We start from the raw sequence: 253,184 nt of genomic DNA, 5'->3' as shown, positions 1-253,184 counted from the left end.
GTTCTTCTCACTGCAGGAGGACATGACTTTGAGCAGCCTCGGGCTGGACTTGAACCTGCTTGATGTGTTGAGGGGAGAAAAAAACAACAACACACACACACACACACACACAAAACAAGAGCTGCTTTGCTCTTTCTTCTTTTTTTATTTTTTACATATTTTCATTGTATAATGCACTTGCTATTTTTTACTACTACTTGCCAACCACATCAAATAGAAAATTGCTGAATCATGATAAATCTCACCCCGTTATATGGGATCAGATTTGTGTTACTTTCTCCTTCCTTGATAAGTGGCTAGCTGTGTAGCTGATCAAAAACTGCAGTGTTACGCTCACGATAATTGCCTGTATGCATGTTAGCATGCAGTGCTGCAATGCTGCATGAGTCTGCAGAGTCCTCTCTTCTGTACTCTGACACCTGCAGGGAAAATGCCTCCAACAGCAACTCTTTCATACCACTACTGTCGCAGAATTCTCAGGAATATGCTGAATAAAACACAGTATATTGAGTTCTGGCAATGATTCCCAACCACTTATATGGGGAGAAATGATCTAATCGTGGTTTATTGTCAAACTATTTACTTCTCTATATCCCAGTGATGTAAAGTGTTAGGTACGTATAACAATTCAATGCTAAATAGCAGAATAAACATAATTGGTTAGGGACATTCGGTGGTATGTACAAAGTCGGTGGCTGAGACTCAAGATTACATTGTTAAAGTTGTAAAGGAGATAGATTGACCAACTCTCTCATCACTTAAAAAAATGTTGTAATATATTGTATCCTGTAATGAAAACATGACAGAAAATTTGGACAGTATCAGAGCTTGCGGCAGATGTCAACAGTCTATCCTTGCCTCAATGCGGTGTACCTGTTATGACGGTAGCAGATGGCAGAATGTAGGTGTCATGATCTGGTTGGCGACCAACGGGTGGCGCTATCGGCCCCGCCTGCACCTGCACAGGTGCTGGTCGTCCCGATCAGTGGAAGACTGCCACGTTTGGATTGGCGACCAACGTTGGCGCTGTCAGCCCTGCCTGCAGCCTCGCAGGTGCTGGACGTTTTAATCAGTGGCAGTCAAAAGGACTCCCGGCACGACCATTCGGGGTCGGGTCATTGTATGCTTTGTATGCATTGTGTATGTGTTTGTTTCATCTTGGCAGACTTTTACTCTTGGTTTTTCTTTTGATACTTTGTATTTTTCTGTTTAAATGATTTTAACGTTTTAGATTTTGTTACTGTTGATTTTATTTTAATACAACTTCCCAAATACAACCTGCTGCTCCCTCCTGCCTGCTTTTTGGGATCCACAACTGCCATCATCACCTTGCAAACCGTGACAGTAGGCCACGAGTCAATGCAAATATTCTGATTAAATAAGAATTTAAAAAGAAAATATTTGGGATCCTCATGGAATACAAGGTCTGAGGTCACATCATTGGATCAAACAATGTGTTTTAGAAACATAATGTGTGATTCTACTTTGTCAGAATACCACAAGGATCAAGAATGATTACACTTTACAAAACTTTACACATTGTAATGTTAAAAAGAAAAGATATATTTAAATAAGTTTTAAATTAATGAGTCACACTTCAATGTCATTTCCAGCTAAAAACAAAACAACAACTAAAAATACACTTTTACTTTTAGACTTTTTGCATTTGGACGTTAATGTATGTTGAAAAGCTTTTTAGGGCATGCAATTGTTTGGAAACTCAAACTGTAAATTGTAAATTGAAAAAAATTTTTTTTTTGATAAATAAACCTTATGTGACCCCTGAAGGGCCAAACTGCACCCACAACACCCTCTGCGACCAAAGCCTACCACAACTCCAATCACTGACTGCCCCCCATGAGGAAACTCTGAGAGAGAGGAAAATGTGTGGGGGTTGATGAGATTATTGGAGCACCCCACACAGAATACTACCAAATGCATTAAATGGCTGAATGCATTATCTTTATGTGTGTCTTCCAAAGATTCCATCCATTTTCTAATCCACTCATCCTTACAAGGGTTGTGGTGCGTATGGTAGATTTTCTCAGATTAAAAAAGAAAATCTTTTATGATTTGAAAAATCATTCTGTACAAACATTTTAAGAATTACAAATACAGCCATCAATGACCATCACAAATGGAAATAAAGCGACTTTATTATACATTGCAGTGTATTTCTTTCATTACAATACAATACCACATTTATTATACATAGAATAAGATATGTTGTGTGTAGTTTTAAGGCTTATTTAGTTGAAAATTATATTTTATGGAGACCTGGGAATGGATTATTGTCATTTTAATTGTTTCCTATGGGAAATTAATTTTTGGGATACACACTTTTCGCCTTGCACACTCTGGGAACCAATTAAATTCGTAAGCCAAGGCCCCACTGTACAGTCAATTACAGTTCACGTTGAGAATGTGTATTATTTTTTTATCCACATTTTAATATGTGAACATCTAAAATTAAGAGAAAAGTACAATCATTATGCAAATTAAATACAAAGAGGTGGGTAGGGGGAGTAAAGCCTGAAGTTCCCCAAACTGATCAATTGCTGAATAGATTAAAAAGGGGTTGCTGGTTTAACATTGAATTGTGAGTTGGAATGTTGGGAAACGTCGATTTCTTACAAGCAACAGATGAATGGGTGCAATATAAATTATATATAATATAATAGCATAATATAACAATAGTACTGTATTTATAAAATAAAATCGATGAATTTAAAAGTCTTGGTGTTTTTTTTAAGTGCAGGATTTGTCGATATATTGATTTAGTGCAGTATATGGTGAAAGGTCAGATTTTAAAAGCATAACGAAAAAAAATGTCGGTGTTTCATTTAAATGAACCATATGAATTCAAGAGTTACGAAAACGAAAGGCGTGCGTCTTCGTTGCCAGTGACGAGAACGGGGAGGTCCTAACTAGCACAGCCGCAGCTGAGAGCACTTCATCACGTGACCCGGGATATGTTAGCTAGCAGCCGTCGTCACCTCACCTAATTCATGTCGTCCGGACTCCGATGGGCAAAGGTGAGTACGCCGACCCGGAAACAGCACCCTATCGCTAACCGCACACCGTAGTTTCCGTTTAGCTGTTTCTAAATGCAAGGGCTGTTAAAAAGAAAGAGGAAAAAAATAAACGCCTTTCATTTTTTTGCGGGTAGCGTTTATGGTATCTGTCCAAGTGTCTCGTTCTTTCATGTTGGATTCCGCTTTTCAACACACACCTGCTCGTGTCTACAACGTTTGTTTTATACGCTACAGTTTGGGTCGCAGCTCTTCATTTTCATAAACCCTTTCAATACAACTATCGCTTTGCTCGTTTTGTGGTGCGTTTCGTTAGATTTTCACGTAGGTGTCTTGTTTTTTTGCCCACAATTGAGGTCGAGACGGCCCAGTCGAAAGATTAGCTCACGCGTTGACTAGCATGACAAGGCGTAACGTGTTTACTGCGGCGAACGTTGTGCTACTGTCTCGTTTATTTAAGACATCAATACCCGGTAGTCACTAGACAAAGTGTTTCAGGACTGGTTACGAAATATTCAAACTCAAGTTTTCCCCTTCAAAGTGGGTCGAACGATCGATCACTCGATCCGGCTTGTCGTCAAAACACTAGCATGAATGGGAGACTTGGTGATGGACAAAATGAAGACTTGGGTGTTTCACATATAGCACACTTGACAATGAAGTTATACTTCACTTCAGCAAAAGGGTCATGTCTACACGGAAGGAAATACTATTGCGGGCAAAACAGTATTGCATTGGGTGTTGAGTGAAATACGGAATGAGTAACACACAAAACATTTTGAACAGTGTTTATGAATCACCTTTGAAAGTATGAGGTTAAAACTGTCAACATTGCAAAGGCGATCAAACCTGAGACTCTGACTTTTGTTTGAGATCCACTGTGAAGCCTCACTTCACTTGCCCTATAACGAGAGTTGTGGCAATACATCACATGCCTGCTCAAATTGCTATGAACATCTGACAATATCTGTCTGAAACAAATGCCACAGTTTTGAAGCAATCCTCAATGATGAAGGTTCTCCCTTTCAGATCAAAGCAGCTTTGATCTATGACAACAGCAACGTAGCGGGTCGTACGGGCATGGTTTTTGGCTAATCAGTGTGTTTCCCTTTTTTATTCAAATTTTGCAGTCATGAGCATAGCCATGTTGAGGCACAAACACTAGTAACAGTAACATCCCTCCCTTTGTATTCTCATGGCCTTGCCATATTTTGACATTTCGGCGACAATGGAAGCCACAAATTGTGCACGTGTGCGCACAGAATGCAGATTATTCATTGAATGTCAAGTATTTGAGTAACATTTTGTGTAAACTAATTCATGCGTGATCTCCAGGTACGACCCGAGCGCAACGTTCAAACAGGTAGACAGCCAAATTGACATACATTTGTATACGTATTATAAAACGAACAAGGTTAGTGACTGTTTTGTAACAACATCTCTCTGTTAGCAGTTCTCTTGTTAGAAGCTCAGCTTTGTATAAACGACATACTTGATTGCGCCATGAAATTGAACGCGGGAGGGGTGAGGGTTATATTGGCACTGTGTCCGTGCCATATAAAAATGGTTTCATGGTCTCGAGGCTTGGGGCACTTGTTTGTTGTTCACACTTTGTTTTGTTCCCGCTCGTAGAAGCACGCGACTGCTGCAAGCCTTGGTCGTACATTAACAAGATATTTTGTTTGGGTATTTTCATTAAAAACGTTTGTACGTTTTAAGACCAAGGTTTAATGATTTTGCGAAATAATCATGCCTTTTATTAGTTTTTTTTTTATCTATTCATCTCTCTCTGTCATATTACATATGATACAAACAAAGGCAAAAAATGAAAACAATAAAAGGCATTTTATCTTGACTAAAATTATGGGTCTAAATTTCCTAAATATTTCGACGAGTCGTCTCATCAGCGTCCAGCACAGCTAAATTTTGCTTCACGCTTGTGGTAGAATCTAACAATATTATCCTCCTCACAAAAGACGACAGCTTAAATTTATGTTGAACATATTTTCGCATGTACCACCAGGGTGACCCAACAAAAAACAGGCCCCAACTCTAATTACGTAGGCCCCGTTTCTTAATGTTTTGTCTGAATGAGATGAAACTTTGGTCATAACTAGTTTATTATATTCAAAACATCACATCAAAACACTAGACTCTTTTTTTTTTTCCATTCTACAGCATATGTTATCGATGGCCTCCATTTAGCTACGTGCATTTCTTAATGCGCAGCATGATGTTTCTTACAGACTGAATTTGTAATGGCTCTCATCTCTTCCCTGGTGACTTTCTTGAGTTCCGTGATGGTTCTGGGTTTCCCTGCGTAGGTTCTGTCCTTAAGATAGCTCCAAAGAAAAAAATCTGGGGGGCTTAGGTCCGGGCTATGGCGTCAACATCAGTCTTGACTCACTCGGCCTCCAAAGTTGTCTTTCAGCCAATCTCGAGACAGTTTTGAGGTGTGAGAACTTGCTCCGTCTTCCTGGAACCAGAACTTGCTCATCAGCGACGGGTAGATGGATCAATTCAGTCTGTAAGAACGTCATGGACAACTTGGTGCTGTGCCTCAATAAATGCACGGAGCTAAATGGAGGCCATTTAGAAAATCTGCTGTAGAACGGAGAAAAAAAGGCCGAAGATCCAAATGTTTTGATCACATTTTGTTGTTCCAAATTTCACTGTTTTCTATCCATTTTCTCACCATTTGACTTTTGCTTTTTTTTTTTTCACTTTTGTTTTTTTGTTTCAAGCTCTGTCGTCTCCCTTTCGTGTGTGTGTGTGTGTTTTCTCACTCTGTCATCTGCCTGTCTCTTTAATGTTTAACTCCCCCCCCACCCCCTCACTGCTGCGTTCGCCAAGGTAAAATTTTCATAAATGTAACGTTCGTAAGCCAAGGGGTTCGTAAACCGAGGTATCACTGGCGTATTCTGTAAAACTGATAGACATCACAAATATTGTATTAATCAACTATGGAGGAAAAACAAACTCTTTATAATGCAAGAATGAACCTTGATGCTGGTTCTGGAGTTGTAAAAGTTGCCGCACTGGTCTGCTTGACTTCATCAGAATTTCTCGTAATTGATGACTTGGAGTTTTTCAACCACAAATGAACATGTTTTAATCTTTGTGAATCCTGGACAAGCATTCGGTGAAAGATTGTTTACATTCAAATGCTGGCCACCCGCTGTTTTCTTTTTCATCCACTCCTGTTTTCCAATCATTGAGGAGACATGACCCACTTAAATGGTTGTTTACTCGCTTTAGAAGACGAGCTAAGGCCCTTCTCAATGAACTCTTGTCTACAATTCAATTAGAGGCCTTCCCAGTAGCACATTTCCCAATTGCACAGTGTGCTGCAGCGCCCAAAAATCATAAATCATGCCATTTTGGCAAGCCAAACCAGTCAAGCCTCGCAGACACTTAAAATATCATCAAAAAAAGTCTAACAAATAACTTGTACGGGGTTTATTTTTGATCAAGTTCGAGGCAACCCGTGTGTCCAATCGCATGCATGGCACATTTGTTTCAAGGAACATTTTGAGTGATTTTACAATGCTGGAATTTGCACATACACGTGTCACGCTGTTCAGCATCTGGTGAAAAGCAAAACTGAGATTTTGATCTATTATCAAACGCGTCTTGTGGCACTGAGAACCAAGAATTTGAAAACTACACTTCTAAATAATGTCACTTTTTTTAAATACAATACATATTGATTTATATAGCGCTGTAACAAAGCACTTAAGATGGACAACTATCCGAAATAGGAAATGAAGCAGTCACAAAGATAGTAGAAAGCACCAGGGAGTAAAGCCAAGATCACCATTTTGTAACAATTTTAATTGTAAACACCTCAACGCTTTCAGTGACCTGAAGTTGCCATTGAGCCATAATGCCTCGGTTTACAACCCCCCAAAAAAATTGGTTCTCGACAAAACTGAGTGCACCTGAATGCACCACTGGAGTCCCTTACGCTTCCTAATGTGTCTCATTGTGATCAATGCATTATTCTCGTGTAGTGTTCCATTGTGACCAGGCATGTTTCCCGATTAAAAAAAAAAAAAAGCAGACATTGATTACTGTATAATGGCAAATGTTTCAGTTTTCGACCAAATCAGTTTTCGAACAGGTTTCTGGAATGGATTATGGTTAAAAACTGAGGTTTGACTGTATATATTTTATCCAAATAGACCAAAGTTATAACAATGACCGAATTTACGAATGAATGGAAATCCACCTATCATAGTAAAGGCAAGGTAAAACATTCAGGATTTTTGAATGCACAGTATTGTAATGAACTTTTCAGTCTAAATTGCTTGTTGCCTCTTTCCAGGTGAGTTGTCCGAACCACATAGTGACCTTTGGAAACTCCAGACAAACCTGCTTCTTGGATTGCATGAAAACAGCAGTAGAGCAGACGTCAACGACTCCCCCAGTGGACATTGAGGACGGGGGAGGAGGAAGAAGACGAGGTCGCTGCCCTAAATATCCGTAGTATGGGCCAAAAAGTCCCCGGTGGTATTAAAACTATTGATATGAGAGATCCAGCGTTCAGCCCCCTGAAGCTGGAGTTACAAGCCTTGAATCATACCAAGCCTTCTCGACTGGACCTGTTGCTGGATATGCCGCCTGCCGGCGCGGACGTGCAGGTCCAGCATTCGTGGAACAACGACGACCGCTCGCTCAACATCTTTGTTAAGGACGATAACAAGCTGGTTTTCCACCGGCACCCCGTTGCGCAAAGCACGGACGCCATCCGCGGCCGCGTCGGCTATACACGGGGACTGCACGTGTGGGAAATCAGTTGGGCCATGCGTCAGAGGGGCACGCACGCCGTGGTGGGTGTGGCAACCAGCGACGCTCCGCTGCACTCGGTGGGCTACACGGCGCTGGTGGGGAGCAACGGCGAGTCTTGGGGTTGGGACTTGTGCAGGAGTAAACTGTACCATGACAGCAATCATTCTGGGAAAACGTACCCGTCCTTCCTCGAGCCGGATGACACCTTCATCATACCAGACTCCCTCTTAGTCGTTTTGGACATGGACGAAGGGACCCTGGGTTACATTGTGGATGGCCATTACCTGGGGGTGGCCTTCCGAGGACTGAAAGGCCGCAAGCTCTACCCGGTGGTGAGCGCCGTATGGGGACACTGTGAAATACGAATGCGGTACATAAACGGACTTGACCGTAAGTACAATCTGCTGACGTTTACATAGATTTGATTTGCTATGACTTTTATAAGAGCAAAGGAAGCATTTACATTGACGGTTCAAAGAGGGACACACGTCCACTCTTAGTGTCGAGAAAGAAACTGCAGGCTTATTACTCGTATTTGAATTCAATGCTGGGTTTTGGATGCTCGTGTTAAAGGACAACCGACGCCTACGGACAAGTTGTGTCTATAATTTGTAAAATTGCTTCAAATGACTTCTACTGAGCGTATTTTACAAAGATTCCACCGCATATAGCTATATTTTACGTTTTAAGACTGGCGCTGAATATTCAGGTAGTCTTGTTTTTGAGTTGTTGACGAGTCCTGACGGCACGGCACGGAAGGAACGCCCCTGACCGAGAAAGCGACACAATGCATTTTGCGGTACTTTGTTTGGTCTGAAAACTTCCTGTTGATCCGTGTTGATGGCGAAATTAGAAGGAAAACGCATCAATAACGCAATGGTGAATCCCTCTTTGACTTTCGCTGACAAAATTTCCAAGCTGAAAAATAAGAGGCAAGACGTATTGGCGTGACGTCACGACCTGGGGGCGGGACTTTCTGAAAATGCTCATTTTTTTGCAGATTTTGGACATTTTAAGTCATTTTTATTTTTATTTGTGTTTTGCATTTGACTAAAAATATCAGACTGCGTGTTTTTGGGTATTTTAGATGCCATAAAACATTTTTCTGATGTCAGTTCGGAAACAAAAAAATGGTGTCGGTTGTCCTTTAAACACATTCAAAAAATATTTGAAAGAAATTGGCACTTTTTATCGTGGAAAGTATTTGGGTCTTTGAGTTCAGTTTACAAAACATTTGAGTGACATTTTTTGTTGATTTTTGTCAGTGTATGATGTCATGTTAAAAGCTTCATACACTGTGTAGGCAACAATTGAATGTTAAGAGAAAGTCATGTCAGAAGTCTTGTAACAATGTTCTATCTATGTAGGGGTCTGCTTTCTTCCTATTCAACAAAATTAACTCTAATCGGAAGATTGCATTGAGATGACAGTGATTTATTTACTTTTTAAAATCATCACATTCTTGTCACTTTTTTCCCACCCCCCCCACCAGCTGAACCTCTGTCCCTGATGGACCTGTGTCGGCGCTCTGTGCGGGTGGCTCTGGGGAGAGAACGTCTGAATGAAATTCAAAGGCTACCCTTGCCGGCCTTTCTCAAGAACTACCTACTCTACCAATGACGACGCGTTCAAGTTGACTAGTGCGCTCCTCCCCTTTCTCTCTGGCTCATTTCTCCTCTTGTGCTTCTCTGGGATCTTCCTTTGGTCAAACTTGTTTGCCAACATTTCTGAAGTCTGTTGGAGAGACTTTGGCTCACTGATGTTTCAACAAGTATGCTTTTGTTGATAGTGGATGGACTCATTTTTCAGGTTCTTATGCTGTTTTAATGACTTCGCCAGTTCTACTCTTAAATTAAAAAGAAATCAGGAATCACTGAGCTCTATGCACATGCTGGTTGGAGGGGTATGCCTCGTCAAGCCAATTGCGGTCAGTATCTCATGAACTCGAGACTATATTGGTAATATTTTAATATTTTGACCACAATCAAATAAAATTCCACGGATGCGCACTGTTGCACAATGGCCACAAGATGGCAGCATTGAGGCGCTTCATGGAAACATGAGAATGACGAGCCCCCAGCTCATTGACTCCCCTGAGAATAAGCTATTTAAAGATGGTGGGAAGCTATTTTTTGTTTGTTTTAGAAAATATTTTTAAATAGAAGCTGGCTTTTCTCTTTGTAACTGAGCTGAGATGCTGACCACTACAGTAAGAGTAGCTACACTTTGACACGTAATTTCCTCCTCACGGTTAAGGCGTCGGACAGAACTAACTACATCAGCAGAAATCTTGTATGTCACTGTGATCATTCAAACATAGCATGCATCTGCAGCATGTTTCTTTTTGTGATTGTATGCCGGTAAGTCTTTTTTTTTTCTTGGTACCATCACAGCTTAGTGCACAAAGTTAAAAAAACAGCTCGTTGAGATGTATGAATGGAACCGGAACATATCAGGGCATGTGTTTTGCTAAGGGGAAAAGCAAATTTTGTTTTATACATCAACAAAACTATACGTTTACATCGCCGCGATCGACAAAGCAGAACGACAATCCACAAAGTCCTGTTCTATCATACAAGTAAAGTACCCCGCTGCCAACATTGTCAAACAAAAAAAAAAGATTACGATCATATCTGACCTGATTCCGGTGTTTCTAAACATGCATCTCCATGATTTTAAGTCAGCACTCCATGTGCCACAGCTGTCTTGACCTTGTTGCTTGCATTTTATTTTTACCTTGATGTAGATGTTTGTATCTATTAAAGATTATTTCTGGTTGATCCGTGCATTGTTTTGTGTTGGAGTATATGCGTGGCATCGAAATGTGAATTTCTTTTTTTTTATCCATTGAAATTCATTTTCGGCCTAAAACCCCAAAATTTTGGGTCAAAACCCAAATTGGACGAGAACAGTCGTTTGAAAACTGAGATTTGACTCTAGATGTTTGAGTGTACGCTAGCTGCCGCTGCTCACCCACAGAAAGACTTCTCCTGTGACAGTAAAGTGTCCTATAAATGAAATGTATTATTTCTCCATTTTCATGCTGTTCACAAGTGTATTGGAGCCTGTCACAGCAGTCTGTGTCGTAAGCGCGGTACACCCTGAAATGTTTGCCAGCAAATCGCAGGGGACACAGATGAACAACCATCCAGCCCATAATTTCATCTCGGAACAATTTTAGTATTCCATTAGCCAAACAAAGTACCGCAAAATGCATTGTGTCGCTTTCTCGGTCAGGGGCGTTCCTTCCGTGACATCACGTCAGGAATCGTCACCAACTCAAAAACAAGACTTCCTGAATATTCAGCGTGAGTCTTAAAAGGTAAAATATAGCTATATGCGGTGGAATCTTTGTAAAATACGCTCAGTAGAAGTCATTTGAAGTGATTTTACAAATTATGGACACAACTTGTCATGAGGCGTCGGTTGTTCTTTAAATGTATTATTATGATGATGTCATGTCAGGAAAGAGATGCCCATTTCACGGTAAATTCAAAGCATTGTCATCAAGTGGTAAGTATAGTTTTCTTGTGCCGGTCCCAAGCCTGGATAAATACAGAGGGTTGTGTCAAGAAGGGCATCCGACGTAAAAGCTTGACAAAAACAAACGCGTGACTCAAACCCCTGAAGATGGAGGACACTGATTCGCTGTGCCGACTCCTTGAAAGGAAAAGCCGAAAGAAAAAAAAGAAGTTCTTCGTGTTCGTAGAATTGAGTAATAAATTATTACTTGGCACGTTGCGTACTAAACCGTTTTATTGAATCGCTGCTCTGGACTCTTGGCATACAATGAAACAATCTCAGCCCATGAAAGAATTACTGGATGTGACGTAACGTACGCTGCTCCGGTTGCTCACCTGCAAAAAAAGAAAACAAAAACAAATCACAACAGATTTCTGCGGTGGCTGTGTTGCTTTGTGACAGTGACCCGGAATCGAATTCGTTCTCACGCTCCGTGACACATTTCTTTTTTTTTTAAACGAATCATTAAATTCCGGGGGACTGATTCGCTCTGGCGACCCCTTGAAGGGAAAAGCCGAAAGGAAAAGATTACATTCAGGGGGAACTTGATTTTAGCGTTTAGAAATGTGAAGAGGTTTGTATTGTTTCGGCATTCTTAAACATGTTTACAAAGCCTGAATTTATTCTCATATGGAGCGAAATTATACCATACATTTAGTTGCATGGCAATCTGGTGTGGAATCTATACCGGAGAGCCAAACTTCAAGTGTCCTCATTTTTGTAAAAAAGAAACACACGCTACAACCAAGTAAAGGAACATTTGGATGTCATTCCATCCATCTGTTTTTTTGTGTGGGTTGTTTGCGATGACGGGGCTCGAATGGTGATCGTTGAAAATGTGTGACGCATTACTACAATGTGGACCCTGGACTGTTGAACTGCCAAAGATGAAAATCAAGCAAAAAGGGAAGGAGGGAGGGTGCGGTGACGTGCAAAGCTTCAACAATTAGTGCGCATAGTTCCTAAACGTTTATTGAATGTTGTTGAGAGAAAAAGGTGATGCAACACAGAAGTAAACATAACCCTGTCCCAATTTTTGGAATGCGTTGCATCAACAAATTCTAAGTAAATGATTATTTTATAAAAACTACAAAGTTTGTCAGTTTGAACATTAAATATCCTGTCTTGGTTGTGTGTTCAGTTATATGTAAGTTGAACATGATATGCAAATCATTAAATTATGTTTTTAATTGTTTAAGACAATGTCCGCCCGCCATTGGAATTGCGTTCGTAGAAATTGTGTTTATGGGTAATACTGTGAGACGTAAAGGACAACCGACACCAGTTTTTTTGTTTCCTAACTGACATCAGAAAAACGTTTTATAGCATCTAAAATACCCAAAACACGCAGGCTGATATTTTAGTCAAATGCAAAACACTAATAAAAATGCCTTAAAGTGTCCCAAAACTACTTCAAAATGACCTCAAAAAGTTTCAGTTTCAGAAGGTCCCACCCCTTTGTTCGTGACGTCACGCCAGGACGTCTTGCCTTGTTTGAGAATCAAAACAATGGCTTCAGATTCGTAGAAGATGCTTTCTTGTTACTCATTCAGTTATGAATATGATTCAAATAGTTCGGAAGAGGAAAGCATAAATGTTTGCAATCGATTAAATTCGATTCGATTTCTCATTTTGAGGTGTCTGGACAAGATGGCGCCCAAGTTTCATTGGAAATGGGCTGATTTGTCTGCTGGGAATTTGTGTCAACTAGTATTATATAGTAGTCTTGGTGCAACACACGACGATTCACCATCGCGTTATTTATGTGTTTTACTTCTAATTTCGGCATCAACACGGATCAACACAAGGTTTTCAACCAAAACAAAGTACCCAAAATGCAATGTGTGTCGCTTTCTCAGTCAGGGGCGTTCCCTCCGTGACGTCACGTCAGGAACTATCACCGACTCGAAAACACGACTTCCTGAATATTCAGCGCGATTCTTAAAATGTAAAATATAGCTATATGCGGTGGAATCTTTGTAAAATACGCTCATTAGAAGTCACTTGAAGTGATTTTAAAAATTATGGACACAACTTGTCCGGAGGCGTCAGTTGTCCTTTAAATCACATTTGACTTGACAAAACCAAATTGACTCACAATGTCCAATCATGCTGCAATGAAACATCTTATGCGAAACAAAAATTATAAATTACATTTATTTGTATGTGCGTTGTGCTAAAGCAAAGTTATTAAACTCGCAGCCTCTGGGCTACCTGATGACAGTTTATGGAAAAACATAATTCCAACGTGAGAAGAAATGGACGGAAAATATATCTTGTCTGCTTGTAACCCTGCTCTAAAAAAATGCCAGTTGAAGTGGTGGAATGTTCGAGTTGTGCAAAGTTATTTGTCCCTTTTACTGTTGTTTCAGTTTCAGATAGTGAGCTTGAGTGAGTCGAATCCTTGTAGTGGTTTAATGTGTACATGAAGTTTATTAAGACTTACATTGAAACTAGATTGCACTTGATAACATGCAGAAATTAAATTAAGACGGAACAATGTATCATACATTGCACATTGAGCTGTGCATTTTATATTTGCTCAATTTGTGTCAGAAGCTCCAGTGTGAGTCACCAAACATAAAAAAAAAAAAAAAAAAAACGTATGCAAAATCATTGCTGAGAGTATTTTGTTTGCAAATATACACATGCTGATATAACCGGCTACATGTTGTTTGCAACTGATCTACTTGTTGTGCTATATTCGAAATTGTACTGTGTAACCTCACTCTTTATGGACCATGGAGCAGGACCTGTGTCACATGTCCATCTTAAGTCCAAACCATCAACATTCCTTGTTGTTGTTCTCCCAGGAGGAAAGATCATGTTGTTTTTCTTGCTCTATTATCTTCTGTTATTTCCCGTTCTTATCACAGCTAGATGAGGCTCACTAAACATCTAGGTGGTCAACACTGGGACATGCTATTGGAGCACAAGATGACATATTGTACAAATGAAAGAGCAAAATAATATATGGGCACGCCTGCGTATAAGGTGCGCCTGTGAAAAGGCGCATGGTCATCTTTTGAAGAAAATCAAGGCTTTTGGATGCACCTTATACACCGGAAAATACAATAGAATGCATACCTGTCAACCTGTTTTGCCGTACAAAGTATGTTTATTATGCATTTTAAGACGTGTACGACGTACAAGAAAATCTGTACGGAAAAATGCACAATTTTCAATTATGGGTACCATCCGGTGTGAACGGGATTGTGAATGGTGGCTTCCATCGTCATTAATTGTGTACAGTGAGACCTCAACTTACAAACACCTTAACTTCCAAACTTTTCGTCTTACAAACGTCAAATTTATGAAAATTAAACCTTATAATAAGCACTATTTTCATAATACACACCCACCACGGCTGGCGGAGTGATCTTCGGCGGAAGCACACGACCGAACAGCACCAGAGGTTAAGTTACCAACAGTCCTTATGGAAGGTGACTCTCCTTCCATAAGCCATCAACGACCATCAAAAAGGTAAATAAAACTTTATTTTACAGCACAGTTTATTTCTTTAATTACAGTCCTCATGTAATGCGCCTCTTTCCAAACAGCAATTCCCTTTGACCTTCGACCTCCAACGCCATTCCATCAAGCCATAAATGACTATCACAAAAAAATAAAGTGACTTTATGATACAATGCAGTGTATTTCTTTCATTACAATACAATAGCACATTTATTATACATAGAATAAGGTATGTTGTGTGTAGTTTTAAGGCTTATTTAGTTGAAAAGTATATTTTATGGAAACCCGGGAACGGATTATTCCCATTTTAATGGTTTCCTATAGGATTTTTTTTTTCGAGATACACACTTTTCGCCTTACACACTTTGTCTGGGAACCAATTAAGTTCGTAAGTTGAGGTCTCACTGTATTTATAAAATGTCCTATACCCCCTGCCAGTTTGTAATAGTAATCATTCTGATTAATATTGCGTTTGTGCAATATACATGAAGCAAAGTCTGGAGTAAAAGTAAACATTCATAGTCAAGTCTAATACAAAACGAAACCTCTGCAAATATTCTGTAGACAAAAAGATATTCAATATCTCCGCTAACAGCCATTATATGAACCATCCGCTGTATCAAATCGACAACAGTTTCAATACGAGTGACCTCGTGCTGCCTTTGTCACTCCGTTCGTAGCAACACTAAAGCGAGACTTTGAAAAGCTTACAGACGAGGTGCCCCGAGCACGTGTGGCTGCGTCATAGACAACGCCCTCATCCGGCCCACTGACGCGTCGCGGGTGACGCCTCCTCAATTGGTCTGTCTCTGGCCGACCAGCCGGTTCACAGATAGCTAACACGTCCACGTGAAAAGCCCAGCGCCCGTATACCGTACCGCTCTGCGCCAAAGCGACTGTATTCCAACATATCACACAATTCCACTAGCATGGTGGCTATCTGAAAAGGAAATTACAAAAAAAGAGAAGTAGGAAGATGGCCCAGAAAGACACGCTTCTGCATCTCTTTGCTGGAGGGTAAGTCCGTGTAACGCCGCCTGTGCTAAACGGAAAATTTGTAGACGATACGTGTACTAAAAATAAATAACCGTCCCGAGTAGCTGCTAATAAAAAACACAATTTCACAGTCAGCAAAATTTCATGGGCTCGTACAGGACCGTTAACCGAAATGCTAACGGTTAGCACCAGCTGGCTCGCGTTAGCATGTCATCGTTCGAAGCTAACATGTTTAAATATTATTCCGTGCACGTTGGATATATTTTGTACACGGAGAGTTAATACATAACTACTTAGCAAGTATAAGGAAACGTAGTTGTTATGAAGTCACCCGTCAATATTTGACATTACTTTAATGACACATCGTGAACATATTTCATGATACTTCATCGAGGTTGCTAGCCACTTGAACGGATTACCGTATATCAGCCCGGCGTCACGTTCGAGTCTGACAATTTAGCATTTTGTGCTTGAATTGCGCCATTAAACTACCACTGTAAGGTCGAAGTTTAGCTTCTTGGCACGATGGCAGATCGCACGCGTTGTAGTTTGCTTCTATTTTATAACGAGAGTCACTTCGCCAGCATCTTAGCTTTCCGCTGGTGTCACGGCGTTCATCGGAACCTTATTTAAAATATATGTTACTTGTCCTGTTACGACCCCCACCCCACATCCTTCGAAAAAATATGTCACTTCCCATAGGGACGTGAAGGGACACGATTGACGCCATTTTACCCTTGAAGTCACGGCAGTCACTGGAATTACAATTTTCAACACATAAGTGAGCTATAGCTCTCTGTAGAGATTGTCGCAAATTTTAATATTCTCTCATAACGTACACCAGTGTTTACCGACCTGGCACAATATCAAAATTGGCAACAAATAATGAAAAGTACTGTGAACACAGCAAGATAGAAAACATCAACTCAAATCTGAGCAGCTAATTATCAATCATCCTGGACCATCAAAGAAACAGACTCATATCTGTGCATGCAAGCAACCCGTGGCGGTCCCCGAATAGGTTGCTTGTAAACAGCAGCCTTTGTCGCAGGTGTACCTCACTCGCATTAGTCAAAAAGAGTACTGTCATCTGTGTCCTTAAAGTGTCTTGCTACAAGTACACGACTGACGTCACCATGACCTTGAAATTATGCCATGCTTGTGGTGTTGGTATTGGTGTGTACAGTATCAGTGTCAATGTATCCTGAACTTGAGGGAGTCAACTCAGAGCCGCAGTCCTGCATGTTTTTCCATCTCTACCTGCTACAACATACCTGATCCAAATCATCATCAGCAAGCTGTGTAAAAGCATGATAACAAATCTGATTCGTTGAATACTTAGCATTGAAAGAGGGAACTTCAAAAACACACGGCTCTCCGAGCAGATTTGCCTACCCATGGCCTAATCAGAACTAAAAGAATTTCCAGAAAATTCCACAACAGCAGGTTTTTCCATTCATTACTGACCCACGGCGTAGTTTACATCAGACAGAAACAAAACTCCAAACAAAAAGGTGACAAAAAGTATGTGTACTGAAATAATCTCTTATTTATTTTTTCACAATTTTTCACTTTCTCAGTTCGTCGTCTGATAGACGAAAGACGCCGTGATCATATATTTCCAATCAGTTAAATGATATTATACAATTTCCCTTGATACGCTTGTTGGGAATGACTGTGCGAGAAAATCTGAAATGAATGGGTTTCCTCCCTGCTAAAGGAAATGTGCGTCACCAAAGGCAGAGCACAAGTGTTGACACTCACTAAAAGTTCTCTGGTCTTGTGAGATACACTTACAACATGTGTGACAAAAATATTTTGGTCTTGGGGGCGGAGAGGGGATTCAATTGCAGGATTTCCGTACTAGGAATGAAAATACAGTGAGACCTCAATTTACGAACTTAATTGGTTCCCAGACAGAGTGTGTAAGGCGAAAAGTGTGTATCTCGAAGAAAAAAAAATTCCTATAGGAAACCATTAAAATGGGAATCATCCGTTCCCGGGTTTCCATAAAATATACTTTTCAACTAAATAAGCCTTAAAACTACACACAACATACCTTATTCCATGTATAATAAATGTGCTATTGTATTGTAATGAAAGAAATACACTGCATTGTATCATAAAGTCACTTTATTTACATTTGTGATGGTCATTTATGGCTTGATGGAATGGCGTTGGAGGTCAAAGGGAATTGCTGTTTGGAAAGAGAGGCGCAGTTTTATTTACCTTTTTGATGGTCGTTGATGGCTTATGGAAGGAGAGTCACCTTCCATAAGGACTGTTGGTAACTTAACCTCTGGTGCTGTTCGGTCGTGTGCTTCCGCTGAAGATCACTCCGCCAGCCGTGGTGGGTGTGTATTATGAAAATAGTGCTTATTGTAAGGTTTAATTTTCATAAATTTGACGTTTGTAAGACAAAAAGTTTGTACGTTGAGGTCTCACTGTAATGTGTTAAATGCCATAATCCAACATGACAACAACATAATCACCCCCTTATCAACCCACATCACACCCACATTGTTTTGCAGGTGTAGCGGTACTGTGGGAGCCATCGTGACCTGCCCCTTGGAGGTGTTGAAGACGAGACTACAGTCGTCGGGACTCACCCTTCGACCCGTCTTCCAGGTCCAGCTCGGCACCCTCACTGGGACAGGGGTCATCCGACCGGGCACTGTTACGCCTGGGCTGGTGCAAGTCTTACGGTAAAATATTGTCAGACAGCCCCCTATTACCCCATGCTGCATTGCGTACACTTTTCTGGCATGAGCAGTTCTCGACCTATTAGATGAACACTTTGTTCCGACATATTTAGGCGGGACAATTTCTTCACCAGACTTATGTGAAGATTTTTAATTACATTGCGAGAGCCGCGGGAGTGTCATAAGGAATGGCTCCTGGTATTGTTATGTATACAGTCTACATCACTTGTAATTATTTTTCTCTGGAGGTGGTTATGTAACATTCCATGCAGTGTTTTCCTTTCCGGGTTAAAATAAAAACAATCACGACATGGTCCTGCCATTAAACTTGTCCGACATAAATCAGGATTAAGTACACTGTGTCCTGTTCTCGCTTTGTGTTCCCTAAATAGCTGAACACTGTGACATGGACGAGGATTTTCTTCAATAAAATAAATTAAAATCATGGGGCAATTCAAGCTATAGTACAGTGAAACATTGGTTTTAGGCCATAACCGTTCCATAAACCTGTTCGAAAACTGAAACATTTCCCATTATAAAATGGAGGACACTGATTCGCTGTGGCGACTCCTGAAGGGAAAAGCCAAAAGGAAAAGAAGCAGAATCAATGTCAGCGGTTTTTTTTTTAATCGATATTGAACAATACAAAAAACGTCAACTCACAATGGAACGCTACACGAAGTTAATACGTCAGTCACAATGAGACGTGACACAATGACGCAGGAGAGTCGAGTGGTGCCTTCAGGTGCACTCAGTTTGGTCGAGTACCGATTTTTCGGTTGTAAACCGAGGCATAAAAACACGAAATTTTGGTCGAAACCCGAATTGGTCGGGAACGGATACATTCGAAAACCGAAGTTTGACTGTATTTTTTCATTTCTCCTGACTTTGCTCTTTTTATTTGATCCGCAACCCCCCTGAACGCTACGCTCATTCCGTCCTGGAGAAATGTTTGTGTGTGTTGACAATCTGGATACTTCTTTTTTACAGTGTTGGTTTATGACCGGTGTAAAATTCAGATCGATCAGAAACACAAACTCTTACAAAATCAGCCATTTTCTGGAACACTTGTCCTCATTCGGGTAGCTGGAACCTTCCCAGTATCCCTTGATTGATTGTTAGATTTTTCTTTTTCACGTGATTGCTGCTTTGTTGAAACATTCCATAGATTCATGCAGTATCGTCCATGTATATTATCACACTTGTTGACAAATAGATTTCTATTATACTCCACGGGATCTTCTTTTTGGTCCACTCGCAAATAAATTTAGTTTTTTAATTTCTATTTTTTTTAAGCTATCTCCAAAAAGAACTCAGCAAACTTAAAGGGCCCTTTTTTTGGTGGTGGTGCTGCATCGGCAGTGTTAAATGACACCCAAATGACGGAGACTGCGAACTGGCATTCTATGCTGTCAACTAAGACTCCCAAATGTTAAGACCCCAGACACCAAAAACAGGTGCTAAAATAGTGTCAGTGCAACACATTTTATTGAGCAAACCTCAGTTGTCGATCCTGAGTGTTTTTCTCTCAAATGCGTTTGTGGTGTCTTTGCAATGACAGACGATGTTTTGCAACGTACACGATAACGCTTACAGTGGTTATGTCAGCCATAAACAACCGCCAGCCACTGACTTTGACCTCAAAACAGACGGTTTCATTTTGACCTGACAGGTGTTTTGTAACGCAGAGAACAATTCGGTGGGAGACAGAGTGTACGTTCCAGAAGTCAACACAGACTAGACTGCGTTGCTTCCTACCGCGTGCAACTAACTCCCAGCCATCTGAATTATGAAGGTCACAGAGAGTTAAAAAAGATGGGGGTGGGGGAATTGTGGCTGGCGAGCCAAGTGCATGTGAGTTGGGAGGTGCGTGTGGATAGGTTTCCAGGGAGTACTTGTGATGTAACACTTCATCATATTAGGAGGATGTTATTATAGCACTTCCATTAATAGAAGAGTACTTAGTTGCGGGATTGCACTTTTTTTCTTTCTTCCCATGAGCCTACTTTGACCAATGGCTTTTTTTCAACATTATTTCTTCCAGATCAATCCTCGAGAAAGAGGGACCAAGATCTCTTTTCCGTGGTCTGGGGCCAAATCTGGTCGGTGTGGCTCCCTCAAGGTAATGTCAATGCCCCACTCCACAGTTTCTTCCATATTCGGGCAACCCTCCCACCGTGTTTACATAATTGTATTTTTTTGGAAGCGCAAAGTCGAAGAGTGTGTGGCAATGTTGTGGCGGCTGCCAGCTAGTGCGCAAGTCATTGATTACGCATGTTTAGAATGTCCCTGTACTAAAAAAAAAAAACAAAAGCACAGTGGCCCAGGCTTTTGTCACACACCTCTTAATTTGATTTCCCATACAAACACATGTACAACACATGTTCCCACTAAGGCTGGGTTAAAAAATCATTGTCCTTTTCATATCAAACAGAAAACAAATTGCTCTCATTTAAATTATTGTACATTGGTGTAAGCAGGACACGATCAACAAAATGTACCCGATTAATGTAACTACATTTTGTTCAATTCCTGACATGGCCGCGGTAAATCCTACTGGACCCTGCGCACCCTGCCCACTACCTTTTCCAGCTACTCCCCATGCACACCAAACCCAGCCGACATTTAAACAGCTTCTTCCCCCACGCCATTAACTCTCCAAACAGTAACCCAAATATAAGTGTATAGTGCCTCTTTACAATTTTTCATGATGATACTAGTGCAGCATGTTCTACCGGAGACAAATTCCATGTGTGTTCTACATACTTGGCAATAAAGATGATTTTGAATTTACTAAAAGACCACTTCCACGAATAACTATGAAGATGTGCTGACAATATCCCTCTCTCAACACTCGATGTGTTATTGGGTCATAATAATTTCAGGATGTTTACTTCTTGGCAAATGTTTGCACAGTGAAAACAAAACTGTTCATACCGCCGCTGGCATTCAGGTGACAAACTACTTTGTCCTCCATCTCGCTTGACCTGATCCCCAACCGTTGCTATCAACTCTGGTTTTTGTATGCGCTTTGAGTACTTCCTCATTTTGTAATGTGTCCAGAAACAAACTATGCACATCAAAACAATGCTTGGACTTTGAGACTGCTGGCTGAAGACACTCATGAGGTTACTTTCACCCCCCCCACACACACACTTCCCCTGCATAATGAATAGCCGCGTCCCAAATCTTTTATGTTGCCACTATTCCGATCCGCTAGCCAACTTGGACATGCTCCCGTTCAAACCGGCTCTTGTTGTCACTGGGGCTCTCGATGCTTACTCAGCCCATTCTGATCAGGTGATACGAGTGTTCCCGAAAGTGAGGTGCAGGGATCCCCCTTATCTGGATACATGCCCTCGCTTGCATCGCGAATGGCCGTCGGGTTATAAAAGCACGTTTGCAGATTTGCCTGCACGAGAATGTGTTACAAATGTTTCCAGCGCCTTCTGTGATGTGAATTCTCAACATTTTATTCCCCTCTGTTTCAGAGCCATTTACTTTGCCGCATATTCCAAGTCCAAAGAGCTTTTCAATGGGATGCTGGTTCCCAATAGTGGTGCTGTACACATGTCTTCTGCTGGTATTGCAGGTGAGCCTCGCCCACTGTAAAACATCATGTCATGCAATCAAACAGACAGCAAAATGATCTAGTAGACTTTTGATCTTAAAAGGTTCGGAGCAGGACTGGTTTATTATTGGAATAACCGTTTTGTTTGTGTCTCAGCTTTTGTTACGAATTCCCTGATGAACCCCGTCTGGATGGTCAAGACTCGGATGCAGTTGGAGAAAAAGTGAGTACGGTTTTTAAGCTTTCTAGTTCTGCCTAGGCACGTCAAGCTCACAGCACACAACACAGCAGAACTGGACGGGAATGCACCATTACAAAAAAAATTACAAATACAGACACTTGAACGCTGGCGCGTGTGGCTGCCGCTGCTTACCCACAGAAAAAAAACCTGATCCTGTGACTGTAAAGTGACCTTGAGAATTTTGAAAGGCGCTTATAAATGAAATGGATTATTATTATTATTACCCCCCTACTTACGAACATTCGAGTGACAAACCGATACATTTGAACATTTTTCTCGTAACATTGGCTTTATGGATATATATATATATATATATATATATAGTGACATTTTTTGTGACTTAACGCAGGCAGTGTGTGTGTAGAATGTCAATTACAACAGCAACGCTTACCCGCCTTTCACCGCTTTGCTGTCCTTGAGCCATTCACTACGTGACTGAGCTTGTGATCTGTGTCTGTAAATACACAGCTCTGACGCACGCATTGGCCTGTGTGCAGAAGAAGAGTCTATATTTACACTTGCATAGGGTTGAATATGCAAGGTCACAGGACAATGTTTTTTTTTTATTTTTTATTATTAATTTCTTTTTAAGAGGTGGGGTGTTCAGCAGGGTAACAAGATAAGCCTCATCCAGGTGAGGGAAAGTCTGGGAACATTTCAAGTGAAACGCTTCAACGCTTCGTTATTCATTTAACTCTAACAGTTAGAATTTGACAGCACATGCATAACAAAAGGAGAGACTGATGATGAAAAAAAAATCTCTACACATTGCAATTCCGGACAAGTTGTGTCCATAATCTGTAAAATCACTTCAAATGACTTCTAATGAGCGTATTTTACAAAGATTCCACCGCAGATAGCTATATTTTACATTTTAAGATTCGCGCTGAATATTCAGGAAGTCTTGTTTTTGAGTTGATGACGATGACCGAAGTGACGTCACGGAGGGAACGCCCGCGACAGAGAAAGCGACACACAATGCATTTTAGGTAGTTTTTTTTTTCATCTGAAAACACTGTGTTGAAAGTGCACAAATTCCCAGTGGACAAATCAGCCCATTTCCAACGGAGGTTGTGCGCCATCTTGTGCATTTTCTGGGCGCTACATTGGAGTCCAGATGGCTCGAATTGATACGGAAGGACTTCTTTCATCGATTGCAAACATTTATGCTTTCCTCTTCAGAACTATTTGAATCATATTCATAACTGGATGAGTAACAAGAAAGCATCTTCTCCGAATCTGAACTCTTTGAAGCCACTGTTTTGATTCTGGAGCAAGGCAGTGTGTGACTAATAGTGATGTCACGAACAAGGGGGCCGGACTTTCTGAATCTACCCAGTTCCGAGCTTATTTTGTGGCAGTTTTGGGACACTTGAAGTCATTTTTATTGGTGACAACCAATAAAATTGGCATTTGACTAAAAATATCAGCCTGTGTGTTTTGGGTATTTTAGATGCTATAAAACATTTTTCTGATGTCAGTTAGGAAACAAAAAATGGTGTCGGTTGTCCTTTAAAGCAAGCAAATCAGTTTGAACGTTTACATTGCATATAAAACCAAATATACAACATTTGCTCATGTTTTACATTCTAAATAAAATGAGCCCTAAAAATATCCCATTGTGAATTTTGTCAGTGATTGAAGAACGTTTGTTTGACTTTTCAGAGCCCGTGGAGAGAAAAAGATGAATGCCTTGCAATGCGCCCGCCATGTTTACAAAACGGAGGGCGTGCGGGGTTTCTACCGTGGCCTGACCGCATCCTACGCCGGCATTTCTGAGACCATGATCTGCTTCCTCATCTATGAGACGCTCAAAAAGCAGCTCGCTGACCATCAGCTGGCATCCCCAAATAATGAAAATGAGAAAAAAGCCTCAGACTTTCTCCGCTTGATGATGGCGGCGGCTTTCTCAAAGGGATGTGCATCCTGCATAGCCTACCCACATGGTAATCATATGCACCAGGCGCGCCGCTTGTTCCAATATTTCCGCACCATGTGGCCTAAAAATCATGTGTCGTTTATCTCCACAGAGGTGATTCGGACAAGACTGCGCGAGGAAGGCAGCAAGTACAAGTATTTCTTTCAGACCGGGAGGTTAATAGCTTTGGAGGAAGGCTATGCAGCTTTTTATAGAGGACTCATTCCCCAGCTAATTCGACAAATCCCCAACACAGCCATCGTCCTGTCCACGTATGAACTCATCATCCATCTATTGGGAGAGTCCAAGTAATAAAAAAGGTGACTTTGGTTTTTGTTTCCAGCAAATGTTTCATGGTCGCACCATGACTGGACACACATAAAGTTTGAATTGCAGCACATTCATATCCGTGTGGTGCCTGAAAGACTGCTATTTTGAAACTGAAGCCACTTGTTCTGTTATCGAAAGAACACTTTGTTTATCATAAGTAGATGAAGAAGTTGCTAACCTGTGAGGAGAAAGGCCATTTTCTTGGATTACTTGTGTTAAGTTAACTAAATTATTGTTTGTTTTTTTTTTGTCTGTTTCCCTTGTATTGTCGGTGATAACTGAATCCGCATACATGAGAATGGAGGTCAGCTCATGTACTTATTAACAAGGGAAATGATTTGTAGTACTAGCGTTGTTTGTCACCTTCCAATGAACACATAGCATTATGGGACAAATACAGTTTGCTTTTTTCCAACTTCGATTTGAAGAGAACTGTTATATTTTTGTTTATAATATATAAAAGGAACTTGCTTGTTTTTCTTTTGAAAAAAAGGATGGTTATGTTTTATTTCCAACATGACGAGGTTGATGCTTATTTGACATGTGAGTCAATAAAATGCATCATGACAAATGATTGTTTTTTTTTCTCGTGGCATATAACTGTTTGCCTTTATTAAAAGTAAATGTTCTTTTTTTTTTACAAAACAGTGTTTTTCATTTTGTCATTCAGACGTTTGTTAGGATGACAAACATCCTTGCATGGTCATCCGAAATCTTTTGTATGTGATAAGTACCAGAGAAACCCGTGTGTGTGTAAGATCCCTCTATGTAAAATACATGAGGCGATCACACCAAAAATGCAATGGTGACAGACAACAATGTAAATAATTGTTGCCCCAAACATTCAGTTCATAACTTCAGACTGACATAAATCAATGTTTGTGTATTTGTTTGAAAAGCACTTATAATGCATGACAATAATATTCATCTGAAAAATTGTAAATACTTTAGATAAGGTGTGTGAAAAAAAAACAATTGCATTAGGCACAGCTGTCAAACTCAAAACCAAGATCTGGTGCGGAACATCATTTTATGTGGTCTGTTAAAGCAAATCAAAGATGAAAGCTTTCATGTTTGCGAAAATCTACCAACATTTCAAATTCTTATTTGTAAGTAATTACAGTAATACTATACACATTTTCTTGTGACCAAACTTCTCATGACAGTCACTCAAACAATTCTTGACTTGGCTTCATTCGACACTCCAAGGTAGACTACGTAATTAAAATCTGGCACACTACAAAAAGAGTTTGACAACCCTGGCATAAATCTTATGTTTGATTCTGAACTAAATAATGCTGACCCCTGGCGGCCTCTTAGAAAACAGTTAATCACACGGTCTGGATAGATAAACTCCACTCTTGACTCAACACGTTTCCGAAACAAACGTCATATTATTGTGACGAACTGGCCTCACCCATGATATTTTTGTACTCTACCTCGCTTTTAACAGACAAAATGTCTATCGTTAGGTTACACTTCAGTCGTTTCGCAAGAGCCGCTTGATTAAAGCTAGTTCAGCACTTGTTCGGCCGTTTAGCCTAATAAGCTAACGAAGCTAGCACGTCAATGTCACATGCTGCGCGTTTGTAGCTTCCTTCGATACACCACCGGCATCATTCCGACCCCGCTGTTTGATGGAAGGGTGAGGGGGAAACGATGCTAACATTCCTCTACATTCTACTAACTGGTAAGCGTTGGTTCCAAGTGGACTCTCGGGCTGGTTAATATACAGGTTGTTCGCGATACCGGCCTGTCTCCCATCGTTGGGGAATTTTACATGACACATGGTTATTGTATTGGTTTGGTGCTTAACACCAAAACTATCCTGTGTTGTTGTTTTTTAGAACCGCCTCCATTTATAGCGCACGCCTTTTTGTCTTAATTTTATTTACCGTAACTGTTGTGCCAGTTATATTTCGAATTCTTTTTTATCTCAGTTTAAAAACAGTTTTAAACTTGTTAGTTGGCGTTTTCCGTGGCCTTTTGAAACCCTAAAGCATTTGTTTGTAATTACAGCTGCGTTTGTAAAATCCTATCAAGGCTTGAGACCTCGTTTTGTAGCTTAAAATGAAGCACTTGTTTAAAACTTAATGTGGCCTCAAGCGCTACTTAGAAACCCTCAAAATCTTACTTGATTTGACTCCACTTTCTACCAAGAAGTAGAATTTATTGCCATTCTATTCATAATAGGTATGTTTTTCTTTTTAAGTCAGCAGATGAGTGATATAAGTTGAAATATGTGATATGTGATGGTAATTTATCGTCTCATTTCATCAAAAGGTTTCTTAGGTGTTCTACGGGACAGAGTCATTGCCATTGGTAAGTGCTCATCCACCATCCAGAGTATTACAATGTGGTCTTTCTAAATGTATTTCTTGCCTTTAGATAATGTCAGGCTTGTGGATGGGGAGAACAAATGTTCTGGCCGCGTCGAGATTCTCCGACATAACCACTGGGGGACAGTTTGTGACCACGGCTGGGACCTTCGTGAGGCTGATGTGGTGTGCCTGGAGCTGGCCTGTGGCTTGGCAGAGTCGGCCCTCCACGGGGCGGCTTTTGGTGCGGGCAGGGGAGAGATCTGGCTGCGGCATGTTCAGTGCACGGGACATGAGTCCAGTCTGACTCGCTGTGCCGTCGTCCTCCATAGCCACCCTCGCTGCACCCATGAGAATGATGCAGGGGTGAAATGCTCAGGTGGGACAATCTTGATATGGTGCTTTGTGCTAAGACATTGCACGCCTATATGGGTGTACATATGTTTGCATATCAAGTGCTTAAAAAATCGAAATGTTGCAAATAAAAAGACTAATTGAGTTGTGAAATGGAGGGTTCTTGACGGAAAGATAAGTTTTGTGATCACCTTCTGGTTTTCCACACAGGTACCCTTGTCATGCCTATCCTCTCACTTTTATCACCTCACACCGTGTTCTCTTCCGGGGAGGCGGTTCGGTTCAGCTGCAGTGTCCTACCGGGTCACCACGTCAGAGACTTTCACCTCTACAAACATGGCGTGACCACACCCGTTGTGACGCAGAAGGCGGAGATGAGTCAGTCACGGGTGGAAATGACTCTGCCTAACATTGAGGCTTTCCAACAAGGCAGCTATAGTTGTCGCTACAGGGTCAGCGGCAGCTCGCCTTCTCAGCTGCTCAGCTCTCCGCCAAGCAATTCTGTCAACATCACTGTGGGTAAGTCACTCACTTTCCATCCAACTGCCAGTCACATAGCACATTGTTTTTTTGGGTGCAGTTTAAGACCCTTGTTTTTTGATGACAATTTTTAACACTGCCAATGATATTACATTTTTATCCCCATACATAATGATGGCTGTGCGTTTTTCTCAGTGGAACTCCTGACCCCTCAGCACTGGTATAACACATCTTCTGAGGCCCCGGCTGGATCCGTCATTAAAGGCCACAGTTTTAACATCACATGCTTCACGCCGCAGCCGTACCCCGGAGGCTCCTTTCAGTTGCGACTCATCCGCCCCAATGGCACCATTCGCCAATCTCTGCCGGCCCTCAGCTCCTACGTCACTTTCACCTTTGCTGGTGCCCAGAGCTCAAATGAGGGTTACTACTACTGCCTGTATCGGGTCCAGCTGGGAGGACGCACCTTTGTCTCCAGAGAGAGCCAGGCCCTGCCCATCTCTATACGAGGTGACACTTTTTTTGGCTCCCTCAAAGTTTCTACCGAATGTAGAGGGACATATGTCTTCTTGTGCCGGTCCCAAGCCCGGATAAATACAAAGGGTTGTGTCAGGAAGGGCATCCGACGTAAAAGCTTGGCCAAAACAAACATGTAGATCAAACCTCTAAAGATGGAGGACACTGATTTGCTGTGGCGACCCCTTGAAGGGAAAAGCCGTAAGGAAAAGAAGAAGTAACTATATTTTACGTTTTAAGATTAGCGCTGAATATTCAGGAAGTCTTGTTTTTGAGTTGGTGACGATTCCTGACGTCACGTCACAGAAGGAACGCCCCTGACCAAGAAACCGACAATGCATTTTGTGGTACTTTGTTTGGCCTTTGGCCTAACAGGTCCTTTAAAAATAGATTATATAAACATATATTTGTTTCCAACAGGATGTTACTTATAAACAAAAAAGGAGTTTTAACATATTAAAAGTAGAGCAAAATGGCATTGTGTAATTTTTCTGGAATTAGCTCTCATGTCTCATCTTCCACCCTGCCCTTCCTGCTCCTCACCAATTAGCTGACAATGTCACCAAGCAGCTCTGTTTCTTTACAGTGAGGGGCTAAATAAAAAGTATAATAACATATAGATCATTTCACAATTTTAATGCTCTGGAGACAAACAGGTCTTTGGTCGAGTTCGTCTCATGGAAAGGGACTCTAAATCTCTGGTCTGATGCAATGATGTCAAATCAATAGAAAGGTGAATGAATGTCCTTCACTGATAAACACATTTTCCCATCTTCAGACCCCGATCCAGTTCTGAGTCCAGTCATGATCAGCTGGCTTGTGTCTGGCCTGACATTTGTCGTTGCTGTCATCATTATTATCGTTGCGGCCAAAATGCTGTGCAACAAGGAGAGGAAACCTTCTGAACTGGAGCGAGAGACCAGATCTTGTAAGTTAGTGGATCTCAAAACGTTTTACGTGTACCACCCCCCAAAAAAATCTCTCCCCAAATACCCAAGAATAGCCATGTGATTTTTTTTTTGCTTGTTGGTTTGTGTTTTTTGAATGAAAGAAAGTCTAACAACTTATACTTCCATCTATAGGTGTGGAAAACACTTATGTTGCCTTATCGATTAACAAGCTCTGATGTTTTATGCAGCTAAGCAAATGGCTCAAGGTATGTGCATGTTGTTTCTGTCTTGGCAACATTTTAATATCATTGTGACATAACTGAAAAAATATATATACCTGATAATTAGTGTGAAGTTCCACTGAACTAATACAAGAAAATCCATACATTTGATTTAATCTCATTTTAAAGGACAACAGACATCACTTTTTTGTTTCCTAACTGACATCAGAAAAACGTATTATAGCATCTAAAATACCCAAAACACGCAGTATGATATTTTTATTCAAATGCAAAACACCAGTAAAAATTACTTAAAGTGCCCAAAATCTGCAAAAAATTGAGCTGCGAATTGGGCATTTTCAGAAAGTCCCGCCCCCAGTTCGTGACGTCACGCCAAGATGTCTTGTATTGCTCGAGAATCAAAACAATGCTTTCAGATTCGGACAATATGCTTTTTTGTTACACATCCAGTTGTGAATATGATTCAAATAGTTCTGAAGAGGAAAGCATATGTGTTTGCAATCGATTAAAGAATTTATTCAGTGCCATTTTGAGGGAACATTGGGAGGGAAGTGTATCACCAAAAAAGAGGAATTAATCAGCCCTTTCCACAGGCTGATAAATTCCTTATATGGAGCTTGGTCGCCCTCTTCTGGCTCTTTTTGGTGCAACACAATGTTTTTAGACCAAACAAGTACACCAAAATGCATTGACGTAATGGAAGGACTGCTACAATGTGTATTTTTTTCGGTCAGGGGCGTTCCTTCAGTGACGTAACGTGAGGACTCGTCACCAACTCAAAAACAAGATTTCCGGAATATTCTGCGCGAGTCTTAAAACATAAAATATAGCTATATGCGGTGGAATCTTTGTAAAATACGCTCAGTAAAAGTCATTTGAAGACATTTTACAAATTATGTACACAACTTATCCGGAGACGTTGGTTGTCCTTTAAGATTTTAGTCTAACAATGTCATTTTATTAAGCACCAGTCCATGTGTCAGATTCATACAAACAAAAATGTTCTGAATATGTCTTTCATTGTATTGATTAGTTAGTATTTTGCTGTTGATCACTTGGCATGCATGCGATTAAAATGAAGCATGCGTGTCTGCTTTACCACTCCAGGAAGCGGACTGTGAAAGGGTCACGGCTGTGTCCACGGTGCATTCGCGAGACGCCACAAAACCAGTTGCTTTAGTCAAAGATCCCTGCTACACCACTTCACAATGCACGGTACAAAGTTTCCACTGTGTTTTAGATGTCCTATTTTGTGTACCTTTCTGTTTCTCCGCTGTGTCTACGAGTATGTTCAACCACTTTGGCCTTGATCTTTAACATACAGTATATGATGGGAAATATGAATGGATATGCTTAACCTTTATACAAATACTTAGTACTTAGACTGTATGATATGACTTTCCTCTTTACCCATCAATTGTGAACTGACACAACCAAGCAATTATTTTGCAGGTTGACTATTCAAATCGTTGTTTTTTGTTGATATATTTTTTAAGTGTCCTTGAGCAGGCAAATTTAAAAATTGCCCCACCGTGAGCTCAAAGTTGAGTGAATTTATATATTTATTGTAGTTTAATAAAACATTTTGTTTGCATGGCAACAGCCCACTCCATCCCTCAACATTAAAAACGTTACCACACAGCACTTTCCAACATCTTAAAGGACAACCGACATCACTTTTTTGTTTCCTAACTGACCTCAGAAAAACATTTTATGGCATCTAAAATACACAAAACATGCAGTATGATATTTTTAGTCAAATGCAAAACACCAATAAAAATGACTTAAAGTGTCCAAAATCTTCATAAAAATGAACCCGGAAGTGGCCAGTTTCAGAAGGTCCCGCCCCCTTGTTCGTGGTGAGATGTCTTGCCTTTCTCGAGAATCAAAACAATGGCTTCAGATTCGGAGAATATGCTTTCTTGTTCCTCATCCAGTAATGAATATGATTCAAATAGTTCTGAAGAGGAAAGCATAAATGTTTGCAATCGATTAAAGAGGTTCTTCCGGGTCACTTTGAGGCATCAGGACGGATGTGTAGCGTCCCAGAAAATGCAGAAGATGGCGCCCGAGCTCCGTTGGAAATGGGCTGATTTGTCTGCTGGGAATTTGTGTCAGCGAATATCAAATAGTTGTCTTGGTGGAACACACAACGATTCACCATCGCGTTATTTATGTGTTTTCCTTCAAATTTCGCCATCAACACGGATCAACAGACCAAAGTACTGCAAAATGCATTGTGTGTCGTTTTCTCGGTCAAGGGCGTTCCAAATGTGACGTCACGTGGGAATCGTCATCAACTCGAAAACAAGACTTCCTGAATATTCAGCGCGAGTCTTAAAATATAAAATATAGCTATCTGCCGTGGAATCTTTGTAAAATACGCTCATTAGAAGTCATTTGAAGTGATTTTACAGATTATGGACACAACTTGTCCGGAGGCGTTGGTTGTCCTTTAAATTAATTCAGAGTCAGAGCAACATTTTTACAGTTTTACGAATTAAATGACCTCTCAACAGTTTCACTCAAAACCCAGATAGCAAAAAAATAAACATCACTACGATACAAGAAGGTTCTGGTTGACCGAATGCTACCTTGACAAGTCACAGCCAACTGTCCAAACAAATTAAGTTTCCTATTTAGTGTGTTCGAATGTTTTAACTATGGGAGGAGGAAAGTTCTGTCATTTACATACAAACTTGGCAAATATGTCAGTGAAATAGCAAACAGGGTTTCATGTAACTTTTTTTAGACTTACTGGACAGTTTGGTTTTCAACTTGCTCCCTTTATACTGTATTCATCCTTGTGCATTACACCGTGCACCTGAGATGACTGAAGTAGAGCCATTGCGTTCAAAGTCGGTGTTTACGCTCAATTCTGTATTAACGCACATGTATTTACAGCTGTTTCTTGCTAAAGGAGCAAAACGTGACTAACTTATTTTTTATAATGAAATATTTGTACTAAGGTAGAACTCCTTATTTATTGTATACGTTGTTCTCCAACGTCATGGCTTATGTAACTTTGGAGTTACGGCTTCTCTCGGAGGGCCAGTGAAAAAAATTGCATTCATTCTTAGCCATGCGAATTTGACATTTCAGTACAGATTTCAGAAAGAATTATGATAGTTGACACACATAATTTGCTTCTGCGGGCCATGTAAAATGACGCAAAAGCGTTATTTATCATACACGACAATTTGATGTAGTAAAGTCTCGTTATATCGATATTCTTAGGAGTCGGAAAAAAATTCTGATATAATCGATATAATCCGATCCTGCGCCAAACTGTATTAAAAGTGGGCAATAAATGGGGGATCTTTGATATGGCATGTAATTTTCTCCTTGCGTTCATGGATTGCGTATCTAGCATGCTTTTGTACTGTAGTGAAGTGAAAAATAAATGTATGCATTAAATAAAAACGTCATTTATTATTTTCATAACGCACTCTTGCAATCGTCACTCTGAGCAGCACTCGAGAGACACACGAGAGAAACCACGAACGGCAGCATGTACATACTGTATGAAAAACAGTGATGATTGCAAGCGATAGATATCTGAATACGTACAACACAATTAAATACATGTATGGAAAACAAAAACTGCAACATTTACATTACCTACGTTGCTAAAGTATTCTGCGGCACGTCGAACTCTTTTTCAATGGAGGATTTGCTTCTTGTAGGATTCCCCTCCACAGCCACTATTGCCTTGACCTTCGTTCCGATATCACAATTCCTACGTTTCCTCATGGTTGAAATTGGTGTTGAACAACTGTATACTGTATAAGAAGACTACAGTATGTTTCAGATGCTATTGCAGCTCTGATACACAGTGCAAGACACGAAAGCTGGTCATGTGACCAACGGCGTTACCGATACAGATTTCGCTCATGCTAACTGTATTGAAATCCTTAAGCAAATGTCGATTCAGCCTAAGCTGCTTTCGTATCGATATACGCAGACCAAAATGGCTGGCAGGAGATGAAAACGACACCGTAGTAACCGGATTATCGTAATAACCAGGTACCGTACTGACCGGAACTAATTATACATACAAGACTAGAAATTTGCTGGGAAATGAAAATAGTATCGTAATAAGCAGTACTATCAATATATCCGATATAACGAGACTTTACTGTATTTACATACGGATTCTGCGCAGAAAGGTTCATGCAAATTGACACATTTGCTTTTGCAGGCCATAAAATGACAAGGTGGGCTGGATCTCCCTCGAGTTTGACACTAGGAATGTAGAGAATGATTTTGTATTTTGAATCGGACACACCTTTGCATTGTATGTCATTTATTCAAATTGCTGCGTTTCAAACATGTAAATGTCAGTTGATTAAATGTGATTGTCAACTGATTCCGCCACATTTTCCTAACAGCTTGGGCTTTTTTTTTTGCAACTTTATTCTTTTGGCATCAGTTAAAACCTTGTGATCAGTATAGTACAAAAATAATCAAGCTAAGAACATTTGTATCTCGAGTGCAGATATCCGTCGGCGTGGACTTGGATCAAAACAACATGCAACTTGTTTGTTTCAAAACCACTTGAGGCACATTCGCTCAGCTCATCTGTTCCAACGCAACTGGGAGTATATGGACCACTCTTAACTTCAATGAACAGTAACCCTGGCGTCTTTAGTCAGAAGATTCTAGAAGGGCATTGGAGAAAATAAAACCTGTGATAAAATGTCATTTTATGTAAAACGGCCCTTGAAACTGGGTATTTTTTCCCCCCCCTAAATCATTCTAGTTTCCTGGTGTAGTCGTTTGACTCCATGTTGGAGAAGACGAGATAGAAGTAGACTGCTATGATAAGGAAGAAGACCAACTGAACCCAGACTGGGATGAAGTGGGACGACTGGGTTTCTTTGGGAACATCTTGATGAGAATTCTTGGGTGTTGCTCTCAACCTGGCGCTCTGGTACGGGGGTGATGCCGTGTCATACAGGTAGCGTCTGAAAACCAACGGCAAGTTTATTAGATTAGATGAGCCTTTATTTGTCTTACAATGGACACATTTACATTTCATTGGATTGGATTGGATTTGCCTTTATTAGTCTCGCAGTGGAGAAATTTACATTTCACAGCAGCAAAGTTATATCAGTAAAAACAAGACAGGAAATGTAAAGGCTGCCACTCTCGCGACGCCGTATTGAAGTCAAAAGAACAAAATAACAACACAAACACACAGTCATTCAATCCTAGGCACTTGCTGCACCTTCTTTGTTGTATGAAGCAATTGGATTGGGTTTGCCTTTTTTAGTCTCGCACTGGAGAAATATACATTTCACAGCAGCAAAGTGATGAAAGGAATGAAAGTAGAAAAACAAAATAGATGAGCTGCTGGAAAGGCAGCCACTCTCGCGGCGCCGTCTTGAAGTCAAAAGAACAAATAATATGACAACACAAAGACAATATGACAAAACAAGGACACAGAGAGTCATTCATTCTTAAGCACTTTCTGTACCCTCTTTGTTACATGAAGCAGTTATAGATGAAAAAGCAGAGGATCAAAGCGTCCTTTTGACCAGTGAATCAGGCATGTAATGGTGGAATGTGCATGTCTGCTACAAGCTAAATGTTGAAAGCAAACACGAAGCTGTAGATTCCATTGACAAAAAGAGACCATCTCACATTTCCTGTCCTATGTAAATCCGCTTAAATTCCAAGCCGCGACAGTTCCACATCGGCGCTCTGCGCTGACGCTCCTTTCTTCTCATCGCGGGCTCCTCAAGCCACGCATCCATCCAGCCGTAGATTGTGCAACAGCACCGACCTTTCCGCTGAACAAAGTGGGGCTGTGAAAATGCTGCCCATTACAGGCGCAAAAAAAAGCAGAATCGCTCCAGAGCAGTCCAGCAATGACAGTCAAATGGCAACGACATTCCTCCCAATCAAAAACAGTGCTGGCAAATTGGTGTTGCCGAGTAGGTGCAACCGCTCAGCAGTCTCCTTGATGAATGTCGGGGCCAAAAATGCTGAAAAACAATCTGCATCCACACGACGCTCAACAACACAAAGTAACAAAATACAAAAATAACACAAAAACAACAAGAAAAAGCAAGGCTCGTGAGAGCACTTGCCGGTAGCTGCCTACTCGGGCGCCATCTTGGACTTGGTGGCCTCTTACTACATAAGATCGTTATTTTGACTATATTTTGAGTCCGGGTATATAATTACTAATGAGTTTTGTGTTAGGTCTTAAATTTATAGCACACTTGCCAGTAACTTAGAAGAACTCAAAAAGTCAATAGGATGTGTCTGAGCAAAACCTGGCTTAATAATACCCGATATGACACTTAATTGGCCATAATGGGGTCTTGATCAATTTATATCATGCAAGACCGAAATGCACCACATGATTATTACTAGCTTGATTACAATAGGACAAATATTACTGATAATTTTCAGATAAAAATACTCACCCGTGTTGAACTTCGGTTTCGGTCCATGCTGGTTTTGCACTCATGTAACGCCAACTACTGGAGCCAGACAGTGCACACAATATTTGATATTAAGTACATTTTAATATTTGGGCTTGAATGCTTCAGATAACATGGCATATAACTTACCTGTCCTCTGGAAAATTACTCCTGGCCTAAAAAAAGAACAAACAATGATAGTGACCAATAAAAAGAAAGCTGGCACCCCCAATTAGTCAAATATTCTCCAGATATATAAAACGTAGTGTGACTTACAGGTGTACTGTAAACATATGTTACTTCTTCCTCTGAAAAAGAACAAAAAAAATAGAATTTTAGGGGGTCGAATTTTCTCATTCCAATACCCAAGTCGATAGAAATTCTATTAAATATAATTTTGTGCAATCCACAAAAAAAAAACAATTCAAAAAGAAACAATAATCCTGACAAATCAAGTCATGCAAATGGCCCAGTGGTGTTGTGCAGCTTCGAATTAAACAAAGCAGGGTGTTCATCAAAATTGTGCCAACCCGAATTTGCCCATTAGCTGCTGAACTGGATTACTGTGCGGTTGAACAAAAGTGCTCCTCTCAACTCAACTCTGTGTTAGGCTGCTCCATAATTACGACATACATGGGTAAATGTATTTTTGTTAATAGTTAAAATGTGGACTTGGAGATTTTTGTGTGCCGTTTCGTGAAACACGACTGACGACGGCTTTGTTGCTTTAGGGATATGTAGTTTTCTTGGCAGTGGGGCAATCACATTTAGACTATCCTTGCTTTTTAAAACGGAATGCACTATATAAATCAAAAGTAAAATCTGCATATTCAAACATCACTTCACCTTCTTCTCTGTAGTACGTTTTGTCCCCTTTTGTCGGGGGAGCTCTTTTCTCTTTGGCCATTGCTTCTCTAATTTTTTTCTCGTAGAGACTTCGGGTGGAGCCTTGAGTACAAGAGAAATATAATGTGAACGATGACAAGAACTGAGAGAAAACTAACCGCGTATATAGAGAGAACAAGACAGCTCACCAACGATAGGACCGTGTTTTATTCCATATTCATCAAGCAGGTCGCTGATCTCCTCCGCAGACTTTGCGCTCAAACTATACATGATGCGTCCTAAAATTAGTGTGCGTGTCGTTAATATCAGACTGGCTCGGTTGCTTAAAATAAATACAAGTCCTGGGAACTTGGTGCGCTCGTTTTACTTTGCCGTTTGTCGTCCGATTACTTTTCGTGTGTACTTTGTTCGCAGTGATTAAGAAACAATCCGCGTTTATATATTTTTATTTTCTTCCAGAGTGCTCGTTTTTTAGCGTCGTACAAATGGGAGTGAACGTTCCTTCTCTACCGCCCAAGTTTTTGTCCTGACGTAAAAACAATCGCACCTCAGGAGTGTTTACTTCCGCGTCTCCTCGCAGCGTTTTTTTGTGTTCTTCTGTAAATGCAGCGCCCCCAAGTGGCTCCTGCTGGTACGCATCTAAGTGATTGTGCTCTTGGATAAGCAACGTAACTTCAGGGATCGGCAATTTAAAGGTCATACATTATCGTCATCATATTTTATATATTTGTATGTTTGTTTGTTTGTTTGTTGGTCTAAATATGCACAAAAGGGGTGTTTTGATACCCGTTTAGTGCTTATTCATGACAACAGCCACACATATAAATGTAGCAGCAATCCATGTTTGATTGGCAGCAGAGGAGCATGAGTCATTAAGCAATCATGTACATTTAATGTAACTGTTGTAATTTCACACACAAAATTGTGTTTTAGTTTTATTAAATGTCGTGTTGTCAAATAAGGCACATGAGTCCAGCTGTTGCGTTGACGTGGGTAACTTATTTTTCTTCCAATGCCATCCGTTTAGCCCAGTCACTCTCTCATCTGGTGTTGGACGCCCCCCCTGCTGACGCCATCGCCCCGCGCCATTGCTCGTGTCAACGATTACACCACATTAAATCGCCAAAAAATGCAGCTCATCCCAAGTAGCTCTTGGTCTACAGCTCACTCCGCAGGAGGTAATGGTGGTTTGGCTTTAGGTCCACCTCAACGGGAAAATGGTCACTCACCGCTAGGGCCTGAACGAGCCATTGAAACATGTAATTCAAACGATGCCTCTCAAAACATTACATCCAAAGTTAATTGATAGTTATTCGAAATGAACAAAATGAAACTCATAAAGATTTATTTGAAATACAAACCGTGCAGCTCATTCAATTTGTATTTCAAAAATTGTGACTCACAATTTTTTTTCACAATTTTCCCCTATTCACCTTGGACATGATTTTCAACACAGAACCAGTATCACCCCCCCATCCCTTGTCCACAAAAACATTTCACATGAATAACACATTTGAAAAAACACTAATTATGTTGAACATATGTCAGATTATTCTATATTTTAATCTCATTGTTTTAATTCAGCAACTCCCCTTTCACACACAATTTCTCCAGAAATGTCTCATGTTTATGTTCTCAAACATGTTTACCTCTTCCTCTGTCAGATTGAAAATCTCTTTAAAGTTGAATGGCTGAGCAGAACCGGGCACTATGGTAGAAAAAAATTCACGTCCATGGACGATGATCCTGAATGGGGGATTAAAATATTAGAAATTCATGCACAGGAAGATTAGAAGTGAGATTTAAACCCGGAAGCTGTCCGACTAATTCCGACCTGTCATATGCACAATGCGTCTTCTCCCGTACGGTCGTATCCTGCTCATCTCTGATCAGCCAGCGAAATTTTGGGTTGCTTCTCAGACGAACAGCTCGCCAGCCCTTGATGGTGACGTAGCCGCAAGCGGCGTTCAGGTCTCCCAAGATCATTACATTCTGGCCCCATGGAAAGTTTAAAACAAGTCATATTTCATTAGTGGCGGACCGTCAAGGCCTTCAAAGCCTTCTCTGCTGGCCTAAATCACAGACTGATATTACAGTAAAGTCTCGTTATATCGATATTCAAGGGAGTCCGAAAAAATATCGATATAACCGGGACTATCAATATATCCGACCCTGTTTGCATGTAATTTTCTCCGTGCGTGCATAGAAATAGTATCGATATAACAGGGACTATCGATATATCCGATATCGATATAACGAGACTTTACTGTAATTATATTTTGTCCAAAAATTCTTATTAAACAATTTCAAATTGTCTTATTTTATATGTCATTTCGTATTTCGTATGTCTTATGTCGTGTTTCAGCATTTAACCAATCAAATTTCAGTCATCATTTGTTTACCAGGGTCAGAAATCTAACTGGACGCCTTCACAATCAGTTCTGCAGGCCTCGGAGCATCAAATGTGTCAATCAAACTAATTATATTTCGAGTTGGCAACCCAAAAGAGGTACCAACGCCTTCGTGAAGGTGCTGGTCAACGTCATAGTTTTAAAGTAAAACTGCTCTGATCACAAGCCGCTAGTGACAAGAGCATACTGGCCTGAGCTAGCACACTTTATCAGTCGCGAGCGGCATAGGCAAATATGTTGTGTTGATTTCAGAGCAGTGAATTTGTTTGTAGATTTACTGTTAAAGACATTTTCAAGATGGACTTTTCAAGAAAAAATGGACATCATTTAAAAAAGTCGGTCAGTTATTTCCTGGCAAATAGTACCCTGTAGTGGACACCACCTTTTTATCAGTTTGGATTGATTCAGACATAGCACCACTGAAGGCCTTGCGATGAAATCCACGACCCGCCACTGTATTTCATCATCAAGCATGTGGGGTATTATATAGATTTAGGAATTAAATTAAAAAAACACACCTCTGTTCTCCACTTCCTGGTAATCTCTGTGAACACAATGTACAGCTCATCCATCTCCTTCATGGCACGTTTGGGACTGGTGTGCTGTCCAATGAGAACAAGATCCTTCATGACTAAAACAGAAAGCACATTTACGGTTTTATAAATACATTAAAAAACAATAAAAGTAAACAAAAAAAAACGTTATTTTCTGAGAAACATTTCAGGTGTTATCGGTGAAAAGGTTTCTTCAGCCATCATATGTACTTCTTTGAAGGTGTCGGACGTTTCGCTTCTTATCCAAGAAGCTTCGTCAGCAAACAAGTCTTACTGGTAGTTTCGGCCCTATATATATATCCCTACTGTCCAGACGTGGCGGTGCCGAACTCTGCTATGTTTGGTCCCTGCTCTCAGGTTGAGGGGAGCAGAGGACTAATCCTTGGGGCTCCACTGATAAATTCGATTGCCCAATTTGCCCTGGTATCACCTCATCAGCATAACTAAGCCTATGTGGCCTAAGCTTTGAGCTTACACAGCATATTTCAGGTGTTAGTTAATTGTGTTCCTGAAGTTAAAATGATTAATCACCTCCCAAAAAAAACAAACAAAAAGAGCAACAACAACAAAAAACTAGAACACTAACAATATGCACCGTAGTGTCTGGTAATGTCGTGTCTTGATCTTACGAGTGGTGGGGGAGTGAAAGCGAACAATGAACGGCTCCCTGGAGAAGACATCTGTGTCATTGGTGCCCTCCGCCTTGAGCTTAGGATACTGATACTGCTCCTTCACCTTAAGCACATTGTTTCTGTGGAATTGATGAAAGGTCAAAAGGTGACATGAAGCGGATCTTATCCTGACATTTTGTTAAGAAAGCTGTCCACTGGGTTTTTTTTTTACCTGTAAATGTAGACGTACTGTTCCTTGTAGTGTTTCTTTCCCAGTCTCTCACTTTCTACGTAGGAATATGAGTTAGATTTGTCAAACCTGCGGAAAATATCAGCAGTTTGTGATGCGGCACGAATGTAAAGCTATCAAGGAGGAACTACAAATTCAACTTTCTCAAAAGCTGATGAAATTTGATGCACCTTCTGTATGGTTCCATATTCTAATTTATTCTAGTATTTTAAATATTCTGTAAAGTGCTTGTTTATAGCTGCTGCAGTGGTGAAAGCTCCCTATAAATAAAGCTGTATTGTATTGTATTCGCTTCAGAATACCTCCATCTAGTGGGCTCATACTGCAACCGCAGCTTCTATTCTATGCGCTTTATAAGGCAGTGTGCCAGATACATGAGAACGGTTATACAGTGGGACCTCGGTTTACGAACACCTTGCCTTACGAACTTTTCAGTTTACGAACGTTAAATTTATGAAAATTAAACCTTAGCATACGCACTACTTTTCGAGATACACACGTAGTGCCGCCCCACCACGGCTGGCAGAGTAATCTTGGGCGGCAGAACACCAAAGCACACGACCGAACAGCGCCCCAGCCGGCCTACCTTTCCACACCCCCTTTCTCTGAGTGCATACGTCGATCATCTTCAAGGATTTATAACAGATACTTTTGCTGTTATGGGACCGAAAAACACCCCACCACAGGCTCGTGTTCAGCCGAAGAAGACACAAAACAAAATTACAGTCGAGGAGAAAGAGAATATTGAGAAACACGAACGAGGTGTGCATTTGTCTGATTTAACAGCCCAGTAGCAATATGCTAAGTTCACTTTTGCTACCATCCTTCGCAAGAAAGAAGCCATTAAAGGCGCGTGTGTTGCTAAAGGTGTTTCCGTGCTATCAAAGCAACAGTCTCGGGCAATAGAAGATGTTGAAAAACATCTGTTAATTTGAATTAACGAAAAGCAGCTAGCCGGCGACAGCGTGAATAAAGCAATTATATCCGAGGAAGCACGGCTAATTCACTCTGATATCGTCATGCGACAACCTGGAAGTTTGCCATTTATTGATACAAGGGATCATTCCTCGAAATGGTGAAAGAAGAAGGCTACGTTCCTCAGCAAGTATTTAATGCAGATGAGACCGGCCTTTTTTGGAAAAAGATGCCTAACCGGACTTTCATAACACAGGAAGAGAAGTCTGAACCCCATTCCATCAAGCCATCAACGACCATCACAAAGGTAAATAATACGACTTTATTATACCGTACAGTTTATTTCTTTAATTATAGTCCTTATGGAATGTGCCTCCTTCCAAACAGCAATTCCCTCCGACCTGCCACCCCATTCCATCAAGCCATCAGTGACCATCACAAAGGTAAATAAAATGACTTTATTATATAGTACAGTTTATTTCTTTAATTATAGTCCTTTATTATACAGTGCACTGTATTTCTTTCATTACAATACAATAGCACATTTATTATACATAGAAAACGGTATATTGTTTACAGTTTTAAGGCTTATTTAGTTGAAAATTATATTTTATAGAGACCTGGGAACGGATTATTCTCATTTTAATGGTTTCCTATGGGAAATCAATTTTTGGGATACACACTTTTCACCTTACACACTCTGTCTGGGAACCAATTAAGTACGTAAGACAAGGTCCCACTGTAAAATGGCCCTTTCATTAAGCTGCGCCTTATACTTCAAAGCGCCTTTTAGAGCAGATAATACGGTCATTTGTCAAACCTGTTAAGATCTTTCAACAAGGTTTGTATTGCTCGTCCCTTCGAGTCGCGGACCTCCTGAATGAGACACAGGTCGCATCGGGAAAGAATCTTGGGGAGAAAATAGTCAAGACAAAAATCATCTGTAAAATTCCGTGACCTTGTTACTCAGGTAACATGTACCTTCAGTAGAATCTCCATCACTTTCTTGTTGTTTGCCTTGGATTCTCCAAAGCTCTGCACATTAAAAGCGCAGATCTTCACGGAAAACGCTGAGTTTAACACACACATCCCCACCGCGCAAAGCAATCCCACAGTCTTCATCACGTGGACCATTATTGCCGCTGTTAAATGGAAAGAAAACTTAGCATGATCCTCTCCCCGCAAGGCCGGCACATCATCATCCTCTTACCTGCACTTTACGCACACGCGTGAGCAACCTCCAGCACGGGTGGGATCCGTGTGTTGCGTGACACGGAATGTCCAGGTAAACTACATGTTTGTGTGTTGGATGTGCTGCGTCAGTGCCAAATGATAATAGAGCTTTATCTGGAACTGCCAAAAGCCCCTCCGTGAAATCAACAATGTCCACATGACCACAAACACAATTCACCTTTGAGTATGTTGTCTCTTTTTAAAAACAAAAAACTGGGTTGAGCGCAAAGAAATTCTGTTGCTGTCCACGCAATTTAACTCATTCACTGCCAGGCGGTGTGCAAAAATGTGTCCGTTCTAGTGCCAGGGCTTTTGTCATTTTCACTCAAATTGCAGGACGCACAGAATATTGAGTTTTAGGACTACATAAACATTCAATGAAGCGTAAGAAATCTGAGACTCTCTACTTTCATCAGAAAAAAGTGAATTCCTAAGTTATATGGGTCTGGGGTAATATGAGGTGGAATGGGGGGTGGCTGTAGAAAAGGGAAAATACTGCCCCCCCGTGGAAGGAAAAAAAAACATTACCAGAGGTCATACCAGCTCTTTATTGGCCAAGCAAGTAAAAAGAAAACCCAAACAGATTTGGGAATGGCGCTGCACGTCATATTTTCAATTCCTGAATGAATTTGGGAATGGCAGTGAATGAGTTAAATGTTGAGAAATAAAAATAAAACAAAAGTAAAAAAAATATATATACACAAATTTTTTCAAATGAATAATAACTATTGCTCATATATACATTTCTGCTATGTGTGGGCTACATGGGGCCCACTGTCGTGGAGACAACAAAAATCTATTGGAAAAAGCTCATTACAACTATGACATTTTCATTGTAAAAAAAAAAAAAATATATATATATATATCATTTTTAATATCACACACGTAAAATGTCACAAATAAAATATCAACACGTAACACAACAGCATTCAAATGCTTGTCATTTGAAAACCAGAGGACAATAGATGCTCCAAATTTTACACGCTCACACAGGTCTAAAACAGTTCGAATCTTTTGGAGAGGCAATTTGCATGAAATAATTCTCGATTCGTCTTCCAATGTCCATGTAGAAGTCTTCTAGTTTCTCTCCAAAATGCGGAGACCACGTCTGCAAGATGGAAACTCCCGTGACAGCCCACAGGAGCTGCAGCATTAGCAAAAGAAGGACAAGGAACACGCACGGACTCCATCGGGTATCCAGCCTCGTCTGCACAAACATAGAACATTAACCAATGAAATTCTGAGAGTGCTTTTGAATGGCCATTCAACAGAATTATTATTATTATTATTATTATTATTATTATTATTATTATTATTATTATTATTATTATTATTATTATTACGAGAAGTAAACTGTTTTAAAAAAAATATAACAGTTTAAGCTCTATAACACATTTTTTTGAATGATTTAATAAAAAAATAATTAGTTGGTTTACTAGTCCACTAATTAACTTGTGCCCCCTTTGTGGCTACATTCCACTAATTAACTTGCCTATTTATTTATTTATTTATTTGTTTGTTTGTTTATCTATTTATCCATTTGTTTGTTTATTATCCATTTATTTGTTTATTTCTGTATGTATGTGTGTATGTATGTATGCATCTATCTGTTTATTTATGTATGTGTGTATCTATTTATACATTTGTTTATTTTGTATGTATTTTATCTATCTATCTATCTATCTATCTATCTATCTATCTATCTATCTATCTATCTATCTATCTATCTATCTATCTATCTATCTATCTATCTATACATCCATCTATCTATCTATCTATCTATCTATCTATCTATCTATCTATCTATCTATCTATCTATCTATCTATCTATCTATCTATCTATCTATCTATCTATCTATCCATCTATCCATCCATCCATCCATCCAGCTAGCTAGCTATCTATTTATCGAAAATGCCACTAAAAGCAGGCGTGTTCCTTTGCCAGTCACCTCCTTCTCCTTTAGATGTAGCTCCTCCTGGGTGTGATGAAGCGGCTCCTCCATGTCACAGTCCACATTGGGCGAAGCTTCTTCTCCGTCGGGTGTACTCTGAACACTCGCGTCTCGTCTCTCGATGCTGCCATCTAACAGAAATGGGACTTGTTTACCACATGAATTATCCGTGTTGTAACAAGTTATCGCTTACCACTTAGATTCTGCTTTTGTTCTTTTAAAAATGAAGAATATTCTTCCTGCAGGCTTTTGTGGAACAGCAGCTCATTCCTCTCTTTTCTCAGTGACACCAGTTCCTCGGTCAGCGTGGCTTCTCTGGCCCTGGACAACTGCGCTCACACCAGCGCTTGACAGTTAAAATGTCGAAGCGCTCTTCTAGTAGACGAGAAGGAGTCCGTGTACCAACCTCAATCTGTGTTTCTTGCTCTCGTGCTCGTTTTTCACTGACTTCCAGATCCTGCCGGACTTTTTGAGTTGTGACATTAAGTTCCTCGTAAAGGCTCTGCAGCCTGGAGACGTCTGCTTTTGCGGTTATCAGCACTTCCTGGTAACACACAAAGTTTGGAAGAATAACACTTGAACTTATTCACTGCCATTCCCGAATCTATTTGGGAATTAAAAATATGACTTGGAGCGCCATTCCAGAATACTTTCGGGTTTGGTTTTTCTTGCAAGGACAGCCGCCCCCATTTTAAGCTCAGATAATTCCAAACCCATATAATTTAGGAATTAACTCTTTTTTTCTGATGAACGAAGAGCGTTTAAGGTTTCTCACACTGCATTGAATATTAATTTAGTCCTAAAACTCAATATTCCGTGGGTCCTGGAATTTGAGTGAAAATGACAAAAACCTTGGCACTGAAGTCCATAAATTTTTGCACGTCTGGCAGGGAATGAGTTAAAAATGTACCTGGGACTGAACGTCCGGATTTTTAAAAGACATCAGGGTGACAGTTTTGCTGAGGTTGTCATTTTGCTCCTGAATGACTTTCTGAATCTTTTCTTCAAAGGTCACTTCCTGCTTCTTCATTTGGAGCACCAGTTTCCTTGACGCGTCCTTCGGAAACATCTGCAGGGATTCACAATGCTTTGTTAAAGGACAACCGACGTCTCCGGACAAGTTGTGTCCATAATTTGTAAAATGGCTTCAAATGACTTCTACTGAGCGTATTTTACAAAGATTCCACCGCATATAGCTATATTTTACATTTTAAGACTCGCGCTGAATATTCCGGAAGTCTTGTTTATGAGTTGGTGATGAGTGCGTACGTAACGTCACTAAAGAAACGCCCCTAACCGAGAAAGGACATACCTTGCATCACCTCAATGCATTTTGCGGTACTTTGTTTGGTGTGAAAACTTTGTGTTGATGTTGATGACAAAATTAGAAGGAAAACACATAAATAACGCGATGGTGAATAGTTGTGTGTTGCGCCAAGACTTCGACAGTGTATTTGATGTTCGCTGACAAAACTTCCCAGGAGACAATTTCCACAGAGCTTTGTCGCCATCTTCTGCCTTTTTTTGGGTACTGTGAGTACTAAAGAGTTTGTCACTACATTTCTCTCCAGATGCATCAAAATGACCAGAATAAATTCTCTAATCGATTGCAAACGTATGCTTTCCTCTTCAGAACTATTTGAATCATATTCATAACTGGATGAGTAACAAGAAAGCATATTTTCCGAATCTGAAGCAAGTGTCTTGAAGGAAGTGGATTCACACTCTATGCAGGTACCTGTTCCAGTACCATGATATTTTGTTTATGTGTACGGATTTATGTGGGACAGGAGATATGAGACAATCTCTTTTCGGCAATGGATGCTACAGCTGCGTGTTTGCTTTCAACATGTAGCTTGTAGTCGACGTGCACATTCCACCATGATGTCCCTGATCCACTGGTGAAGAGACGCTTTGATCCTCTCCTCTTTCATTTCCAATCACATTTCAGCCATTATTTGTTACCAGGTTCAGAAATCTGTGATCAGTGCAGACTGGCCAGAGCTAGCACACTCTCTCGGTAGCAAGCTGCATGAGCAAATATTGTTCTGTTGATTTAATAGCAGTTTTGTCAACCCACAATGGAGGAGAAGAAATGGATTTGGTGAGAGATTTACTGTTAGTCATTCAAGATGGACTTTTCAAGAAAAAATGGACATCATTAAGCAAGGTCAGTAAGTTATTTCCTAGCTAATGGTACCTTCTAGTGGACTACGAGTAAATCACACTACACTTTTTTTCAGTCTGGATTGATTCAGACGTAGCACCATTGAAGGCCCAAGAGGGACATGCATGGCCAGCTACTGATATTTTTAGACACTTAATGCTAACTCACCCTTTCAGGGGCAGCAGTTACAAACAACAATGAACAGCTAAATGAGCACACAAAAATGCGGTTGCACTGTATGATAAACGATTTGATTAAAATGTCATCTATATGTTACCTTTTTATGTTAGCAACAATCTGGACTGAGAAACTCAGTTTTGAAGGTTTTCAAATTTGATCAGCAGATAGCGATTGACTTTAGGTTACTGCAGTGATTTTATTGATGTATTAATTTTTACCTTAAGGCATGCTTGCAGTTGCATTTCCAGAAACGTAATCTTGCTTCTAAGCACGTCTTCATCGCACCGAGCCTGTGGGTTTCACAAGGAAACAACGAGTTGTCATGCTGCACGTAGACATGAAACGGGTTACGTAGAATGATGGCAATTCAGAAGAAAATACAAAGAAAATAAAACACTTGACCAAATTTAACAAATGAAAACAGTCAGAAAAACGTTTCATAGCATCTAAAATACCCAAAACACACAGTATGACATTTTTATTCAAATGCAAAACACCAATAAAAATGACTTAAAATCTGTAAAAAAATCGAGCTGCGAATTGGACATTTTCAGAAAGTCCCGCCCCCAGTTCGTGACATCACGCCAAGACGTCTTGCGTTGCTGGAGAATCAAAACAATGGCTTCAGATTCGGAGAATATGCTTTCTTGTTACACATCCAGTTATGAATATGATTCAAATAGTTCTGAAGAGGAAAGCATACACGTTTACAATTGATTAAAGAAGTCCTTCCGTGTCATTTTGAGGCATCTGGACTGCAATGTAGCGTCCCAGAAAAGAGGCAGAAAATGGCGACTAAGCTCCCTGTGAGGAATTAATCAGCCCGTTTCCACAGGCTGATAAATTCCTTATATGGAGCTTGGTCGCCCTCTTCTGGCTCTTTTTGGTGCAACATGACGTTTTCAGACCAAACAAGCACAGCAAATGCATTGACGTGATGGAAGGACTGCTACAATGTGTCCTTTTTTTCGGTCAGGGGCGTTCCTTCAGTGACGTGACGTGAGGACTCGTCACCAACTCAAAAACAAAACTTCCGGAATATTCACGTATCAGATTGACAACTGCGGAGGCAGGAAACCACAGATCTGATGGGCCTTCCTGAGGTGACAGCTGCCATTCCTCTGCTGTTTAGATCTAAAGCATAGCTTACAACAAAGTTTCCAGTTGCACTCACCTTCCATATCGCGTTCAAGGCATTTTGGAGCTGTATGCAACAGTCCTGCAGTGATGCCACTTTCTTCTTGATGGCCTCCTCCCTCCGCAGGCCCTCCTTGATCGAGAAACGGCATCAAATGAGGTTGGAGATTTTCACACCAGCCTGACAGATCTTGTGATGTAAAAAGTCCCCACACCCCTGTTCAAGTGCTTGGTGTTTTTTTGTTTTACAATTGTAATGCTTTTTTCTGTCCAATTTTCCTAATCACATGTCTAAAAGTGCGTATTGGTCTGATAATTGAACACATAAGCCAGAATTTAAAACGGAATGAACGTGTTTTCTTTACTATTGGTAGTTTCCAACATAGTCGCAGTTAGAAACGGGCATTTGCGCCGTTGTGGGAGTGAACATATCCAATTTGTTTTAAAGCCAAAGGAATTTCCTCCTCAGCGTAGGAGACATTAACTCATTCACTGCCAGACATGTGCAAAAATGTGTCCACTCCAGTGCCAGGGTTTTTGTCATTGTCACTTGAATTCCAAGACCCATAGAATATTGAGTTTTAGGACTATGTAAACATTCAATACAGCGTTAGAAACCTTAGACTATCTTCTTTCATCAGAAGAAGCTAGTTAATTCCTAAATTATATGGGTCTGGAGCTATATGAGCTTGAAATGAGGGTGACTGTCAAAGATACAATGTAATAAATACAGTATACGTATAACCAATACATTATATCGCGGTTTACATAGCGCTTTAACAATACCTGAAGCTAGAACAAAGCGCTAACATGAAAAAGGGGAAATGCTGCTACCTTGTGAAAAAGAAAAAAAACATTGCCAGGTCATGGCCAGTGCTTTATTGTCACCCAAGCATGAAAAAAAAACAAAATCCAAACAAATTTGGGAATGGCGCTCTACATCGTATATTCAATTCCAGAATAAATTCATGAATGGCAGTGAATGAGTTAATTGGTCCGACGTGGCAGAAACATAAACCAAAATCAAGGTAGTCCATATCTTGGTCTGCTCGTGCAAGAAAATATAACAGCGCAACGAAAGAGCTCACCTGCATGTAGTCCTGTAACCTCAGAATATCCTGGAAAATATAAATTGAGTTGTGATGTATTGTGGTTTTTTTTTTTATGTCATAGTTTTTGTGTCAGTAAAAATTGTGAACTCACTGATTCTTTGATGGTCTCAAGGCCTGAACTGCATAGGTGATAAACAAATAAACGTATTTTTAGGATTGTTTTAGATGTCCTACATCGCTCACTATAGTTTAATATGATAATTCATGGCAATAAAACTGCCAAGCATAAATAAAACCATTTAGACCAGAGGTCCCCAACCCTCGGGCCGCGGACCGGTACCAGTCCGTGGGTCATTTGGTACCGGTCCGCGCAGAAAGAATAAATAATTTACATAATTTCCGTTTTATTTATTATCCGAGTCCGATCTATGTTTTATTTTGAAAAATTACCAGATTACATCCGTCTATGACTTACTTTTAACGCATGTGAAAACGCTTGTCTAGGTCACGTGAAACATACCACTAAAATTAGCCCACCGTAAGCTAGCAAAATGAGTAAAAAAACAAACGTCTTTGGAAAGTTTCTTTTTGAAGGGGAAAAGGCCCAGTGAGGAGACGGAAGAAGAGCCTATGACTTCTAAGAAAAAAAGGCTGCATTTAACAGACAATACCAGGAGTCATATTTAAAATTTCTTATCTTTCATATCTTATTTTGAAGGCACGTTTAAACATTACCCTGGTGACCATAGAGCGTTAAGGTCCAGAGACGATGTTACATATGTTGTTATTGGCGCGATGTTACCAGGACCCTGCTAATAAAGTTGTATACAAATACACAATGGATTCACGTTTATTATATTTAAAAGAAAGAAAAAACAGTTGCCTATCGTATTATTTTATTTTGTTGTATTCATCCGCTGTTCCGGTCCGTGGCGCAAATAAAGGTTGGGGACCACTGATTTAGACAATAAAACCAGAAAGTTGACTGCGGATACAAGAAGATTGAAAATTGTCACTCACTCTGTCTGGACACTGGCTTCTTTCACCTTTTGTTGTGGAGTCTGTGTAACTTGGTAAAAGATTTTTTTTAAATCAATTTGTGTGCACCAATGCTGGAAAATCCTTCAATACAAATACCATTCGGCCACTTACCATCTTTGACACTGTCTATTTCATGTGCGCTCTTTTGTCCCTTAATCACTTCCACACAGGCTTCGCCCTGTACCATCTTCATCATCACCTCGTGAGGAAAGAATAGTAATGTGAATATTATATGAAATAATAATAATAATAATAATAATAATAAGGATGCCTCACCAGGAGGCATCCTAATAAGTTGCTCGACAGTGACTTTAAGAGGGAAAATATTTGTGTGTTTTTTTCCACGTGCCATATTATCAGGATTTATTGTGCACAAAAGACAGTATTCATTAATTTGTTTGTTATCTGATTGTTTAACGATTTATTTTTACTATTGTACAAGTACAGTGGTTCAATCAACACTTTATTTTAGTCTTCCGTACTTCTCTACTGAAGTCTGTGACTACTTTAGCCACTTATGATGTCAAGTGATGAAAACAAAACACTTACGGTGTGGCCCGCGTCCTCGCCGCAGGCGTCACTGAGGCTCCTCAGTCGGCTAATCCACTCCGTCGTGTTCCAGGGAGAATAAAAAGAAAAAGCAGAAGAATAGCAGGTGGAGATGTTGGAGAACCAAGAGCTTCCTCGGGGCACGGGCAGTGGAGGCAGCGATCTCCTTTTCATGAACTCCAATCCCCTCTTGTTCTTCAATGTGTGTTTCAACTGCGCCGTGTCGCAGTCTCTAGCGGGGTTCCGACATGACGTCACGTTCGTGCGTCTTCGTAGCTGCTCATGTTTTTCTGCTCTGATCTGTACTTTGCGATCAAAGTCTCTCACGGGGGACACTTGGAGACCACGGAGACAAAGCACGTCCATAGCCCGGGTCAACAACCCCACTGCCTGCACGCAAGCACGCATGCACAAACGAAAGTTATTAATACGGCTACATTCGTTTTACAACTCGTGGTTTTCCCGGTCCGCCAATTTGCGAAACTTGTTTTGGCCTACACACAAAATACAATACAATACAATACAATACAATACAATACAATACAATACAATACAATACAATACAATACAATCAATAAAAAATAAATACATAAATTTCGTGTAGCTACAAGAACGACGTTGAATGAATGTGTTATGTAAGAAATAAAATAAACAAGTGGGTGTATGCGCACTAAGAACTAAGAAATTTTAGAAGCCCACCTACCACGCCATCTCATCCAGAGTGGAACACACTTCTTGCACTAATTCAGAAATCCTCAATTCTTCACCCACTGACTATTGAAATGGAGGTTGATACTGTCTCGTCTTTTTCACATAACTCTTTCTGCTGAGCACAAATTTTCAGGAAGTAAAGGGACCACACGTCATTTCTTCCTCTATCTCAACAGCCACTCATGCCAAACCGATGCATTTCCAGGGTGGGTCCAAAGATTACAGATAAAGCAACACCGGGCCTGCATACCACATCATTAGGAGAGGGAGGCTTTATTTAATAATTGTAATTTTTATTATGTTTTAGTTTTGTAGCAAAAATATGCTTTAATAACTTTTGTTTTTACTTTCTGATACTCATTCCACAGCTATCGATCCAACTATAATACACAACCGACTGTGTTATTGACCTTATGTATGTTTTGGCATCTGTTATTTTATGGAACCACAAAATGTTATATAATTGCAAAACATTAAAATAACAAACATGGGCCATTGCATATTTCCAAGGTCAAATATGATAGACTGATTTTAACAGTTGTTCTTGTATGTTCATGGAACATACAATTGTGCTTATAGATTTGCAAAACCTGGCTGAGTGGTTCCCAACCTGTTTTGTTTTGTTATTATTTTCTTTTTAACTCAAACATTAATCATATGTTGCCTTGAAAATCCATCAATGATATCAATAAAAAATATATACAAAAGAAAATTAAGAATAAACCTGTCTTTGCTATATGTAATGTACTTGCATCAGATTAACCACCCGAAATTGGTACTCCCTTTAAACAAGCCAGCAACATTTTAAATACAGTACAGTGTATGAGGAGTGAAACACTGAACAAGAAAAATATTCAGAACATCTTGGCTGCGCCTTAATGAACACATCAGTTGACACATGACTGTGGTGTCTGCATGTATAAATGCAGTTATGCTCATAAATGTATTTATCATCGTTTATTCATGATTAAAACTAAAGTACAGTACTGTACAGTAACCCAAAACGACTTGGTGACACAGAGTTGGACGTTGTCAAACTCAAACAGCATCAACTAGTGGTCATTGCTGCTAAGTGTAGTTATTATGTGATCTCGCGAGATTCATTCGAAGTTCTCGTTTTTGGCCGCCATTGTTGCTGCTCATTGCAGAAGGGCACGACGAGACCGAAACACAGTGCCTGCCCGGTGTTGTGGATAACTTGGTTCTTCATACAACAAGCATGCTGTCCAGGCTTGTTATCGTTTCAGGTATGAACACGTTGAGGTTTTGAAGGTAACGCAGAACGGCAACTTATATGACAGCAAAGCACATATTATGGGTAAACCTGAAGGGTCAAGTCAAGGCCGCGAGTTGAATAACTGACAGACAAGCTAGCTAATATTAGCGAAGTTTCCAAGCCAAAACGGCCTCTAAATACTCTAAACGGACATGCAAATTTGCGTGATACTGTAGTTGTTTGACTTACTTTCTCTAGTGCCTATTTCTTTGCGTTTTAGCAAACGACTCAATAGCTTTGGAATACATAGTTGGTGGCGTTTATAGCTCATTGATATTCCGTAAATGTCACCTTCTTGACAGCTAACGTGGCGACTTGCTTCATTTACTTCATCTGTTTATCCTTGACAGTCACATACTAATTATAATGTCTATATTTTTTATGACACATTGCAGCGTTTTTTTATCAATTACGTTCCCATTTTAAAAACTATTTGGCAATCCTTTCGGATGAATTATATGCATGTAAAATGTGTGTGGTTCACTTTCAAATGTGTTCAGAGGTGGCAAACGTACCACACACTCTGTGCCTCAAGAAGAACTTTGAAAAACATATTTGTTAAAGTGTTAAAGTCACAGTACTGATTGAGATGCTATGCTGATAAGGTCCCAGCCAATATAGATTTTGTTGTAATTACATTCTGATATTTCCAGAACACTTTTCTCAAACGACGGAGAACCAATCAAAGGACAACATATGACAAATCACACTATGTGGCAAGAATTCAAATCTGACTTTTGTCGTCATAGTTGCACTCCACAGTCATAGAGTATGTCACACTGGGACAAACGCTACAAGGCTGCAACGTGTCTGTCGGTTCAAAATTGGGTTACAGTCATGTAGTCTGACGTCGACTTACAGATAATGTTTTATTTTCTGGTTTGCAGCTAAGGCCCTGAAAGGCAGCGGCCCGCTCGGAGCTGGGTATGTATAACAATAAACCTTTACTGATGAGTTTCCACTGGTGATGTTTTCCCCTTTAATTTCTGTTCTTTTTCTTTACTTTCTCGTGAAGCCTGGTCCAGGTGTCTCGCTCCTTGCATGCATCACCCCAGAGTCTCGCCCCGGTGCCCCCTCTGCCGGAGAAGGGAGGCAAAGTCCGTCATGGCATCATCCCAGAGGAGCTTTTTCAGCTTTTGTACCCTAAAACTGGAGTGACGGGTCAGTGATGAGCCTTCAACAACAAAGACTGAATGAGAAAAATGATTACCACGTACTGTGATTTTTTTTTTGTGTGTTTTTATTTCTTCCTCTTGAGAATAGCATAAAACTGATGAACACCAAACAAGTGCAAGATCTCATTTTGTGCACCCTCGACCCCACAAAATTATAACAAATTCTTTGTACTGCATGTCATTCCAAATCTGCAATTTTTTTCAAGACAACGCATGTAGAGCATAGCATTATAGGATCCAGTACAAGCACAAACTTTCCTGTCTGATAATGAAAGCTTCCCCTGTCATCTAGGACCCTACATGTTGGGCACCGGCCTCATCCTTTACATGCTTTCCAAGGAAATCTACGTCATCAACCACGAGACGTTTGCAGCCGCCTCCATTGGCGCCGTCATCATCTACGGCGTCAAGAAATTCGGCCCGAACGTTGCAGCTTTTGCCGACAAACTCAATGAGGTTTGTGGACATTTTGGATAGGATTTTTTGATGCACCCCTCTATTTTAAAGGACAACCGACGTCACTTTTTTAACTGACATCAGAAAAACGGTTTATAGCATCTAAAATACCCAAAACACGCAGTATGATATTTTTATTCAAATGCAAAACACCAATAAAAATGACTTTAAGTGTCCAAAATCTGCAAAAAAATTTAGCTGCGAATTGGGCATTTTCAGAAAGTCCCGCCCCCAGTCCGTGACGTCACGCCAATATGTTTTCCATTGCTGGAGAATCAAAACAATGGCTTCATTTTCGGAGAATATGCTTTCTTGTTACAAATCCAGTTATTAATATGATTCAAATAGTTCTGAAGAGGAAAGCATACATGTTTGCAATCGATTAAAGAATTTATTTCGTGCCATTTTGAGGCAACGTTGGGGGGAAATGTCTCACCCAAAAAAAGAGGCACAAAATGGCGACTTCCTGTGGCCACCTCCGTTTCCACAGGCTGATAAATTCCTTATATGGAGCTTGGACTCTCTTCTGGCGGCTTTTGGGTGCAACACGGTTTTCAGACCAAAGAAGTACAGCAAAATACATTGATATGATGGAAGGACTACTACAATGTGTCCTTTTTTCGGTCAGGGGCGTTCCTTTAGTGACGTCACGTACTGACTCGTCACCAACTCGAAAACAAGACTTCCTGAATATTCAGTGCGAGTCTTAAAACGTAAAATATAGCTATATGCGGTGGAATCTTATTAAAATACGCTCAGTAGAAGTCATTTGAAGCCATTTTACAAATTATGGACACAACTTGTCCGGAGACGTCGGTTGTCCTTTAAATAAAGATGCAAGCTTGCGCCTCCCCTGTGCAGTGCACTCCTCTCCAAAAAAAAGTCCTCAACTTTCGGGAGGAACCTAAAAGTGCAGAATTTTTCTCAACTTTTGAAATCTCATGAAAATTGTATGAAAAATGTAACATGTACTGGAGGATTCAAAAGTTGACGTGTCAAGATTAGAGTGCATTTTAGATTCCTTGCAAATTCTCACCCGAAATCCCTGATGTGTTTAAAAAAATTGCCATCTGGCTTTCTAATATCTTGCTGTGTTTCAAGGAAAAAGTGGCCAAAGCTCAGGAGGTGAAAGACTCTGCTGTAACTAACCTGACTCAGGCCATCGAGGAAGAGAAGAAGGAGCAGTGGCGAGTCGAGGGCCGGTCGATGCTCTTTGACGCGAAGAGGGTAAATTATCATTTCTTGTCTTTGTAGACTTTTTTTTTAATTACAAACCATTCACAGCCATTGAGACCTTCACCCAAAAAAAGTCTTCATGTCACCTGACCTTAACGGGACTGATATACTGCCTCATTACAACATTTTGTCACCCTCTGCTGGCGATAAGTGCAAATTGCACTACACAACAATGGAAGTGATTGGAAATGTTTTGAAATTATGATGCATATTTCTCCTGCTATGTTTTAGCCATAATTCATCGCCCCCAACTTGACTAAGGCCCACACAAACAAACGCAACTGGGAAAAGTCATGAGTTGCATCCAAAAAAATTACAAAATATGGTCCTCCATGTGGAAGTATAGTGCAATTGTACCAAAACAAAATGTTTCTTAGCCTGAGTCGCCTATCCAAAGTTGTTAAGTCATAATTGCGGCTTGGAATTGAAGTGGATTTTACATGGGACAGGAGATGTGAGCCAATCTCTTTTCGTCAATGGATGCTACAGCTTCGTGTTTGTTTTCACAATTTAGCTTGTCGCGGATGTGCACAATTCACCATGACGTCCCTGTTCCACTGGTGAAAAGGACACTTTGATCCTCTCCTCTTTCATCTAGAACTGCTTCATACAACAAAGAGGGTGCAGAAAGTGCTTACGATTGAATGACTCTTTGTGTTGTCACATTTTTTTTGTTCTTTTTTGACCGCGAGAGTGGCTGCCTTGACAGCAACTCCTCTATTTTGTTTTTCTACGTCTTTCTTTCCTTTCCTCTTCCTTTCACAACTTTGCTGCTATGAAATGTAAATTTCTGTATTGTGCGACTAATAAAGTCTTTCCCCTTAGAACAATGTAGCCATGCTGTTGGAGACCAACTACAGAGAGAGACTACACATGGTGACCAACGAGGTGAAGAAGCGCCTGGACTACCAGGTTGCCCTGCAGGATCTTCAGCGCCGCTTGGCTCAGGAGCACATGGTCAACTGGGTGGAGAAGAACGTCATGAGCAGCATCACACCTCAGCAGGTGAGTTTTGTCTTCATTGGGCTCTCCAGTTTTGGTTATTTACATGTGCTATTCTGTATAGGCCTGTATTTTAACACATATTTGGCTTAGTTTTACAAACCACGGAAGAAATTATGTATTTTATTGACTTTGTGTCGTGCTGCATCCTGATTCTGATTTCTTGGACTTTGTTGGACTTGCACTTTGTTCGAGCTGCTGCAATAGTGAAGGCTCTGTATTGATAAAACTGTTTTGTATTGTCTTTCTTTTAACATAGCTCCATCTAGTGGCCGCATACCATAACTGCATCCGCTATTATAGCTTCTATTTTATGCGCCTTATAAATGCAGTATGCGCTACATATGAAAATTAAAATCGACTACTCATTGAAGCTGTGCCTTCTTCTTTGAAAATGTTCCGTTTAAAATGTGACAATTGTCCAACTGACCTTCACTTGTTGGTTGTTTTCCAGGAGAAAGAGAGCATCGCCAAGTGCATCACAGACCTGAAAGCTCTGGCCAAGTCCACTCAGGCTAACGTTGCCGTCTAAACTGTCAAGTCTCCAGCACCACTTGAACTTCCAAAACATTGATCCAAGGCGAGGCAGTCACTTTTTTTTCAGAATAAACAATTTGCCCCTTATAGTCGGTCTCTGTCACTCTAGTGGGTGTGTACAGTAATAAATGCTTGTCTTTACTGAACGACAATGGTCTGATTGCTTTATATTTGTTTTGGGCTGCCCTTTTTCCAGGCACAAGGCACTTCTACTATTTTTTTATAGCCGTGTTATGTTTACACATGACCAAATAATTATACAACGATGAGTGTTTTCTGAAGTCTTGGCAACCGCTGAACATTTGCAAGGAAACCACAAGTGTTTGGAAACCTTTGGACTCATAATGAACTCTCGAAATAGTATTCCACCTCTGAGAAGAGGCCAAGCCTGCTGATCTTTGATCATGACACTTACCAAGCAGGAAGTGATGGGAATCGTTTGAGGAAGACGTGTTCACTACTATGGAATAATGCCACTGGAGCAAAGCTGACAGGTAGTAAAATAGCAGCGATGGTAATGTGATTTCAAATACATATTTAAATTTCCCGGGAATCTTTATGAAGTCTTCCAATGTGTTTATGTGCCATGTTCAATATATTTGTGGCTCCAAAACAAATTGACAGGCCTAAAATGGATTACATTCGTGATGCCTTCACTTTATCCTATTCTAGTCATTTAAAATGTCCATTAGTCTTATGGCTTCTTTTCCTTTCAGCTTTGCCCTTTATGGGTCGTCACATTTGACCTAATGTACTAAATGGATACGATATAAAATGTGTTTGAATTTGATAAGTTTGTGCATGAGTGATGTTTAATATCTATCCTGTAACCCATTCACTGGATTAAAGAAATCTTTTTAACATGTACACATAGGTAAGTAAACATGGCCATTCGTCAAAGAGTTTATAATTAAGCCGCATGTTGATTTAAAGTGCACATAATGCAATATATCACATCTTGACACGTTTGTAATCACGTGCTCCTTTCCAGGTTAGGCATGAGAGTGCCGTTTATGAATTGACTTCGAAAACTACAACAGAAGAAGTTAGAAAATGTTGGGAAATTCTCGCCCTTTTTCTTATTCCCCACGGTAAGTTTAATTTTCTAAGCGAATGTCAATTTGACTGATTTAATTTTAAGGATGGAACGGCGAGTACTCAATAATAACTCTGAGGTGTTGTTTGTACATAGTTCTTTTTCCAGAGTGCCTGATCACCTGTCAGTTTTTCTATATTGATTAAAACCTGACTTGAGCTTTCTTCCTATTCGTGAAAATAACAATCGCCCACACACTTAGTCTTTCCACCGATGAAAAAATATGCTTGGCTTGCTAATGGCAGAGGCACTATCATGTCAAAATCACGAGCGAAGCAAAGCGACTGTGTTAGCACATTTTATCATTAACCAGCACTCTGATAGCATTAGCTTCTGATAACCGCCCCACGCCATCACGCGCATTTGACGAGTGTATTTAATTTTTCAATGTCAAACCTTGATATATCGTTACGGGCAACTCCTCATTTTCGGCGAAGTCAAGAGGATTTAGTTCAGAAACAGTAAAAAAAAAAATCGAGAAAACATTAAAACACAGTATAGGACTAGTGTACTGGTACGCAAATGCTCAGTGATGAAATGAAATGATGCCTGCGCCATTGACAATGCAGTGGATTATATTTCGGAAGTGATTTTAAATCAGGCGTGTCAAACTTTTTTTTTGTCTTGGGCCACATTGTAGTTACCGTTTCCTCTCGAGGGCTGTTATGAATTTGATGGAAACCATTAGAATGTTTCATCTCCTTCACATATTACACACAGAGCAGAAGTTTTCAAATTTGAAGTAAAAATGGCTGTTATTCTGGTTTACATGGGACAATTTGAAATTTTGGTTCAGACTTTAGGAAACATGGAATTTCACAACTTTGATTTGCTTTTACTGGCCGAATAAAATGATGTGACGAGCAAGATCTGGCCCCCGGGCCTTGACTTTGACACCTACGATATAAGATCTTCAATTGTGTTGCAGGGGTTTCTCACCAGAAGACCTTCCTCGCTCTAAGTGGACTTTCCAACAAGATCATTCAAGGGGATCCTCACCTCAGAGGCCTCAGAGAAATGTGTCCAGGCTGAGTGCCAAGTCCATATACAGTACGTTGACACATGACAAAACAGCATTTCTAAGAAATCTCTCAAATCCATCTCGAAAGGCATGAACGTTGTCGTTAAAACAAGATAAGACACCAGTGGAATGACTGCCTTTTAACAGTCCGTTTTTTCCTTACCATGTAGTTACAGCCTTGTAAGCAACGACAAGAAATGTCTATTGTGTACAGATTTGTTTTTCTAGTTACATGTACCATATTTTCCGCATTATAAGGCGCTTCAAAGTATAAGGCGCACCTTCACTGGTTGTCCTATCTGTTTTCATATGTAGGTTGCACTTACAATATAGAGTAAATAGAATAGAAGCTACAATAGTGGTTGTGTATTCACCCAATAGATGGAGGAACACTCAAGGGAATACAATACAATATGAAACAGCTTTATTTACATAGTACTTTTAAAACTTGTGGAGCTGTAACACAACACTTTATAGAACATTAAAAATACTACGTCCTAGAAATCAGAATATTGATCCATAGATAAGGTGCATCAAATTTTTAGGTGCACGGTTAGCTTTTGAGAAAATCAAATGCTTTTAGGTGCGCCTTATAGTGCGGAAAATATGTCGTCTTAGTGGTCTGTAGAAACGACATGGACAACATGTACTTTAAGAAAACATTGAATAACTGTTATCTAAACCTAATTTTGTCACATCTTGTGACCTCCAAATGTTGTGTCAAGTGCAAAGAAAGGAGTACTCCGAGGTGCTGAGCAAGGAGCCCGACAACCTTAACGTCAGAGTGGAGGTAAAGTCAATGACGTTGGCGACCAATGTAGGAGGACTTGGCCTCCACCCAAACTCACCGCTTCACCTTCTACCTCCTCCAGCACCTGCTCACATGTGAGCTGGATGGCCAGCAGTTGACCACTGTGGACGACTGTGTGGCCAAGCTCAAGAGACTGAACGTCAAAGGTTGTCTGTGGCCTCAGGAGATGATCTTGGAGGCTCAAGGTGGCTACTTGCTGCTCCTTGACACGGAGAGCCAAGTGAGTCACGCCATTGGGCTTGAAATGGATTTCAATTTCAGCACACTCCGCCCGCTTGATATATTTTTTTCCAAATCATGAACGCGAATCATATTTTGATACTCAGAGCAACAGGAAGATGGGGAAAACATTTTGGACATCTCCACATTCATCTCTGCAGTGTGTCTTCTACTATGATATACAAAGCATGTCCTGCTTCTCTTGACTTCAAGGCAGAGTTGGAGGTTTTACCGCTGATCAGCATCCAGCAGACCAAAGCTGTGTTGGACATCCGACCGTACGACTCCCTGCTGTTGATCACCGCGAGGGAACGCAGCAAACGCTTCCTCCAAGTCTTCATCTTCCAATGTGAGGAGGCTGGGGTGAGTCCTTAGATGAAAATTTTCACAGTGGGTGCCTCACTAATCCTGAGATGAAAGGAGCGTCAGCGCAGAGCATATTTCTCCTGCTATATTTATAGCCATAATTCATAGTCCCCAATTTGACGAAGGCCCACACAAACAAACAAAACTGGGTAAAGTCATGAGTTGCTTCCCCAAAAAAATGGCAAAATCTGGTCCTCCACATGGAAGTCGAGTGCAATTGCACCAAAACAATGTACGTTGTGTCGGTTTCTTTGAAGTAAGCCCGACTGCGAGATGTTTCTTAGCCTGAGTCGCCTATCCAAAGTTAAATCATAATCGCGGCTTGGAATTGAAGCGAATTTACATGAGACCGGAGATGTGAGACAATCTCTTTTCGTCAGTGGATGACACAGCTTCGTGTTTGCTTTCAAAACATAGCTTGTAGCAGACGCGCACATTCCACCATGACAACTCTGATCCACTGGTGAAAAGGAGGCTTTGATAATTTCTTCTTTCATTTAGAACTGCTTCATGTAACAAAGAGGGTGCAGAAAGTGCTGAAGATTGAATGAATGACTGTCTGTGTCTTTTGTGTTGTTTTTTATTTTGTTTGATTGTTTTGTTTGACTTTATGATGGCACCTCAAGAGTGACTGCCTTTACACCAGCTCATATGTTTTGTTTTTGCTGCTGTGAAATGTTTTTTTTTCCACTGTGAGTCTAATCTAATCTAATCTAATCCAATCCAATCTAATCCAATCCAATCCAATGTCATCTTATTTTATCTAATGTTTTGTAATCAAACATCCTAAAACCCAAGAATCGATTACTTCCCAGATCAGAAACAACCTTACCTTGTTCTGCTTGTTAAGACAGCTCAACCAAGATGTATTTATTTATTTATTGGTCTGTTTATCTATTTATTTTACAGGCAGACATTCTCAAGTCTGATCTAGATAAACTTGTCCAAAGCGATGGTGCTCTTGTGGAACCGCGCAGAGAGCAGCCAGTCATGAGGTACAGTAACCCCATTCAAGAGCAAAGTCTTCTTTTCCTTCCGGCTTTTCCCTTCAGGGGTCGCCAGAGCGAATCAGTGTCCTCCATCTTCAGAGGTTTGATTAGCATGTTTGTTTTGGCTCTTACGTCGGATGCCCTTCCTGACACAACCCTCTGTATTTACATTGGCTTGTGTCCCCTAGTGGCTACAGAACAAGCAACTCTACGAATTTAATAAAAAATGAAGATGCTCGATAAAAGGCGGTGACAGCAAGGATAATAACATGTGTAGATCGCACTAAAAATTGAGGAATGTTTTACCGTGAAAGAGCAAAGTACAAATTGCAAACAATGTTTTTTTTTTTTTTTTAACTCCTTCCCATTTTGCAGGAGTAACCTTGAGAACCTCGTCGGCCGTCAAGGTCCAGGAAGCTTCCACCAGACTCGCGCCATGCAAGAAAGAAATTCGCCACTGCCATTGGATCGGCCAATCCCACAGTGGACTGACAGAGAACCTGGTAAGCTTTGCGGTTTTTATTTTTATTTTCAATTTTAGCAGTCAATTCACTATTAGTGGCAAATACTTCGGATCCAGCTATCCAGATATCTTAAAATGTTTCAGTGTACTTAATGTTATGGCCGCTGTGTGTGAAACTTCTCTGCAACTCCACTTTGACTGCGTCATACTTTAGGAACTTCCAGACAGCCTGTGTATCGTGTTCACCAGAGAGAAAGAGCCCTGCCACCTCCAGAGAGGCCCCTACCACAGTGGACCCACAGTGAACCTGGTAAAACAACTTAAAAGGCAACCGACACCACTTTTTTGTTTCCTGACTGACATCAGAAAAACGTTATATAGCACCTAAAATACCCAAAATACGCAGGATGATATTTTAGTCAAATGCAAAACACCAATAAAAATGACTTAAAGTGTCTCAAAAACTACTTGAAATTGAAACAGGAAGTGGCCACTTTCAGAAGGTCCCGCCCCCTATTATGTACTTCTTAAACAGCATGTTTGTATGAAGGTAGAATTCTAATTGCCAAGAAGTGCATGATCTTATTTCGTCATGATAAAAATCAGACCTTCTCGATTCCCAGATATTCCTCCCCCGCCTCCTTTTTACGCCCCACAAGAGGAAGCCAAGCACCATCGTGATCTCGGTGGACCCCGTCACCCTCCAGATGTTGCCGAACTGACAGATGTTGAGAGGAACACGGTCAGAGCTCCCATGAGAAGCAAAATGCGACGTGCTCTCAAATTTAAATACACTCATTGTGGGCATAATATTTTATTCATGTGTAATGTGTAATGGATGTTTGGCCATCTGTTCCCTGCATTTGCCGCATCCATCTATCTACACATCAGTCAAGAATAATGACTGTTATTGTGGTTTACATGGGACAATTTGAAATTTGGGTTTGGACTTTAGCAAGCATCATGGCACTTGACATGCTTGATTTGCTTTCACGGGCCGAATAAAATGAAGTGGCGGGCCAGATTTTGCCCCTTTGCTTTGACACCTATGACATAGTTGCGTGCGACAAAATGCTCCTGTTCATTTGTGCCCTGTTTTCTGCTTTATTGCATATGGCATTGTCAATATGTGTTACCATAATTTAGATAAACCATCTCAGGTTTCATATTCTGCTTTTGTGAAAAAAAAATACAAATATTGCTGCATTGAATGGCTAACGTGGCTAACCCGCGTACTGTGCAACACTGCACAGCCGGTCCATTATGGCGGCGTAATATACAAAAAAGATTCTTATTGATTTTAATCCTGTGTCAGTTCAGACTAAATTGCATCACAATTTAAGATCGTAATGTCCACACAGTCAATAAATATCCCTTTCATGCCCAACTTTTGAGCACAGGTATGCATGCCGCACCGCCCGCCATTGCGCAACAATTTTACAGGATTGTGTTCTGTTCTCACAGGAAATATTCAACCACGTTTTGAATGATCTGGAGATCTTCATGGACAAGGTGGTCACTGCGACGACTGCGACCACACTACCGGTTGACAAGCGTAAAAAGAAAAACATGTTTGTGAAAAAGAAGGACCCGAGAAGTACAGGTAAAGTCGAATACCTTCTCACTTTTCTTGACATGTAAGGCAGACTTGCGCCTGCGAATTGATCTGTACCTTTGCCCCCCAGATGCCCGTTTGCCCCCTCCACAGGAATATATCTCCTGTCTTCAGAAAATCAAATATGGATTCAATCTGTTGGTAAGTAAGCAGATTTTCCCCTGATCGGACTGCACAGACAACATGTGTGCCTGTGATATTTCAACAGGGCCTGCTGGATGGCTCACTGCTTAACACCAGCGCCTCTGATTACATCCACTTCTTCTTCAGTAGTTTGGCGACAGTGAGTGATTCATCATAACATATCACGAAAGTCAAAGTCAGCTTTATTGTCAAATAGGCTAATATGCATGACATACAGCACAGATGAAATTACTGTCTTCTCGGACCCAGCGTGCAAGGCACTTATAATGACTTCAACCAGTGTCTGAAACTCATGACAAAATGTTAGCGGACACCAGGGCAAACAACTCTGAAAAGTTGCCTGCCCCATTTTTCACAACTTGAAACACAATAAGACGACTAATCGCAAAAAAAAAAAAAACATTGTTGCAATGTACGTATGAAGGATTTTTTTAAATTAAGGATGTACCTATTGTACCTACCACAAATTCTCCCTTACTGAAAGGACAACCGACGTCTCCGGACAAGTTGTGTCCATAATTTGTAAAATGGCTTCAAATGACTTCTACTGAGCGTATTTTACAAAGATTCCACCGTATATAGCTATATTTTACGTTTTAAGACTTGTGCTGAATATTCAGGAAGTCTTGTTTTTGAGTTGGTGACGAGTTCGTACGTGACGTCACTGAAGGAACGCCCCTCACCGAAAAAAAGGACACATTGTAGCAGTCCTTCCATCACGACAATGCTTGTTTGGTCTGAAGACCTCGTGTTGCACCAGAACGAGCCAGAAGAGGGCGTCCAAGCTCCATGTAAGGAATTCATCAGCCTGTGGAAATGGGCTGATTCATTCCTCACAGGAGCTCGGTGGGCATTTTCTACCTCTTTTTGGGTGAGACATTTCCCCCCAATGTTGCCTCAAAATGGCACGGAATAAATTCTTTAATCTATTGCAAGCCCATTTCCAACTGAGCTTGTGTGCCATCTTGTGCATTTTCTGGGCGCTACATCGTAGTCCAGATCTTCACCGGTTTCATCGCTTGCAGACGGCTCGAATTGATAGGGAAGGACTTCTTTAATCGATTGCAAATATGTCTGATTTCATCTTCAGAATTATTTGAATCATATTCATAACTGGATGTGTAACAAAGCATATTCTCCGAATCTGAAGCCATTGTTTTGATTCTCCAGCAATGCAAGACGTCTTGGCGTGACGTCATGAATTGGGGGCGGGACTTTCTGAAAATGCCCAATTCGCAGCTCAATTTTTTGCTGATTTTGGGCACTTTAAGTCATTTTTATTTGTGTTTTGCATTTGAATAAAAAGATCATACTACGTGTTTTGGGTATTTTAGATGCTATAAAACGTTTTTCTGATGTCAGTTATGAAACAAAAAAGTGATGTCTGTTGTCCTTTAAACTGAGTAAACAAAGTTGCTAAATTACCAAATGATGAAAACGCACCTGGTGGAAACCAATTTTCCAAAAAAATACTGGAAATTGATTTTTGAACACATTATAAAGAACCAAAACTGCCATGATTTTCCAACGAAGAAGACATTAAAATCATCTTCCCATTGCAAGAAAAAAAACCTTTTGTTTCCTGCACAGATTCTGCCTCACTACCATGCCCACCTTCCCCCGACCGTACTTTCCCCCCTGCTGACTGAAGCGTCCCTCCGTTTGGTCAGACAGGTGGTCAGTCCGGAGGAGGACCAGCTCTGGAGGTCTTTGGGAGACAGCTGGAACATCCCCAAGTACTAACACGCCATATTTAAACCTTCAATATATCACAACCCATTTAATTCACCGTCCACCTTATTAATATGATATCCTATAACACACCCTGATGTCGGGTGTGGACTGCTTATATGGCAGGTAAAAGTTGAAGTGGTGACGTTTGCATGACACGTGGAAAATATAGCGGTTCACTTCCAAGATCACCTGGAGGTTATGAAATGGATGCCATGGAAACAGCATAACAAACAAATGCTCATGAGCTTTTTCTATTCACGTTTGAAAACAACACCCTGTTTAATGCCCAATGGATAAAATTGTTATACTTGTCTTCGACCGCTGTCCTCTTTTGCCACCCCTTAAAAGACAACCGACGCCTCCGGACAAGTTGTGTCCATAATTTGTAAAATCGCTTCAAATGACTTCGACTGAGCGTATTTTACAAAGATTCCACCGCATATAGCTATATTTTATGTTTTAACACTTGCGCTGAATATTCAGGAAGTCTTGTTTTTGAGTTGGTGACGAGTTCTCACGTCACTGAAGGACCGCCCCTGACCGAGAAAAGGACACACAAAGCATTTTGCGGTCCTTTTTTTGTTCTGAAAACTTTGTGTTGGTCTGTGTTGATGGTGAAATTAGAAGGAAATCACATAAATAAAGCGATGGTGAATCGTTGTGTGTTGCACCAAGACAACTATTTGATATTCGCTGACACGAATTCCCAGCAGACAAATCAGCCTATTTCCAACGGAGCTTGGGCGCCATCTTCTGCATGTTCTGGGTGCTACATTTCAGTCCAGATGCCTCAAAATGACAGGAATAACTTATTTAATCGATTGCAAACATTTATGCTTTCCTCTTCAGAAGTATTTGAATAATATTTAATTGGATTGGATTTGCCTTTATTTGTCTCGCAGTGGAGATATTAATTATATTTAAATATTAGAAATTTAAAAATGTATATTTTAAATTTATATTCATAACTGGATGAGTAACAAGAAAGCATCTTCTCCGAATCTGAAGTCATTGTTTTGATTCTCGAGCAAGGCAAGACGTCTTGGCGTGACACCACGAACAAGGGGGCGGGACCATCTGAAACAGGCCACTTCCGGGTTCAATTTCAAGTGGTTTTTGGACACTTTAAGTCATTTTTATTGGTGTTTTACATTTGACTAAAAATATCATCCTGTGTGTTTTGGGTATTTTAAATGCTATAAACGTATTTCTGATGTCAGTTAGGAAACAAAAAAGTGGTGTCGGTTGTCTTTTAAGTCTTTTCTATCTCCCTCACAGGTCTCGATGGCCTGATGATGACATCCCGCCTTACATTCCAGAGTTCTACGACGGCTGGCAGCTGCCTTCCCCATCGTACAAGTCCACTCAAATCCCTTATCCGAACGGCCAAGTGAGCAGGAGCAGCAGCCAGCGCCTCCCATCGGGACGACTCGGCGCGGAAAACAAGCATGACCGCGATCACATGAGGGTCGTTTATGACTTCATGGCTCGCAATAACAGGGAGCTTACCGTGATGAAGGGGGAAGTGGTTGAGGTGAGATGATGGTTTGCCAATGAAACTACCGTAATTTAAAGGACAAGTTGTGTCCGTAATTTGTAAAATGACTTCAAATTACTTCTACTGAGCGTATTTTACAAAGATTCCACCGCATATAGCTATATTTTACCTTTTAAGACTCACTCTGACTCTCACGCTGAATATTCAGGAAGTCTTGTTTTTGAGTTGGTGACGAGTCCGTATGTGTCGTCACTAAAGGAACGCCCCTGACCGAAAAAAAGACGCATTGTAGCGGTCCTTCCATCATGTCAATGTATTTTGCTGTATTTGTTTGGTCTGGGGACCTCGTGTTGCACCCAAAAGCCGCCAGAAGAGGGCGTCCAAGCTCCATATAAGGAATTTATCAGCCTGTGGAAACGGAGGTGGCGACAGGAGTTTGCCATTTTGTGCCTCCTTTTCGGTGAGACATTTTCCCTCAATGTTGCCTCATAATGACAGGGAATAAATTCTTTAATCGATTGCAAACATGTATGCTTTCCACTTCAGAACTACAGTAAAGTCTCGTTATATCGATATTCAAGGGAGTCCGAAAAAATATCGATATAACCGGGACTATCGATATATCCGACCCTGTTTGCATGTAATTTTCTCTGTGCGTGCATAGAAATAGTATCGATATAACCGGGACTATCGATATATCCGATATCGATATAACGAGACTTTACTGTATTTCAATCATATTCATAACTGGATGTGCAACAAGAAAGCATATTCTCTGAATCTGAAGCCATTGTTTTGATTCTCCAGCAATGCAAGACGTCTTGGCGTGACGTCACGCATTGGGGGCGGGACTTTCTGAAAATGCCCAATTCGCAGCTCATTTTTTTGCAGATTTTGGACACTTTAAGTCATTTTTATTGGTGTTTTGCATTTGAATAAAAATATCATACTGCGTGTTTTGGGTATTTTAGATGCTATAAAACGTTTTTCTGATGTCAGTTAAGAAACAAAAAAGTGACGTCGGTTGTCCTTTAATAAAAAAACCATAGCACAGCAAGTTTAGTGTACTTTTTGCTTTGTCAAAAGGTGGTTCAGAGGTCCAAGCAATGGTGGCTTGTGCGTAACAATCGAGCAGTGGAAGGCAACGTTCCTCAGAATGTTCTGGAGCCTTTGAGGAGCGGCTTACCAGTCGAGGAAATGGTAATTTTCGTGTTGTTCTTTTGATGGAAGAGTTGATCATTTTTCCAATTGGTTTTCAATCACTTTCATAGTCACAGCGCCAACCTCGTGGTCCCCCGACTCTTGATGTGGTCTCCTCACCTGCAGAGGTCAGAGTGTGGCTTCAGTACAAAGGCTTCTCCAAAATGTAAGTGGTGTCACTCAGATGTTTTTTTTTTGTATCCTTGTGTGTGTTTTTGACACATTGATGATGTCATACTTAATTGGGAGCAGCACCGTGGCCAGCCTCGGGGTGCTGACTGGGAAAATGCTGCTGCAGATGGGCAAGGACGAGATGAGGACTGTGTGTCCGGAAGAAGGAGCCAAAGTCTTCTTCCAACTTCAGGCTATTAAATCAGCGATTGCAGTAAGTGGCTTACATACACCCCCCCCCCCCCCCCCCCCCCAGCGCCTCCCCCATACAGAGGCACTAATTTAATCCTTTTTCTTGTAGCTTGCCAGTGAACCATCAGATCCATATGATGCCCGCTACTAGTGTCCACCATTCTTAATCTTCATCCACTAATCAAGATGCGAATTGTGGTCTAATCATTTTGTTATGAATCATATATATTCTTTTTTTTTTTTTGGATAAAGTGTACACAATGATGGTAATTACACATTTATGAAGAAGAAAAAAACTATGGAGGAGTGGAGTATTTCGTTAACTCATTCACTGCCATTCCTGAATTTATTCAGGAACTGAAAAGCATGACGTGAAGTGCCATTCTCGAATTTTTTGAGGGTTTTGGTTTTTTTTGCTTCACCGATAACACGCTGGTCAGACCTCTAGCAATGTCTTTCCCTCCCACGAGGGGGCAGCATTTGCCTGTTGGACAGCCGCCCCCATTTCTAGCTCAGATCATTCCCAACTCATATAACTTGGGAATTAACTCCTTTTGCCTGATGAAAGAGCATCTAACGTTTCTTATGCTGCAGTGAATGTCTATGTAGTCCTAAATCTCAGTAATTTGTGGGTCCTGCAATTTGAGTAAAAATGACAAAAACCCTGGCGCTGGAGTTGACACACTTTAGCACATCATCTGGCAGTGAATGAGTTATATTAGCCTGTGGGGGGAGGGGGGGTTGTACTAATTTGTGAATCCCAAGTCTTTTCTTCCGAGAGAGAAGTTAATAGTCGCAAACTGAGAAAGAGTTCAACATTTAATGTGCTTAATATCACCTAACAATGCAAATAAACGTAGTGCTCAGCTTCGATCTTTTCCCATTCCAAAACAATCTTATGGATCAAACACACGTTGAACATATTTTACAGCAGAATATTTGAACTTTATTGTTGAGACGACTTGACATTTTACTCTTTCTTGTTGCCCCATTTGGCCATCTTGTTATTGACGGGGGTCCTGATGAATCTTTTGGACTTCATGTAGGCGGCAATCTTGTCCAGCGCCTGCAATGGCGATCGACAAAAAAAAAAAAAAATGATGCACTGTCACCACGAAATATGAAGAGACAGAGAGAAAGATCTTTCCCTTGACCTCAAAACGATCCAGCAGGTCTCTGAGGTTCTGAAATTTATCCAGACAGGTGGCATGAAACATCCTGTGTTGGTCCAACAACTCATACATGATGAAATCCACAAAAGTAATCTGTCACAAAGAAAATGCATTTTCACCATTGCTACTCCAGTCATGACCACTTTCTGTGCTGCAGGAAAACAAAAATCAAATAAAAATAAAGACCTTGTCACCAGCAAACCATTTTCGTTCTCCCAGGAATTTAGAGAACTGCTGGAGTACACCCGGCAGCTGTTCCAAGTACCCTGCCTTCCTGTTGTCCTAAAATTATTGGAGGAGAAGATTTAGAACCGTGGGACATGCGTCACATCCACTTGGGAATTGATACTCACAAAATCGCCGTAACACAACATCACAAAGCCATTCCGAAAGTCCATGGCTTGGTTCTCCAAGAGATCCACACGGACCATCTCATCCTCACTCTCGCCACCTGGGTAATCAGATCAAGAACACTTAATGCTGACATCGGATGACAAAAATAATCCAGGAGAGTGTCCATAGCCCCTTTTCGTTTAGTTTTTTGGCTTTTCAATACAGAGAACAAACACACATGCACGGAATACTCTGGATAAAATCTCTTCACGTGTTAGCATTATCAAATGATCACTTTTGACATTTATACAAAAATCACATCGTCCCGTCACAGGTGAGCCATTTTTCAACTTACACAACTTGTTCTTCCGAGCAATGTATCTCATGATGGCATTGCTCTGTGAAATTTTCCTGTCTCCGTCTTCTAAGTAGGGCAACTGCAAAGTGAACATCCATCATCCAAAGGATTTTAGTCATTGTGTACATGCTGTGAGTCATCACTTACATTGGCAAAGTCCATGCCAAGCTTGGGCTTCGCATTAAACCAGCAGCTCTTGTCATAGTCGGGAGCTGCGTGCGTAGGAAAAAGTTGACCATACGTATCATTAGAGAATATGACATATCAGCATAAAAGTGGATTTTTGTTGATTTTACCTTCACCGCAGGAAAAAAAGATGTCCTCATACTCTGTCCCGGTGTATTCCAGTAGCAAGCGGATAGGTTGGGCCAACTGGGTGTCAATTATACATTGTTTGCATTAGTTGTTGGGTCTTTTTCTCTTTCAAATGCACAAGTGTGTGACAACAACAAATCTTGGTATTCAGACAAACTTGTCAAGGCAGTATTTATCATGGTTACCGTGACACAGATATACAACCCTTGTAATTCAACCCTCTGCTGAACGTTATTCAACCCTCTGAGATTAGAGAACCAGAACCAAACAAATGGCTATTGTGTATCCTAATCCTGCACATCATTTTAAAGACGTATCAACATTCTTTTTCATGGTTTAACCCACAAACGCGTTGAAACGTGACTTTTGCTCACCACCAAACAAAAAATCAATTATACTGGTGTACATTCTTTTCCTAAAATTCTTTCATCGCTACATGTATAACCATGATTATAAACAGTGATATTTATCATCAGAATCAGAAAGCTTTTAATAGTCCCACAATTCGGACATTTGTCTTGCGTTTATTTTATTGCAGTTCAATATATGGGTAATTATTACATAGAGCCAGGGGGGATCGCGTGTTCTCTCAAAATGGAACATGTGACCTACAAAGTACTTCGTGTGACCATTCAAAAACGAAGGCTGGATTGGAACTAAATATTCATCCCAAAAACACACGAATTTACTCACAAAACCGACATAATTTACAAGGGCATATGGCTATCTGTTACATCAGTGCATTTTCACTTTGCATCGGAGCAATTTGGTGTAATTTTCACACCTGCTTTGCCCACCGAAAATCGTTGATTTCAAGTGAACGTCACAGACTGCATCGACTTCATTTGTTATACTCTCGATACTACTTAGTAATGGAAAAAGAACTTCACATAAATTAAAACAAAACACAGTTTGTCGCTCACTGGAAAAGACGTAAAAACCAAGCAATAGGCGAGAACAATTGCACGTTCATCGGGTACATGAGTCAATATTGGAACGCGAATGCCTTCTAGTGGAACAAAGTTGTGTGGTGGCCGTGACCGTCACGCAAACTAGCATTAGAAACAGAAACTCTGCATACATTCAGCCTTCTTTTCTGACCAGTCCGGAGCCCATTGCGTCACTTGCATAACGCTAACTTTTGCACAAAGACAAGTGGTGAAGCAAACCCCACCAGCCCTCCAAAAACAAACCCACAAAATATACCACTTAATTCTTGTAATCATGCAATGGCGTTTGACAGATGATCGAACTCACCCCACGAATATCCCAGTAAGCTAATTTCATCTTAAATTTAAGTTTGTCGTTATTTGTATTGACAATGGCCTGTTGCTTAATGAGCGTGGCTGAAAGGAGGAAGTGTCCGGAAGCTTCGGTTGGTTTTTGTACCGCGATGGACAGGCGAAAAAAAAGGATGTGGGCGGGGTTAATTCCCAATTCCAACGTTCCGTTGTTACTACTGGCCTCCAAATGTTTTCATACAAAATATTTACTGGAAATTGTTCTATAAAACGAACAATTTCCACAAAAGCAGTCCGTTTTCTATTGTATGTACACAGCGTTGGGTAATTTGACGGTTACTTAAAAACGCCGTTGTTATTACTATATTTTCATAGTTCATAGTTCAAATAAATCGTTTTCTTGTTTGAATTATATTCAAAAAAATGAATGTTATCTTCATGAAAGGCAAAAAAAAGGTCACAAAAAGGTCCATATGTTGTGCATATGGACAGCTATACTGTCCATGCAGTATATATGCAGTATACATTATACAGTAATAGCATTTTTCTCAACACAGTTCAGTTGTGTTAATTGTATTATTTCTGTAAGTTTAAAACATTTGTTTTTAAAAATTATTTAATAATTATTTTTTTTCAAAAAACGATTTATATGGAGTTTTAAAAGATTATAAGACGTATAAAAGATGCAAGGTAATTAATCAGATCTGAAGTAGTAGTTAGCGTTGGCCTTCCAAATGTCCAAATGTGCGTCATGTTACATCTAGGCCGATTGTGCTACTATGATGAGGGTGGCAAGCATTTTTTTAATCTATCAGTTTCTGTTATCATTTCATTAAAAGCAAGTAGACCCCATGAAAAATTTAGACTGTGGCAAAAGGTGCTCATTCTGACTTATATTACAAAATGTACACACAACGTAAAAGTTGAAGTTCTTGTTAGACCTGTAAGTCATCTCACAGTGTACATTTGGATACACATTGTCACAGTTACATGTATGTTTTCGTAAATCTCAACATAATTTGGCACTCCCCGCTTTTGGCATTCATTCATTCACTCATTCATTCGTGTTTATTTATTCTACACATGTATTTGCCTTTTTCTTAAGTTTTAGTACAGACATGCATTGGAGTCATGATTTTGTATTAAGTTACACTATAAAAAAAGAAAGGAAACATTTAAGTGTGGATGTTTATTTATACATCAACACAGGCAACATTAACCTTATAGGACAACCGACACCTTTTTTTAATTTCCTAATTGACATCAGAAAAACGTTTTATAGCATCTAAAATACCCCAAAAACAGGCTGATATTTTTAATCAAATGCAAAACACCAATAAAAATGACAAAGTGTCCCAAAACTGCCATAAATGAACTCGAAACTGAACTTCAAAAAGTCCCGCCCCCTTGTTCGTGATATCAATATGGATGACACACTGCCTTGCTCCAGAATCAAAACAATGGCTTCTCATTCGGAGAGGATGCTTTCTTGTACTCATCCAGTTATGAATATGATACAAATAGTCCTGAAGAGGAAATCATAAATGTTTGCAATCGATGAAAGAAGTCCTTCCCTATCAATTCGAGCCGTCTGTAAGCGATGAAACCGCCGAAGATCTGGACTACGATGTAGCGCCCAGAAAATGCACAAGATGGCACACAAGCTCCGTTGGAAATGGGCTGATTTGTCCACTGGGAATTTGTGTAAACTTACACCTTTTTTATGCGTGTTACCTCAATTGCCTGCGACAAACGATTCACCATCGCGTTATTTTTGTAGTTTTCCTTATAATTTTCGCGATCCACACGTTGTTTTTAGATGAAAAAAAAGTACCCAAAATGCATTGTGTGTCGCTTTCTCGGTCAGGGGCGTTCCTGACGTGACGTCACTTAGGGCATCGTCATCAATTCAAAAACAAGACTTCATAAATAAATATCCAGCGCGAGTCTTAAAACGTAAAATATAGTGATATGCGGTGGAATCTTTGTGAAATGCGCTCAGTAGAAGTCATTTGAAGTGATTTTACAAATTATGGACGCAATTTATCCGGAGGTGTCGATTGTCCTTTAATTTCACATACAGTACAGAAAAAACCCCGGGAGACTTCCCTTGAAATTCCCTTGAAATTCCCTTGAAATACGACTTACTTCACAAAAAGACTCAAACACACTGAATTACATGACAAAAGATTTTCGACTGACTTTGATTTCCTCAAAAAATGAATGTACTTTGACTTTGGCAATGGTTGACCTCTTACCAGGACATCGCATGCTTCATCACACGTAAACAATCAAGGATCAATTCTCCAATCGCTTGAATTGGTACTGGAGACAAGCAATGACATCTTTCAAACTGTCACTGAGAAGCGTGAATAATAACCAAATGAACCAAATGAACAGCAAGGAGATGTCACATATACAGTGAGACCTCAACTTACAAACACCTTATCTTACAAACTTTTCGTCTTACAAACGTCAACTTTATGAAAATTAAACCTTATAATAAGCACTATTTCCATAATACACACCCACCACGGGTGGCGGAGTGATCTTCGGCGGAAGCACACGACCGAACAGCACCAGAGGTTAAGTTACCAACAGTCTTTATGGAAGGCGACTCTCCTTCCATAAGCCATCAATGACCATCAAAAAGGTAAATAAAACTTTATTTTACAGCACAGTTTATTTCTTTAATTACAGTCCTCATGTAATGTGCCTCTTTCCAAACAGCAATTCCCTTTGACCTTCGACCTCCAACGCCATTCAATCAAGCCATAAATGATGTAAATAAAGTGACTTTATGATACAATGTAGTGTATTTCTTTCATTACAATACAATAGCACATTTATTATACATAGAATAAGATATGTTGTGTGTAGTTTTTTAGGCTTATTTAGTTGAGAAGTATATTTTATGGAAACCCGGGAACGGATTATTCCCATTTTAATGGTTTTCTATGGGAATTTTTTTTTTTTGAGATACACACTTTTCGCCTTACACACTCTGTCTGGGAACCAATGAAGTTCGTAAGTTGAGGTCGCACTGTATCACAGTGTGAACCTTGTGTTTGACATTTACAACAACACACAAAGGCTGATAAGATATGGCCATTGACATATAATACAAAAATAAAAGTTGTGATGCAGGGAAATTATGGTGAGAGTTCATTGTTTTCCTTGAGTGGCAGCCATGCACAGACTTTCTTCCTCCTCTATAGTGTCCAGCTCGTCTGTGCGAATGGCTTGCGTTATCAAATTGAGCTCCTCGCACATGGTCTCGTAGCGATATGCCACGCGGATGTCTGGAACGTTTGTACGTCTGATGTCGTTGCTCTCTTGGCCTTCTTTGACATAGTCCGGCCCGAGCCAGTAACTCTTCACCTAAACCGGAACAGCAATAAGTTAATAGCAGAGTGATCCACAATCGCTTTGCCGTGTCATGTTAGTCATTATCCATGTCTGTCTGTCTGTCCATCCATATATTTATATATCTATATCTTGATTGATTTATTTTGTGAATTTAGATTGATTCACCATAGTATAAGTAGTCAAACCTCAGTTTTCCAACGTCTCGGTTCTCATCCCATTCGGTTTTCAACCAAAAATTTCCGATTTTTTTTTATACAACCGAAATTTGGTTCTCAACCAAACTGAGTGCATCTGAATGCATCACTCGACTACCCCCTGCTTCCTTATACGTCACTTCCTTATATATCACGTCTTCCTCATTGGCTCATTGTGACCGACGCATTGATATTGTTGTTGTTTTATTTTTGCGAAAATGCTGTCACATTTGGTTAAGATCTCCTGAATAGTATGAATTTAAAGTAAGCAGAGGATGGTTTGAAAAGTTAGTGTGCCCTGTGTTTGCCCAAAGACAGCTGAGAGAGGTGCCAACACGCCCCGTGGCAGAAAGATGTTAATGTTGATGTTAAAAATTGGTGAACATAAAAGTTTGTTTAGATAGAATTTTACACATGACCTGCTCTATTATTAAGTTTTTATCCGGTTTATGCGATAAAATAGTTAAAAAAGTTGTTTTGTAGACTTTGAACGGATTAAGATTTTTTACATTGATTTTAATGGAAAGTGCTGTTTCGGTTTTTGAACAAATCAGTTTTCGAACAGGTTTCTGAAATGGATTATGGTTGACAACCGAGGTATCACTGTACTTATGTGACATTTTTGTTATGCATTGGCTCAATAAAGATGAGATATCACTCATAGAGAGAATCATTTATTTGTTTATTTTTCTTATTGTGATGGATATAAAAAGTGTATTGTACCTTATGTGAGAATCCGCTCATTAGCACGCTGTTTCTGGCCAGCTCACACATGTCACAGGAGCTCAACTTCCACACCTGAGCCGCAATGCTGTACTCTTCCATCAGGGGTTCCTACAAAGGAAGTGCACAAACTAAACTAAGACATGAAACGAACCCAGTTGACTCCAATATTGTCCAATCAAGTTTGTGTTATTACATTTTCTATGAAAATGAGCTGACTTTGGGCTTGAGATGGGTACGACATGGAAAAAATATATTGACTACAACTTTGCAGTGATGTCCGAGAGAACAGTAATTTCATCTCTGCTGTTTATCATGCATATTAGCATATTTGACAATAAAGCTGACTTTGACTATTTCAAAAAGTAGTGATAATCAGCCACTTCCGCCCACATTATTATTATTACGTATTAAAGGACAACCGACACCATTTTTTGTTTCCAAACTGACATCAAAATAACGTTTTATAGCATCTAAAATTCCCAAAACACGCAGGCTGCTATTGTTAGTCGAATGCAAAACACCAATAAAAATGACTTAAAGTGTCCCAAAACTACTTCAAAATGACCTCGGGCTGGCGAGTTTCAGAAGGTCCCGCCCCCTTGCTCGTGACGTCACGCCAGGACGTCTTGCCTTGCTCTAGAATCAAAACAATGGCTTCAGATTCGGAGAAGATGCTTTCTTGTTACTCATCCAGTTATGAATATGATTCAAATAGTTCTGAAGAGGAAAGCATAAATGTTTAGAATCGATTAAATAAATTATTCTGTGCCATTATGAGGCAACATTGAGGGGAGATGTTTCAACGAAAAAGAGGCAAAAAATGGCGACCTCCTGTGGCCACCTCCGTTTCCACAGGCTGATAAATTCCTTATCTGGAGCTTGGACGCCCTCTTCTGGCAGCTTTTGGGTGCAACACGAGGTCCCCAGACCAAACAAATACAGCAAAATACATTGACATGATGGAAGGACCGCTACAATGCGTCTTTTTTTCGGTCAGGGGCGTTCCTTTCGTGACGTCACGTACGGAGTATTAGACTTACTGAATATTCAGCGCGAGTCTTAAAACGTAAAATATAGCTATATGCGGTGGAATCTTTGTCAAATACGCTCAGTGGAAGTCATTTGAAGTGATTTTACAAATTTTGGACCCAACTTGTCTGGAGGCATTCGGTTGTCCTTTAAAGTTACTGGTAAAAATGTACTTCCAGTTACGTGGCAAAAACAGGTATCATTTTATGCTAACCACCGTTGTCAGTAACTGAGAAATGTATTAAAGTAACTAGAAACATAATTGAGTTTTTTTAATCAAGTGCTCCGCAAAATAACGAGGTTCATTTTTCATGCTAACGACAGCAACATCGGTGCTGACCTTAGTAAAGTGAAACTGCAAAGGATCGTCTGTGGACAGGGAGACCATGAGGCCTCTGGAGAGGTACTCTGGCAGAGGGTTACGATGATAGCTAAGGAACAGACTGTTATTGCTGAGCGGAGACATGGCGATGCCAATCTGAGCCAAATAGTACAGATATTGAAGCACAGGAGCCTGTGGACAGGGATAAAACCTCATATGTTCATGATACAAGCACTGCTTTACTTTTTCCATTTGGATTTACTTTATCAAAATGGCCACTTGGCTTAGCAAATGTAATGGCGGTTGTGGCTTCAGGCTGTTTTTTTTTGCGGCATTGTGCATCCCACCTTCCGGAGCAGCAGCCCGTGGGAGATGTTCTCAGATAACATGAAACCAGACACCAGGTGATGGATTGGACCTGCTTCGCCACAATGAGGACGGAGTACCAGACTGTGGAAGCCGCGCTGTCTAGTTTGAAAAAGAAATGGAATAAAAGACATCAAGAATGACAACATCGATTTCTGTTTCATGTTGAACTGAACAGCGACTCTATGTTTTAACCAGTGATGAAACATTGAGTCAATTCAACGATGTTATGTCTAAATATGTCCACTAGATGGTGGTATCGTAGTGGAAACAACAACCAACCAAACGGGTTAAAATGTCGACACGTGAATTATCTGAATAGCACTGCACTGAAACTGTGTCTGACATTTTGGCATCATATTATTAAAAAAAAATCTTTTATAAGCTAAAAATGACACTAAAAGTTATAAGATTTATAATTCAACTGTAAGCAGTTTGTTTTCGAATAGTATTCAATAGAAAACGTTCTTTAAAAGCAACAGATTGACATCGTATACTATTCTGTCGGATAAACCTCGCGTCGGCCATATTGAGTGCATTTGGACTTACGGCCGTTTGACTTACGACCATTTTGTCGGAACGGAACCCGGTCATAAGTCGGACGTTACCTGTACTTTTCTTTTGCCAGCCTTCCATGTATTAAACAGCCGTAAAATTTTAGATTAATGTCAACATGTGCTAAAAGTCCACGTATTTTTTAAAGCTATTCGAGCTAACTTGCTTTTTTTTTTGAATAGTTAAAAATGCACATCTAACGTCTATCAAAATATTTTTTTAAAATCAATCAACCAACCAGTTTTTAAACTTTTTAAATTAACTTTACACAAAATTGGATTACTTTATAAATGTTTTTAATCGAAAAAAAATCCCACCTGAATTAATTGAACAACTATTACAGGACTTTTGATCGCACCTTTGCCCTGCTCTTCTCCAGCTAATGCAATACTACCATATGATATATTGTATCTCCGTTGTACAGTTGAAATAACAAAAAAAAATAAAATAAAATAAAATGAAGGACGCCAATGGATGGAAACACAATCCACATACCTGCGCAGGTGATTCAGAACGGTCATGTTTGCATACATATAGTAGAGGTAGTAGGAATAGGGTGGATTGTCCTCATCCGTCCAGCTGGCTGGCAGCGGGCTGTCGAGGTTGAAGATATGCTGCTCCGGCTTGGACTCATCATCCACGCTGTCAAAACCGACAACCTGCAAGAGGAACCAATACAATTGAAACGTTCAGGATGACATGAGATGACAGGAAGTGACATAAACATTATACGGTACATGTTGAAGGAAGAGGTGCAGCTCAGGATGTTTGCCTGGGTGGATTGTGACTTCAAACAGAGGCAGGAAGATGTTCTCCAGCATCTCTTGGAAGTTGGACAGCTGCTTTTTGGCATGGTAGACATCACTTGGAAGAAAATAAAAGCATGTTTTTCACCCCTGTTTCCATGTTTTCTCTCTTTTTTTTTTAATAAAAAAAAGCTTATTTAAAAAAAATGATATTTACATTCTATGACAACCTCAGGAATGGGTCATCTATTGTGAGTTGCTAGATTTGGCAGTCCCTCCCTCCCTCTCCTCTTTGTGTAAGAACATCTGCGCTTCACTTACAAAAGTCTCGGCATTTGTACAAGCCAGCGCACATTGTCCGAGTAGACTTGATGTTTGACGGCCCACTTGGCAAGCTTGTTCCACTCGTCTCTGGAGCGTCCGTACACGGATAACCTCAGCTCCACGTTCTGGTATTTGCTCTCCTCCAGGTCGGCCATCACTTCCTGAGTGACGGTGAAAAACATTGTGAGAGGTCTGACCAGCGCTTTATCGGCACCCCAGGAAAAAAAAAAAAAAAAAAAAAAAAAAACTCGAATAAATTCGGGAATGGCAGTGAATGAGTTAATTGGCTTTGAACTATAGTATACAGTTTGTGCTTTGAATCTCAAAATACATGCAAAATTTCTACTTCTATTTTCCATTTTAACAGAAGTCCTAGGTACGTTGGTGTTTATAATTTATCAGTTAATGCCGTGTCCGCAAGGCACTGTAAACATCCAGCTATGTGTATAAACGAGTACTGAAAAAAAAGGACATATGTGTTCTTGAAGGCTATTTATTAAAAATAAATTAGTTATAACTTTCATAAAAGTCTACAAGGACTTGGGATGCGAGCGGCTGAGAATGACAGCAGCGTTACTCTCGTGAGTGAACACACCTTAATAATGTGACCAAAGTATTTGCCTTCGACGTGATTGTCCGTTTTGATGAAGATCTCTCTCAAGATGGATTCGCCAATAGGATTGTATTTGGCATTGAACTTGTCAAACCGATGGAAAGTGTTGCGGTCCTGCAAGGGGAGATATAAAAAAAAGTGAAACAAGAGTCCATCCCTATGTCCGTCCATTGTCCCATTCTAACTTACCGCATGCATGTCCAAAGTGTCCACACTGAGGTCAAAGGCCGTCAGGTTCATACTCTCAAATACCTCCATGAGCGTCTGTCCTTTTCCTTTCTCCACATGTACGATCTCCCGAGGATACTTCTTCATGGCTCTTTTGATAAAGCGCAAAAGGTGTTTTTGGTTCATGCAGGAGGAGGCGTGTATATGCGTGTCAACCTACACAAACACACAAACCGGAAGGCGATTTACACAATGGGCATAAAATCGGGATTTGGCAACGTTACACCGATTTATTACCTTCCGGATGTTGTAGAAGTCTCGATGCGGGACTTTTTTCTGCGCTGCCAATTCTTTCATTTCATTCAAGAGGATGTGCATCTGGAACTTGGAGCTTAGATACTGCAGGCGGCGGTAGCAGAAGGATTTCCTGCGGTGATAAAATTGAAGAACATTTCATCCTGATTATGTCCCACCAGGGGGAGCTCAGTGATTTACTTTTGTCATCATAAAATTATGTTTAAATTGTATTAAGATCTCAACATGGAAAAAAAAAAATGGCCGGTCCCTCTTTAATTTGAATACATTTTAAGTCAAAGACAGTTTACAGTTTTATGTGAGTCTGGTGGCTTTGTTGACAATTTTTTTTGTTGTCCATAAACCATCCACCCATTCTTCCATTCATCATTCTATCCATCCACCCATCCATCCATTCACCCACTCAAATCAAATCCATCCATCCATCCATCCATCCATCCATCCATCCATCCATCCATCCATCCATCCACCCAAATACCTCCACCCATCTATCCTTCCACCCAAATCCATCCATCCCTCCCTCCCTCCCTCCCTCCCTCCCTCCCTCCCTCCCTCCCTCCCTCCCTCCCTCCCTCCCTCCATCCATCCAATTCCATCCATCCATCCATCCATCCATCCACCCAAATCCCTCCATTTTTCCATCCTTCCGCCCAAATCCATTCATCCATCCACCCAAATCCATCCATCCACCCAAATACCTCCATCCATCTATCCTTCCACCCAAATCCATCCATCCATCCATCCCTCCATCCATCCAATTCCTTCCATCCATCCATCCATCCATCCATCCATCCATCCATCCATCCATCCACCCAAATCCCTCCATTTTTCCATCCTTCCGCCCAAATCCATCCATCCATCCATTCATCCTTCCACCCAAATCCATCCATCCACCCAAATACCTCCATCCATCTATCCTTCCACCCAAATCCATCCATCCATCCCTTCCTCCCTCCCTCCCTCCCTCCCTCCCTCCCTCCCTCCCTCCATCCATCCAATTCCTTCCATCCATCCATCCATCCATCCATCCATCCATCCATCCATCCATCCATCCATCCATCCGTCCACCCAAATCCCTCCATTTTTCCATCCAATGTATTCTGGGGTGCTGGAACCTATCCCAGCCGTCTTTCGGCTGTAGACCGGGAACGCCCTGAATTAGTTGCCAGACAATCACACCGCACACAGAGACGAACATCAACTCTGCACACACTCACATCTATTGAGAATTTGGACCTGAAAATGTAATGTGTTTAAGAAAAGAAGATAAAATACACTGGTCCATTTATGATGAGGGCCATCATGACGTTCATGTCAGCAATGTACTCTTGCAGGTCCGGATATGGAAGTTCCAGCTCTGTGCTCCTGCAAGCAACGTGCAAGCATAAGAGTGGAATAAAAAAAAAAAGTCTATGATTTTTGGAAACTTTGTAAAAGAGACGTGAGTAACAATTTACAACTTAAACTTTTGCTCACTTGTCCATCGTCTCTGTTGACGTGTACACGTGCATGACACCATTCACCATCTTACAGGCGTAGCGCATATCAGGGGGCATGCAGGTCGGGTCCTTGTTTATATAGGGATGTGTTCCAGAAACAGGTGGATGCACTGTGGCATCTGAAGGAGGACAAAATGTCACAGCAAGCAGGGGGGTTTTGAGGGAGGTGGAAACAAACAAACGACTCATCTCTCAGCGTAAGGAGAGCCTGCACGCTGGTTGTCCTGCTCAGAGGCGTGAAACAGACGGATGGTGGTTTCGTGTTCATGTGGGAGTAAAGTGCACGATGATAGTAAAGTGCCGTTTTGATGTGGTTGTTGAATATCTGGAGTCATTTCAGGGATATGGATGTGAGTAACGAATACTGCAGTCAAAAAATGGACTTACATTTACTCCTGTTACGTTATTATTGGCACTCGTTTGTCCTCTATTTGATTTTATTTTATTGCCAGTATGAAGTAGTAGCCTTTATTTACTACTTAAATAACATTTTTAAAAATGCAGTGGAACCTCAGGAGTGCGATCAATTTATTCCAAAACGTCTAACCTAAACTGAATCGTATGAAAAAAACAATTGTCATTGGGAATAATGTAAATCAAATTAATTGGTTCGAGACTCCTTCCAAAATAGGCACAAAATTGATTTTCAAGACAATAATAAAATAGTTTCATTGACATAAAATAATGCAATATAATTACAAATGCAAAATGAAATGAATAGATCAACATTTAACATCACTTTTGCCTTAAATGAAAAGTTTTTATGGCTTTTGGAAGACAAAGAAGGAATGACAATAGTATAATAACACATTTGTAATGTTAGTAGCTTGTTGAACATTCATAAAACTATTGAGTGCTACTACTAGAATAAGACCCCATAGCTCCTAAGCTCCGAAGCTAGCAAAAATAGCAAATAATGTTGCAATTTTATGAGGTTATCATGAATCCACACCTTCATCGTAAAAATGCAAACGGTTTAATGACATTATTTCTTAAATTTCTTCAAGTCACAAGTTATTTCCTGACCAACAGTCCCCTCTAGTGGGCGTGTCACACCACACTCGCAGCTGATTGACTTAGCAATGCTGAAGGCTGACACTGCAACACACATCCAAAAAAAAAAACCCAAAACAAAAACTTGGCAGTGCTCATACCTCCCAAAACAGTATCACTCTGAGTAATGAAAACATACCGGCTGTGACAGTTGCCTCCATCGCCTCTTGCAATTCCTCCTCATAGATAGTCAGGTCGAGGGGTCTCTCGCTTAGCTCTTGCAGGTATCGGGCCGTGGTTCTGCAGAAACTCTGCAGTGATAGGCCCATGTATTTCTGTCTGATGAACAGCGCTTTCACCACACACTTTGCAGCATCTAGCAAGTCCGTGAAAGGAACCTGAAATTGCCACGCGGCGAACAAGAGATGATGACGAAGAAACGAAGCATAAAATAAGATTTGTTTAGTCAGACATTAGGAAATCAATTGTTTGACATACCCCGCATTTCTCCTCTCCAGAGATCGTGACTCGTTGGTACTCTCTCTCTGGGAGCAGCTCTCTTTCCAGCAGGTCTGGCGCTTGGCTCTGCTGCTTCATGTATCTGACAGAAAATATCCTTTTTTCTTCTGCTCAGGCAAATAGATTTGGTAATTGAGCGGATAATTGCCAGGCACTCACTCAAGATCTGTGGCACTGTCTGTTTTCATAAAGTCCTGTTTGGCTCTCAGCAAAATGTCTGGTTCAAACCTGTGCGCAGAGAGGCTAGGCTCATTCACGTTGGTCAGAGGATATGCACACACACGCAACAGACACATCATTAGGTGCACATGTAACGATAATCACGCACACTTCTGACATTGTAAAAGATTTATTGGACTTGCAGTAGTTTGTCAATGGGTTTCTTTCGTCATTTGTATTTAAGAAAACAATGCAGTACTAGAGTGATATCTCTGTTACGAGTTCTAGGCTAGGCCCAACAGACGGATGGTGGTTTTGTGTTTGGTTGGTTTGGTCGTGGATCCCAAATAAGCAGGCAGGAGGGAACAGCAGGTTGTATTTGACAAATTGTATTAAAATAAAGTCAGCAGGAACAAAATCTAAAACATCAAAATCATCCGAACAGAAAAATACAAAGTATCAAAGAAAACCACGAGTACAAATCTGCCAAGAGGAAACAAACCTGACAGGGTCAAGCAAACACATACAATGACCCGACACAGAATGGTCGTGCCGGGAGTCCTTTTAACTGCCACTGATTGCAACGACCAACACATGTGCAGCTGCAGGCAGGGCCAACAGGGCTATCAGTTGGTCGCCAACCAGAACGGTACAGTCTGCCACTGATCGGAACGACCGACATCTGTGCAGGTGACACCCCTGCAGGTGCAGGCTGACTTGATTTTAATACAATTTGTCAAATACAACCTGCTGCTCCCTCCTGCCTGCTTATTTGGGATCTACTTCGCGGATTTTCACCTATCGCGTCGGGTTCTGGTCCCCATTACCTGTGATAACCGGGGGATTACTGTATATTTCATATTTCGCTTAATTCCAAATGATGATGGCACATTGTTTTTTTTGGGGGGGACACAGTGGTTGGGAATGTTGTAGAAAAGATGTTCCAATTGCAAAGATGTTCTGATTCAGCTATCTAATGGAGTCGGCCTCTTCCTATAAAGGGGATGCGAAGGTTTGTTCATTACTCCATCAAGATTAAACATGCCTTAACCCCCCCCCCCCCCCCCCCACTCACTTGACATCCTGGCTGATTTGTCGCTCCAGGCGTTGGCGTCTCTCCTCAAGCTGTTCAATGGGGCTGTCCTCTGGGAACTCATAAGGAGCACTCCGCATCTCACTATCTGCTAGGCTACGCGAGAACAGTTCCTTCACAGGCACATATGCGCAGATATAACTATAATGCCGCATGTACAACCTCTTTCAAAAGTAAAAAGCACCACAGAGGACCCACCTCGGCAATTTCTTTGTACTTGCCATCCATGGATGTACGCAGATCGATGGACTGTTTTAAGGCAACGGGGATCCCAGGCAAGGAATGCTGGGGAGTGAGGAGGTGGCGGGCAACGCGGGGTTCGACTAGGGCAAAAATTCAGGAAGAATTGAATGCGTCTGTTCCACTACACAACTCTTGTGTCGTGAGACACCTTATGCTGTCTCAACACAGCCAACTTAACAAGTAGGACATGTTTGCCTGTGGAACTAAACTCTAATCATTTGCATCATCTTTAATATTTTACCGTCATTTTTACTACCTTAGTAATCCTTTCGGCAAGAGCAACTTGGGTTTGCTAAACTATTCTAAAAAGAGTATAATGCCGTGTGGGAGGAGTTTGGTGAGAAAATGCGGTCATCATTAGGTTCCTTGATTTGCCCCAGGAAATCATAGCAGTCGCCATTGGCAAGCCGTGCATTTCATACCTACACCTTCAGTAATGGAACATCGGAATTAATCCAACCTTTAATAACTATTTTATGACTATATAATATTTACTGCAGCAACAGCTGCGACTGGGACTCATATAAAAAGTATGATGTGATTTACTAATAGTCCACCAGAGGGTACCATTAGCCAGGAAATAAGGCCTGCGAGAAGGCTTTGGTGTCGCCAACTGGAAATTTGATTAGTTAAACAACTATTTTATCGACACTTATTTTACGCTACAGAGACTGCAGAATTGATTGTGAAGGTGTCCAGGAAGATTTGTGACCCTGGTAACAACTGCTGACTGAAATGTGATTGGTTAAATGCTTAAATACAAAAACAAGCTGAAAGACAATTTGGAATTATTTCATAAGAATTCAAGGACAAAATATAATTGACATCAGTTCGTGATTCAGATATTTTTAGGCGAGCAGAGAAGGCCTTGCAGGCCCTGATGGTGCACCAATGGCAGTCGCAAGGAAGCAGTGTTACCTCTCTCCAACAATTTATTGTCCATTCGCTATTGCACTCACTTCAATGTACTTCATTGACAAAATGCCGTCAAAACCTAACTATTATACATGCAAAAAAAAACAAAAATCAGCAACTAGGTGAGAAAAAAACATTGCGTGGCATCCACTATAAAGTAGATAGATAACCAGTGTGATGTCTCAACCTGAGCCACGAAGCCACAGATGTGCTCTGTATAGCAAAGCAAGACATCATCCGCGCCGCCCGTCACTTTAGGCCATATCAGTTCTCCCTGATAACACAGGACACTGTTGTCGAGGGCGGCATGTGACTAGCGGCAAAGACATCCAAGTCAGGCTGCAGTGTAGCCGAGTCGAACGGACCCGCAGCTAATCCCCTAATGGCTGCTATATTTGGATCTAACGCATCTATGGTTACATAATATCTCAGCCCCTCACAGCTAGCGACTCATACAATATAAGTCATAATTTAATTAATGATACCACAAAATGTATTCATCAGTGGGGCTATTACTGGACAAAAATACATTAATAATGGGGTGCAGGGTTGGGGAAAGGGTTAGAAACAGACAGCAAACAACCTTGAGGGATGGCAGGTGCCTGAAAAGAATCAACAGATCATTTTCCACTAATCTCCATTGGAGACTGAGGTCAAAAAAGATGACCACTGCATGAATATTTCAACAAATGCAGCGGACAGTCCAATCAAAACATTACGTACAGTTTGTTAGATGCACACTGTACAGGTGGGTCATGATAATTTAGGTGAAGTACAGTGGGTATCGGAAAAGACTTCACACCCCTGTTGAAGAGACCCCAAGAGAAATTATTGAAATACTGTAGAATAGCCGTTCGGGAATATTACGTAAAATTCCCAATGATTACCGTGGCCCAGGCGAACACTATGAAAATTGGGAATATGGTGGAGTTCAGAATTATTCAGTTGCATTCAAAGTCATCTTAAACACGAATCAACACACAACAACAGCTGTCTGTAACCCGTGAACACGACAAGCTGTCTGCCGTAGTAACCACTGACCACAGAAAGATTAAGTGCCCTCAATGAACCAATGAAGGAAAAAAAAAAACGACAAAAAATACCCCCCCCCCTCACTCACACACACACAAACCTACAACTGCACAATGTGATGTTATTTTTCCCCCCTTTTAACTCATTCACTGCCAGACGATGTCCAAAAGTGTGTCCACTCCAGTGCGAGGGTTTTTGTCATTGTCACTCGAATACTAGGACCCACAGAATGTTATGTTTTAGACCTACAAAAACGTTCAATGCAGCATAAGAAATCTGAATTCTTTCATCAGAAAAAAATAATTACTTTCTAAATTATATGGGTCTCGAGTTATATGACCTTGAAATGAGGGCAGCTGTCCAAAATACAATACAATACAATACATGGGTATTGGTTTATATAGGGCTTTAACAACAGCTGAAGCTGGAACAAAGCGCTAACATGGAAAAAAAGGGAAATGCTGCCCCCTTGTAGAAGAGAAAAACATTGCCAGATGTCTGGTTATCACTTTATCAGCACCCAAGCAAGAAAAAAGAAAACCCGAACAAATTCGGGAATGATGCTCTGTCATATTTTCAATTGCCGAATAAATTAGTGAATTGCAGTGGATGAGTTAAAAAGTATCTCACAGTCCGAAATCATGCGTTGTTCACATCAGCATTGAAGAATCTGGTGGAAAACTTCTCTTTAAACACACCCAAGTCGTGTTTACAATTGATAAGGTCAATAATCATGTTGACCCTTCTGTAGCAGCAAGTCATTTTTCGTTTTGTGGTAGCGATGTGAACTCCACACGCATACTCCTCGTGGTAAAAACTGCATCAGTGTCAAGGGACAGCGAAGGGGAGAGCATCACTGAGAGTGGAAAGAGGGGGGGCAGGTATAAAGACAAGAGCAGGGTCTGTGCTTTGGTAGGATAAGGCAATAGTGGCACAAAAATGTTCTTTAAGAGCTTGTTCACCAGCAAATAGACGGGGCCCGGATAGGGAGAAATATAGAAAGAAATAAAGGGAGAAATGGAGCATGCCTGTCAAATAGCCAATGGGCCAGGATGCCATCTTCTTTCCTTTTTTTAAGATGACTTCAACACAACAGTGGGGTGAGGTGAAGGAAGCAAGAGGCACACTTAAGGGACAAACCACACACACACATTCATCAGCATTCTTCTTTCTTGCTCTATCCTTGTCATACATACAAAAAAGTGGTCCAGCAGATCCATGAACTCCCCCTCACATGCCCCCTCCTGGTTCAGGCCAGCTGTCGCTGCACTAGCTGCCTTTGGAGCTGATCTTCCTCATTTTAAACGCCTCTGACATCTCATTGGAATGTACCACGGGAGAGCTGAGAGGAGGGGGTGGTAGGAGATTTCATGTATCACCGGTGAATATGGCAAGTTCATAGTGGCAACCTAAAAGCATAATCAGCCTCGAACTCCCATTGCGACATACCATCCGACTCCTCTCCTCCCTACGGTACTTTCTGGCAACCAATTAAGTTCGTAAGCTGGCAACCAATTAAGTTTGTAAGCTGAGGTATTACTGTGTTGATCTTCAAATGTCGAGAAAAGTTCGATAGTACACCCTTCCTTCTCAATCTGCCCGTCTTCACCTTTTTACAACTAACTTTCCAGCTCATCTCAAATGTCATTTTTAGTTCTCATACTTTTTTTCCCATGTCACGAGGCCGCAAATGGCCCCCCGGGCCATTGTTTGGACACCACTGACCTACACTATTAACCAATCATTGTGAAACCCTGCAAATTTCACATCAGTTGACACGCATAGTTTGCCTGCAAGCAAGGTAAATTTACACTTGATAATAACCATGGCTGTGAAAATGTATTTATTTTTTCGGTCATATGTTCTTTATTTGTACTGCAATGTGTTGATATTACGTCATTTTAAATTCTTCTTTTCCTTTTATGAGTCGTCACAGTGAATCAGTGTCCTCATTCCAAATAGATTCTGTGAACAATTCTAGTAGTTTCACCACCACACATTGTTAAATTCAAATGTACACCGTTTTCAAAAACGCTTTGGTGCGAACAACCTTTCTATGCCCATTCCATGTATTGCATTCAAAGGCCCCGTCAGCATGCGCCTGCCTGTTGTGCTGCATTTCTTATCATTGATTTCTCAATATGTCCACTGTACCTTTCTTGAACTTAACTGTGAACGTTTCCCAGCCCTAATATATCACTTTGTGCATGATTTCTACAAATCGCACAAAAAAATAAAATAATACAAAGTAAAAAACTCCTTGACATAGCAGCTGAATTGTTGAAATTTTGTGAAAATATGAATGTCGGCCATCCATGGCCCGTTTTGTTATTTTCCTGGTGTCTTTGTTTTTGATTTGTTATTATTGTGCTAGTCTGAATCGTTTTGTTGTTGAGATAGAATCATAATGAAATAATATGCTAGTCATTCAAATTGTTTCACAGCATATTTCAATCCTCATCATAATCATAATTGTTAAGTAATATCATTCAGTAGAAAGTGTGCTCCAAATGCAATTGGAAACACGCCATCTGCTCGAGCGAAGGAAACAAGAAATATTTAATTGTCTACCCAAAAAAATCTATTGCCTTTGAGAGGGCTGTTTGTCTCCTTTCATTCACAGGTCGCCCCCTAGTGGTCAGATACGCCATCTTCGTGCTATGAACACCACAGTAGAGTCCTACTGCTACCTCTGCTGTTATTCAGAATCCAATCTTACATTCGCCGAACTTAATCAAAGAATTTGGGAATGATTGTTTGTCTATTTGTGCCCCGCCACTGTCTGCAACCAATCCAAGGTGAGCGTTGAAAGGTAGATGTCTATTCTTGATAAATACCCTGAACAACAAATCATGATATATAAATTCTCTCTCATCTCCCATTTTCCGTACCGCTTATTCCTCATTAGGGTCGCGGGGGTTGCTGGAGCCTATAAATCAATATTATCGACAATAAATATAGCAAAATATATGTATAACGGCATCTTTTTTGAATTCATAGGAAATAGATAAAAATGTGTTGGAGCTCAGAGGATATAGTAACGTTAAAATTCAATCATTAAATCAAACACAAACTCCTCTGTTAGGGCATTCATTATGCTGCAAATAATTAAATCACATTCTCACATCTACACGGTCAAGTACTTGATGTGAGGTCATGACTGATTAACTGATTTAAAAACCCACACGTAAAATTTTTAGTGACGGTCATAAACTGTACCTTTGCGACCCAAAACAGTGTCTTTCTGCAGGGTGAGAACACGTGTTGCCAGCAGCCACAAGTGAATGTCATTTTACATTTTGCACACTCACAAACAAAGATGTGAGCACCAACCAAAGGGCAGAGACCAGATAACAGCGACAGGTCGACTGTCACGCTAATAGATCGACGGTTGTCATGACGAAGGTGTGTCGGCCAAGATGATGGTGGGTGGGAGACCCAACACCCAGTCAATGATTGATCAAAAGATATGACACATTACTCATGCAGGTTGTGTCACGGGAGGGAGTGACACATTGTATTATTCATTCGTTTCCTTGTTGTAATGGGGAGCGTGTGTTCTGGCAAGAGACCCCTGACATGCGTGGGCATGAGGTGATGAAAGGCGGTGTGAGGAAGATGTAGGCAAAGTGTGACAGGTTCAAAGAGCTGTCATCAACCTTACAGTATTTTCTTTTGTGAGAGTATATGTAGTAATAGGAATGGTTTGCTAAGATAATATACAAAACACAGTGCTTTTCTTATTTTAGTTGTATATTAATCTATCTGTCTACCGAGCCAGCTAGCTAGCTAGAGAGACAGATAGTTAGCTAGCTAGACAGCTAGCCGGCTACTCAGAGAGGTTGAACTTTTGAAGTCTGCGAGGCACTACATATATTTATTTATTTTTTTATTGTCCCAAAAATATATCTACAGTAAAGTCTCGTTATATCGATATCGGATATATCGATAGTCCCGGTTATATCGATACTATTTCTATGCACGCACGGAGAAAATTACATGCAAACAGGGTCTGATATATCGATAGTCCCGGTTATATCGATATTTTTTCGGACTCCCTTGAATATCGATATAACGAGACTTTACTGTATTTATAAATTAATACATAACATGGAATAGGACTAGATACGGTTTTTACTTCTTCCTTTTGCTGTACGATGCCTGTTTTCTTTTCCTTTTTGACTATTTTACTTACAATTACTTTCCGTCAATGTATTATTGTTTGTTTTTAAGTTCAATAAAGCCTTATGACATTCACTTATTGATAGAATGTTTACTCATCATCAGAATTTTTTTGTTTGTTTGTTTGTTTCAACCAAATAAGTTTCAGATTCAGTATTCCTGGCCCTCATTCAAGAATATTTTCTGTCCTCTGATTAGTTGAGCGAAATAGTCATGCGATGTGCACTAAAGGGTAACATATAGAGGGGTACAAAGATTGGACATGATTAAAAAAATATTTTTCAAAGTTTACTTTTCAAGGATAACTGGACATTGTTAAAATTAGTAAATCAACAGTTTCTGGCTCGCTTGTTTCAACCAGAAAATCAATTTCTTTGGCATTCCCAGAATAGCACAAATGAGGTCTGCTCTCCCTGCACAAAGCATGGCAATTAGGTACTAATTGTGCATAATGCTACACCGCAGTGTTCCGCTCACTCGGGTAAAAGATTGTGTAATGGACACTTTCACGAGAGTTTATACAATGCATGGCTATGAGTACTAATCAAAGACGCCACTGGCCTCTACTGATTCACTGACTTATTGTATTGCATTGATATTTTGTCTAATGGGTGAAATCACAAGAATCAATGAGCCTTTTTCAGTCCCATCCATTTTTTAATACCGCTTCATGATGAGGGTTGATGGTGAGCTGGAGCAGGGATTTATTTGGAATTCTCAGAACAAATGAATGCAAACTAGCAGGATGCGGGACACTGGAAGGGCTCGGGTAGGATTCAAACTCCAGACCTTAGAATTGTGAGGCGTACGGGATAACCACTTAGTACACCCTACTGCAATTTTGCTGCACCCTTGGATCACGGAAAAAGTAGTGGCTGTATGGTGCTCCCAAACAGCTTTGAATGGATTTAAATGTAGCTATTGGTATTAGCCTTGTATAATGATCAAGAACGAATCCCAATGGAGCTTTTGCAAAATGGGAGAAATAACAGAAACGACAACAATGGATGGCAAAGAAGTATGAACGCCCGCTGTTAACTGTCTGCTGGCTATTTAACAAAAGAACATTTTGTCAGTGTCAGTCCACCCTCAAGTAACATGGAATAAAAATAATTGAAATCTTTGCAGCAATGTTTTGATAGTATTACACGGACCAGCTGCATGATCATGACGACTTGCGCAGTAAAACAATATCCAGTGCAAGATGGTGACTTTACAACAGTTATAATGCAATGCAATTACAACAGTTATAATCTTAACTAATGCAGTATGTTTTTAATGTTTTTTTTAATTGTGGTCGCACCGGTGCAACTGCGCCGCATCAAATTCATAGTCGTTCCCAAATTATTGAAGCTAATCATCAAACGAATCGCCCTTCTTCATTAGGAATCATCATTTGTAATTCAATAATGAATTAATATGTCAAGTAAGCAAGTGGGGGTGGAGGGAAGCGTGTTGCAAAACAGAACGATCACCCCTAAAACAGGCAAAATCATTTGTGGGTTCTGACTGGCATGATATGGGCGTACTGCAGCACAGTTTGGATCTGTGTGTGCAGCACACACCACACAGTAGGATAATCCACTCATTCGTGCTGGGGATCAAGTCATGTGCAGATCTCTCTGCAGGACACACGCCACTGCCTAGCAGCCTGATTAACAACATCAGCACTGATCACAAAATTCAATATACGATTCGTACCATACCGTTGCAAAATAACAACAATAAAGTGAAATCAATGAACTAAAAACACACAGAGGAGTGACTCGGTGCAGTGTGTATGCATCTCTATGTTGTACATAACATTTGCAGTAAACAATAGCTGCAGTCCTGCTGACTTGCTGTGCTGCCAATCAACAGGTTACACACATTTCAAAAAGTGGTTTACAGTCACAGTGTGTCAACCAAAACTACACAAAATAATTAAAAGTCAGTAATAAAAGCGGCTCTCATAGTCCAAGGATTACTCACCCGTACTGGTTGTGTACTGCAGGCTCCCGCGCTTCCTGAAAGGGGAAAGGGGCTTGCTTTTGGCTGCTCCGGAGGACACATTGGAGGACATGCTGCACAGTTTCTGTGTTTCCACTTGTTTGGGAACAGGCAAAAAAGGAGAACCGAATGAGTCAGATCTGCGGAGGTTGGCAGTGTGGATGAAGGGAGAGAGAGAGAGAGAGAGAGAGAGAGAGAGAGAGAGAGAGAGAGGGAGCGAATGAAAGAGGCAAAGCAGATGATGGGATGCAGTAGTGATGCTGAATGCTTATGAGGAGTCAATTGGATTCTTCTTTTACAGTTTGTGTGTGCATGAGTGAGTGCGCGCTGCAGAGCATCCCGCTGCACGAAATTTGTACATCAGCGTTGATGCTGCAGCATTGATGGACGTGGGGAGTGGAGGAGAGAGAGAGAGAGAGAGAGAGAGGCGTGGCTGAGACCAACAACACCCCCAACCCCCCTCACAAACACACACACCCTCCATCATCCAGCACACGACAAACACGCGCATGCACTCACAAAGAATACAAATGAACCACACGCTCAGCAGCACATGGCTCCTGGCCTCACTGTTGCCATGACAACCGAAAGCCCATGTGGGAGAGAAAAGTTAGTTATGATTTTGCTTGTGACATTGGTCAATAAAATATGAAGAGGAATTGTGTGCGGCCTTGAAAGTTTGACATTATTTATTAATTAATTTATTTATTATCCATTTAAAATCCACACGGTAGGTAGACCAACCTGGTTTATTTTGGCTGAAAAATTGTGGACACCCCTGATTCGTCACAAGTCAATTGCAGGCTGCACAAGTTGAAAAAAAAAAACATTCACGCTGACATCACATCTGTCAAAAACTCAGAACAGGAATTTATTTAAATATGGGGAATTGGCGGCATCAGATGTTCCACACACAAAAAGGGACTTCAAATATTAGAATCAAACTACTATAATGAAGCGTCTCATCTTCCTGCTCCTTTGCCTACTGCTCATCACGTCGAGTTGAGTAATGTAATGACGTCTAATTTTTTAACCACCGTTGTCTTCTCTGTGCATTCAATACATGTCTTGTCTTCAACAAAAACATTCAATTTCCTTGTACTCTTGAAATTGTTATTTTTTTAAACACAAACGTTTCTCTTCAAGGGCAGGTTTGAAAAATATATGACTGGGACTGGAATACAGCATATCATATCACACTAATGGATTTCTCTTTAGAATTATGTTCTGCCAAAAACTGTCATGACTGTGAGCTATGGTAATCAGTAAATTATAAACACACGCACAATCACACGCACACACATACGCACACGCCCTACGGGTCAGAAACTAGGGCCAGCGCCCTCTTGTGGAGATGAGAAGCATCAGTCTGCAGACTGTAACAGGATTACATTTCTACTCACTGGCGTCGTTTACATTTAAATCCATCATGACATGGAAAAGCAAATGTGATTAAGGTATGACGTACAAGTGTAACTTCTCTCAAATAAGTGAATATCAAGACACTGTTGAGTCATTTGATCACATAATGATAGTCAGACTGCAGTCAGTCGTCTTTGACTTTTGCCTCTGAATGAACAGGGGACAGGATCATTGACAATCATGACCCAACGTATATTATATGCGATAAAGGTCAGTATATGCTATTTTTTATTCTCCTTTCAAAGAGAAGCATGTGGAAGTTCTTAATTTTCTTGATTGATAACACGCTGCAAGTCAATGTGTTGCTGTGTCAAACATGAGCGGACAAACACAAACTTGTGTTTCCTTGCTTAACGCAAGAACACAACTTAGGGTTAAGGATTCAGTGCTGAAGTTGCAAAGGTTGCAACCACATATAAATGTGACATCATGGCAGCAGCGAGCATGTCGATACGTCATCAGTGAGAGTACGTACACCGCTGTCTTTGGCAGACTGAAAGATTAACATGGAGAAAATCTATCTGAGGTCCTTGCTGATTGGAACCAAGTGTCAACCAACTTTAATGAAACACCAAAATTGAGGAGAGACACGCCTACTTTCACTCAACTCTGGCCTTTCTACGTGTCAAGCACCAATCACGATGACGTTATGCCCTTTTAAAAACATTTGACAATTTGGTGCAACGTTTAGCATTAATGTAACACAGACTGTAACCTGCAGACCAAAATGACAAGTGTTAATCCCTGGCCTCTGCACTTGATCTGAAGCTCTCTGAGTAATCTTGTCAACAGATCAGCGCCGCAGAGACTGAACAGAAAGTGGGGCTACGCCATCTCCAGGCTAATGGGATTGGTCCCCGTCACTCGATGTGCTATCATAGTTTAGCGTTTTGAAGCGTCCAAGTCACAAGCAGCCACATTTTGTTAGGTGACAGTTCTCTTCCCAAATGGGAACGATTCAATACTTTTCCCCTTGAAAATATGACACAGAACTAATGTAGTCACACAGCCGTTGTATGTGACGTGGGTGATTGGATCCCACCTTGCACTTACGAAAGTCAAACGCCGCTTCCCATATTGGTTCCACCAGGTCAGGGGGATGCAATTAAGGATGGTATTAATTAGAATTCATTGAATGAGCCGAACTCTACAATGATTGAGAGCGATTGTCTCACACTGCTGCCATATAATTGAAGAAACATACAATACACACATCAGTCTGTCTGTGTTTGCCTTGAATAAAGACACCAAAATTACACTCAACCACTTACACCACCATTAAGACCTGTTCTTATGTAGTCTAAAATTTTATCCAATATTTATCACCGAATTGAGAGATGCACCATGGAGCGCAACAGCTCCATGTGTCAGATTGCCCAGTGAGGCACATTAAAGTTTCAGACTACCTGGTTCACTTTCCTAAGCAGAAAAATGAAGCTCATTGCCACCATTTTCCTGTCGAGTGCACAGATGCCTCAGTTTCATAATAGTGCCACAAAAGCACAATTGTTGTTTCATCAGAACATAACGTTTTCTTTCTCTGAGAAACCTTTAGAATCCTTTTGATGAACACCTTGTGGGATGCCATACTCTTGCATACAGACTTTATTGGTGGCACACTACAGATATGCTTGTCCTTCTCAGTCACTTCCCTTACTAAGGGACCAAAAACAGATGGATGAATGTTTAAGAAGAAAATAACAACAACAAAAATACCAAACAAACACGATCTGTTGTCACATCAAAACCTTCTTTCCCAAAAAATGAGATATCTATTTTTTCTCAAACGTCTTCAAAGCTGTCTTTCTCATAAAAGGCCAACATTTTCATGACAACCGTGAAATGCAACAGTTCCCTCACTTTAAGAAAGGAAAATACAAGTAATTGCATAAACGCTACAAAGACGTCTGACGTCACATGTGGCTCCAATACACTGCATCCTTCTCTGATGGTCTCATGGCCAAAGAGGTCCCGTTGCCACACTCAACATTCTTCTCCTCCTCGTAAAATATCTACCTGGACATTAATCACACACTGTTTTGTTTTAAAGAGGCATTATGTAACCTAGAGCACACACATTTAGGTCATGCTCACGCTCACATCCAAGCAAAGAAAACGACGTGGCGGCTATTGCTCTATTTAGCAGTCAGCGCACCACCTGAGATTTAAACGTCTTAACTTTAAGGAGTTTAGGAGACTTTAATGCTTCCCCTCCTCGCTCGTCCATGTGACTTGAGACAAACGTTCAACAGGTATCGAATGGAACTCCGTTGAAAGCGCTGACACATTTCTGAATTTTTGAATCATTTTTTTGTCATCATTGTTCTCACGGTATTCTGAGCAGATTGAGGGCCTTCCCAAAATGACATCAATGCACGTGTAGATGCAAATAAAGAAGAGACAAATTAGCATTGCATCTTTTTGCTTTCAGCAGAGACAAAATATGATTTAAAACATTCCGAACAGAAATAACATTAAAATACAAATATGAATTCACTGGACTGTTTGTTCGGAACCAAAATGTAATCTGCGACTCCTAACATTTGAGTGTGTTGAGACTGAAGTCTCCACTTCCTTGCCATCATACACTTTCATTAGACTAATGAGATTGACTGGCCAATCAGGAAGAGGTTTTGTGCTACTAAGGGATTTAAAAAGAGGGAATTAACGGCTGGCTTTATGCGAGACAAGAATTGTTGAACTGAGGGTCCCATCTGATCATTGACTCAGGAGAGACCAGCCAAGCCTGGAAAGCTCAAGCACCTCCCTTCCAATCCCCTTCCGCTTGGAAATCGCCTTTTGGCACGATTAGTGCTACACCAGGATTCTCTGCAACAGCTCAAAGAGGGTCGGCAAAATTTCTTTCCTTGAGGATCTTGAGTGTGAGGAGGCAGAAAGAATGGGCGCTGGAGCGAGTGCCGAGGACAAAAAGTCAAAGGAGTTGGAAAAGCAACTGCAGGAGGATGCCGATAAGGATTCAAAAACGGTCAAGCTTCTGTTGCTTGGTAAGTGAACGCCTAACAGCACGCCGGGGTCACTCGTGAAGGTGGAGACAGCGCTCGCTTTTTAGAACTCATCGCTTTCAATTGAATTTTCTGACAAAATGAAACTTATGCCAAGTCTGACGGCAAGCGTGGAGTGAAAAAAAAAGGATAAAATCATTTGAGTCAGAGACAATGCTGGGGCGTGAAAACTAGTAAAGGCAAATCCAATCCAAACTCATTATTGTGGGAGTATGAAGATTCAGATTCAGGCTGGCTTGATATATCTCGGAAATGGAAAAGAGTCTGTCACAACCGCTCACTACTTATTAAAACGTGACGACACAATGTTGGGGAGGGATTTGCAGGCGTGTTCCTCACATAGGTCGATGGGAAAGATGACCAAAGAGCAAATGTGACTGCAAATCCAACAAATTAAATCACAAAAAACATATGCTCATGAATATTGGTCGATTTACACCACGTTTTCAGAGGAGTACGTCAATTGGGTGCAGAAGGGTGCTCTCAAAAGAGCCACAAAGACGTTTGGTTTCTGATGTAAGGACGTTGGCGCTTAAAAGATCACAGCCTTGGGTCTAAATGAATCACAGCACAGCGGCGATACGTCAATCCAATTAGCTAACGGGTTTAGAGCAGATCCACTTGCCTATGCTTATCCGTTCGATGACATACAAAAAAAAATTGGACTTTCATCTTCTTCGTAGCAGACTCATTCGGCCGTCCGCTGCCGCTGTCATGACACTCACCACATTCTGTCAAAAAATCCATCAACAAGTATACCAAACAATCTAGCAGTTTCCTACAAGGATACTGTCAATCGTATTCACTGTGTTAATTGTTTTGCAAATGGGGTCAACAAGCTGTTTTCTAGTCTAGGGTTGAGATGTGTGTCATGGAGGCAGCCAAGGAAGCGACATTTCGAGTCAATTTTGGCAAGGGAGCTCCTTTAAGTTGCTGGAAGAAAAATTCTTTTACCGTTTATGGGCCGAACCGCGTCCACGCTGAAGAGAAACAGCTTCTGCTAAACGTTATCCTCCCCCACCCTCACACCCCCCCTCCTTGCAGGTGCTGGCGAGTCTGGCAAAAGCACCATTGTCAAGCAAATGAAGTAAGTAAACATACACTAAACTAAAACACACACACTAAATAAAAAGTGTCAGCAGGAAAAAGTTACAGTGGGCCTGAACGTTTTTGGAATCTGAGTGGCTAGTCGGCTGAATTTCTCACCTTCTTTACGTAAAAGGTCAAACACCTGCTCACCCTCATTTGTCGGAACTTGTTTGGAATCAGGCAGACACTGTTATTTAGACTCGCTTTGAACGTGTCATGTTGGCAAACATCCGTGCTATCCTGCTGTGAACGAAATGTAGTGTTATTTGCTAACAAACTGATTACGTTCCGCTTTGTGCACAGGATTTTGCATCAGGGCGGTTACACAAAAGAGGAACAGTTGGAATTCCGATCCATCATCTATGGCAACATCCTGCAGTCTGCTCTGGCTATCATCAGAGGCATGGAGATGCTGGGGATTGATTTTGGCTCTCCCTCCGCACAGGTCTCTGAGGGTTTTAAGTAAAAGTGCGCGATCTGATCCGGGACAGGGGCCGCTCCCTTATTTGTATGCAAAAATAACTCTTCATTTTATCAGACTACAAAATGAAGCTACTAAAAAAAGAAGAAAAAAAAGCCTACTCACATTTGATCATGCATGATGGCAATGGTTGACTTTTGAAGATTCTCTGTGGTCAAACGAGTACAAAACAGTTATTTTAAGCATATAAAAACTTACAAATCATACAGTTTAAAATATGCATGGTACTCACCAGGCAGGGGCAGCACAGATCTTCGCACTACTATATATAATTTTTCCACAACACTTTTATTAGAGAGTTTGCTCAATAAGTACTTCAGGGAACTAATGTCAGCGTTTAGGTTCTAAGTGGATTTTTCTTTCTTTCAAAACTGCAGGAGAATGCACAAAAACTGCAGAATTTGTCCGACTCCATCGAGGAAGGCACAATGCCTACTGAACTGGCCGACGTCATCCAGAAGCTCTGGAAGGACTCCGGTGTGCAGGCCGGCTTTGAAAGAGCCGCTGAGTACCAACTCAATGACTCGGCCGGCTAGTGAGTTTGCATCTTCAGCTCTTGAAAAAGAAAACAAGCAGCAAATCTTTCCGTAAATGTGACAGTGAGCTGTTTGCGTTTCAGCTACCTCAACGAAATGGACCGAATCTGTAAACCGGACTACCTCCCCACCGAGCAGGATGTGCTGCGATCTCGAGTCAAGACAACTGGTATCATTGAAGAACAGTTCTCCTGCAAAGAGCTTCACTTCCGGTGAGAGACGGATAGTAAAAATGTGAATCTCACAAGCGGGACACTAAGAGGTTCTTTGCTGTACAGGATGTTTGATGTGGGAGGCCAGAGGTCCGAGAGAAAGAAGTGGATCCATTGTTTCGAGGGCGTGACGTGTATCATTTTTTGTGGCGCCCTCAGCGCATACGACATGGTGCTGGTAGAGGACGACGAAGTGGTGAGATGGGCCGCGAGCTATGCTGTGAAGAAAGATCCTAAAATCAAACCAGTCACTGACGCCTTCTCACTTTGACCTTTCAGAACCGAATGCACGAGTCCCTTCATTTATTCAACAGTATCTGCAACCACAGGTTCTTTGCGATGACTTCCATTGTTCTGTTCCTCAACAAGAAGGATCTTTTTGAGGAGAAGATCAAGAAGGTGCACCTGAGCATCTGTTTCCCAGACTATGATGGTAAATCCAAATGTTAGCCAAAATAACTCAAACACATGAGTTGCGAGCAACTAAAAAAAAGTGTCTGCTGTTATTTTTACACATCAAATTTGTAATAATTCTTTTGGTGCGCAGTTGTGTGTAGTGTACAAACACCGCACACAACAGAGTGTCTCAGTCTCTATTGAGCCAAGACACATTTACAGTCCAACTCACGGCACACCATCAAACAAAAATGTCCCTGAAGTAGACACGCTAAATAACTCTGGTTTTGTGTCAACGTATTCACAAATTGACTTACTCAGAGTGAAATCAGGGCCTATTTCATATCACACAAAGCTTCTGTACCAATGGCAAAGGGTGAAAAAAGGCTCAGTGTTCTTTCTGAGATATCATGAAAGAACGTGTTCTTGTTCTGCCTGGCATTATACTTTTTATATACCTAACAGAAGATAAATTAATGCATTTAGATTATTTAGAGTAAGTCCATAATAATTTTGGTTCCACTCAAGTCAAATTGGACAGTTTGGTGCAGCACACCTGATTAATTATCGATCACTGGTTGGTGAGCAGGCAACCTATAACGTTCTAGATAGCTAGTTCTAGCTAGCTAGCTAGAACGTTATACGTTGCTATTGCTCCTTTCTGAAGCCGTTTTGTCAGTCATACTCTTACAAATTGTTACTTTAAAGTACCTGTTGGCTCTGTACCCGGATCAAAGCGAGAATACAACTCACGTCAATTTATTGCAGGCCCCAATACGTACGACGACGCCAGCAACTACATCAAGTCGCAATTTGAGGAGCTGAACATGAAGAAAGGGGCGAAAGAAATCTACTCCCACTTGACCTGTGCCACAGACACGAAGAACGTTGAAATTGTGTTCAACGCTGTCACAGACATCATTATCAAGGAGAACCTTAAGGACTGCGGTCTCTTCTAAGCAGCCTCAAAGTCGTATGTAGGTGAGGACCCATTTGTGACACGGCACACATAATTTAATCAAAAGGGGGACAATAATAACTGCAGAAGATGAGGAAGATCATTGGCTATGAGGTGACATCATATGATGTTAATGTCAGAATGGTTTTGTTAAGGGGTGGGGCAAACTAATGGGAAGGGAATTAAATCAACGGTTGGAAATTGGCATTTAGATCTACAAGAAGAAAAAGACTGAGCGTTAGCTTGATGAGTCACGCTTGCCAAGGCCCGGTGAGAAAACTTTGAAAATGTAAATAAAAAGGCCACGCCTCCCTCCCCCAAAAAATCCAGTACCAAATTCAAGTAAAATTATAAAATGGGAACGCTCCTTTTCACTAATAAAAGATCACAGTTAATTGCTCTTTCAATGAAAACAATTCGGTTTAGTATTCAGCAGCCTCATTTTCCAACAAGGGGGGAAATAGTTTATTCTTAAGAGCCACCTTGATATTTAAAACACACAGACGAGCCAGGTCGTCCGAAGATGACCTGGCTCATAAAAGATAGATAGAAGATCATAAAAGAAAAAAAAATCAATATGTACATGCAAAATATGATGAGAAATGGTACACTCTCACGTTGTAATAATACATTATTTGTTGAATAACTTGCAGCCAAATAAATTGGAGTCAATTTACGTTTTTTTTTTCTGTGCATAGTCACAGCCTCTATCTCCTAAAATGGATGCCAATAGTGCCACCATCCACAGCTGTGAAAATGCAAAATTTAAAGCCTGTACAGTATATTTGAGCAAAAGTATTGGAAACTGAATTTGTGCTTTGCCTTGTCTTTGCAGAATTTCACTCTGTCCCTCATGTATGGGCATGAACTGAAATGTGTACCACTGGAGCAGCAAGGATTCTCTCGATTCATTGTGTTCATGCCAAGTGAAGTTAACATTTTTTCCTGCCACACAGTGCATGTCCAACTGGACCGAATGGACATCCATGTTTTGACTGGTTCCTCATTTGTAGAAAAAACAACCAAACAGGAATTTGAAGTAGCCCTCATTACTTCCTTTGCAAATTTCCCACCAGTTTGATTAAGAATAAGGTACTTCAAATGAAAAAAGGACAACAACCCCTGAGTTAAAGATTAATTTTTTTGTGTAGCATCATGGCATCCTTTGTTTTTTTTTTTTGTTTTGTTTGAGTACCGTAGTCTCTGTGGTCTTGATATAAATGTAAAATGCTGCTGGGGGCAAATATGTAAAATGATTCGCCTTGCTTGCAGAACATCCAGATTATAAATGTATTAAAATAGTGCTGATGTTTTCGATACACCTGACATGATAAGAAGAGAAAAAACACATATCTGATGTGTGAACATGTTAGACGAACATTGTATATAGCTGAATCATAACTGCTTTGAACAATCATAAAATGCACATTATATATATATATATACTGTATATGATTTCTGATAAAAGGGAATTAAAATTGACAGGTTGTCCTTTCTTATGAAATGTAGAGGCAATGAATTAAAGCTGCATCACACATCTCTCTCCCCGTGTATTTCTTGGCTTTACTCAAAAGCATCAACACATGAATCAACAAAAGCCAAAAGAAAAAGAAGAAGATCAAGTGGCTATGATGCAATGCAATTTTTTTGAATGACTTTGGCATATTTTGGTTGGAAAGTGGGAGAGGAAGTCATTGTTGTTGTCATGGGATGGGATGCGTTAATAGCACATGAATGCTTTCAGGGGCAGTGGCCGCTATAGTGGACAGTTTATCATGTTATCCGCTTATAAGGTGCGGAAGAACTAAAAATGATCAGAAAATGGATGGATGGACGGATGGAAGGAATTTGGTGATGTGTCAAGAGAGAAATTTCCATTTCCCAAAGCTGCTAGAGCTGTGGATGCGGTCCAACACAGTAGTCAAAGATGCACATGACAGTCTCCAAACTTCCCTTTTTTTGTTTCTTTTCATGCATTTGTGAAAGTACATTTTCGTAAAATAGCAATATTTACATGTATTCCTTTAGCATTCCCTGCTGTTTTTCACTGGACTTTGTTCCTGTCGATGGTGTCTCGTACTATACGGGCAACAGGTTATTGCGCTTCAAGCCCTATAAATCCCATTTCCTTTACACCCTTGGCTGTTTTTAAGTCTTCAAGGTGGACATCGGCTATCTGGTGAGAGGTTTTGATTTCGAACGAATCTGCCTCTTGGCTGATGATAGAAAATGAGCCAATATAAATGCAGAGTAAACACATGCATATTCTAAATGGGAAAAAATGATTGATGGGCTTTCTTTGAAGAGGACACGAGGGAAAAAATAAAGACCTCCTGAGTATGAGGTGAGAGCTGTTAAACAAATACGCACTTATTTAATCATTCTCCACAGCCGAGCCTCCTATATGAACAAATATTCAACAAGAAATTGCACAATCCCCACCTCCTGTGATGTAATAAAACAAGTCAGATTGTGCTGCTGTGGAATTTATTAGACTTGATGCAAAGCGACCTCGGGACGTAAACAATGTCCGCTATGAAAGTTGCCATTGAAAGACTCCAAAGCAACACTGTGCAACTATGTAATGCAACTATTTGCATAAAAACACATTTAAGCAGATGAAGTGAATTTACAAATAAACTGCTTCAGTGGGAATACAAGGTGATCAATGTAGTCGTTTACCTGCCCTGAATGCTAAGACCTAGCAAAAAACTTGCAGGGATTGCTTGGCTCGCCGCTCCCACCAATCTCTCCACCTTTTAGGTGTCACGAAGCAAGTCCACACAATGGCGGTTGCAACACTTGGTACAGACGGCACCATCTTTGTCCTTGTGTAAAACGCTGCACTGCACCTTTATGCAGATGACACATAAGCAGTCAAGATGAAAACATGTGTTAGGCCATTATTTATGATTTTGCTGTCTTGTAAAAAGCGGTTGATTCATATTCCAAACAGTAAGAAGTATAACGATAAAGGAAGAAATTATTTTGAAAACCCTAATGACCTAACCAGTGTTCAGTATATAAAAAAACATGTATTACCTGAACCAAATAAAGATCACACAATCTGCTGCAAAGTTGATCATAAGAGTTCTTCCAATAAAAACACGTGAACGTGAACACAAGGCTCAGGGTCATCAGAAATGTTGAAGCTGTGAAGTTGGTGACCTTCTGACCTTTTGTGTCTCAGTAGAGCCCAATATCCGCCAGGTTGATTTTGATGATAACATCGGTGACGGCGTCGAACACAAACTGCACATTCTTGGTATCTGTGGCGCAAGTGAAGTGGGTGTAGATCGCCTTGCTGCCTTTTTGTTTATTTAAGTCTTCAAACTTGCCCTGGATGTACAGTGCTGCTTCCTGGTATGAATTATCACCTTAACACACACCACAAATAAATAAAGAAGCAAATAAATAAATAAATACATACATACATACATACATACACACACACACACACACACACACACACACACACACACACACACACACACACACACACACACACACACGCACACACACACACACACACACACACACACACACACACACACACACACACACTAAATTAAAATAAATAAATAAATAAATAAATAAATACAGTACAATTGGGCAAGACAAACACACACACACACACACACACAAAAGTGAACCATATATATGTGCACTCTGCATTCTATCAAGGTCAGTGTTAACATCACATCAACATCACATTGTCTTGTTGAGAGTCAAGACTGAAACACTGTTCAGTTGAATGTCAAACTCTTCTCATCGAACTCATCAACTCAACAGGAAACACTAGTCCGACACGTCTGATCTTAAGATTGACTGAAATCAACACATTTGAGGAAACCCAAACTTCATTCATAACCGGAATTGTTGTTTTCTGCTTGACAGTGATGTACGCATGCATCCGAACACGATAAATGCATTTTCCTTGTTAAATACTTGTTAATGCACAAATGTTGATTATATTAGCTTGAAGGTACAGCTTCTGACGTTGTATACATTTAGTTCAAATTGGATGAAATATCCTCAGGAGTGGCGACAAGTCGAGTTTGCTGTGTTTAGGTGGGAACAGCTCGCTCCAATTTTGTCAAATGAGTTCAGGCATATCATTTTCAGGCTAGCTTAGCATGTTTTTTAAATGTGGTTAACGTATAGTGCTTCACTGGATGGAGCAGTCGTGTCCCCGGAGCATCTGCCGATTTGGTGACAAAAAGCAGAGTAAAAAATTTAGAGTGACTAAAATCATCTCCAAGTCTTAGTGCAAAGGGTGTAACGGGATTTTAATGGATTGATTAGACTTGCTAGCATTGACCACTAGTGAAGATCGCCATCGTCAAAGTTTTGACCACGATACGAGGCTGAGAAAATCCCATTGTCAGAATCCAATTGAGCGTGAGCCCTTTATTTTGAAGTGCAACGTGTTGTGAGGAACATCTGGCTACACCGCTCCTCAAATGATACATTGACGATATGTACAAAGTCAAAATTGCGATACCTGCCCTCCATCTTTACTCTTTCAGTGACTGCAGGTTACAACAGTGCACAGTTTATCAGGTTATCCCGGTTATTCATTATTTGTGCATGAAATGATGAATGAGGCAAGAGTTGATCCTACCTGAGTACTCGGGGTAGCAGATTGTGAGAGGGCTAGTTGCAATCTTCTCCTCAAATAGGTCCTTCTTGTTGAGGAAGAGGATGATGGAGGTGTCTGTGAACCACTTGTTGTTGCAGATAGAGTCAAAAAGCTTCATGCTCTCATGCATGCGGTTCTGAGGGGGAAAAGAAAGCAACAGAATGACCTCTCAATACACCTGTTCACATTCGAGAAGAGAAAGGAAAAACCAACAAACCATCTCCTCATCCTCAGCCAAGACCAGATCATAATCATTGAGAGCAACGCAGAAAATGATGGCCGTGACTTCCTCAAAGCAATGAATCCACTTCTTCCTCTCTGAGCGTTGACCCCCCACATCAAACATCCTGCACACAAAAACCAAGGCGGCGTAAATATCATTTCAGTTTCAAGACCACATGATGATAGTCGGGAAAAAAAATTAATAAATACAAATGAATAGGAGTGTCTTTCTTACGTGTCAACGTGTCTCTTTAAGTCAGAAGTGCTTAACCTTATTAGAGGTACTGAACCCTTCAAAGATTATTTTAAAAAAGTCAATACAATTTTGAGAAATAAGTGTACATTTAGAAAAAATATTTTAGCAACATAAAAAACAAGAGAAAAACAAGGATAATACTCAGTAGAGTGTTACTGAGGCTGCCATGCAACGTGTCGGCACCATGATAATGTAAATTAGCGCCGGGACTAGACTAATAATGAATGTCAACAGTGTCCACACCTCATCGCTGTTCAACTTGCCACCAAATTTTCTCCATGACAAAACCCACAATGTCGATGAAATGTTCTGGACCAGTCATTTTTTGCCACGGGCCACATTGTAGTTATGGATTCCTCTCGAGGGCCGTTATGAATTTGGGGAACCCATTAGAATGTTTAAATCCCTTCAAATACTACATATAGAGCACACAGCAAATTAATGAATAACTCGTTTTCAAATCTGAAGTCAAGAATAATGACTTTTATTGTGGTTGACATCCAAAAATATGAAATTTTGGCTCAGATTTTAGCAATCATCATGGAATTTAACAAGTTTGATTTGCTTTCGCGGGCCGAAAAAAATGATGTGGCGGGCCGGATTTGGCCCGCGGGCCTTGACTTTGACACCTGTGTTCTGGACAGTATTTCTAAAAACTAGACATAAATATATTAAAGGGGGCGTAACACTGGGAGGCGTGATGGCTGTCATTCTTGTCAGCGTGGAGGAATTCCCTTGGGTGCTTTTTTCCCCCTAAGGTTTCTCTGTTTCTAGACATGCCTTTATTAATGGTGTTTATCAGTGTGTCTCTGTGAGTGCGAGAGGGAGGGAGAGAGAGAGGGAGAGAGAGAGAGAGAGAGAGGGGGGGGGGGGGAGAGCAAGACAGAGACAGACAGAGATGGAGAGAAAGACGCAGATAGAGAGAGACAGAGACAGAGAGAGAGCAAGACAGAGACAGACAGAGAGACACACAGACAGGGAGAAGGAGAGAGAGAGAGACAGAGAGACTGAGAGAGAGAGAGAAATTACAGGTTTGTGTGGATAAAGTTTTGTTGATGTTTGGGGGAAGGGTCCTCTTTTTATGTTGTATTTTGAATGTTAATAATTTCACAGCTGAATATTTGTGTCTGAAAAGTCCAACATAAAGAACATTTGATTGATTGATTGACTGAGGGTTTCGATCCGGGAATGTTGTTCATATTTGTCAAGTGAGGGCATGTGGAGATGTTTCTGTTATTAAAGGCAACATAAAGAAAGTTGACTTGACGTCTCGAAAAATAGATACTCAATTCCGATTTTTCATTTTCATACGATATGATTTCTATTCAAATATTGAATACTCATGTTGAATTATTTTTCAGATTTGATTGATGAAATATCCATAGAATGAATTATCAAAATAGATAATCTCATTAAACAGTTCATTATTTATTTAATTATGAATAAATATAACAGTTATTTTCACGTTTGCAACACACAGGTACTATGGCTTAATTTTATAAACTTGACTTTTGCCTATTAGTTTATACCCTATTCATTTTTCTATACCTCCCTCTGCACAATGACTCGCCTGCACCTCTAAAAACAAGTCAAACCACTCGGTTTGCGTGATACGGTCGGTAAAAAGACAAACACATGAGCAAACAGAGCACGGGGGATGCTGAGATTTGAATCCAGAAACTCTCAACTGGATGGCACAAAACAAGTTAGCTATTCATATGCCCAATTTGGTGACCACGAAGCTTTTACTCACTTAAAATAGAGATCTTTGAAGGTGAAGTGAGTTTCAACGATGCCTGTGGTCTTGACACGAGTCCGCAGTACATCCTGCTGGGTCGGGATGTAGTTGGGCTGACAGAGCCTGTCAAAGTCGTTCAGGTAGCTGCAGTCAAGAAATAGGATCAAAGTGCGCTCAGGTGATACAATCACATTGTGGATCGTAATTCAATCCATTAGGTCTATAAGCAACATTTTTATAAGCAACATTTACTGCCATTCGTGAATTTATTTGGGAATTAAAAAGCATGACGTGAAGCGCCATTCCCAGATTTGTTCAAGTTTTTGTTTTTCTTGCAGGCGCTGCCGATCAAGCGCTGATCAGACCTTTGTAATGTTTTTCCCTACCACGAGGGATCAGCGTTTGCCTTTTGTACAGCTCCAGACCCATATAACTTAGGAATTAACTCGTCTAATGTTTCTTATGCTGCATTGAATGTTTATGTAGTCCTAAAACTCAATACTGTGTGGGTCCTGCAATTTGAGTGAAAATGATAAAAACTCTGGCAATGGAGTGGATACATTTTTTCACATCGTCTGGCAGTGAATGAGTTAATACTCGATCACATGCCGTCGCTCCTCCCTGACATACACTTGACACAAATTAATGGACTACTTTCCTTTTGCGGCAGGATTTTGGTGACATCTTGTGTCAGTTTTGGGAGTTTAGGATTCACATTTGGTGAATAGTGAGATGATAAATAGATAGCCGTGTATCTGATTGGCAACCAGGCGCAAAAAAAAAACAGCTGGGAGTGGCTCCAGTAAAAGTACACACTCATGGTGTTCTGGATCGAGAAAAAGAAAAAAAAAAACAGCCAATACAGTGAGACCTCAACTTACAAACACCTTAACTTACAAACTTTTCGTCTTACAAACGTCAAATTTATGAAAATTAAACCTTATAATAAGCACTATTTTCATAATACACACCCACCACGGCTGGCGGAGTGATCTTCGGCGGAAGCACACGACCGCACAGCACCAGAGGTTACGTTACCAACAGTCCTTATGGAAGGTGACTCTCCTTCCACAAGCCATCAACGACCATCAAAAAGGTCAATAAAACTTTATTTTACAGCACAGTTTATTTCTTCAATTACAGTCCTCATGTAATGTGCCTCTCTTTCCAAACAGCAATTCCTTTTGACCTTCGACCTCCAACGCCATTCCATCAAGCCATAAATGACCATCACAAATGTAAATAAAGTGACTTTATGATACAATGCAGTGTATTTCTTTCATTACAATACAATAGCACATTTATTATACATAGAATAAGGTATGTTGTGTGTAGTTTTAAGGCTTATTTAGTTGAAAAGTATATTTTATGGAAACCCGGGAACGGATTATTCCCATTTTAATGGTTTCCTATGGGAAAAAGGTTTTTGAGATACACACTTTTCGCCTTACACACTCTGTCTGGGAACCAATTAAGTTCGTAAGTTGAGGTCTCACTGTATTTTAGATTCAATAAGTGTTTCGGTTGACAAGATGAATGCTCCAAGTCACGCTTTCCTTGGAGCACAATAAATTGCCCATGATGGCAAAATCGCCAGAGGTGTTGCTTCTCTCTTCTTGCTTAGGAATGCAATCGAGTGAGGAACAAGCTAGCACACAGCGATCTTTAAAAACAAGACACGTCTTGCCTCCTTTGGATTCAAGTGGAAATACCGGGCCGATGATGAAGAAGTCTTATTAAAAGCTGACGAGATGCAAAGTCGCAATAAAGCTCCGGAAAGACTGATAAGAATGTCACTAGAAACCATTGAGGATTCCTGTGGAATAAAGAACGTGCGAAACAAAGTGAAGCTTGAGAGGAGGCAATACGGAAAACAGAATGAAATATTTAGTGGTTGCTTTTTTTATTCCTGGAAGGATGGTGCTTGACTGGTTAGTGCATACACAGTGCAGAGGATGTGTGTTTGATTCCGGAAAAATCACGTCACTGCATGGGTTTTCTCCGCATACTCATGTACGGTGGGTTGGAACACTAAATTCTCCCAATGTGTGATTTTTGTCATTTGCCCGAACTACGCGCAGTTCAGTGGAAACAAAAAAAAAAAATGGTAAGATGGATCTCACTATGCAGCAGAATCATTGAGCTGATACTCTCGCGACCGCTCAAAGCAGGCCCGGACGCCGCTGTCGCCCCACAGTCGCTGGATCACGCCGCTAAGCTCCGCCGACATCGTCCCTTCCTCTGCCGAGCTGGCTAGCGCAAAGAGCTGTCGGGCATCGTCCTGGGAACACACGCATACCGTTCTATCATATGCAGCTCATGACACGTTTACGTTGTGAAATATCTCAGTGTTGTTAGCTCACCGCCCGGGACTCGTCGCCAAAGTCTATCTTTAAGTGCCCCATTGCCCGGATGATGGCCATGATGGACTGGATGGTGTTACTGTAGACCACCACTTTGTACTGACTGCACTCCTCCTCCGAGTAGCCATCTTCATGAATGATTCTAGCAATGAAAGCAAAAAAAAACAAAGCTTTCAGCTTGTATAAATATTTAAAACTGTGAAGAATGGCTCCAGCTCAATTGGGACATGTTAGCGATCGGCAAGATTTCATTGCAAGCTGTCACTCGAGCTGGAATTTAAGCTTCTGTGAGCATGCAGCATGTCTAATGTGGGAAACTGAGGGAGTTCATTCATATCTTGCCAGGCTATGACCGGCCTCGGTGGCCTTTGTTTCACATGTTGTGCAAAATAGACTTTTTGCTGTGCCCCAGTGCATCGGAATGAGTGTGCTCTCTCGTTTCCGCATAGATGAATCATGTTTGTTACCGCAGACAACACGGCTCAAAACAAAATCAACCTTCTGTGTGGTCATGCTTACTTCATCTGCTTGACTAGTGTGCTTTTCCCTGATTCCCCGGCACCTGGAAATGAGACAAACAATAATTATATTCGAGCCACGGCACTTATTTTGCTCTCACTTTACCGAACATCATGAAACATGTTTGTATTTAACTGCAAAAGTTTATTTTGACTCGAGCCCGAAGATTTCATATGTAGAGTCAAGTAGTTGGAGTACTTCAGAAATGGGCTTTTTCCACGTATCCAAACCAGCAATTTCGATGGAAGAACACATTGTCAAATAGGTTTTCATTTACCCAAGAAATCCCACGCTAACATAAACCTGATGACATAATATGATATCATAAATTCATATACAATATACAATATGATATACTGATATTTCATAAAATATAATAAAAAATTAAAAGAAAGAAACCACCGAGGTGCATGTAGAAGTGGTAATCATTGTTGTTCTCTGTAGGGAGAGACAGAGAGAGACCAATAGTGACGGTTTACGCAAATGATTTAGACATTGGGGGTGTTGCAATAAAGGGTGGGAGACTCACTTCCCATGACAAACGATTACAGAATTTCAACATTAAGCTGCACAGGATGCATCTGGCTGACTGAGCATTTTGCTTCCACCAGAGGGATAACAAACATCGGACCAGTAAAAGAAGAAGAAAAAGGAAAACAAAACTGTCTGGTCGCAGTGTAAATCTGTAAAAAACACACATTTTCAATTATACGGAGCGAGACAGCCAGCTAGCTAGTTAGCTAGGTAGCTAGATATATAGATAGACAGCTAGCTAGCTCAATAGATCTAATAGATGCCCTTTAACTAGAACACAAGTTTTAGCATAATGCTATGGTGTATTTTTAAGATTAAAAGTGTTTCATACTTTCAAATTGGACGCCATTTTCTCAAAAGACCTTCAGTTTATGTTCAGTGGCATTGATTAAACCTCAAACACTTGCATCCATCCATAAGATTAGATTAGATGGTATTTTATTTGTCTCACAGTGGAGAAACGTACATTTCACAGCAGCAAAAACAAAATACAGGAGCTGCTGTAAAGGCAGCCACTCTGCGTGAATGTCTACTGATTTAAGGAACATATTCCTTTGGTCTCATTTTTTTTTTACTCAAAGCTTTATTTTAACTCCCAATCTTTTTCATATCTCCAATGTTTAACATCAAAATATATAGAGATGCATTTTTAGGTAAAGTCAACAGGTCCTGACAAGAGATCATAAGCAGAACCGACATCCAACAAACATACACATTGAATCAAAAAGAGGTCAACTTCTGGTTTATTTGGAAAGGTGGTTTCAGAATATTTCCGTTGCGAGAGAAAGCATTGCCAATGCACTACAAAGTGCAGTACAAAGTGACAGTCAACCACTTCTCCATGTCTGCGCTCCTTATTTATCCATCTATCCATTCATTTTACGATGCGCTTTATCCTCACAAGGGTCACAGGCGTGCTGGAGCTTATCACAGTCATCTTCGGGGACTAGGCAGGGGAAACCCTGAACCGGTTGCTAGCCAATAACATCAGCGTGTGCGCGCATGTTAAAATGGACCAATCCATATATGTTGCATCTGATTCAAGTTTAATTCTACACTGCAATTCGGTCAGTACTAAAAGTTTGAGGATGGTGTTGAAAACAGGATGTTGGTATGCCATCAATACTACTTGGTACTTACTACTGTAATAGAATAGCATGTTTAGTCTTAGAATGGGGTTATCGCTTGCTTGATTCAAACACAATTGATGTTTACTTGAATATAAACCACATAGTGATGGTTTATATTGAAGGTCACTGGAATCAAACTTCCCCGACGTAGGCAGAACCCTCACATCATGGTTTGATGAAAAAAATGTTTTTGCTCACTAACTTGTTTTCCACTTGAGCTTTCTAGTTCATGTCTTTTCAAACAGACACCTGGAGTTAGCCGATAATTAAAATTATGTTTTGTTTACACCTTTTTGGTTCTTTAAAGAATAGACGGATGTTTGTGGGTGACATGGGCCACGTGGCCGATCACACTTGTATTTTCGGTGACTTCAAATGGGCTACTCAGCAAATTGGGTTCATTAACAGAGTATTCACCATTTTTAGGTCAAGCAAATCTAGGCCACTAAAGTATCCAGTTGCACTCTCCTCATAATTATTTCTGCTGCTTTTCTTTTCACTCTGCTTGCATTATTATATTATTGACATGATGGTCACTTTTCATATAAAAAAATGAAAGAACATACATTGTGACCTACTGCTGCTTTGTATGAGCTGTCTGAAACACATTTAACTTATTTACTCTTTTTTTCTTTATTATGCTTGAACAGACATTGGAAATAAACACAAAATACAGTCAAGCAAATCATGACAATGTTCTTAATGAGACGGTTTAGTGAAGCTCAGCTAACTCTCTTTGAAATAGACCACAGTTTTCTTTGAAACATCTACATCTCTTCAACAGCAATAATTCTCACAGAAGTAGGGGAAAAACAAACAACATTGACCAACTATGCATTTCCCATTGATACAAGTGAGAATTTTATGCCATTTTATACAGCTTGCCTTGTGCGGTGTTAAATGGACTAAAGAATATCCTAACATACACATTTTTCGATTCTTGAGTCAGCAGTTGACTGATTTTTATACTTTGTGTTGCCAGCAAAAATGTTGGGCGCTCAAATAAAGTGAACAAAAATAAACAATTACCGCACTACTATGCCGTCTTACATCTGCAAGGTAAGCCACAGTCTCAATGCTCTTTCATCTTTTTATACAACAATGCAGTCAAAAACACAAAATTAGAACTTTGTTATAGAAAGCTGCTGTAGGCCACAACTCACAATCATGGACATTCGTACGTTGACAGTCCGGAAATTATGCCCTTTAAAGACACAAAATTAACAAATTCCACATTACACACTGTAGTAATACTTCATGAAACCAGTTGTTTATTTATGTTGTTGTTTATGTTTGATCAGGTTTGCTATTATACAAGTTAAACGCTTTATGACAGATTCAGCTGTTGTTAAAGCACTATACTGTGAATCAATATGTATTGTATGCAGTATTATTTTCATTATTCATATCGTGGCTAACCCCAACCCCGTTTTAGGGAGGTGAGGGTGTTAGAAAGTGAAAATAGCATTTTAAAAATATTTGTCTTTATACACCAGTGCATCGAGTTACAAACAAAACGAATTAAACTCGAAAGTCGAAGGCACCAGTGCATATGCAATTCGGGAAACGTTGGACTCGCAAGCGTCAGTGCAGATTTGACTGCAATATCTGGTTTCTATCAATGAAATCTCAACAGGTGAGGAAACGTCAGCTCCAGACCAACGCACTGTAGTTAAATCCTCCCAATTCTACTGAGGTAAGACATGTTGCGCCAAAGCCTCGAAATAAAAAAAATATTCTTACCGAGTAAAAGCAGCTTCACTTCTCTCAATAACTTCTCTCTGTCTTCTCGCAGGTTTTTATCGATCATCTTGCTCCTCTCCACCGCAGCTTTGTCTTCGGCGCTGAGGGTGCACCCCATTTTGACTTTCGAATTACTTTCTCCCCTGGTGTCGTCCGTCGTCTGGTGTTTTTTAGCGGCTCATTGGGTCGGGGGAGAGTCGGTGAGCTGTTATGAGTCCAGAAAGGAGTGGGAGACCAGTTGTGTCCAAAAAGAGGTTTCGTCTGATGCTTAACTCATACAGTGTATAAACCACAAGTGTCCTCCAGGGGGGGAATATGGTGTTTTTCAATTTGTTGGGAATAACTCCTTTTTGGGGACGTAATCGTACGGAGTAGCCTTTATGTTAAAATTTTTGATTTAAAACTTGAAAAAATATACATAAAGCGCTTTTGGAAGAAGTATGAAATATAAAATAAAAAAGAGCGTACTTTCGCCTTGGACTGTGTCAGTGGCTCCCACGGTGCAGGCGCGTCCTCATCCAGCTGATTCAGAGCAAACTGAAAGCACAGAAAAGGAAACAAATGTGGACCCTCCCTGTTGACTTGATGGGAAATGTAGTCTACTCGCCCGACGGTATACGTTTGTCGCGTCTGTGCTGCATGCGTGAAATACCACATGGGGTCAGTTGCCTTCCATGTAAGATATGGCACCCATCAATCTGCTCTGTTTATTGCGACGAGAGCCTATCTTCGGGCTGAGGGCATGGGACGCCCTAAACTGTTTGGCGGCCAATCGTAAAAGAACAATTCTTGCTCCCAAGTCCACCGAATGACAAGTTCGTGGGTTTGGTCAAACCCCAGATAATTTGCAACTCCACACAGGAAGGCCAGTCACGTTAACTAATCGAGTTTGTGTGGTAGGACACCGCCCCCTAGCGGTGATATATTAACTGCAGTACACGTCCAGCAATAATAAAATAATAATAATACTGTCATACATTTCATTTATAAGCGCCTTTCAAAACTCTCAAGGATACTTTACAGTAACATAATTATTTATGTACGTTTCAATCAAATTAACAAATCTTATCTTCAGCCAGTTTCCCTAGATTTCCTTGACATTTGGCATTTTATATCTTATTGGATTTATAGTTGTTCATAAACTAAATAGCTTTGTTGTATTTGGGGTAGAATCACCTTATGCTCACGAACAAGACACACATTCGACAACGAAACCAATAATCCAAAATCAACACTAGAGCACCGTGACAAAGAAAGAAAAGGTTATACCGAATGAAAGATGGTCATAAATGTTGCTTTACGCTGCTTCATAGTTACAATGTATCGGCTGGCGAACATTCACGAGGTAAATTGTAGCTTAATGTCACATTGGTCAGAATGTTTGGAGTAAATAGTACTGTTCACTACAAGAGTTGTCTTCCGTGACCAAACATCAAGAAATGTGACTTACTCTGTCCAATGGGGCACAGTGGCGATGGGGATTGGAAGAAAACGTGGTCAGGAGGCAGAGGATGAGCCTCAGGTGATGTTATGGTGGAATATGTGCTCTACTTCTCTCTCTCTCGATGCTGTAAAACGCTTTTCTGATATCAGTTAGGAAACAAAAAATGGTGTCGGTTGTCCTTTAAATATTCTGCAGTTATAGTTTCTCCCTGGTGTTATGTCGGAGGAACAAGAGGGCAGTGTGGCATATGCTACACGTGATGCTTTCTACTATCTTTGTGACTGCTTTATTTCCTGTATATGATAGTTGTCCATGATAAGCACATTCATTGTTACAGCTTTATCTGATGTTAAAGCGCTATACAAATCAATATGTATTGTATTGTACTGTATGCCAAGCGGTGTCCGGCATCTACAAAACCTTCAGGGAAAAATATTGTTCACTAAAATAAAGAATGAGAGTCATCTTTTTATAAGGCTGACACACAAATAATACAGAGTAAAAACGTTTGCGAACTTTATATACACACACAATAAAAAGAAAAAAATAAGTAAAAGAAATCCATTTGCTTTAATAGCAAATTGATTTTGTGTTCTGTTATATGCCTTTCACCATGACCACAAATTTGTGTGATATTACATCAATGAAACTGACAAGATATTGGAAGTTAGAAAGAAATCATTCAATAATAACTACAACAATAAAAAGCTAAGGCAAGTTAATGTATTATAAAGCAGTCCAAAGAAAGTCCTAAATAACCAAATTGTCAAACATTTCAAATGGTTCAAATGCTAAATAATCCATTGCTGTAGATTAAGCTTTTTAACACTTTTGAAGCAGTGCGACCACAAAATCAATTGATTTCTTTAATCGAGCCTCCTTGTAACAAAGGAAACTTTCTATTGTTCTTGAGTTGCTAGTCTTTGTGATCAATCCAAAAGTCAATTATCGACATTGGCAATAGGAAGAAAGAACGTCGACAAAACATGACATTTAAAGGACAACTGACGCCTCCGCACAAGTTGTGTCCATAATTTGCAAAATCACTTCAAATGACTTCTACTGAGCATATTTTACAAGGAGTCCACCGCATATAGCTATATTTTACGTTTTAAGACTTGCGCTGAATATTCAGGAAGTCTTGTTTTTGAGTTGATGACGATACCTATCGTGACGTCACGGTTAATATTGTCACTGACCAAGATAAGCGACACACATTGCATTTTTGGGTACTTTGTTTGGTCTGAAAACTTCGTGTTGATCCATGTTGATGGAGAAATTAGAAGGAAAACACATAAATAACGCGATGGTGAACCGTTGTGTGTTGCATCAAGACAACTATTTGATATGAGCTGACACAAATTCCCAGCAGACAAATAAGCCCATTTCCAATGGAGCTTGGGCGCCATCTTGTGCATTTTCTGGGAACGCTACATTTCAGTCCAGATGCCTCAAAATGACACCGAATTACTTCTTTAATCGATTTCAAACATTTATGCTTTCCTCTTCAGAACTATTTGAATCATATTCATCACTGGATGAGTAACAAGAAAGCATCTTCTCCGAATCTGAAGCCATTGTTTTGATTCTCGAGCAAGACAAGACGTCTTGGCGTGACGTCACGAATAAGGGGGCGGGACCTTCTGAAACTGGCCATTTCCGGTTTCATTTTGAAGTAGTTTTTGGACACTAAGTCATTTTTATTGGTGTTTTTCATTTGACTAAAAATATTAGCCAGCGTGTTTTGGGTATTTTAGATGCTATAAAACGTTTTTCTGACGTCAGTTCGGAAACAGAAAAATGGTGTCGGTTGTCCTTTCAACAAATAGTGTACCATGTCATTTTCTTTGGGACAATAATCACGTGTGCAAAGTATTTGTGTCATTTCATCTGAGACGGAGAGACTTCCATTTTTCATGCCAAAGGAGGACAAAAGGCAATGAACTCCATAACGGGTATGCGATTGTCACAAACGCACGTTGGTGTAGCCACAACAGGCCAGCCTGTGTCAATCACAAACACAGGCACAGTCACTTTGCTCTGTGTACCCGTCAACATGCAGCGGGCTGCGGCTTACAATATGAAAGACTTGTTTGTAAAGTTCCTGTGTCGCCAAAAACGGCCACAATCAAATATATTCTGCACGGCAACACACATGTACGGTTGCTATATAGTCCAATATGTAGCTCGAAATAGAGTGCTGAACATAAGTCTAAATCAGGGGTCACCAGCTTTTTTTTGAAAGTAATCGATTTTTTTTACACACAGCATTGCTCATATTACTTTGCATAACGTTATTATTATGCACACTTATTAATAGTTAATTATACGCACTTAAGCGAAGATACTTGATGATGCTGATGATTTAGGAAACAATGAGTGGTACTTTTTTGTGAACCCTTTCCAGTGTTTGTATTTTAAAATAATCACTTTGAAAATCTTTAACTCATTCGCTGTCCGACGATGTGCAAAAAATGTGTCCATTCCAGTGGACACAGAATATTGAGTTTTAGGAAGACATAAACATTCAATACAGCGTTAGAAGCCTTAGACTGTCTTCTTTCATCAGAAAAAAAGTTAATTCCTAAGTTATAAGGGTTTGAAGTTATATGAGCTTGAAATGAGGGCGGCTGTCCAAAATACAATGTAATACATACATATTGGTTTATCTCGTGCTTTAACAACAGCTGAAGCTGGAACAAAGCGCTAACCTGGAAAAAAAGCAAATGCTGTCCCCTTGTGGAAGGAAAAAAAACATTGTCGGAGGCCATGGCCAACGCTTTATCGGCACCCAAACAAGAAAAACACAAAACCCGAACAAATTTGGGAATGGCGCTCTATATCATATTTTCAATTCCCGAATACATTTGTGAATGACAGTGAATGAGTTAAAATCACCTGTGACCTCTTTTTTGAACAAGCTAGCAGGCTAGCGCGTTATTCGGGTGGTTCTCGGGGGCTCTCTGGAGCCCGCAGGCGACATGTTGGTGACCCCTGGTATGGATTGCATACAGGGATACAAGCAGATCTCATGTTAATGCATTTTTATGACCTGGGGGAGGGGGGGGGAGGGCTGCAAGGTCACAAGGAATTTTTTTGGGTGAAGCGATGCTAATCACAAGGTGGATTAAAAAAAACGATAAACATGGTGACAACAAACCAAGAGAACAGATTAAAAATACACACCGCCATCACTTATGAAACAGCAAACCGCAGTCTCTCTTTGACATGTTGTGCGGTGGTGAGGGGGGCGGGGGGTTAGTGGCCGTCGGGGGTGAAAAGAAGATACACATGATGTACTGCATTTATCAATGACTTTTCACGGAACAGCTCTCCGTTTTCTCAGAAAGATGTTGCGCTGTCTCATGAACGACGGTGTCGAGTACGCTCACAGGGTTTCCGTTTGAGAACACAAAACATTCGGTGTCTCGTTTAAATGAGATTTCAATGAAATAAAGTCCTGAATTTGATGATTATATACTAAGGGCGCAGGGACGACATCATTTTTGGAATTTCCCAGCAAACGGAGTTGATTGTGGAGTTTTTTCCGTTGTATGAACTCTGAAGTTTCTTCAAGAATCTGCCCCGGGATGTGGAAGTCAGCTGGCGTGTTCCGCGGAGCAGATGATTCCTGAAGGTGTCGGTGTTCCGTCTCCTCTTGACTCGCTCGTCCGTGAGAGTTACACGGCTCCAAATTGCACGCAGTGCCCTGAAGGAACTGCATAAAGTTCTCCTCGATGGAGGCCTCGCGGCTGGGCAGCTGCTCCCCCTGGCCCGATCCGGCCCACTTGAAAAGACAGGCCAGTTGGCGGCCGAGTTCCTCCCGAATCTGACGATTGAGGTAGCCGTAGAAGAAGGGGTTGGAGGTGAAGCAGAAATAGCCCATCCACGTCACCGCATCCTCCAGCTGGGTCAAGGAGGCCGGCGGAGAAGACACCGCGGCCGAGTAGAGATGGAAGGAGAAGTACGGCAGCCAGCAGCAGAGGAACTGGCCTCCCACCGCCACCAGAACCGCCGCAGCCTTCCCACCTCCAAAGTTCCTCTGGGGAGTGTTGCGGAAATCGGTTCCACCAAGGCTGGTGGCCGCGGTGGAGCGGCTGCTGGCAGATTCCGAGCGTTGCCGTTGGGGGTCCATCCAAGTCGGAAGCGGGCCATGATGCATGGCCGCCACACGGGCCACTTTGAACATGTTGCAGTAGACCACCAGAATAATCAACATGGGACACAGGAAGTAGATTAAGGTAAAGAAGATCATGAAGATCAGACGTGCCGTCCTTCCTCCCGCCCAGTGGAGGGAGCAGCGCGTCCCACCGGGGATGATGAATCCTGCAGCCCGGTTTCCCTGAAGAAGCCAGCCCAGGAACGGCAAGGATGACATGACAACGGCTTTCATCCAGACCCCCACCAGCACTGCCACCACCACCCCAAGTGTCATCTTCACCTCGTGGCGCATCGGGTGCACAATGTAATAGTAGCGCTCTACGTTGATGGCGCAGATGGTGAGGATGGCGGCGCTCACCAGGCAAACGCTCAAGCAGAGGTAACTTCTGCACAGGACCTCGTCGGCCAAGACCTGATCAGGAACCATCCCAAGAGGCATCAACACCAGCGCCGCCAGAAGGTCCACCAAGCACAGGTGGAACACAAAGGCAAACTTGCGCAGATGCGGCGTTTTGCTGATGACCATCATCACGGCAAGGTTCCCCACCACGGCCAGGACGTCCATGATGAGCATGGCGAACAGAGCCACCGACTGATTGCCGTCTAGTCCCACCCAACTCGCGTTGGAAGCGTTTGATTGTCGTGAGAAGTCAAACGGGGGGAGTCGTAGGAGAGAATCGTTCTGGGGGGGACACGGTGAGACAAGGTGCTCCATGAGAAGGTCGAATGAGGAGGAGGAGGAGGAGAGAGTCCGTTGAGTATCACGGGCCCATCACCCATCCTCCACCGCCGGACGGTGCCGCAGAGAGGCTCAGGAGCCTGATCCTTGATTGGAGCTCAACAGGTGTGACCGCAGGAGCCCTCCCCGCACCCTTCAAGATGGAACCCCTGAGATCCTCCACCGTAAGGGGTTAGCTGGGTAAAGCTGTAGGAAAATACGCATTCTCAATTAAAGTGTCGGATTTGCGCAAGCATCAACATTTATTTCCTAAACAATCAATAATTCACAATAACAACTGCAATTATCATCCATGCATCCACCCATCGTCCGTCTATCCATCCATCCTTCCTTCCAACCCACCCAAACCCATCCATCCTTCTATCCATCCATCCATCCAACAACCCACCCACGCATCCATCCATCCTTCCAGAAGTCCAGATTTCCTGCTCTCAGGCCACTTCTTCCAGCTCTTTCTGACAGATCCCGAGGTGTTCCCAGGTCAGCTGGAAGACATCGTCTCTCCAGCGTGTCCTGTGTCATCCCCAGGGTCTTCTGCCAGCAGGGCATGCCCGAAACAGCTCACGAGGAAGAGATACGTCTCGGATACAAGTAGCCAAAATCGTCTTCCTCCGTACGGTGTCTGGGCATTTTCTTAGAGATAAGGTGAGAAGCTCGGTCATCAGGGAGGGGCTCAGAGTGGACCCACTTCTGCTCCACATAGAGGGGAGCCAGATGAGGTGGCTCGGGTATCTGATTGGGCAATTATCATAATCATTGACCTTGTAGACCTTGAGTTTGACACCCGTGGTCTACAAGAGATGACCAGGTTAGGATGTACGCTGCTTCTTACCCCAAAGTTACTCCACAATTGTAAAACTCTTGCATTGCATAAATCACGGCACCCCCAGTAGTGGCATAAATTGTTGAACTGCCAGGGATTTGAGGCTTCAACACTTCAAAGCCTCTCAGTGAAAATTCTTTCTGAAACATCCCCACAGTGAGTCGTCGACGCTTGGAGGCATCTTCACTTTTTACGCTCCAGCTTGTGTAAACTTTCACGTGGTATCGAATTTGGCATCGGCATCTCCGGATGGTGCACGTTCAAGGATATTAGAGCAGCAGGGAGATGCTCAAAGGACCTTATGTTCCTTTCAAGAATCAAAAACTCTGCCCTGTTTACAACATTTCAGAAGCTGATTGAGGTTCCAAATCTCATGGAATTACTCCGCAGACGGTAATTTGCCGCTGATTTAAAAAGTGTTGTAAAAAGCAAAGCGGGATAATCACCTTCCGGGACCTTTCCAGTACTTGTGTTTACGGTCACAAACTCACACGTAAAAGTTGTTTAACAAAGACCAAGCGTCTGGTACATTTCCATATGCCGTACACCTGCATGGGTGTTTTTTTTTCCATCCGGCATGCTAGCGAGGCGCCTGCTGTTTTCCTGCCCACATGTACACAGCTAGCGTCACAATCATAATAGGTCAAAGGGTTACAGTCACCTTCAGTTAATTAGGTGAAGCATCAACAACGTCTCACCGTAAGCCGACTCTCTTGACAGCCTTGTTTTTTTTTGCATCTGTATTGATTGTTTTTAAGCGTCTTTTTTTCATATCAGGTTGGCAAATTACACACGGATGACTTACTCGATGTGTTAACTCCATTGCAGCAGGCATCAATAAACACAAATTTAATGCACATTTTTCAGGTAAGGAATTATATTTGATTTTGTGTCACGATTGGACTATATTAAGGGATATTTTTTTGGGAATGTGACGGCATTAAAATTGTCAGGGTATATATACATTAATGATGGTTTAATGTAAGATTTTTCCTTTGTATATATTTCAATGATTTGTTTCTCCAAAGTTCCCAAAGTAATTATTATTATTGCCTTTTGTTGTAAGATGACAAATATGAAGGAACACTATTGTGGATTCATAAAAAGAGGGGGTTTCACGAACTGTCCAATTGAGTGGAGAGATGTGTCTATTATATTATCGTCGTGTGAAGATAACAAGGAGCTCCTTACACTTGAAAACTTCATGTGGACAGCAATAAAACCCAGAAACTTCCAAAGTCATCCAAATAATCTCTCCCGACTTAAACAGAGTCTCCATGGCTGCAAATGGGAAAACCATATGACCTGATCATGCACATTATACGATGAGGTGAGAAAAACAGGCTTGTTTTCTCTTTGACACAATTTGAAGAACCGACACACACATTAGATTGTGCACAATATGATATATATGATATAAGAAACCTTCATATGAACACACACACACACACACGGCCGATCCATTGAAAAATAAAGTACACGTGTGTGATAATACAGAATCAAGCCTCATCAACATACCTCCGTCTGGAGAGCGCTGCTCACTCCTGTCCAGGTTCACCGTCTGCTTGAGGAACGCTGTCCTGTTTCGGTGACTCTCTCAAACACGCACAGACAACATAGTCATACATAAAGCACACATCCATGCACATGCAGGGCATTCAGGCGATGTGGATGGTGAATAGGAGTGTGTTGAGGCAGTGATGGAGGGGTCGAAGAGAAGGGTGATACTGCTGTGTCTCCTCCTCACCTGGCCCCTTTCATCCCCTCCTACTCGAACCCTCCCCCTATCACAAGCTGACCATCCGCCCAATCTCCCCACATTGCGCGCGCACACACACACACACACACACACACACACACACACACACACACACACACACACACACGCACGCACGCACGCACGCACACTGTGGCTTCGGCAGGCGCCCAGGGCGACTGCAGCAGCATGTTGAGCTGAGAAGCCGGGTAGGTGGGCAGGCAGCACTAAGCCTCACAGTTCTCTACTGGGTCCTAGTGCCGACCCACATTCATTTAATTATTTTCTTCATTTTCATATGAAAGTTTAAGAAGACACAATGTAACACAAACAAACGCAAAAAAAAAAAATCATATTTAAATATCTCAGATACCAAAAATCAAATATTTCAAAGGACCGACGTCTCCGGACAAGTTGTGTCCATAATTTGTAAAATGGCTTCAAATGACTTCTACTGAGCGTATTTTAAAAAGATTCCACTGCATATAGCTATATTTTACGTTTTAAGACTCGCACTGAATATTCAGGAAGTCTTGTTTTTGAGTTGGTGACGAGTCCGTACGTGACGTCACTAAAGGAACGCCCCCTGACCGAAAAAAAAGACACATTCTAGCGGTCCTTCCATCACGTCAATGTATTTTGCTGTATTGTTTGGTGTGAAAACCTTGTGTTGCACCCAAACGCCGCCAGAAGAGGGTGTCCAAGCTCCATATAAGGAATTTATCAGCCTGTCGAAACGGAGGTGGCCACGGGAGGTCGCCATTTTGTGCCTCTTTTCTGGTGATCGTTTCTCCCCAATGTTGCCTCAAAATGGCATGGAATAAATTCTTTAATCGATTGCAAACATGTATGCTTTCCTCTTCAGAACCATTTGAATTATATTCATAACTGGAGGTGTAACAAGAAAGCATATTCTCTGAATCTGAAGCCATTGTTTTGGCGTGACGTCACAAACTGGGGCGGGACTTTCTAAATATGCCTAATTCGCAGCTCAATTTTTTTGCAGATTTTGGACACTTTAAGTCAATTTTATTGGTGTTTTGCAAAATAAAAAATAAAATAAAAAATGCAAAATAAAAATATACTGCGTGATTTGGGTATTTTAGATGCTATAAAACGTTTTTCTGATGTTAGGAACAGTTAGGAAACAAAAAAGTGACGTCGGTTTTCCTTTAAGGGTCGGCCTTATACGTATTATCCATCTGTTCAAAAAACATTAGCAAAGCATTAGCTTGTGAGTGGTTTGGCCCACCGCCATGATATATCAGCCATATTCATACAATACAATACATAGATTTATATATCATGCGCAATAATAATAATACAAATAAGAACAAGATTTATAAGATTAATAATAAATAATATATAATAATAATAATCATCATCATAATAATAATAAATTTCATTTATAAGTGCCTTGTGTGTGCGCGCGCGCGTCCTGTGACTGCACTCGTGTCTAGGGCCTTGTTGTATTACAGAAATAGCAGATACTTACACAAGATGGCAGCGCCAATCACAAGGGGAGTGAAATACAATGGTTTCCATGGCAACACTGATTTCAGCCTTCCGGCTTACACCCTGCACCCTTTCCAACAACAACCTCCATCATTACCATCGAACCCCCTTCGCCCCCCCCCCCCCCCTTACTCCCCCGGGCGATATTTCACACACATAGCCAGGCTTGCATAATAATACCACCCTCAACAACTGCATAAACATCAAATAGAACACAAAAGGCTGACTAAATTTACTGCCACAAAGATTAAAATTTAAATACACACATATCAAAGAATCCGGCAAATAGAAGTTTGTTTCTTGGACAACCGACACCATTATTTTGTTTGATAACTGACATCAGAAAAACGTTTTATAGCATCTAAAATACCCAAAACACCCAGGCTGATATTTTTAGTCAAATGCAAAACACCAATAAAAATTACTTAAAATGTGCTAAAACTGCAATAAATTGAGCTGCGAATTGGGCATTTTCAGAAAGTTTCGCCCCCAGTTTGTGACGTCACGCCAAGACGAATTGCCTTCCTCGAGAATCAAAACAATGGTTTCAGATTCGGAGAAGATGCTTTCTTGTTACTCATCCAGTTATGAATATGATTCAAATAGTTATGAAGTGATGTTTCATTTTCATATATACACACAGTAAAGTCTCGTTATATCGATATCGGTTATATTGATAGTACTGCTTATTATGATACTATTTCTATGAACGCAAGGAGAAAATTTACATGCCGCAGGATCGGATACATCGATCGTCCTAAGAATATCGATATAACGAGACTTTACTGTATATATATATATATATATATATATATATATATATATAAAAAGCATCTTCGCCGAATGTGAAGTCATTGTTTTGATTCTCGAGCAAGGCAAGACGTCTTGGCGTGATGTCACGAACAAGGGGGCGGGACCTTCTGAAAATGAAACTTTCTCAGATCATTTTAAAGTAGTTTTGGGAGACTTTAAGTCGTTTTTATTTGTGTTTTTCATTTGATTAAAAATATAAAACGTTTTTCTGAAACAAAAAAAAAAATGCTGTCGTTGTCCTTTAAAAAACACGCATATGTATGAGGGGGGCAGTGAAAAAAAACATCACCATACGGTCTCGTAAAGGGAGCGCAATATGGATTTAAGGAAAAAAATAACCTCAGCAAACAGCCTCTCGTACACAACACGCAGACCTGCACATGCGGAAGTGTGCTCCAATGTGGTTCGAGTCCACTTGTCATGGCAGTCTGTTGTGTTAAGGATTATCAAGGGCCATGTTTACCCAAGCTGCCCTTGAACGGATCATGACCGGGTGCTGCGGCGTGCATGATAAATCACAGCCAGATGTAGTTTGTATTAAAAGAAAAAAAATGTTGACCAAATCCACAGCTCCAAAAAGGCAAACAAAAACTGCACAGATATTGCAATGCAAGCAATTGAAAATCTGATTGTAAATGTTGACGATATTATATGTACAAACTTGAAAATAGGGCCGATAGTATGGAATGAGTCTCAAGATCAGCCACATGCTCATCCGGATCAAAAGCTCCGGTCATTCAAATACATGATGGTAATAAAATAAAATAAAATAAAATAAAAAAGGCATCTGAGAGACTTCTAGGAAACATTTTTTTAATCTTTTGGTGTATGATAGGCCGTTTCATTACTATTTTAATGCAAAAGACAAACAAAGCTCTTCATTTTATCTCAAAATTTGTGCTTGGTGCTTTGCACATTAAAAACGTTTTTTTTAAAGTTATTCTTATTATTTTTAAGCAGACAATGTCGTGTATTGTAGGACAAACCGATAACCGGCACTTCAAAACAGGCCTACTGGCCAAGAGTCCTTGGCAAGCAGACGACACTTCCTCCCTGTCGAATTTCCACACACACACACACACACACAAAGATTTCATTAAAAAACACACACACGCAGACCACTTTGGAACCTGTAACAATCGAAAGGAAAACACCACATTGGGAACCTTCAGCAATGCCCCATTTAAAGGATAACCGACACCATTTTTTTTGTTTCTTAACTGACATCAGAAAAACGTTTTATATCATCTAAAAAAAATGACTTAAAGTGTCCAAAAACGACTTCAAAATGAAACCGGAAAGGGCCCGTTTCAGAAGGTCCCGCCCCCTTGTTCGTGTCATCGCGCCAAGATGTCTTGCCTTGCTTTCTTGTTACTCATCCAGTTATGAATATGATTCAAATAGCTCTGAAGAGGAAAGCATAAATGTTTGCAATCGATTAAAGGAGTCATCCCATATCAATTCGACCCGTCAATGAAGCAATGTAGCGTCCCATAAAATGCACAAGATGGCGCCCAAACTCCATTGGAAATGGGCTGATTTGTCTGCTGGGAATTTGTGTCAGCGAGTATCAAATAGTAATAATAATAATACATTTCATTTCTAAGCGCCTTTCACAACTCTGAAGGACACTTTACAGTCACAGGATATTTTTTTCTGCGGATGAAGTAGTCTTGGTGCAACACACAGTGATTCAACATCGCGTTATTTATGTGTTTTCCTTCTAATTTCGCCATGAACACGAATCAACACAAAGTTTTCAGACCAAATAAAGTACCGCAAAATGCATTGTGAGTCGCTTTCTCGGTCAGTCACAAACTCAAAAACAAGACTTCCGGAATATTCAGCGCGAGTCTTAAAACGTTAAATATAGCTATATGCGGTGGAACCTTCGTAAAATGCGCTCAGTAGAAGTCATTTGAAGTGATTTTAGAAATTATGGACACATCTTGTCCGGAGGCGTCGGTTTTAAGACTAAAACTATTACAGGATTACTGGGCAGGGTGGAAAGACCTGAGAAGGAAGTCAGGAATGAAATCGACAAAATGTTTGGTTAAAAATAAACCAACCGACCAATCCAAAAAAGAGAAGAAAACAAAGTGCTTTATGAGGCACTGGAATACTGACATGTACAAAAAAACAGAGAAACCAGTCAAGAGATATTCCCTGATGCGATGACATTTGTTGGCAGCAACATTTTAAAGAATGAGGAAAGACGGTTTGGCGTGATTGACAAACTTTGGATTGAAGCCCGCCTCGTCTTCGCTCCGATGACAACCAGACATTTTAAAAATGTCCAGCAAGAATTTCCGTAGTGTATATGATGACAAAGTAGACATCAAGCAAATCCTGACCGATACTTCAAACTCCTCAAAACGTGCTTTCGGGGAAGAGCGGCGGCCATTTTATCAGCAAATTCTTGTATTCTTCCATTCAAGACAATTTTAAAGAACGTCAAAATGTGAAATAGTGATTTCCAGCAAGTTGACTGACCAGAGGTCATGCTACTTTGGCCATAATAATAATGTATTTTGGCGCTTGAGACGGCTTGTAAAATATGGGACAGGAACATTTTTTTTCCCATTTTGGGAAATTATTAAAATACACAAATCAAATATTTTTTTTCAAGCAGCTTTAAGCTGTTTGGCTTTTTCTCATCATTGTAATCTCAGCATGCGCCGGGAATTAATTTGATAGCAACCGAGGACGGGCATTCGCGGATTGCAGTCATTTCTCCGTCATCATTTTCAAGACCCATCTTAAAATGTGTCCAAGTGGTTTAAAATCGACCCTTTGGGCAGTGGAATCTTTCAGAGCGGGTCTTTATCACATTGTGCATTCCCTACAGCAGGGGTCGGAAACCTATGACTCGCAAGCCCTATATGGCTCTTTTGATGATTGCATATGGCTCGCCAATAAAACTAAATACATATTCTCGCTTTTTCGCTGTTCATTTCCTGTTGGGGCTGCAGTTGGCAGAAAGAGCAATTTTGATTGGATGACACTAACGTAGATGGGCGGAAAGCGCAATTTTGATTGGACGACACTGGCAGTCATGTTGAAACAGGTAAACGTCCCTTTAAATGATCCCGACGAGTACATTTCAGCTTGAATGCACCGGAGGATTCGCCTTTGTGGAGAGAAAAGGTTCGGATTCTGATTTGCAATTAAACAGTCAAATGTCAGTGACATTTTAACAAGCCCCATGTTAACGTTAGCATCAATATATTTCTGCGAGAAGTGTATTGCAGATAGCAAGTGTGGAAGCTTATGAGTCGTGTGCAGGCGAGCTTGCCTATCTATGGACCCGGCAAGTTGACTTTCATTCCGATCGTTTGCCTGGATTTTTACCAATCACGAGGAACGGAAAACCATTCATGTTAACGGTGAGTACTATCACAAAGTTATTTTAAATAATACATTCTGAAATTTTGTTGAAAAGTGGACGTATGTGTGTGTGTGTGTGTGTGTGTGTGTGTGTGTGTGTGTGTGTGTGTGTGTGTGCGCTCTCGCATGTGTGTGTGGCTCTCACTGAAAAACATTTTTATTTTACTTTTATGGCTCTCTTAGTCAAAAAGGTCCCCCCCCCCCCCCCGTCTCAAAGCCACGATGTACGTTTACAGCCGCTGTACCACAGATGAGAAAAATTCCTTCGAAAAAGCTGATTTTCTCCCAAAAATGGCGAAGGACACCCTGAACTTGTCATTTTTTGCCAATGTTTGCCTGTTGCAAACTGCCTAAAAAAATGTTCCACTTGAAACTGGATATTATTCATCTTCTTATTATGGTCCTCCGTGACTGGAATATGCGCAAGGCAAACGATTCCAAGCCACGATTCAGAGTTTGAAAAAAAAAAAAAAAATGCGGAGACATTAGTGAGGTCTACGTGCCTTGTTGGATGTTCTTCTCCTGTGGCTGAGGTTTGTAGTGCTGCTGCGCAACCATGGCCTGCATGCGCTGGCGCTGGGCCTGCCTGGCTTTGTTGTACAAGAAAACCCCCACAAACACCAGGACGGTACCGGTGGCACTGAGCACGGTGATCTGATTGCTGAACACGATGACGCTCAGCCACACGGACAAGGCGTGTTTCACGGTGCTCGCCACGCTGGGGGAGAGATGAAGGAGTTAGTGCGCTCGGCGGGACGATCGCTCCTCGGGAGCTAACAAAGGAGGTTGGCTCGAAATCTGCGGGGTTCCTAAAGCTTCGGCAAAGTTGAATTCGAAATTTGTGATTTTTCACTTCCATTTGAAATGACATTTTAGAACAACTTCTCAATGTCAGGGGACACCCTGAACCGGTTGCTAATCAATAGCAGGGTACACATATACACAAACATCACATTCACACTCAAAAGAAGGGACAATTTTTGAGTGATCCATTGATTCATTCACTACCAGACGTGCAAAAATGTGTCCAGTCCAGTGCCAGGGTTTTTGTCATTGTCACTTGAATTCCAGGACCCACAGAATATTGAGTTTTACGACTACATAAACATTCAACGCACCGTAAGAAACCTTAGACTCTCTACTTTGATCGGAAAGAAAGAGTTAATTCCTAAATTGTACTCACTCTCTCTCTGTCGTCTGCTTTTTTATTTCTAATTTGCAGCTCTGTGTTTCTGTAACCCCCCCTCCCGTCTGCTGTGTCCTTGACCAATCACGTGCGGCTTTAACCGAAGACTAGGGGCGGGGAATAGAGTCAAAAAAAAAAGTCGGCTGCCATTTCCTTGTTAGAAGAACGGGCTCTTTGCGAACGACACATCGCTCATTGTGGCGCTCCGTGTGTATCCCAAAAAATAGTTTGTATGCCAAGATTAAAATTTAACGTTCGTAAACCCAAACGTTCGTTAGCCAAGGCGTTCGTAAGCCGAGGTATCGCTGTATTTTGAAAGATAGATTTTTTTTGTCCCTTTAATTTCAATTACAGCATCATTTTTTTGATTTGTGGATTGAATACCTTTCAAAAATTTTAAAGAAAACACTGACGTATGACAACTTCAAAGCAATTTGCTAATGCGTGGGAATTCCCCCTCCCCCCCTCCCACAGAATTGTTCTCGGGTTGCATATTTGAGAAAGGCGGGCAAGGTTCCAAAATGCAACCTGAGCGTATCAAGTGTTGAAAAAAAAACATACAAAAGCACCACACCTGAAAGTAACAGGAGAAATGCGTCCCATAAGAGCGTAGGCAGTGACGCTCTGCAGGTGAAACAGGCCGCCGTTGAAAAGCAGCAACAAGACGATGTCTCGACTGAAGGTGAACGTCTGTCCGCTCTTCTCGGTCGCTGGAGTTTCCTGGAAAACAGAGACGTGCGTTAGACAAAATCCATTCTACGAATGAGTTCTTTTTTGGTTGTCATTTTGGTACAGTCTAATGATGTTGTTTTATTTACCTTTGTGATGGTCATTGATGGAATGGAGAGCTTTTTGCATAAAGTGTCTCAAGGAGCTCTGGGTAGTCGTAATATTGCAACAGCAACAGATGCAGGCAGACACACTAGAAACTATAGGATATTTTAACCTTGCAGTCTACACTATCAGCCTTTGAACTATCAATAAAGTTGAAACGAGTCCAAATTTCACTGTTTTCTATCCATGTTTTTCTGTTCACTTCTTTTCACCTAGTTTTTTTCACTTTTGTTTGTTTCAAGCTCTGTCGTCTGCCTTTGCTGTTCATGTGCAGCTCTGGGTTTCTGTAACTCCTCCGCCCCCCCCTCACTGCTGCGTGTGTCCTCTCCCTCCTCTACCACGGATCTTGACCAATCACGTGCGGCTTTAACTGAAGACTGGGGGCGGGGAATATAGGGACAAAAAAAAAGTTGGAAATGGTTACAATTAACTAACCTTATCAGGTCGTTATGTCCCTCGAGATTACAATGTGTTTTTGACTGTACCTGTATGTCACATTTTATAAGACAATTCACGAGATGACCTACAAAGAGGAAAATCCAGGCTGGGATGAGCATTATGATTGCGGCTGCACTGGTGTAAAATTGGAGTTCTGGAGGGCTGAAAAATAAACAGACAAACATATAAACAAATGAATAAACAAACAAATGAACAAATAAATAAATGAATACAGAGATAGTTAACTAGCTAACTAGCAAGCAAGCTAGCTAACAAGCAAGCTAGCTAACAAACAAGCGAACTAACAGGCAAGCTAACCAACAAGCAAGCGAACTAACAGGCAAGCTAACCAACAAGCAAGCGAGCTAACAAGCAAGCTAACTCAAATGGATGGATGGACACCTGGACACAAAAACAAAAATATAATACAGATTAGAATAGATGGATGGATGGCCGGAAAGTTAGCGAGATAGCTAGCTAGCTAAAATAATGAATAAAAAAAGTATAATTTCACTTGTACTATTCCCAGCCTTTTTTTTACCTGAATTTATAAGTGTCGCCGCTCAATAGTTTCTTGGAGAAGACATTCTGTAAACTGAGAAGAGTGAGAACAGGTGAAGCGAAGCGTGCCGTGATGGCCAAGGTGCGGCACGGTGGGGTGAGGGGATCGGCAGTCGCGTTTACCATACCAGTCCATGATGTTGGTGGAGAGCGCAGCGGAGAAACCGAGCAAGTTGAAGCTGAGCTCTGTGGCCGTGCAGAGAGCCAAACCCGCCATGACGGGGAACAGCGAGAGGTTCACCCACAAGCCTGGATCGCAGCAGAGAGTTGGCCATTATTAATGAAGATACAAATGGAGGCAGTGGTTACATATTTACCAAATTTGTTAATAAAATTACTTTTTTCCCCTATAAAGCGATTTACCCCTGCCTCAATGATCTTGAAGTTTGGCTTTATCTCGACTCTTTGTCTGACAAAAGGGCAACAGTATACCCAGTTTGTTATTATGTTTCCATTATTTTTTTACCGAACCAAAAGGTACAGATGATCATTGTATGTATTTGAACTGCAGACATTTTGTTTGCCTACATGGTGTTTAGATTTGACATTTGGTTGGGTTGGAATTTTATTATCATGGTTGCACCTAAGGATGAGAAATTTGATTGCTCCCATTGAAGATATTCCTGACTCACAGATCCCTCTGCTTTATTGCGACAACAAAATCAGGCATCGATGGAAAAGACGGTGTGAGCGAAAAACAGATCATTTGGAAAAGCTACCACCAAATACGGATCCCAAAGACACGAAGATGCATTTGCATTAGTTTTCAAGGGAAAGGATTCTGAAGAACATCCAATTCATACCATTAAAAAAAAAGACAAAAGTTAAAGGACAACCGACGTCTCCGGACAAGTTGTGTCCATAATTTGTTAATTGGCTTCAAATGACTTCTACTGAGCGTATTTTACAAAGATTCCACCGTATATAGCTATATTTTACATTTTAAGACTTGCGCTGAATATTCCGGAAGTCTTGTTTTTGAGCTGGTGACGAGTCCTCACCCTACATCACTGAAGGAACGCCCCTGACCGAAAAAAAGGACACATTGTAGCAGTCCTTCCATCACGTCAATGCATTTTGCTGTACTTGTTTGGTCTGAAAATGTTGTGTTGCACCAAAAAGAGGCAGAAGAGGGCGACAAAGCTCCATGTAAGGAATTTATCAGCCTGTGGAAACGGGGTGATTAATTCATCACACGGAGCTTGGTCGCCATTTTCTGCCTCTTTTTTGGTGATACATTTCCCCCCAATGTTGCCTTAAAATGGCACGGAATAAATTCTCTAATCGATTGCAAACATGTATGCTTTCCTCTTCAGAATTATTTGAATCATCTTCATAACTGGATGTGTAACAAGAAAGCATATTCTCCGAATCTGAAGCCATTGTTTTGATTCTCGAGCAATGCAAGATGTCTTGGCATGACGTCACAAACTGGGGACGGGACTTTCTGAAAATGCTCAATTCGCAGTTCAATTTTTTGCAGATTTTGGACACTTTAAGTCATTTTTATTGGTGTTTTGCATTTGACTAAAAATATCATACTGCGTGTTTAGATGCTAGAAAACGTTTTTCTGATGTCAGTTAGGAAACAAAAAAGTGATGTAGTTTGTCCTTTCAATGACATTTTTCAAAGGGGGGCACATCATCACCGCGATTGATTAAGTAACCCAAAAGGAAAAAAAAGACCTACCTGTGTATTCTCCAAGAATCAACCTGGACATGATGACAGTAAAAATAGGTGCGGAGCTCTTCACCGTCTCTGCAAAAGACACGGCCACATTCTTCAGGCTCACCAATCCCAAGACCACCGTAGTGAACCTGGAAATCAAGCTTCACTCAATAAGACTGTCCATGTTTACACTCGACAAAAAGAAATAAAAAATCACGCTTTCAAACTAATATTTCAGCTTTAGAGGACCTTGGTCCGTTTGTGACATGAATCGGGAAGTCACCTCATCAGTCCAACGAAGAGCATGATCATGATGAAGTTGGGAGGATACTCATTTCTGGACTTGTGCTGGTAAAGGCAGCATGGTACGAACATCTTCAGGAAGCCAATAATGGCGGTGGAGAGCATCTGAACCGCGCCTGGCCAACGAAAGGAAAGAGCCATGAAGAAACAATATAATACAGATAAGAATAGATGGACGGATCGATGGATGGATCGATAGCTAGCTGGCTAGCTATATTAATGGATGGATGGCTAGTTAGATAGTGAGCTAGCTCGATAGCTAGATAGATAGTTTTTTTTTTTACTGTAGCAATGTGATTTGTGACTTAGGTCTGTTCATATCACACCTGTTTGGTAGAATTTTCTGAAACTGTTGTAGTAAACGCTTATAAGACTACAAGTCCACTTATTTCGTACTTTGGTGCTGAAAACAAACGGAAAGTGGAGCAGTTCCCTAGTCATCCGTCCTTACCCAGCATGCTCGGCTGCCCCTCCAACAGCGACAGGATGTATTTGTTGAGGAAGAGGTTACAGAAGCTGAAGAAGTACCAGAGGGCCAGGTAGGTGAGGGAGCGGCGGTTCAAGACCCCTGAGCCGGCCTTGATCACCGTGGTTTCCGTGACGATGATTTTCAGTACCTGGTCACTGGGCAGGCTCTCACTGCGAGCCAACACCACTCGGTCCTGACGGGCGTGAAGCGGGAGCAGAAAGCGCCACAGTGATTGGCTGCTGATTTTTTGCTTGGTGCCCAGCATGGCCCTGGTTGCCCGGGCCCCCCGAGGGAGGAAGGGCGGGGCTCAGGGTTAACTGGGAGATAAGCGATCCGAAACAGTAGCTAAGGCATCTTCTGATCAGTCACGTGATGTTTTTTGCTCCATCTTGATTTGAAGACATTTTGGTATTGATGCTTCCAAGACCTGCATCAGACAACAGAGAAAAGAGTGACCACCTGCTATATCACAGATATGATTATTTAGTTCATTCAGTTGTGGATAGTGTTGTGTTATTTGACTGAAAAAATGTAAGGGCAAATATCATATGAAACGTAAAGAGGATTCTGTCATTTTCTTATGCCAAATACAAGTTAAAATTAAGTATCACTAACCAGAAGCGTGGTGGACGAATAAAGGAAGATTGTCTCAGCAATACTGTATTGTTCCTCCAACACAAATGAGCGTGCGAAAAAAGTTAAAGTAGTCCTAAAACAGGTTAGTCAACTATCATGCATAGCACAAGAGAATGTTTTGTTCGCTACATGGACAACATTCTTAATTTCACCGTCTGAACAATTGAGGTTGGTATCCTCACCACATTTTGGTATTACTTGAGTGAAGAGCATGCATGGAACCTAGTTTTGTACATTAGACTGCATTACAAGAAAGACAAAGCTTTATAAATTTGTAGAAATCTGTTTGTACTACTGGATATTTGGAATTGTATTTTTTCTATGCATTTTTTACAGTTTTTTTTTTTCCTGATTTCGATAAGTTTTAAAAATCTCAATGAAACGATCACGGTTTGGGTGAAGTGTTTATATTGAGAGGCCGATACACTTTGCAGCCTTCTCAGCAATTGGTTTAAGTGTGTTTTAATAAGTAAACGTGTCGGGGCTGCATGACCCTAAAGAGTTTGATGTTTCTCTTTATTTGTAAGTAGGTTCGTTGTCAGATCTCCCAGGCAGGTGACGCGCAGAGCTTGATCGTGGCGTAGAGTCGAGCAAGTCGTGCTGTGAAACTCCGTGCGATGCTGAGCAGGTCTCTGCGAGCGGTGCGTCTGTCTGGGTCTGAGTCCGAGATGAGTCTGATATGATTCTGCCCCGTGGTTCGCCCAATCTCTCTGTCCCGCGACAGCTTCTTTTATACAATTTGCAAGCGTGTGCTATGCGTCAGGGTGATACGCACATCAAGGAGATCAATGAATTGAAAGACATGAAAGTGTTGAAAGGCGCACTTCAAAATCATACACTCGTGTGACTCAACAACCCCTGAGAAAAGAAGCAGCATAAATCGCAGCTTTCTGATGTGACGTCCTGATATGCACATTACATCTCTTCATGTACCAAATACAATATTACACAAAATAAATTTACGGCCATGAAGATTCTGATTCACCACTTATTGACTGTTTTGGACCATGATCATTCATTGCAACACGATAGATGGTGCAGTCTGCAAATTTTGATAGCAAGCCGTTTGTCTTCGCAGTGCATCGAGGCTAATAACATCAAGTCCACACAATGCATAACACGCACGTTGCGAAATAAGACAAATGAAGAGTACCTGACCACGAAACGCTCCGTGATGGTGTTCACCCAACGCACCAGCAACACAATAGGGAGGCCAACAGAAGCAGGAAGTTGCACGTTGACGTTAGCAAACGGCTGCTCGCGGCGACGTGGAAAGCAAAGGTACGGAGGCTAAAGGCCAGCCGTGGTGACAAGTCAGCATTCAAGCGATGAGGGGGAATCGTGTGAGTCGATACTTGATGGAGGCAACGTTTTTCTAATCTGCCAGAGAGACTCTTATCGGCGCTTTTGACTTTTGGACGTGGCGGCTAACTGTGTCAAGCTCGTTTGTTTAAGCCACTGTGGCTTGCCTTCAGAGTAAAACTCGTATGACAACCTTAGCTGCTTCAATTTCACAAGGAATTCGGAAAATAATTAACGGAGAATTGGTTTAAAGTTTTAAAGTAATAAAATAACCAATTTTGTGGTGGGGATTATTTTGACAGACATGGCTTCACCAACTATATATTTTATTTTCTTAATAAAGTCGTATATTTCCGTGATGAGTAAACTCGACCCCGCTTCTGCTGCTGTCATTTCAGCAATTCGTGGACTTCATTTAACACACACACGCGCACGCACACACACACACACACACACACACACACACACACACACACACACACACACACACACACACACACACACACACACACACACACACACACACACACACACACACACACACACACACATTTTAATTTCTTATCCTCCCGAGGGTCGCGGGTGATCTGGCAACCCAGCCACAACGCGACATCACGTGGTTTGACATCGATCAAGGCCAGTGTGTCTTACGACGCAGAGATGCGGTTGCTCTCTGCGCTCCGGCAAATACATATCCTACTTGTATGATCTAAACAAGAAGGACCATCTTAACTCTTTATTCTCCCAAATGCATCGCAAAAGCGCTGAAGATCTCAACAGAGTTCAAGTTGAACAAGCGTTTTTTTTTTACCTGTTTAGTGAACAAAGGATTTGATTTGACTTGGCAATGCTCAATAATGTAAAATAAAAATGATGAAAGCCAAGAGCAGACATAATTTGTTCCTTTTTAATACTCCCGTAGGTACGCAATCTAATGTGGCGTCAGATTAAATGCCAGCGTTGTATATTATAAACCATAATTACTTCATGTTTTGCTAATTTGTTCTAATTTCAAATTTTTAAACTGAAGCCAATGTGGAAAAAAAGTGTATTTTCTCTACCAAACTGTGGAAAACATTGCCATCTACAGACGAAAGAATGCGCATCACTCACGAACAGCATTGTAAATGGACAAATCATCCGTGCTTTTATAATTGTAACCGGCCTCAGGGATACCCGGGTCGGTCTCGGTCCAAATGAGTCACAGGCAGGTAGCACTGTAAACGACGAGGAAGAGACGACACGAGACAAACGTGTTAATCAGCTTCACACAGCGGCATTTACACGTTACACGGCACTGCAGGACAACAGATACGAGCCGCTCCGGTTTTTGCTAATGTGCGGAAGGTTATTATTGTTCGAGTTGGGCTCGTGATCAACTTGAAAACGGGAAGAACCCGCTGGGTCAGTCCTCCGACTTCATTCGCAGCTCGTCTGAGATTCGCCGAGCCCTAGAGAGTCACACCGCGTCCTTTTCAACGTGCAGAGCAGGGTATTGCAACAACAATAATCACAAACTACAAAAAAAACATCGATTTGGCCTCTCTTTTAAATTTCAGAATGAACCTAAAATACACCTTTACTTTATCATGCTTTCAGTACAACTGTAGGTGTAAAAACACACTCTACAACAACAAAATGTGCCCCCTCGTTGCCCATCTTTAAAACCCACCTCAAAATTCACCTGTACTCTGGTATTTGACTCCGCATGATTCCGACTTGATCTTGGTTTCATTCCCTGGTGCTTTCTACTATCTTTGTGACTGCTTTATTTCCTGTGTATGATAGTTGTCCATGTTAAGCTCTTTGTTACAGCTTCGGCTGTTGTTACAGCGCTATATAAGTCAATATGTCTTGTATTGAATATCCATCTGGGGTGGCCCTCTCAAGCAACTCAGCTTCGTGACGCTGCATATGTTGCAGAGTACAAATACTGCTACTGAATTTGTGCATTCTAGATTCACCCTGAAATTTCACCTTTCACCTTTATTGTTAGTGGATTAATCACATTTTCAGGGACCCAAGTAGGTTTAACAGTACCTCTTGAGGGTCATAATGTTGCCTTATATTAGCTAAGAAGTAGCTTATGTTGACCACCAACTGATAATTTGACAACATTCGACAGCTCCTTGCGGGGTTGACGGGTGCAGAAAGCAGTAGTTTAAGTTAACACGGGGAAACTGGATCAGCAGTGGTGAAAGTTAATCGCTATTTAAAATTGCATTTTCCGTGTAGCTCTATCTCTTGTTTCTATTTATGATTGTATTTTATTTATAATTGTATTTTATTTATTATTGTATCTATGCTTGTCTGTGACTGTAAAGTGTCCTTGAGAGCTTTGAAAGGCGCTTGAAATAAAATGTATTATGATTATTAGTAGTATTAATTCGTAGGCTAACTACTAAAAATATATATACATTGAGCGCCCACATAAAGATAAAGGTTCGGCGGTATGCATTTCAAATATGATTGTGTCTTAAGTAGTCCTATTACAGAATCTAAAATGTCATGATACGAATGTAGTAATTGAAGCATATCTATGAAGTGTTCCCGTTTATACATGTCAAGAGTATGTAGACCATTGAAATATGTCAGATCATGCAGCTGTTCACCGAGGAATGTTCCATAGAAACAAGACACGCCTAACAAATGAATGCAATTTACAAAAGGTTAAACGTAAAAAAAAAAAGCATACATTAGGAGCTACCATCACACCTATTTATTTTTAGTTGACCATTAAATGACTGGACCAAACATGGTCTGACAAATAGTGTTTTGCCATTTTGCCGATAGAATATGTTTAAAATGATTTTAAACCATGTAATCCCCACATGACAACATGACTTGCTCTTGGGCCAATTCTTAAAATAAACTATCTCAGCAGCGATGAAACATTGTGATATCCTATAATTTTTGGAAAAAGTTTGAGTTAAAACCACCTAATAAGCAATTGACGTAGCACAAAAGTACCAAACATATTTATTTTCCCATTTGATACACTGTAAACAAGTGAATAAAAACATTTTACAAAATACATCTTATTAAAGCGGCACATATATATATTTACACGGTACGTACTTCTGAGTTTAAGAGCTCAGTTGGTCCTCTTTGCTTGTCTTTTCATTCCAATGCTACAATCGCATGAAATGCCGTCTTGGTGACAAGATATAATAGATAGGTTAAGCCACACGGCTGCTTCACAATGGCTTACACGCCTAAAAAAAAAGCACAAGAAAATCCCAACCTGACCGTATTTTCTGTTTTTAAAAAAAAGGCTGCGTGTGATGTTCACAATAAGTAACAAACTACATTAGTAAATGGCTACCGAGACAATAGACTGGTGTGATTGTTTTTACCCTCTATTTCCAAAAGAAAAAAAAAAGTCATGGTATATAAAGCTGGAAACGTTTTCTGATCACACATTCAATTGTTCGTGGTCAATGTAAGGCACAGTTGCAATGTTGGTTAATGTTCTAACACATCAAATTTAAAAAGATGTGATGACTTGAGATTTGGCCACTAAAGTGCAAAACTTTCACAGAGAATTTTTTTTCAACCTGGTAGCAAGGTGGGAAGAAAAAAACACCCGTTCTGAGTGGTATAATAATAATAATAATAATAATAATACTAATAATACATTACATTTATAATTATAACCATTAAAGTTGAGCACAAGAACGTCTCTAAATCTTAATTTGGTGCCTGTGTCGTTCCATTTTAAAGTGATACAAAACCGGTGCTGGTGAAGAACGACTACTGTAAAAAAAAAACAAAAAGGGAACGTTACCGAGAGATCAAGGTGACGGTAAAAGAAAAAAAAAGTGTGTCTCAGAATTCATCTTCCTCTGAGCTGAAGTGGTTTTGCTTCTTCCTCACGTTCCAGTGTAAACACTGAGCTAGGCTCTCAAACCAGTCGTTGACCGGGTTGCGGAAGCAGATACAAGGAACGGGGAAGCAGGAAGTTGTGATGGAAATACTGCAGCAAACACAAAAGACAAAGTTCCTAGTGAACCACCGCTGGGGGATTTCTACACTGATCGTTCAACAAGTCAAAGCAGTTGGAAGCGAAGTGACGTAGTCAGCGTTACATAAAAGAAGAGGTGGGCACTCTTTCAAGTCTAAGATTAGATGACACAAAAGTGTATTGAGTGGAGAACAAGTTCCTACTTCTGATGCGGAATTTGTGTCTGTGTTTGCACCAACCTGTCTCCGTGACAGATCTCCTGACGGCGTCTTCCATCGAACGACACCCATGCCGTGTTTCTGGCATCATGTGACAGCATTATCTACGGGAGGAGACACATGACCATGAAACGTTATTCGTGTTCAGCCACATAAGCAGAAATCGTGTATATAAAGTGAGATAGTGACGTAATGTAGTAATGCAAAAAACAAACAACAAAAAAGGGTTGAAGGGAGGTGCAGAAAAAAAACCGGAGAGAAAAAAAATAGAGTTCAGGAAGATAGTACAACATGTAGAGTTCGGTGAGTGTGGCAGTGGGAAGGGGCAGGGGGGCAGGGCCGGGAGGGAGTTGAGTCTCCGGACTGACTGGTGGCAGAAACTGTCATTGAGCCTGCTGGTCTCGAAGGGAATACAATATAATAAGGCTTTAATAAGGCTCTTTGGTGAGTATCACTGATTCGTTTACGAGAGAATGAATGAAGATCACTGGTGTTGTTCATGTCCAACTAAATTCAGGGCAGACTGATTTATTTTTTTTTCTTTTGAATGATGACACCTTATGTCACACAAAACCTCATAAACATGATGTATTTCAATATCACAAAAAAACATTCAAAATACATTTAGATAATTTGGTAAAAAGCACGAGTCCGCGGTTTTGAGAGTCAAATTTCAGCTCTGGCCTTCTTGATGGTTTCAAAATTGTCATTTTGGATGAACGTGAGTGAGTAGCTGTACTTTTGCCGGTATGTGGCGTGCTGATTTGTAGTCATAGTTATATTTAAAAATGTTGATTATGAAAGTGGCCACAAAAAAAAAACAGCAATCGGCTTGAGTCTTGTGTGTATGTACCTTCAACTCCACTCCGGCTGGCACCACGATGGGTCTGAAAGAGAGGGAGTGAGGGCAGATGGGAGTGATCATAATAGCTGGAACGTTGGGGTGGATCATGGAGGCTCCAGCGGCCACTGCATACGCCGTACTGCCTGTAGGCGTGGAAACAATCACGCCTGCGGGAACAAAGGAAGACTTTAATTCAGCACTCAATTCAGAAGACAAAAGAGACTTTAATCAAATGTCAGCATCTTGTGATTCAAAAATCGTTCGGAGCGTTAGTGATGCAGGCATTAATGTTTAAAAATTGGAGTGATATCATTTTCAATTTACAGTAGTATCTACTTACAAACATCACCTCATATGAAATATTTAAGTTAGGAAATGCTTCATAATGCCTCTAGTTATGAAAGAAATGTCAACATATGAAAGGATGAGACTCACAGCTCCGAGTTTCCTGAACGCAACATACGTATAGCTGCTCTGTCATTGGCTATTACTGAGAATCAACGTCACCCTTACCATTGGTCAAGGGTCATGTGGCATTCTGATAGTTTTATGTAAATGTGGATCACCCAGAAAACGTGTTTAATAGTCTGGTTGGACATTTTCGAAGGATTGTTAAAAGCTGACAAAATCAAACATCCTTGGATCAGTTCTTTACAAAACACCGGGCCAAAAGCACTTCTGAGAGAGAACCTGAAATAAAAACTGCCAAACGAATGTTTGAAACGTGTACATGTGTGAGATTGTTTTGATTCTCGAGCAAGGCAAGATGTCTTGGCGTGATGTCACGAACAAGGGGGCGGGACCTTCTGAAAATGAAACTTTCTCAGATCATTTTGAAGTAGTTTTGGGAGACTTTAAGTCATTTTTATTTGTTTTTCATTTGATTAAAAATATCAGCCTGCGTGTTTTGGGTATTTTAGATGCTATAAAACGTTTTTCTGATGTCAGTTAGGAAACGAAAAAAAATTGTGTCGGTTGTCCTTTAAGGTTCCTGACAGACATCCTGTCTCTCATGCAGAGAAGACAAAAATGTGTCAACACACGAAGTTGCAGCTCAAATACATTTTGAAATACCGGTGTCTCAAGATGAAAAGAAACACATTCTAGCAAGTTTTATGACATCACGGGAAAAAAAAAAATCCTTGCCGCGCCTCACCCTAACGCACATGTGTCAAAGTCAAGGCCCGCGGGCCAAATTCGGCCCACCACATCATTTTTTTCGGCCCGCGAAAGCAAATCAAACTTGTTAAATTCCATGATGATTGCTAAAATCTGCCAAAATTTCACATTTTTGGATGTCAACCACAATAAAAGTCATTATTCTTGACTTCAGATTTGAAAACGAGTTATTCATTAATTTGCTGTGTGCTCTATATGTAATATTTGAAGGGATTTAAACATTCTAATGGGTTCCCCAAATTCATAACGGCCCTCGAGAGGAAACCATAACTACAATGTGGCCCGCGGCAAAAAATGACTTTGACACCCCTGCGCTAACGCAAGAGGTATAAACAAAGGCCAGTTTATTTTGTATTATTTTTTGGGTGGCGGAAAACAAACAACATGCTGGCTCACCGTCTCCCTGCACAGTGGTGATAAGGTGACCGTCCAGGAAAAGGTCCACGTTGGAGAGGTAAGAGGAAGGGCCTCTGTCCACCACCACCTCATTCAGCACCTGAAACACGGGGAGGGATAATATACATGACGTTTGACATCTGCATCTCATAATAGTGTTAAATGCCGCACATATGGATTCATTCCAAAAGTCAAGACTTTACAAGGCTCTATTCATCAGCATTCTGCATTCTTTTTGGACAAGAACAATTAAAACAGAAGTGTGGTGTCAATCCAAGTTTCATCAGGCTCCGATGCAGATTGTGCAAATGGTGGCTAAATATAATCTGGAAAATCCCTTGTCATATCTCCGTTTCATTGATCACGCAAAATCCGCTATCAGTTTATAGCTTTGAGCTGCTCAGATGAAACCCGCAAGTGTTGGTCACAACATCCACGTCCATTGAGCAGTATTGAAATTACCTGATAGTTTGTGGCTTTGCGGCTACCCTCCACTTCACCGTTGGTCAGAATGATGCCTTTTTCCCTCTCCCGGTGCACGCGAACTTTCAATCGACTTCGCAGCACTATGGCTGCATTACCTACAACAGTGCTCGTTTTTAAAAAAGTGATTTATCTTTAAACATGATTTTGGAGGAAGAATACAATACCTTCAATAATTTGGTTGACCTGAGATTGATAGGTGTCAAACTTGAAAGGTGTCAGAAAGCCAAGAGAGCCTAAATGGAAGGCCATCACGGGTGGAACGCTGTCCTGCACGGTCAAGATGATGAACAATTGAGTAAAGAGTTGCGCTTTGCAAACAGCGATTGTGACAAGGGATGAGGGTAAATTATGCCTGAAAAAGTGAAGATGCATAGAGCAAAGTTCCATCTCCGCCAAGACAGATGATGAAGTCCACACGGTTGGAGATATCGTCGAGGTCTATGAAACATACGAGCACACGGTGATCATTTCAAAAGTGGGAAATCGAAAGTGAAATAATTGTGAAAAAAATGTTTTGTGTACATATTCGTCTGCCTAGATTAGTCGACGAGTCATCGAGGGTCAAATTCATCAACAGCTTTAATAGCCGACGTCCTTAGAAATTAGTCGTTGGTGTAAACAAATCCCAGCATCGGCCAAAATTAGGGCTTATTTCGACAAAAAATATTTAATGGCATTAAAATCCTCATGCCTGGCAACATCGCGGTGAAAGAACAAGAAAGCATGTTTGTGGCTCATGCCTTGATTATGTAAATTTAGCACACACACAAGTTTAACGGTATGTTTGTTAAGGTACAAGGTAAGTTTGATGTTGCGTCGTGACACGATGTCATGTTTGGTTACGCGAGCATATCGTCGTGGTTGCTATGAATTATTAGTCAGCATTAGTCAGAAAACTGCCATTCAGTACAAAACAAAATACGGCTTTCAGAAGGCCAAACGATGTAAATTAAAAAGTGAGTGTGAGTGCGCATGGTTGTTTGTCTCTGTGTGCCCTGTGATTGGCTGGCAACCATTCAGGGTGTCCCCCGCCTGGTGCCCGAAGACAGCTGGGATAGGCTGCAGCATCCCCCGCAACCCGAATGAGGAAAAAGCGGTACGGAAAATGGATTATTATTATTATTATTATTATTTCGATACCTTAGTTATTGAAAGCACAAAGCAATCACTCATCAAAATTCGGTTGCAGCTCTTTACTCCCGTGCATTCGTACCTTCTCTAAAAGTGCAGAATTTCTTCGTAAGGGTCCCAAAGTTGTCATCACCAGAAATAGCCGGGTCCTCCAAAACCTTCTTTTCCACATACACGATCATGTTTTTAACCTAAAACACAAACCGAGAAACACAAGTAAGCCATTTAATGCATCACCACCTATTCCGACTCAGCCGTACCTCTGTGAGGAAGATGCAGAGGTCCTTGAAAGGTTGAAGCAGGGTAGCGTCTCGGATCTTCTTGATGACCAGGACACTCTTGGGGGGCGTGTTCCACGTCAGCCGCTGGGTGGCGGGATCCTGAATGTGCCTGGTAAACAAAAAACCGTGAACAACAAATGAGCCCTGAAGGGTTTTTATGCTTGATGTCAGGCCACTTAAGCAGCTAAAGCGTATGGAAGCAACAGTGTGTGGCCGTTATCCTATTAAAGCCGTTTGGGCTTAAAAGGTCTGCTGCAGAATCCCGTGTGGCGTCTGCTTTAGCCTATTCAAACTCTTGACAACAACCGGTGGCTATTTTGGGGCGAGATACAGCCACAGACATGGTAGTAGGAAGTAAAATTTGTTTCAAATGATGATGCAAATGATGTTTTTTTGATTTTGCCGATGACACCCAGCGTAATTCGTGCCATTGATTGTTACAGAAAAAGGTCAATGTTTATCAACAATCCTCATTCATACTTTTTTTTCATAAGGTAAAAAAAAAAACTGTTCCAAGTGTTTCAAGACATTTTTTCTGTAGTTAAAAAAAATGACAATGGTCACTTGTTGAACATGCTGGAATCAAAATCTGTTTCTCGTCTCAAGTTACATTGAAACATTGGACCTCTTTATTTGATTGAAGCGTTGCAGTTCTGGCATCAATTGAATTTGTGGGTTTTATGCTCGTGGTTTGTGCTTGAATTATTTTACACGATGCCATTTGGATTCAAAATGCCTCCTGCCGTCATTGATCTTTTGTTACTGATTCTTCCCGGGATAGACATTTCTCTTAAGGATCCGTCAAGTATTCTCGGTAGGTTTGATGGTCCAGGTAGGGATGGAAGCCACACACAAGTTCCTCGACTTTGATGATGCCCAGACTGTAGCAGGCCATGATGAAGAGCATAAGTCATTCATAAGGATGATTGTGTTTCTCAAATCTCTGTTCGTAATTTTATACCCTCGAAGGAACGTATTAGTAAGTCAGAAACTTGACGGGTTTTTCAGAGGCTATTTTAATACCATTAGGGACAAGAAAGGGACCGACCATCTCTCTCTATAACTCCATTATCTCCCGGCTGAAGTTGCAACCTTGTTAGAATACTGTAAGCATTCACCAGCCAGATATCATACCATCCCATCTTGACTACCCAGGGTTGTATAGCACTTATGGACAACACAATATATAGAATGCCTTCAAAAAAAAAAAAAAAATGAACAGTGCTTTTGAAAATAAATAAATAAATACACAAATAAATAAATGAACAAACTAAAAAATAAATACATAAATACATAACTAAATAAACATAAAATAGATCAATAAAAATGCATCTACAAATAGATAACACAAATAAACAAACAAATAAAATACCTAAATACATACAATGGATAAATAACTAAACAAATGGATACAATAAATACACAAATAAATAAAAACACAAATAAAAACACAACAAACTAATCAAAAATATAACTAAATAAACAAATAAATTAAAAAAGAATAAATAAACACATAGATAAAATAAATCAATACATAAATAAAATACCAAAATAAATACATACAATGTATACATAATTAAACAAATAGATAAAATAAATGCAAAAAAATAAACAAACTATTTTTGGAAAAAGAAAGTGTTCTTTTATATTTTGATACGACTCTTTCAGGTTATAAAAAATGTTGACATTATCCTCAAACAGTTCATGACTAGAAAATTATACTCAGTGTTATTTGCATACATTGTTTTAAAAATAAATCAGACGGAAAAAACATCACTTACATAATAAAGAACACGGTGTGCTGGGAAGTAGATAATGGCATTTGCAAAGTAAAAGGTATGCTGATTTACCAGTATGCAGAGCTGGAAATTCATGACGGAAAGATTTGTCCGTGCAATTTACGTCGCTCACGTGGGTGATTTTTACGTCATCATGCAAAAAATTGATTATATATATATATATATATATATATATATATATATATATATATATATATATATATATATATATATATATATATATATGGAAATCAAGTTCAATATTTTCGGGCAATTGGTTCATCTACTTAGGCCTGCATAAACTCAACTTGGTTCTGTGATTAATATCCATTTTAAAACACAAGTTTTACAAACCTAAAGTTTACACCCAACACATGTTTTTTTTGTTGTCGTTTCTTTTAACCTCAGACTATTTGAGATGCTTCGCATTAACTTTGGTATCCCACTGTGACGTTTGAGCTGATCACATGTGGAAGCCAGTGGACTCATATCCTAATTAAATCTGATTACTAGAATCAATGATGTTTTGTTGTTTTATTTTTTGTGTGCATAAACAAAAAAAGTTTTCTCCATATTTCTGTTCACATATTTAGAATTGTTTTACAGCAGCTGTTGCTGTTTCCTAACTGAGTGGGCCTGGAGTCAAGCACCCAGCTCAAAACTAGACTCTTATTTTGTTCTGTCACCTCCTAAGTTTGTAAAGAATGTTCGCTTGGGGGCTCGATCGAGAAGCATAAGAAGAAAAAAAAAAAGGATTGTGAGAGCTGCGGGAAAAGCATGCGTGCAAAGGAACCTCGTCAGGAATCAGGATGGTTTAGTATACTGAGAGAACATTCAGTTGCTCAACTCCGTTTGGCTGAGTGTCAAATCGACCCGTTTCAAAGTTGAAAGAGTTTAAAACTATTTTCAAACAGAAGAATTTGAATCAATTACTTTTGCTAAGATCCCGCACGCCCTCCTGATCTGAGATAACTGCAAAAAAAAAAGGTGCAACATCAAACATTTAGTCAATAACAACAACTCTTAAAACACATTCATTTTGTTTGTGGGATTCAAAAGAATACATTTTCATGTCAATGTGTATTTTTTGTACTGTATTCTTGTATCTGTACTTCTTTGAAGGTGTCGGACGTTTCGCTTCTTATCCAAGAGGCTTCGTCAGCGAACTAAAATTTGCTGGTTTCTTTGGCCCTATATATCCCTACTGTCCAGACATGGTGGTGCCAGACTCTGCTATAATAGCTCCCTGCTCTCAGGTTGGGGGGAGCAAAGGACTATTCCCTGAGGCTACACTGATTACTTCTATTGTCCTGACTGATTATGTGGTCTACGACTGGCCTGCTTGCCCCATTTGCTCAGGTATCACCTCATCAGCATAACTAAGACTATGTTGCCTATGAAGTTTGTTGTACGAACGATCCAAATTAAATCTCACCCCACCATGGCGATTTAGTGAAGGGTTTTGCTGTTTTATGAAAATAGCTTTTTTACTCCCCTTTCAAACCATCTATTTTCTTTCTTTCTTTCGCTAAGATTTTAACCTCACTTTCGTCAATTGTGTGGTTCCTAGCTTTTCGGTGCATATGTACTGTAGATTGAGGCCCATTAGTATTATCCCTGCGATGTTGATAAAGTCTTTTTTTGAGAATTTGTTTAGTCTCCCCAATGTATTGCTCTTTACAATTTTCATTATTACAATGTATCTAATATATTACATTACTTTGTTTTTCATTTGGCAGCCTATCTTTTGGACACACTAATTTTTGCCTTAAAGCGTTTATTGGTTTGAAATAAGTAGGAATTTCGTGTTGCTAAAGGACTCTTTAGCAACACGTTTTTTTTCAGAAACCCGTGCAATGTAAGGTACTGCTACTCCTCTTGTTTTAGTATCTTTAGAATTTTTAGTTTCATTCCCTATTCTTTTCTTTTGACATTTGTTAAAAGACCACTGAGGGTACCCACAGTTAGTGAGTGCTCTCCTGACATGTTTTGAGTCCTTTTCACTACTTTTGACGCTTGTTGGTATTAGTTTAGCTCTATGCTGGAGGGTTCTGATAATTCCTAATTTGTGTAAAGGGTGTGTAAAGGGTGGTGTAAAGGGTGGTTAGAATCGAAGGGTAAGTATTGGTCAGTGTGCGTAGCCTTCCTAAAGACTTCCGTTTTTAGTGCTCTGTCCTCTTTTGTAATTAATTACTTTACAATCCAAAAAGGCTAGTTGGTTCTCTTTAATGTCCTTGCGAGTAAATTTAATATTGATGTCTACCGAGTTGAGGTGATCTGTGAAGGATTGAATTTCTTGTTTCTTTAATTATGAGAAAAGTGTCGTCCGCTTATCTAAACCAGTGCCTCGGTTTTGTCCCCAGGAAGGATGTGAGGGCCTGTTTCTCCATCTCTTGGTGAGCCCATAGCACAACGATGAATAATTTTGTAAAATGTTCCCCTAAATTGAAAATATGTAGTATTAAGGCAAATTTCTGTATTTGTTATGGTTAAACTTGCAGCCGGGCAACCTTTAATCGTCAAGAATTTGGGGGTGGGAAAGAAACAAACAAGAGAATGCTTCAGACAGCATGAACTTCCAGAATAATTGGATATGTTCTCACATCATATTAAAAAAAATAATAATATAGGCATATTAAAAATAATATGCATATTACTACTACTACTACAAATAAATAAATAATAGGCTGGCCACGATGGAAATTAGCTTCAGTCAATGGAAATTCACGCATTACAGATATACACGTAGCATTGGCAATCGCGGTGTGAAATGTTGCATGTGCTTTTTGTTTCAGGATCTGGAGAAAGTCAAGAAGGGAATCCATCTTAAAGTATGTTTGTGGAATTGCCCTTTTGTTAGTCATCCTTCACGAAACAGGAAGTAACCTGCTTGTAAACACGTTGCTGAACAAACACGACACTAAGATTTGCTAACATAACAGAATAGGTCATTTAATTCTGGGTAATTTTGTACTGTCGTGCATACAGTATTTGATTGGTACAACATGAACAATCATTTCCCGTGCTCCCCACAACAATTGGGTTTGTAACTAAACCCCAAATTCTATGCAAATAAACAGATAGATAGTGTAGTAATGTTGTTGCTTCTGTCATAAAAAAGGGCACGCTTCATTCTTCAACCATTAATTCAGAAACTAAATAATAATGATGCCAAAAATAAAATGCAATTCAGCAACAGTTGCTCGTAAACTTGCACGTGAATTAAAATCACCTTTTCACCGTGAAATGCAATCAAACATTGACATCTATAAACTGCGGTGATTTCAAACAGCGCTTCGCACCTCACACCTCAACATTGACCTCCCTTCAATGGTCTCAAACGAGACAGCAACAAAATTCTTCACTCACAGGGTTAATATTTCCCCTGCCCTGTGTATTCTGACACAACAAAGATGGTTAGTTAGTCCTCTCACCATTTCCAGACTTTGTTTTCTTTACTGCCCGGCGCGTCTTGAAGTACCACCTTCATGGCTGTACACATGTGACACGGTTGGATGCGGCTTCGGGCTACAGACAAAGCTGGAGAGACCGCTGATCTGTCAGGAGGCCAACAACATCCTCAAAGTTGAGATAGGCGCCTCTGTCCACTTGTGAGGAGACTGCGTACAGAAGGCCGCGGGAAGCGGCTTACAACCTTACAAGCTAGACTCACAACTGCTATATTTGTCCCAAGGAGGACTTAACACTAAACCTTCCTTGTTGCCTTCTGCTGCTGAATCCAACTTCTCGCTTCTTATAAGCTTCCTCTCCGTCACGCCCACTCGGCTCTGTGCTGAGCACACCCATTTTAAGGAAATGCTTGCCTATCGGGCGACTCCTTCATTTTTCAACAGGTGTGTTTAACAAAGCGCAGTGGAAGACGCTGCTTTACCCAGAAGCACTTTAACCACTGTACGCCACGTTCAGGAAAAGGAACACCAGTCCCAGAGAGATAAAAATATATGCGGGTGGATTTCGAAACAAATTGTTAAAAGGCAAAAGACACAGCTTTAGGATGTATTTAAAGAAGGGGAAAAAAACACATTTCTAATTCAAATCAAACAGTTCAAACAACCCCCAGACAGGAGGAAGTAAATGAGACTAAATGATGTCAAAGTTATTTTCGCAGCTGAATAAGTCTCAGCATGCCCACTTTATCATGATTTGATGTGGTTTTGAAACATTTAAATGCCACGGACAATGCACCTTCCGCATTGTACATTTGAGGTATAAACGTTAGTGTTAGAAATGCTTGTCGCCAGCACTGCCATCACAACACATGTGGTAGCGCCTTATGCTGTCATCAAAGCATGTCAGGTGGAACCGTGACAAGGCATGCTTGTGTGTGTGTGTGTGTGTGTGTGTGTGTGTGTGTGTGTGTGTGTGTGTGTGTGTGTGTGTGTGTGTGTGTGTGTGTGTGTGTGTGTGTGTGTGTGCGTGCGTGCGTGCCAGAAACGCAACAGTGTCAATGGACAAGTGGCTGAGAAGTTGTTATTATTTGCACACAAGGCTTTATACTTTTAGAAGAAATCTGAATTATGTTCGCAGTTTGCAGAAGAAACAACGGCTGTTGCTAAATAGTCCAACAAAGAGCAGCTTGTAGCAACATGACCTGCTCATGGCGTTTGTTGCTCGTGCTATGTTACAATTAGGATGATGTTCTGCATTGCGTAACGTTATGGCTGATTGCGCAAGTTAGAGAATAATAAAATGAAAGTGGGAGTCCCCCTTTTTAAAATTACACATCACATCATATTTTTAATTACTGTAATTGTTCAAGTTAAATTGCCCACCTCTCACGGAAAATAAATCCCAATCGACCGAGTGGTGGGGAGGGGGGGGGGATACTGAACATCGGGTTAAATTCATTGGATTGGATTAGCCTTTAGCCAACAGCATTTCGTGTCATTTACATTTCATAGCAGCAAAGTTATGAAAGGAAGAGGAAAGGAAACAAAGAAGTAGAAAATCATCATGAATATAAAAGTTTACCTGGTTGTGGGAAGAGATTTCGTTTCATTCCAATACAACATTTGACATTTAATGTCCGGATAATATTGGTGTATTTGGCAGCCGTGAGAGTGGCTGCCTTTCCAGCAGCAACTGTATTTTGTTTTTGGACTTCTTTCTTTCTTTCTTTTCATCTTCCTTTCATAACTTTGATGCTGTGAAATGTAAATTTCTCCACTGCGGGACTAATAAAGGTAAATCCAATTCAATCCAATCCAAAGGCTGATTGATATGTACCACACATGCTGTAAGGATGACGGTACTACCTAGTAGGGAACGACTGACATGTAATATTTAGAAGAAAACAATATAAAAAAAAATAAATGGAGTTTCAACGTATTGAATCTGATCAAGCTGACACAAAAAAATTGAACACTGACTGACAAATCAGTGCATGGGAAGAGACAGAGAGAATAGTTACATTTCTGAACTTTGATACCAGCAAATTGGAAAACCTTATACATGGGTAGAAAAAAATCTAATGCATTGGAGGGGATAATTTGGACGTTGAGGAGGTGGGGGGTATTATATCTTAGAGCATATTAATATCAATACATTGTGGTCAACCGTTAGATCCGCAAAGGGTTTGTATGGGAAACAGGGGAGGTAATGTTAATATCCGTTGTGGAGCTTAGCATCATTTGGCTTATAAAGTAGTGGCAAAGGGAACAAAAACAATTCAAAAGGCATTCATATCATCACAGCCTCATTATTGTGATTCAATTCAGGGTGTGGGCAGGACATCAAAACAACCCAGCTGAATACTGGAGCACAAAGTGGCGGTGAAAAATAAAAATAAAAGAGGCTACTACTGCCACACCCCTTCCATAGAGAGTCAAGGAAGTGGTATCGTTTTTAGTTTCACCAAAACATCTCATGAGCCAGACGGGCACAATTGTGTTTTGGGTTGAAAATAACATTGCACAACATTGCACCAAATGATAGTTCAAACACACACAAACATGCCATCACACACACGCAATTCGTTACTATGGAATTCTTGTACAATCACACTCAATATATTTTTAATAACAAAATATTTTTTTTCCCATGAGAAACTACTCATAATCCTCCCTTTACCCGAACAATGAGCGAAACAACAAGTGACAAGAAAATCACATCACATAACACTTTGAAACTTGACAGGAAGGTCAGGATTATAGTTAAAGGACAACCGACATCTCCGGACAAGTTGTGTCCATAATTTGTAAAATGGCTTCAAATGACTTCTACTGAGCGTATTTTACAAAGAGTCCACCGTATCTAGCTATATTTTACGTTTTAAGACTCGTGCTGAATATTCCGGAAGTCTTGTTTTTGAGTTGGTGACGAGTCCGTATGTGACGTCACGGAAGGAACGCCCTGACCGAAAAAAAGGACACATTGTAGCAGTCCTTCCATCACGTCAATGCATTTTGATGTGCTTGTTTGGTCTCAAAACGTCATATTGCACTAAAAACAGCCAGAAGAGGGCGTCCAAGCTCCATATAAAGAATTTATCAGCCTGTGGAAACGGGCTGATTCATTCCTCAACAGAGCTTGGTGGCAATTTTATTGCCTCTTTTTGGGTGAGACACCCCCCCCCCCTATTGCCTCAAAATGGCACAGAATAAATTCTTTAATCGATTGCAAACATGTATGCTTTCCTCTTCAGAACTATTTGAATAATATTCATAACTGCATTTGTAACAAGAAAGCATATTCTCCGAATTTGAAGCCATTGTTTTGATTCTCCAGCAATGCAAGACGTCTTGGCGTGACGTCACGAACTGGGGGCGGGACTTTCTGAAAATGCCCAATTCGCAGCTTAATTTTTTGCAGATTTTGGACACTTTAAGTCATTCTTATTGGTGTTTTGCATTTGAATACAAATATCATACTGCGTGTTTTGGGTATTTTAGATGCTATAAAAAGTTTTTCTGATGTCAGTTAGGAAACAAAAAAGTGACGTCGGTTGTCCTTCAAGGTGAGCAAAATTCAAATGTAACCATTTTCCCTGTTGCACTTACATTACTGTGTGTGGATTCTGCAGCATGCACGCCTTCGGACCAAAGGTAGTCACAGGGCTTGGTCCGTGGAGAGACTGGGTTCTCCTAAAGGGAGAAAAAAAAAACGACATCAGACAGGATGGTCACATTAAACGTATGAATTGTTGAGATGTTTTAGGATTTGCGTCACGTCACAGGGGAAAAACTAGACAACCTTTTCTTGAAAGTCAAAGGAGCATTCAAGATATATTAAAAAAAACTAAATGTTGCATCACAATTAACAATCCCATTAGTTATGTTAGTGCGGGGAAGAAGTATACAACTAAGGATGCAGTGATATCTAGTGGATTTTTTAGCATGACATAGCCAAGTAGAAGAGACAATAATTTTGAGTTGAGTAAGGCACTGGCGCCATTGAAGGATCGAAAATGTACTTGGCCAAATGCTTGAGCCGGCAGTTAAAAGTTTTAAAGGAGAAATCAAGCATATTTGAAAAAATATTTTATTTTGTGCCATTTTGAGGCAACATTGGGGGGAAAAGTATCACCAAAAAAAAGAGGCAGAAAATGGCAACCAAGCCAAGTGTGATGAATTAATCAGCACCTTTCCACAGGCTGATAAATTCCTTACATGGAGCTTTGTTGCCCTCTTCTGCCTCTTTTTGGTGCAACACGACGTTTTCAGACCAAACAAGTAAATCAAAATGCATTGACGTAATGGAAGGACTGCTACAATGTGTCCTTTTTTCGGTCAGGGGCGTTCCTTCAGTGACGTAACGTGAGGCTCGTCACCAACTCAAAAACAAGACTTCCGGAATATTCAGTGCGAGTTTTAAAACGTAAAATATAGCTATATGCGGTGGGAATCTTTGTAAAATACGCTCAGTAGAAGTCATTTGAAGCCATTTTACAAATGTCAAAAGGAAAAGAAGAAGTGAAGTATCCTCGTCAAAAAAATGGAACAGTTCAGATGGATAATGACAGCATGGGAAAACAAGATTGAAATGTTTCACTTCCCACACAGAGGGAAGAAAAATCCCAGTGAAGCTGCTAGAGCACACCATTAGAGATTTTGCAACACTGACGATGAACAAACGTTGGACCTTTGATGACGACATGGGAATTTACGCAACATGCAGGGGTGCCGCAACAGAGCTCGGTCACTATGCACACTGACGAGCTTTCGAAAATACAGTCAAATGCAAGACAACACTAGCTGGCAGTGAAGTTGATGCTGTCATTTTGTATTGTGGATTGCCCCTCCTATGATCATTAAATGTCTTACCCTTAGGTAGGACAAGAGTAGCAGTTAAAAACAGTTTACATCCGGGGTGAAAAAGTCACATGACTTAAAATGTACTTTTGCTGCAAGCCAAAATAATGAGAAAATGATCCCCGTCCCGTTACTTTCTTCAATGTCACCGTCAGTTTGAAAACAATTTGGTATCACATATCATTGATTTTAAATCGCATGACGGGTCAATTATTTTGGATATCCTCCCACAAACTTCACACAATAAACTGATGCATTCATTTTATTTATTTATGTACTTGTGTATTTATTTATGTATTTGTGTATGTATTTGGGTATGTATTTGTGCATGTATTTATGCATGTATTTGTGTATGTATTTATGTATGTATTTGTGTATGTATTTGTGCATGTATGTATGTATGTATGTATGTATGTATGTATGTATGTATGTATGTATGTATTTCTTTATTTACTTGTGTATTTATGTATTTCTTTATTTATGTACTTGTGTATTTATTTATGTATTTGTGTATGTATTTGTGTATGTATTTATTGCTGTAATTTTTTTAACATGTATTATTCATGCATGTATTTATGTGTTTATTTATCTGGTGCTTTCTACTATCTTTGTGACTGCTTTATTTCCTGTAAATGATAGTTGTCCATGTTAAGTGCTTTATTATAGCTTTATGTGTTGTTAAAGCACTATATAAATCAATATGTATTGTATTTTATTGTATTATCGATTTATTTATTATTTCAGGTATTTATTTATCTATTTATTTGTCAATTTTGTATGTATGTATTTCTTCATGTATTTGTTTATGTGGTGGTTTCTACTATCTTTATGACTGCTTTATTCCCTGTAAATGATAGTTGTCCATGTCAAGTCTTTGTTACAGATTCATGTGTTGTTAAAGCAAGAAATAAATTAATATGTATTGTATTATCTATTCATTTTTTATGTATTTGTTTATGTCTTTGTTTGTCATTTTTGTATTTATGTATTTATTCGTGTATTTATGTGCTTGTTTGTTTATTTATCTGATGCTTTCTACTATCTCTGAAACTGCTTTATTTCCTGTAAATGATAGTTGTCCATGTTAAGTGCTTTGTTACAGCTTCATGTGTTGTTAAGGCGCTATGTAAATTAATGTTTATTTATTTATGGGGTTGGGCACCTTGCACGGACATAAGTGCCTTTTTGGACGTGTTTGTACATTCATATCAGAGCTCATGGACACTCCAAAAACAGTGACTTTGGTATTCTTTGTAACCGGCTCGGCAGTATGTTTTGTCTTTGTCAAGTTTGAAGAACAATTTGTGATCAAGCTTAAACTTCCTGGTTGATGTCTTGAAAAGTTGCTTAAGTATTTCCACATAATGTACTTTCCTCATGACGCCGTAAAGTAGTAATTGAGCTCTTTTCAAATTGTTGCTTTTGCCACCCACAATTTCACCACTTTAATGTTGAATATACATTTAAAAATATATAATCCAAGTAGACATAATCAGGAGTTTTTAAACGTTTTTTTAATTAAAGACAAAAAGTCATTCGATGCTACCTGATCCCGTGTGAAAAGAAAAGTACTCGCTCCTCTTGCTTAATGATGAATTTGGCTGTGGCCAATCATGTTTTTTTCCCGTAATGTTGAGGGCATTATGTCAAGATCTGTTCAATCAAGAAATTACTTACCGCAAACGGAATCCGCCTGACAAAATGAATTCAGACAAAAGATCTCAAAAAGCTGAAACAAAATGCCGAAGGCTGGCCATTTTGGAGAATGTGCAATTTGCTCAATCTGGCTTAACCGGAAGAACATTTTAGAAAAATCACACCATATTAGAGTCATAATGGTGGTTGTGTGATGGTCTCGGGCTTCTGAACTTATTTAGGGGCTGGACATTTTACTGTGCGTGATGAAACAAATAATTCTGCTCGTTACCAGAATATTGTGAGGGGGAATATTTGGCCATCAGTTTGTGACAGCTCATACTGCCTCTCCAACCCCCCTCCCTCTCTAAAGCCCCTCTCCCAGGGACATTTTCAAGGAACATTTTTGCTGTGAGTTATTGGTATTATGGTTGGAAAATCACTTCCACTTATTCCAATTATTCTAAGCCAGCATGTACCACTGTACACAATGAGCAAATGAAGTGTTGGTTGTGTGCCACTGTATTTAAACATGGACAAAAAGACCAGGATTGATCACAATGTCGGTGTAAATCCCTTTGAGAGGAAACTACCTGTACTCAGAAGAGCTGCTGGCTGAAGAAGTGCTCTGGCTGCGGGTTTTCTTGCAGCGCCTGGCCAAGCGGGGCCCAGTGACGTTCCCTCCATCACGAGTTGACCAGCAGTAACGGGATGCTTTCACTTGCACCTCTTCTGCACCGTCCATCTTAATATCTAACGGCATACATATCACACATCATTTCGGAAGGTCGTCCGCTTTATACCGACGCGAAAATTGGATTTTTTTTAAATTTTAGTGGTGTTTCAGAAAAGACCGGGTTTATAAAAAAACGGCAAATAAAAATAAGTACGTAGTGTTTGGACAGAAATTTGCGTTCAACACACTATCAAAAATTCGTTACCACGCGATTATAAATTAGGGAGCTAGTTTCACATAATAGGATCATGTAGGATTAATACTCAAATTGCAGATGTCCCCGGATCTACTTCATTATGTAAGTGCAGATTTGGCAGCTATGTTGTTAGTACGTGAGTTGCTTTGTTTAAAATGCATGAACGTCGCTCAAGCTTATACTAGCGAGAAAACGCCCTTTTGAAAAAAAAAAAAAACAACTGTCAAGCGTGAGACCTTCGACTTGAGCGATGAGCAACAAGTGAATGATGACGGATTTAACTGTTACTCATTGTATTGCTAACGAAGCTAACAAATCTACTTTGCAAGACAACTTGCCATATGCGGCGCAAAACATAATAGCAGATATTCAATTACCAAAACATACCTTGTACTCACAACGTGACAGTCGGCGACACAAATGCTGGTTTTGATTGACTGTCTTCGACGACGACCCTCGCTCACCAAGTCACCATCTTCACTTCAACTCTCAATGACCATCACTTCCGGGTAGGCACTAGCCAATCAGATCGCTTACATTCGTGACGCAAAGAGGTGTTACAGTATTGTTAAACGTAAATGAACACGAGACTGTGGTCAAAGTAGTTGTTCTGTTTTCACCCAAACACTGACAGATGGTTGTAATTTGTAATTCAAACTGTGATTTTAAGATCAGTAGCAAATCACTGTTCATTGTCTTCGTCAACCCAACATTACGGAACCGCCCAAGCATTTCTGGCTCTGATCTCATTTCAATGTGCAACGAGTGAATAATATATACGATTAACCCCACGTGAAGGTTTTCAAAGCGGGTCAAGTCGTTTCAGAGTGTGTCCAACAGGTGGCGAGCGAGATCCGAAGTCATCAAGTTCAACGGGAGCAAGTAGTAGATAAACGAGGTGACTCATACTCTGGAACTTGAACCAAGTATTTGACACCAGGTAGCAATAATCAGCCAGGTGTTACATTTCCACATCTGAACACACAACAAACGATAGGTTTGAAGTTTAGCCTTGAACACGAGACAAAACTATAATTGCAGCAGATAATTCTCTCTCCTGTAGTTGCTTTTTATACATGTTCCAAGGAAATATGACTGTTCTGACAAACAAAGGCTGAAGTGACATCTGAACTTGTCAGCAATCGAAGAATTCACTCTTCACAGGGAAAACAACAACAAAAAGACAAGATAAACGCCATAGCGGTACAATCAGCACACACTTCATACGCCAAACATGACTGGAAGCAAGACTGGCGACTGCAACGCAGAATAAGAAATAGTTCATCCATTCATTCGTTATCCAAACCTTAATTACAAGGAAAATCAACCTGCCACTTCATATTGTGGCTTCAATTGGAAGCACAAAGTGAATCACACTCAACACAGTTATGTCATCTCAAACTGCTTTTTATTACATCTTAAATAACAGTACATTTTAATATAGTTTCTATCTTGCATCCAGCTTTCGGTTGTACACTGACTCACTTGAAAATTAAATACAAAAGGTGAAAAGGGAATAGAGGGGGTGCAGAGCTCTATGGTTATTTGATGGAAAAAGAGAAAAGGAAAGGGAATGTAATTAATTGTGACTTTTTTTATTCATTTTTTTTTGCCAAATCGAGGCCTAACACAGTTACAGCACATCTTTTTTGTACAGACTGTTGCAGAGAAAAAACAATGGCACTACCGCTAAAAGGAAGAGCATCTTGTTTACAAGGAAAAGGGAACAAAAAAAAAAAGTCTGTCATTCAGATGCTGCAAGATTTTTTTTAAAGGACAGAAAGAAAGTGTTATAAAATATTTTTCTTTCAAAGTGGAATTTTGTTTGCTACAGAAGGAATGAAAATGTGTCCTATTGGTGTGTTTCGGTGATTAACTGTATATGCGAGTGTGTACAATTTACATTTACGTCTAAATAATTTGCGGAATCCCTCCCCAAGTATGGATCAAGCAACCATTTGTAATGCAGGGTTTGCTCATGTGCATAGCTTTGCCATTTTAGTTGTATTATGGTATGCACGGAGTAGCAAAAAAACAAAGGAAGCAAAACTGGGAGGTGGGGGGAAGAAAATAAATACCATTGTATTGATACTGTATATTTAACAGGTTCTTTTCTGAAAGAAAACATCAAAGGACTTATTTCCATATGCACCTTGAAGCAATTCTACAGCATGCGATTCTAAGAGATAACCCACCCATTGCAGACAACCAATTTTCTTTTTTTTTTAGTTTTTAACTTAAAAAGTTTCAATATTATTTTCAAACATTGATTTATACAACGTGTCATTCACATAGTAGTAACTGCATTTCCAAGCACGGAATGGGCACCCGTTTGAGAAAGCTCTGGAACACAGTTTGACTAAAATGGAGCGACTCGCAACCGAAGCAACCAGACGCATCCCTCAGTTCCAACCGCAGCAACACAAAACTACAGGAGGAAAATAAGTCAAATAAAATATAGAAAGGGTTGAGTGGATTATGATCCAATAGGTTAATCTTCATTTCGTTAGTCTAGACTGGTGCCAGACAAAAATGTTTAAGAATGGTTAAATGTTTCTTTTTTTTTTTTTTAAGGTTTTTGCATTTTAAAAACGAGCATTTATAACAGCATGTGCTTGGTTAGTTAACTGTTTTTCTTTAGACAATATTCTATATATGCAAAGTTTACATTTTTTTTGTGCAAACAAAGATTTGTGGACTACACTGGAGGGGGGGGGAAGAAGTTTCATGGGTCGAAATATACAGCAGGGCCAAAAGTGGCTTGAGGACTCCCCGTTGAAGCAAAATTCTCTCGCTTTGTTCTCCTGTGTAGATAAAGCTGAATTCCCAAGGATATTATCGAATGAAAACATTATTTAAACATGTAAAGATTAGCAAATAATACAAAGATTTGATCGTCATTTTAACAGACAACCGACATTTGGACTTTGCCGCAGATGGAGGAAAAAAAAAGAAAGAAATATGTCCAAGAAGTTATAAAGAGTGAGATCGCTGTCGTGCAATAATCTTAAGTGAAACTGTGGTCATAAGAGGAATGCACAATTTTTACATCTGTCCATTCTGAGACAACCAAATAGCTTGACGTGTAAGTGTTGCAACTGAATGAGTGACAGACAATTGTGCTCTTTTTTTAAGGGGGAGGAGGAGAGAGAGTGAGAGATATTTGCCCTTAATAGTTTGTTGGGTGTTTTGAGTCAGTATCATGTTTTGAAAAGATTGGATATGCAAACAATTAAACATTGTGATGTTGGAATGGTCGTCCATGCCACTTTGGCGTCCGGATACCATCTGAAAATGAAAAAAAAAAAACAAAACTGTTAGTTGACAGAACAACAGGTTTGATAATCAAATACAAATGAGTGATATAAAGGCTGCTGCTCGTTACAATGCAACAACAATCAGTGGCGGACATTTTGAGGCAGAGAGAGGCCAGCGCAGATGAGATTCTCCAGATCATCAATGACAGCCTTTCCCAAACACTCAAAGCTATGAAGCTCCTTCAGCGTCAGGCACGCTGTACCAAACCAGTTTGGCATAGTTGTATGAAATTCGCTCCCAAAAGCTCCGTGTGTTGCATAATTTTTAGTTTTTGAGTTACGAAGAACATTTTTACAGCTTGCAAATTCCTCATCCATAGGCTGTACATTTAAGTCTAATAAGTACAGTAAAGTCTCGTTATATCGATATCGGTTATATTGATAATACTGCTTATTACGATACTATTTTATGTATAATTAGTTCCGTTTAGTACTATTCATGGTTGTTACGATAATCCGCTTAGTACGGTGCTCTTACGCGAGCACAATAAAAAAGGCGTACCAGAGCTTATATACATTACTGTTGTTCACCAATTTAAACCATGGCGAAACGTAAGGATTGTGACCTCGGAACGAAGTACAAGGCAATAGTGGCTGTCGAGGAGAATCCAACAAGGAGCAAATCTTCAATCGCGAAAGAGTTCGTTCGACGTGCCGCTGAATACTGCATCAACGCAAGTAATGTAAACATTGCAGTTTTTGTTTTCCATCCATGTATTTAATTGTGTTGTATTCAGATATCTTTATCACTTGCAACAATCACTGTTTTTCATGTTTGTACATGCTGGCGTTCGTGGTTTCGTGTGTATACGACAATGTGAGGATTTTGCATTGGTTGCATTTTTGAAATGAAATAGTCATTAAAAAGTGTAAAGACATTTTTATTTTATGCACAAGTTTATTTTTCACTTCACTACTGTACAAAAAGCATGCTAGATACGCAATCCATGAACCCAATGATAAAATTACATGCCATATCAAAGATCCCCCATTTATGTATTGCCCCCCCCCTTTTAATTCAGTTCGGCGCAGGACGGATATATCGATAGTACGGTTATATCGACATTATATCGTTACATCGACGCCCGAGAATATCGATATAACGTGACTTTACTGTATAGTCTCTCTTTATAGTATAACAATATGGGATGATATTGCATTGTAAAGCTCAGTTCAACTGACCACATTCCTTCTTTCGAGTTTGATGTTGATTGATAGTTATAACCAGTTCATGGCACTCATTCTTGCTCTCGGGGTGAGGCAGGATGTAATCAATTAAGATCAACAAAACCATTGCTGTTTACTTGGACTTGGTCCCATGTGTGTTACATAAAGCCACAGTGTGAACATCCTGGTGTCTTTTCATACCTTCAGATTCTAGTTCCAGATCTTGAGGAAGCTATCCCAGGACCCTGTTGCCACTGCCATGCCATCGTCAGTCACACCCAAGCAGCTCACCCGATTATCATGACCAGCCAGGACGCCTGTGAACACAGTGAATAACAAACATTTGTTATTCACTGGTTGAAAACCAATTCGGTTTTCAAGCAAGAATTTCGGTTTCTTGTGCTACGGTATACAACCTAAATTCGGTTCTCAACCAAACTGAGCGCACCGGAATGCACCACTCGACTATCCTTCACTTCCTCATACATCACGTCCTCGTGTCGTGCCTTCCTTATTGTGACAGACACATTAGTATTGTTGAATAAAGTTTTTTTTTTAAGTAGACGCAGACGTGTTTGGCTGAGATCTCTGCAAATCGTACGTTATCCTCGTGTAGCGTTCCATTGTCAGTCGACGTTGTTTGTATTGTTCAATCACGATAAAAAAAAGCAGAAGTGGCTGGATCAGAACACAGCAAACTGCACTGAATATGAATGTTAAAATTGGTGAAAATAAAACATTACAGTTTGTTTTTATAGTATTTTATAAATGAGCTGCTCTATTATTACGTGTTTATCCAGTTTAACATAGTTAAATAGTGCTTTAAAAAGTTGTTTTCTAGACTTGGAACCGACAATTGTTTTTTACATTGATTATAATGGAAAGTGCTGTTTTGGTTTTCAAACAACTTTCTGGAACGGATTATGGTCAAAAACCAAGGTATCACTGTATATTCACTGCACAATATTTATTGGTGTGTGAATGCTTAAAAGACATGTCCACGCAGCTGTGTTGTTGGTGAGTATATGCGTGTCTTCTCACATTTATATACAACTCGGGATTATTATTTTTACCCAATTAAACGCAATCAGTGAGGAACAAGCTTGTTTACCTGCACGATCAGCCTTCAAAGTGTCCCAGACATTGCAATTGAAGTCGTCATAGCCAGCCAGCAGTAGACGGCCACTCTTGGAGAATGCCACAGAGGTGATACCACAGATGATGTTGTCATGCGAGTACACCATCAGCTCCTGGTCAGCACGCAGGTCAAACAGCCGGCAGGTGGCATCGTCTGAACCCGTGGCAAAGGCATTGCCGTTGGGGAAGAACTGGATTTTTAGAAAATATTGTAAATGAATATGTTTGGCATTTTAAAAAGAAGTACGATATATTTCCAGCCAAGATAATGTGACCCACATAACACGGCAATCTTTACGATTTGACTTATGCATGAGGGTCAATCAGAAGCCTTACGCAAATGGCATTGATGTCCGACTCATGGCCGGTGAAAGTCTGCCGGCACATTCCTTCTCTGATGTCCCAGAGTTTGGCTGAGGCATCACAGGCCCCAGACACAAACAGCCTCGTGTCAGGTGCCAGGGAGAGACTCATCACATCACCGGTGTGGCCAGCAAACGTAGTTGTCTGCTGTCCGGTCTCAATGTCCCACAGAGCACTGAAACAAAGCGAGTGGGACAAAATTAAATAAAGAGAGAGAAAAAGATATTGAGGAAAAGGAGTGAGTCCACCTCACTGACTTCAAATATTAATATTTGAAGTCAGTAGTGACACACTAGGTGGAAAAAAAGATTGCTAGTAAAATTTAGGAATCAGTATTCTGAGTGCAAAATTAAAATGCACGTTTTTATGCCTTGACAATAATATTTATACAGGAAAAAAAAGATGAAATTAGCCAAGATGGCCAAGGCTACACGTCATAGTTTTAGGTAGAAGATAGAATACGGAGAACTGCATTGGGTGCAGTGCACCAACTCACCAGGTAGTGTCTCCAGAGCTAGTAACAATCTGGTTGTCATCCAGGAAGCGACAGCAGGACAGGTAGCCTGTTAGCAAAAGAATCAATATCAAATATTGATTTCTGATAGTCTCTTGAAAAATTTCCATTCAAAAAAAATGTGAGTAATAATACAGTTATGTGACATCACCACTACAGGAAGATGGCATCATAATCAAAATCATAACCCGGTAAAAGTCATGAAATTAATCTGACATATGTCATAATATTAATTATGATTCCACAATAGAAATGTTCACTTTCTCACTTGGATGCTTTATTCATCGAAAGTTAGTCAATGGTGTGCGCCCCTCCCTATGGTGAAGGAACAAAAACTTAAATGCTGACACACTTCCTGTGTCATGTGACACAGATCAGATGAATACTTGCCCTTCAAGAACAAAACTTTCATTCGTGAAAAGAAAGGCTATATAAATACAATATGTTATACTTTTGGAAAACACGCTCACAGACCTCGTGACAGGAATATCTGACATGAAAATCATCCAAATGGTCTGAATTTTAAGTGAAAGCACAAAGACAAAAACTGCACTGGTTGTGTTAGCATGGCTGAGTACAGGCACAGTACCGTATTTTCCAGTGTAAGACGCACCCAAAAACCTTGATTTTCTTCAAGAGATGACCCTGCGCATATGCGCCTTACAATTGAAGTAATATTGAGCCACAACAGGTCTTGCAACTACTCTCAACAGCCACCGACTCCATTTCCTCCAGTAGAAGTAGTGTGTAACCCTAGCCGCTACTGTAGCGCCTTATAATGTGGTGTGCCTTGTACATGGAAAACATTGATATATTTGTACATTATATTTGTAAACCTTTTGTCATTCATTGAATATATATATATATATGGAAGAAGTTTGAAAATACACCATTCATTGGGGGTGCTGTGCCTTATACTCCGGTGCATCTTACACCGGAAAATACGGTACTTCTGTCCTCAGTAAATCTTTTGTTTTTCAAGGTTGCGAGGAGTGAAGATGAAGTAAATGAACGTGGCGTCCAGCCTACCTGTGTGTCCAGCCAGCTCACGGCTAACGCGCACATTTCCTTCACGGGTCTTCAGGTTGTAAATGGAGCAGATGTTGTCCAAGCCTCCACATGCGACATAGTTACCAGAAGGGGCATAAGCGCACGTCATCACCCAGGAGGAGCGCAGTGGGATGGCATGGACCTGAAAAGGGCGGAATGATTAAGTATCATAAACAGCATACAGTAACATACACATCTTTCTAGGTTTGAGGGGACGATACAAAAAAGACAAACAAATCAATGCAGAAACCATAATTTGGGTATAGTCATTTTCAATTTGTGGTTTATTGTTAGAAATGAGTCCTAAATGTTTGATGTGTCTTCAATAGCTTATCAATGACGATCGCCGTCATATTCCTTATCATGTTGTGCTTCACACAAAGATGCTTAAACCCTTATAATTTGAATACACATTTTACAATGGTAAAATGTTACAAATGTGACAAACATGCCTTTTTAACATTTGTGGTGGAAAAGCAAATCTTATCTGAGGCTATTTGATTCTGACAGAATGTAGAACATGGTCATGAATACTGTTAGTGAAATTTACCTTGTTTGTGGTGTAGCTGTCCCAAATAATAAGTTTTCCATCCTGAGAGGCGCTGACCAAAAGCCTAATGATGTAAAATAAATAAATACATCAGGTTAAATTGTTTTTACAATACCATATTTTCTGTACTACAAGGCTCATCAAAACGCCTTAATTTTTTTATTTCAAAAGATGGCCATGTGCTTTAAAATCCAGCGTGCCTTATATACGCATAGAGTTTTAAAACATGTCATTCGTTGACTCGGGTGCACCTTCGAGTCCAGCAAATGCAGTAATTGTCATCATCATTAAGGAAGACATTTTGCAATAAACCAGAATTCTTTGTAAAAAGCGATGATCAAACAGATTTAATGTTCTCGTTTTATTTCAACAAAAATAAAAAGCTCGGGGTGACGGAAGCTGAGCTTTGTTAGGCATGCTCTGCAGATGAATACAACAAGTAACTACAGCGACAGGTCCAACACACAAAGGAGCAGGGAGAGCAGTGAGCAAAGCACAGTGAGACCCACTGGGAGCCTGCTCATCTTAACTATGATGACACACACTGAGCTGCACACTCAAACAGGAAACTCTTTACAATTTTGACATTCCGATTGAAATCATTCCAGTTTAAGAGCTCTGGTCAATTGATTACATCTGATGGGACCTTTTCCAATCTGCCCTTTACATACATTATAATATTAACCAAAACGGCAGTTTTATAGATGTGTGACACACACAAATCGATGTCAACATCACGATTTATCAAGATGCATTTCAAGTTCGCGCATTAGTTGGGTTTGTTTGAACACTTACAAATAAAGCCAATTAATATGAACAAAGTTATAAGTACTTTAAAACAAGTTTTCCTGCCACAGGCAAGCTTTGGTAGGATGCCGCCATTCTTCAGGTGCATAAAAGATGACATTGTGTCGTATTTACATCAAGACAGAGCTTACGCTGTGTCGGGTGCAACCCGACACAATGACCATAATGACCATACACAAGGCGCATCGGATTTTAAAAGGTCAAAGGCCTTATAATGCGGAAAATACGGCATTCCGACAAGTACAGTAATCCATTGCGATGTCAAAGCATCCACCCGCAGCATACTGCAACTGTGCTTCAATGATGAACAACAATTTTATGCTGATTTTGTTTCACCTTTGTGGGGTTAACATTAAGAGAGAACCAAGTTCATCATCTTCATCAGTGTCAGGAGACGCAGCCTAGGTGCTGGGTCAAAAACATGTGACATTTTTTTTCTGGGAGACTGAATCTCAGACAGTTGTCTCATAAAAACCAAAGCCCAATGGCAACTCAAACATGAGAAGGTTAAAGAGGAAAGCTGGCAGCTGGTAGAAAGTTGCAGTTTTTCATGGGATTTTGATTGCTGCATGTCCAATAAACGTTTAACTGAACCGCCAAGGTTTCTACTGTCGAAATACACCACAGTTGATGTGTTAGATCAGATGTATTAGAACACTAGGTTTATGTTAATCTAATCGACAATGGCTTTAGGCAGATGTTAAAAATAGAGGAGCTTCTGGTTGCAAGATAAAGGTATTGTGTAATTCCAGGACTTGACAAGGGCCCTGCGGAGAAGCACCCAGCACAAAGACACTCAAGCAAGCTTTTATATCCATTTCCTGCATTGAGTAAAGGGGGTGGGTCGATGGCATGAAATATTTAGTTAATGGACTGACTGTAGCTGAATGAAGTACCTTGAATCAGTGCCCCAGTGCATGGCATAGATTTTAGCCAGATGCCCCCTCAGTGTCCGGCGAGTGCGCATCTGAATGCGGCCAACGGGGTCAATGTTAGCTGTAATCTAAATGGGATTAAGAGGACAGAATGCAATAAGAGGCAACATATGACCATAACCGTTAAAAATAATTAAGACATTTCTGTTTCCATGATAAAAGGGTATACATGGATTTGAGAAAAACAAATACATAGCAACTTGAGAAAGACATTTAATTACCTGGGACAGGGTGGCATCAGCACAGGCTTTCCTGGCATCCTGAAACAGAACAGTCTGATTAGATTTGAATTAAAATGGACAGTTGTCTCTGTATTTGCAAACCGTGTTACACGTTTTTCAGTACTGTAATATAAAATACACCAAATGAATTGGGAAAACATTTTTTTTTGCATCCAGTGTTCAGGCCACACTTTACTATTTAATAAACCAATGGTGTCCATGTTACACACAAATAATATACATTCTTTCCTTTTAACAACCATGCATCGCGTATGCTACACTTCTCTAAAAACCAGTCATCAAAAGCTCCTATTCATGTGTTATGGATTCCAAAGATTTGCTGCTGTCCGTGCTTTAAAAATACAAATAATCTGTGTGGTAATTTGACAGATGGAGACTGAATGTGTCCTTAACTACATTTTTGGGGGGGACGTGTAAAGACTCGGACAACAGTTTCCTCAGTTGTGATTTTTTTTAAATTGGAACGGTCCAGTCAGGGCGAAATAACAATTAAATGACCCTGAATGCAAGCCTTTATGTAACAGCATTATTTCCCAATTGTTTTGCCTTGGGAACTGTCAGTAAACATTGGATATGGTCGACTCATATCTGGGACCTTTTCTTTAGTCTTTAGTGACGTGGCATAGAGGGCCTGAGCTCACATTAGGCGGCAACTTGCTCGCTCTCAAACTATATCTTGGAGCTGTCGACACTTTGGGATGTGAGACCGAGCCCTCTAAGGATTGGGACACATTTGGTCTTTGCGCACAACCAACGGCTTTGGGTTGTTTAAAAAGTAGTTTCAAGCATGTGGAGGAAAAAAAAGTGTCAGTCTGGAAATTGCGGTAATGTAAATTCAACAGTTTTAAATTCTACTTTGAAGAGTGAAAAGCATCATATGGCAAAATATGTTGAAAAAAAAACCTGAAAACAAAAATTTGAGGGCAGCAGCTGACTTACTCGGATCTGGTTCTTGAGCTGCTCAGCCTCCTGGCGTAGCTGATCCAGTTCACTCATTTTTCTCTGCTAATAGTGAGCTTCGCTCCGCCGCCAAGACTCTTTCTGATCTGAGGGTGACAAAATCACATTCGTTGTTATTATAGAAAAGCTCTTAACATCTAAGTTGGATGTAAGAATAACGCTAGTGGAATAATAAGTAAAAACGTCCTGCAATTTCATGGGAGCACGAAAGGAGACAAAGTTGCAGATTCACAACAAGCAAAGTACTTCAGGACATCTCAACGTTTCTTTTTCCGTCTTGAATATGTTACCTAGCAACAAGCAGTTGACAGACACTACAAGTTTTTACAGTTTTGAGAATTACATTAAATACATGTATACTTATGACAGCAAAACACACTCATTCGAAATAAGACAACCAGAAATAATTTAAAAAAACAAGAAAGAAACAGAACTAAATTTTACCTAAGCCAAAATCACCAAAACCAGCTCAGTTTCTAGGTGCTCAGAAAGCAGATGGACAAACCACAACACTTGGGCAGCACGACAGGTAAAACACGGGTGCCCGATGGATGAGAGGCAGCGGATGAAAATGTTGCCGCTTTGGCGTCGAGACTCTCAACTATCCTCCTCCAATGTCATTCCTGTAATCCTGGGACAGAGTTGATTCAGCTCCTCCAGCCAAATCCGTTTAATACAAAACCTGCTGATGATCTGAAAAGCAGTGGCTATCCAAGCTGACCCCAATCCTTGGGTAGAAGCTCTTATCATTGATACTTTCACTTTCCAAACATACAAGCTGTGTTAAAAAAATACAATGTAATAAACTCAGAGCCCACTCAGATCGAAACTTTCATTTTCAGTAGTGGCAAGGTCAACTGGTGCAGAACAAACTGTTGATTCATTTTGTTCATTAACGTTCGACCACGTGGGCAATCAACCTGGTCGAATTTGAAAAAAAAAAAAGTACTGGTAATTTTTTAAGCAGCCTAGTCCACGTGGGAAAGCCACAAAAACCTGAATAATTTTGGAGAAACTCTCAGCTCCCAAAAAAATATAATCTTATCTTACCTCTATTCTATGGTAGCATTGACACATTCTAAAGGAACACCGTATCCCGGAGGGGACAAGCCGGTAGCTACCAGTCACTTGATTGGTCAGTGTTGATACATGCGTCCACATGTAGGCAGGGCGTCTTAACTACCTACGGTAATATTCACGAAAAGAATTGGTTGTTCCGTGTGAATTAAAATGTTTTATTTTCTGTTTTGTACTACAACTTGTTAATTTACCAGCCACCTGACATTAGCAAGGTACTCGAACCAGCCAGACCTAGCCAAGGAATAGCCACCCTTTTCATAAAAATGACCCACATTGAACTGCAATAGAGGGAATCATTACTATAAATCCCAATACATTAAATACACAGAAATTTACATTCAATACAGTCCTTAAACCATAAAAAATAAGAGGGGACCAAAGTGACCAATTTTTTTTTTTACAAATTTTGCATCTAATGCAAAATACTGTATCTGCAGATGCATTTAAGCCAACCACATCCATGTAAAGCCTCATTGTGCACTATTCTGAAATCTGATAAAATGCTTCATTGTGAAATGATTAATATTAGCATCAAAGCATGACTGAGGCAGTGTGGCGTTGAGGCCAATACTATACCAGTCTAATAGAAAGAGCATTGACTTCGGTGCCTTCTCTCTGTCGGCTATTTTTAGAGGTAGAGGGGGAGGGTGTTGGTGGCGGAGAGAAAAAGGGGAGGGAAGCAGACTTCACATTTTCCAGCCACTCCTATCGGTAACGACATCTCGTCCACTGCATGGTATAGAAAAGGGGAGGAAGTGCCAGTAAGGCAGCCACATGTTAAATTTTAATTAGGGATAAATGTACATTTTTAAGGCAAATTCTGCTTTGCAGCCCTGCATGCAAAAAGATTGGTTTCATATGTTGGCTATGGAATCATCATGGAGAATGGGTGGACAATATTGGCAAACTATAATTAAAAAAAATGCTTCATACATTTTAAGAACATTGTACGATATCTTGCAGTGATATTTAACAATGCTGAAATTGAAATTATCCATAAATCCAAGCTATAAAGGATGTTTTCATTGATTTCTGGAAACATTTATCACTTAATATGTCCGTGTAAGCTCTCAGTCATACAGGAGTGGTCCATCGATGAAAAGGTTTATTCAGTCGTCATCTGTACTTCTTCGAAGGTGTCGGACGTTTCTTCACACCCTCGAAGCAGTCGTAACGACAGGAAAGGGCTACATTTTCCAGGCGTATTTTCTCAACCATGATGACATAAGGAGTATGCAATAACCGGCTTTGATGCAAAAGAGGATCGAGATAGAAGACTCAAGAAGGCCAGGGCCAGATTAATTAATGCAAAGAACAAGCAGAGTTGGAAAACCTTATCCTAAGGCTTTGGTACAAGGAGAAAAAACACTGACCTAAAGTTACTTCAGTTTTTTGGAGGGGGTGGGGTTAAGTGTATACAAATGTATATATTATGACTGGATTCAAAACAGCAAAGCAAAAGAATAGTTGACCATAGTTTGGTAAAAAGAAGAAAATAAATTCAGTCACATTGAAATGCAATTTTGATCAACTCGTGAAACGCATTCGATATTTGAATATTTGAAAAATGGGGGAAGCCCCCCAATTAAAAATATTTGGCAAATAAATTCTGGAAATCTGTGGGTGCAGAATTGCGAGTATGCAGAGGCAGTTGACATTTGGCGCTCCGTCATGAAATCTTTTAGCCAATGTGGTTAAGCAGAATAAAACTCAAAGAGCCACATATGGGCGTAGTTCGCCACGTCATGTCATAGTGTCGCCTGTTTCACTGCCATCTTGCTCATGCACATGGCCAAGACATTGTAGCCCAGACACCACAAAACAACACTCCAGGGAAGAGATTTTTTTTGGGTTGTGAGCGTACCGTAATGGGTAACTGCATGTTGTCATGGTAGTTTGTGTTCTACGAATGCTTCAGAAACAGGAACATGGTAAAAATCAGATGAAGCAAGGAGGAAGATTTTTGGAGGGATAGGAAGGACAAAAATTAATGTACGCTGTTATTGCAGCTGATCTTTTGCATAAATCTGTCAGCAGCTGACGACAAATTCTACCCGTAATGATGTGTTTGTACAGGGTGCCACAGTCTTGATGAGAATGGCGTAGCACGAAGCAGGCATTTCCTTTTTAGAAAGGCGGTTCCCGTTTCTCTTCTTTGTTTGTCAAAACATTTAGCGCATGTGGACAATAAAATAATAACAAAAAAATAAAGATAACTAACAAACAAAAAAATAATCCAGATAGCATCATTGTTATGAAAATGATGAATAGAAAAGCATCTTCTTCCAAAAAGTTCTTTGGGGAAAAAACTCAAATGAAGAATTTGATAGGACAAATACAAATGATGTGACTTCTCTTATGACAAACACAATTGCCTGTGCTCATCCGATCTTGGGATAATATTACCGTATGACATCACCAGGCCACAGAGTAAATCCGGACAGAAGAACTGATGCCAACAACCAAACATTGAACTGAAAACATGACACGGGGATGGGTTACATACGGGCAGGGTTCACTGAAAGTTTGATGTGAGCATAAACGGAGCAGTCAGCTAAATTAGGTCAATCTGATGTAGATTAGGCCAAAGGACTGTGTCATAAGAATCCTTTTGATTGGCTGAATATGTTGATATTGTTGAAAAAACATAAGGGTATCGTTTGTGCTAGAGTACTGAACAATGAATGATGTGCAAATGATGTGGACAGTCAAACTAAAATAAAGTGGGCAAAAATTACAATGACAGTTGGAACAGGTGATGCAGAGAATAATTGCATGATTTGAAGCACTCCAAACAACATCGAGTGTCGAGTGATAGCAAGATGCTGGATCAACCAAAGCATCCCTTCTTCCGCCTGGTTGTTGGGTAAAAGTCTGTCTAAGTGCTTTTAGGAAGTGATGCATGTCAAATGTGGTCGAAATGCAACCAGGTCACAGAGTGTTGCTACAAGGGACTGGGTTGTAGAGGAAAAATACAGAAGGGTATTGCTCCTGGCCATTTTCTAAAAGCCCCATCAAGACGCAGTCTCGCATCATCTCCAACAACACACAGCTCATTGCGGATAGAACTTTAACAATGGACACAATAGTTTTGATTCAACTGACATATTGATATTGGGGCCTACAATGATTTTTTGTGCAGTTTGTTGTAATGTAAAGGTTGACATGTTACAGGAATGGGGCTACTAGTGGAAAATTTGAGTCATACGCTACGAGTCAAATGTTTGGACACACTTTGGTCATCATACCATGTCAAAAAACATCTCATCTTTTGACTGTTTGTAGTATATAGGCTATGGGTAGTTAGTACTAAACTAACTCAGACGCTTATTTTTTTTTAACTGTAGAATTGATGAATTCCAGGCCTAAAGGTTCTCCAATTAATATTGGGTTATTTTAGGCTGTATGAATGATATCTTTCATCGTCCAATTCTCAGATTTCATTTCTAACAAAATTATCCTAACACGTCCATCATTGATGCATGTTTACAATTGGAAACAAGGCACCTGAGCAGCTTTTAAAGTTCTTCAACCCATGACGACATCTCCAGCTTCCCTTTAACAGCAAGACACACGGCAACCGGCCATAACAAAATAGGACCAACTAGAATGCTTTTACTTTTTTTTGCGCATCGAGTGCATGCCATATTACGCAAGTGGCAATCATGTTGTGGGTCACCGCTGTAAAATTGTGAAATAAAAAGGCAGACCTACAGTAAGTCTCTCTTGATCCCGGTTTGAGTGTGCATACGTTTAAAATGTTAGGAAAGAGTCAAGAAGAATAGTGAGGCCATGAATAAAAGGCTTGAGGGCATGTAACTCATTTTGCTTGGCAAAAACTAGAGCAAAATCCCGGGGGTGCAAAGAAGCACACATAAAGTGACACAGTTCTTATCGGAACGTTCCAACAGTTGCTTCGCGATTTCTCTGATCAAAACTCCCACTATCTGAATATTTTTGAGAAATGACAAGTGTGTAATTTTGAACACTAATCTGTTGTTGGGAGTACAATCCACGACAAGTGACCCGTCAGCCATCACATTACCTCAATTGGATTGATTCGGAAGAGGACGTTTCAGCCCTTTTATGCTTTGAATTAAATATATGTACAGGCATGTTCAATTACAGCATTTTGAGGTTAAACAGCCCAGAAAAAACATTTAAACCAGACAAATTGTTGGGATTTTTGTGATGATTCCACCATTGTGGTACTTTGCTAAGAATGTCGCATGATAGATGGACATCAAAGTGGGAAAAAAACCTTTCTGTCTACAGGCCGTGCTTCAAATTTCAAACTTTGCCATAATCCGGCTGCTTAAAAGAAGAGATTAGTTTCGCCCCATTACCATCAGTGTGGGATACTACCACTGTATTTTGCCTGTCATCACTACGAATTGGTTCGCTTCAGTGACGTCTTTCTCACTTCCTGTATAGAGGCAGATTTAGATTCAGGTCGGGCCATTCATTCATTTCCAAAGGTCCCATGTGACAAATGCACCAACGGTTCTCATAATTAAAAATAAATAAATAAATGACACATGTATACGCGTGGTAAGATATTTCTATTCATCTACATCTAAAAAAAGCTCATGTTGTTAAATAAGGCTTATATGATGGACATATACTGACGTAGGACTGGACAATTAATTGAAATTTCATGATTTTGGCTTCTATTGACATTCTGAATGAACGGCATTGTGCATTTATAAAATGTCAAAGCATTGGAATGACACAGGCACTGTATGCTGGTCTTGCGGTACATTCGTGTACCCGAAATATATCTGGCCGGGTACCATTCTCTTCAAGTTCATGGTAGGCGAAATGATACTGCATAAACAATAAAACAGGAAAAAAGATCACCAAATAGGATAATTTATCAAATAAGCATAGTTGCTAATGCTATAATACTACTCGGTTATCAAAAGCAACACTGTAAAGCCATGCCTCATTCATGACATCAAGAGTTGTGCGTGTCCAGGAATCATTAAGGCACAAGTGAACCAAACTGAAAATGTCAAAACAGTTTTCAAAAGTCCTTCCATTCCAAGGGTGCATGTGTGCGTGTCAACTTGGCACTGCAGCGAGCATGGTGGCAACCAAGAGAGGGAACGACTCACTGCTGCATGTGAAAACACATGCACGTCAATGACCATTTATACAACGTTGCAAGGTCTCAGTCTTGCCTCCCCAAAACCTAAGACGGTGAGCTGCACTGCAAGACAGACTGTACCTGCTTTTCTGAATGACACCGTTCAAAACAAATGTAAAGCCGTGTGGAATTAAGAAGGTACCTTGCAGAGTGCCAGAAGTCAACATAAATCATTTAAGATGGGAGGGGGTAGGTGGTGGGATATTCTCACGTAGCATGCTTTCAGGCGGTTAATCATGCACCTATGTTCTAATAGTACACAGAGCATTGAGTTCACATGACCTTCCTTTACGGACCATTACAAGACTTTCTGGTTACTTTATTGTGCAAGGTGGTGGTAGTTAGAAACAAAGTAAGGATTGCACTGGAAATACAGCAGGTCCAGGTTTGGCCATCATGTGAGAGCTTTAACTTTGTGGATTACTTTAGACAACTGTTCCAACTATTGCTTATTGTACAGGGAAACGTTTGTAGCTGGCTGGGAGAATTATTTAATAAGATTTCATCCACCAATTGTAGATATGAGGACAAGTCAGTCTGATTTCCTCGGCTTGAAATTATGAAACAGAGCACAGTTTATGCAAAAAAGGCTATAAACTTGATTCAGAGGAAACAGAACATGTACAGAATTAAATTTAATCATGAGCCAAAGTTAATTAAATGGTTGAGTATTTAATAAGGGTATTGTCCCTTCCTGACCAATGACGACAAACAGTCAACTCTTAATTCTTATAAGATTTTGTTCTGTAAGGTAACCTTTCGGGTTCGACGAATGTTATGAGTTGATTGGTCCCTATAATAGAATCAAAAATGGGTGAATTCCAACAAAGTGTCAAATACTTAAACCCAGCATTCTCCATGTTTATGCTGGGAAGTTTTGGACAGTAATGTTATTGGAACGTACGTAGGCCAATCAAAGAAGCCCCATGCTGATGAACAAGGAAGCAGCAGTAAATACAAGTAAATACGTCCTCACTGATGACATCATTTTTTTAAGATAGTGGGTTCCCCCTAACAGCAAGAAGCATTTTAAAGCCTTTTCTGCTAAATCGCCCTTTTACAATGCTCGTGCCTCCGGTCCTCTTTGTAAACACCCGACAACCATCTATTGGCGCATACTCAGAACTGTCATCTTGTGTTCATGTTTGTGAGATTATGTGCAATCGTGCAAAGGCTTTGCCTCACAGGACTGGATTGCAGACCGGTGATGGAACATAATCTTTAAGGTGTTTAGAGTATGTGTTGATATTATCTGAACAGACCACATACACAAAACCTTTAGATGGATGATTTGTTTTTATCTTTGAATTTTCTGTCATTAAGTAAATTTTGAAATATTCACGGTTGTTTCAGGCTGAATGCACCTGCAGAGGAAATCAGAAAATGAAACCACAACATAATTCTACCACGACAGGATGATGCAATGAAATTAAATTGGCAATTTATTCCAGGATTTGAAAACTCATATTTTCTTTAGAACAACAATAAATACATGCTTAAAATTAGCTAAAACATACAAAATCATAAGGGGGGTGGGGTGAATGATTAACTGGCTAAAACCATAAAATCCCATAGTAAAAGGCAGACTAAGAATATAATCTCATTTGTATTTACCATTTGGAGATTAAAAATACATCATCATGCAAATCCTACACTGAAAAAATAGACATCTTCTGAGTGCAGATAGTTTACAATTGAGACAAGTTAGCCAAAAAAAAAAATATTGTCATGACCCATTAAAAAATATATATTACTTCAGGGTGCTGTCACTGGAGTGGCTGCCTTGAGAGCAGCTCCTATATTTTGTTCTTCTACATTCTTCTTTTCATACCTTTGCTGATGTAATCTGGAATTTATTCATTGTGAGACAATGAAAGGTTTTCTTATTCTTGTTATTATAATATCTCGGTCGAACTGAATCAATCATGCAAGTGACGGCCGGGTGATCTTACCAGTTAGGACATACACCAATGCCACGAAGGATATAGTATAAACAGAAAATGGGTGGAAAGTGGCAATATTTTGGAAAACCCCGATGTCAATGAAGATGGAAAATTGTGTTGCATACATAATAAAACAGAATACAATGATTTTCGATGATGGACAGGTCTGTTGTAACAGCAGCAAAATGTGGTTTGGTATTCTTTCTAAAATAAACGGGAAGGTCCATAAAAAATAAATATACATTTCTTTGAATGCAGCATACGCTTCTCAAAAACCTATATGTACCTTCCAGCTTCACAACATGTAAATTATCCATGCCACAATATAGCCCAATAATATCATAGGTACTGACTTTTGCATCCATAACAGTCTGGGTAGATATTTTCCTCTTTGGTCTAGAAGACACAATGTCCACAATTTCCATTTTTTTAATGTTTACTCATCATCCCATATAACACTTTTCCAATTTGTATCAATCCATTTTAGATGAGGTTGGACCAAACAACACGGCTTCATTTCCGGGTGTGGTTGATAAATGTTTTTGCTCCACACGAAGCAGGGTTGTCAAAGTCATCTTTTGTCGGAGGCCACACATACAGTTTCCTTCATGGGTCCACTATGACCGTGAAACCACATACAATGTAGGATCGCTTCACATTACATATTAGGGATGGAACCACCAACCTCCGGGTTGGGAAATTGCCACTTTACCACTGAGCCAGTGCATCAACCATTACCAAGTGCCACCAACGTGGTGCCCGCGGACAACAGGTGGCCTCCAAGGACCGCATGAATAGCCCACGGGCTTGTTCTAAATATAGCTGATCAGTGGGACATTGGGATTTTCCGGGAACATTGAAGAGATGATCGTTCAAAAATGTTGCAATGTATGTTTCCGACAGACAGTGAGAAATTGTCAACATTGTCAGTGTTTTTCCATAAACAAAGATCATCATTAATATCATAATAAATGTTTTCAAGGTACTTTGAGCCAATATTTTATGAATGTGTGCATCAGTTCGGTATCACATTGCAGGACCCAAGAAACACACAATTGCTTTAGGTGAACCCTGGGCTTTACAGTAAATGACGCTTGGGGGCCTAATCACATTACTTAACACATTGAATTTGGATGATCCATTTACCCCTCACCAAGTTAGCAGTTCACTGTGCAACGAGTCTCTTGGAAGCACAACATTGCGTGCGCGTGTAAGTGCAATGCAACTTCAATGGAAATCAAATATCACAGTCATTATAGTGAAAATCCCGGACATGTTCGTGAGACAGCCGCTAGCCACTACTAAGTCGTCACATTCCCGAAACCATGATTGGTTGTGACTGGAAAGCATGTGTAGTGAGAGTGAACCCATACAAGTTACGCAACTGAGTTTGGGACTATTGGTATTTTTACAGGTTGCAAAAACAATATGCACACGACCACTTAGGGGCCACTTCAAAATTTTTGATTTCAATGGCTAGTTGGCCTCTTGGAAGAAGTCCTCAAACACAAATAACTACCATTTATGAAATGTATGCGAGCAGAGCACTGGACATGAATGAAGATCCAGGAGAAAGTTTATGGTTGATGGACGGCAGATGTGATAATGAAGAGTTTGCGACAGATAAAGAATGAATCTGAAATGTATTTTTAAATAAATCAACCTTCTGAGTGCCACATACACACTGGAAGAAATCCCCCTTCATATATGATAAAACAGCTCTTCATGGCATATCCTCAAAAATTCTGTGCAGCCTACCGCGTCAACTTTGACGCTCAACCTGGTACCACAACCAACCATTCGGTTTAATGAAGGATTTAGTTGTTTTATAAGAATCGCTTCTTTTACGCCCCTTTCAAACCATCTATGTTCTTTCTAAGATTTTAACCTCATTGTCGTCAAATGAGTGGTTGCTAGCTGAACGACATCTAATGCAGTGTATCTCAATTATGTTTTGTCATAATGCCAACATTAAGATGAAAATATTTTGCGCTTCTCCAAACGCCGCACCTTGCCCTTAAATAGTATCAGTTGTTGATTGAACTCTTGTAGGTATACACCTGTTGAAGTGTTAATACTCCTTGTGCAGTGTGACAATGAGAACACTGCTGCCACCTACTGGAGAGTATGAGGAATTGTTTCACGATAAGATGAAAAAATGAAAAAGGAATTAATCTTATTTTGTTTACAAAGTTAATTATATTTGAGGTTGGATACAAACAGACTGCTAAAGTTAGGTTACGATGATGAAAGGCCCCATACCACCAACATGGTGACATGCATACATTGAATGTGATCAGACATTGATTTGCAGTTCCCAATGTTCATTCATCAGTCAATTCCTTATCTTGTTGTCTTACATGTAACTGCTTTCATCTGACCGGGGAATAAATGGCCTTTAAATTTTGCTTGGGTGTTTTTTTAACAACGGGGAAATGAATGCTAGCGGCCCAAAGTTCGAAGCCATCCGGCGCGAGGCAGCTGTCTACGAGTGGGAGAAAGGCGCTGATGAGGAAGGCTTTGAACGCCATCTTGTTGAGTGCAGCTCCTCGGGCCCACAATACAGGAACCCATTCATTGGAGGCGCTGCGGGGACACACCGGCCAAATGGAAACCGAGCGAGTAAATTATAACGATTCTTTCGGATAGAAGTTAAAAAGGGAGGCCAACACGACGACTTCAACTGCCCGCACCCATTCGCGATTAGTCCAGCTCGACGGGAAGTTGCTAAAAGCGGCATCTTGTTGCCCCTTCGTTGGGGGGGAGGCGCACGACGATCAACACGTCCGGCGAGCCGCCTGCTCAACATATTAAATCTTATCATGCCACGCACACGAGGTCCGACTGCTGGACTTGGCATTACCGACCGGAGAAATATCATTTCAATGTGTTTTATTTTCACGGGGTACGATCGAGCGTACGAAGCGATCGGGTATGGGACATGGCCGATGTAGCTGCTAGCAGCTCGCACAGCAACACACCCCAGCTCGAGATAACAAGATTGCATCGAGCCAATTAGATTGGATTTCTCTGCATTACACCAAGAAGTTCACCCAAGACTCAAAAGTGTGCACATTATTTTTCACATTAGAACGCGAGGGTAACGCATTTGTTTGATACAAGTCAACAATGTTGCCATGGGCTAATTAAGGTGGTATGAAGTCGTCTCCCCATGCAACCTGGATTTCATTCTCGTTAAAAAGTCAAAAGTGATTCAACACCAGACTCGGCTCGCTTTTGAATATCCACTTCTATTGTTTTAATACAGAGATTTTGACAAAAACCCTCCAGCACCGACACTCTCGGCAAATAATCTGAGCAGAACAAACAGTAACACCCTCCAGGTCTAAATATCATTCGCAAACTTCTACCAACGTCTGACTGAATTATGTCACGATTGAGCAAAACACACAAATGAGAGCTACGCCAGGCTGCGGCCACTGCTCGGCTAACTTGCGTGGACTCCCGACAGAAAACAGGGGGTGGTGTCGGCGGCGCTCCGTGTTGGCGAAGAAGCCATTTTTAGACTGGCTTCGTTGTCAGCAGTATGATGCTACAAATTGCACCACGACAGGAAAGGGGTTTTCACAAGTGTTTCGCAGAGGCCAGAAGTTGTTTCAGCAATTTCAGTGTGTAAATTTAAAGGCTATGGCCATTAGTAGATGAGATTTATACCACCTTAGGATGTAGGAAAGATATGGGCCGACATGTCGACCAACTGGCAAAAGGATAAGCATTTGTGGTTTAAACAAACCCTTATTTTGCAAGGGGACGTGTGTAAAACGGTTAAATTAGTTGGAAGCTATAGTTGCTAGTTAACGTAGAAAACTTTCTAAAGAATAGTTTATAACTGTACCCACTTAAATGGGACCATATTATGCAAAATCTAGACAAATATCCCAGGACGAAACCATGCCTTTCAAATCCGACCTCCATTTTAGTAGTTAGGGTGGCGTGCGAACGACACGACCAAGCAAGCCATCAAGGTGACCAACTAACGGAGGCACTCAAATCAGTTAACCCCTTGGTTCATCTCCGCAGCTTTAGCAATCCGCATACACAATATATCGTGTGTGGCAAAAAAATGGGGAAAATATAGATCCTTACCCGCTTTCAAGTGAAATCAGCGCTTAAAATCACATCGGCTGAAAACAAGTAAAAGCTCGTCGCTCCTCTCTCCAGCCAGGCGCTCAGTGTAGCTAGCAGAGAGCGGCACTCCCCGAACACAGTTTTGAAACCCGCCGAGGAGGGGGGTGAAAACACACCGGCACAATCGAGCGAATATGAGGCAGCGATTCACCCCAAAATATGCGTTCACAGTTCCGCGTGAGCACTCTCCGCAGCCAAATTCCACCTTGACGGCAAACAAAAAAACACCCTGGTCCTACGACGTTGTCGTCCCTCTTTCCTTCCTCGGCGTCAGGAACTCAGCGTCTTCTTCCTGCGGCCATCAAACAGCAGAGATGGGCGCGGTAACCCTGCACTCAGCTCCGGGAAACCCCACGCTCGGGAGGCGTCACAGCGCACGGCCAAGGGTCGGCGACTACTTCAAGAAATCAGGAAATACTGCCATCTTTGGTTAATCCAGATTTAAAATACAGTACATACACAGGGTGGGCCACACTAGGTTCATGACAAATACACGTATTTATTATATCTACATAAAGTCAACATTGTTTAATCTCGTATATTCAAAACAGTGTTTTCGAGTTATAGTTCAGGTTTCTTGCTTGGGGAGGGTCTCTAGCGGTTATGGTTTTAAAACCAGTCCTGTGAGTCGAAATTAGCGTTTCAAGGCCAGTGTTATTTTCTTTTGTGTAAATTCTTATAACATTGATGGAATTTGGGAGACCCCACTTTCCATTTTTGTCCTTTGCTTCCTCATTCCTTCTTAAAATGTCCCCTTCTTTTCACCTGACCCTTCCTCACTATACTGTAATAATATAGTACACAGTTGTTACCTGAACTAATTTGTTTGCTTCCTTCAAAAGTTAAGGCCACTTTTTACCCACCCAGTGTAACTGTAAGAATACATTTTATACACAATCCCTCAGTAATAAGTGCACCAAATTGCAGTTCATCATACAATTTTCCCTAATGGTTATTTAACATATGCCGGTTACTGTGCCAAAATGTTCCTTTGTCTCGTTTCACTATTAAAATAATATCAAAATAAATCAATTGAACTACAACCAAATAATCATAAAATGTGAGAGGCACAATTTAGACTTGATCACAGTTTTGTTTCCTCAGTATGACCATTGTAAAAAAGTAAAAGAAGTAAAGTAAAATGGAGAGATGGACGGACGGACGGACGGAAGTGGTGAGCATGTGTGCCCCATATTGTTGAGATTCCAGGGTCAAAATTCGGGCCTTCCAAATAGGTCATTATTCAAATGTATGCCCATGCCGCTTGTTTTGTGCTATACACTAATTTATGGCACATTGTGTGTACATAACCACCTGATAATCAAGGTGCCCATTCAAACCATGAGTTGGAAACATTAACCCAGTGTGTGTTTGCTTGTCATTCAGAGTCTCTGGGTGTGAGTTTCCATCGGGACTCATCTGGGCTAGGTTGCCGCTGCTGAGATTTAGTTGCCCCTGGATACGCTCCCGCCCGCCTGCATGCATGTGTTGTGAAGCTTCTTTAGAAGGGCTTCAGGCCACCCCGTGGGAGTAGTTTATCGTTTGAATTTAAGAGTTTGACGTGACCAGTCCAAAAGAACTGACATCAGAAAAACGTTTTATAGCATCTAAAATACCCAAAACACGCAGGCTGACATTTTTAGTCAAATGCAAAACACCAATAAAAATGACTTAAAGTGTCCAAAATCTGCCACAAGCCAGCTCGAAACTGGGGATTTTCAGAAAGTCCCGCCCCCAGTTCGTGACGTCACGCCAAGTCGTCTTGCCTTGCTCAAGAAACAAAACAATGGGCTCACGGAGTTCAGATTCAGAGAAGACGCTTTCTTGTTACTCATCCAGTTATGACTATGATTCAAATACTTCTGAAGAGGAAAGCATAAATGTTTGCAATCAATTAAAGGAGTCCTCCCATTAAAATTTGAGCCGTCAATGACAGCAATGTAGTGTCCCAGAAAATGCATAAGATGGCGCCCAAGCTCTGTTGGAAATGGGCTGATTTGTCTGCTGGGAATTTGTTAATATACTGTAAGTGATGAGCACAGCTTTGAGGTTGTATTGAGTCAAATGAAATGCATAAAACCCCACAGTGTGGTTTCGTTGTTTGCTTCAATGCACAATTTACTTTGTTGATATTTTAAGAAAGTGGATCTTTTACACATGCACGTGAAAAAAAGTATGAAGAAAAATCAACTGCATTAAGAGCAAGTGTTTTTTTATATACATGCACATATTTTGTCCATATTTAAAATTGTATTTTTGTCATGCATCTGATTAGGTCATGACTGAACCCTCAGTAGCTCTGATGAAAAATAGCATCCCCCACTCGCATTAAATTGCTCATTCCTGACAGAGAGTATAGGTACCAGCATACCAGTCAGAGTCAGTCAATTGAATCATCACTCAGAATTAGCGATAAAGATTAGAAAAAGTGGCAAAATAACGGCAATATTTATCTAATGCAATGTAGCACATGCTTCACAAAAGCCAATGAGGCTAAGCTCATAATGACCTTGCTTTTTATAGGATGGTAGCAGTGCAATAATCTGATTTAGAATAATCTCCTACAATCTGTGATAAATGCTTACTGCATGTATCTGAGAAGAGGAGAGAGAGTGAGAGAGAGAGAGAGAGAGAGAGAGAGAGAGAGAGCAAGAGAGAAGGAGAGAGAGAGAGAGAGAGAGAGAGAGGTCAGTGGACTACATTGAGCCATTACTGACATCTACTGTTCACATGTAAAAATCATGTTCTCGTTTTGTAGTAAACAAAGGCTTTCATTGGGGCTCCAGACTATTCAGGTTTTTGTTTGGGAACTACCCGCTCGTGATAAATTAATTATGAACTATGCAATCATCTTTATTGGTGTGAATGGCTTCCAACCAGTTCAGGGTGTCCCCCGCCTACTGCCTGAAAATGGCTGGGATAGGCTCCAGCACACCCGCGGATTAGAAAATAAATGAACGTATGGCTAATAATAATAGTAACACGGTATGTTTCCTGTTTCGAAGTTGTTTGGAAAGAAGTACCGTGTTTTCCGGTGTACAAGGCGCACCGGAGTATAAGGCGCACCCCCAATGAATAGTGTATTGTCAAACGTTTTACATACATACATAAGGAGCACCGGACTACAAGGCGTACATTTTATTAATAAATACAATTTTATCCAAACATAATATATAAATAGAAGGCACAGCACATTATAAGCGGCTACAGTAGAGGCTGGGGTTACGCACTTCTTCTTCTACAGGGGGAAATGGAGTCGGTGGGTGCTGACAATAATTGTGAGACCTGTTGCGGCTCAATATTACTTCACATATATCTGCATATAAGGTGCAGGGTAATCTTTTCAAGAAAATTAAGGCTTTTGGGTGCGCTTTATACACCGGAAAATACGGTATTCAACAGCCACTTCATTAGGTACGCTTACGCGACATCTTTTCCTATGGGCTTTCCCCTTCACAGCGAATCAGTGTCCTCCATCTTCAGAGGTTTGATTCGCATGTTTGTTTTGGCCAAGCTTTTACGTCGGGTGCCCTTCCTGACACAACCCTCTGTATTTATCCGGGCTAGGTACACTTACACGGCATGATTACCGATATACACAAAAGAGCAGTTTCAACAAGATGATAATACACAGTTTCTGTTTTAATGTTTATTTTGGTTGTCGTCTGCAATTGTGGAGGCTACCACAATATTACATTGTTATTTATTTTTCTTAATTTCAATATTATCTACATGAGTTGGGCAAATATTATGGTTTACAATTCATCTGGCCTTCGCCTCGTTGTCAAAAACAGCACTTATTTTTCAAAAAAGAATCCATGAAAAAAGGAATCAGTCGACATGAGTGGAGACCAAAGCCATGAGGGTGACGTTGTACACCTTCGTTTCATCACCTTTTAATGTGAGAGGCACACACACCTGCATCACTTCATTGGGCTGAAATAGAAATCATTTCTCTCATTGCTACAAAGTTTCACCAGGTTTGCAGAAGATATTTGGAATTGTGTTAAAGTGAGTTCAAGACTGGATATTTGCTCTTTAAAAAATGTATCCTTTTGTAGGTGCCATCCCTACCTTCCCTGCTTAATTTTTAATTTTTATTTTTTAGTTAGGCAACTCTGAAGCAAAACAAAATGCTCCTCACCTTGTGTCCACTCTGCGGGATCCATGTGAGCTTGATGGTGCGCCTGGTACCTGCTTCCACGTTGCCTTTGCTGGGCTCCACATTGAAGCCCTTTTGCTGCAGAGATGCTATGTTGTCCCAGCTAAATTCATTCCCCTGAATGGGTTGGTCCAAACAAACGAACAGAGATGAAACTGTAAGCACATTTTTAAAACACAAGTCTTCTTTGTTTGAAAGCTCCATATTTGCCTCGAGCACCTTCTTACTGGGGCGAATGCAGCCGACTTGCATCTCTCCCACGGCAGGTCTGATGGTCCCCATCCTGTAGCTGGCTCGCAGGGTGACCAGCACTTGGATTACCATCTCATCTGACTGTCCTGGTGGGAAAGCGTATAAAATAAAAATATTAACTCAATTAATTAGGTTCATTCAAGTGAATGGGAGTAAGCCTGCCTTTCAAAAAAGTCACACCTTCCTCATACGCAGACATGACAACAAAAACTTGAGTTGTAACATACAATTATTTATCAATCAAGAACCGTTGCAGTACAGGGTGAATTAAATAATTTTAAATTCATTGATCACTTTGTTAATGTTGATGACCGCTGGTTAGCTCTAACAATCTCTCCCCAAAGAACAATAGTAATAATAATAATACATATTTCATTTTAAGCGCCTTTCAAAGCTCTCAAGGACACTTTACAGTCACAGACAAGCATAGGTACATGTAGTTGCTATTTTTGTTTGTTTGTTTATTCTTTCAAAACTGTTGTTTTTTATTTTATTTTTTAATCAGGTTATTGTCAAGATACCAGGAAAAAATATTGAGATATGAAATGTTGGACTTTTTGCATTGTCCTTTTAAATGTTAATACAAAAGAAATACACTCTTCTTCAAATTAGCCCATAGATCATGGTGTCAAAGTCAAGGCCCGGGGGCCCAAATCTGGCCTGCCACATCATTTTATTCCACCCGCAAAAGCAAATCAAACTTGTGACATTCCATGATGCTTGCTAAAGTCTGAACCAGCATTTCAAATTGTCCCATGTAAACCACAATAACAGTCATTATTTTTTAATTCAAATTTGAAAACTAGTTCTTTATTAATTTGTTGTGCGCTCTAGATGTAATATATGGTGGTAATTAAACATTCTGATGGCTTCCCCAAATTCATAACGACTCCTGAGAGGAAATCGTAACACACAACGTGGCCCGCGGCAAAAAATGAGTTTCACACCTTTGTCATAGGTGAACAAACCATACACCACTGCCGAAGATCAGTATAACTTCCGGATTACCTAACTAGATTTTATCCAAACTGAGCCCTCTGGAGTTCACATCCCTTGAACAAATTCCATGATCGAGAAATTTGGGCCAAAGATGAAGGCAGAAGATGATGTACCTGCAAGTTGAGCCTGACTGGTTATTAGTGGAGGAAGAAGGGATTCAATCGGAACTGTCAGCGGCTCCCCTCCAAGCAGATACATATTGTGCGACGATGCCGCACCTCTCAGATCCAGCACACACAATTTACTCTAGCACACAGAAACACAACCACCTTGATTTGATGCAAGCAGGACGGTCAAAATGCAAGCGTTCTCAAACTGGGGCGTAGAAGAACCACATGGATCCAAAAGACAAAGCTTTTTTAAAACAGTGCGTAACCATATCTGGGGACCGGTGTACCAATAATACATAGTTTTCTTCCCGATGCTAAAAGATGACTAAAAGTGAAAGTCTGATCTTTGATGTAAATTTATCATCCCAGCATTCATCAATTTATCAATGAATCACCACTCGCATTAAATTGCTCATACACGCATACAGAATTTCCAGCTATTGACGGCGGATAAGGATTTCAACAAACTGTTTTGTGGCGACCCTGCTATTCCGAAGAATAGGGACATTGAATAGCAAAAATCAGTTATGCAAGTACCATGTATTAAGGTATCGGGTATGAAAAAAAAGAGCAATTAAATGTGAATGTGAACTCATCCACTGCCATTTCCGAACATATTCGGGAATTAAAAATATTAAGTGGAGTGAGTATAGTTTTGCTTTTTTGATTGTTGCTGTGCTAATGACCATTTTGTGTTTGGGAGCCTTTTACTGAGCGAGTTGCTTGTTCTTCTGTAGCCACAAGGGGACATACATCTTCTTGTGCCCGTCCCAAGCCCGGATAAATACAGAGGGTTGTGTCAGGAAGGGCATCAGAGGTAAAAGCTTGGCCAAAACAAACATGCAAATCAAACCTCTAAAGATGGAGGACACTGATTAGCTCTGGCGACCCCTTGAAGGCAAAAGGCGGAAGGAAAAGAAGAAGAAGTGGAGCGCCATTCCAGAATTCCATCGGGTTTTGTTTGTTTTTCTTTCCCCCCGGGTCAGGTGCTGATAAAGCGCTGGTCAGACCTCTGACAATGTTTTCCCTTTTGTACAGCCGTCCCGATTTCAAATGCATTAGCCTTTTGTACAGCCGCCCAGATTTCAAGCCCAGATAACTCCAGACCCATATAACTTAGGAATTAACTCTTTTTTTCTGATGAAAGAAGACAGTCTAAGGCAGGGGTGTCAAAGTCATTTTTTGCCGCGGGCCACATTGTAGTTATGGTTTCCTCTCGAGGGCCGTCATGAATTTGGGGAACCCATTAGAATGTTTAAATCCCTTCAAATATTACATATAGAGCACACAGCAAATTAATGAATAACTCGTTTTCAAATCTGAAGTCAAGAATAATGACTTTTATTGTGATTGACATCCAAAAATGTGAAAATTTGGCTCAGATTTTAGCAATCATCATGGAATTTAACAAGTTTGATTTGCTTTCGCGGGCCTAAAAAATGATGTGGCGGGCCGGATTTGGCCCGCGGGCCTTGACTTTGACACCTTAGACTCTAAGGTTTCTTACGCTGCATTGAATGCTTATGTAGTCCTAAAACTCAATATTCTGTCAGTTATGCAATTTGAGTTAAAATGACAAATACCCTGGCACAAGCGTGGATACATTTTTGCACATCGTGTGGCAGTGAATGAGTTAAGCAGGTTCCAAAAATGCGCAATTACTGCACTCGGATAAGAAAATACAAAGTCACTAACCTAGTATGAACTATTAAAAAATATGCTAAATATGGGAGTTATTTTTTTTTTTTTTTGTTTCAAGCTGGCGAAAAGTGCGTTGCTTTTACAGACCTTATTGACAAGTTCAATGATGAGTTGATCAGAATAGTTGGCGGAAGGGTGATCAGGATGAAACGTGACAACGACGTCCTGGCTTTGTCTTGCGGCAATGCTTCCCTCCACAGGCAGAACACTGAAAACACTCAGCCCATTGTAGTTCTGAGTCCCTGCACATGACACATGTTCAGTGGATATTTATATCAACTTCTACTTCCGCTTGTTTGACTGATACCTAGGGTCGATTGTAAAACACATCAATCATGATTCTCAGGTCAGCCGTATTTCCAACGAATTTGTAGTTCATCAAAAGTAATTTAAGATCGATGTCGAGTGAGTATTCCAGTTTGCATCCACAAAGCCAGTCCTATTCAAATGCCATGTTTTCGTTCCATCTTTTGTACGGCTTCTCACTTAATTTTATTGTTATTTTTTTGAGAGAAGTAAAACTAAATTTATCGAACTGAGATTAAATTGAGTTGCACAAGTGATCACATCCTATTACGACTGTGTCAGTGGTTGCCTTCAGAATTCAGCAATAATGCAAAACTCAGCACATAAGTACTTGCACCGCCATTTAAAGCTTTTGATTAACCCCAAATAAAGTTCAGCAAAGTTCAGCTATTCTAGTAGACTATTTGATTAAGTTTCTTTTCTGACTCCTACAGTGGGGTAGAAAAACAAGATTTCGTCAGCCATCAAAGGCTTTTTTGTCCCATTTAAAAAGATGCCAGCAACTTGTCAAAAAAATATTCACAGAAATAATTTACTTCCAAATTATGGCGGAAATTTAGCATATGGTCACTAACAAAGGTTAATAATTATTTTTCAAGTAGGACACGTTATATGTCACATTGAATAATGAAATAAGTTTCAAAATAACGTACCTTGTTCTCATTTTTTGTTAGATCACCAAATCATGGCATTTAAACAAGGGCGCTTCAATCACCACCAACTTACCCACCACAGGTTGGATTTTGGAATCTGTGTAACCACCCAAGAGCAGTGCCACCCTCTCATCAGCACCCTTCGTCTTAGAAGGTGAGACGCTGTACAGCATGGCCTTGAAACCCACTGCAACAGCCGACCTGTTCTGGAGCTACAGGCAACGTAAGACTTGTCATAACAACAAACACAAAACCTGACAGGTAGCGTATTCTATGATCGAGACACTTTAATGCAAATTGTAATGTGCACCAACAAAATATGACAGTTTTACCTTCAGGACATATGAGGTGCTCTCCTTTTCCACCACGTAACCAAAGTCCAGGAGACCCCCGGAGTGGGAGGAGGTGATGGCAGGTACCACTCCCTCACCACGCAGAGTCACAGCAAGGGTCATCTTTTGACAACGTACCTCTAAAGTCTCGCAGTACTAACAATCAGAGGACCTGGTTAGATTTGGCTTAAAATATGACAACTGTGCTCGATTCATACGTCAATAACTGTGCAAAGGAATCACACAGCAATGAATATTTCAGATTTAAAGACGGCACCTTTTTTTCCAATGTCGGACAGAAGGCCAACACGAGAGTGTGTTGCTCTCCGGGTCCTACACCTCTGAGAGAGTTCAGAAGTGAAAATGGTCCATATATATCCAACAACGATGACTTCATCTTGTTAACAAGCACAAAAAGGTTGTGGTATGTTAGTATTTGATTTGAGTCCCAATGGCAGAAGGTATTAAAGAGTGAAGATATTATTGAAAATGTGCATATTTAGCCATTAGGCAGCATTAAAAATAAAGAAAGCGGTGGACATCTTATCATATGATTACAGGTTAAAGGTTATCAATATTGATGCATGAAAGGGTCATATACTGTAATATACAGTGGACATCAATGAAATTCTGGTAAATATTCATTATTTTATGGTGTAATAATACCTCTAATGATTCTTCCGATATGTTTTTGACGGAAAATCTTTTCGTCACTCTCTCTCCTAAAAAATCAAAGATGTCAAAATGGAGAAAATTAAAAGCACAAGTGGACGAAATACGTCGGAAAAGACTGTACTCGCCTACTGCCACCTGCTGGAAATCCAAGACATAATTTCTGATATTGCTGGACACCACCACTAGAGGGGGCTGTATAACAGGACATTGAAGCTTCAAGTAGACTGTATTGAGAGGACTGTGGACAGATTTGATGAGAACGTTAAACCTCGTTACCACAAATGTGAAACAAAATTAAGTCTTCAATTATTTTCATAAAGATGATTTTGGATGTTATATGTATCAAGGATCTCGTTTTAGGGGCTTCAGGAATCTTTTACCGTTATAGTAGTGCATTTTTTTTCCCAGAGGACCCACCCCCAACATCAATTCAACATAACTACCATTTTAACCCTGAATGCTATGATATTTTTTTATTGTGTCAAACGTTTCAAAGTACATATCCATGACTTGTTTAATAGAAAGAGCTGAACATAATTTAACTGAATCAAGTACATTATTTATCCATCGTCCTGAGCTAACATGCGCAGCTTTCACTAACAGTAAGGCTGAAAACAGACTGGAGCTACTGTAGTTAAAAAAAAAAACAAACGAAATTCTGATCTTTGCTACATTCGCAAGCATTTGGCAGACAGTGACGTATGGCCTCCTATGACTCTCCTGCTAGTTTTAAGTGACTTTTTTTGACAACTTTGGTAACCATAGGCTTTAGTTTCAAGTGTGGTTTGGACATGCCTTCATCTTAGCCTTACCTCTACACCAGAGGTGGCCAAGTCAATGAGCAGTTCCGAATGTTTCAACATTACTTGGAAAGTGCCTGCCAACGGGATAAAACATACGTATCCAAAATTTACCTCCATGTTGGCTGGGCTTGCATGTCTTCCTCAGGAGGATCACCGTCTGACACAAAACAAGGGATAGTGTACTCGCTGTAGCGCGAGGTGAAGGAGTGTAGCAGAGATGCCCTCGCCTCCTCAAACCTTTGACCTCTAGGAACAAAATGCGGCACAATTAATTGAAAATAAAGTATTCAAGATGATACAGACTCATAATAAGCTACCATTCATGAATTAGAGCCAGTTTAGCCTCTCAAATTGTCGGGCCTCGAAAATATTTTGACAACGGGACCAAGTTGTCGATTTCATATTATTTTAAGTACTGTACTGTATTTGGATGAAATTCCTTTGAGTGGCCTGTTCGGAGGTGTTTTGCCAGGTTTTCACTGAAAACTTCCTGCTTGTCTGCGAGTCGTGCTGCCTCCAGTTTTGTCTTCGGGAAGTGAATTACAACAAGAGAAAAGTAATATATACCCAGAAGTGTAAAAACAAAAATTAGATTTTTTTTTGAATCAATTTATCGATAACAAGAATGAAGGGATACTAATTGGAGAACAAAAGGAATGCCTTAATTTCCAAAGTATACCACATCAGTTAAACTTGGGAGATAGTGTGCTAGCATGGCTATCAGTATATGGCTGACACTACAACAAACTTGCTATTGGTTATTGATGATTGAGTTTACAAGATGAATTGTGGGGTGAAAGTGTGATACACCCACAAATGATGGGATCATACACAATAAGTAAGTCAGTAAGTTTTAACACAACTTAGTTAATTTGTATTGTAAATAAAAGAAGACCACAAAAGTGCCTTGCCTGTTACTTTTTCATTTCAGAATGTAACATGAAAAAATGCAGTGGATCGACTCCTGTACTGTGTTAAAAACAAACAAACCTTGGAGTATAATGTTGTTGAATCTTTTGATTTTAATCGGTACTGTTAATTGGGGTAAGCCTCCCCGACCCAACTTGCAACATATTTCACAAAGTGTACGAGGCCTCTTACCCCGCCTCTATGTTGTCAGGTGGTGGTGTCTCAACTGGCGTTGCGGTTTTGGAGGAGAAATCCGACAGTTTACTGTTCTTTGATAATTTCTTCCCTTTACTGGGCTCTGTCTCCTTTTTAGCCTTGTGAAACATCAGTCATGTAAGTATCATTATTGACATGAAGTGTAAACGATATCAGATGATGGGTGGATGGAAGCTGCACCTCCTCTTCAAGGAGTTTTTTTGAGTCCTCCTTGGTCTTCTTGGCTTTATGAAGGAGACGCAGGGCCTCTTCTTTGATATCCCGGTCTTCCAATTTAGGATTAAATGTGACCAGGACCAAACATCTCTGAAGTGCAGCAACAAAGCCAGAACGTCAATCACGTGATTGTTTTAAGAAAACGTTCACAAATATCTTCAAGAAAGAAAAACATTCAACTATATGAAGAAATAATAGCAAAACTGTCCCACAACTTTACTGAGTGATAATATGATCTTTAAACTGAGGCAAAATCAAATAACAGAAGAATGATCTTTTCCTTTCGGCTTTTCCCTTCAAGGGGTCGCCACAGCGAATTAGTGTCCTCCCTCTTCAGGTTTGATTCGCATGTAACAGAAGAATGATACAAAATCGAAATGTATACTTTATGCTGAATCTACATGTATTTTCAACATCCATTTGCAACATTGTGTGTCTTCTTTAGTGATCTGAGATCCTCAACCCCTGAACGTTAAGTCCTGCGACCACCCTTCAAACATGTTTTCGCTTACGTAAAATAAAAAATAAAGACTTTCACTTCCGTCAATATTCCAGCAGAGGGAGTAATCACACCAATGGCGAAACATGGCCAGGGAATTAACATCTGATAGGTGTTTAACTGTACTAAATTGAGCCTCAGATGAAAGATCACTTAGCTATATATTATTTATATTAGATTTTATTTATATTCAAAGTATATGCAATGTAAATTTCTCCATTGTGAGACTAATCAAGGTTAATCCAATCCTATACTGTATTACATAATTTCGATGTTGTCACAACATGCGGTAAATTATGGGGTGGACACACTAAAATAGGTATTTATTCTTGACTGGACTGAGTTTGCAGTATGATATACTATACTGTACATATTAATAGCACTCTTAGGAGGATGTTAAATTTCTGTGAGTACGTTTAAAAAAACAAAAATACAAGATTCGAAAATGAAACGCAGAAGCAGACGTAGAAAATACGTCAATGAATTGCTTGTTAAAGGTCAGCCTGAATTTGGAAGATGTCCTCCTCCTCCTCCTCTCACCTTCCCCGGCAGCAGTCGTCCTGCAGCTGGAGTGATTTTGATGCTGGAGTCTTGAGGTGGAGTGAAGGAAAACAGTCGGGCCCCAACAGAGGGACGTTGTTTGGACTGGTTTCGGATGGTTTGGTTATAGGTGAGGTAAATGAGAGCAGTGGAGTGGTCGCCAACTGCCGTGGGTCCAAACTGCACCAGGGAATGGGAGAGCGCCAATGTCGGGCAGACACCCATGGCACGGCAAGCCAGGGGAAAAACTCTTCAGACAAAATTGAATGTCTATAACTTATGTTTCCTTAAAGTGACAATACAAGAGAGGGCTGGAAATTTACCTATTAATTCCAGATTTGCAGCTGAGATTAAAACGGTACTCTTTTGCTTTGTTAGCGCTGAAAATGACATCAATCTCCAGTGTTTCTTGTGGTAGAAGAGTGCCAAAGCCATCGTTAGGTTGCACGTCGACAAACTGTGGTGAGCAAAAAAATACAGTATACATAATTACCTAAATGTTACAATAAGCAAAGGGTATATCACAATATTTATTTTGTCTTACTATTTATTCGTGATGTGAAATAAAATTCACCCTTCCTGGTTTCTGTGTACTTTATATATTTATCACATATGGAAGTTTTAGTTCATCAAACCAATTTTAATATCATGGAAATATAAAATACGATTTCTAAATCCCAATTTAATTTGATAAACCACACAAAAAATCCACAAAGTAACTGTGACAATTTTTTCGGAAAGTTCCAATTCAGATGCAAAACCTTAGAATGAGTGGTGAATTAAGAAATTAATTAAATTAATTAAATCTGCCAAAATGAAGTCGGTGACAAAGGTCAACAAACAAACAAACATGCCAAAGAAATTTAAGAAAAAAAATCTATCAGTCAGGAAAAGGTTACAAAGCCATTTCCAAGACTTTGACGCTTCTGAAAACCACTCTTAGAGCCATGATCCACAAATAGATAAAACCGTGGAAATTGGGGAGCATTTCCAAGAGTGGTCGTCCAGCTAAAATGAAAATTTTGTTTGAATTGACAATTTTCCAGAGCATCTCGTAACTCCGGAACTAGTTTGCACATCACTCTGCTCACCTCTGGAAGACCAACAAAACCGAACTCTTGAGGGAGCAGCGACATGTTGGTCAGTCGTACGCTGCTTTTGACTGACTGGTAAATCGAACAATAGCCAAAGTCCACCTCGCTCTGGCCAAACTTCAAGTCGGACGATGTCACAATTGCCTGGACTGTGTAAATGACAGGCTGCACCTGAAAAAAAAAACATTTTTTTTTTTTTAATTCAGATGCAAACGGCAATCTCCAATGAAGATAATACTTGTCATTGTGAACAAAACAACTGAAACAAGAGCCAGACAATCTCTTTTCCTTCTTTTTTGTACCCCAAATTTGCTAGCTTCCTGCAATGAACTTATGCAGTTTTATACTCGGAACGTTCAAGCTAAATGTGTTTGTATCCCTTAAAATGGTGAGGCGTTGTTTGGGCCACACGAAAAAAAAACTGCTTCCCTTATCATTGAGAGAGAGAGAGAGATAAACATACATTCCATACAAAATATAGCACTGAGGCAACTTACGAACAAATTCACCTTACGAACGACCGCTCGGAACGTGTCTAGTTCGTAAGGTGGGGAGCGTCTGTAGCGGGCCCTGCATCCTTGCTCAGCACCTATTACGTTATTATAGTTGTCCATGTTAAGTGCTTTGTAACAGCTTTACAGCTGTTGTTGAAGCGCTATATAAATCAATATGTAATGTGTTGTATTGTGTTTTATTAGTTTTGATGAGAACGGAGAGCGCCTTGCATAAAAACATACATCAAATGCTATTCCAATAAATACAGTAAAGTCTCGTTATATCGATATTCAAGGGAGTCTGAAAAAAAATCGATATAACCGGGACTATCGATATATCTGACCCTGTTTGCATGTAATTTTCTCCGTGCGTGCATAGAAATAGTATCGATATAACCGGGACTATCGATATATCCAATATCGATATAACGAGACTTTACTGTATGTGCTCCTGTCTGTCACTCACGGAAGGTGAGCTATCCGCTACATATATAATTTTTCTGGAAACTATGAGGTTGGATGAACACTCTTACTCTCGTCTAGCGTTAATAAATTTACCATTAAGATCATATAAGTCATCTGGAGAAGTCTCTTCTTTTACTTTTGCACTGTGCTGTATACAGGAGCACTTTATATTTAAACTCCATCATAAACTTCAACTTTATCGAGGTTCTATTTGCTCCACAAGTCGTGTTTGCTCTGGGAATGATGCAGAGGAGGCATCCTACTTGAGGTGTGACATTTAGTTGTTTAAGTGGAAGTCGTCGATTTAAGTAGAGGGAGATCACTAAGGTAAATCATCCTGGCATGTTGTCATTATAGCGTCTCTCAAGGTTTGTCATATAAATCATCTCTCACCAATCCTAATTTCCATATTATTCAACAAATATCAGATCTGACACGCTGGAGGCTATCCTGGATTTTGACCTTCGAACAATATACGTGTGCTTGCTTGTGCGCGCACATGCTTTGATGCCAGGAGCACAGGGCTTATCGGCAACACATTTGGTGCTCCACAGGAACATCCTGGCCCTGTCTTTGGCTTCTTTTCAGGGCTTTACCTCCCCCTCTTGCTTGTCCGTGCAGCCACCGGATTCGGAAAATGAGGAACTGCGACGGCGACAATTTTGCAAGAAGACACGACTGGCCTGAGTGTTCTAACCATGTTTCAGTGGCTTTCCGCATTCCTTCAGATAATGCAAAGCAACCTTAACGCTTGGCTTGTTAACACCCATGGAGCAACTGGGGCTTGAGGGGTATGAGATAATTTTAGATAATGAGCTACTAGGTTACAACCTCCGGTGGCTAAGCTTGTGTTCAAGATAAGGATGACAGAGAATTGAAACAGACAGTGTATAATACAGCAAAAGTATTGTACAAACCTGCCCTGCAACTTGCACTGTCATTGGAACCTCCAGGACACCAGTATCACAGTCAAAATAGTTGTTAGCATCTTGGGGTAAGGTGTTCCTGGGAGACAAAAAAAGTGAATATATTCAATTAAAATATATTCAAATAAAATATATCGACAACTTGCTAAACTTCAGCTCAGTGAGCACTGAAATAAATGGTCAACTTATTTTTACACTTGTATTGCATGTTCAAATGGATTTTGTCATTGCCTTTTAGAATCATTGAACATTTCAAGATGGCGGCAGATTGACATTGACAGGGATGATTGACATTATTTCCCATGCGCATTTTTAAAAAGTAAAGGCAGGGGAGCCATTTGCAAAAGACGGCATGATTTTGTTTTGCCAACAGCATATTGTACAAAAAGATAAAACACGAAGGGATAAATAATGAGGGACAAGCTAAAAATAGTAACCTATGTTTCAGGCCATTTTTCTTTAATGTATTAATTTCAGAAACATTGTTGATCTTCATTGGATTGTTTTTAGCATTTTTCTTCCATTTTTCTGTTCGTGGCCTATGGTGGAAAATATTCAGGCAGCCCTGTATGTTACCATTTAAGAGTCTTTTAGTAATGATATTAAAAAAAGTAGAAAAAAACACAGTCAACAACTTAAACCATGTTTCTGATGCCGAAATTAAAAAGCCACATGCTACTACTGGGCACTTTCAAATAAAAAGATTCAGACCCAGAAGAGCTATTATTTTACTTTAACCCACAACTGCGGGATTGGCTCGCTAGGGAAAGCAGAAGAGAGAGACAGAGAGAGAGAGAGAGAGAGAAACACACACAAAGCACGCCTCCACACTGCTGTAGGTTGTAGCCATGGTGATGGGGAGACATAAGTATGATTCAAAGAGGCCCACTAGTTATGCACATGTAAAACTCGAGTCCCTCAATAGCCTGCATTGCAAAGAGCTACCGCTTGACTCATGTAGAAGTGTAGACTCAGGTTGGGTGTAAAAGAGAACGGTCCCCCCTAATCGTGCGGTCAAATGTCAAATCCAGTTTCAATTATTAATCGGAAGTGGCCAGTTTCTGAAGGTCCCGCCCCCATGTTCGTGGTGTCACGGCAAGACGTCTTGCATTGCTCGAGAATCAAAACAATGGCTTCAGATTTAGAGAATATGCTTTCTTGTTACTCATCCAGTTATGAATATGATTCAAATAGTTCTGAAGAGGAAAGCATACATGTTTGCAATCGATTAAATAATGTATTCAGTGCCATTTTGAGGCAACATTGGGGGGAAATGGATCGCCAAAAAAGAGGCAGAAAATGGCGACCAACCTCCTGTGAGGAATTAATCAGTCCGTTTCCACAGGCTGATACATTCCTTACATGGAGCTTTGTCGGCCTCTTCTGCCTCTTTTTGGTGCAACACAACGTTGTCAGACCAAACAAGTACAGCAAAATGCATTGACGTGATGGAAGGACTGCTACAATGTGTCCTTTTTTCGGTCAGTGGCGTTCCTTCAATGACGTTGGGTGAGGACTCGTCACCAACTCAAAAAAAGGACTTCCGGAATATTCAGCGCAAGTCTTAAAACGTAAAATATAGCTATATGCGGTGGAATCTTTGTAAAATACGCTCAGTAGAAGTCATTTGAAGCAATTTTACAAATTATGGACACAACTTGTCCGGAGACGTCGGTTGTCCTTTAAGGCAGCACTCTGGTGTTGCTTGCTATAATAGAATCACTGCTGGAGAGTCACTCTTGAATTAGTTTGGCAGGCCAGAGTGGAAAAGCCTGGCGGGATGTCGCCAGGCCCATATGCTCTGGAGAATTTTGTGCATGGATGAAGTTTCAGATTTGTCAACCTCCTGCACAGATTGGTGGGTTCTGTTTCCATGCGGCCAGATTATCCACAGCGTCATGTGTAAGTACTGCCTGTCTATGACAGTCTCTAATGACTTAACGGCTGAAGTCGTGATTTTGTAACACAGCTTCACGAAATAATAAGTACTGTATGTACGCCTGTTGGTCAGCAACCAGCGAACTCGTCATTTGTGGGAAAGTCTCTTTGCTACGTTTTATGCCAGTCATCAAGCAATCGACTTGAAGTGATTTTACATTCAATGAAAGAAAAAAAGTTTTCCAAAAATAATATATAAATATATACAAGTTTTCTAAATATAAGGCACACCACATTATAAAGCGTTACAGTACAGGCACTACTTCCTCTACAGGGGGAAATGGAGTCGTGGCTGCTGATAATAGTCAGTAGCCTGTTGTGGCTCAATATTACTTCACATATAAGGCGCACCGGCGTACGAGGTCATCTTTTGAGAAAATTAAGAGTGTTTGGTGCGCCTTATACACTGGAAAATATGGTACATATGGCAACCCATCAAAGAGGTATGTATTTATTTATTTTTTTGAGCATGGTTGCCCTTTTAGCTGAGCACTGTGCCTCCCCATGCCCATCGTCATCCGTGCTGTATATTGCAGATAGAGCACATTTAACGATTGTAAAGTTGATTTGAACTTGAACTTGAACAAACCAATATTTTCCTGATCAACAATTACATCCCACTGCAGCATGCATCCTTGCATGGATTTGTCGTCGCTGTCAAAAAGTGATTATAAAAAGGATTACAACATGGATTAAGAGACTCAGTGATATTCTACTCTGTACAGATGAATAAAGAAAATAAAAAAATACAATGATATCACAAGATAGCTGCCAAATAACTACTTGATACTTGAAAAAGTTTGTTGACAATTGTTTCCCCAACATCACATCATTAAAAATGCTACAAATGGTGCACAAGACGTCGGGCTATTCAGTGGGAGCGTCGGTGGGACCGTCGCACATAATCTGTGGCAAATCTGCAGGAAATCATCCTTGTAATCTCCCTTTTATCAGATGAAACCACAGATGTAGGACACTCTTGCGAGATTAAGCCTAAAACCGCTGATTCAAGGGTTTACTTTTCGAATGACTCTGCCATCAGGTTAGCCATGGCAGGCACTCAATGTGTATTTGTCTCATCGCCAATTGGTTAAGTAGTGACAGTTTCTCTGCTCAAACGGTGAATTTGTTTAATTGTTTGAACAAATCTCTTCGACACAATTACAGATATACACACGTAAATTACAATTAAAAAATTTCTTCATTCTGTGTGCATCTAAATGACTCGCATTCCAATAAATTGACCGGGGTCATGAGAAAATTAACTACTGACCTTGATATTATGGAAAGGGGATTAGGAACAATGCCATGGATTTACAGTATGAGGTGGGAGTAGGGCATGCGGGCTGGATGATGACAAATTCAAGTGGAAGAAGAGAGGGATGCAGTGAAGAAAAGCTGGTGGGTAGGTTGAAGTAAGACTGTGGACAGGAAGTAGAGCAAGAACCTGCAGGAACGGTGTGAGTCATTCTAGGCTCCCGATTTAACAGCACACGTGTGTGTGTGTGTGTGTGTTGCGTGTGTGCATGTGTGCATGCGTGAGTGAGTGTGTGTGTGCGTGTATGTGCGTGAATAAGACGTTAACTGAAAGCAATTGAAACATGCCGCTGGATAGGAAACCATGGCAGTTTCATTTTGAAATGAATTATCACAAAACAGTGGCGGACCGTCAAGGCTTGCAAAGCCTTCTGTCCTGGCCTAAAAATAACTGAATCACGAACTGATGTTAATTATATATTGTCCATGAATTCTTATTAAATAATTTCAAATTGTTTTTCAGCTTCATTTAATTACTTTACCCCTGTTCCACTGCTTCTAGACGTGTTTTCGTATTTTAGCATTTAACAATCACATTTCAGCCATCATTTGTTACCAGTCAGAAATTTATCTGGACCCCTTCACAATCAGTTCTGCGGGCCCAATCGCATCAAATGTGTTGATCAAACTGTTCCTCTAACCAATCAGATTGCAAGTTGGCAACCCAAAAGGGATACCAGCGCCTTCTTGAAGGCGCTGGTATCCCTGGTCAACGTGAGAGTTTTCGTAAACTATCATTGGCTAGTTACTTGCCAATCATAGTATCATTTGCTGTTAGTCATAACAGCATACTGGCCAGAGCTAGCACACTGTATCGGTAGCGAGCTGCATAAGCAAATATTTTGTGTTGATTTAATAGCTGTTTTCTCAACCCACAATGTCTGATGGAGGAGAAAATTGATTCAGTTGGAGATTTACTGTTTCAAGACAGACTTTTCAAGAAAAAATTGACATCATTAAGAAAGGTTGGTCAGTTATTTCCTGGCTAGTGCTACCCTCTAGTGGACTCGTGGTAAACCACACCATACTTTTTTTTCAGTAGCACGACTGAAGGCCTCGCGATGAAATCCACGGCCCGCCACGTCACAAAAGCAACTTCGCATGGCAAACGACGACACATGCTGGTATGTTGTTAACACTAGACCTTTTTTTTTCTTTGCCATAACGTGCCGTGTGACCGATTGTGGGGTCTGAGGCGAGACTGAGCGTTTCTTTCACTTGAAGAAAAGTGAACAAGGCAAGGCACACGAATAAGCGGCAACTCAATTCTGCTGCAGTGTCGTAATAGTAAAAAAACATCCGGTGGTGTCTGTGGATACTGCTTGCATGTTATTTTACTGTATTAAAAATGATTAGCTGTATTTATATCATGTCACTGATGAGGAATATCGTGACAATCATTTCTAAATGGTAATGCAACATTTTTACAGATCCTTTGGACTATAACCCTTTCATGAACCCTGTAATCTGCTAACACGATAAGCTGTACTGTTGTAACCGTCATCCCCGAGAAGGTCTACACATGAATCACATTTTGATCGTTTTTATTTACAATCCATTGAGGTGGTACATTAAAGGCAAAATCCGCTCCCCCCCCTGAACATTGTCCCCAAAAAATTTGAGCCAACTCTGTGTTTTTTTTACATGAACGGTAGTCAAAACAAAGGGAGTGCAGTATTTGTAAATAAAAAAAAGAACATATTTGACGAGTGAGAGCTTTTGTCAAGAATAAGAAAAAACAAATTAAATGGGGGTGAAGGGGGAGGAAAGGAAATAATTGTTAGCTCTGGCACAAGGCTAAGAAAATACAAGTCTGTCTCAGAGAGTGGGAGAAGCCACAGCCAGCAGCTTAGAAGCAAAAAGAGGATAGCGGCAGCATGTCGGGGGTGGAGGCTGAGGCTACGCGGATGCAAGCACCAGCAGCACGACTCACACTCTAATCCTCACATTAAAACCTCTGCTGATTCACTCAAGCAGATTACTGCCATTTTCCCCACTTTACCCTCCCACCTCGCTGCTCAGGGAGAACCCCTAACTTTGCCATATGAGTATAATTTGGCATATTTTCATCGTAATCTGTAACGTTTTAGCTATCAATACATTAAGGATGCTAAGATATGAAGGAAAAGAGGGCGGAAGAAAAAACAAGCGCCCACGTAGTGCATGCATCTTGTTTATGCCCTCAAGTTATTCTCTTTGACCCCCTGACATTCAACACTGCACAAAAATCTTTGTGTGTGTGATTAGTCGTACTTTTTGCGCTTTTGATTTGTACGAGCTTCTCTTAAATTACAGCCGATTGGCACTGTGGTACGGATCCTGTGCAAGTTCGTTCCTTTATATCAAGGGTGTCAAAGTCATTTTTTGCCGCGGGCCACATTGTAGTTATGGTTTCCTCTCGAGGGCCGTTATGAATTTGGGGAACCCATTAGAATGTTTAAATCCCTTCAAATATTACATATGGAGCACACAGCAAATTAATGAATAACTCGTTTTCAAATCTGAAGTCAAGAATAATGACTTTTATTGTGGTTGACATCCAAAAATATGAAATTTTGGCTCAGATTTTAGCAATCATCATGGAATTTAACAAGTTTGATTTGCTTTCGCGGGCCGAAAAAAATGATGTGGCGGGCCGGATTTGGCCCGCGGGCCTTGACTTTGACACATGTGCTTTATATATTCACAGAAGGTTCACATTAACAGGCCAAGAGTAAAATAAAAATTGGATTGTAACAGCTCCAGTGTTTCAATTATGGCTGCATGTGTTCTATACCTTGGCACAAACTTGAGGTGAGCGGTGAAACTTGACTGAGCCTGGAGAAAGCCTGTCCTCGGTATGATCTCCATGTGCTTCCTCATCTCTGGCCACAGGTCAAATGTTAGCTTCAAGGCTGTGCTGGTGCTGACAGAGAAAACATGGAAAATTAATAACAAACTGAAATTTGAAAAGTTATGCATTACATATGCATTGTATGTGAGATTAAAGAAAAAAATCCATTTTAGCAGTTTACATAATGACCAAAGACATTTAGAGGTTAATTATGTTTCATTCACCAGTTATGGAGATGGCAAATGGAGCACATGATCCAAAACATACCACATGACGAGAGTGTTATGATATGGACATTCATGGCTGTAAATGGATGGATTCACCGGTGGGTGTAGATCGAAGGTATGTTCCACTATTTCTGCTATTATGATGATTATGATGACGATGATGAATATTTTTTAGCCACAAGGCAAGAGTGAGACAGCAGAAACACTGGACAGTCAGAGAAGAAATGCACTGGAACACACGTTTATGAAGTTGTATTCTTTGAATATCACAAAAAAAAAAATGCCTTACAGAATGTGTTACAAAAAGAGAAATACTCACTGTAACGGCATGACTTGTTACTCCCAACACTGCGTACAATGTAGTCAGGAATCCAGTAGCACACATTTTTTTGATACCAGACTTTATTTTGTTTATAAAGTTTGTGTAGTGGACAAGTAACCCTTGAGGCAAACTGAACTTTGGTTTCGTACACTCCTACACACAGCTCATACACTTAGACTGCAGAAATAGTTTGTCTGGTGGTAATTCAATGCATTTTTTTAACAACAGGAACAAAAATATATTCAGTAGATTTAAAGGACAACCGACACCATTTTTTTGTTTCCTACCTAACATCAGAAAAAATGTTTTATAGCATCTAAAATACCCAAATATGATGAATTGATATTTTTAGTCAAATGAAAAACACCAATAAAAATGACTTAAAGTGTCTCAAAACTACCACTAATGAGCTTGAAACTGGGAAGTTTCAGAAAGTGCCGCCCCATTGTTCGTGACGTCACTATGGTCCACACACTGCCTTGCTCCAGAATCAAAACAATGGCTTCAGAGTTCAGATTCGGAGAAGATGCTTTCTTGTTACTCATCCAGTTATGAATAGGATTCAAATAGTTCTGAAGAGGAAAGCATAAATGTTTGCAATTGATTAAAGAAGTCCTTCCGTGTCAATTTGAGCCGTTTGCAAGCGATGAAACCGGTGAAGATCTGGACTCCAATGTAGCGGCCAGAAAATGCACAAGATGGCGCACAAGATGGCGCACAAGCTGCCTTTCGTCCAGTATATGAAATGGGCTTGTTTGTCCGCTGGAAATTTGTGTAAACTTACATCTTCTTGATTCGTGTTACCGCAATTGGCTGCCACACGATTCACCATCGCGTTATTTACGTAGTTTCCCGTCTAATTTCGCGATCAACACTGTGTTTTCAGACAAAAAAAAAGTACCCAAAATGCTTTGTGTGTCGCTTTCTCGGTCAGGGGCGTTCCGATTGTGACGTCACTTCGGGCATTGTCATCAACTCGAAAACAAGACTTCATGAATATTTCGCGTGAGTCTTAAAACGTAAAATATAGCTTTATGCGGTGGAATCTTTGTAAAATGCGCTCAGTAGAAGTCATTTGAAGTGATTTTACAAATTATGGACGCAACTTGTCCGGAGGTGTCGGTTGTCCTTTGGCCAATGCAACTGAAATTCAAATCTCTTTTGGTGTACGAGAAAGGGGGAAACATTTCAGGTGAGGCAAGTTTTCTTTAGTTTTTTTTTTGTTTTTTTTTTTTTATATAAAAGTGTACCCAGCAGAATGATCTCATAATGAGACGTGGACTGTAGGTCCATATCAATTAGGTTACCTAGTTTCCAGAAGTTCCAACAGATGGTTGTGCCTGTGGCTACAACCCCCAGAGAGAGATTGTGATATAAATGGCTTTCCACATGGGAATTTTCAAACCCATGAAGCCCTCTGCTCACATGCAAAAAAAAAAAATCATTGGGTGAACTATGACCCTTCAGAGCAAAGGATTTAAAGTGCCATATTTTCCAGTGTATGGTGCACCAAAAAGCCTTCAGTTCCTTCAAAACATGACCCTGCGCTTTATAATCGGGTGCACCTTATTTGTGAAGTAATATACTAGTAGAAGTAGTGTTAAGTTAATAATGTGGTGTGCTTTATATTTGGACAATGTTTATATATTTATATATTATATTTGGAAAACGTTTTTCATTCATTGAACATGTGCCTTATAGTCCGCTGTGTCTTACAGGGTATATGGAAACAGTTTGAAAATACACCATTTATTGAGTGTGCGTCTTATACTTTGGTGCGCCTGATACACCAGAAAATAGGATAAATGGAAAATTGTTTTACACAGGAAACAATGGTTACAATCCTTATGCGCTAATGTTTTTGTTGTTTTACGTGGGCAACACGCTGCAGTAATTGCAGCACAGTCCCCTATTAGAAATTATTCATGAACAGTTCTGCATAATATGTACTTCTCATCTCAAGAGACATGATGGCAAATGTTGAGATTCCAGCAAACAGCTCTGTCCACTCCGCCTAAAACTGCTACGCAATTTTATTTCAGCTAAACTGCTACAGTTTGAATGACATACCTCATGGTTTGCTTTGAGTTCTGCACTCCGCACTGAGGGTGCTGTCATTGTTGTGTTGTCACATGTCATACCAGATGGCACTTATCATAAAACAATGCCTCCTACCCACCACCCATGCACACATGCGCGCGTATTCCCCCACATGAGGTGTCACAATAGAAGCAATGGACCACATGCCTACTCATGTTACCATTCGTGCTGTACTCATAAGCCATTTTATACGCAATCTACAATATCCAAGTACTGCTCGACAATAGAACGGTATGCAGGACTTGCATGAAGCACCTGCATATTTGTTCATAGTCCATTCATCCATTCATTCATCCATTTTCCAATCTGCTTTATCTTGACAATGGTCGGTTGGGCGCGGTTGCTGAGCCTATCCCAGCTGTTCTTGGATAGTAGGCAGGGGACACCCTGAACCGGTTGTCAGACAAATGCAAGGCACACAGAGACGAACAAGCATTCACGTTGACACTCACACCGAGGAACAATTTCGAATGTTCCACACAACTGCCATGCATGTCTTTAGAATGTGAGAGGAAACTTGACTACCCAGAGAAAACACATGCAGTAAAATTCTGCACTCTACGACTGCATAGGCACTTGTGAGGCATATAAACTTTGCTGTGTAAGTATAATTTGAGACTGAAGTGCCACTACACATTGAGGACGTACCTGCTTTGGAGTGTGACAACCTCTTGATAAAGACGGTCAAACATGCAGATCTTCATGTCAATATTAGGCTCCACTACCCACACTGGGAGGCCTGCTCCCTCGCCTTTCACAAGGATGGCTATCTGTTGAAGCAAGCGTGTGTTCGGTTACCGTATTGAACAACAAAACAAAATAATAATAATAATCCTACAGCAGATTATGATAAGCATTTTTTGTCTCACGGGGCAGCTGGTTGGATCCGAAAATTTGATGTAGAGGTCTAATTTGACTTCTCCGGGAACAGTTGGAGAGAAAATTATCTCAAGTTTGACACTTTCAAAAGGTCCAATATCCCCTTCTCTGACCTGAAAAAAAAAAAAAAAAAACAGTTTCATTTGTTCTATGTAAACATGTTAAATGACACCAACCAAACAGCAACAAAGCATAAAGGATGAATGATATGAAGCGGTGAGCCCTTATTTGTGTGTTTTTCACGTACTTAATTTTAATTGAAGACTCTACACCGCATGTGAATGTTTTTCTACCTCTATTTGATGGACCAACGATTACTCATTCTTTTGGCTAAAATCATCATGGAAATGCATTCAGCTTCCTGAAACCCAGAAAAGAATATGTGCTTCAGAAAATGGATGCAATTCTTATAATGTGTCCCATTTACTCCATTTACTACCTCTAATTTCCATCATCCCAATAGCTCTTTAGAGCATGTGGTTATTTACACATGGACGTACAAAACAAATGCTAATGACAATACATTTTTTTACTGTCTAGACTCGAGAGCTTCCCATTAACAACCATCTTTTTCCCACAGTGCTTGTTCTCATTGAGGTTGCAACAAAGTTAGAACCAATCACAGCTGAATTTGGGTGAGAGGCATAGTAAGTACCTGAACAACTGCTTGCCAGCAAATCGCAAGGCTATTTACAAACCTAACAAGACAATTCAATCTATACGCCACCACCGACATACATTATACAGTTATAATAATTACATTCCCAATACGTATGTCACAGGTGTCAGACAGGGCATCAGGGATCTGGGAATGCATGCTGGAGGACACAGAAGTAGCTCTTGGATCTGGAGTTGAAACCCGTGATTCTGCCGAGACATACAGTAAGATTACCATTTTTTTTCCTTAGGAGTACTAAACGTATAAAATTATCAATATATAACAGTGGTCTTCCAACACAAACACATGCATATAATTTATGTATCATATTTCCCTGTAGAAAAATGATAATTTGCAGATAATGATCATGATAATCACACATAGGTTTGCACATCAAATTTACCTCGTTGACTTTTCCGGGATCCAGTCGACCTGTCTAAAATATGATCCATACTGTGTCCTTCTCTGGTGGATGCCGTGCTCTGGGTTTTATCGGTGTTGAGGGTGGATGTGTCCTGTCAGCCATCAATAACAGCAAATTCATTAGTTTTATATTAACTATTATTAAAAGTTAATTTATTTCTACTTTGTAACTGATTTCAGAACTATTTGCTTCTTTTACAACAGTAATAAAATGAAAGAACAGATTTTATTGTCTGACCTGCTGTGTGTCGGTCGTGCGATGGGATGTTATCTGGACCTGGTGAATTTCTGGAACAGGCTTTGTAGTATCCAGGCTAAAGCGTGTTGCGAGGGCCCCCTTGTTGGTCAAGGTGATTGTCCGTGAAATAGTCTGGCCCACTACATGCGAACCAAAGTCAATAAACTGATTGTCGACCTCTAACTAGAAACAAAAGTAAAAAGCACCAATCTGTTAGAATACAACTGGCGCATAGCATAGCGTAGCATTGCTAAACTAATCCCACACTGTCAGTATCATTACTATTGGAATGCAAAAGTGGTTCAAAATTTTGCTTTGTTGAACATCATCGTTTATGTGTGAGACAAATGTGAAAGTGTTTTCAAAACATAAAACTGGATTGTATTTTTATAATGATTTGTTTCTGTTGTATGGGCATTTCCGAGTTAGCGGTACTTAGATGCAACAGCTAGTCTCAGGGGTTCTTGAGCTAGCACGACTTACATCACATCTCTTGATGGTGCATCTGACAGGCACAGAGAAGCGACCTGCTGCTGAGGCAAAGTCAACCTCTCCTTCCAGGTCTTCATTGATCTATAGGGGTCAGAGAGCGAGACGATGTTGCTTATGGACAAGATATTAGCTCTGAATCGAAAAGAATAATCGGGTTATTGTGAATAAGTCGTACATGACATGTGTCGTTATAACTGCTGTCAAGTTTAAGTAAATAGGTAAATTAGTAAGTAAACACAAAATACATAAAAAAGTATAATGACTGTTACTGACCGAAGGGTGGAAAGTAATGTGCATTTCACAGGACATCCCAGTCGATAAAGGACCAGGAGGTTGGAAGCTGTGTAACAATATTAAAATTAGTAAACAATGAAGAGTTTCCTGATTTTTAAATGAAAAAGACAAAAAAAAAACATTTGAAGTGCGATGTGTTGTCAGTGAGTTATGTAGTTGCATATTGTTTAAGGCGCCGGTGTAAAACACAAGGCCAGATCTGGTCAGCCACATTATGTTATGTGGCCCGCAAAAGCAAATCGAAGATGGCAACTTTCACAATGCTTGCTACAATCTCAACAAATAGTTCAAATTGTCCTTTGTAATAAATATGAGTGATACCGTAAGCATTTTCCGGTGACCAAATCTCTCATCGCAATAACTTTAACAATAGATGACGAAACCGTTTTCTTGACTTCTTTATAACGTTTCAGTCACAGCAGCCCTCTAAGGACAACACTAACTAAAATGTAGCCTTTGACCAAAAAAAAATGACTTTGCAATACCTATTTAATGGGATAGCTGACAGGGGCGGTCAACAAATGTCTTTGTTTTCAGATCAATGAATGAACAGAAGCTAAAATATCTCATAACTAATGTATCTTCTGAGAGGAGGTTATAAATCAATCCGCTACAGTTTGTGCTGCACATGGAAAAAAAAATAGTCAACTACTGTTATTTTTATACAGTACATTGCCGCTCAAACAACATTTGAGATCATAAAGGAAATGAAAGGTCCAGTAGGCAACATACATGTTTAACACATTTACGACAAATGTCCGAAGGATACCTAAACCTTTTACATCCTCAAACAGGGCAAGGAGGAATATGAAAAGAAAATATTTGCCTGTCTAAGAGAGATGGGAAAATTCTAATTTCAACTATTTAGAATTGGAAGTATAATCAGCAAGGGTTACATTTTATAAGATACAAAAAAACCTTTAGTTTTCTTACAATGGAGAAATTCTCAATATATTATAAATAATGCTAATCCTAATTGTACACTGATCTGGTTGTCTTTTTATGTTGTGAAAAATACCGGATTGCCAAATAACAGAGAGGCTTGGTTTAAGCCTTTCTGATGTTACTGGCCCAATTGTAAGGAGAGGAATTTGGAGCTGCCATCCAGTTTACCACTGCAACCTGAAAGTGTCTGAAAGTATTCCACCTGGCGGGAGCACGATGATGCTAAGTTTAAATGACACCGTTTCATCAGAAATGTTCTCTTTCATTGTCTCTTTAGGCAATTCTCATCTTACGAGTGCCATTTTTCTATTCTAGTTCCAAGACACGGCAGCATACAAAGTAAAATAGAACAGTTCATTTGGGATTAAACGCTGAATGATACAAAGTAGGAAAAAGCCGATGACAAAGCTATATAAAGCTTTGAAAATGAGGCCATTCAGCACAGCATCCACATAGCAAAAGTATGATGCTAGCGGTTTCACGTGTCTCTCATTCGTGCTGGAAAGGTGATAGTCAGCAATTATTGAAATTATTTCAAATGTATCAAGCTTGTCTTCAAACCAACTTTTTTTTGATGATAAAATGACCTTAAATCGAGGGCTTTTTAAATCTTTAATTTATATCTTGGCTGGTATTTTGTTCAATACGGTAACCTAAATTCTATAACATATGAACTGATTGAGTAACGAGCAAGCTAGCATACAAAATGAACACATTTGTATCAATTTAAGGGATTTTAACATTTGCTGCCGATTGAAAATGACATCGCAGGGGCCTCAGGGGACGATCAATCATGGCCCAGCCACTGACAAATTAATCCGAATGTATATAAATTGACAACCTCTTGAACTGAGCTGCAGCATATTGAATGTGAATGAAAAACAACAACATGGACTCTATTGTAAATAGCACAGCTACCTTGTTGACTCAAGACAGTTACATTACAGTTACATTATTATTGTTGTTGTTGCTGTTGTTATTTGCATCTAATGGTATGGCAGCTTTATTGTCATTGTATGTCAATGTTCAACTAACAATACAAAATTAAAATGTGAAATATTCAGTTTTGTTAGTAACATGCTTAACACTGTAGGAAAAACACCATCTAATTAAAAAATATATATATAATTTATTCCCTTTTCTATATTTAAAAAATAATAATAATAAAAAATAACACTCCAGAGGATTTCGTGCTCACATATACAGTGTGGCACTTTTCAGCCAATGAGAAATAGAACTGAGTGAAACAGAGCCATATGTGAGTTAAGAGAAGAGTGCAAGGGCTTATATGTTCAGACGATGTTGACAGAAGATCATTTGAAGCTCAGCAAACCCTGTGCAGTGAGGCAAAAAAAAAAAATAAAATCAAATCCACATTTGCCGGTGTGTGCGCTGCTGGGAAAGTCACATGCAGTGAGAATCCTGGTGAAGAATGGCTTCTTGGTGCACCCTCACAGTCTTTGAGAGTGAAGTAAACTTGACTCACAGCAGTTTTAAGCGTCGTGACGCACGGCGCTGTTCGTAGGTGGGAGGACAGGCTTGCCTCACGCATCCCCCGTGTTGTTAATATGACAAGTGCTTGGGGAAATAGTGGTACATAAGCAGATGTTTCCAAGTAATAATCAACGATTGATAATTTGAATACATTGCATTGACTTATGGAAAGTACCCAGTGAATAATATAAAATGTTATTTAAATTCTTGAAGTTATTAAACGTTTTAACGGCAGCCATGGAATGCTCAACTGCATTTCTATTTACAGCATTTGATTTGGGACAAAAAAATGAAGGCAGGCACCACCCCAGAACCTATTGTGACTTATCATTGAACGCATTCTTTGAATGAATAAAATGAAACCAGCATTGAGTCATGGACTGCCACCGGCTCTGTTGAATTCTGCTCCAGTCACTTACTTGATCATAATAAAATCCTGCAGTTGAGCAGAGATCCCAAGAAACTTGCAGTGATTAGTGATGTAGTTGATGTTTGTCAGAATTACTTTCTTTTTATAGGTTTCTCCCACTTCAAAATCCTACAATAGACATGAAACTGTCAAAACATAAATGCCAGACTTTCAAAGATTTAAAAATACCCATCCTGATTTGTGTCATACCTTGAATAGAATAACTTCTGGTTTACTCGTGAATGAGGGCCCTTTGATCTGTTTGCCGCCAACTTTCTTAGGGGCTGTGGTGAGTTTTGGGCAGACCACCGCCTGCTCTCGTTTCACATCTGTTGGTGTCAACCTTGTCTTCTCGTTAATGGGCGGCTGCAAGCACACAAAGAAGGAATAGGTGATAAATCATGTATAATCCCTTTCGTACTATAATATCAGAACACAATGAAATTAAAAGTCATTGGTATTTAACTAGTTCATTTCGTTTCATTCTCTATTTTGTAACCTTTTAACTAAATTGCCATTCAATCATTTGCTTGGCAGCAATGCATCAATTCACAAGCATGCTCCCATTGTTTTGCTCATTTATTACCGGTCATTAACTATGCTGAGATGAAACTTTGATGAGGGCAATAGTCGGATCTGTTAGATCACTTACACTCCACTTGTCACATGCTCAGGCCTCGGAGCTGCACTGTGGCTCGCTCCGAGGCATCAAAGGCACCAGCACAATGAGAAGTGATGCCTGTCGCCCTACATTTCATGTGTGGGCTGTTGGATGAGCTCGAAGATAGACTGCAGTTAGTGCCATGGAGCTAGCTGTCTTTGAGAAAATTATTTTTACACTGCAGGACTTTCTCTCGTTTCATTTCGTGATATGCTGGCCACAAGATTAGAACTTCTCAAAGAATATAAGATCCTCTGACGTAAATACACGCTACGGCACAGGTGTCAAAGTCAAGGCTCAGGGGCCAAATCTGGCCAGCCACATCATATTATTTGGCCCGCGAAAGCAAATCAAACGTGTAAAATTCCGTGATGCTTGCTAAAGTCCGAACCAAAATGTGAAATTGTCGAATCTAAACCACAGTAACAGTCATTATTTTTTACTTCAAATTTGAAAACTAGTTATTCGTTAATTTGTTGTGCACTCTATAAGTAATATGTGGAGGGGATTAAACATTCTAATGGCTTCCCCAAATTCATAAAAGCCCCCGAGAGGAAACCATAACCACAGTGTGGCTCGCGCCAAAAAATGACTTTGACACCCTATCGTGACGGGATTGTATACTTAACAATGCTAACGCTAGCATGTATTTCCACTCAAACGTCCGAATGTGGGTGTCATAGTGTTCTACGAGACTTGCATATCAGCAATTCAGGAAATTATTTATGTTTTTTTTGTGTTTGGATCTTGTGGGGATTCGCTCAAGCCAGCAAAGGCTTTCGTTTCACCTTGAAGTTTTGGTCCCACAGCCCACAGAATTCAGGCTCTTCTAGGCTATCGGGAAGACTCAGGTGCTGCATTTCTTTTTCAATGATGTCTTCCTGGTACTCCGAGTCTGACGATGAGCCGCTGGCGCTTAAGTTTTTTAACTGTTGGGAAAAACGTGATCAGTCTCCCTTGGTCATTTCATACAAATATCATCACAGATGACGACATCCACCCACTGTTTTGTCTCTTTCTGTGCCTGACGGGTGCACCGAATCGAGGTAACGCAGGAGCTTCTCTCGTATCTTGCCTGGTGAAAGGATCTTGTGACCGATTTTGGTTTTTGGTAACGGTGCTTCTTGTGCTTTCCTATTCTTCACCAGCTGCTCTTCGAGGAGCTTGTCCACAATCTCGACTCTCCTCGCCTTCTGTCTCTCCTTGAATTCCCTGAGAGCACATCAACAGCATACGATTATCGAGAAATGGGGTCATGTATACTTCGGCACACAGCGAGAGAAAACACCTACACGCTGCTCCATGGAGTGGGAGTGGAGGACACGCATGTGGGAAAGCGGCGTAGAGCAGAGGGGAGGAGAGGAGTCTGTTCTTTTTGCTAATTTAGTTGGACTTTGAGCAATACATTTGCTGTTACTAGCGTGAAATCAACACCTCATGATAATAATCCTCACCATTTGGCATTTTTAGCCGCGTGCAATGTCGAGGGTTCATATATACAGAGCGAGACTGCTCAGGTGCAACGTGGTAGTGAAAAAAAATCAGTCTCTAATGTGACAGCAATTTTTCACAAAATTTCCATCACAATTCTCACGAGAGAAGGGAGAACGTACTCTTGCTTTTGTTTCATCTCCACGTCTCGCTTCTGTTGGTATATGTGCCTGGTGCTGTTGATGCCTTGGGCCTGCAGGGTTTCTTTCAGACGCTTCTCCTGTCGTTCTCTCTTCAAGGCGTTTGCTTTGGCTCGGCTCTGTCTGACTCGTAAGTTTTCCTCAAGAAAAAAAAAACAACAACACGAGCTTTATGAGGCAACACCACAATTACTCAGTCCACCCGTACAAAACGACCTTCGTGCATGGAGTTTGCATGTTCTCCTCATGCCTTGTGGCATTGTTCCATGTATTAACTCATTTACTGCCAGACATGTGCAAAAAATGTGTCCACTCCAGTGCCAGGGTTGTTGTCATTGTCACTCAAATTTCAGGACCCACAGAATATTGTTTTAGGACTACATATACCACATTCAATGCAGCGCAAGAAACCTTAAACTCTCTTCTTTCATCAGAAAAAAAGAGTTAATTCCTAAATTATATGGGTCAGGAGTTATCTGAGCATAAAATTAGGGTGGCTGTACAAAATACAATACAATACACTGTACAATGCAAAACATTGATTTAGAGCCTTAACAATAGCTGAAGCTCCAACAATGGTCTAACATGGACCAAAGGAAAGCTCTAACATGGACCAATGGAAAATGCTGCCCCCTTGTGGGAGGGAAAAACATTCACAGAAGTCTGACCAGCGTTTTATCGGCACCCCCGCAAGAAAAACCAAACCTTGAACAAATTCGGAATGTTATATTTTTAATTCCTGAATAAATTCGGGAATGGCAGTGAATGAGTTAAAATGCAGTTAAACCACCACAACATCCTGTTATTAAAAATCATTGAGGGTACTTGTGATTTCTTGCAAGCCTGAAAACAGGCACGATTCATTGCATGTTACCATGGTTGCCGTAATTAAAATTCCAATTGATACTGATGCATATTACAGAGTGAGTTGAAAATGATCAAAAACATCGTGACTATTTATTCACTTCAAATATTTATGTCAATAATAAATACCCCCGATATGCGAGTCTGTTTTGGCCTCGAAAATTATCAGAGGATGTTTACCTCAGATTGTGTATATGATATTGGTGCAACAGTAACAGCAGTTTGGTGTGAAAGGCTGTCTTGCTGCTTACTTGGGTTGCCTCAATGTTGGATTTGAGTAGCTTGACAGCCTCAATTCTCTTTTGCATTGACTCTCTCTTCCTCTGCTCTCTCTCAGCCTCCTGCTGTTGCATTCTGGATGAAGAGGACGGTCACAAGGGTAGTGCAATTACAAAACCAGCCATGTTCTTGGTTCACGGAGGGAAGGAAGCAAGCGGGATCCAAATTTTTAAACAACACGGATATCGCTTTGATCGTGGTAAGAATTAAGAATCAGGATGAAACCATTTATGAAGTCAAAGTGGAATTAACTGATTTAAAAATTCAGTCTCATGTGCGTTAATAGAACATTTGTCATTGTACTGTAAACGTAGAAACATTCTCATATATGTATTAGGTATGCATAACGTCACTTGTTCACCTTCTGACCGTTTCCCTCAAATATTTCGCCCCGACTTTGCAGTTTGCTTGGCCATCTTCATTTTTCTTCCGGCTCAGAGTCCCCGTTTTCTCCAACATGTCTGCATTTTTCCTTTTGGCAAATGAGATCACATGCATACACCTCAGTGATTGTAAGTGAATTTTGAGTGTTTCTCATGATTAGCCGTTTTGCCAGTACTCCACTATGTAATGTGAAATATTTTTGAGGTTCAGGTGCATTGCCACTTGATTGGACGGAAAAAAAAAACCACACACATTTTCTTATTTTGCAATACAGTGTTAAAAATGTGTGCTTTTGGGGGGGAGCACTGGATGGGAAAGTCCACACTTAAACCGAGTGAACCAAAATGGTAAAATATTCCTACTTTTTGAGATGTTGAATCTTTCGCTGCAAGGTATGACTGTTGTTCTTCTCCTGCTCCAGCCTTTTCACAGCATTCTGGGCTTTAAGGACCTTGTAGACCCGTTCTTCTTCTTGCACCTCCTGCCGTAACACGGAGAACTTGCCAACCTCCAGCTGAACTTCATTCAGCTCTAATCTAAATATGTGAAAAATAGTTTTTACAAAAAAAAGTCTGACTGAGCCACACATTATCCAGAGAGAGTCAAGTGACCAGAACATGAAATGAGGTTTACAAGAAATGGATACATGCCTGTATGTGGGTCATAAATTCTATTTAACAGGGTTGAAAACTAATCCTGAAACACATAGGACTGCATTCAATGATTATTATTGAATGATTATTTTATGATTTCATCAGTCAATTTTTTTATTAATTGCTAAATCTTATTGTTTAAAAAAATAAAAAACACACACACATACATACATACTCACTCTTGTTGCCTCAACTCATTGTTGGTGTTGGTTTCAATCTCTTCTTCCCTCTGGAGCTCGTAACACAGATTTCTATGCTGAGCCCGCAAACGAATAACTGCCACGCTGTGGAGTTACATAAACAAGAGTGGTCAGTAGATACTGTTATGAAAATGACTCTATAAAATTCTGTGATATTATTCTCCAACTCTATGATCATCTAAGCACACAGATCTTATCATTCCCGATGAACAGACCTGTTTTCTGCTGCTTCTTGATGTTCTATTTCTTGCTCCAAGACATCCCGCTGCTCCAGTAAACTCTCAATGCTCTGTTGTAAGAGGCTAAGGTCTTCTCTAGAAATCGAAATATAACACATGATGAAACCGACAGCTTGTGAGTGTTGACAGAGATCCTAAACCAAATGCAATCAGAAGCGTAAGTTTCAAATGTGGCCATCACAATTAAAACGGCCCACAAAAAATTGTGACCGGGGAAAAGAAAACGATGAGACATGGCGTGTATCACAAGCTCCAGATGGGTTAAAAGCTGATCGTGCTCGACTCCCTTAACTCATGTTTGATCAGAGTACAGCGTAGGGCTGTGACGTCCGAAGGGTTTTGGCGCAAAAGAAAACGACAGACGCATTTTCTGGCAACTGCTTCTTCGGTGCATTCTTGCAAACTGTAAAATCAAATGCATTTATTGGCCACGGAAATAACATTTCAGGCCATGGTGGAGAAAACGGGATGGATGTGACACAATGCATGCGAACGTGAATATGACAGGCAAGTGATTGTCGTGCATTATTCTTGAGAGTTTTGAAAGGTGCTTAGAAATAAAATTTATTATTATTATGATTATTGTCCCAATTGATGATCTGTGAACGCGTGCAAAACTCTTAACTCATTCACTGCCAGATGATATGCAAAAATGTATCCATTCCTGTGTCAGGGTTTTTGTCATTTCCACTCAAATTGCTGGACCCACAGAATATTAAGTTTTAGGACTACATAAACATTCAATTCAGCGTACGAAACTTTAGACTCTCTTCTTTCATCAGAAAAAAGAGTTAAGTCCTAAGTTATATGGGTCTGGAGTTATCTGAGCTTGAAATGGGGATGGTTGTCCAAAATACAATGCAATACATACATATTGGTTTATATCGTGCTCTAACAACAGCTGAATCTGGAGCGTGTGTGTGTATGTGAGCGTAGAAAAAAAATCCCACAGTGTACTGTTTTAGGCAAATGTGGGTACCATGGCTACAGGCAAAAACGTGTAGAATAGAATTAGGCAATGTTGTGTACACCAAACCTGGCTTTCAGTACAGCACACTCCTTCTGTCTGTGGAAGTTGTCCAGCTGGTCTAGGTTCCGTCTCAGCTTGAACATCCGTGCTGTCGCTGAAAAAGTCCTTTGCTTTTCATCTCCACTCTCACTGGCAAGGTCATCGTCACTATCGCTCTCACTTTTGGGGGGAAGGCGTGGTAAGTGCAAGCAGAACGAGATTGCAACTGTTGCAATATGATATGAAGTCAAATGTGATTTATAAATCCTTTTTGTTTGTCCAAAATACTCCAAAGAATAATCGCCATTTCAAATACTGAGCCTCTGTGATTTTTGAGGAATTAAGACAACACAGCTTTGCTTTGGATTGCGATTTGATCACTGAAAATATGAAATGTCAACAAGCTGTGGAGAGATGTTAATCTGCTGTTGGGACTACTGTACAGGTGCCCAATGCCCAGCTTGTTTGCTTCTACTCTTACATCTATCTTTAAAATTCTGCATGTGTGCACTGTAGTTCTCAGTGTGGTGTACAACACCAACACAGAGAAAAGCAACAATCGGGTTTTCACTAAAGAGATCATATATAAAAAATATATAGTTTCATTTTTTAAAAATGCACCCACTTGTACAATTCTTCTAACCAATCAGGAAGCTCCTCTGCTTCTTCATCCTTTAAGTCATCCATTTTAAAATCATCTTCTTCCTTGCCTACAGAAGCAAACATGTAAAAATGAAATGAAAATATGCTATAGAAGCTACAGTAGGCCATTATCATGGCTGGCAACAACATTTGACACATATCCATAGATCCATTTTCTAATCTGCTTCTCATCACAATGGTCATGGAAGTTTAGAGCCTATCTCAGGAGTCTCGAATAATGAGGAGGAGACACCCTGAATCGGTTGCCAGGAACAGAAACCAATGCTCACTTAGATATGTGTACATTATTCATCAATATGTTTATCATAGTGGCTCAATAAAGTTTACAGTGTACAACTGACAGTTGTTTGCCTGGAGTTCTTTTTTTTTTATATGAGATCATTGTATATTCTGTCCCTATATGTAACACTCACCATCTATGTCCTCATCAAAGCTAAAGTGGTCGATTTTCAGTTCACATGTGTCATATGCCACGTCCAATTCACATCCATTGTCAGCCTCTTCCATTTTCTGTTGAAAGAAGAACCTGCAAACATCAAAACGTGTCTGATCTATCGTAAAAACTTTTCCAATATGTTATAGTATATTCGATTATTCTCGCATGTTGATGTACATTCCCATACTTGTTGGGCGACAGTACGCCGAAGAGTCGAATTTGTTGTGTTGTCACACAGCAAATCCCTACATGATTTTCGAATGAATGTCGACGTTTAAATTGTTTGCTCAGGCGTTGCTCATGTGCATTAAATCATATAAAAACAAGAAATACCAAACTCAAACAAAATACTTACTTCACTCGACCTGTCCGTTTTTAGTTTTAACGCCGCTCTCTCGACTTTACTTGTTTTTTCTATGCGTAGATTAGTCAGCCATGTTTGGTGGTTTCCTAGGAAACAGAGGAAGCCGGAAGTAAAGATTTTTCCCGTCCCAAACACAAAGCTGACAATGACATCTATTTTAGAACATGTAACTTTAATTTCATTGTGGTGTTCATTATCCTCATTGTCATGACAGTTCGTCGTGTCATTTAGCCAATTATCATACATTCAATGTTTTGTAAAACCAAGGGAGATAGATAAGGATTTTGTTTTCCAGTTTTGTATTTACAGATGAAGTTCGACTATACAGTAATGAGTATTTCTTCTGAATTTACCCTCATATTATGTTAAGGGATCAATTTTACCCGTGTCCATTTTTGTGTTGACTAAAGCATTGATATCTTTTTCTTTTCCTTTCCTCAAAACAGTTGTAAAATATCCCAAATGGGATAGAAAATATGTTGTCTCTCTTTTCAAGAATGTTTATAACATCTCAGAAACAGTTGTTGCTGATGGCACCTATTTTTTGACTGTTTTTTTTGTTTACATCTGGGTAAAAATTATGATCCACAATATAATCCTGATTTTTTTTAAACATAATACGAGGGTTAATGTGTTGTGAAATTAAGAAGGCGTGAATAAGGTGAATTAAATGCATACTTAATGCCACCTTTCACCCAAAAGTGGTGGAGTCTGCCCCTGAACAGGTAAGGTTTTGGGATCTTTTTTTCGGGCCCAAGGAGTCCCGATTGATACATATGAGGACATCTTGTGGTATGAAAAAAATGGATGTATGACATTTTTCAACACCCTGTGGCGTATCTACTAAATCAGGTGACAGGAAATGATCTGGGATGGAAGAATTGAGGGACCGAGCGGGACAGCAGGAAGTGTGGATGAATTGGAGCTGGATCGCACACACACTCAGGAAGCCAGCGTCACACGCCAAGACCTGACCTGAAACCTGCGGGAAAGAAGGAAGAATTGCCGGCCTTGCAAGAGATAGAAGTGAGACATAAACAAAGCTAAAATAACAATGGAACAATTGGAATGAGGTGGCCAAAAAAAGCTCTGAATTCAGCTTGGAAATAAAGATCATGATTTAGTTCAGTCACTTCTCATTGCATAACCTAAATAGTCCCATCTAAAATACATTCTTATTTTTAATACAGAAATGCAGCTCTTTACTAACATTCAATGTCATACTGCAGTGTTATTGCTGATATTTCTAAAGCCACATTCAGCAGAAAATGTCTGGACTGCTTGAGAAAGAAGGATAATTCTGTGAGCTATGCAAAATCTTTTGTTCCACATGCCAGATACTGTCCCTATCTGATGAAGCTCTACTTCTTTCCTCATTTGCAGCAGCAAAATTATGAAAAGGAGAAGTAGAATAACAAAACCTGTAAAAATACATATATAATAAAAATAAATATAAGCATATTAAAACTGTGAAGTTGGTTCATTTGGATACACATGTAAAAAACAATAATAAATATGATCCTATGTGAAAACATGTGCTGTGCCCCCTTTGAAGGTAGTAATAACTGAAATCAAGCATTTGTGATAATTGGCTCTTACACATCATCATTGTTGTTGATCTTATTTATAATATCATAATTCTCTCCGGATAAAATTCATATAATCAACCTCTCTTGGTTACATCTTTTCTGGTCATAAAAACATATTCAGCCAACTACAGCATTAAATTGTAATGGTATAAAACAAGTCACCATCTGACAAAATGGGAATGTTTTGTCTATGCTCCAGGACGTTGCATAATGCTGTAAGATAATATCCAAAAGTCCCATATTCGTGTCCACAAGACCAGATTGAATGTGGTGTTAAAATGCTAAATCAGGGGAGAACAACAGATTAGTGAGGTACTCTCTCTCTCTCTCTCTCTCTCTCTCTCTCTCTCTCTCTCTCTCTCTCTCTCTCTCTCTCTCTCTCTCTCTCTCTCTCTCTCTCTCTCTCTCTCTCTCTCTCTCTCTGCCCCTCCTTGTGTCTCTCACTCGGGTGCTACAGAACAAGGGGAGGAGGTTTCACTGTGCTGATGTCTGATCGGTTCGTTGTGGTTAAGAGTGGGACTTTTGCGCTTTTCCTCCAGTGCGCACTTCCCTTGTGTGCCCTCGGACACCATGGTGTCATCATCATCATCATCATCGTCGTCGTCGTCATCACCACCATCAAAATCAAGACTATATCTGCTATCCTTTTCATTGGCATCAGAGAAGCACTTTTACTTTGTTGTCCTTCACATCACCGGATCAAAGGGAGATCTCCTTTAAATCACATTTAAAAAAAAGCCCAGCGTGATTTCCACAGAGGACAAACTTAGATTCCGTTGCTTGGTTATTTCGTCGCACATGTGTGGAGATGGATCTGTCAAATTTCCTGCTTAGTACTCTGGCTGTACTCCTTGTCGGAAGGGATCTTTTCACCAGGTGAGATCAGCAGTGATTTGACTTCTTACAAGTACTGTACGTAGTTATGTGCGAACTGTTTGCTACTAGTACGGATTGTATCAATTATACATTCAGAGTGAAAAGTTGGACACAGCCTTCCAGAAAACCATCATGCTGCATATGAGATGAGAACATCAGTATGATCTAAACGTGAACTCATATTTTGGGAGCAGCGGTGGTGTATTTTCCTCTGTCAAGAGTTAAGGTTTCTTTGGTATTACTTCGCTCCTTTGGCTGCAGGATGACATGAATAAATTATGCAGAAGTGAATAGGAACACCAGCAATATTAGTCAGCACCTCCGTACGGTGGGAGTGGAGATGAATAAACTATAAACATACATGCACACAAACAAATATTACATTGCTGAATATAAGCAAAAAACAAAACATAGGCAACAACTTTCTAATAGATTATATAAAATATCTGCAATAAAAATGCATTGAGTTAATATTCTGTCCAATATACATTGGGCAGCATATTAACGGAGATAACATGGCTTCCTTTTCTAATTGGGTATGTTGCTATGTTCATCACTTACCAGATACATTCACACTAATTTCGACGAGTCAACTCACATCTGCCATGGTTTAAAGCGCCTCAGATGAAACCCAAAAAAGAAAATGAAAACTCAAGTTACTCTAATAGGCTTTTCATGACATCTTTCTCGCAGAAGTTTGAAGGCTTTGTTCGTAACTCATCTTAACCACCTCCACATTGACAAAGGCTCCAGTTGCAGCAGAATCAAAAACAAATAAGACAAAATAAATCATTTTCTCACAATGGAGAAATTCACAATTTAAAGCAACAACATTTCGAAAGAAAGAAAGTAGAAAAACTAATTATTAGCATCCGCTCAAATGCATTTAAAAATCCACTCTACACAGCACAGAATGAATATATAAAATAGCAAATAGCCCCAAACCATGATGTTATCACCTTCAAGCTTCCTTGGAGATACACATGTTGTTTTGGTTATAGTAGTACACGTATCGCGTTGATAACAAATGTTCAAGTTACCTGTAGAGTTTGCATGTTCATCCCATGCTTGAATGGGCTTTCTCAGGATGCTATAGTTATTGCATGTTAACAACATGCAATGTAAATCGGATCTAATTCTAGTCCATATTTACATATTTTGTCTAATATTTTATCATAACTGCAATTTGTATATTTAATTTAAGTCACTTGCACAAATGGACTAGCAGACTGCTTTACTTCTGTGCTCATGGACTCTATGATATCATTTGCATAATACATATGCATAGGAGGTGGGGACTTGTTTGTTATGGAGATGAATGACGAATGAGGTGGGCAGGTGCACACGTATGTTGTGCCTCACAATGTCACGTACACTCACATATCCGGATCTGGTCAATACGGGTCAAACATTATGTAAAAGAAGAGGAAAAAGCTTTTATTCTGTAAATAGCTCAGTGGAGGTTTCACAACTTTGCCCGAATCAACACATTTCTGAAACAACCTGAAGCTACCCTGGTTACTAAAATAAATACCACTAAGGTGTACTGTCGCGAATGGCTGCCGCTGCTCACCTGCACAAAAAAAAAAAAAAAATCATGTGACTGTTAACTGTCCTTGAGAGTTTTGAAAGGTGCTTAGAAATTAAATGTATTATTATTATTATTACTGTTTATAATGTATGTCTAGCGAGCCCCCTTCTAAAAACCTTCACAAAAACTAAGAAAAAAGCATCTCTTGGGGGGGCGGAGTATTTGAGCTGCAATATCTCCAAATGGTCGTGTTAAGGTCACCTTAAACTGGAAGTTGAAAACTACCAAATGTTCTTTTTTCTCAGAAAACTGTTTTTGACTCCTTAGCTGTTCACTGTCAGTTGATTTTTTTCTGGCACACTCTCTTTGTCTCGTCACTATATTATTTTATTCTCAGTACAATGCAAAGTGTAGGCTGTGCTATTTTCCATCTCGCTGTGTGTCAGCTCTCTTGCTCTCGGACACTCACGCTTGTTGCAGCCTCCCCACATCACTAAAACCGCCCACTCATCTGAAAAAATAATGACTTTTACTCCATTTTACCAAAATTGCTTGTGGTTGAATTAAGACTTCACCACGTATTGCTATTGCTGCTGTTTTTTAGCTTTTGACCTGCCAGTCGCCTTTCGATTCACCAACCTGAGTCTGTATCTAATAATCACGTTTTCATGGATATTAAAGGAATAGGGCAGTTGAGGACAGCATATGGAGAGATTATTCAGAGCAGTTCATCCACATTAAATCAGCAGAGTTCATCATCACGAGTAATAGCGGTAAACAGGCAAAGACGTGTGGTTTCATTGATGGATGTGAGCTCTAGAAGAGCATATGATGCCACTTGTTTTGACAACTTGCAGAGCCAAGAGTTCCCTTGGTCTACCAGAATGCCAAAAATATGAGAAAACAAAGGGCATAACATTGGATTAAACATCAATTTAACAGTGACGATAAGAATCACTGTCAGGTAGTGACATCACAGAAAGAACCATGAAATAACCACTTAGAGTAAACTGCTGTCAGCTATTCATTCACTGATCATATAGTAGATTCGCAGTATTTTTGGGCAATGAGCTTTTTGATTAACACTCGTTGGAGTCAATTTGTGCTATCTGCGTTTTTCATGAATTAATAATCAAAAGCAGGAAAATAGGGAAATCCTGATAAGAAGGAACAAAGGTCCATTACACCCATAAAACAATTATGAAAACAAACAAACAAACTAAGAGACAGAGAGACAAACAGACAAAAACAAACAAACAAACAAACAAAAAACAAACAAACACACACATATACAAACAAACAATAAACAAACATACAAATAAAGAAACAAATACACAAACAAACAGATAAATAAACACATACATAAATACACAAACACATACATACATACATACATACATACATACATACACACACACACACACACACACACACACACACACACACACACACACACATACATACATACATACATACATACATACATACATACATACATACATACTTACTAAAATTCCACCGCATATAGCTATATTTTACGTTTTAAGACTCACGCTGAATAATCCGGAAGTCTTGTTTTTGAGTTGGTGACGAGTCCGTACGTGACGTCACTGAAGGAACGTCCCTGACCGAAAAAAAAAGGACACATTGTAGCAGTCCTTCCATCACGTCAATGCATTTTGCTGTGCTTGTTTGGTCTGAAAACGTCATGTTGCACCAAAAAGAGCCAGAAGAGGGCGACTAGGCTCCATATAAGGAATTTATCAGCCTGTGGAAAGGGGCTGCTGATTAATTCCTCACAGGAGCTCGGTCGCCATTTTCTGCCTCTTTTTTGGTGATCCATTTCCCCCCAATGTTGCCTCAAAATGGCACGGAATAAATTCTTTAATCGATTGCAAACATGTATGCTTTCCTCTTCAGAACTATTTGAATCATATTCATAACTGGATGTGTAACAAGAGAGCATATTCTCCGAATCTGAAGCCATTGTTTTGATTCTCCAGCAATGCAAGACGTCTTGGCGTGACGTCACGAACTGGGGGCGGGACTTTCTGAAAATGCCCAATTCGCAGCTCATTTTTTTTTGCAGATTTTGGACACTTTAAGTCATTTTTATTGGTGTTTTTGCATTTGAATAAAAATATCATACTGCATGTTTTGGGTATTTCAGATGCTATAAAACGTTTTTCTGATGTCAGTTAGGAAACAAAAAAGTGACGTCGGTTGTCCTTTAAACCAATTCAATCTATAGGCTGTTTCCAATAAGGATCAGGGGCCTGCTTCTGTGTTACTAAACGTGCCACCGTCTAAATCTAATTGGGTCTCAAAGCTTTTGCTGCGTATCAAATTAATCCAAAAATGTTGGCTGACACACAGACATGGGTGAAGATTCAGGCCTTGAAAAGGGAGGAAGAGAGGAAGAGAGGAAATCAACTCTCTGAATTGTTTGTTATGGATGGAGGGGTGCAAATGTTTAATGCACCTCCCCTGGGGCGCAAGCCAACGTGCAACTCTGCACGTGTCTTCTGGAGAGCATCCACATATATTCCATTTCAGACAGCTGCATAGTACCAATCAAAACAAGTTCAAATGCACTTTCTTCTTCTTTTCCTTTCGGCCTTTTCCTTGTGGGGTCGCCACAGCGAATCAATGTCCTCCATCTTCAGAGGTTTGATTGGCATGTTTGTTTTGGCCAACGTTTTACGTCAGATGCCCTTCGTGACACGACCCTCTGTATTTTTCATGACTTGGTACTGGCACAAGAAGACACTGGCTTGTGTCCCCTTGTGGCTACAGAACAAGCCACTCTGTGAACTTAATAAAGGTGAAGATACTCGATAAAAAAGGCAATGACAGCAAGGATAATAGTTATGGGCAACATTCAAAGAAAGTAAAGCTACTCAACACTTTCTCATGCTGTTACATGACAAGTTGTCCCCAAACTTTGGATGGTTACACTGGCTAGCTAGTGTACTGTATACATAACATTGTAAATTGTGCTGTTTTTGTTCGCACATTTTCACGTTATTTTGTTTATTTGTAACAAATTGATTTCGTGGATAATTTAATGAATGAATGTTGCTTATGTTTAATTCTGAAACCTTATCTGTCTGTGTCTGTTCGTCTGTCTCTCTCTATCTATCTGACTGTCGGTCTGTCTGTCTAGTGAGCTATCTATCTAGTAAGCTAACTATCTAGCAAGCTAGCTATCTAGCAAACTAACTACATCAAGCTAGCTATCTCACGAGTTTGCTGTCTCTCTGTCGATAAATAAAAACAAAAGTTTGTTCAGTCAGACATACGCGATGAAACCACCATGTGTGATATATGTCAAACAAGTCAAGCATTGTATATTACCAAGGCAACTATGACTGGCAGTTTGAAAGACTGGGTTCAATTTATATGCATGTTTCTTCTCATTGCAAGCTCATCTTGTCACATGAGGGTTGACTGAAGCCTGTTTGACCTTGTTGTTTGAAAAAGTTCTTCTCGAGGAAAATGAAAAGCACATTTCACTTCCACATTTAGAACTGACCATTTTGTTAACACAATCCAGGACGCAGCAATGTAATTAATTTTCACAATGATCCTATTTAATGCAGACATGGCAGTGATTGCCGAACTAAAAATACCACCACTTCTTACTGAGGAAATGATGGCAGGGCTACACCATGGATCTGGTTCATGTGAATGAATAATATCAAATATTGTTCAAAAACATTTGAAAGTCACGCTTCTGCGCTGCAGCTGCAAAGGTGGAAAGGTGACTTTCATCAAATGTCATGAACAAAGGTCACTGGAATGTTTTGTCTTCAATCAATGTCTCACACGAGTATTTCTCTGCCAATGGCGCCACGGGATACTGTGCCCATGATCAATGTCAGCCTCACGTTCGCTTATTTTCTGCAAGTTGTCTTTTTATCAAAGTCAGGCTTGTTGTGAAAGGCCGTCGTCTTGAGTGAAAACTAATTATTGAATATGGGCCTGTCATCACAGGAGAGGCTTAACATACTGCCAAGTGAAGGAAGATGCAGAGTGTGCTGTTTATTTGCAGCAGGCATAGCACCCCTCATCGCAGGCTTTAGTTTCAAAATGCAAAACTGCCATCTCGTGGGTTTCAGGATGTACTGCTGCAAGAATCCTTGAATTCAGTCATGCAATGTTACGGCTCCCCCAAACTCCTGATTGAAAAACATGTACTCTTCTTCTTCTTTTCCTTTCGGCTTTTCCTTTCAAGGGGTCGCCACAGCGAATCAGTGTCCTTCACTTTCAGAGGTTTAATCCGCATGTTTGTTTTGGCCAAGCTTTTATATCGGATGCCCTTCCTGACACAACATGTACAAAGACTTTAATATGTAACGAATAAAAAATGTCCAATGTATATATAAATGTAATATACATAAAAATACAATTATGGAAGCAATAGATAAAGTAGTAGCATGCACAGGTCTGACAGATCCTGAAAGGAGAACAGTCCCCAAAAAAGTGTAACGCTCTAAAACCTCACCTTGATTTTTTAAATTTTACACTTGAAAGCAACTTTTACATTTGTAGCCATATCTGACTTCTATTTCACAGGCGACTGAACAACTATTAAAGGCTGCTGTGTTTGCTCTTTTTTCCCTTTTAGGGCCATGCTGAGTGATATTGGGGACTATGTAGGTACAGACATTGAAATATCCTGGTTACCTAACCTGGATGAGCTCATGAAGGGCTATGCCAGAAACTTTCGCCCTGGGATAGGAGGTGAGTATGAGATCTACTGCTTGTGGCATTGGCTCACATTTCACTCCATGACATTTACAGCCATCCTAAGCATAATTTTAACCTTAGCTACACAAATATGCATTAAAAATGTTATGTGATTATTCAATGAGATATACACCAGCAGTATTTATTGACATTCAAAAATAATAGCGGTAATAATGTTCAGCTTCAGTGTTGTTAATGGAAAAATGCACTTTGCTAAGAATGGCTGCAAGATGTGATCCATCCAATGACCACACGGATAGACTTCTCAGTCTCACAGCTTAACTCAGTTGTGCAAAGGTGAACATGTAGAGCATGTAATGCACAATGACCATCATCATGCAGCATCCGGTTCAAAATGCCGACTGGTGGATGGTACTGTACATCAAATGCTATATTGTGTAGAAAAAAAAAACAAATGAAATAGCTAGAAATTAAGTGGTGCTCTGACCATTCAGAAATAGAGATTCATAAACACACCCTGCTTTGTATCATGATAATGAAATCATATTCATGCTACGAAGAATGGAATGTAAGCATGAGAACGATGCCTTATTAGGACCGTCTATGACTATGTTGTCTCGTCATATTGTACTATTTCTACATTTGTGAGTGTCGTGTTTATGTTGCGAGTGACTTCAAGATTGATGCAATTTATTGAAGCCTTGCCGATTCGTCTGACAAAAAAATATTTTCAAACCGGTGAACCTCTGCCGTTCCCATAGGAACTGCTTCTTCTTCCTCGTGTTTCTCAGAGTGGGGGAATTTGCCTTCTCTAATTGAGCCACTGACAAAATGAACAAGGATAGCTCTTTATTTCTCATTTTGCAGGAGAAAGATTTACATTTTTATGACTAGGGCAAAATCTAGGGGGTGGGGTGGGGTGGGGTTATCGCTCGTCGATTTATATGGCGATGCTTATTTCTTCTCAACTCGTGTTATTTATTTATTTTGATGAAATCGGAGTGGACAAAACAGAATCGTCACAATTGATTTTGACAACTAGTCATTTGAAATACTACTACTACTAATAATAATAACAATAATAATAATAATACTCGCGGCGCCATCTTGAAGTAAAAAAAAGATAATACACAATGTGACACAACACAAAAAACACATACAGTCTTCAATCTTTCACACTTTCTCAACCATCTATGTTGCATGAAGCATTGCTAGATGAAAGAGAACATCAAAGTGTCCTTTTCACCAGTGGATCAGGGGCATCCTGGTGAAATGTGCGCGCCTGCTACTAGCAGGCGTGTTTTGAAAGCAAACACAAAGCTGAAGCATCTATTGACGAAAATAGATCGTCTCACATCTCCTGCCCCACCTAAACCTGCGTTGACGCTCCTTCTTTCTCAGGCCGGGCTCCTCAAGTCATGCATCCATCCAGCCGCAGATTGTCCAACAGCATCAACTTTCCGCTGAACAAAGCGGGGCTATAAAAATGCTGCCCATTGCAGGCGTATAAAAGCACAATTGCCCCAAAGCTGTCCAGTGATGACAGTCAAATGACAACGACATTCTTGTGCTGCCGAGAAGGCGCAACCGTTCAGCACAGTCTCCTCCGTACTGAATATTGTGGCCAAAAATGCTGAAAAACAATCCGCATCCACATGACGCACAGCAACACAAAGTAACAAAAGAAAACATAAAGACAACACAAAAACAACAAAAAGAAAAGGAAAGCTCATGAGAGTACTTGTCGAGGGCTGCCTACTCGGGCGCCATCTTGTCCTTCAAGGATAAAGCGGTCTGGAAAATGGATGGATCGATAGATAAATTATCCTTTTTTTTACCATTACTTGACAAAAGTTAAGTTAGCCCAATCAAATTGTTGGTGGCTCAATTTGAAGGCTAATTTTGGCTACAATACGATATGCACTTGTTACTAGTGTCATATGTCTGAACACGTTCAGCAATTATCCTCAAACCAATGTTGTACATTTACAAACATCTCAAATTCACTTTTGACACTCTTTGAAATCCAGCATAAGCGTGAATCCACACACATCACGACCGCAAAGCTCGCATTCATCACCACACCATACTCTCCTCTGATGACATTGACAAGCACAGTTTAGTAAACACGCCATTTTGAATAACCCCAAAGCAAACATCCAATCTCTCGCCAATTGAGTTTGACTTGTCATAAACAATTTCCAGAAGGAAGGTGTTGAATGGTGGGGAAAGGGCCATGTATGACAACATAATGTTCAGCCTAAATAGCCTCGATGTTTATGCATCACTGAACTCCCCCGCCAGTTTTGTGCCCTCGAGGCTTGCAGGCGCGCTCTGTACTAATCATATGGGAAACCGTAGAGTGAGAACCCGGGCCATGTATGTTTTGTGCGTGTGTGTTTGTGTATGTCGGTGTACTGTATGCGTGGGTGTGCATGAATGCCAGCAGAAGCTTGCCCCGTGTGAGCCCATGAAAGCTCAGTGGTGTTTATGACGGCTCGTGGTGTGATGCGCCACTTAGCATGGTTCAACTGGATAATGTCTAATCTCTCTGCACAGTAGGAGTGTGGGAGATGTGGGAGGAAAATAGATGGTGTGATGTTGCCGTGCGTGTTCGATATGCGTGTGTGCATGTGTGTGTTTGCCTTTTTTTTCTCACATCTCCCACTGCAGGTCCACCCGTGAATGTGGCCATGGCGATCGAAGTGGCCAGTATCGATCACATCTCTGAAGCCAACATGGTAAATTTCAGCCTTTCCCTCGTGTCTACAGCAAAAAATAAAATAAAATAAAATAAAAACAATAAGTAAATGCGCAGTTTCTGTGTCTGCGACTGAGTTTCCATGTTTGTGTGTGGTTCTTGGCAGGAATACACCATGACCGTGTTCCTGCGGCAGAGCTGGCACGATGACCGCCTGTCCTACAACCACACCAACAAGACGCTTGGATTGGACAGTCGCTTCGTCGACAAGCTTTGGCTTCCCGACACCTTTATCGTTAACGCCAAATCGGCTTGGTTCCACGACGTTACTGTGGAAAACAAACTGATACGCCTGCAGCCCAACGGTGTCATTCTATACAGCAGCCGGTACAACCCAATAAAGCAGGCTTTTTTCTACCCCCAGCCTTCAAATGTTTACACTTGAGGGAATGTGAACGCACCGATGTCTCCTATTTACCGCACCTCATTATTTATGCCACGAGAGGCGAATAAACAGTTACTATGGTAACCTCTGAGGTTTTAACTTGTTCGTCTTGAACTGCCAGTAGCTTCTGCAGCAGTACCTCGCAACTTTTTTTAAAGCTAGAAATGGATGTGTGGCAGAATTTGTTGATTACAAAAAGATACACTACAAGGTTGGCTAATTTATTTGTTCCACGCCGCCAGAATCACCTCGACGGTGGCATGTGACATGGACCTGACAAAGTATCCCATGGATGAACAGGAGTGTATGCTTGACCTGGAAAGCTGTAAGCTACGCATTTAATGCTTTTCGTGATTTTTTACCGTTTCGAACGCGGTTTACTCTACTGAAAAATATGATGCGGTTGATTAATTTAACATTAACTCATTCACCGCCAGACGTGCAAAAATGTGTCTACTCGAGTGCCAGGGTTGTTGTCATTTTCACTCAAATTCCAGGACCCACAGAATATTGAGTTTTAGGACTAGATAAACATTCAATGCAGCGTAAGAAACCTTAGACTCTCTTCTTTCATCAGAAAAAAAGTTAATTCCTAAATTACATGGGTCTGGAGTTATGAGCTTGAAATGGGGGTGGCTGTACAAAACTTGAAGAATGGCGCTCCACGTCATATTTTCAATTCCCGGATAAATACGGGAATGGTAGTGAATGAGTTAACTTTCATCACATTATAGTGAAGTCAATATTCACACTTATTTTTAAGCCTAGAAGTAGTCTTAGCTAGTGAAGATCATATTATAGTGAAGATATACAATATTGATGACAGCATGCTTTTAAAAAAATCTAATAATTACATTTGGCTTGTTATAATGGCCTTTTCTTTCTCATGTGTGGTATAGGGAGAAATGGTGTCTATCTTACAACAAATCTGACAGGTTGTTGTATGTGTGTGACAGTTGTGACACTCATTAAAAAAAGAATAATTTTGTAGACGCAAGATGCGCTACAGTATATGCACGTCTGCCGCCCGAGTACAGTTTTTGTAATATATTGGCCAAAACTACTCAATTTTTGGCCTGGAAATACAATTCACAACATTTATCTTTCATTCTGTTTTAGACGGTTACTCCTCTGAGGATATTGTGTATCACTGGTCGGAAAGTCAGAGTCACATTCACGGGCTGGACAAACTGGAACTGTCACAGTTTACCATCACAGACTATCGGTTCGTCACAGAGATGCTGAATTTCAAATCTGGTAAGTCCTTATCTGAATCAAAGTTTAATTTCAATGAAGTGTTTGATGTCATATTGAAGTGCTTTTCAACAGTATGTCTGACACACCGCTGAATGTCAACTCACGAGACAGTTTCACAATTGATAATTACTACACTGTTCACAAAAAAAAACAATTATATATATTTTGTCTACAGCGGGACGATTTCCAAGGCTCAGCCTTCGCTTCCAGCTGAGACGTAACCGAGGAGTGTACATCATCCAGTCATATATGCCTTCCATATTGCTTGTTGCCATGTCCTGGGTGTCCTTTTGGATCAGCCAATCAGCAGTCCCGGCCCGTGTGTCCTTAGGTTAGTATTGGACAAGCTGAGAAAATAAAAGATTGATTCAATAATGTGTTGAAAGGTTAAAGGTCACACTACAGAGTAGTTTAACTCTGTAATGTAACTGTTTGTTTTTAATTGTTTTTTTTTCTTTAATAACCAAGTAATAAGTGTTTTGGTCAAAGAATTTTATAGGATAGGTTTCAGCATGCAGGCGACCCTCGTAAGAATAAGCGGTTTGAATAACGGATGCATCACTAAGTGTCTTTAATGCACTTCATTTTCATCTTTGTTAATTAATTTCCTACAAAACCTTTTAGGGTTGAGTTCAAAGCATAATTATTTTGATGTTACTATTTGGGGGTGCATAAGAATGTCCAATTGCTTTCGGGATATTGTAGCTCACTCTACTTTATTATACAATACTGTACTTGTTTGAGTATTTTTTTTTAAATCTGGCATTGGACAAATCATCAGTAAAAAAAAAACAGGAACAAATACTAATAAAATATGAACAAAAATTCCCTACTTAAAGGACAACCGACGTCATTTTTTTTGTTTTTTAACTGACATCAGAAAAACGTTTTATAGCATCTAAAATACCCAAAACACGCAGTATGATATTTTTAGTCAAATTTAAAACACCAATAAAATGACTTAAAGTGTCCAAAATCTGCAAAAAATTGAGCTGTGAATTGGGCATTTTCAGAAAGTCCCGCCCCCAGTACGTGACGTCACGCCAAGACGTCCAGCATTGCTGGGGAATCAAAACAATTGCTTCAGATTCAGAGAATATGCTTTCTTGTTACACATCCAGTTATGAATAAGATTCAAATAGTTCTGAAGATGAAAGCATACATGTTTGCAATCAATTAAAGAATTTATTTGTGCCATTTTGAGGCAACATTGGGGGTAAATCTCTCAACCAAAAAAAGAGGCACAAAATGGCGACCCCCTGTGGCCACCTCCGTTTCCACAGGCTGATAAATTCCTTGTATGGCGCTTGGACGCCCTCTTCCGGCCTTCTAACGGCTTTTGGGTGCAACACGAGGTCCCCAGACCAAACAAGTACAGCAAAATACATTGACGTGATGGAAGGACCGCGAGAATGCGTCCTTTTTACGGTCCTTAAGTGACGTCACGTACGGACTCGTCACCAACTCAAAAACAAGACTTTATTCAGTGCGAGTCTTAAAACGTAAAATATAGCTATATGCGGTGGAATCTTTGCAAAATACGTAAAATTTAAATTTAAAATCATTTTACAAATTATGGACACAACTTGTCCGGAGACGTCGGTTGTCCTTTAATTAAACATAAGAATAAAACAAAAAAATGCTCTAAAAATAATTGAATCAGAATCAGAATCAGAATCAAATCAAATCGAATTAAAAACATGTTTAAATAAAAACAAACTACGATGAGAAAGTCCTAAACTATTACAGACCCACTCAGGAGCAATGCCTTTCCAACTGATCCCACTTTAGATCTAAGCAACAGAAATTTGCAACTGAGCAGCAGCACATTTGACACGAGTCTGATATCCAGAGCCTTACAATCACAGGTGCAATCCCGTTTGTCCCGACAGGAATCACGACCGTTCTCACTATGACCACCCTGATGGTGAGCGCCCGCTCATCCCTGCCACGCGCATCAGCCATCAAGGCCCTGGACGTCTACTTCTGGATCTGCTACGTATTTGTGTTCGCTGCACTCATCGAGTATGCCTTCGCTCATTACAATGCTGACTACAGATTGAAAGAGAAAGCCAAAGTGAAGGCGAGCAAGCTCGGCTCTGAGGTGAGGCCTCTATTCCTATTCAGTTTTAGCCTCTCGGCTGTTAACTCTGATGGCCGATCGTGGGAGTAATGACCAACACAGAAACCTGCGCTGGCTTTTAAACCACAGTGCTGACAAGCATCGATGCTGCTGACCTTGAGCAATGCTATGGAATTCCACAGCCAACAAAGACCATTGAAAATATTTCTTTACAGGGAAATATAATCTCATGCAAATTTAGCACTCAGATTAAAACAAACAAAAGGAAGGTTAAGTATAAATTTCAGTGTGGATAATTCGTGTTATTTATCAATATTATTATTATTTTGATGTCATTATACAATACATATTGATTTATATAGTGGTTTTAACAACAGGTGAAGCTGAAACAAAGTGCTTAACCAAACTGTTAACATGAAATAAAATAAAAATATAAACACAAAACATTATAGAGCTCGGTTGATTGGCATTACATGATCATACTACCTAAAATTGTAACACGTGACTGCTTTACTTTGTACAGTTCAGTTAAATTGAAGTTTTAAATTTAATACACGCACTAATTCAGGCTTTTTGTTTATCATTCAACATTTTATCCAGTGAATGCCTTTAATTTTTAAAATTTGTCAGTTAATTAACCAAAACGTTAATGTTTATGATGTTGGATACTATTCAGTGGCTTACAATAAATACACAATAAAGTTTTAAAATATCGATCATTGTACTATTACTTGGATTTAAAAGGTGAAAACCTGTCTAGGATGCCATTATTGATGTCCTTCGGTTGAAATAAATATAACAATAAATAAATTAATAAATTAGTGTGCATTGAGTTAGCTAGCTCGTTAGCTAGCTAGCTCGATAGCTAGCCAGCTTGATAGGGCATCAAAAAGACACATATACATCTTTTTGTAAAACGATCTGCCAAAACAAACTGACCGAATCGAATCAACTTGATGTAACATTTGTTCCTAACATGTGTGTTAACGCATGTTGAATTAAGCCTTGTATTTTTGTAAATACAAGGCTTAATTCCGCCACATGCAGACATTGCGCTGTTCTTAAACCAGTTCTTCAAAATGGGAGCTACGCTTTACTGTGTTAGCAATTAAAACAGCGACAACAAAACCAGACAATTTTAGGATAAAAATGTAATTGCCGTCAGGTCCAGACACGCTATCCCCTTTTCAACTGTAACATTTTCATTTACAAGCATGATTAGGATTTAGACTATCGTGTGCTTACAAATGTCTCCTTGTGTCTGCAGTCCATTGTGAAGAACGGCAAACAGGCCATGGTTCTGTTCTCCCTGTCTGTCACTGGTATGAACCAAGGGGTGGTGATTTCCAACCGCCAACACCGTGCACAGCGTTCCAGCGGCGAGATCCCAGGCGAGGCTGTCTCAGAAGAATCCGAGTCTTTTAGGCGCTCCAGCCAGAGAGAGAACGAGAAGAACAAGTGTTGCTCCAAGTGTGTTTGTAAGCCCATTGACGCAGACACCATTGACATCTACGCCAGGGCCGTGTTTCCTTTCACCTTCGCCGTGGTGAATGTCATCTACTGGGTGGCGTATACCATGTAAAAGGGAAGAAAAAGAAAATGGATGCCCGATGGCTTTCATCCAGGACGGACTGTGTATATACGATACTGCTGGAACTCCGCCACGTGCTGGCAAGGCATATGCAGCCGGAACGCACTGCGGGAAACACAAAAATAACTTCCGAGGGAGTGACGTGTTTCGGCCTGTGAAAATGTGGCTGAAGGACCGATGGGACCTTCAAATCTTGAATGCAAGTATGCAATGTCACATTGTCCTGGACAGCTTTAATAAGTGCATCTTCACCCTGCTCGTGCACCTGCAGTAGTGACTTCAGACACACGTAGAGTATATCCTGGAAAGCGTTGCTCGCTTCGACCTGCAAGTGGGCCGTGCGTCATCATACCACAAGGACAAGACGAGACGTGCTCTCACTACTCTGCATGGCTGATAACTCTTACTCGCTTCCTGCCCTTTTGCACCTTGTCCCCATCGCAGTCTGCCACCTGTTTACTTCCAAGTGTTTTTTTTTTTTTTTTTTTTTGGGCGGGCAGGATTTCTGGAACATCTTGTCTCCTTCTAGTTCTGCGAATATCCTCACCATTAAAGGACTTCTTTCACCACTGGCCTCAGTCTGCATGCATGTGCAAAATATTCACCCCAAAGGAAAAAAAAACATGTTTCAAACTAAATCCACGGCTGTTCCTAAAATGTGTTTTAGGTACTGTATAATGCAGTATATCTAGATTTAATCTATAGAACTAATGATTCCTCAGAGTTAAGAGAGTTAAGTATTAAACTATATTCCAGGAAAAAATACACAATCAGAAACTTTAGATTGTTGTATTACGTTCATCCTGTCTACTTGATATCTAATTTGAAACAGATTCTTTACTTACAGACAGTGTATTGCAGGTGTTCAAATATCTGACATGTATCTGCGCATACTTCCGCCTTTGTCCGAGTCAGTGTCTCTGACGAAGGCGGAAGTATTTGAATACCTGCAATACACTATCTGCAATTAAAGAATCTGTTTCAAATTAGAAACTTTAGATGCCCTGTGACTGATTGACGGAAAATTTTGTATGTTGCATTTGAAATTGCTCCTTGTTTGGCTGTCGGAAAAAAAATGAATGGATGGATCGACTCAGTGCAATTACGTTTATACATCAAAGGACCTTTCTTTTAATTGTATTTATTTATTTATTTTACAGTTATTAAGTAAGTATTTATTGGAAAATGCAGTTGGACAGAATAAGGTTTGACAGTTATGTTAGCCGTTACGTTCCATACAAAATGTCCTCTTCATTCAAGGCAACAAAAATGCAAAGTAAATGTCATTTCCATATTGACATACATTAAAACAAGTATTTCAATAAACATGAGTGGGATGTATTTAATTTTAGCTGACTTTTTGTTTGCCTTCAGACAGTGACTCCACCACTTCAGTCATGCGGTTTTTTCTGCCTCGGTGATGTTTCACGCAAAGTTGTAACATAATTTTGATGCAACCACTGTCTTGAATGTTTACGTAGTCCTAAAACTCAATGTCCTGTTAATTCCAGGACCCACAAGTGACAATGACAAAAACCCTGGCACTGGAGTGGACATATTTTTGTATGTCTGGTAGTGAATGAGTTAATCACTGCGATTGTTTTGTAGATAATGGTTCATTACGTTATCACTTTGGATTTTGAGCTGTGAACAGTTTCCTCTTTCCACGATTGTGACAAGCTGACGTTTGACATCATCTTCCGGAGAAACTGATTTCAGAACACTTGAGCACCAAGCAAGCAGCAACTGGACCAAACTCACGTAGATTTCTTCCAAGATTCTTCTCCATGGCCAAACGTGATCTTACAATGTTTACTTTTGAGCCAAAAACATTGACATGACACAATTGAATCATTCATTGAAGCATCGAAAGATACATGGACTTTTTCAATTCTGCACATCCCAATTGGATTATTTGATGACTGAGAAGTCATCGGTCAGAATTGGTTATTCGGGATCACAATCCGATTTGGGATATATTCAAAAGCCTGAATTAAAAGTAAATAAAAGTATTACATAATAGACCTGATGACAAGGGTCATTCCTAATCATTATGGGTAATACAAAGGGTGACACGTCCCATGTCATCATGAGTCACCATCACGAATCCCGCTCACACATGCTTTCCATGCTCTCAGAGCTCCAACCCGATAATCCCGCCAGCTAATTAAGCGGGAATATGTTTCTGCACTGCTACGGTGCAGAAGAAATGGTTAAGGATAGAGAACAAGGCTTAATGAGTAAGGGAGTTGCCTGAAATTTGTTTTGCCATTTTTTCGTGTCCTCTCACACATGCAATTCTGACACTGACCGTTCTGTGTAAGTCTGAATGACATCATACTGTAAGAGACCTTTTCCTGAAATTTCATTCAAATTGTGTAACATATAATTTAAAGCAGATTCTTTACTTACAGACAGTGTAGGTGTTCAAATACCTGACATGTTTCGGCGTCTACTTCCGCCTTCGTCAGAGACACAAACATGTCAGGTGCCTACACACCTAGACACCTACACTGTCTGTAAATAAAGAATCTGCTTTAAATTAGATATCAAGTAGACAGGATAAACTTAGTACAACGATACGTCTGTGTAAGCTCTCAGTCGTACAGGAGTGGTCCATCGATGAGAAGGTTTCTTCAGCCGTCATCTGTACAAATTTGAAGGTTTCGGACGTTTCGCCTCCTATCCAAGAGGCTTCGTCAGCGACGAAGCCGATACGACCTAACTGGTCGTATCGGCCCTATTCATATAACCCTAAAGTCCAGGCATGGCGGCGCCGAAGCCTCTTGCATAGGAGGCGAAACGTCCGAAACCTTCAAATGTGTACAGATGACGGCTGAAGAAACCTTCTCATCGTTAGTACAACGATGTGTAACATATGTTGTGTTCTTTGCAGGTTCTTATTTTTTTTTTAACCATGTGCCAACTATTGAACATCGTTCTGGCCATCGTGAGCCGCGTCCTGTTTTTTGTGCATGGCGTCGTGACAGTGTGGCGGGTGGTGACATTAAGAGGACCAAACTATTGGATTCTCCTAATGGGAGTGTGTCTACTGGCAGTTGAGTTTGTCATCACCATGAAGCACGCCCGTAATGCAGAATGGAGATGGTAATACACATCAAGATTGATAGGTCATTTTTTTATACGTTTGATAAATTGTGACAAATTATTGATATTCGCTAAACAGTGGTAAGGCATATGTTTTTGAGTGAGTCGTAAAGGCGCCATTTTTTTTCAATTGAATGAAATGTTTTAGCAATATTCCGATAATGACAATGTCAGCAAAGACATTACAAACAAAATATACCCATCAGTCATGGCTAGTGAGTTTTAAACCTTGGGCCTTCAATATTTGACATTTTTACTGAAGCGTGAACAGTAAGCTTCATCTTCCGTCTCCTAACAATCTTCTACATCAGTGATTCTCAACGTGATTATGCCGAAAGCGCTCTCAAGTTATGCCGCACTCAAAAAATACTAATCAAATTTCACTTTATTACCATATTTTCTGGTGTATAAGGCGCACCGGAGTATACGTTTTCCAAATATCAGGCACATTACATTATAAGGCGCTACAGTAGAGGCTGGGGTTACACATTACTTCTTCTACAGGGGGAAATGGAGTCGGTAGCTGCTGACAGTAGTTGCGAGACCTGTTGTGGCTCAATATGACTTCACATATAAGGCACACCTGTGTATAAGGTAAATAAACCTAGAAAACTCCCTGCCATGAACTGTCGTATTATCCTTTGCACCTCGCTCTGCGTTGCTCTGTCTGCAATGTGAAGGACCCACCATTTCTTTATAGAATGATTTTGTCTGTGTGTGTTTGTGATATATATTAACAAGAGGATTTGTCTTGAGTTAAAATAACTGGCCGACCACCATTTTGCCAGCTAGGAAAGGACATGAGCGTTTAGCCGCTAAACTTTAGCGTCACACCTGCTCATAGGAAATGCTGACGGAACGTTTTTCGACAACGAGCTTTCTTCGGGCCACTCACTCTATCTCTGAGTACTCCTTTGAAGTTCTCATCATGCATGAGGCTATGCGCTGTCAAGTGGGATTTGCATTTATGATGAGAATAATTGCCACTCTAAAAGACGAGAGTTTGGGAGTGATGAAATGGACCTCTTTATTCTGTCGCGCTCGATTCTAAAAATAATCTTCCCCCACATTCCACTCAATATTTTTAAGTACATACACTACGACGCTGCGTCCAATCAAATTTGTTGGATTTGTGAATATGCACCCCAATGCACTTGACAATTTGTGGTGTTACTTCTACTCCGACGTAAAAGCTTGGCCAAAACAAACATGCGTATCATACCTCTGAAGATGGAGGTTACTGATTCGCTGCGGCGACCCCTTGAAGGGAAAAGCTGAAAGGAAAAGAAGATTTCTATGAGTTTAACACATAGAAACGTCATTGGACACATGATTGGATTAGTCTCGCAGTAGAGAAATTTACATTTCACAGCAGCAAAGTTATGAAAGAAATGAAAGTAGAAAAGCGAGAAATGTGGTATGCTTTGGATTGTGAGTTTTCTCTCTTCTCCATGTGTTTATCATTTTTCATACAAGTTGATCATCATCTATGTTTGATCCTTTCAAAGAATGTGATGACAGACACTTTTATTTTTTAATAGCGTAAGAAAGCTTATACGCTTCTTTCATCAGAAAAAGAGGTCATTCCTGTTATATCGGTCTGGAGTAATATGAGATGCTAGTGGATGCGAGTGTAAAAGGCAAATAATGCCCCCTCGTGGTAGGAAAAAAAATTGCCAGAGGTCTGACCTGCATTTTATCAGCACCCCCCCCCCCCGCCCCCCACAAGAAAAAAAAAAAACCTGAACAAATTCGGGAATGGCGCTCCACGTCATGCTTTTCAATTCCTGAATAAATTCGGGAATGGCAGTGAATGAGTTAACGTTTCATTTATTTCATTTTTGTAATGACAAGTTTGCCTTGTCCATCGTTGAAAGCATGCGATAAATACAAATCTTGTTTTAGGTTCTCCCCGATGGTTTTTCTCTACCTTTGCACTGTGGTTCCATCCATTTGGTTCTTGGAGCTGAGCCTGTTGGAAGGGCATGTACCCGCCAATTCATCACATGCCGAAAATCTTTTGAAAGGCATCCATTTGTCAGTGGTAGGTGTCCTATCTTGAACCTCAGCTTTCATTGAGTCTCACAGCAGCATTCACAAGTTTATTCATTACAGATTACTTTTTTTGGGGCACTGGTGTCAAAAGTCAAAGCTCGGGGGCCTAATCAGGGGCCCCCCATGTCATTTTTATGGTCCGCAGAAGAAAATTATATATATCAAATATGATCTTTACTGAAATTCGTACCGAAATGTTAAAATGTCACGGCTAATATATAACATTGTGATTTTGCATAGGCAATCAGAGGAGGAAAAAACGTTTTGAAACCCCCTGCTTCCAGGTCTTGAATAAAGGTCCATGATGCTTGCTAAAGTCCCAACCAAAATTTCCAATTGTCCCATGTGAACCACAATACCAATCATTATTTTTGACTTCATATTTGAAAACTAGTTATTCATTAATTTGTCATGCATTCTGTATGTAACATGCGGAGGGGATGAAACATTCTAATGGCTTCCACAAATTCATAACTGCCCCCGAGAGGAAATCACAATTACAATGTGGCCCGCTGTAAAAATTGTTTGACACCCTTGATCTATGATATATGACTTAAATGCGTTATGATGGACAATGTTGTGGTTTTATTCCGCATCTAGAAAATGATTCATCTGGAACCAGACGAATGGGTGACTGGTATAGAACAGACCATGCTCATTGTGTTGGTGATCGGCCGCTGGATGATGCCAATGGGACACATGTCTCGAAAGCAGCTGTCCCAGCTCCTCATGGTCTACGTGGGACTGGGAGCCGACATCCTGGATATCTTTGATACCTTCAGGTTAGAGGAGATCGTGATCAAGAAAAAGTTGGTGGTCATTGGTTTATTTCTCTTTACGTGGGCGCTGCTGCAGTTCCCTCTGGTGCTCAGTCATAAGAGTGGGCAGGAACGGAGGACCGGGGGGCGCTTTGTCAGTGAGAGTGTTACGGACATTACAGATAACGTGAAGTCGTGCTGCCCGACTGAAGTGTGGATCTTGCTTTTAACGGTGGGACTACAAGACGGCCCCTTTATGTGCTACCGCATCTATCTCATGCTGCACGAAAAAGTGCTCAACCAGCTGATGATCTTCTTCACCTGCAAGAACATTCTCGTCGTCCTCATTGAGTTCTATCGGATACTTGTGGTGAATTGGGAGCATCAGAAGAAGATGAAGTTTGGAGATGCAACCGTCTCCGTGTCATTTTATGACGTGTGCTGCCGGAAGAAGCCGGCCGACCTGCAGGTCGCCGACGTTGAATTGACAACGTCAAGAGAGGCATGCGAGACGCAAAGCATCGTCACGGAGAGGGAGGAGTGAGATCAGATAAGGGGGACCCATTCTGATTTCTTTTAAACGGTTTGTTGAGATACTTTTATTGCACTTTTGAAATGAGGAAAAAAGACTGAACAAAAAGACCCATCGTTTACTCAACTAGAGCTTTGATTTTATTTTGAAAAAACAAACAAACTGCACACACTTTTTTTAGCCTGAATGAACATATTTCTTATTTTGTATATTGTTAAAGAAAATAAATACAAAGACCACATAAGCTTTTTATAACATGTATATAGTTTGAATAATTGTGTGTTTTGTGTTATGAAGTTGAAAATGAATACTAGTGATTGAGTTTATTTTTGTACTATTATTTACGGTTGCTAGTTCGGTTACAGCGTGCAAACTAGTGGTTATTTACAGAATTTTGACCTTTTGTACATAAAAAAATGAGAATGAAAAGATTTCAGAAATAAAAGTTATAAATTGCACGTTTTTTTTCTCAGTGTTATGTGGTCAAAAGTCACTGATTGTGTCATGCATGCTGGAGCATGTAATTTTTATGGTATTTTTTTTAACATTTTATTTATTTATTTTAACATTACATGATTCATATTTGATATCATACCTGTCAATTTATACATTTTCCCTGTATTTTATACATTTTTACTTTTATACAGGATTTTTTTTAATTGAACCAATCTTGCAAAGTCCATTTTGGCTCAAATCCAGTTGGTCTTAACTGCTGGTTGCCAACGACAATGCTGCCGGCGGTTGCTATGATTGTCACAGCAAACCACTAAAAGCAAAGTAATCCTCAATCGTATATGTGTATATATTTTTTATTGCTTGATAAAAGCATAAAGTGTGCATGCACGGTAAGCTGTCTTCATTTCCGCTTGTTTTGGCAGTTTTTTATCATTTCAAATAATGCACGGCATGCTACCATTTTTATACAATAAATGTAATCTTGTATAAGGGCAGCTATTAGCCAAAGTTGACAGGTATGATTTTTTTTGCCCAAAAATGATGATTTCTTAACAGAAATGCAACTTTTGCTTCATGTTCTTTTTGACATTCACACATCTTACGTCAAAACATATTTCTAATTTCAAATAGCTTCTGAGTATTGTGGCACAGCATGTCATTGAATACTTTTTTTTGGTGCTATTTTATACTCAAACCGAGTACAAATATCCGATTAATTTCTCCAGGGGAGGATTGGTTGGTTCAGCATATTTTCAGAGATAATTCTAAATGATCCATATGTAGTTTACAAACGGACACGATTTCTTTTACGTCCTCGTTCATATGGCAGTTTCTTGCACTTTTCACTGAATAATGCACAACATGTGTACAGTCCAGTATAACGTGACACTTATCTATCGGACTATTTTCCCATGTTGGCACTTGACTCTGCAGAGTGAGTGGTATTCCCCGGGAATGTCATTGAACACCCATTGAATGACTGGACTGAGCAGCTTATTATTCCTACGGCCACGAGATGGCAATGTTTCCAATAAAAGAAAAAAAAACAATCATGACAGGAGCACGAAGTTGGAAAGAAGAAAGCCAAACGGTGTAAACTCGCAGTGCCTCTTGCACGAAGGCTCCACAGAGACGAAGATGCTGGTGATGTGACAACTTCAGATGAAAGATTTAACCACCTTTAGGCAACGAGTTGTTGTAATCAACAGCCGGGAGACACGTTCTATAGCAACAAGTGGGAGGATAAATAAGTTGGATTCATTTTGAAACGACTGTCTTTTCTCTCGAGATCAAATAACCCCCATTTGGATACTCGATTCATTTTTTATGATGTCTGAAAAGGTCCACTTGTGCACGTGGGGAAGTCATTCAAGTCTGCGGTGAATTTTCTATCGTTTCTGGGTGGGGTGGAATGCGCTTTAGAAGAATTCCTCTGGATGTGATCTCTGAGAGCCGACAAGGACAGATAAATGTCGGAGATTACAAGGTTTCGAGCCACTCTAGCAAGGGGATAAACTAGCAGAGCGACCTCCCGCCTCCTCTTAGCAGACAATACCTCCCCTCTCAAATGAGGGCCTGGATGCCGAGCCTCCTACGTTTATGGATGACACTCTCGCCCGTCTTCTCTGACGCAGCGGGGTGGAAATGAAATGAAGAAACAACAGCAGTGTATTCAGTTCGCATGCGGCCTTTCCGCTTCTGTCCCTCATTCCCTCCGTCCGCGAAGCCGTACCCACACCGAAGCGTGTTTTTACTCGCAGACCACAGATTCTTTCGATGAAAACTCACATTTCACAATCACACAGACAATTTAAATTTATGTCAGTTAAAATTATGATGGAGATAGACATTAGTCATCTTGCTTATTTTCTTGCTCTGTTCACTCAATTTGGGATCTTGGATATAATTGAATAGGAATACAGTATTTTCGCATGTATAAGGTACACTCGACTATAAGGCGTTACAGTAGAGGCTGGGGTTACATAACACCATTAGACCAGGGGTGTCAAAGTAATTTTTTGCCGAGGGCCACATTGTAATTACAATTTCCTCTCGGGGACTGTTATGAATTTGGGGAAGCCATTAGAATGTTTTATCTCTACCACATATTACATATAGTGCGCACAACAAATTAATGAATAACTACTTTTCAAATCTGAAGTCAAGCATAATGACTGTTGACATTTTGGTACGGATTTTAGGTGGCATCATGGAACTTGCCATGCTTGATTTACTATCGCGGGCCGAATAAAATGATACGGTGGGCCAGATTTCGCCCCCGGGCCTTGACTTTGACACCTGTGAATTACATGGTGCTGCGCTAAAGGGAATGTCAACAAAACAGTCAGATTTTGCCATATTTTTCCTTTTTTATGTCAAACATGAAAACAGAAATTGCAGAATAGCATAATGTGTGGTATTTTCTCCATTGTTATGAGTTCAAACAGAATCCAGGGTTTTATCAGAGTTGATCACAATACAATAACTTCGAAAGGCGCTTGGAAATTGAATGTATTATTATTATTAACAAATAGAATTTTCTGAGATTACCAATCTTCCTTCTTTAAAATTTTTATGTTCTTTAATGGTTTTCATGGAATATTTTGGCTTTAAAATTTTCAGAAATAAACAAAAAAATGGACGCACTAAATACAATAACAAGCAAAAAAACTCCACATTTACCATTTCTAATCATTTTGCCAAAAACGGAAAATTATGGTGAAATCGACAAAAAAAAGCCACTTTGCAAAATAACTTTAAGAGATTATTGAAATGAAGCAGCGTTTTATATATATCCCAGCATAGACCACAGTGGAGTGCTGACATATGTTGCGAGACTTGTTGTGGCTCTATATTACTTCACAAGTGGCTCTATATTACTTCACAAGATATACAGCGTATAAGGCGCAGGGTTATCTTTTGAAGAAAATAAATACTTTTGGGTGCGCCTTATACATCGAAAAATACAGAAAAGATAAAACAATACTTACCGTAATTTCCAGACTATAGAGAACACCTGATTATAAGCCTCACCTACTGTATTTTTAGAGGAAAACTGATTTTGTACATACACAAGCCACACCTGTATATAACCTGCTTATGCCCACATTAAAACATATAAACATATTTACAAAGACGGTACACAGAGAGTTTTCAAAGCTTTAATAATATAACTTAACAATAATAATAATATAACATTCTTCCCAAACGGTGCCTGTGACACGACAGTAAAATGGTAGCAACATGGTAACAACACGCTAGCAACACAGTATAACAGGTCTGGTAAAAACATACTGGTAAAGATCATGGTAAGCCGTCTTCATCTTCCTCCTTTGAACTAAAGCCATCAAAGTCATCGTCCTCAGTGTCGGAATGAAGCAGTGTCATATAGATGTCGTCACACACTCCCTCAGCCTCTCTCTCGCTGTCAATCCGGAATTTTCTTTTCAGTGGCCATTGTTTTTGCTTTCAGTCTGATCTGCACAGTCAAAACACCCTGGCCATCTGCTCTCTGTGTGTTCACCCAGTCTTCTAGAATGTTTTCTAGTTGAGGCCACCTGCATTTATTACATCTGAAACTTGCCACCAAAAGCTCCCAAAGTGTCAGAAAGTGTTGAATAGTAACCCATTCTGGCGCATTTGGAGTAAAAATCTGCACCCGCTGCGCGATATCCTGATCTCAAGTGAGGAAAAAGGGGGCATCGCAGGGAACGACGATAAAGGGAAAAGTCATCCCAGCACCTGGGTTTAGAACAAATACGAAATCTTTTATGACACTGCGATGAAGGAAACAATAGCATGATGAAAGAAGGACTTGCAAGGAAAGAGAGCCCCTTTCCTCCTTCAGATTAACTGCATGCTTTAACAAGATTGTGTGGGCATGTGGGAAGGATGGGGATGTCAGCCGATCCGCGGGCTGCCCTACATAGATAGAGTGAGAGGAGGAGAGCGTGGAAACTGAAACCCCGCGACTCCTTTGCACATGATTAAAAAAAAAAAAGTTAAAAACAAATGAATAAATAAATCAAAGATCACAAGCACTCTTTCTGTGATGCTGCCTTCAAGCGCTTCTCTTCTGTGTTCCTCCATTCCCATCTCCTGTTACATATACGAATAAAGCCCTCCAGAAAGCTTGTTTTTTTCCACTCCCCTTTTCATATGATAAGGGTTAATTCTATTCAACAAACTGCACATTTAAGACTGCTCTGAGCTGTACCGACAATATTATTCTGGTCTGAGGACTTGAAAATGATGCGACTGTTGGCACGTGGGCGTCACAGTTGAGAGGTTCTGACCTTGAATCTCAGCCTTGTGAGGTTTTCCACAGTTACCCAGCATCTTCCTACAGTCCAAATACATTGCATGTGTGGTTGATGGAAAACGTGATGTGCATTGTAAGTGAGATCTTAGCTCAATGAAAGGTTCTCCTTAATTGCTGGCGTGCTTTGATGGATAAAATGATGTTGATGACATCAATAAAGGCGAATCAAAGCAAGGGGATAATGAGATGAGATTCCATTCCTACAGCTCCAATCACTACAATTGAAGACTTGCCCCCACGGGGTGGTGTTTTACCACCACAAATTGGGAGCCGAAAGAATGGGTCTCCTGACGAGCACTGCCATGTTTGAATAACAAACGTGACTTTGTTTTCTGAGGAATGGGATGCCGTCTCACAGCAGTGTGTTACTGAGCTATCATTTTGCAGACGATTGATGCTCCTGGCTGTTTAAAAAAAAATGCAATGTGCACTGAAATGCGCTATGATTGCCAATCCAAAACTTATGCCATGCTTCTTTTGTGTCACTTATGTAATCCATCAAAGACCACCAAACAGCACAGTGACCAATGTGGCACATTGTAGCGAACTAAGCTACATGCTAATTGATATAACCTGTACCTTCAGTACACTGAAACCAAACCCTGGAGAAAATTACTAGTGTATCGACATGAACACTACTTTTTGAATTCCAACCTTGTCTATCTGCTCATTTACCCATTAACTTATTCCGTGCCATTCACAAATTTATTCGGGAATTGATAATATGACGCGCTGGGTGCCGATAAAGCGCTGGCCATAGCCTCTGGCAATGTTTTGTCTTTTCCACAAGGGGGCAGCATTTCCTCTTTTTCCATGTTAGCTCTTTGTTTCAGCTTCAGCTGTTGTTGAAGTGCTATATAAATCAATAGGTACCGTATGTATTGCATTGTATTTTGGACAGCTGCCCTCATTTCAAGCTCGTATAACTCCAGACCCATGTAATTTAGGAATTAACTTGATTTTTTTTTCTGATGAAAAAAGAGAGTATAAGGTTTCTTACGCTGCATTGAATGTTTATGTAGTCCTAAAACTCAATATTCTGTGGGTCGTGGAATTCGAGTGACAATGACAAAAACCCTGGCACTGGAGTGGACACATTTTTGCAAGTCTGGAAGTAAATGAGTTAATGGGTCGACAGGTGTCAATGTTGATCCCCTCCATGCTGGTAAAAAAAACCTCAAGATGTTAGTTAAGGAAATGGCCATACACCAGAACATCATCATGTGAGGATGCAAAATCCTTGGCTTTGTTTCTTGTTTTTTTCCCCCAGAATGTCTATTGTTTATTTTTAAAACGACACATGTCCCCCTTGTTGCGCTTCTTCATTTTTATTGATTTTTGGTTGACCTTTCCACAGTATTTTCAAAGATTTAGCCTCTTACCGACTTCGGTCTTATCTAGCTGCTAGCTTGACAGGACTTTCTGCTTCACAGCTTTTACTCATATAAGTGGAACGGCAAGTGCAACACATCTGGAAGCACCCGTGAGAGCACTCTGTTGCAGGAAGACAGATTGTGGAGACAGATTTGTTGAGGGGTGCCAATCCGTTTACATTCTGGCTGTCCATTCTTGACTTTATAGACATGATTCTCTTGCATTGATTATTTTGCATAATCGGATGCATCAAACACTTTAATTTGTTTGCAAATAATTTTTTATGCATCTAGGGCACCAGAAACGTCACTTAACCAGTGCACGAATCGCTGGGAGATTAAGTAACAGGACCGACGCAGGTGCTGTATCCCGTCAATGTCACTTTATAAGGAAGCACATCTGTCAACGGGTTGCGTCTCAGCCTAATGAATCATACAGCTTTTGAAGCACAAAACTTCCCTTGAAGTCAATGTGACAGGGACCCCCAAAGAAGAATAAAAGATTCCACCTCCTGGGACCATTTTGATCTTAGAATGGCAAATAAGATATTTGTTTTTGGGTGAGTTTTACTTTGTGTGCCCTCTACAGGGGGGAAATTACTTTGACAAGGTGAGGTACATTCTTCCTAACAGAAAGTTTTATATGCGATATTTATACAAAAATACATGATATATTTCACCCTTCTTTTAGCTATCAACAGTTTTTGGGCACGCTGGCCATATTGTGAAAGAGTATTTGACTAATCTAGAAAAAAAAACTGTTGAACAAAAGGTATCACGTGATTGCCAAAAGACTGGAGAAAAGTTTAAATGTTTTTAAACAGAAATGTATGTGGAAAAAGGCGGCCTTGTGGTTGAGTGGCTGGACTGGCGACCTCACAATGCAGAGGTCGTGGGTTTGGCTTTCCTCCGTCAAGTTTGATTGTTATTAAGGTTTCCAAAAACTTGCATGGCAGTTTAATGGAACACTAGAAATCGTCCCTCGGTGTACGTGTGAGCCTGGATGGTTGTTTGTCTCTGTGTGCTGTGCAATTGGCTGGCAATCGGTTCATGGTGTCCCCGGGAGAAAGCCGGGATCGGCTCCAGAACCCCCCGCTACCATTATGAGGATAAAGCAGATCGTAAAATGGATGGATGGTTGGATGGAAAGTACTGATGTGACATTCAGCAGGTGTCCTATTCACCAGCAGCCATTCTGTACCAACACAATGTCAATACAGTTTGCCCAATGGGCCGAAACACTTCATCAGCCTATTCTACCCATCACGACAAACAATCAGACTTAACTGACTCACCTCGCCATGCGGACATGACAACTTACAGGAAAAAGAATCAATAAGCCGCCAAGGACTGAAAGACACCTAAATGCAAGCAACTTGATGAGACAGCAACAGCCGAACAAGAGACGAGCAGCTGAGCTCGTGTCTCAAGTCACCAGCGTACTTTAAATGACTTGTAATGACTTCTATAACCCTCTACTGTAATGGCACAAGTGTGCCTGAGCGAACCGATGTAATCAATGGATGCAACTGAGATGGAAAGCGGGAAACATGTTCTTGCTAATGGCTAAGCTAATGAGGTGTGCTGGTGACATGTTGCAATGTACGTAAGAAAAGAAACGCTGTTTTTCCACCCCGAGGCATTATTGGTCCTCCTCTCTCACTTTTGAATTCCATCCTGACGTCGATTCGAAACGGAGGAGCATATGCTGTGAAGCATGTGCACAAACTGCTGTTGTGCCAAAACCAAAACAACAGCAGGAGGCACGCGAAGGCTCTCGTATCAGTGGAAATTTTGTGGCTACGCTTAAAGCTCAGATGATGGTGATATAATGTTTTTTTGGGAGGGAGAATTTGTCATGGTCAAACTGACAAAGCAACCATGGATGAAAAGATGAAAAAATACATTTTGGAAAAACATTCAATCTGATCAAAGTGAGACTTCACTGTCATAAAAAAAAAACGTCTTGCACCTGAAAGCTTTAAAGATGGCGGCCATTGCGGGAGTGTATGTGGCTATGCTACTGCTACTTTGGCTTTATTATTAACTCATTCACCGCCATTCCCAAATTTGTTTTTTCTTGTGGCGGTGAGGGGGTCCCAACAAAGCGCTGGTCAGACCTCTGGCAATAATTTTCCTCCGAATCTGGCATCCCTTCACTGGTTAACATATTATATGTTTTCAAATCGGTGCCTCAGGTCTGTCGACCAGACATCATTAGAATTGGAGGCTCTGAGGTGGTCAAACCTTTTCCATTCCTCGACCTTCTCTTTGGAATTACGTCGCACTGACTTAGAAAGAGACATTATTTTTTTAGCTTTATTGCTTTTGTTTCTTACTTTCTACTGAGCGGCAACTATAATACAAACATAGCATCCCTCAAATTGTATTTGTCAGTCAACTGCTATTAGCTTAAAAAAGTGACATGTTGATAAAAAATGATGTTAGTCTTGTTTTTTTCCCTCCTGCTGGTCATAAAGGTCTCACCCTAATCACCTTTTGAATCTTTGTTATGTTTGGTCTTGCCTCACAGAGAAAGTTTCAATTGTCAAAAATTACACAGCTCTTTTGAGGTCAAAGTTAGCAACAACAGCCAAAAAAAGTGCATCCAGACTCAATTTTCTTGCAGCATTTCCTGGGAGAATATTTGGCCCATAATGTGTTGAATGAACATCCTCGCGGCAACATCTGCTCTACAAATATCCACAGCCAGATTGTTGTCTTAAAGAGCAGTTAGGGATATCATCATCTTTTAGAGGGAAAGTTATTAGGTTGTACCTGTGTGTCTGACTCTGAAACAAACATGGTATTGAAATAAATCTTATCTACACTTGGAATTATCCCAATCATATTTTTTTTTCATGGATTTGCTGATCCTAAGGGCCAGTGAACCAAAAGGCATACACATGTAAAATGATGGCTGTTTTGTCTAAATCAATCCATTACACTATGAGTAATTCAGAGAGTGTGGGCGACCGATTAGCATGCTGGACTCACAGTGCAGAGGTGCAGGGTTCGATTCATGGCTCCGACCTTCCTTTGTTTGCATGTTCTCCTCGTGCATGCGTGGGTTTTCTTCGGGTACTCCGGTTTACTCCTACATAAAAAACACACACACAATATGTGGATTAAAAAATGAACAGGGCTTGGTGGATAATGATAATTATTGTAAGCCACTAACATTATGCAGATTTCATTACTATGCGCATATTCAATATTAATAAAAAAAAAAGATCTTTTTTTTCTTTAAATCACAATAGTGGTGAATACAAAACAGAAATATTCCTGTGTTCTACCATTTTTATGACACAATATTTGCATTTCCATTCAGATTCATCATTCTGCTATTTACTGCCTGGGTGACGATAGCAAAGGAGATTGCGATTATGATGATCATGACAATATTGCGGCATTTGGCATCTTTCATCCTCCTCTTTCATCTAGACCTGTTTCATGTCATCATAAAGAGGGCAAGTCCTGAAGAATGAATGACTCTATGTGTCTTTGTTTTGTCATATTGTCTTTGTGCTGTCATATTATTTGTTTAGTTTTTTTTTTTTTTGTTCTTTTGACTTCAAGACGGCGCCGCGAGAGTGGCTGCCTTTCCAGCAGCTCATGTATATTTTGTTTTTCTACTTTCATTCCTTTCATCACTTTGTTGCTGTGAAATGTAAATTTCTCCACTGTGAGACTAATAAAGGCAAATCCAATCCAATCCAATCCAATCTTTCTCTTGTTTTGGTTGAAATTATTACATTATGTAGGACATGGGCAGCCAGAAGGTTTTTTTTCCTTTGTTTTTGGAGCACTTCAGTGAGTGAATGGAGCTGATCTATTTCAGGAAGTGGGTTAGTCGCGAGGCGAACAGACTCCATTCAGGGAATAAACATATTTCACAAATTAGGATATTTGTTATTGAAACGTTGCACTTGGCATCACCATGGCGTATAAACAAGTTCTCAGCAGAATCTACTCATAAAAATATTTACAATCTGGGCATTACAATTGTATTACACAATCTGCACTTGATGTTCACGGTGAACATACTGTAGTATTGAAAATAAGTATCACCTACATGAAAATAAGGCTTTCCTACATGTTTCATTGCCCACTTTATATGACCATTTTTGACTACTCATCTTGTCTGGAACAACCTGGATTGGTTGACAGCCAATTATAGAGCACATGTACTCGTTCACACCGATGGTCAGATCCAATTGACCTTGCTTTGGGAATGTGGGTGTAAATTAGACTATGCTGAGAATATACCTTGAGCATTGGCAGTCCACGGAAACAAAGCCAAACAAAAGTGAGATTCAATCCCAGAACCATTGATTGTGAGGCAGATGCGCACCATGTCACTATTTTGTAAAACAACAACACCAAGATTCCAGTTCACCCATCCATCCATTTTTGACACTGCTTATCCAGAAGAAGGTGATTGCGGTTGCCAGGAGCTAGCCCAAGGTGACTTGTCAGTCATCCACAGGGCACATACATGTATAGAGACTTAATAACCATTTGCACACAAAATCCCGCGTTAAATTATGAACACTTTAAATTTGGAAATAGATTTGACTAAATATCCATAGAAAGTAAAATGCAATTTGTACATTTGATTTGTTTTATTCTAGCTCGGGCCTGCCTGTGTGGAGTTTGCATGTTCGCTCCATGCCAGTGTGGGTTTTCATCGGGTACTCAAGTTTTCCCCCCACCTTTCAAAAATGCGCATGGCAGGCAGATTAAATATTATTATTATTATTATTATTATTATTATTATTATTATTATTATTATTATTATTATTATTATTTTAACAACGATGATATATACAGTGGACACACACACACACACACTCATACGGTCGTCCACACGAAAACTGTGAAATAACAAAGCCGTGAAAGATGACCAGTGTTATCGGGAGGGAACATTGTATCCTTCATAATCAAATTGACAAAACTTACCAAATGTTTAAAAATCATTCTTAAATAGTAATGCCATTTCAATTATTGTCAATAAATTGTGAAATAACCGTAATAAATATTTGACTCACTGACAAAATTAGGCCAGCCGTGCTCGAAATGTACCCTTCTTTCATTTATTCTTTTCCATACTCCATTCATTGCTGCGCATAAGACTCATTTTCCTTCGATTGGTGGATCAGCATCAATGCTAATCGTCAACAAAAATGATGCCGAATGGATCATAAGGGCCTTGTGATCTCATGCTTGTATCCCGACGTGACACTGCATGGAGGAAATGCCCTGTGTTGCGGTGTGGGGGGAGGGGGGGGGGTCAGCGCTGAAAATGTGTTCTGCAAATGGG

At 40.3% G+C, this 253,184-nt stretch overlaps 19 protein-coding genes and 1 long non-coding RNA gene across 36 annotated transcripts; 9 read left to right on the top strand and 11 right to left on the bottom strand.

Annotated features, from left to right (window-relative positions):
• Nucleotides 1-2,909: 2,909 nt before the first annotated feature.
• spsb1 (splA/ryanodine receptor domain and SOCS box containing 1) lies at nucleotides 2,910-10,603 on the top strand. Its single transcript, XM_089012275.1, has 3 exons — nucleotides 2,910-3,035; nucleotides 7,360-8,213; nucleotides 9,316-10,603. Exons 2-3 carry the CDS (start codon nucleotides 7,523-7,525, stop codon nucleotides 9,441-9,443), a joined length of 819 nt encoding a protein of 272 aa, XP_088868401.1. The 5' UTR covers nucleotides 2,910-3,035; nucleotides 7,360-7,522; the 3' UTR covers nucleotides 9,444-10,603.
• Nucleotides 10,604-15,619: 5,016 nt separating this feature from the next.
• On the top strand, nucleotides 15,620-25,214 carry slc25a33 (solute carrier family 25 member 33). Its single transcript, XM_089012228.1, has 7 exons — nucleotides 15,620-15,836; nucleotides 18,347-18,520; nucleotides 20,562-20,639; nucleotides 22,009-22,109; nucleotides 22,245-22,311; nucleotides 23,995-24,275; nucleotides 24,360-25,214. Exons 1-7 carry the CDS (start codon nucleotides 15,796-15,798, stop codon nucleotides 24,557-24,559), a joined length of 942 nt encoding a protein of 313 aa, XP_088868354.1. The 5' UTR covers nucleotides 15,620-15,795; the 3' UTR covers nucleotides 24,560-25,214.
• A 681-nt stretch (nucleotides 25,215-25,895) lies between these two features.
• LOC148903986 (uncharacterized) lies at nucleotides 25,896-41,828 on the top strand. Of its 3 annotated transcripts, XR_016116915.1 has the most exons (10): nucleotides 26,222-26,267; nucleotides 26,861-26,899; nucleotides 26,966-27,274; nucleotides 27,460-27,768; nucleotides 27,925-28,239; nucleotides 29,024-29,173; nucleotides 29,328-29,401; nucleotides 30,485-30,592; nucleotides 41,655-41,705; nucleotides 41,786-41,828. XR_016116915.1 is itself a non-coding variant. In XM_089012216.1 (8 exons), the coding sequence occupies exons 1-7, from the start codon at nucleotides 26,237-26,239 to the stop codon at nucleotides 29,369-29,371; spliced, it is 1,197 nt and encodes a 398-aa protein (XP_088868342.1). In that variant the 5' UTR covers nucleotides 25,896-26,236; the 3' UTR covers nucleotides 29,372-29,401; nucleotides 30,485-32,641. The 3 variants fall into 3 exon arrangements, 1 of the variants encoding a protein (XP_088868342.1); XR_016116914.1 differs by lacking the exons at nucleotides 41,655-41,705; nucleotides 41,786-41,828 and adding an exon at nucleotides 37,685-37,813; XM_089012216.1 differs by lacking the exons at nucleotides 41,655-41,705; nucleotides 41,786-41,828 and having other exon boundaries at nucleotides 25,896-26,267; nucleotides 30,485-32,641.
• LOC148903987 (uncharacterized) lies at nucleotides 32,651-37,605 on the bottom strand. 2 transcript variants are annotated; one of them, XM_089012263.1, is made up of 6 exons: nucleotides 36,846-37,605; nucleotides 36,658-36,759; nucleotides 36,088-36,119; nucleotides 35,962-35,987; nucleotides 35,815-35,868; nucleotides 32,651-34,344 (listed from the first exon to the last, which is right to left on the bottom strand). In XM_089012263.1, exons 1-6 carry the CDS (start codon nucleotides 36,925-36,927, stop codon nucleotides 34,131-34,133), a joined length of 510 nt encoding a protein of 169 aa, XP_088868389.1. In that variant the 5' UTR covers nucleotides 36,928-37,605; the 3' UTR covers nucleotides 32,651-34,130. The 2 variants fall into 2 exon arrangements, with proteins under 2 accessions (XP_088868389.1, XP_088868380.1); XM_089012254.1 differs by having other exon boundaries at nucleotides 35,815-35,871; nucleotides 36,846-37,599.
• dnase1l1l (deoxyribonuclease I-like 1-like) lies at nucleotides 37,760-43,467 on the bottom strand. Its single transcript, XM_089012241.1, has 9 exons — nucleotides 42,609-43,467; nucleotides 42,380-42,540; nucleotides 42,219-42,307; nucleotides 40,466-40,552; nucleotides 40,252-40,373; nucleotides 39,587-39,699; nucleotides 38,492-38,649; nucleotides 38,307-38,403; nucleotides 37,760-37,895 (listed from the first exon to the last, which is right to left on the bottom strand). Exons 2-9 carry the CDS (start codon nucleotides 42,530-42,532, stop codon nucleotides 37,815-37,817), a joined length of 900 nt encoding a protein of 299 aa, XP_088868367.1. The 5' UTR covers nucleotides 42,533-42,540; nucleotides 42,609-43,467; the 3' UTR covers nucleotides 37,760-37,814.
• A 31-nt stretch (nucleotides 43,468-43,498) lies between these two features.
• On the bottom strand, nucleotides 43,499-51,590 carry traf3ip3 (TRAF3 interacting protein 3). 2 transcript variants are annotated; one of them, XM_089012189.1, is made up of 13 exons: nucleotides 51,413-51,590; nucleotides 50,710-51,099; nucleotides 50,272-50,359; nucleotides 50,140-50,188; nucleotides 49,271-49,298; nucleotides 49,156-49,185; nucleotides 48,105-48,200; nucleotides 47,149-47,220; nucleotides 45,494-45,652; nucleotides 44,990-45,127; nucleotides 44,777-44,912; nucleotides 44,581-44,714; nucleotides 43,499-43,838 (listed from the first exon to the last, which is right to left on the bottom strand). In XM_089012189.1, the coding sequence occupies exons 2-13, from the start codon at nucleotides 51,073-51,075 to the stop codon at nucleotides 43,617-43,619; spliced, it is 1,518 nt and encodes a 505-aa protein (XP_088868315.1). In that variant the 5' UTR covers nucleotides 51,076-51,099; nucleotides 51,413-51,590; the 3' UTR covers nucleotides 43,499-43,616. The 2 variants fall into 2 exon arrangements, with proteins under 2 accessions (XP_088868315.1, XP_088868323.1); XM_089012197.1 differs by lacking the exon at nucleotides 50,710-51,099.
• A 938-nt stretch (nucleotides 51,591-52,528) lies between these two features.
• On the top strand, nucleotides 52,529-57,254 carry atp5pb (ATP synthase peripheral stalk-membrane subunit b). The gene is made up of 7 exons (XM_089012163.1): nucleotides 52,529-52,667; nucleotides 53,584-53,620; nucleotides 53,712-53,857; nucleotides 54,164-54,327; nucleotides 55,429-55,554; nucleotides 56,389-56,568; nucleotides 57,020-57,254. The coding sequence occupies exons 1-7, from the start codon at nucleotides 52,640-52,642 to the stop codon at nucleotides 57,095-57,097; spliced, it is 759 nt and encodes a 252-aa protein (XP_088868289.1). The 5' UTR covers nucleotides 52,529-52,639; the 3' UTR covers nucleotides 57,098-57,254.
• Nucleotides 57,255-57,384: 130 nt separating this feature from the next.
• eps8l3b (EPS8 signaling adaptor L3b) lies at nucleotides 57,385-69,346 on the top strand. Its single transcript, XM_089012152.1, has 19 exons — nucleotides 57,385-57,596; nucleotides 58,094-58,193; nucleotides 59,127-59,248; nucleotides 59,945-60,009; nucleotides 60,092-60,250; nucleotides 60,463-60,612; nucleotides 61,525-61,610; nucleotides 61,980-62,107; nucleotides 62,282-62,377; nucleotides 62,691-62,809; nucleotides 63,532-63,670; nucleotides 63,753-63,823; nucleotides 63,891-63,965; nucleotides 65,417-65,562; nucleotides 66,839-67,094; nucleotides 68,145-68,258; nucleotides 68,330-68,424; nucleotides 68,511-68,643; nucleotides 68,731-69,346. Exons 2-19 carry the CDS (start codon nucleotides 58,156-58,158, stop codon nucleotides 68,770-68,772), a joined length of 2,034 nt encoding a protein of 677 aa, XP_088868278.1. The 5' UTR covers nucleotides 57,385-57,596; nucleotides 58,094-58,155; the 3' UTR covers nucleotides 68,773-69,346.
• Nucleotides 69,347-69,427: 81 nt separating this feature from the next.
• On the bottom strand, nucleotides 69,428-72,186 carry LOC148903981 (glutathione S-transferase Mu 4-like). The gene is made up of 8 exons (XM_089012177.1): nucleotides 72,057-72,186; nucleotides 70,781-70,856; nucleotides 70,632-70,696; nucleotides 70,482-70,563; nucleotides 70,147-70,244; nucleotides 69,980-70,075; nucleotides 69,776-69,886; nucleotides 69,428-69,687 (listed from the first exon to the last, which is right to left on the bottom strand). Exons 1-8 carry the CDS (start codon nucleotides 72,084-72,086, stop codon nucleotides 69,592-69,594), a joined length of 654 nt encoding a protein of 217 aa, XP_088868303.1. The 5' UTR covers nucleotides 72,087-72,186; the 3' UTR covers nucleotides 69,428-69,591.
• A 797-nt stretch (nucleotides 72,187-72,983) lies between these two features.
• ampd2b (adenosine monophosphate deaminase 2b) lies at nucleotides 72,984-93,592 on the bottom strand. 7 transcript variants are annotated; one of them, XM_089012087.1, is made up of 18 exons: nucleotides 93,374-93,592; nucleotides 85,229-85,353; nucleotides 85,013-85,143; nucleotides 83,938-84,006; nucleotides 83,758-83,860; nucleotides 83,459-83,657; nucleotides 82,244-82,385; nucleotides 82,043-82,132; nucleotides 80,750-80,879; nucleotides 80,474-80,668; nucleotides 80,267-80,398; nucleotides 79,669-79,832; nucleotides 79,339-79,465; nucleotides 79,097-79,260; nucleotides 78,028-78,148; nucleotides 77,699-77,872; nucleotides 76,327-76,437; nucleotides 72,984-75,421 (listed from the first exon to the last, which is right to left on the bottom strand). In XM_089012087.1, exons 1-18 carry the CDS (start codon nucleotides 93,462-93,464, stop codon nucleotides 75,206-75,208), a joined length of 2,484 nt encoding a protein of 827 aa, XP_088868213.1. In that variant the 5' UTR covers nucleotides 93,465-93,592; the 3' UTR covers nucleotides 72,984-75,205. The 7 variants fall into 7 exon arrangements, with proteins under 7 accessions (XP_088868213.1, XP_088868241.1, XP_088868232.1 ...); XM_089012115.1 differs by having other exon boundaries at nucleotides 85,013-85,126; nucleotides 93,374-93,514; XM_089012106.1 differs by lacking the exon at nucleotides 93,374-93,592 and adding an exon at nucleotides 90,440-90,563.
• Nucleotides 93,593-97,489: 3,897 nt separating this feature from the next.
• gnat2 (guanine nucleotide binding protein (G protein), alpha transducing activity polypeptide 2) lies at nucleotides 97,490-103,049 on the top strand. The gene is made up of 9 exons (XM_089012077.1): nucleotides 97,490-97,818; nucleotides 98,881-98,923; nucleotides 99,229-99,370; nucleotides 99,784-99,941; nucleotides 100,026-100,154; nucleotides 100,221-100,350; nucleotides 100,434-100,587; nucleotides 101,319-101,531; nucleotides 102,344-103,049. Exons 1-8 carry the CDS (start codon nucleotides 97,713-97,715, stop codon nucleotides 101,507-101,509), a joined length of 1,053 nt encoding a protein of 350 aa, XP_088868203.1. The 5' UTR covers nucleotides 97,490-97,712; the 3' UTR covers nucleotides 101,510-101,531; nucleotides 102,344-103,049.
• A 147-nt stretch (nucleotides 103,050-103,196) lies between these two features.
• gnai3 (guanine nucleotide binding protein (G protein), alpha inhibiting activity polypeptide 3) lies at nucleotides 103,197-115,301 on the bottom strand. Of its 2 annotated transcripts, XM_089012063.1 has the most exons (10): nucleotides 115,275-115,301; nucleotides 115,124-115,192; nucleotides 111,249-111,291; nucleotides 110,730-110,871; nucleotides 110,490-110,647; nucleotides 108,382-108,510; nucleotides 106,368-106,497; nucleotides 106,133-106,286; nucleotides 104,685-104,885; nucleotides 103,197-104,360 (listed from the first exon to the last, which is right to left on the bottom strand). In XM_089012063.1, the coding sequence occupies exons 3-9, from the start codon at nucleotides 111,251-111,253 to the stop codon at nucleotides 104,695-104,697; spliced, it is 909 nt and encodes a 302-aa protein (XP_088868189.1). In that variant the 5' UTR covers nucleotides 111,254-111,291; nucleotides 115,124-115,192; nucleotides 115,275-115,301; the 3' UTR covers nucleotides 103,197-104,360; nucleotides 104,685-104,694. The 2 variants fall into 2 exon arrangements, with proteins under 2 accessions (XP_088868189.1, XP_088868181.1); XM_089012055.1 differs by lacking the exons at nucleotides 115,124-115,192; nucleotides 115,275-115,301 and adding an exon at nucleotides 114,656-114,787.
• Nucleotides 115,302-116,229: 928 nt separating this feature from the next.
• gpr61 (G protein-coupled receptor 61) lies at nucleotides 116,230-124,060 on the bottom strand. 2 transcript variants are annotated; one of them, XM_089012042.1, is made up of 3 exons: nucleotides 123,341-124,060; nucleotides 123,014-123,103; nucleotides 116,230-121,185 (listed from the first exon to the last, which is right to left on the bottom strand). In XM_089012042.1, the coding sequence occupies exon 3, from the start codon at nucleotides 120,973-120,975 to the stop codon at nucleotides 119,488-119,490; it is 1,488 nt and encodes a 495-aa protein (XP_088868168.1). In that variant the 5' UTR covers nucleotides 120,976-121,185; nucleotides 123,014-123,103; nucleotides 123,341-124,060; the 3' UTR covers nucleotides 116,230-119,487. The 2 variants fall into 2 exon arrangements, with proteins under 2 accessions (XP_088868168.1, XP_088868163.1); XM_089012037.1 differs by lacking the exon at nucleotides 123,014-123,103.
• Nucleotides 124,061-129,384: 5,324 nt separating this feature from the next.
• LOC148903976 (solute carrier family 35 member E2A) lies at nucleotides 129,385-136,979 on the bottom strand. 3 transcript variants are annotated; one of them, XM_089012024.1, is made up of 10 exons: nucleotides 136,543-136,965; nucleotides 134,902-135,180; nucleotides 134,736-134,800; nucleotides 134,265-134,400; nucleotides 134,003-134,130; nucleotides 132,441-132,561; nucleotides 132,293-132,346; nucleotides 131,841-131,913; nucleotides 131,054-131,199; nucleotides 129,385-130,011 (listed from the first exon to the last, which is right to left on the bottom strand). In XM_089012024.1, the coding sequence occupies exons 3-10, from the start codon at nucleotides 134,740-134,742 to the stop codon at nucleotides 129,789-129,791; spliced, it is 888 nt and encodes a 295-aa protein (XP_088868150.1). In that variant the 5' UTR covers nucleotides 134,743-134,800; nucleotides 134,902-135,180; nucleotides 136,543-136,965; the 3' UTR covers nucleotides 129,385-129,788. The 3 variants fall into 3 exon arrangements, with proteins under 3 accessions (XP_088868150.1, XP_088868135.1, XP_088868141.1); XM_089012009.1 differs by having other exon boundaries at nucleotides 134,736-135,180; nucleotides 136,543-136,966; XM_089012015.1 differs by lacking the exons at nucleotides 129,385-130,011; nucleotides 131,054-131,199 and adding an exon at nucleotides 131,316-131,690 and having other exon boundaries at nucleotides 131,799-131,913; nucleotides 134,736-135,180; nucleotides 136,543-136,979.
• Nucleotides 136,980-139,641: 2,662 nt separating this feature from the next.
• On the bottom strand, nucleotides 139,642-158,298 carry nadka (NAD kinase a). 2 transcript variants are annotated; one of them, XM_089011993.1, is made up of 12 exons: nucleotides 158,193-158,298; nucleotides 157,467-157,626; nucleotides 153,988-154,071; nucleotides 145,170-145,299; nucleotides 144,992-145,100; nucleotides 144,131-144,216; nucleotides 143,943-144,045; nucleotides 143,755-143,873; nucleotides 143,293-143,392; nucleotides 141,727-141,884; nucleotides 140,895-140,977; nucleotides 139,642-140,667 (listed from the first exon to the last, which is right to left on the bottom strand). In XM_089011993.1, the coding sequence occupies exons 2-12, from the start codon at nucleotides 157,616-157,618 to the stop codon at nucleotides 140,520-140,522; spliced, it is 1,272 nt and encodes a 423-aa protein (XP_088868119.1). In that variant the 5' UTR covers nucleotides 157,619-157,626; nucleotides 158,193-158,298; the 3' UTR covers nucleotides 139,642-140,519. The 2 variants fall into 2 exon arrangements, with proteins under 2 accessions (XP_088868119.1, XP_088868124.1); XM_089011998.1 differs by lacking the exons at nucleotides 153,988-154,071; nucleotides 157,467-157,626; nucleotides 158,193-158,298 and adding an exon at nucleotides 150,403-150,700.
• An 893-nt stretch (nucleotides 158,299-159,191) lies between these two features.
• On the bottom strand, nucleotides 159,192-181,469 carry gnb1a (guanine nucleotide binding protein (G protein), beta polypeptide 1a). Of its 2 annotated transcripts, none has more exons than XM_089011974.1 (11): nucleotides 181,127-181,469; nucleotides 168,827-168,933; nucleotides 167,867-167,905; nucleotides 167,607-167,713; nucleotides 165,904-165,967; nucleotides 165,333-165,495; nucleotides 164,286-164,352; nucleotides 163,763-163,964; nucleotides 163,401-163,617; nucleotides 162,491-162,606; nucleotides 159,192-161,093 (listed from the first exon to the last, which is right to left on the bottom strand). In XM_089011974.1, the coding sequence occupies exons 2-10, from the start codon at nucleotides 168,881-168,883 to the stop codon at nucleotides 162,500-162,502; spliced, it is 1,023 nt and encodes a 340-aa protein (XP_088868100.1). In that variant the 5' UTR covers nucleotides 168,884-168,933; nucleotides 181,127-181,469; the 3' UTR covers nucleotides 159,192-161,093; nucleotides 162,491-162,499. The 2 variants fall into 2 exon arrangements, with proteins under 2 accessions (XP_088868100.1, XP_088868109.1); XM_089011983.1 differs by lacking the exon at nucleotides 181,127-181,469 and adding an exon at nucleotides 169,292-169,466.
• A 3,315-nt stretch (nucleotides 181,470-184,784) lies between these two features.
• Nucleotides 184,785-219,056, bottom strand: cfap74 (cilia and flagella associated protein 74). Its single transcript, XM_089011955.1, has 39 exons — nucleotides 218,464-219,056; nucleotides 218,086-218,182; nucleotides 217,635-217,719; nucleotides 217,037-217,189; nucleotides 215,977-216,075; nucleotides 215,741-215,845; nucleotides 215,271-215,444; nucleotides 214,886-214,996; nucleotides 214,497-214,599; nucleotides 213,364-213,521; nucleotides 212,755-212,962; nucleotides 212,539-212,679; nucleotides 211,300-211,455; nucleotides 211,100-211,218; nucleotides 208,221-208,287; nucleotides 207,939-208,028; nucleotides 207,456-207,638; nucleotides 207,198-207,309; nucleotides 206,897-207,003; nucleotides 206,127-206,249; nucleotides 205,906-206,027; nucleotides 202,552-202,680; nucleotides 196,512-196,599; nucleotides 194,633-194,806; nucleotides 193,865-193,998; nucleotides 193,542-193,791; nucleotides 192,467-192,592; nucleotides 192,263-192,384; nucleotides 191,273-191,407; nucleotides 190,484-190,596; nucleotides 190,350-190,405; nucleotides 189,961-190,080; nucleotides 189,684-189,839; nucleotides 189,425-189,563; nucleotides 188,480-188,634; nucleotides 186,695-186,827; nucleotides 185,550-185,668; nucleotides 185,313-185,447; nucleotides 184,785-185,104 (listed from the first exon to the last, which is right to left on the bottom strand). The coding sequence occupies exons 1-39, from the start codon at nucleotides 218,716-218,718 to the stop codon at nucleotides 185,000-185,002; spliced, it is 5,157 nt and encodes a 1,718-aa protein (XP_088868081.1). The 5' UTR covers nucleotides 218,719-219,056; the 3' UTR covers nucleotides 184,785-184,999.
• LOC148903972 (uncharacterized) lies at nucleotides 198,296-219,803 on the top strand. Its single transcript, XR_016116886.1, has 3 exons — nucleotides 198,296-198,422; nucleotides 214,583-214,723; nucleotides 219,325-219,803. It is a non-coding gene; the product is annotated as an uncharacterized LOC148903972 (long non-coding RNA).
• A 719-nt stretch (nucleotides 219,804-220,522) lies between these two features.
• On the top strand, nucleotides 220,523-236,737 carry gabrd (gamma-aminobutyric acid type A receptor subunit delta). The gene is made up of 9 exons (XM_089011947.1): nucleotides 220,523-220,937; nucleotides 227,099-227,214; nucleotides 229,855-229,922; nucleotides 230,049-230,269; nucleotides 230,570-230,652; nucleotides 231,447-231,584; nucleotides 231,760-231,915; nucleotides 233,477-233,688; nucleotides 234,935-236,737. Exons 1-9 carry the CDS (start codon nucleotides 220,870-220,872, stop codon nucleotides 235,247-235,249), a joined length of 1,377 nt encoding a protein of 458 aa, XP_088868073.1. The 5' UTR covers nucleotides 220,523-220,869; the 3' UTR covers nucleotides 235,250-236,737.
• A 29-nt stretch (nucleotides 236,738-236,766) lies between these two features.
• On the top strand, nucleotides 236,767-242,127 carry LOC148903970 (transmembrane protein 26). Its single transcript, XM_089011932.1, has 3 exons — nucleotides 236,767-238,366; nucleotides 240,272-240,410; nucleotides 241,022-242,127. The coding sequence occupies exons 1-3, from the start codon at nucleotides 238,137-238,139 to the stop codon at nucleotides 241,721-241,723; spliced, it is 1,071 nt and encodes a 356-aa protein (XP_088868058.1). The 5' UTR covers nucleotides 236,767-238,136; the 3' UTR covers nucleotides 241,724-242,127.
• Nucleotides 242,128-253,184: the final 11,057 nt, after the last annotated feature.

Source organism: Hippocampus bargibanti, linkage group LG01 (genome assembly GCF_051943395.1).
Source record: "Hippocampus bargibanti isolate YZ-2025 linkage group LG01, ASM5194339v1, whole genome shotgun sequence".
NCBI classification, from domain to species: Eukaryota; Metazoa; Chordata; class Actinopteri; order Syngnathiformes; family Syngnathidae; genus Hippocampus; species Hippocampus bargibanti.
This window is presented reverse-complemented; position numbering and strand designations above follow the sequence as displayed.

What these genes read in the sequence shown, in the direction of transcription:
- spsb1 (XM_089012275.1), top strand. Translation starts at nt 7,523, where the DNA reads ATGGGCCAAAAAGTCCCCGGTGGTATTAAAACTATTGATATGAGAGAT. An exon ending in GTACATAAACGGACTTGACC is followed by an intron (nt 8,214 to 9,315) that starts GTAAGTACAATC and finishes CCCCCCCACCAG; the next exon opens with CTGAACCTCTGTCCCTGATG.
- slc25a33 (XM_089012228.1), top strand. Translation starts at nt 15,796, where the DNA reads ATGGCCCAGAAAGACACGCTTCTGCATCTCTTTGCTGGAGG. An exon ending in GTCGGTGTGGCTCCCTCAAG is followed by an intron (nt 20,640 to 22,008) that starts GTAATGTCAATG and finishes CCTCTGTTTCAG; the next exon opens with AGCCATTTACTTTGCCGCAT. An exon ending in CTGCATAGCCTACCCACATG is followed by an intron (nt 24,276 to 24,359) that starts GTAATCATATGC and finishes TTATCTCCACAG; the next exon opens with AGGTGATTCGGACAAGACTG.
- LOC148903986 (XM_089012216.1), top strand. Translation starts at nt 26,237, where the DNA reads ATGCTAACATTCCTCTACATTCTACTAACTG. An exon ending in TTCTGTCAACATCACTGTGG is followed by an intron (nt 27,769 to 27,924) that starts GTAAGTCACTCA and finishes CGTTTTTCTCAG; the next exon opens with TGGAACTCCTGACCCCTCAG. An exon ending in GGAGCGAGAGACCAGATCTT is followed by an intron (nt 29,174 to 29,327) that starts GTAAGTTAGTGG and finishes TTCCATCTATAG; the next exon opens with GTGTGGAAAACACTTATGTT.
- LOC148903987 (XM_089012254.1), bottom strand. Translation starts at nt 36,927, where the DNA reads ATGTATAGTTTGAGCGCAAAGTCTGCGGAGGAGATCAGCGACCTGCTT. An exon ending in AAAACACGGTCCTATCGTTG is followed by an intron (nt 36,760 to 36,845) that starts GTGAGCTGTCTT and finishes CTTGTACTCAAG; the next exon opens with GCTCCACCCGAAGTCTCTAC. An exon ending in CATATGTTTACAGTACACCT is followed by an intron (nt 35,988 to 36,087) that starts GTAAGTCACACT and finishes TTCTTTTTTTAG; the next exon opens with GCCAGGAGTAATTTTCCAGA.
- dnase1l1l (XM_089012241.1), bottom strand. Translation starts at nt 42,532, where the DNA reads ATGGTCCACGTGATGAAGACTGTGGGATTGCTTTGCGCGGTGGGGATG. An exon ending in CCAGGAAGTGGAGAACAGAG is followed by an intron (nt 38,650 to 39,586) that starts GTGTGTTTTTTT and finishes CCATGGGGCCAG; the next exon opens with AATGTAATGATCTTGGGAGA. An exon ending in TCAATCTGACAGAGGAAGAG is followed by an intron (nt 37,896 to 38,306) that starts GTAAACATGTTT and finishes TGGCTCGTTCAG; the next exon opens with GCCCTAGCGGTGAGTGACCA.
- traf3ip3 (XM_089012189.1), bottom strand. Translation starts at nt 51,075, where the DNA reads ATGGACGTGCTTTGTCTCCGTGGTCTCCAAGTGTCCCCCGTGAGAGAC. An exon ending in AACTGCAAGCATGCCTTAAG is followed by an intron (nt 45,653 to 47,148) that starts GTAAAAATTAAT and finishes GAATCCCTGCAG; the next exon opens with ATGTTTCCGAAGGACGCGTC. An exon ending in TACATCTAAAGGAGAAGGAG is followed by an intron (nt 43,839 to 44,580) that starts GTGACTGGCAAA and finishes ATGTTTGTGCAG; the next exon opens with ACGAGGCTGGATACCCGATG.
- atp5pb (XM_089012163.1), top strand. Translation starts at nt 52,640, where the DNA reads ATGCTGTCCAGGCTTGTTATCGTTTCAG. An exon ending in AGCGGCCCGCTCGGAGCTGG is followed by an intron (nt 53,621 to 53,711) that starts GTATGTATAACA and finishes TTTCTCGTGAAG; the next exon opens with CCTGGTCCAGGTGTCTCGCT. An exon ending in TTGCCGACAAACTCAATGAG is followed by an intron (nt 54,328 to 55,428) that starts GTTTGTGGACAT and finishes CTGTGTTTCAAG; the next exon opens with GAAAAAGTGGCCAAAGCTCA.
- eps8l3b (XM_089012152.1), top strand. Translation starts at nt 58,156, where the DNA reads ATGTTGGGAAATTCTCGCCCTTTTTCTTATTCCCCACG. An exon ending in TCCTTGACACGGAGAGCCAA is followed by an intron (nt 60,251 to 60,462) that starts GTGAGTCACGCC and finishes CTTGACTTCAAG; the next exon opens with GCAGAGTTGGAGGTTTTACC. An exon ending in AATATGGATTCAATCTGTTG is followed by an intron (nt 63,824 to 63,890) that starts GTAAGTAAGCAG and finishes ATATTTCAACAG; the next exon opens with GGCCTGCTGGATGGCTCACT.
- LOC148903981 (XM_089012177.1), bottom strand. Translation starts at nt 72,086, where the DNA reads ATGAAATTAGCTTACTGGGATATTCGTGGG. An exon ending in CTTTTTTTCCTGCGGTGAAG is followed by an intron (nt 70,697 to 70,780) that starts GTAAAATCAACA and finishes CTACGCACGCAG; the next exon opens with CTCCCGACTATGACAAGAGC. An exon ending in TTGGCATGGACTTTGCCAAT is followed by an intron (nt 70,564 to 70,631) that starts GTAAGTGATGAC and finishes TTCACTTTGCAG; the next exon opens with TTGCCCTACTTAGAAGACGG.
- ampd2b (XM_089012087.1), bottom strand. Translation starts at nt 93,464, where the DNA reads ATGTCCTCCAATGTGTCCTCCGGAGCAGCCAAAAGCAAGCCCCTTTCC. An exon ending in TCAACAGAGACGATGGACAA is followed by an intron (nt 82,133 to 82,243) that starts GTGAGCAAAAGT and finishes CGTTGCTTGCAG; the next exon opens with GAGCACAGAGCTGGAACTTC. An exon ending in GTACAAATGCCGAGACTTTT is followed by an intron (nt 79,466 to 79,668) that starts GTAAGTGAAGCG and finishes TTTTCTTCCAAG; the next exon opens with TGATGTCTACCATGCCAAAA.
- gnat2 (XM_089012077.1), top strand. Translation starts at nt 97,713, where the DNA reads ATGGGCGCTGGAGCGAGTGCCGAGGACAAAAAGTCAAAGGAGTTGGAA. An exon ending in CTCAATGACTCGGCCGGCTA is followed by an intron (nt 99,942 to 100,025) that starts GTGAGTTTGCAT and finishes TTTGCGTTTCAG; the next exon opens with CTACCTCAACGAAATGGACC. An exon ending in CTGTTTCCCAGACTATGATG is followed by an intron (nt 100,588 to 101,318) that starts GTAAATCCAAAT and finishes AATTTATTGCAG; the next exon opens with GCCCCAATACGTACGACGAC.
- gnai3 (XM_089012055.1), bottom strand. Translation starts at nt 114,773, where the DNA reads ATGGGGTGCACCCTCAGCGCCGAAGACAAAGCTGCGGTGGAGAGGAGC. An exon ending in TTGGCGACGAGTCCCGGGCG is followed by an intron (nt 110,648 to 110,729) that starts GTGAGCTAACAA and finishes GTGTGTTCCCAG; the next exon opens with GACGATGCCCGACAGCTCTT. An exon ending in CTGCTACCCCGAGTACTCAG is followed by an intron (nt 104,886 to 106,132) that starts GTAGGATCAACT and finishes GTGTGTGTTAAG; the next exon opens with GTGATAATTCATACCAGGAA.
- gpr61 (XM_089012042.1), bottom strand. Translation starts at nt 120,975, where the DNA reads ATGGAGCACCTTGTCTCACCGTGTCCCCCCCAGAACGATTCTCTCCTA.
- LOC148903976 (XM_089012009.1), bottom strand. Translation starts at nt 135,018, where the DNA reads ATGCTGGGCACCAAGCAAAAAATCAGCAGCCAATCACTGTGGCGCTTT. An exon ending in CTCTTCGTTGGACTGATGAG is followed by an intron (nt 134,131 to 134,264) that starts GTGACTTCCCGA and finishes CTTGATTTCCAG; the next exon opens with GTTCACTACGGTGGTCTTGG. An exon ending in GGCGACACTTATAAATTCAG is followed by an intron (nt 131,914 to 132,292) that starts GTAAAAAAAAGG and finishes TTTATTTTTCAG; the next exon opens with CCCTCCAGAACTCCAATTTT.
- nadka (XM_089011993.1), bottom strand. Translation starts at nt 157,618, where the DNA reads ATGGACGGTGCAGAAGAGGTGCAAGTGAAAGCATCCCGTTACTGCTGG. An exon ending in AGCAGCTCTTCTGAGTACAG is followed by an intron (nt 154,072 to 157,466) that starts GTAGTTTCCTCT and finishes TTCTCCCTTTAG; the next exon opens with GAGAACCCAGTCTCTCCACG. An exon ending in GCAAAGCCACAAACTATCAG is followed by an intron (nt 143,393 to 143,754) that starts GTAATTTCAATA and finishes CCCGTGTTTCAG; the next exon opens with GTGCTGAATGAGGTGGTGGT.
- gnb1a (XM_089011974.1), bottom strand. Translation starts at nt 168,883, where the DNA reads ATGAGTGAACTGGATCAGCTACGCCAGGAGGCTGAGCAGCTCAAGAAC. An exon ending in CACTGGGGCACTGATTCAAG is followed by an intron (nt 165,968 to 167,606) that starts GTACTTCATTCA and finishes TTACATCATTAG; the next exon opens with GCTTTTGGTCAGCGCCTCTC. An exon ending in ACAGCTACACCACAAACAAG is followed by an intron (nt 165,496 to 165,903) that starts GTAAATTTCACT and finishes CGCCCTTTTCAG; the next exon opens with GTCCATGCCATCCCACTGCG.
- cfap74 (XM_089011955.1), bottom strand. Translation starts at nt 218,718, where the DNA reads ATGTATGATAATTGGCTAAATGACACGACGAACTGTCATGACAATGAG. An exon ending in TGGTTAGAAGAATTGTACAA is followed by an intron (nt 217,190 to 217,634) that starts GTGGGTGCATTT and finishes TCCCCCCAAAAG; the next exon opens with TGAGAGCGATAGTGACGATG. An exon ending in GTGACATACGTATTGGGAAT is followed by an intron (nt 206,250 to 206,896) that starts GTAATTATTATA and finishes TTTTTTTTTCAG; the next exon opens with GTCAGAGAAGGGGATATTGG.
- gabrd (XM_089011947.1), top strand. Translation starts at nt 220,870, where the DNA reads ATGGATCTGTCAAATTTCCTGCTTAGTACTCTGGCTGTACTCCTTGTC. An exon ending in GATGCTGAATTTCAAATCTG is followed by an intron (nt 231,585 to 231,759) that starts GTAAGTCCTTAT and finishes TTTTGTCTACAG; the next exon opens with CGGGACGATTTCCAAGGCTC. An exon ending in CCCGGCCCGTGTGTCCTTAG is followed by an intron (nt 231,916 to 233,476) that starts GTTAGTATTGGA and finishes TTGTCCCGACAG; the next exon opens with GAATCACGACCGTTCTCACT.
- LOC148903970 (XM_089011932.1), top strand. Translation starts at nt 238,137, where the DNA reads ATGTTGTGTTCTTTGCAGGTTCTTATTTTTTTTTTAACCATGTGCCAA. An exon ending in CGTAATGCAGAATGGAGATG is followed by an intron (nt 238,367 to 240,271) that starts GTAATACACATC and finishes ATCTTGTTTTAG; the next exon opens with GTTCTCCCCGATGGTTTTTC. An exon ending in AAGGCATCCATTTGTCAGTG is followed by an intron (nt 240,411 to 241,021) that starts GTAGGTGTCCTA and finishes TTCCGCATCTAG; the next exon opens with AAAATGATTCATCTGGAACC.